General features: G+C 37.7%; 6 protein-coding genes across 11 annotated transcripts; 4 read left to right on the top strand and 2 right to left on the bottom strand.

The window, feature by feature from the left end:
* The first annotated feature begins 20,031 nt into the window (after positions 1–20,031).
* On the top strand, positions 20,032–47,569 carry CCDC172 (coiled-coil domain containing 172). Of its 2 annotated transcripts, XM_026704654.2 has the most exons (8): positions 20,032–20,110; positions 20,933–21,018; positions 23,468–23,584; positions 24,399–24,564; positions 26,434–26,535; positions 28,126–28,228; positions 42,191–42,278; positions 46,481–47,569. In XM_026704654.2, the coding sequence occupies exons 1-8, from the start codon at positions 20,032–20,034 to the stop codon at positions 46,511–46,513; spliced, it is 774 nt and encodes a 257-aa protein (XP_026560439.1). In that variant the 3' UTR covers positions 46,514–47,569. The 2 variants fall into 2 exon arrangements, 1 of the variants encoding a protein (XP_026560439.1); XR_015743695.1 differs by lacking the exons at positions 20,032–20,110; positions 20,933–21,018; positions 23,468–23,584; ... (2 more) ...; positions 28,126–28,228; positions 46,481–47,569 and adding an exon at positions 45,122–45,244 and having other exon boundaries at positions 42,140–42,278.
* Positions 47,570–85,652: 38,083 nt separating this feature from the next.
* Positions 85,653–104,047, top strand: LOC113439041 (pancreatic lipase-related protein 2-like). Its single transcript, XM_026704655.2, has 12 exons — positions 85,653–85,743; positions 89,452–89,606; positions 90,362–90,487; positions 90,978–91,112; positions 91,903–92,032; positions 93,880–93,993; positions 94,500–94,607; positions 96,161–96,279; positions 97,427–97,556; positions 101,478–101,589; positions 102,508–102,675; positions 103,410–104,047. Exons 1-12 carry the CDS (start codon positions 85,653–85,655, stop codon positions 103,471–103,473), a joined length of 1,452 nt encoding a protein of 483 aa, XP_026560440.2. The 3' UTR covers positions 103,474–104,047.
* A 6,231-nt stretch (positions 104,048–110,278) lies between these two features.
* LOC113439198 (inactive pancreatic lipase-related protein 1-like) lies at positions 110,279–131,968 on the top strand. Its single transcript, XM_087932534.1, has 12 exons — positions 110,279–110,318; positions 114,049–114,203; positions 116,955–117,080; positions 118,743–118,877; positions 121,150–121,258; positions 122,597–122,716; positions 122,808–122,927; positions 125,445–125,560; positions 126,848–126,977; positions 128,568–128,679; positions 130,273–130,440; positions 131,905–131,968. Exons 1-12 carry the CDS (start codon positions 110,279–110,281, stop codon positions 131,966–131,968), a joined length of 1,395 nt encoding a protein of 464 aa, XP_087788660.1.
* Positions 131,969–136,490: 4,522 nt separating this feature from the next.
* SPMIP5 (sperm microtubule inner protein 5) lies at positions 136,491–150,306 on the bottom strand. 2 transcript variants are annotated; one of them, XM_026704987.2, is made up of 6 exons: positions 150,143–150,306; positions 148,992–149,060; positions 145,985–146,206; positions 142,008–142,191; positions 139,922–140,010; positions 136,491–137,566 (listed from the first exon to the last, which is right to left on the bottom strand). In XM_026704987.2, exons 1-6 carry the CDS (start codon positions 150,276–150,278, stop codon positions 137,406–137,408), a joined length of 861 nt encoding a protein of 286 aa, XP_026560772.2. In that variant the 5' UTR covers positions 150,279–150,306; the 3' UTR covers positions 136,491–137,405. The 2 variants fall into 2 exon arrangements, with proteins under 2 accessions (XP_026560772.2, XP_087790007.1); XM_087933881.1 differs by having other exon boundaries at positions 150,194–150,305.
* Positions 150,307–156,780: 6,474 nt separating this feature from the next.
* Positions 156,781–198,766, bottom strand: HSPA12A (heat shock protein family A (Hsp70) member 12A). 2 transcript variants are annotated; one of them, XM_026704966.2, is made up of 12 exons: positions 198,624–198,766; positions 190,662–190,744; positions 189,859–189,986; positions 182,569–182,755; positions 180,296–180,400; positions 176,259–176,375; positions 164,239–164,410; positions 162,494–162,580; positions 161,314–161,418; positions 160,031–160,289; positions 158,555–158,658; positions 156,781–158,076 (listed from the first exon to the last, which is right to left on the bottom strand). In XM_026704966.2, the coding sequence occupies exons 1-12, from the start codon at positions 198,649–198,651 to the stop codon at positions 157,442–157,444; spliced, it is 2,010 nt and encodes a 669-aa protein (XP_026560751.1). In that variant the 5' UTR covers positions 198,652–198,766; the 3' UTR covers positions 156,781–157,441. The 2 variants fall into 2 exon arrangements, with proteins under 2 accessions (XP_026560751.1, XP_087788788.1); XM_087932662.1 differs by having other exon boundaries at positions 189,859–189,983.
* Positions 198,767–259,569: 60,803 nt separating this feature from the next.
* On the top strand, positions 259,570–286,458 carry ENO4 (enolase 4). Of its 3 annotated transcripts, XM_087932659.1 has the most exons (14): positions 259,570–259,913; positions 265,433–265,561; positions 266,565–266,755; positions 269,371–269,507; positions 271,140–271,309; positions 274,717–274,848; positions 276,434–276,499; positions 277,732–277,791; positions 278,239–278,406; positions 278,657–278,782; positions 278,871–279,066; positions 282,999–283,066; positions 284,234–284,351; positions 286,156–286,458. In XM_087932659.1, the coding sequence occupies exons 1-14, from the start codon at positions 259,731–259,733 to the stop codon at positions 286,308–286,310; spliced, it is 1,899 nt and encodes a 632-aa protein (XP_087788785.1). In that variant the 5' UTR covers positions 259,570–259,730; the 3' UTR covers positions 286,311–286,458. The 3 variants fall into 3 exon arrangements, with proteins under 3 accessions (XP_087788785.1, XP_087788786.1, XP_087788787.1); XM_087932660.1 differs by lacking the exon at positions 277,732–277,791 and having other exon boundaries at positions 259,601–259,913; XM_087932661.1 differs by lacking the exons at positions 276,434–276,499; positions 277,732–277,791 and having other exon boundaries at positions 259,624–259,913.
* The last annotated feature ends 1,900 nt before the right edge of the window (positions 286,459–288,358 follow it).

The following is a 288,358-nucleotide window of genomic DNA, read 5'->3' as shown; positions in this document are numbered from 1 at the left end:
ACAAATAATTCCCTCAACACTGTCCAACTATTTACAAAGTCTGCACTACTATTACTGTTAATCTTGTCATCACTCCTTATCACCCATCCCCTTCCACTTGTGATTGCATGACTGTAACTTTGCTGCTTGTATCCTTACAATTTATAGACTGTTTCCTAGTCTGATTTGATTGCTTATTGTACCCTATGACTATTATTAACTGTTGTACCTGATGATTCTTGACGAATGTATCTTTTCTTTTATGTACACCAAGAGCATTGCACCAAGTCAAATTCCTTGTGTGTCTAATCACACTTGGCCAATAAAGAATTATATTCCATTCTAAAACATATTTGGGTGAATGGAACCTGTGATTCTTCTGAGGGCTGGTTCCTATGAAGCATTAGTTTGACAGCTATCGTTTGGAAAAACTGTTTTAGTTGAATCCTCTGTCAGTTTAATTTAAGATTGTGGCTCAGCAGTAAAGGGCAACAATTTGTGATTTACCTAATGCTTTCCTGAAAATGCATTTCTAGCTACATCTTCTGTCTGTCGGTTCTCATTATCCGAAATACTACATTAAAGTCTTAGAATTGACAAAAGTTTCATCCACAACCATGATGGAAGTTTATGGAGAAGGTATGGAGTCAGTTAGGCAGAGTATCACAGTGGTTGGGTTTGGGTCTCTCTGTGGCAAAGTTCCCACATTCTGTTATATTAGCAGTGACACTGATTTGGGAGCATACCTTACTCCATAAAAAAAATCCTTAAAAGTCTGGGAAAAATGGAAATTTCTCTGAATTTTTTTCTTTGCTCAGTATGGCTGAAGATTCAACTCTTTTCTTTCTGAAGCTATTATATTATTACTGTGAGGGGTAATGGTGTTGGCTCTATGCCCAGAAACTACAGATGAATTAGCTTTTATCTCTATACACATTGAACAAAGAATGTGAGGCTAATGTAAAAACCCTGGGTCAAATCCCTACTCATCCAAAAAGTTTACTGGATGGTTTTAAAGTTCTACCTGACCTACCTCAGAAAGCAATTGTGAAGCTGAAAAGCAGAAAGACAGGAACCCTGCAGTCTCCATTTTTTAAACATTTTCCTTTACTGGTCAGTAATAACTTAGTTTATAGAGGCCTACAAGGAGTAACAATAAAGGTGATATGATCAATAAGGAACAAAATGGAGGGCAAGATGTGGATAAAGAACTGAAGTTGGGCAAAGAATAAGGAGTAGACATGTGTGAATTGTTCTATTAAGGATGAATGTGTCCATTTGTAAATGGATGAGTCAATCTAGATGACATGCATTTTTGTGAAAGAACAAAAGGTAACACATAAGTAAAGCAGAGACAAAATGCAGACCTTAAGATAATTATCTGTTCTGCTATCTTCAACTTAGCATTGCCAGATGTATTCAACAACAGTTTCCATCATTCTCCTCCAACACTGCCCACAAAGAGTGGGAATTAAGGGAACATTTTAAATAAAATATTTAGGCAGAAATGTAGTTATAATTTTCCATTCATTATAATCTAATGATGTTTTAAAATAATAACCATCAGATGATAATTCTTTAGGTATTGCTATTATTTTTTTAAAAAAACTGAACACAACTAGTAGTCTTCCACTTACAACCATGATTGGGACTGAAATTCCCATTGCTAAGTAAAAGTGTCCTCAAGTAAGATATCATGTGATCATATTGCTTAGTGATAGCAATCCAGAATTTTCTGCTTGGTTCAGATGGTTAAGTGAGTCCTCCATCTAAGTCATTCCAGGCTTGATCTCTCCAACCCAAGACTCAGTAAGATAAGACGCAGCCTTTGATTCTACCCATTGCCCATCTCCCTGCCCTTTTTGGCTACCTCCTACCATGCACTCCACTACCCTAGTTGACATTCTTGCTCCTATCGCTAACAAGGCATGCCCACCCTGGCATTTGCACCAAGAAGCCCCCTTTGCCAACACGGCAGGGCTGTGTTGGGGTTGGGCTTCCTGGTGTGCCATGGATCCGTGGCTTGTATTGCTTCTTGCAGAGCCCTAGATTGGGGCCTCTTGACACATCACAAGAAACAGAAGCAAAAGCAAGCCATGGGTTTTAAGTCCTTTCAATTAGTCCCCCTGTAACTTCCAACTGTTGCTGAATGAACGGCCGAAAGTGGGGGACTACTTGTATTATTATGGGAGAGATGTTTTCAACTATCATATTATGTTCAAATTCAACACTGGACTTATGCACCCATTTCCACAGCTTCTTTTCCAAGTAGTGAGGAAAATACATTTGACTTCAAGAAGACTCTACAGGAAACACGGTGAAAAGATTAATTTCAGTGTTCCCATGGCATCCCCTTATGTTCCCAATATGACTCGCTATTGAATTAAAAACATTTCCCCATTGGGTATGATGGAAGGCTTTCTTTATTTTCTTTCTGGTAGCAGAAAATTCTATTCTGCACATTTCAGGATGACTCTGATAAGGTATTTAGTTTGAAAATCAGATAACTCAGAAAATGTAGTAGGATTGCTTTGGTTCTTATTGTTTAAGATAGAATGGTGAAAAAGAATATTAATGTTCTTCCATTATGGTGTTAAAATTTTCCTTTTTTGAAAAAGTTATCTTTAATGGTGTTTTAACATGCATTCAGATAATGATTAAAACATTTCAGAAGTTCATTATGAGGCAGCTTCTATGAAATGATGAAATCAAAAAAATAAAGAATATAAAATATATTCCTTAGAAGAACACAACAAAGAAAGCTACAAAAGTAACAAAAACACGATAATCTAAAATCAATTGTTATTCTATTGAATACATACTGATTTGGGAAAAATAGAGTTAAAAAGCTAGATTAACTATACTTTAATTAAAAATATACATTCAAACTAACGAGCTTTCAAATTAGAATTGATTTCTTGCAAGGGATTAGCACACAAATTAATTTGAAAGGGGAAAGCATGCCAAACCTTGCAAAACAAATTAGTCAGCTGAATGCTGAATAGCTGCTTCAAACAACGTATGGCTCAGAATAGTTTAATATACAGAATCTCAAAATCTCATAAACGTTATCATGTATATGAGATAGATCTACTGATTCATTAAAATGAATACATTTTTTGACATGGATGTACACATTCATTAAAGCATATAATTCCAGTCTTATTGCTAGTTTCCCCCCCAATGAATGTGTAGCTGCTAAGAAAATTCAACACATCTGCTATATAAGTGTTAAATGAAGTATTGCATTACAGATTTCAATGATATTGCTTTTTTTCTACTTTCTCTTTTTTCTATACATGGAGTAAGATAAATACTTAAGAAATTAAGGAATCTATCATCTATCTACCTATCCATCTTTCCATCTATCCATAACCATATGCACATACATACACATTCATATACAGATTAATACATAATATTGAAATGCTAAGTAGTTTGTATGTAGTCTGAAATAATTTAGTCTAGCATCAAAGATACTGCCTATTTAAAGATACTGGTCATTCATTTCAGTCTGGCACAAAAGGCAGTAAAACAGGTGGAAGCCTTATCATGAGAAATTTATGAATATATCCACCATAATCAATCAAAACATTATGTTAATCATGATGTGAAGCCATTAATGTGAGACAGCAATACTTTAAAAATTGAGAACAATCACTGTGTATCCCAAAGATGATTTTTCTTGTCCAGTTACTATGTATCCTTCTAAATTGTTGGTGATGGTTCCTTTAAAAAAAACCTGTGTACCAGACCATTGAGTAAATTTAGAAATTAAACAAGTGGGTGGAGAGTTTTAAGAAGCAAAATGCATACTTTCTATGCATTAATTATGTCTCATACTCAGCTTCATATCATATGAGATCTAACATATAGTTTGACCTTAACTTTTCTTTTTTATTGATTTTGCAAACTTTTATTAGCATAAAAATATACTAATCATTTGTGGACAGCTTCTTTTTAAAAATTACACAGCTCCAGTGAGATAGCAAAAAAAGACACAGAAAAAATATTTATACCATCCTCACTGCTAATTCTTTTTATGTGAAGAATGCCAAATGAGAAGATAACAGGCATTACTTGTATGTATGAATGATTGTAGCTTTTGCTGCACTTCATGAACATTTATCTTGATCTATCAAGACAGCACTAAAGAAATCAGGCATGGACTAGTTCTGATAGAATTTTTGAGTATCCTATTTAATTCCGCTGACAGAAACTTCCATAAACTATAAGCCGCATGTACTCTGCAGTATAATTAATTCTTTTGACAGTACTTGTACATCTGTTAAGGGTTGATGCACTAAAAAACTAGGAAGTTAGGGAATATAGATCTGCACTTCTAAGAAAATGCTCCACTTCTTGGATAGTTAAAACATTTTAATACTGAGATGGCTTGGTTGGATTCACTATATATAAGGGTATGTGGGAATGACCTTGGGAGACTGGCCCAGAGATGTTCCCCAGTTAAGAGACAGCATACACTGCAGCTGGATAGTAGGCACAGCAAAAGGCTCAGAAGAGTCCATCCCTAGTTTCTTCTGGGTAAAGGAGATTGTACTTTCAGACTTGCATGATTCTGTTGCAATAAAGTAGAATTAGTAGAAAGTAGAACCTTGCAATAAAGTAGAATTAACTGAACAGGTTTTGTTTCCTGTCAAGTCTATCTGGTAAGGCTGACTTTGTGTGCTTTGATAATGCAATGATGTCAATAACTGAATTAAGATATTTAACTATGAAAATATAATTAGAAACAAAAATACAGGTGGAAATATAATTAAAATAGAACAAAATACAGAAATCTTGAGTTGAAAATAACTATCTTTTTTCTTGGTAGAAAAGTATCAGGAGAAAACTCTGATAATGTCTGTGTACAATTTAAAGCTATTTGAAAACCAGCCTTTTGTTTTCTATAAAATAAAGGAAAAGGTAAGATCATTACCTTTTAAGAAAGGAGATGGGCTTGATTCTCCATTGACCAGTGATTACTTAAAGTACTAGTGTTATGATCAAAGCACTACTGAAAATAATTCCAAATACCAATGTTTCTGAAACCCAGCAACTTTAAGATGTTCAACTCCCAGAATTCCCCAGCTGGCATCTTTCACCCAATTAAAAAAAAATACATCTACATATCTTAAATGTTGTATAAATTCCCTTCACAAAATACAACAAATAATTAGAAACCAAAATTTGATAAATAGGAATCCTTTTAGTGTCAATTTGCATTAAAAAAAAAAAAAGGAGCTATGGAACAGGCTTCATGCCCTGAGCATCAGCTGAGAAGAAGCCAGCACATGGTGTTGATCTTTTTTATGAATCTAGGATGTTAATTGAGAGAATGGAAGCATTATTCCGCCCCCCTCTATTTTTTACCATGAGAAAAAAGATATATCTCTAACGGCATATATACATACATATACATCTTCAAAATGGGAGAAAATTGGCAAACAGCGTACTTTGAGATTATTTCTCTTATTTTGAGAAGATTATAAAGCAGTAAAAAAATATTATGCAGTAAACAAATTTAATCTGTAAATTCCACAGAAAAAGAGGCAGTGAAAAACTGCTCTTTGCTAAACTGTTTGTTAAATGTTTCATATATACAGTGCCTCCATCACTTATTTCCATGACAGCTTACCTGACAACAGCCTAGCCTCAGGATATAAGCTCTTCCAAAGAAAGGATACTGCTACAGAGAAGGGTATATTTCAAATCACTATAATCTGATGTTTGTGGGAAGAAACCTCTGCAGTGTTGCCTCCTAACTAGCATAAATTAGGTGGCAGAATCCACTTGAAGGAGATAGCACTTATTCTATTGGGAGATTAATCTAGAATATAATATTTTTTTCTTATACTGCAATAATACTTTATCTTTCACATCATTCTGTTTTCACTCCTTTCCTTTTTTTTGCCTGTTTCATGCTTTTTTTCCTGAAGATCCACTGTTGACACTGCTACCAAAATGCTCTCATGTTCAGAAAGCTCATGACTGTGTATCCTTTGTTAATTTTCTCAGTTTTCCATCATAAGTAAGGCTATTAGTGACAACTTTAGATTTATATAATTCCTTTGGCCAGGAGAACATATGAACTGACTTATGTTTAACCCATATATTGAAGATATTTTTCTTTTGCAGATACAAGAATCCCTACTATAGAATTTTAAAACCTTCAGAAAACTATAGAGAATTTTAGAGAGCATTTCATCTTCACAGAATACAGTCCTATACAATCTCTAAACTTATTTGACCTTATAGCACCTCTTCTTCTAGCCTTGGTTTTAAAAAAAACAATACAGTGGAAAAACCAAAAAAGTGTTCATGTTTAAGTAGACATTTCAGTGTGCTGATAGTAAAGTTTAAATACAAATCACAATGTGTCTTGCAGAATGAAATCCCTTAAAGTCACAGTTGAGATTTGACCTTGAAAAGAATTGCACGAAACATTTTGCAAATAAATAAAAGACAGGATTTAATTAGTCATAAACAGAAAAGAATAGGTAAACTGAAGAAAGGTCAAAGATGTTACACTTTCCTTGCTGGCTACCTATGTTGGGATGGCTCTGATAGAATGCCAAATTTCACATTTTTTCTTGAGTAAAACTCAGTGTTTATATTCTGTACATCTATTTTATTTTTCAGTGCAGAGAAGTACTCCCAATGACAACCCTTATCTATGGCAAGGATCCATCCTATTTCAAACAGATAAAGAAAAGATCTTTAACAAGCTAAGAGGAAAGATTTCTTGAGTGAATTACAAAATCTACTTGAAACAAACATGTTTCAAATAACTGAAAGCTGCCTTACAGGCACCCTAACAGCTGGTCTAAGTCAAATGTATTAAAACATTAATTACCTCATTAAACTGCAGGTCTAGGACCTTGGTTCAGTCAAATGCTGGTTTTTGCCCCCTCGTCTTTTGATTGCCAGCTTCCTTCAGAGTGGAAAACAAGAGAAAATAATAATAAAACAACAAACACATAAGAACATGAAGAAGAAAAAATGCTATTTAGGGTGTGAAAAATTTGATATATAAAATCAAATATATAAACAGAACCATTTACATGCATTGTACAAAAAAAAGTTAATATAAACACTGCATAAAGACCAAGATTTCTATATTCTTACACTTTTTTTACTTAAATTTTTATTGGTTTTTAAGACAAACATAGACAAACAAAACATAAAAACATCAAGCCATCTTCCATATATATATATACATACATACATACAGCGTGCCAGTTGGTTTACAAATTGTTTTGTGCTTCCATTTCGTAGTCTTCAATTACAATTACGTTGTATATATTCTCATATTTTCAATCAAATATTAAATACATTAATATCATTGTTAATCAATCCTTTGACTATACTTTTATTCATTCATGTTTTACGAAATAATCATATTTTACTTAAATTGTTTTATGACAGTTCATATTATCATCTCAAATCTATCCTACAATCATTTTGTAGATATAATAAGAAAATAATACATCTTTATATATTTATTATTTTCTAAGAATCTACATATTTCATTACCATGTTTTATTGTCTAACCATTGATAGAATAGATCCCAAATTTTATAAAATTGTTTATCATCTTGTTCTCTGATTTCAAATGTCAATCTACTCATTTCAGCACATTCCAATATTTTCTTAATGATTTCCTCCTGTGATGGTATTTTCTCATTTTCCAGTTTTTAGCAAATACAATCCTACCCACTGTTAATACATTTACAATCAGGTATTTCAATTCTTTATGATATATTTCAGGTAAAATTCCCAATTAAAATATTTCTGGTTTCAAATCTATATGCTTTTTTGTCATTTTTTCCAACCACATGTGGATTTTAGTCCAATATTTTTTAGCATTCGCACAAGTCCACCACATATGGTTATATGAGCCAGGTGTCTGATGACTTTTCCAACATTTTTCATAGTTGTTCTTGAACATTCTTGCTATTCTTGTCGGGGGAAAATGCCACCTGTAAAACATATTATACAAATTTTCTTTATATGCTGTTGACATTGTCATTTTATAATTTTGAGACCACAATTTTTGCCATTTCTCTAGATCAATCCCATATCCAAAATTCTTCCCCCAAGCAATCATTGTTTCTTTAACTTGTTCTTCTTCTAGTTTAATTTCTAATAAATATCCATACAATTTTTTAATCATCAGTACCTGTCAAAATCTTATCTAAATCAGTCAGTTTATCATAGAAACCTTCTGTTTTAGAGTCTTTATCATATCTTGAATGTACTTGCGTGTATGAAAACCAATTCATCTTTATACCTTGTTCCTCTAATTTTTGTATAGATTTAAGTTCACCCTTTTCACCAATATTTCACCAATATTTCACCAAAAAGGAACTGTTTGTTCCTTTTTATATATTATAGGATAAGAAAATGCTTCAATAGTCAATAGCCAGATTGGAATTTTCAAATAACATTGTCTTTTGGTCTTCTCCCAGTTTAACCACAGAGATTCCCGTATATAATGTCTTCTAAAATACCCCTGTGTTTTAGTTCCTTTATACCATAGAAAAGCATGCCACCCCAACAACAGATCATGTCCTTCTAATGTCAACAATCTAGTATTTCTTAATGTTATCCATTCCTTAACCCACATCAGATTTGTAGCTTGGTAATACAACTTCAATTAGACAAAACAAATCCTCCTCTTATTCTGGCATCTTGCAAAAGTTTTAACTTTATTCTCGCTTTCTTACCTTGCCATATATATTTCAACACAATTTTATTTCAATCTTCAAAGTAATCTTTTCCAAGCCTAACTGGAATTGTTTGGAACAAATATAAAATTCTGAGTAATATATTTATCTTGATTGTTGATATTGTCCCTATTAATGACAGTTGTAAATTTTCCCATTTTGCCAAATTTAATGCTATATGCTGCTTAAGTTTGATATTATTCTCTTTTAGTGTACTGCATCTTGCTGTCAAATGTATCCCCAAGTACTTGATCTTATTTGTGACCTGAATTTTCAATAGATCTGCCAGTTCTTCCTTTTGTCTTGATAGCATATTCTTTGTCAAGATCTTTGTCTTATCTTTATTTATTTTCAAACCAGTCACCTTTCCATATGCCACTATCTTTTCTATCAATTTTTATGCTGTTTCTAGTGGGTCTTCTAAAATGAAAACCAGATCATCTGCAAATGCTTGCAACTTATATTCTTCCTTTTTGATTTTCATCCCTTTTATATCCTTTTCTTCTCTAATATTTCTATTTAGCACTTCCAAGGTTAACACAAACAACAGAGGTGATAGTGGGCACCCTTGTCTTGTTCCTTTTCTTATATCAGTAGAGTCTGTCAGTTCTCCCTCTATCATTACCTTTGCTGTTTGCTTATGATATATAGCTTCTATTGCTTGAGTAAATTTTTTAGCAAAGCCCATCTGTTCCAGCTGTAATAACATGAATTGCCAATTCACATTATCAAGTGCCTTCTGTGCATCTAGGAATATCAAAGCCATTTGTTTTTCAGGGTGTGCCTCATAGTATTGCAAGGTGTCCAAGATTACTCTCATATTATCTTTAATTTGTCTCTTTGGCAGAAATCCATTTTGATCAGGATGGATAAAATTGTTTAAGTATTTTTTAAGTCTTTCTGCCAATCCTGAAGCAAAAAATTTATAATCTGCGTTTAGTAAGGAAATAGGTCTATAGTTCTTGATTTGTAATGGATCGGCCTCCTCTTTTAGGACAAGTATAATATAAGCTTCTGACCATGATTTAGGTATCTTCTTCTTTAACATAACTTCATTCATAACTTCTAGCAATGGAAGGTTCAACAATTCTTGTAGTGTTTTATAAAATTCTGCTGGAAGTCCATCTGGGCCTGGTGCCTTTCCGTTATTTTGCTTCTTGAGTGCTTCAGTTAACTCCATCATCGTTATATTGCTTTCTAACATTATTTCAATCTTTTTAGGTATCTGCGGTAAATTAGCATTCTGTAAATACCGTTTAACTATTTCCTCATCAATATTCTCTTGTGTGTATAGTTTCCCATAATAGTCTGGTTAGTATGGTTTCCTTCTTCTCTTTACTACCATAGCAAAGTTGGCCTTGGTCATCTATTAATTGCAATATTTTCCTTGATTCTTTCTCAATTTATATGCTAACCATCTACCTGGTTTATTTGCATCTTCAAAGTAGTTCTGTTTAGCACCTCTGATTTTTGGTGCGAATTCTTCTTTTTCTATTAGACCCATTTTATGTTTAATTATATCCATTTTTAACTTAATGTCCTTTTTCTGTGGCATTTTCTGTAGCTCTTTTTCAAGTCCTTTATACTCATCCTCTAATGCCTTAGAGGCTAGTCTTTTCATGGTATTTTTTTCCTTGTATAGTCTATTATCAAGCCTCTGGCATATGCCTTCATTGTATTCCATACATTCTGAATTGATGTATCTTCTTTTTTGTTTTCTCTAAAGAAAGCCAGTTCTTTCTCCATCCACTGTGTGAAGTCTTTTTCCTTTAAAATAGTATTATTTAATGTCCATCTAGATCTTCTTCTTTGTCCTGTCCATTTAATTGTCATTGGATTGTGATCTGCCCAAGTACTTGTTTCAATATTTATTTCTTGAATATTAGCTAACAATTCTGTTGACATCCATATCATATCTATTCTGGACCATGATAAATGTCTATTTAAGTAGAAGGTGTATTGTTTAGTTTTAGCATTTCTTTCTCTCCATGTATCTTTTAAGTTTATTTCATCTACCATTTAAAAAAAAGATTTAGGGAGAGTCTTTCTGTTTTGCTTTGTTGTTTTCTGTGCTGCATAGTCCAGTTTATTATCTACAATTCCATTAAAATCTCCCATCATAACTATATTAGCATAGTCCAATTCAATTACTTTCATATGTAATCTTTTATAAAATTCTTCTTGATTGTCATTCGGGGCATAGATTGCAATCAGGAGTGTTTTCATATTATTGTCCATTATTTCCACCATTAGTATTCTTGCATCGTCATCAGTATAGATCAATTTTGCTGGGATAATATCTTTAATGTATAAAACCACTCCTCTTTTCTTGCATTGTGTCAAAGAAGTAAATATTTTCCCTAATTTTGGCTGTATCAACAATTGTTCATGTTGCTTTTTGATATGCACTTCTTGTAGGCAGATTATATCAAATTTTAATTTCTCTAATTTATTGAAAGTTTTCCTTCTTTTAACAGCTGAGTTAAGTCCATTTATATTAATAATAATCTGTTTTTTCTCTTCCAGGGTTATATTTTGTAGTTAGGTTTAGCAGCTCTTAGATCTTGGTTCACGTTATTCTTTGGCTTCCACCTTTCCACCTACTGCACCTTCTTTTTCAGTTGCCATTTGGCAGTCCTCTTGGAATTCAAATAGTGAGATTTCTTTTTCTGTCTCTTTCTCTTTCCCTCCAAAAAATTCTGTGTAAAATGATTCAGCTTTCTCAATTGAGTCAATTCTATGTCTCTGTTCTTGCCATGTGAACATTAAACCTTCTGGAATCAGCCATCTATAATTCACCTCATTTTTAAGTAGCATTTTGGTCAGAAATCGGTATTCTCTTCTCATCTCTCTCACTCTTCTGGGTATTTGTTTCAGGACCACAATCTCCTTGTCTTTATATTTCAATGTTTTCTCTCTTGCCACTTGCAATATTTGCATTTTAATGGCTTTCTTTGAAAATCTGATGTGGACTTCTCTTGGTAAGCTATTTCTCATTGCATATCTTGTGAAGACTCGATAAACCTCATCTATTCCATCCATCATCTTTTCTTTAGTTATTTCCAAAACTTCAGCCAAAATTTCTATCATTATCTCAGCTAGGTTTTGTCCCTTTTCTTCCTCTAAGTTTTGGAATCTGAGATAAAATTCTGATCTGTCCATCTTCCATCTCAGCATCCCACTTTTATCTTGTTCAACCACAGTTAATCTGCTATCAATATCTCCAATCTTCTTATCTCTTTGTTTATCTTCTTCAATTTTTTGGAATCTCTCATCATACTTCATCATCATTTGTTGAATGTTCTCCACCTTTTCATTAGTTTTCCCTGTTCTTTGTTCAATGTTCTCTGTTCTCTTTTCAATATTCTCTGTTCTTATTTGTATATTTTGAATTCCTTGCATAATCATCTGCAGGGTCACTTTTTCCTGTTCTTTTTCTTGCTGTAACATTGTCTGTATTGAACGTTGTCCTCCAGATGGTGAAGAGGAAGAAGTAGAAGTTGAGGAACCAGGGGCTGTTAGTTTCTTACTCATTTTGGACAATTCAGAATCTTCAGGTTCTTCTAGACCTTAATCCACTTGTGAAATAACCAATTGCAATTCCAAATAAAAATAGTAGGAAAAAAGAAACCAAATAGTAGCAATAATAATAACAATAACAATAATAATAAAAATTTCTTCAGGTTCTTGTATATCTTAATCCAATCAATTGGCTAGATAGCAGTAAAAACTCAAAAATGGAAGAAAAGACCATAAACACTCACAAAAAAGAAAAAATTGTTAAATCCTGAAAAAGGAGGAAAAGTAAAAAGTAAAAAACTAAAAAGGAGAAAAGAAAAGTTCTTCAGGTTCTTGAACACCTTAATCCAATTAAGAGGTCTCAGGTATAAAAGGATGCATAAGAAGAAGAAAAAAAAAGAAAGCCACAAAAATAAAAATAAAAACCAAAATGGAAGATAAATAGGAAAAAAATACAAGGGAGGGAGAGAGAAAAAAGAAAAGAGACTACTCCCTTAAAAAGAAAAGGAAGGAAATCATTAATACTAAAGCTTTTCCTTTAAAATAAAATGCAAACGTAAAAATTTGACTTCAAAAGACAAAAAGACAGACAAAAATCAAGTTCCAAAAGGCCAAAAATCCAAATAGCTATTATGAAAAGTAAATTAGTAAGGAGGGGGTTTGTTAAAGTAAGAAATAGCACAGCTTAAAAAACATAAAAAGAGGACACTGCACTTTGTTTGATTATCCAAGGTTTTTGTTAAAATTTGTAGCTCTCTTTTCCGAGTCTTATCACCTTTTTTTTCCTATAAGCTTCAACACCAGACTCCAGATGTTGAAAGAAATCCAGAAGAGCACCTGTAATAATACTCTCCCATGCTCTTCCCTCTATCTTATCAAACAGGCAATGTCCTTGAAAAGAAGTCTCAGTTCTTTCTCAGCTTTGTCTGGTCAAGAAAAAGAAATATATTTCCAAGTCTCTAGTTGGCAGTGTTACAAAGTTTCTTTTGCTTTCACTTTCCCCCTCCTTTTCCAAACAAAATATAATAAAAATTAATTAAAAAGGGATGTTGATGTTTTTTCAGTAATTAAAATTAAAATCTTTACTTAACTGTATCTTATTTAGTATGTCTCGTAAAATGATACCTAGACCTTCAAATAGTTCAGTAACAGAATAAAGATTCGTTAGAAAATTGTAGCAAGTCTTAGATGCTTGTGCTCCTTCTTTCTCTTCCTGTGCAAAACCAGTACATTCTCATGTGTTTATTCTATTAAAGAAAGAAGTTATAGAAAGCAATTTATTTGCACAAATATTTGGATGAAAATTAGAGAACTGTTATGATTGAAAAAATAACATTTCTTATTTACCATAATTTCCTTTTGTTATTATTTCCGCCTCCTCTCAAAAAACAAAACAAAACAACCCTGCAGCAAGATAAGATAAAATATGATTTATTTCCATGGTTGTAATACAAGGAAACAGAAGAGATAGTCCAGGGCATTCAAATGCAGGGTTCAGGCCCAGCCAAATTTATTATTATGTTTGCAGAGTACTTGATAAAGAATACCTGCTTGTTTTATCTGCAATATTTTTCTCAGAATTAATGCTTTGCTTACACATGGAATATGATAAAATATGCCAATGATTATTTCTCAAAACAAAAAACAACTGAAGTGAAGACATGAGAAAATGGTAATTGTTACAAGGTTCTGAAGAAGAAAAGTAACAATCCAGCTAATTTTCAGTAATTTTGCACGTGCCAAATGCCATAATTGAACTAAACGATAAGTGTCCATGGAGATAATCTGAATCCAGAGATCAATATGATTTTCAAAGTATGAGTTCAATTAATTCAAAAGTAATCCAACTTCTGGAGAAACAAATGCTACTTATTTGTAGCTAATCTTGGAGAAATGTTACCCATTGTACATGTTGAAGGATCTTTTTTTTAATCTAACCCAGTACAAACTAATGAAGTAGAACTGCTCTCTTTGCTTGGATAGTAATTTGGAAAAACAACATTACAGAAATATGATTTATATATTAATCACATTTATCTGAATGTCTATCTCATTGGAGAAAATGTAAGAGAACTTTTATTTGAATTTGTCCAGAAGTGCATTATTTTCTACAAATATCATTCTGTCCAATTGGTGAGATTCAAAATTTATTACCACTGATTCTGTGGGCATGGCTTGGTGGGTGCGCTTTGCTCATGCACGCATGCTTTGCTCATGCACACACACTTTGCGTGCGTGCAGAAGGTTTGCTACTGACCTTCTTCTGCTATCCTGCACTCTCCCTGTGTGTTAAACAGCTGACGTGCAGCAATCCGCTGTGCCACGCGAAGCAGCTGAGCTTGAAACTAGGAAATAAAGGTCAGAATAGAACCAGGGCAGGTGGGCAGACCCAGCAGCTGATTGTCAAAGCAAACTGGTTCTCTCACAGGTGATCCTTGGAGCTACCGATTTGGCCGAACTCTGATTCTGTCACTTTTCATAAGAGAGGTGGTAAGAGTTAACAAAATATCATTTCTTCTTTTTTCAAAAGTTAATCTACGCAAGAAATAAACTGCTTGTCTTCTAAATATTATTTCTGATCTTAGTTTCCCAAATAACTTTCTTCTTACTAAAAACTGCTGATACCTCTTTTTTGAAATTTCATAAGCCCATTTGGTAGAGTTCAAGACCACTAAAACTTCTATCATCAAATGCTTCTTATTCTTATTCTTCATCGCCCTCACTGTCTTCACTTCTCTTTTGGCATCATGTAATGGCTGTTTTTGGACATATTCAATTTCACAGGAAAAGAGATTATTCTTTCATTATTCTCTTATCACAGAAGAATTAATTGTGCTTTTATAACTTAAAAATGGTGACAGATGTTCTCAAAGCAAGTTGCTGATGCGTTGTTTCAGCATCAACAACAAATGTATGTGTGTGTGTGCATGGGCATGCGTGTGCAGGCATAGAATATTATTTGTGCCATGAGACAACTAATGCAGTAGTTGGCTCCCCAACATTTTGCCAACCAATATTCCTATGTAAATCTATGAAAAAGCTGTTTATGTTATATATTATGTAAGGCAAATATGAAGATTTAGAGTATAGCTTTTTTTAAAAATAAAATTTTTATTTCGGTTTTCACAAAACATAATACAAGTAAAATTTCTTTTTTTGAGAATAGCATGATCCCGAGTTGTCATTTCTCCATACAGACACAAATTCAATGTCATATTCATCTTTCTGTTCTATTCCATATCTTATTACTATTTTAACATTTTCTCAATATTTTCCCTTCCCTTAGTTTTCTCATACTTTTAATTATCTCATTCCTTTCTAAATTCAATTATATGTATACCTTTTTCTAAGTTTCAATATCTTTCAAATCATTATATTTATACTTTTATCTGTCCTGTTTCAATTTCATATTTTCTTTTCTCATTAAACAAAATTTTCCCCTGTAGTTACTGATTGGAGTATGACACCTTTACATCTTTTATTTTTTTATCCCTTCAACTCTTATTTAAACTTAAATTTATGTCTTTACAATTATAACATTCAATATAACACATAACTTCCAGTCGAATTCTGCTTGGTACATTCTTAAAATACATACTAAGTTCTTAAAGAAAAAGTATATATATATACAATAATAAATAAAATACTTATTCTATTCCAATTCAGCTCTATCATTAATGTTAATTATAAACTTTAAAATCTTTAACATTTCTTTTCAATAGGATATCATACTTCTAGGAACACTTATAATATTTCAATAATTTTTCATATTTCTTTCATATTCCTTTTCACATAAATTTTTATAACACATTTATAATAATTAAAATGTTCTCCTCCTTTCCTAATTTCATTCTCTCATTCTCTTTCATATATTTATTAAACATTACATTACAATGAGTATTTTATCTACCATTTTAATCACACTTGTTTCATATTTTCAAAGTTCATTTCTATTTCTAATATAACAATACTATCTTATGTACCCTTGCAGAATCCCCCTTTCAATTAAGTTTTCACCCTTTATCTCTGTGTCTTCTAAATAGGCTTATACCTTTAATCCTTGTACATATTCCCTGTTTCTCTATGTCCTGTTTCTGTCCTTTATAATTTATTTTCCTTTCTCTCTTCCCCCTCTTCTTCTCCCTTTCCTTTTTGACCCCTTCTCTCTCTAATTCTGATTCTCTTCTGTAATCCTCTCTTCTGTTTCTTCCTAATGTTGTAATTACTTTTCAAACTTCTTTTTGGGGGGGTTGTTTTTTCAGATCTTAAATTTTCCACTCTCTTTCCCCCCTTTCCTTTCTTTTCCCCACATAGATATACTTGGTCACTGAAGATGGCTTCTTCTTTATCCCACCTCTTGTTCTGCAGGAATTTCTTGTTGTTTCTCATAGTTCAGGATCTCCATTTCTAAAAATTAAAATACGAAGCCAAAATAACCTCTTCCTTCTTGTGCATCTTCTTTCTGTTTTTTAAGTTCCATTCTCAGTAATTTCAAGAGTGATACCATTTTAAAAACTTTTAAACAATCACCCGAGTAATTTTAGTCCTTTAGATCCAATAGCCAAAAATCCAAAAATCACCAAGTAATCCAAATAATCCAAAGCTGTTTCTTCTTGCTTCTTTTTTTCCACTTTTTCTTCCTGGGGTTCTCTTATCTTGTTGTAAAGTTTCAGTTAAAATGTATCTTTTAGGAATCTTGTTAAAGTTTCACTGTTAATTCCTTTTACTTCCAGGTGGTCTCTGCCATTTTTCTAGATCCCACCCTTTTATTTTCTTCCTTCTTTTAAAAGTTTTTGAGAATCCAGAAATCTTTATTATCCCTTTGACATTTTATTTTCAGCTTAAATATCTGTTAATGTCAAAGTGGATTTTTGCTGATTTCTTGCTTAAATCTCTTAGTTATCAATATAGGGAAGAAAAACTATATCTTTTCCCTTCTTTCTTTCATTCGCCACTTCAAAGTCTTCTTTGGAAGCAATGTTATTCTTTATAATTCAAATTCCAGGGTATCTTATATTGTTGCTTTTTCAGTTCAACCCGGTCAGTCAAATCTTTCTCTTCTTATCTTCCTCCTGCACATTCTTTTCCGGGCGAGTTCTTCTTTGAGATGGCCATTTCTGACCACCGCTGCAACCGCCTTCGGGAAAGGGAGTAATGGCCAGCTGGGGAGGAAAGATGAGACTCTCCTTGACCCTGCCGGCAGTCTCCCCCCTCTTCACCATCTCTACAGGGTGGCTTAGCCCCAAAACCAGCCGGCTCCGGGCGCTCCAGCAGCAAGCACAGATCAAAACCGCGCATGATCGTGGATTTTTCTCCAAAGAAGCTCAAACCGGAAACCCTATAGTATGGCTTTTAAGGGAAAAAGAACACTCTAAAGAATTGAAATCAGAATTACGTTAATTTGTAACATGTCTATAAATAGTGTTATTTTTGCACTTGCAAAATTATTGTCAGCTATTCAACAAACTTACAGGGCAAAGGGAATAGGATGACAAATAGTTTTCATAAGTACATCTGTATTTAGATGTATCTATTCAGATTTAATGCAGTTAATAAAGACATAAAACAAGTGTTATAAGATAACACAAAAGAGGACTTGGGTTTTCAAAAATATTCAGTTTCAGAACAATCTGTAAAAGAAGCAGTCCAGTGTAATTGTTTTCATGTAAGCGGGATGGGGAGATGCAGAGGGAAAGGAGAGAAAAATCTGTTTTCTGGTCAGACTTCTGAGGAACTTAAGCCACTCAAGTGTTAAATGTTTTGAGACCAAATATACAGTATATTCTTTAAGTGCCAGAAACATCAGTTTACTGCTTAACTATGCCATTCTATTTTCTCTAATCTTGAATCACTGAACAGCTCCTTAATATGGAAAAGCACAATGAGACAAGTTCCTCACTGACATTTCCCATCAGTCACAGGGATTGCAATAGACATAAATCTTTATAGACCTGACATTTTATTACTAAGGCATATCACAGTTCCTAGATGCATAATATTTCCTCTGTTTTAGCTACTTTCTAAAATTATTACTCATTTTAGACATTACACTAAGGCAGAGGCGAACTCTTAAATGTGATTTCAGAGAATTCAAAGAATTATCAGCATATAATGTGTTAATATTACAGAATGGGAAAATTATTAATCAAATGGGCGGAAAGTTAACCATTTCAGTCAGTCTAAATGTATGTACATAAAACCAAATGAAATGATTGCTGAATAATTTGGAGGTTAGACTCCTGCTACATCACTCAAAAGGTAAGTAAAGTCCATGACACAGGACATACTATTGTACATCAGTTCATTTAACCATGTATGTCAAACTCACAGTGTCACCTTGCTGTCATGTGATATTTTACCATGTTTTTTCCTCCCAGGAGCTGGGGTGAACATGCCTCTGCATGATGCATCCAGCCAGCGAGCCACCAGTTTGACACCTCTGATTAGACTGTGAAAAGTGATTTCTTTGGTTTTCATTTATTGTGTGTTATGTGGCCCAGCTATTGATGTAAATATATAGTTTATCAGTTAATATTTTATGTAACATGGCAATTATGGTTTATACAATAAAGTCTGGTTAATGCTGTTTAGTAAACTATGTGTACCCAAGTCTCCTTTTAAAAAAAATCCATATGTTTTTAATAATCATGGATTACATGGTCAGCAATTTGATGAAGTCAGCAATTCGAAATAAGATGAAGGTCGTATGTATTTTATACATGTGGAACTAAAATCCCTGCAGTGTAGATACTTTCACAAAAGAACTAGGAGAGAAAAGTAAATGGTAAAAGAAGACCAAGTAGAGCAGGAAAGTTAAAATTATTGTTTTTAGGCCTTAAATAAAGATTCTTTGAATTGAACTGGATTCCTGTTGTACTGACTTTCCCTTTTATTCTTCTTTTCAACAAAATGGAAATGATTTACTAATGAGTTGTTGTTTTGTTTTCCCATTCTAGGCTATGGCCCTGATATTTCCTATGATTTCATATTTAAGTATTAATCAGTTTGATCCTTCTTATTTTTTTACATCAGCAAAATGAACTAAATACAACTGGGTTCTTAAACACATTACTTGGCTAACATGGCATAGATCTGAATCCTTGTACAACTGCCTTCTCCCTGGGTGTGTGAGGGGACACTGTAAAGAGGCCGCCTTGTGGGACTCAGAAGACAAGTCTGGTTGGTGATGACCTTATGGAATATTCTTATGGAATGACCTTCCTCCTTATCTATAAGGAGATAACTCTGACTCTGACTTTAAACCTGGCTCTTTCTCAGGCCTTTAGGCCCTGATATGTCAGAACCCTGATTGGATGACAGTGTTGCTGCTGTTTGAGTCACCATTTTATTGTTGTATCATTCCCTCTTGATGTATGTTTTGTATACTTTTTGTTAGATGTTGTTGCCATTCAGAATTACTTGTCTTGCATTGGGCAGCCACATAAGTGAATTAAAAAAATAACCATCCTGCGAGAGACTGAGCAAGTGGGCAGTACCACTTTAAACTGAAGGTGAGAGAGAAAATTTAAAACTTCACCCATCGCAAAAAGTTATCAGTCCATAGCCCATTACATAACCAGGCCAGAGTTTGTTACCCTTCTGTCACATGCTAGTTTAATAGATGTAAGATGTATTTGTTTATTAATCAGAGCGAAATTAAAGTCAGACACCACATATCTGGTGTGGTTTGGTCCAGATTTCTCTGTATGATCTCTGTGGAAAAGGCTTCTATATCGCAGTTTGGTAGCTAATATAGCAAGTCAATTATCCTTTTTCTCTCCTCTTACTCAGAAATCTCAAAATGAACCTAGACTCCCTGTTCCAGCAAATCTTCCTTGTAGAACAGAAAGCTGAAGAAAAGAGGTGCCTGATGCATCAAGGTCAGGGCCTACCCTTATTTAATTAAGATTAAGATACAGATGCAACACAGGGATCTTTGTAAGAGGGGAGGCCTAAATACATAAAGCAGGCTTGCTGTTTCAGACTGACTTGTGATATGAATGCAGAGAAGGCAATATATAGACGTGCCAGAGATTGCTTCATCTTATTGTTAGGAAGCCCCAGTTATTGTTGTTGCCCTGGTTGCTATTATTGTTGTTATGACTGGTACTCATTTTGTCCAAGATTTCCTAATCAAACTTTCCCTGCTGGTTCAAAACCAGGGATGGGTTTTAAAAAAAAATATTGTCACAACATGGTAACTTTAAACGTCGCTTTGAGACTAAGTAATTGAATAAAAGTACATCACAGCAATCATGAAGAATTAGGCTATCCTAGCAATGCTTTGTATTGTTCACTTTGCCAGATGGTAAAGTGTTCTTTTCCTTTCTGCAGGGATTTGGAACTGATTTTGGAGAACTGGAAAAATGGTGTGTGTGTGAAAGAGGGCGGGGGGAGGGGGAGGGAGGGAGTATTGCCTTTGCAGATTTCTGGCTTACCAAAATTACTGTAGGTTTTTATTCTCTGTATTGATCTTATTCAAATATTGAATATTGATCTATTGAGTTCAAAAAAAGGTTGTTATTTTTCCTAAAACCGATTAGCGCTGACTTATTCACAGTTGTACTCATAATGAATTTACTACCATAAAATGTTCATTGATCAAATAACTTTGAGACTTTTTTTTAACTATTTCATATTTATTAAAAAAGAAAGTTTGTTTCTGAATATATTCAGGTCTAAGTGTACATTTTATATTGCAGTTAAACAGGAGATAAGCAAAAATCATGAAAAAGCTAATCAAGTTACACAGCAACTTGGTGAAGAAAAACAAAAATTGGAAATTGAAGTAAGAGAAATGGATTTTTTAAACTAATGTTTTAACTTTTGATATCTTTTACTGTTTTCTTTTTGTTATATATCAACTTGGTTATATTAAAACATAGGTGGAATTTATCATGATCCATATGTGTTAGCATACAGAGCATCATCGTTTATAGTATTAGCAATATTCAATAGGATTATTGTAAAGATAAGAAGATACAAAAGAACTGAACATAAGCTCCTTCAATTTGCGTACTCAAATTGTGAAATTCTTTACATTTTCCTAATCAAGTTTAGAAAGAATATAATATCACGGAAGGGAGAGAAGGAAGGAGGGAGGAAGGGAGGGAAGGAAGGAAGGAAGGAAGGAATTATGTTACCTTTGGTATTTATTGATATTAAATTTTGTTACGTTTCTTGATAGTGGTTAAATTTAGACATCAATTATAGTGTCAGATGACAAAAATGAACCAGATAATGGAAAATATTAATTATGCTTTGGTAATACTAATATGTGAATAAAGCACAATTTTTAATCTCATTCTTGCAACTATTCTAGAAGAGGATAGGGTAAACTATGATTTAAATTACCGGTATTTCAGGTATTATTTAAAGAATCGTAAGAAGTACTGTCAAGCATATTCAGAAAAAACTTTTAAGAATTCTTAAAGAAGACATAAACTTTAGAAGACTCCCAATTTTTTCTCATTTCATTCCTTGCAGATTTAAAATTTGTTTTGATTGCATTTGCTTTTATTGGAGAGTTTTCATAAAATTAATTAAAACTTCATAAAAATGGGCAGACCATTTTTCCAAGTCTTTTCTGACCACCTTGAAAAAAAATTAGGAGAAATTCCAAATGCACAAACTCAAGGGACTTTTTTTTTTTGGTTAGTCTAAGTCAGGATTCAGAATTCTCCATCTCTGTACTTTCATTTCAACAGCATATTGTAAGCAGATCATATAGATATAAAACCTATTACTGGCCATTCAGTTGCTAGGCTATTTAAAATCAATCTAACTCTTTCAATTAGAAGACTGTCAAGCCATATCTATTTTTTAAAATAATATTGAGTCTTCTTTGTTTAATGCTAAAGACTATAAATAAGTTAGGAAGATATAATACAAACATACAGAAAGTTTTTCAAAAGAATGTGTTTGAACATTCTTGAACTTTTCATGACCTCTCATTTAGCAGTAAATCAAAGTCACAGAAGAGAAACCCTTTTGTCCTTTCTGCAGAATTACAAGAACTCTATTGCAGGCAATGACATTCATTTGGTTGCTGCTAATAAAATAATTTATGACAATCATAATTCCATGTATACACCACTAATTTCTTATTGACTCATTCTGATTTATAGTATTGGTTACGAAGGTAGATACAGAAGGTTGGTGAAAGTGGGGAAACAATTTCTATGAATTACAAATGAGGAAAACTAGAAAAGCATTCCTAAACCAATTATAACTTTAAACTCACATAATTAATTACATAAAGGTCAATGAACATTAACTTATATATTTGACACAATTTATTTTTCAAAAGTCTGTTGCATGCATTCACAATCCTGGAAAAGCCAATATGCATTACTTCTGCTAGATGAAATAAATACAGTTCGCCATTATAATTGTCACCACTTATCAGTTTTGGGATTGTGAAAAAATTCAAAATATGCTCTTCTAATGCAGTGTGCATTAGGTTGACTGCAGTTCCATTCTAAATTCCATTTCCAGATTGCTCTACAAATTTTATTTCTAATTTCCATGCGTGTAAGACATTATAAATATAGAGAGAAATATAGAGTAAAAAGCTTATGTGGCCAGACAGCTTTACATCGAGGAAGTATACTTTTTGGTATGTTCTTGGGAAAAACTAGGTAGCATATAATTAGAACTTTGAATTATAGCATTTTACCTTTCAAGGTTCAGTACTTCCTTTTCAAAAATGCTGCTCTCAAGAATATATTGTGTAAGTAGTTTAGGACACAGCTGATCTCTCCAGTAATTCAATATAAATGTAGTTACTTCTTGGCCAGCAGGTGGCATTTCTATAATGACCAAAGAGACAAAGTCCTTCACTAATGGTGAGTACTGGTTGGGAGATGGAATGCTCTGTTTCTCCATGACAGTGAGCTATCTCCAAGGCATTTGCAATCAAGAGGTCTCAAATGTAAGGAAAACTCAGCCAGAGAGAAAGTTTGGCAGCAAGGGGTTTGTAAGACCAAACTTGGATCTGCATCTCCAAATTCTTCTGAAATAGAAAGGTTGTCTAAAAGCAGGACCTCTACCTATTTTAAAACACTTGGCTTATTTGGGTCAGTTAGAAAAGAGATAATACGATTTTTAAAATGTGTTTATATTAGTTTTTAAAATTTGTAAGATTGTCATACATGTAACATCTGCCCAACAACAAACCATAACAAAAAATGCCACTTGTTTTTAATTTCACAACTTGTATGTTTTTGTTTTTATAGTCTCAGTTGCTATCTGAAAAGCTCTTTAACTTGGAATTTTTCAAGAAACGGAAAGAGAGTTTAGAAAAACAGAAAGCTGATCTTCTAAGTCAGAAGAATACTAATCTTGAAGCATACGTATGTTTCCAAGCATTTGAAATATTAGTATCCAACCTTATTATACTTAGCCCAAAGGTTCGGGGTTCTAAAGACACAACAATTAATGGATTCTCAGCCCATAAATTAAAGATAATTTACAACTAATTGTGACAACAATTTATTTATTTACAACAATTTATTTCCACAAATAAAAAATGTATTATTAAAACAATCATATTATTATTAGTAACTAATAAATTGCTACTATTGCTTCCGTAAACTAAGCAGGTAGATAGATAAATAGATAGACAGGTCTATGAGCGAACTCATGGCCAAATAACTTTATGTTATTCTTCTTAAGGAATTTAAATTTTTTATTCAAATGATATGGGCTTGAAAGGATGGATTGTTTTAAGAAAAAGGCAGTTAATTTTGTTTTCAATTAAGGACATAATGCTACTTATTTCTTGCCATTTCCATGCTGGCATTTTTCAGTTAATGTGATTGCTATTATTCTTGTAATATTAACAAACTTAAAATATATTTCTCATAAGGAAATGTGCTTTGAAATAAATTATACTGAAATGAGATTATTTAGGCCATGCATCAAAAATAAGTGATTTTTCCCATATTCACAGCCAAATGGGAAATTTCCATAATGTACAAATGTAAGATGAATATTTTTATTATGCTCTTATAATGCATACTTTTATATTTGTATTCCATTTCTAACATCAGTACAGTGGATAGTGTTTTGGTGTATATTCCAATATTTGTTTTCTATATATTAAAATATACATTTTAAAAGTAATTTAAAGTTATTTTTTTCACTTTTTACATTTTATAACATAAGAAAAATCTAAAGGCAAAAATTGCTGAAGAAGATGAAACATTTTTGAAGGAAATTCAAAATTTCAACAATGAATATGGGTTAATATTAAATCGGGAATTTGTAATTAAAAAAAGAACCCAGACTGAAGTAAGTGAACTAGATGAAAAGGAAAGTCTTCTGAGAAAAGGTAGGTCTTCAGTTTAAACCTTTTATCTTAGATTGTTACAGAATATAAGCGTTTGTATTAATCTCTGGCAAAATAAATTCATATTTTTTCCAGGCTTTAGTTTTTTTATTTGCCTAAAGTGAAAAACAGTATATTATAACGACGTTTCCTGTCAGCTGCAGAGAACTTTAACTGTGGATTTTGGCACTCTATTATATTTATGTAGGATACACTGGAAGGTAGATTTAAGTTATTGTTACTTATCTTCCAACTTTCCATTTGCTATTGTATCCTACTGCATCCTTAGTAAATACTAGAATATGAAAATAATATTAGTTGTATCTAACAAGTATTTTTTAAAATATTTCTAAACTTCAAAGTCTAAAGCTAGAGTCAGTATGAGCTGTAATTAGCACAGATAGTGGTCAAGTTGACCATTTTTCATGTCAAGTTGATCATTTTTCAGGATAGCATCATAGACATTCTTTCATGGCACCTATGAGCACCGAATATTAACTGTGACAAGGTGGCAGCTGCAGCTACACAATATTGGTCATAGGATATCTGCAGCAGTCAAACACAGGCAGAAAAGCATCATGAGAGCAGTAGCATCTAGCAGCAGAATGGTCTACCAGTTCATTGAGGATCTGTGGCTCCTAAGAACAGCCATGTTGGGAAAAATTTTCTCTTGTGGCATCTGTAGTGTTACAGACTGACGGCTTGATAAAGATTTTAGATTGTAGAATTATTCCAACAGAAAACCAAAAGCACCAAAAACATTTATGTACCCCCAAAGAAAAGATATATCAATTACCTGCTCTGAAAGGTAACCATTAAATAATAAATGTGGAAAAATGCAAGACAACGTACATTTTTTTTAAAAAAAGTTGGAATTATAAGGAGAAAGAATTACAGAGTTTCCCATAAATCATTCCCGCTGCCACTGGAAGAGTACTTGTAACTGAGAAATGCTTTCTTAAATAATATCATGAAATGCAAGAAATTTAGGAATGTGCATTGGAAACCACATGCTAAATACTGCTTTGATTAACAAGCTCTAGTAGAATAGGATACCATATTATGCCCTTTGGGATAAGAAACATGATTGTGCTTAGAAACACAGCAAAAATACAAAAGAAAAGTACATTAAACTAACACAGTTACTAAAATAAGTATAAAATTTGTATTAAAAAATTTGGTACAACCTAATGTATCCATCAAATGACTAAGTTAAGCAGACACTAATTTTCATATCTTTTTTATATGAAGGTAATTAGTCAAATAAATCTGTATAATTACAAGCCCTCATATGAGAAAATGTGAATTTTAAAATGAACTAGTGAGAATCAGCAGTAGTTAAACTAGTATTTCATAGGATTCAAACTGTGCTGTGACCTCTCCAAACACACTATTAACCAAAACAGCATCTGCAGTGCATCTTTGCTACTAAGCAAATTGTACCATATATAGTATTTTTCTTCTATTACTTTTCTCTTATTTGGAAAAACAACTTTTGAACACTTATTGTTTTGTTGTTGATCATAAATATTTTATTTTTTTGTTTACATTTAGGTTCAAATTAGTCATTTATTTTTCAAATTAATATTATACTTTCTCATATAAAGGGACAATATAACTGTCAATAAAATACACAGAATAAGATGTCATCCTGTGCAATAGTTAAAACATGCATATATCTGTTAGCAGGAAACAATTCTATACGTGATTATTAAATGCAGACGTATACTGTATATAATTTCATGCAGAATTGAATTTTATTATTTTTATATAGTTCTATTTCAAAATATTTAGAAAGGGCATGCCATAGAGTTTTGTAATGAAGATTACATTGTTAATAGATTTCTAACTTGAAAATTATTACTTTCTTAGAAATAGAATCAATGGAGCATGAAACAATTCAATTAAAAATATTTCATCTACAAAAGAATGAATTAAAGCAGGATTTATCTACTCTCCAGACAAAACTCAGAGGTATATTGCTTACCTGATGTTCAGCTGATTTAATGTTCAAGCATGATTTGAGAAATAGAGTTTGAAATTTATCCTCACTGGAAGACCTTTTACGAGAAAGCAGAAAATACCATATATTTAATATTTAAAATGACTACATAGTAAAATATAAATAAACAAAAGAACAAACTTATCCTGCACTTCTTGGCAATTTTAGCAAGTTTTATTGCTAAAATGAAGCATAGCTTCTCATTACTTCTGAAAGTTACAATAAAACAAAACCCACAAAATAAACTCTTGCACTTGCTACTCTTGTATTGTTAAATGTATTTCATTATTATAAACATATTTGACATATGTTGTGTTGTATAAATTAGTTTTATAAGATTAATCACCTTTAATCACTTTTATAAGATTAATCACCAACTTTAACTTTATACATTAAGTGTACTGTATTTTAAGCTAAGTCTACTGAGCTTCCTCTCTTAAAACTTCCCTTCTATTTTTAGCTATTCATTCATATAAGCCAATATTAAATTGCACAAGTGAAATCTACTGATGCCAGTTCAACTGGCTGAACTGTAAATTCTAGCAAACCTGACCATTGGCTATGCTTTCTATAAATACTAAGGCTTGCTACTATTGGTATTTTGTGAATAGAAAAGACACGGGCAAATAGGGTCACCAGTTCCATGAATATCCTCCCACTGGGCTGTTTTGCATAAACCTCAGTCTGCCAGAAGTTCAATCTACTTAGTAGTTGACATCAAGAGCTCTACCCTAGACCTCTTCTGTAATTACCTGCTAGTATATTCAATTCAGCTGGAATAGTTTTCCCAGAGAGGTTTCTTAGTAGTCCAGGTAGCTTCCCCCATTGTCTGCCTTTTGATAATCTCACTGCATTTCTCAAGTTGCATACCTCTTGCTAAGCTGCACGCAAATTGTTTCTAGCCTCAAATTAGTACTAATCCATATAGAAGTCTTGACATCTTCAAAGTCTGCTGCTGTTGCTGTTTTACTGATGTTGGTTTGGGCTCAATCTGGGCTTTTCTGGCCTTGATGTTGCTTTAGCTGTATTTCCTCTAGCTGTGGTAGCTTTGGACATGCTTAGCTGGCTGCTGTTTGCAACTGCTTCACTTTCCATTCCAGGGCATAAAGCATAAAGGCTTCTCTCCTTCCAAAGACCAGCATTTCTTATTGTTTTATCCATCCATTGTTTTCTCCATCTAAGAAATATCCCCATGCCTGTTACCCACTGATCCCTGCTTTTATCTATGTGTGTTGTTGATCTAGGCAGGTGGGGTCATTTATATCCAAAAAAGGGACCTGCAAAGTGTTCCTGTACCTCCTGATCCAGATCCTTCCCTTCTATGCTTGACATTCGGGAGTATGAATTCACTGCCAGGAATGACCAGGATTTCAGATCAAACCCTTGTTCCTAATCTGGTTTAACTGCAAATTGAACCTGAGAATTTTGGTATATGGATACTCTACTTGACCATTGGCCTGGAGCTGTTCAAAGAACAAATCTATTGAGTTTATTGTAGGTTTTTTAATGTGTCTAGTATAAATGGATAATAGTTTGTTATAAAAAGTGTCATTTCTTTCTAGATTTTGAAAAAGAAATAGCAGAAACTAAATCTATCACAAACTGCTTAGAATTAGAAAAAATAACAATTTCTGAAAAACTTCAGAGCGATCCAGAATATATAAGGTAAAGACACTATTTTATAATGTAAAAAGTTGTATTTAATATTTCCTCTTTTTTTGCCCAGCATAAGAGATTCTTTTCTGCCAGTTTTTTTTTCTTATCTTCACAAAAGGTTGAAACATAAATAAACTATACTTTGCTTCAGTTTTTGTGTGTAGATAGAGAAAATGAATTGGTGACACATACATTACAAAGAAACGCTAAATAATAAGATCAGTTTCAGGTCTGTAAGCCTATGATACAATATACACTACAAAATTCACTTTTGTGTTATATATTCTGTTGTGGTAAGTAAACTTTCATGAATGAAATTGTCATCTTTTTATAAATAATATACTCCCTTTGGAGTATTTTTATTACTATTATAATTACACATTCAATACAGCATAATTAGGAAAGTGCTATTGAATTTTAACTACAAAAGTACTGAAGACCAAGGTTATTTACTATCTTAAAATTTGCAATTAAACTCTTGTGATGGGACTGAATAAAACTTTTTAACAGAACTAAGATGTAAAGGATATACACTTGAAAAACATTGAGAGTTTTGCAAGAAAAACTGAAAGTGATGTATCATTTTTCAAATTATTGAGCATTATGTAAAATAAAGGTTTATACATAAAATAGCCAGCACTGTCTGAAAAAGATACAAGTAAACTTGAGAAGCAGGAATTCAGCAGAAAAATAATTCTGTTTCTATAAGTTCATTCATTGTTTAAATATTTCCAGTGTTTAATCATTTATTGTATTAGTCCAGTGACATTGTGGAATCTTTTTAATTGAAGTTTTTATTTCTTGAACAAATAAGTTAATTAGTAAGTTAGCCTTGAATTAGGCCCAACCTATGGTTGATATATGAATTGGTGTCCTGTTCTGTCCTCACTACACATTAGTCTGTATGCATCTCAACATGTGGCTAAACCCACCTTCCTCCAATAAAACAGCCATATATGCGTAGATCTGAATGCTTTATTGAAAGAACAGGCTATAGTGAAACTGGGAAAAAAAGGAATACATACAATGAGAATCAAGTATAAGATAGGCAGTTTTGAGTTACTGCTGAACATAACAATTAATAAATACAACTAATTTAAATCTTCCCAGTGATGCTCTGTGTTTGGGATATGGGTTCTTGGATGACCATGTGCCACAGATTAAGATGGATTCTTCTTTGTGCTTCTGCCTTCTCCAAATGCTAAAGGAAATGGTATCTGGCTTCCCAGCATGCACTTGTTTGAGAGTGCAGACTGATGGGTAAATGGGTTGGGATTCAGGGGTCTGCAACCTTAAACACTCAAAGAGCCATTTGGACCTGTTTCCCAAAGGAAAAAAACCCCAGGGATCCACAAAACCTGAGTGGGCATGGCCAACTCAACATCACTCCCTCCCACCCAGTCATATGAACCCCTAGCCATGTCTAACCAGCTGGTCGTTAGGGCAGAAACCAGAAACCACAAAACCCTTCTTTCCCTCTCTTTCTTTCTTTCTGCCTCTCTCCCTCTCTCCCCCTTCTCTCTGTATCTCTTTCTCTGTAACTTTATCCCCCTCTATGTCTCTTCCCACCTATCCCTCTCTATCTTCCCCCTCTCTTCTGTATCTTCACCCTCTCTCTGTATCTCTCTCTCTCCCACTCTTCCCCTTCCCTGTGTCTCTCTCTCAAAGCTGCACTTTGGCTGAGCCCGGCCATTTGCTTGAGGAGAGTCTCCCCACATGTGCACACCCTCCTGGCTCTCCCACAGTCAGCCAGGGGGATCACAACAGAAGAAGGAGGGAGAGTAGGAGTAAGAGCAGGGAAGCCTCTGCCACAGCTCCTGCTTGCCCTCTGCCAGCCTGGATTTCCAGAAAGAAGAAAGAAGAAGAGCCGCAAGGAGAGTTTGCCAGCTTGGCCCAGCCTTGGCTTTCAGAGAGAGAGAATAAGAGGTAGGGAGGTAGGGAGAGAGAGAGGGTGGGGGAAGACCAGCTGATGGGTGAGCATTTTTGGCCATGCTCCAGTTTTCTCCGAGGGTAGGCGTACAGAGTTCGGCAGGGCTGGCTCTCTTTTCCTGCTGCCCCGAGCTTCTTAAATCCATGGCTGGGCACTGCAGGGCCACCCCCTGTTTGTTGTCCCATCCTCCAGAATCCCATTCCCACCCTGCCAGCCCTAGTATTAGCACTGTCAGAATCGGCTGCGGCCAGTTCAGGCCAGTGTCTCAGGGCAGAAAGCAGGTTGCACATCTCCCCAAGCAACCAAGGTACGCCCAGCACCAACAAGGGCCAGAAGAAGCTCCAGCAAGAGTGAGACACCAGAAAATCAGCCCTGGCTGCTTCTCCAATCCCTGCCCTCACCCTTATCTTCTCAGGCCAGGAGAGGGAGGAGAGGGCGAGTGGTGGGGCCAGCCAGTGATGGGACAGGGAGCTGCAGCAGAGGGTCCAAAGAGCCTCACGTGGCTCTGGACCCACAGGTTGCTGACACCCAGGTCAGTTTCAAACAATACAATTGGTATTTGTCTCTCCAGCCACTAGATGGAGCTAGAGAGTAACAAAAGTATATAAAAGATATACACTGGGGTATGACCAGGGGTGGGATTCACATTTTTTAACAACCAGTTCTGTGGACGTGGCTTAGTTGGTGGGCATGGTTTGGTGGTCATGTGACTGGCTGGGTGTGGCCAACTCAACATCACTCACATCGAGGCATGCATCTCCTCGCCTGGCCTCTCATGATTGTGGGGATGCTGCAACAGTGTGAAAAATGGTCATAAGTCACTTTTTTTCAGTGCCATTGTAACTTTGAATGGTCACACCACACAAGCAAAGTACCAGCAAAGGAGGGGGAAAAACCTCCAGAGACGTTCCTGCGACAGGAAGTCTAGTCCTTCCAAGAATGTAATAAGGGTTAACAGAGAGGCAGTTTCTGTAAGCAACACCAGAATGTTTCCTTCCTGCCTTCCTTACAGGATTAGACCAATAATTTCTTCTAACAACCGGTTCTCCAAACTGCTTAGAATGTTAACAACTGGTTCTAGCAAATAGGTGCGAACCTGTAAAAGCCCACCCCTGAGTATGACATGTCCGCTATATTTATTCCCAGTGATAATGTGCAGCTTTTCAAAGGATATTTCAGTAATCTTTTGATACTTTCTATGTTGTCTTTTCTGTTTACTTTAATTACTGTGATACAGGTTTGTTTGTTTTTTGTAGTCCATAATGCTTGCTGAACATAGCTTTAAGAGAACAATTGATCTGGTTGTATCAGGAGCAGTTGTTTCATTCTTACAGCCTGTGATACTTCTAATAACCATCCTCAAATGCATACTGCAATGATAAACTGTATATCTTCTTGATCTCCTTTTTCAATGGCCAATACTGACATCCATTATTTGCCACTGGAAAATAATTGCTTTAAATGTATTTTGATTTCTGTTGTTTAACAAATTTCATTGACCTTTACAATTTTGATTAAGTTAATCATTGCCTTTGATTGCTTTTTCCTTTAGTTCTTCAATACAATGTCCATCTTTAACTATTCTTGAACCAAGAAAATAAAACTATTATTTTCATTGTTTTGTGGTCAGTGGTAAAATCACTGAGATTTTTCATATAGCTGATGAAATAGATTTTGTGGTTTACATAACTTTTTCCTGCTTTGTATTTAACATTAACTCAGATTTTTCATTTTCTGAATTCTATCATGCTATATTGCCTGTACAAATTAGTTATCAGAAAATACATACATACATAATCAGTGTCTCATTTCTAATTCTATATCACTTTCTTTTTAAACAATGTTAACTCTTACAATAGCTTTTTTCCCACATAAACATTAGTGTCAGAAGAATAATCAGCTGTTTTGCTATGCCCATTAACCTTAATACATTCCATATTTTGGCATGATCTTTATAATCAAAATCCTTGCCTTAGTCAATTAAACAAAAATAAATTTACTCATTATATTGCTTATTGCTTCTATTATCCATAGTATAACATCTATCTGATGTCATATCTCTCATCTTTCTATAAAGCCTGCTTATTTGATTGTCATTTTTTCATCCATATGTGGCTCTAATCTTTATAAAAGCTAAGAAAGCTAGTAATGAACTACTAACTAAAGAATTTATTAATATAATTTTTAACATAATGGATAAAATAGTCATGTGAATGTAAGTTGCAATTTGACTGTTATTTGGATAGGAACAAAAAATTTCAGTACAGACACCAGTGGCATATTTTGTCCTTATAATAAATGTGTTTTTTTTTCAACGTCTGGAAAGGAAAGAGAAAAAAAAGGAATAAGGTGATATTATTTATTAGGTACAACATTTTTTTAATATTCACTTTTAGCAATTCAAGGAAAAACTGTGATCTTGCACACAGATCACAGTGAGGCTTGACCAGAGTCATGATATATTCTATGCATGTCATCTGCATTTGAATTCACTGGCTTGTTTTATAGTAAAAGAAAAATATTTTAATGAAGAGAAAGAGATTTATTTAATGAAAGTTAAAGAAGCTTTTAAATTAACAATTACTCAGCTAGTGTTACTTTTATCTATAGCACTCTTTACAAAACCTGACTAGGTTAGCAAAATATTCTGATTCCCTCTACTGTTCCCATCATATAAACCCATTTAAGTGAAACCTTAGATATTTACATATTAGTAACTATATCCCTGGTTAAAATATCCCTTGCAAAAGCTTTTAGGGTATAATCCCTCAAATAAATTTCATTAAAATCCATAACTTTTATTGGTGATTAACTAGAAACAAGGTAACATCAAAACACATTTTTTCAGAACATTTTCTAAAGCAAAACACGCATTAAGCAGATATATTCTGCACTTGTGCTAATAAAGGAAATAACATTAAGGATATAACAGAAATTCTTAAACACTGAGAAAAATAAAAGGATTATATATGAGCAGTTATGTTACTCCAAAATGTTTTAATTTCACACTAGTTTGCACAAGCATCATAGGAGAGTTTCAGAAGCTTTGTAGGTTAACTAGTCCAAAAACAGCATTACAGTAACAAAATGCATCCCATTGATAACAAAAATCCACAAAGCCTGGAAACTGGGATGTAGCTTGTTTTGAGGAATAGCCATTACCTTTCTGGATTATATGGTCATATGCCAGAACAAAATATTGCCTTATTTCCTGCCCTGAAAAATCAATTGTTACATTTCTGTTTACTACATATACATTTCAAGATAGTGTTAACAACATACACAGTTTCAAGGTCTTAGATGTGAAAGCAAAAATAATATATATCATAAAACTCACTTTTATTATGTCTAAATTAAATATTCAGACAGATCAGCTGTATGTCACTACTCCATTTTTGGTCTGTTGTTTCTTTTCTCATTTTTAAAAGTGATTCCTTTCTAGAGACAGATTCTACAGGAAGAATTGTTCTGATTGAGATGTGAGTTGCTGTAGCATTTTTAAATCTAAAAGTAGCACTGGAATATCATGTGGTTTTATTTCATTGGTGAGGGTTTTGTTTATTTGATTAATCTAAAAGAAAATTGTTTTTTAATGTCTTATTATTGGAAAAGAAACCATATTAATGAAACCATAGAAGAACAAAGAACACTACATTCACATAAATCTGCAAGGAAATATTTCCACTAGAGCTTAACAAATCCTTCATATTAGTGGTAGGTTGCCTAAGGCCATGATTGTGTTGGTTTTAAGCAAATATTTTCCATTTAATTTAACATTACTTTTATAAGCAGGAAATTTCCATCTCTGGAGTAATCTCTGGGATACAGAATGAATTTCTATAATGATAACTGCTCTTTGATTTTCTAAAACTTTTTTATATCAATGCACAGTGGAACTATTATAGTCAGAGATGTGTTAGGGTTACTATTATGGACTCCAGTTTCAGTGTTTGTCATCCAAGAATAAAAACTTGCTCTAGGGTACATTGTGATATTGGAATTTCACATGGGAATAATTTTATTTATTCAGATGCACATGCAGGAAAACTTAATTTAGAAAAGCTGTTGATCTATTTGTCAGTCCCTGCAGATTTTAAAATACTGAGTAGTATTGGTAAATGATCTTTCCCTCTCCCTCTCCCCCTCTGTCACCCAACAGCCAGGCAAGTCCTTTTTCAAGCCTAAAACACTTTGAACCCTAAATACATTTATACAATTCAACAACCTAATTTGTCTTGCAAAAGTCTAGTGGAGCAGTTTTTTTTCTTCTCAGTTTCATTCTTTTCTGGGCTCGAATCCCATTGTATCTTCTCCTTACTGCCTCTAATCCAACTCCAAATGGGCTGCTTATCTGTACTTAGATCATGGTCTGCTCCACCAGCTGTCACACACTGGGCCCTCCTTACTCTCCTACGAGGACAAAACAAACTCTCTCCATCTGACATATTGGATGATTCCCTTCCCATGTGGGAACTGCTACTCAATCCCTTCTTATGAATCCAACTTGCAGGCTTGACAGCAGAGCACAACCAGCATGAAGGAGGAAATCTTCAGAATTAGAATAATTTGTCTCTCACCCCGCCTTCCTCACTGAACTGTCACATTAAAGTTTTTCCTTCTTTCTCTCTTATCATGGAGTAATCTCCCCCACCAGTTGATTTGATGAACATTGACTCAAACGGTGACTGCCATTCTACCAATGTTGTGACCAATTCTGACTACAGCTGGTTTCCATGGTTTCCATGGACAAAGAGTCAGTGGAGATCAAGTTGTGATGTATCTTAGGAGTCCTTTCAGAAAGGAACTTGAGTAAACAGCAAGATATGGCTAGATCAGGGCTGTCAAACTCCCAGGCCGTGGGCCGGATACGTCACATGCTGGCCATGCCCACACCTGGTTTAGGAAAGGGGGAAAAGTCCTGATACCGGGGGTGGGCTTCTACAGGTTCGCACCTATTCTCTAGAACCAGTTGTTAACATTCTAAGCAGTTTAGAGAACTGGTTGTTAGAAGAAATTACTGGCCTAATCTTGTAAGGAAGGCAGGAAGAAAACATTCTGGTGTTGCTTACAGAAACTGCCTCTCTGTTAACCTTTATTATATTCTTGGCAGGACTAGACTTCCTGTCTCAGGAACTTCTCTGGAGTTTTTTCCCTCCTTTTCTGGTACTTTGCTTGTGTGGAGTGACCATTCAAAGTTACAGTGGCACTGAAAAAAGTGATTTATGACCATTTTTCACTGTTACAGCATTCCCACAGTCATGAGAGGCCATGCGAGGAGAGGCGTGCCTCAATGTGAGTGATATTGAGTTGGCTATGCCCAGCCAATAACATGACCACCAAGCCACACCCACCAACTCAACCACACCCACAGAACCAGTTGTTAAAAAAATTGAATCCCACCCCTGCCCGATACGTCATGTGATACTGCTGTGACAATGTGAGTTTGACACCCCTGTGCTAGATCATTACAGGAGAAAAGTGACCTACACTTTTCCTTCTTCTAGCCTTATCCTGGGCACATGTAGATGAACTGATACATAGCAAGATGCCTTGTCTCTAATTGCTTGTAAACAAAGGTTTGTATCCAGCATCTGATGCGATAAACATGCAAATTTGGTGTGTATTACCGATGCCTGCTGTAGTAGCGATGGAGATGTATTCTGTTATAAAACTGCTCACTTTTGGGTCTTATAGCAACAAGTAAGAAAAGGATAGTGACTATGGTAATATATAAAATATTGTAGTGATTGCTCTAGAGGGGACTGAATGCAAAGTATATTTAACTGGTCTTTACAGGAAGCTAGTACTGACTACCTAGCTGACCAGCAGTAGCTCTTCCTAGATCTATAGTTCCAATGCTATAATGGACACATGTTGAATCTCATATTGATTTAAGAATAGAATAGAATAGAATAGAATAGAATAGAATAGAATAGAATAGAATAGAATAGAATAGAATAGAATAGAATAGAATAGAATAGAATATTGGCCAAGTGTGATTGGACACACAAGGAATTTCTCTTGGTGTAAATACTCTCGGTATACATAGAAGAACAGATACATTCGTCAGGAGTCAAAAATCATAAGGTACATCACTTAATGATAGTCTTAGGGTACAATAAGCAATCAATCATACTAGGAAACAGTCAATATAAATCTCAAGTATACAAGCGACAAAGTTACAGTCATACAGTCACAAGTGGGAGGGGATGGGTGATATGGAGTGATGACAAGATTTAACAGTAATAGTAGTGCAGACTTTGTAATAGTTGAACAGGGTTGAGGAATATTTGTTTAGCAGAGTGATGGTTTTCGGGGAAAAAACTGTTTTTGTGTCTAGTTGTTCTATAGCGTCATTTTGAAGGAAGGAGTTGAAACAATTTATGTCTGGGATGTGAGGGGTCTGTAAATATTTTCACAGCCCTCTTTTTGACTCGTGCAGTATACAGTTGCAATCTAAATAGACATTAGAAAGGAATTAACATTATGACTTTTGTTTTGACCCAATTATTGGTTTCTTGTAAAACTACAGATTGTAGCCTCCATGCTAGATGAGATCATAAATTATCCCTTTGCAGTAAAGTTAAACATGAGGTTAAATATGGTGATTTCCATACCTCCTGATTGCAGATATGTAACACAGCAAGGTATAGTCTTGCAGATCTTCAGGACTGATTATTTGAACTCTGTATAAATATGCTCTTAAAATTGATTGAATCAGTTTTCCTATACTTCTTACCCATTTTACTCCATATTTAACTGCATCTTGTGCATTTTGGTTTCCTGTTTAGTTACTTATGATATCACAGCTGCTTCTATCACTTAGACATCCAGGCACACAATGGATTATTTGTAAATTTTTAGCTGTTATGAATTTGGTGGGAAAGATTTTATAACTAGGAGATTTTTCAAGGATGAAAAAATATATCCCTGAAATCTGGAAATTATAGCAGAATAAACTGCAGCAGTATTAAGAATTCTAATCAAATCTTCATGCAGGATTCATTGCTTCTCTTTGAAAAGCTGGCCTGATGAGAGAATTTCTTTTCTTTTCTTAATGTTTGTGTTCAGAGACTTTGTTTGTTATTTGGGAATATTAGTTTAGTTTTAAGTAAAATAAAAGAATACAGAATATTTTTTCTAAAATCAGTCTTACTATTACTACAGTTGAGTCGGGAGTGCCAAAGCATTTCTGGGTTAAAAGGCTGGAATGATGACATCACCATTGCCCAGAGGACACCTAGTTGAGGGCTCCTTTCATGACCCCATTAAGTTGCCCACTTAAAGTGGTACCTTCTCTATATACTTGCAGTTGCCCACTTTCAAACTGCTAGGTCAGCAGAAGTTGGAGCATGTGATGGGAGTTCACTCCATCTTGCGGCAGCAATTGGGTCTCAAACACAAGCCTGCCAATCATCAGTCCAGCGTCTTAACCTTGTTGGATACTATGCTCCTGTATCAGTCTTACTAAAAGTGATCTATCTATGACTGTGTACATGAATCCTTAAAGCCAACAAATGTGCATAGTATTTTTTTTGAAAGTTTTATTTGGGTTTTCACAAAAACAAAATACAAATAAAACATCTTTTTTGAAAATAGCATGGTCCCAGGTCTTTTGGTCTTGTTCAGTTGTATGTTGTGAAAGAGCACTTTATTTTGTTGTTCTCAGGTTTCTGAGTACAATGACAATAAATTTATCTTATCTTATCTTAACTCAATTTCATGCTCATTTTTATATTCTATTCCATATCTTATTACCATTTTATATTTTCTACATAGTTTTTCCCCTCTTTTAATTTTCTCAACTTTATTTTAATTATCTCATCTCAATCAAATCATTATATTTATACTTTGTCCTGTTTCAATTTCATATTATCTTTTCTTATTAAACAAATTTTTCCCTGTAGTTACCAACTGGAGTATGACACCTTTATATCTTTTAATTGTATCCATTCAAACTCTTATTTAAGCTTCAATGTATACCTTTAAGATTATAGCATTCAATATAATACATAACTTCCAATCGAATTCTGCTTGGTACATTCTTAAAATACACACTATATTCTTAAAAGAATATATATATATATATATATATATATATATATATATATATATATATATATATATATATATATATATATGTATGTATGTAAATAAAGCACACATTCCATTCCAATTCAATTATATCATTAATATTCATTAAAATCTAGAGGTTCTTTTGGCTTCGTATTTCAATTCTTAGAAATGGAGATCTGGAACTATGAGAAACAACAAGAAACGCTTGCAGAACAAGAAGATTGGGACAAAGAAGAAGCCATCTTTAATGATCAAATAATTTTAAGTGGGGAGAAAAAAGAAAAGGGGGGGGAAGAGAGTGAAAGGTTTAAGACTAGAAAAAACAACCAAAAAGAAGAAGAATAATTTGAAAGATAAGTATAATATTAGAAAGCAACAGAAGAGGGGATTACAGATGAAAGAGTTAGAAGTAGAGAGACAAGGGGGTAAAAAGGGGAGGGAGAAGAAGAGGGGGAAGAAGGCAAGGAAAAGAAGTTGTAAAAGACAGAAACTATAAATGGAGAAACAGGGGAAAGATATAAGGATTGTAACCATAAGCTTGTTTAGAGATAACGAGTGAAAATTTAATTGCAAAAGGGATTCTGCTAAGGTACATAAGATAGCATTGTTATAAATAGAAATAATTTTAGAAAATATGATTAAAATGATGGATAAAATATTTACTGTAATATAATTGAATGTTTGGTAATAAATAAATGAATTAAAATGATTGAGAGAATTAAATGGGAACATTTTTAATTATTAGTAATGATTTATAAAAATATAAGTGAGAAATATAGGGGGGGGGGGAGGAATTAACTATGGAAAGTTTATAAGTGTTCCCAAGGAAGTATGATATTTAATTGAAAAGAAATGTTAAAGATGTTAAGCAAATGTGCATAGTATTTACATAGGTGTCCTGAGACAGCACCACTGTAAAACATAATAGTAGATCCGTAGCTTTGGAAAAAGATGATTGTGGAGGGTTAATAAATGAAAGTTGGAACATACTTATCTAGTTTCCATGACCTAACTGCTTTTTTTCTGACATTAAGCTTCATTAATGGGACCCTGAGTCCAACTTCCTTAGTGTGCTATGATTAGGGATAAGACAGTAATCTTTAAAAGTGGATAAGTATAGTCCAGCCTCATTTATTAGTGAGTACATTACTGAGGGCTCTCTGAGAGCTGCTTGATCCTTTTTCTCACAATTGCCAGTAGGGTATAGAGTGGCTTATAAAAAAATCTACACTGGATAAAGGCATACTAACAGGGAAGCTAGGTTCTGAATTAATGTTTCACTAAAATAGCTGTCTTTAATTCAGAACTGCATGCTACCATTATTCTCAACAGAATCTTTATGCATGGAAGCAGCATTCATGCAATAATGTATGGATTTTCTGTACATTAATCTATACAGAAATAATGTATGAATTTTCTATACATTTTCTATACAGAAAACTTGTGAGTCTCACTCGTATCTAATATAGCTTCATCTATAAAATCTCAGCCGACATCCCATGTTCTAACCGATATAATGTCCCCAGAATATAACACTTTCTTATATAAGCTCACTTACCACTCTCAAAACCACCACAATGACCCCAGAAATTGTTCCTCTCTTATTGTCAATAGATTTGATACAATTTTATAGTTAACTTTCATTCTGCAGTCTCCTGACAGGTGTGACAAGGAGTGCAGTATAACTTTATTGCTGCATATACTACGGACCATTAAATGATCTTAAATAGCCTTTTCTTGGTCCAGCAAGTATCTACTTAAGCAAATATAATGGGTAGTATGCTGCATGTGGATTCCTGGTTTTTAGATCTTTTTAATTTTCTTGTAGAAGAGATGCTATAAATAGTTTCCTCACTTCTATTCAGTTTTTTGTTGTTGTTCTTTAATTGCCTTCTATCCTTCAGGTCTAAATTCTAAGACAAGTTCAGAAGCTGCAAAAAGGAAGCCAGAATAAATTTAATATAACTCCCATATATCAGAAGGGCTTTTTTAAACTTATGGCATTACTAAAATTTGGCCTATTTATTATAAGATTATGTATTAACTTGTCACTGATGGAATTAGTATCACTCATTCAATTATTTTTTTAAAGGTAATCTCTATGCTAGTAAAACATTTCATGTAGTATGATATCCATGTATTATATATTTAAATTTTTTTGAAGATTTAGTTCAAACATATCCCTTATGTAATCCGCATCATTAGCCTGAGAAACATTTCTGATACTCAACAAGTAAACTGTGCTATATCAGGAGTTTTTTTTATAAAATTGAATTAGCTAGTGAGTCTGTAATGAGAAAATGCTTTTTGAATTTTATGTAACCTGATTCTCAAACTATTTCAGAAAAATCAGAATTTTTTTATGGATAGCACTTTGCCTGCCACTACCAATAACTTGTCATGTGCACTGAGGACATTTTACAACATATATTCAGTGTATCACCTGAACTAAGATTCCATCAGCAATGTATTAGGAAGTATAGAAGAAGCACAAGTCTGTATCTTTAAAAGTTTATTTTGAAAGTATTGCTCTCCTAGTCTTCTATAGGTTTTTGTATGTTAAATGTTAAAATGTTAAGCTTGTTGCCTTGTTTTGCTTAGGTAAAAGCCATTGCATACATTTCTGTATTTTCTTGGGATTTTGGGATTATACTTAAATTTTTATCTGAATGAAGGATGTTCTAAAAACAGACATATTTTCTCTTTCACTGTGTCTATTTATTAGATGTCTATCCATTCCTTTCATTCAAGAGCTTAAGACAGTATAAATAGTGCTCTCACTCCTTATTTTTCTCTCTACAACTGTCAATATTGCACTGAGAAAGAGAATGATTCTTGAACTTATTGAGTAAAGTTATATCTCTAATGAGGGAATAGAATATGGGCTTCCCAGCTCTTACTCCAAAACCCTAATTATCCCACACTTGCTTATGTTGCATCAAAAGCTGTACAAGTAATCCTCACTTACTGGCTGCTCATTCAGCAACTGTTTGAAGTTGCAGCAGCAGTGAAAAAGAGATTTATGGACAGCCCTTGAAGTTACAGCCATCGCAGCATCCTCACAGTCACATGATCAAGATTCAAGCACTTTGCAACCTGTATGCATTCATGACAGCTGCAGCTTCTCACAGTCATGTGATTTCCATTTGTAACCTTCACAGCCAGCTTCCAACAAGCAAAGTCAATGGGGAAGCCAACAGGGAGCTGTAAGTCACAGTCACAAGATGCTGTGCTTAATGAACCAAACAAACAAAGTACCATCAAAATGCTTAAGCTGCCTAAGCAGCTACCCAGCCACTCTATAGAAATAGTTTTGTCTTGTGACAGAATGAAAACAGAAAATCAGGAAGCTGATAGTCTGGCAAAATATTCTGAAGCCAAGAATCAGCCTGTGAAAGATTTTTTTCCCCCTCATTGTTCTCATATGGTTATATGGTAGATTTATTTAATTATTGAAATGTTGACATTACTTGACTTCCCGATGACTCTGGATAGTTTATAAATGAAATAAGAGATAATAGACGTCAAAAAGAATGTGGCTGCCCGGAAGAACAAACATTTAATCTTTGGTTAAACTAAACTAACCAAAAGGGGATAAACAACTACCTTCTTCCAAGGCTTGAGAAATCCAGCTAGAGATAAATTATTCAAAGATCTGTAATGCAAGTTTAAGACATAAACCTCATTGCCCCACCCCTCCAATTATTTTAATTTCTACATGCTGCTAATCTTTGACTAATACTGCATTGTGATTTCTAGGTTGTTGAATGTAGTTGTTACCTCAAAACTAATTTTGGTTGCAATTTATAACTGCCTATTAATGCATGACCGACTAATTATTGGGGAGCATTGTAAGTTCCTGCTAAGATAATCAAGATTAAATGAGGATTAGGTTTGCAGTTAAGAGGAAGCTGATCACCAGATCAGGTGGCATGACATATATTTTTTCCTTAATATTGGCACAGGCTTAAAAAGCAGTTGGAGAATTATAAAGAAGATGAAATGGAAAATGCCTGTGAGGCTCTTCAAATGGAAATTGAATTTCTGCAGATGGTACACTCTTTTAACTTAACATGTATCATTATGGTGTGAGGTGGGGAAATATATTCTATTATCTTGCACATAAAATACTTCTTTATAAATAGTGTACTATCAGGCAGGTAGATCTACTGGCTCTACAGACAGTTATCTGTATTTCCCATTATACACATGTCACTCCTTTTACTAGAAGCAGTATGTTGCTTCTAGTACTTGCTGGAAAGATAGGAAGCCTAATTTTCTTGCTTGTGCATGATTCTTAGATATTAGATTAGTCTCAATGCTTTTCTCAAAAACTGTTTGTTTCCGGTTTTCAGTAAAAACACCCCATAACAAACAATTGGTTTGCTTAATGACATGGTGTTCACTTAACAAATGTCACAAACAAGGTTGGGGTGTCAGATGAGTCATATGGGTGACCTGCTTTATGACCATCACAACTACGGGCAGGCTCTGTTATGATTGTGAGGACCATCTGTACTCGTGCTATAGAGAACTGCAGCCTAACCTCTTGTATACGTTTCAGTTGCAATAGGAACACTAGCTATATGCAACTGTAATACACACAAGGAGAAATCCTTTATATACTGGCTGAAGATATTAAGAGACCACAGGATGATACAGAAATGTTTTAAGTAACTAGATAAAGCTATTGGAATGCATTGCTTGTTATATATGCTTGTTATATAACAGCTATTTAGTTCATCTCTAGAACATCTAGGGCAGTGGTTCCCAAAGTGAGCGGTATCATCCCCTGGGGGGCGGTGAGATGCCTTAGGGGGTGGTAAGAGGCAAGGGGGCTGGCAGGGGGGCACTAAGACATGTCAGGGGGGCGTTCGAGGTGCCGGTCCCACAGGCTCACTGACTGCTGGCCACGCAGCCCATTGACTGTTTCATCGCTTTGTAACCGGCACCTCAAATGCGGAACCCACGCGCAGTGAGCCTTGCCAAGCCTGGGGGAAGAGGTGGGAGATGGTGAAAAGAAGGCACCTTAAGCTTGCAGGCTGCCCTCTCCGGTGGGTGGAGGCAGGCCAGAAGGCCCAAAAGCAAAACCCTCCCAAGGCGCACAGTGAAAGGGGTGGGTGGTCCGGCATTAGGGCCCCCTTCTCCGGAGGAGAACAAGGGAGCGCGCAGTGCCCGCCCAGCCTCTGCCTCTCCAGCCAGCCGGGCTTGCGCGCAGGATATGGGGAGTGCATGGCTCAGTTCAGTTCGGCTCTCTATGGCCGTCCCGGACCTAGAACCTAGCCTCCCTCTGCAGCCTGGTTCTATCGACTGAGCCCTGCGCTTGCTTGCTTGCTTGCTTGCTTGCCTAGTTTCCAAGCGATCATTCCCTCCGCCTCCGCTGGTCTGGGCTGTTTCTGCATGCCTTCCTTCTCCCAGGCGTAGTATAAAGATGGGCGGAATGCTTCACTAAAGTTGGGAGTCTCTGAGCGTGTGCAGAGTACCTCCCCTTGCTTGGCCCAATGGAAGTGGACCTTGGGTTGAAACAAAGAAGGTGAGGTTGGCTGCATCGCTGTTCCGGGTACGTTGGCATTGCAAAATTGAATGCCAAAGGGGGTTGGAGAAGGAGCAGAGGAGGACCTGCAGGGGGCTGCAGAAGGGGCAGAGGGGAAGCTGAAGGAGCTGCAGAAAGGGCAGAGGGGCAGCTGCAGGAGGCTGGGGAAGGGGCAGTGGGACAGCTGCATTAAGGAGCAGGAAGGTCTTAGCCATGGTTTATTCATTGACTAAGCCGGAATCAAACAGCACGCTAAAGTCTAAACCAGAATGGCTGGGTTGATATATTCAGCCCGTGTTTCTCAACCTTGGCAACTTGTGTGGACTTCAATTCCCACTCTGGCTTTGCTCTACTTTCCCAAAGTGCCACTGCTGTTGCATTCTGTCTGTCTGTCTGTCTGTCTATCCGTCCGTCCGTCCATCCATCCATCCATCCATCCAAAAGTTCTGCCTTTCTGTCTACCTACCTACCTACCTACCTACCTACCTACCAATATAGATCTACTTACCTACCTACTTATCTACCAATCTACTTACCTACCTATCCATACATTCATCCAAAAGGTCTGCCTGCCTGCCTATCTACCTATCTATCTACCATCTATCTACCTACCTACCTGTTTCTGTCTCTCTTTCTATCCATCCATCCATCTATCCATGTTCGAAGCGCCAGCCCCACAGGCACATTGGGAAAGTAGAGCAAAGCCAGTCTGGGAGGGAGGGAGGAAGAGAGAGAGAGAGAGAGGGAGAGGGAGAGGGAGCGGGAGGGAGGGAGGGAGGGAGAGAGAGAGAGAGAAACCTGATGCATCTGATTGAAATGAGGCCTAGTTTAGACTGGGGCCCTTTTCCACACTGAAACTTCTTTGCCAGCACATTGAAACATCTTTGGCTTCTGTTAAAGGTTTTGTGGACAAAACATGGTCAAGACTATCAGGAAACTCTCACATTTTGTTGAGGCTTTAAACAGGATCCATTGGACCAGATCTCCACCCTAAAAATTACTTTTCCCCAATGTATTACAGTGCCAATTCTGAAGAAGGCAAAACCAAAATGTACTGGTAAATTACAAGGAGAACACACATACATACACACACACACACACACACGCACACTTCTAACCCTGCTGGAGCAAGTGATTGGACTAGAATAGATATCTCATTATCTTTCTCCTCCCTCCCTCCTTCTTTATTTCTTTTTCTTTCTGTCCCTTCCTTCCATCCTTCCCTTTCTTTGTCCCTTTTTCTTTCTTTCCCCTTTCTCTTTCTTTTCTTCCTTCTCTCTCTCTCTCTCTCTCTCTCTCTCTCTCCCTTCTCTCTCTCTCTCTCTCTTTCTCTCTTTTCTTTCTCTCTTTTTCCCTCTCTCAGGCTCACCCCATTGACTTGACTTGCTTGGGCAGGTCCCTCCAGTGCAGTGGGCTCAATGAGGTGCACCTGCGGGCTCGACACCTAGAACGCGGCAGTGTCGGCATATTTGAAAAGTAGAGCAAAGCCAGAAGTTGGTAATTTTTGCTGCAAAGAATCACAAAAGCTTCTGGGTTGTGCACAAGAAGGGAAAAACATGTCAATGCAATTTAGCAACATAAAATAATGAGATACAAATAAAAAAAATCAAAAAGAATCGGCAAAGTATCTCTGATTAGATTTTATTCACTGCTAGAATCTAATCAGAGATGCTTTGCCAATTCTAGTGCAATGACCTGCTCCAGCAGGGTTAGAAGGGAGTGTGTCACGTGTATGTGTGTGCATGGCTATCAAAACTCCCAAAACAGGTCAAGTATCTTTGGGGAGGCCAGTCATAAATTAGAACACTTGCTAAACAACCGGCCATTAAGTGAGGACCACTTGAATTTGTTTTGCCAGTCACCTGGCCACACCCACCCATTCACATGACCACTAAATCACACCTACCCCATCATGTGACCAGCAAGCCATACCCAGCCAGCAAGCCATGCCCACCCAGTCACATGACCAGCAAGCCACACCCTCAAATTAGGCCACGCCCACAGAAATTTGAATGCTACCCCTGGGTGGGGGTCACCGAGGATGAATTTGTAACCCCAAGGGGGCAGTGGACTGAAAAAGTTTGGGAACCACTGATCTAGGGGGATAATTTATTACCACTAGAACATCTAAGGGGATAATTTATTACCACTAGAACATCTAGGGGGGTAATTGTTAGAAATCACTTTCTTCCAAAATAAAATAACAGACAGAACTCCCAAACTCCCTCTTCCCCTTCAAGCTGAAAACAGTTCCACTACTGGTTATTCATGCATACTTCTTTCACCTGCAGAATAAAAGAGATACCTGTAATCTACCTCATAGTTGTTCCAAATAATAGAGAGAACAAACTCCTCCATCATATTCAAACTGACAGGAGAAAATTTGGCTTTCTTTAATATGCGCTGTTCATGAAATCAAAACCTTCCATCAAACGCTAGATACAAGAAAGCAGTTATAAAAAGATGATTTGCAGATCCCAGACTATTTCCTTTGTCTCCTTCATAAATAATCCAACAGTAGCAATGGGGAGTAGGGCAAAGTCCCCCACCCCTTTCTGCTGGCAATTCAACCTGTCAGCGTTCTGCAGAATTTATTAGGGATTCAGGTTTATGTTAGTAAATGTCAAGTAAAATTAGTTCGTTGTTTAATTTAAAGTAAGGAGCAAGGAACTTCAGACAACTACTGAGTCCCACTCTGCTTTTTTTTTTACTTCCCTTTCAGGAATTGTTACAAAAGAAGTCTTCAGCCAAATGAATAACATATTGTGGACTGATTCAAATGTCAGAGGAACAGAATATTGTAGCATTTGGAAAAATGCTACTTTTATCATCCTTATTGGTTAAATCTATCATCCTCTGCTTTTTCTGCTAGCAGAGCAAGGAATCTGTTTTTTCACAATACATGTTGTATTTTTGTTTCTGGATATTTATTACCATGAATGTCTAACAACTGTAAACAAATCATTTTCCTTTCACATAGTGGGATTTTTCCTTGGCAATGTTCCCATTCCCATATTCAACAGTAAAAATCTGTCTACATTCTGTTTTTATCATCTGTGGCAGAAGCACTAACAGTTTCACACACAACATAGACATTATCCTTATATATGCAGTACAGGTTTTTTTAAAAAAATGTTTTAAAAAACATTTATATGTTTTCTTTCTTTAGGGTTAAATAACTTGTTTACATAAAACTCTGAATTTCACAATATTTCCAATGGTCATTTTATATATCAGTATTTACACTGCCATGTTATTTTATCATTTGTATTATGAAATCAATTGTTACATAAATAGCCAATATTTATACTAATATGGTGTCATTCTTCTACTTAGTGTTGAAGTTCTCACATGTTAATTGTATTTTTTAATGTAATGTAGAATTGATCAATTTGGCAACATACAAATAATTAATAAACAATTAATATGGACAAGTTGTGTTATATTGTGCACAGACTGCTATTAGCAATAACTACTTATGGTTATGCATGTTTTACTATGGTAACCTTTTTCGTTTGATCTATAACCCTTATCTAGCTGATATTTTTAAAATATTCCTGTTCTTTAAATTCCTGGGTAATTAAAGATCATAAACTATATGTATAGATCAAAATTATATAAAATATATAAATTATATAAAAGCTGAGAGTTGGGCTCTAACAGTTTAGATTACAGTTTATATTGAACCAATTCTATATCACGATGCCTTGTTTTAGAGCATGCCAATTTCTCATCTTTCTTTCTTTTTCTTTTTCTGTTAAAGGTCTGATGAAGCATAAAGTCTGCTAGATGCCAAATGATGTGTTTACAGACACCAGTGCTTTATGGCTTTGAGCATCATAACTATGTAAAGAGATAACGAATGAAATCCCCATGTTATATGCTTTGTAGGTGTATGTATAATCTACCATGCATATTTCATACTGCAACTCTAGTCTGAAGAAGATCTGAACCAGAACACTAGAGTGGGTATTAAAAGAATATCTGGCAAATCCATTTATCGTCTGAGCAATGTATTTCTAGAAATAAAATAACACACATCCTGTCTATTTTCATAATCTCCATATCCTGTTTTTTTCATATAATACAATGTTCAAGCAAAAATTTAATAGACTTTCAAAATCAGTATGTCCATGTTTCTCAGACAAACAAAATTATGGTTCACATCACTCATATTGAACTGAAGAAATAAAACATCAGTGAAGAAGAATAGAATTATTTCCCAAAAACATTTATGATGGAAACTTAATTGATGCAAGTGTGTTGTATATGCAGATGCTGAAATTAGCACCATTATCTTACTCATACAGAAATCTCAGTCTCATTTAATCTATTTGTGCACAAAGCGTGGGTATGTCTGCATGTACAATTTTTAAATCAAAGATGAGTAATTCTTGAGATAACAAGAAGAGAAAGATAAATCTTATGTCATTTTAATTAGACTGCTACTATACTGAACATTTCCAGATTTGTTTGAATACATGGGATTATTAGCAATATACCAGATATCATGAAAAAAGTTAAATGTTTATAAATGAAACACAATATATTTGATTTTTTTTAGAAAAAAGGCTAAGAACATCAATCACCTAAACAGATCTTTTGACGTGAAAAAAATATTGAAAAGCAAAAAATTATTCTTGCAAGCAAAAGTGGTAAAGGAAAGTACTGTTTCTATTATTTGTTAAATAAACATTGAATGCAGATGGTCTCACTTTTTACTTTTTTTTTTTTTAGGATGGTATAATTCATTGATTCTACTAGACATTAAGTAAGTGACTAACTGTTTGGATATGAAAGACCCTATAGATTAAACCAAATAACCTTCTAATACTTTCAGGTGTAAAACTGCACTAATCCATTCCAAGTCAATATCTAGATATCATCTGACTTCGGCTGATTTGAAATATTTCATGGCTTGGTTACATCAGGAGAGAACTTTTTTAGTATTGTTGTAGAAAATTTGCTCACTATACTTCAGTTCTACTTATAATTATCTTGTATTTATTAATGAGATGAATGCTGTTTTCACTGTTCTGAAGACATTATCAATTCTGCTTATAATCTTTTACTGACGAAAAGGTTTTTGGTTGCTTTTTTACAATGTTGTTAAAGACGATGAAAGAAACCTTACTTATCACTAATATAGACATAGTAGGTCTAGGCAACTAATTGTCAGTGTTCCAAGTAACAACCTCAAAGAACAAAGACTCCAAGGCTAGCATTTCGTTAAAGTTCCATTTTATTAGAGATGTCATACTGGCACGAATCTGAGAGTTCTGGGTTTTCCCCCACCCAAAAGAGAGTCAAGAATCCATCCCCTGCACCCACAAGTCCATCACATAGTCCAACCATATCTTGGTCCCAATTGGAAACTATCCACAGTCACGCCCCTCCAGGTGCAGGGCAATCGTCCTTGACTCCCAGAAAAAGGAATGTTGTTGTGGCTAATCTTTCATTGCTCCTTGCAATCCCCACTCCCACTTTCCCAAGCACAAAATGTGGCAGCCTTGAAGCTCCAAAGGAAAAATGGCTTCCAAGGCTGACACTAATTTGACAAAGTGTTTATATTTGGAGTAAAACAACCCCTCCAAATTTGCTCCCCAAACCTGTAAAGCAGCCACTTGAAAGCCTAGCCGTGTGTGTGTGTAATAGAAAGGTAGACAGGTAACAGACAGACAACTGATAAGCTACTAGCATGAATAGTAGAATAGAGAAAGCATTTGAAAATATTTCTAAAAATTTCTGATTTGTTAACCATATCTATGCATGAAGTTTCTTTTTCTTACATCTAGTAACAGCATAACTTTTGTGACTCTTCTGGGCTCACAGATTAACCACATTTCTGATTTCAAACAAAGGCCCATCTGTTCACACCATGGTTTTGAAATGCTTTGTATTGTGTTTTCAATGTTTATTTTCTTATAATTTCATATTATCCACAGTTTAAATGGTGACCCTATGCTGTTCAGTATTATCAGTAACTTGTGTTTGGAAGATGAGAGCATACTTATAAAGTTTTCATACAATTTTGATACAAAAGCTGGGAGAGCTGAGTAACAGTCTAAATGAAGAAGAAAATGTCTGGACAGACTTGAGCAATGGGTTGAAGTGAGTAGGAAACAATCTATCAGGGACAAATGTAAAGTTTTGCATCTAAGAAAAGTGATAAGGCATAAATACAGTGTTATGTCCTGGGAACTCTAGGAGTTCTCACTCAGGTCCATTCACTTTACGGGGGCGTTCTTCCCCTTCACTCATTGGTTGGTTCTCCCCAGCAGCCAGCTATAAAAGCAGGCTGCGGGGTCCAACCAGTTGCTGATCGCTGCGAGCCAGTTCCAGGCTTGGCAAGCACGGTCAGTCCTTTATTGTTATAATAAAGTATTGTTGCACTCATGCTCTGGTTCAGCCTCTCTTTTCCCAAACTTAACACTGGCGACGAGGATGGGATGGCTACCAGAAGCACCATGCAACCGCTGAGTCACTAGCCGCCGATCCGCAGCCAGAGAGAGCGATCGGCCGGCGATAAGAGCAACGCTGATCCGCAGCCAGATAGAGCGGTCAGCAAGCAGCAAGAGCAAACGCTGATCCGCTGACAGAGAAAGCGGTCAGCAAGCACTAGAAGCGAACGCTGATCCGCAGCCAGAGAGAGCGGTCAGAATCGAAAGTGAGAAGCGTCTGTAGCCGCTTGTTAGCCCAGCTACAGGAAAAGTGAAGCGCTGCGAGCCGCAGCCGCTCGTTTGTTTAGGCGCGAAATTCAAACGGCTGTCATTTGAATTTCAAACCTAAAAGGTACAGCGCGGTGCTGTAAGTCAAGTCACTGACGCCCACACAGGCGCGAATTCAAACGCTGCCAACGGCTGATAGCCAAACCGTGTGCTAGCCCAGAGAGAGAGAGAGGATTGCGAAAAGCCTCTCCAGAGCTGAAATCACTTGCCTGCCACAGGCACTAGAACCTTTTGCTGCTGCCCCAGAGAGATTTTGTCCACAGGTTGTTCTACCGGTTTCATCACCATGAATTCCAATCCAGTCTTCCCAGCGTTCAAACCGGATGAGGAGAAGTGGGAATCATACAAGAACCGCTTTAACCATTACATCGACGCAATTGGGCTGGCTGATGCTGGGGAGCACCGGAAAAAATCATATTTCCTGATCTACTGCGGAGCCATCGTCTTCGATACTGCCACAGCCCTCGTGGCTCCACGTGAGTTGAAAAACGTTCCTTGGTCTGAACTGCTTGAAATTCTCACTAACCACTATTCTCCCAGGCCTTCACAGATTGCCAGGCGATTCACCTTCCGTATGAGGAAACAATCAGACAAGGAGACCATCAATCAGTACATGGCCGCCCTCAGAACAGCAGCACTGCATTGTGGGTTTGGAACCTACCTGGAGGACATGCTCCTCGATCAACTGGTCTGCGGGGTCAAGGACCTCCACCTTCAAAGGCGCCTTCTCGCTAAAAAAGACCTCAACCTCGCACAAGCCGTCGAGGAGGCCTTGGCAGCAGAACTGGCAGCTCACTCAGCCACCGAAATTCATGGCCCGACTTCCAAGCTAACGACAGTTCCAGTCCACTCCGGGGAGGTGGTAGCAGAGGAAGCCCTTAGTGATGAAAACGACGTCCACCGCCTCTCCAACGCCAGATACCCACAGGTAGGAGCCAAACAAGAAAACATCGGGCCACCCAAGCACATCACCCTGTGCCTAGCCTGTGGTGGATCTCATCTGAGGGCCACCTGCAAATTCAAAGGAGCCACCTGCAATACCTGCCATAAAAGGGGACACATCGCGAGAGTCTGCCAAGCCTCTCAAAACTCAGCACAAAGGCACCCCCCCTTCTCACACTCTGGACCGCAGAGGCAAGTATTGAACTGTCGCACTCACCACCATGCCAAGCGCACTTGCCACACTGTTAGTAAAATCTCTCTCTCCGTTTTGTTAGAAGGTAAACCGTGCCGCATGGAGGTTGACACAGGGTCAGCGCTCTCAATTATCTCGTGGAACACCCTCAAGAGGCTCCAGCCCAGCCTATCAACTAGCCGGCTCCAGAAGTGCCAGTTTAGCCTGAAGGACTACCAGGGGAAGACCATTCCTGTAATCGGCAGAGGCAAGTTCTTTGTCAATTTTAGAGCTTTTAAAGGTCATCTACCTCTAGTGGTAGTTAACGGCAATCTCCCTAAATTATTGGGGCTCGATTGGTTTCCCCATCTCGGCCTAGGGCTAACAGGAGTCCATGCTGTCTCAACCTCTGACACTGACTCCTTATTCGCTGATTACTCAGATGTATTCAGCGATGAGCTGGGGTGTTATAACGGTACCCCTATCTCATTTTCAGTCGACCCCCAGGCAGTCCCAATCAGGCTAAAACCGCGTAGGGTCCCATTCGCTATTCGGCCAAAACTAGATGCGGAATTGGATAAACTGTTAAAACAAGGGGTCATTGAGCCAACAGATTTCGCCAAATGGGAGACGCCCATTGTCACACCCCTCAAAAAAGACGGTAGCCTGAGAATTTGCTCGGACTACAAAACCACAATCAATAAGTTTCTGCAAGTTAGCGCTTACCCAGTGCCCGTCATTCAGCATTTATTACACACTTTTGAACCTGGCAGCATTTTTGCCAAATTGGACATGTCTCAAGCGTATCAACAGTTCCCTGTTGACAACCAAACAGCGGAACTCCAGACCATTGTCACTCACAGGGGTGCCTTCCGATGCAAGCGTCTCCAATTTGGCGTAAGTGTTGCCCCAGGCATTTTTCAATCCCTCATGGAGCGGATTTTGCAGGGCCTCCCTGGTGTAGTACCCTACTTCGACGACATCTTAGTCTCGGCCAGGGACAGACCCCAACTCTTCCAGAGAGTTCGAGCAGTGTTAGAAAGCTTCAGACAGCATGGCCTCAAATTGAAAAGAGAAAAATGTGCCATTGCCACTAGACAGGTGGACTTTCTGGGTTATAAAATTGACGCCTCAGGCATTCACCCCCTGGATTCCAAGGTTAAGGCAATTCACGAGGCACCCACTCCAACCTCCAAAACTGAACTACAGGCCTTCTTGGGGCTATTGAACTTTTACGCGTCCTTCTTGCCCCATAAAGCATCAGTGGCAGAACCCCTACACAGATTATTGGATAAAAAATCACCTTGGCACTGGGGTCACAAAGAAGACTCTGCTTTTCACGCTGTCAAATCACTACTCACGTCAGAGGCGGTACTTATTCAGTTCAACCCCAACCTTCCCTTAGTACTGGCAGCAGACGCATCCCCCTTTGGAATCGGGGCAGTATTGAGTCACAGGCTTCCCAATGGCTCCGAGGCTCCCATTGCTTTTTTCTCCAGGACGCTCTCTGCAACAGAGCGTAATTACAGCCAGATAGATAAGGAAGCTCTAGCAGCTGTTGCAGCAGTGAAGAAATTTCACGAATTCCTCTTTGGCCACTTTTTCGAGCTGGTCACGGACCACTAGCCCCTCCTGGGTCTACTAGCTGGGGACAAACAGGCCCCTCAAGTCCTTTCTCCTAGAATGACGAGATGGACCCTCTTCCTAGCGGCCTACTCCTACAGACTCATACACCGCCCAGGTAAAACATTGTCCCACGCTGACGCTCTCAGCCGCTGTCCCTTGCCGGCTCCAGCTGAGGACCCTGCTCCTGTCCACGCTATTTTTGAGGTTACCCAATTGGACCTCCCCATCACGGCCCTTGACATTGCTGCTAAAACCAAGACAGACAAAACACTCGCCCAGGTGCTGGACTGGGTGAGGAGGGGGTGGCCGGGTGGTAATGTTGAAAGCAAATTCACACCCTTCAAGACCCGGCTGCAGGAATTATCCAGTTTGCAGGGCTGTCTACTGTGGGGCACTCGAGTGGTCATTCCGACCTCACTGCGTACCCGAGTTCTGGAGGCGTTGCACGAGGGACACCCTGGCATCGTCAGAATGAAGGCATTAGCACGCAGCTACGTATGGTGGCCGGGCCTCGACGAGGACGTCGTCAGATGGGTAAGTTCCTGCAACATTTGCCAGGAGTCCCGTCCAGCTCCTCCTATTGCCACCCCTACTAAATGGGAGAGCGCCAACGCTCCGTGGTCCAGAATTCACATCGACCTGGCCGGCCCATTGCATGGGAAAATGTTCCTAGTGGTCGTGGACTCCTATTCTAAATGGATTGACGTAGCCCAGCTATCCACGACCACCACACAAGCAATTACCAAAGTACTAACTCGCCTGTTTGTAACACACGGGCTACCTGACTCCATTGTCTCCGACAATGGCCCACAGTTCGCATCAACCGAGTTCAGCCGTTTTGCTGCCAACCTGGGCATCCGCCACATTTTCACAGCCCCGTTTCATCCTGCCAGTAACGGTTTGGCTGAAAGAGCCGTCAGGACCACTAAAGAAGCCCTGGCTAGGTTCAGCAAGGACGACTGGCACCACAAACTCTCGCGTTTCCTGATGAGCCAGCACTCAATGCCATGTTCAATCACCAATAAGTCCCCAGCTGAGCTCCTGATGGGCAGGCGCCTGAGGACTGTATTGGACAGACTTCACCCACAATACTGCCCTGACTCTCCCCTTGCTTCCACATCGGGGGTTAGACATTTTATCTTACAGGAGCCGGTATTCGCGAGGAACTTCGCTGGAGACCCCCTGTGGATCCCGGGCGAGATCGTGGCCATCACAGGACCCAGATCGTATCGAGTCAGACTGGAGGACGGCCGTGTCTGGAGAAGGCACCTAGACCAGCTGCGGAGGCGTCACAGCACCCTCGTTAGCAGGGACCCAGACTTACCAAACGGAGGGAGGCCTCAGCATCAACCCCACATCAACATCGTTCCCAGCGACCAACTTGCACCAGCAGACATTCCAGAAAGCCCGAACACGGACAGCGGCGTCCAGTCGGCCGACCAGTCCGATCCAATCAACGGGAGCACGTCCCCAGTGACCAACCCTACGAGTCCCGGGCCTGCCCGAACCGAGGGGCACGTTGGTGACACTTTACCGGCTCTGCCTTCCCAGACAGACCCTGAACGGACAGACAGCATTCCAGAGCTGCGCCGCTCCGGGCGCCAACATAAACCTCCTGCCTACCTCAAAGACTATGCGTGTTCGCATCTGGGGGGAAGGGGTGTTATGTCCTGGGAACTCTAGGAGTTCTCACTCAGGTCCATTCACTTTACGGGGGCGTTCTTCCCCTTCACTCATTGGTTGGTTCTCCCCAGCAGCCAGCTATAAAAGCAGGCTGCGGGGTCCAACCAGTTGCTGATCGCTGCGAGCCAGTTCCCGGCTTGGCAAGCACGGTCAGTCCTTTATTGTTATAATAAAGTATTGTTGCACTCATGCTCTGGTTCAGCCTCTCTTTTCCCAAACTTAACATACAGGATATCAGAGACCTGGCTTGGCCATATGACATGCGAAAGGAAGTATAGATAGTCTTTGTGTGCAAGTTAGACATGAATCAAAAGGAGTCATAACTGTTAAAAAGATATATACTGTATTTCTTGTGGTGCATTAATAAGAACATTGTGTCCCCATCACCACTCTACTCTGCTCTCTAAGTAGAGCATTGAGGAAGGGATCAAGGAGACCAAACAGGTGTCATACCATCATAATGTAAGCTCCGCTCCACACACTTTTGAGGCAATCCTGACAAGAAACACAGCAATTAATACCAAGTCTATCTTTATTGTAAGATTATATATTAGCAGACTCATGGAAGAGTTTTACTTTCTGTAAAACTAGGAGCCTACCTTCTGAAACGTCCCATGTTTCTTCTCCTGTGGACTGAGGTATCTTTTACCTGCCAGTTGTCCAGTGTACAGCTGTTCTTCCTGTCTCCAAAGGCCATTCTCACACATCATTATATCCCTTTTCTATTGCACATATATACCAAAGGAGTAGAGGTTACATTGCACTGTTTTTGTCTATTTGGCAAAAGTGTTGGATCCTGAGGATATCTTTTGTGTCTACCTCTAGGCCCCATCATTCAAAATCATGGTGTCCGTGGTGTTAGTTTAGAGAAGGCCTACAAGATGGGGAGAAGCCTAAAAACCAAAGTATATGAGGAATGTTTAAAAGCTCTGTTTATATTTACCAATACAAAAAAGCTGGCAGACAATCATGTCCCCTTGGAGAGGGATGGATGGCTATATAAATTTGATGTATAAATAAACAACAGTCTTTAAATATCTGAAGGTTTGTCACGCAAAAAGTGGAGTGAGCATATTGTTTATTGCTCCAAAGGACAAACCTGGAATCAGTACATTAAAACTTCTGGAATAAACTACACATTAGAAGAAACTGCCTGATTTAGAAGCTTTCAGAAAATGGACCAGGCAACTATATGAAAAGGTGGGTTCTTGCAAACATTGGAAAAATCAGAGTTGGGCTACATCAAAATCAAATAAATAGAATAAAATAACAATTAAGGGAGATAAAACCAATTCAGTTCTAGGAAAGTGAAATAATATAAAAAAATTCATAATATAAATCTACTCTGATTCTGTTTATCAGACAGGACAGAGAGGAATTTTAATAGTCTTTCAAAATTCTCTTTGATATAGACTACTAACTGGAGAGTTGAAACCTAACTTGTGGGAATTATCAAACTGGAGAACAGCAATTCAAAATAATATACAAAATCTATAGGATTACCTACAGAACTGAAAAATTCCTATAAAGATTTTCATTTGCCCATTCAATACATTCTTACTGGGACACCTCAAATCCTTAATTTACAGAGCTCATATTACAAGCAAACACTTATGCAGATGTGTTGCACATAAAAAACCAGCAGTGGGAAAGAGAGAACAATAATAGTTTTCCAAATACAAATTTGGGGAGAAAATATAGTTTCTTCCCAACATTTGGATAGTACACTGTTTATGACCTCTTGTGTATTTATAGAAGTAAAAAAATTACACACATATTTTTCTTGAAACAGCTTACAGTTTCAACAATATTTTTATCTATTAGATTTATCTAATTACTACATAGTAACTAATATTTTATTTAATAACTATCAAGATCAAAGCAGCAAAAATCATAATCATTTGCTTTCATAAGCTATGAAATCATTCCAGGCAACCATGTCAGGTTTTGCAATCAGGGCACAGGGAGACCCACCCTGAAAAAAATGCCATCATAATTGCCATCCATAAATCAAACATTATAAAAGAAATCCAAGTGAATTTAACCTCTACATAAGGTCAGAAATATTTAAATATGTCTGCATCTCTGTTAGAGAAAAAAGAATGAATTTTGCGCCATCTGGTGGTTAAAACGATCATAATAGTAAAAAGCAAACACCTTTCCTATTCTGGTCCCAAGTCAGGTGAGCCAATATGTTTCTGTAAATTCTGTATTTACTGGTAGCATCTGTTCAAGTGGGAAAAGTTTTGTTTAAAATCTTACACCCTGATAGTTGTTTGTTACTGAACGTTCTTCATTGTCAACCCAACATTCCTATGATGCTACTAGTACTTACACATTACTGAAATGTAAATTCCAGTAATTAGAATTCTGTAATGTTATTCTGTCTGGAAAGAGCAGGTGCAATGCCTTATGGTGCCACCTATGCTGTGAATTCACTATTTTATAAGCCATAATTCAACTTTATATAGGATAGGTTGAATACCACAAATAAATATTTTGGTGTATTCGTGTTACTGAATGAAATTCCATTGCGATGTGATTTTAGGGAACATTCATTCTGCTAAGAAGCAGCAAAAAATAAAAATTATCCACCTGATTTGCTGAGCCCTTGGCTATATACCTGAAACACTGTATTTCAGTGCATTCTTGGTGAGCTTCCCCCTAACTGAGGTGTAGAAAGTGACAGAATATAAAGAACTAAAGATATTTTTCTCCTTATCAGCCCCAATTTTCTAAAATTATCAAAACAACAGTTTCTAACCTTCAGCCTCTTCTAGTGATGATTCATAGGCCTTCTGTAGGATTCTGTATTCTACGCAAGAAAACAGACAACAAAAGACTACAGAAGCATAACTCTTCCAACTATTTCAGACATTCTCCCATTAAACTTGAAAAGATTACTAATGAAGTTCCTGAATGCCTTTGGTTGTAGAAGTGCTGAAGCTACAACTTGTTTCAGATGTAAAAAGACTTTTAAAAAGTAGGACAACAGTTTGATATTAAATGGTGAAACAAACTCTGTCCGAGAAATGAAAGGAAGTCAAAGCTTCATTGTTTATACAATTCACTTTAAGAATACACTTATCCATGAAGTTTTTCTACAGCAGTATAAAATAGGGAAAGACACAACAAAGCATGTGACAGAAGGCCAGAGCAGATAGACTATATTGACAAACACAAGTATAAATTTTAAACTAGAAAACATCTGAATAACAAACAAAAAAGCAATTATTGCATTCAAAGGCTTATATAAACAGGAATATTTATATCCCGAATGGTATGGAACAATGTATGCGACTGGTAATTGACAAGTTCTAGGCAATGGTATATTGGCTTGCAAGGTATTTGGTCTGATTCTAGTTTGCATAAATAATGTCCATTTGCTTGGGCTAAAACCCATGTGGTACCCATTTGACCCATTGGCTCAAATGTGCCAGAACTGGCCAATACTCCCCATATTATACATAAAAATCAGTATGTAGCATACATATCAGGGGTGGAATTCTACAGGTTCTCACCTATTCACTAGAACCAGTTGTTAACTTTCTAAGCAGTTTGGAGAACTGGTTGTTGGAAGAAATCTCCTTTTGTTTTTTTCTACCCTTCTTACATTTTTGGCAGTATGCCTAGACTTAATGTCTCCAAAGGAGGTGTTTTTTCTTTGCTGGTACTTTCTTAAAGGGGAAGGGTTGTTTTAAGCTTTTTACACTGCTGTTGGGGGGAATTCTCCCCTGTTGGAGTTAGCACTTTGAAGAAATAATTGAATAATGAAGCAGAGCTACCAGGAAGAAGCTTTTAATGACAAGGAACTAAGATGAGTGACATTCTGCAAGGCTTCTTGGCTAGCTAGAAATATTGACATTCAAACGTGAGTTTCCATACCCTTTTTGAGTTTTGGTCTAAAACTGTGACCATTCAAAGTTACAATGGCACTGAAAAAAGTGACTTATGACCATTTTTCACACTTATAACCATTGCAGCATCTCCACTGTCATGAGAGGCCAGGCGAGGAGAAGCACCCCTTGATGTGAGTGATGTCGAGTTGGCCACCCCCACCCAGTCACATGACCAACAAGCCACACCCATCAACTAAGGCATGCCCACAGAACCGGTTGTTAAAAAAATTGAATCCCACCCCATTTAATTTGCCTTAGTAAAAAGCATTATGTTAAAGCTTCAACTGACCAGAGTCATGGTAGGTGGCAGAGGATCCATCTTGTAACACTGTACCATATGGAAGATTGTGACTATTAAAAGGAATAAATGGCAAAAAGAATTAAATGGAAAAAAAATAGAAATAGTGTGTCTATGGCAAGGGTGTCAAACTCAAGGCCTGCAAGCCAGATCCGGCCCATGGGGTGCTTAGATCTGGCCCGTGGTTCTACTCTGGAAACAGTGAAGGGCTAGCCCATGGTGTTTCTGCCAGCAAAAATGGAGCTCAAGAGGGCTGTGTATGTCCCCCCCTGAGCTCCATCACAGGTGCCCCCCAACACAAGTGATGTTGAGCTGGCCATGTGCACTCCGGCCACACACAGCTCAGCCCCCTGAGGTCAAACATAACTATGGTGAGGCTCTCAATGAAATTGAGTTTGGTACCCCTGGTCTATGGCATACTAAGACAAAGGAGAAAAGCTGTAATGAATCTTAATAAAACAGATCTGATGGAGTTGATGAATACAGGTAGGCAAGTAAAGATATACCGGTTTAGTTATGAATGAAATGGCTAAAACATATATTTGACAGTATAAATTGGTGCCACCTAGGTTGCTATGTCTATGAATTTAATAGGAATTAAATATCCGTAGGATGGGGATGGTTTCATGATACTTCCAGGAAAAGGTGGTGATGCAATGAGTTTGGAAGGGAAAGTGTACATCATTCAGAATTAATGCAATCCAGAGGGAGAAAAAATCTTTTCATGATTTGCATGAATGAATAGCAATGAGACAAACATATTAAATATATATTGGCCATTCATGGATCCTACACCAAAAAAAAAAATGAGAAAGTCATGCTTTCATTTTACTTTAATTTATATTTTTGAATATATGGTTTAAATCTAAATCTATTCTAATGAAGAAAGAATCTGTAAATCTAAAAGCCCAATTTATCTATTTATTACACACATTTCAGATAATTTGTGAAGGATGTAATATACCTAATGTGGGTAAAAAACTTTTTATAGTTGTGTTAAAAGTGAACCTGGGGGAAAAATGGCTTGGAAGACATGGAAAGAAGTAGAAGAAATAAGAGTAAAACTAGAATATCCCCAAAACTGTAAGTCCCATATGAAAAAAAAAAGTATAAGGCAAATTATTCTCCCAAAAGAAAAAAGAAAAATTGTGGAAGGAACTTGGACTATCATAGAAATATGTGGGGTTCGCATAACTGCATGAAGAAGGTTGTAGATAAGAAAAATGCACATGAGAGATGAATGCTGGAAAGAATAAGGGTGAAATAAATATTGTATAATGCATTTCCCCTTCCATTCAATTGTGTCCCTGCAGTTTTTTTGGCAAGGTTTTTCTGAAGTGGTTTGCCATTGCTTCTTCCAAAGACTGAGAAAAAGCAACTAGACCAAGTTTCTATATCTCTGGATTCAAGGTAGAACTAGAACTCAGAGTCTCCCAGTTTCTAGCTTGAAGCCTTAACCGCTACACCAGATTGGATCTATAATACACATGGGACAGAAAAAAATTGTTGCAGTTAGAGAGTCTAGTCAAAAAGTGCAAAGAGTACTGACAATTAAAAGAGTAATTTTGATGGAAATAAGTGTTTGGAAAGTATGGAAAAACTAAATAAGGGGCTTTCTAGCAAATGAGTGGAATAAAAAATGAAAGTAATAAAATTATTTCAGATAAATCTGAAGAAATGATATTTGAAAGGGGAAATTTACAGATTTGGGTAGAAATGATACTGATATCAAAAAGTCAATATTCAAGAATAAGTTATAAAAAGAAAATTCTAAATAATGTGAGCATTGAAAAATGAGCTATTAGAGGTATAGATGGAGCAGCAGGAGAAATGTTAAAATATGGGGTGTTCTTTTGTCATTGTGTGATTCATATAACATACACAACTGAAGACTGCATCTATGCCTGATAATTGGATGAATTCTGTTGTAATTCCTCTGCACAGACAAAGCAAGAAACAATGAATGCTCAAATTACTAAGTGGTAAGTTTGTTTGGTATGGTATGTCCGGAAGACGTTTGGAAGATTTATGATTTTTCCAAATTGACAGCACAAGAGATGACAATTGGCAAAATGTAGAAAGTGTAGAATAGACCACAAAACCTATTTTTGCTCTTAAGCAAGTTGCTGAGACATGTATGAATATGAGAAAAAAAAACAATTGTACATTTGCAGAAGAAAATGCATTGTATAGTGAATAGGGTTGAATTATGATAAGTTCCAGAATATATTAAGAAAGAGTATAATGAAAATAAAACTGGTAGTAAAATAAAGTGGAGTACTCAGAAAATGTTTCAGTGTTGTCTAGAAATCAAGGCAAAATGTTGGATAAATAGATAAGTAAGTTTTATGACAGTATCACAAATGGATAGGCTGAAATACTAATGTATAGATGAAGAAGAATATTTGTAGCTCAGATTGAAATGCGGGATCCTTGATACTCTCAGCTTAATTGTTTTCATGCAAATATTTCAAGAATCACTTAGATCCTTTAATCAATACATGAATTATAATATTTTTGGTTCATTTATTTATTTGGACTTTTCTTATCTAGTTTTAGGACTAGTATGCATCGTGTCATATTTATGCAGAAATTGTGAAAATTCAAATGGGTTCACAAACTTTTAGGCATCACTGAATATCTACTTATTCAGATACAGATCTGATTAAACATTAAAATAAGTATAAAGCTCCAGAAGGGAAAAAAAAGAACTGTCTCAGTGGATAAGATTCTTAAGGGAAACCTAACAGGCAGTAGAAATTCTAAGGAGAGACTTTTATTGGTACAATGCCTTGGCATTCATCAGGATCTTACATAGCATTTTAAAAAGCTTATTCAAATGTATTATTCAAGTGTAATTCTGCTCATAATATAAAGTTTAATTTTTCCTAAACTGTGGTAGGAAAACAAGATAAAGAACCCAGGAGATAACACTTAACTGACTGTCCTGCAGAATCTTACCATCTTAAAGTGCCATCAATGTATTGTCCATGTAATCAGTCAAGATGGATGTCACATATTTCAAGATAAACTGCAATGCAATGCTGTTAGCATAATCTCTCTTTAAAAGCATATAAATTTATCATAGCATTCAGGATATCAAATGAACCTTAGCTCTAGCATCCCAAATGAAATGCCCTACTTTCACTAATGACAGGTTGCATTTAGAATAATTATATGTGCTGAAGTTTCTGACGGAAATTGACAAGGACCTTAGCTTGGCTATTAAGGCTGAAATTAATGTTCTTCAGCAGAAGGCAGGGTTATTTGCATTTGGCTCTGATTTTGTTTTTGTTTGCCAGAGTAATTCAGTCACCTTCAGACCATACTCACTTGTGAGCAAGTAGATCATTCAACACAGCAGCTAGGTTACTGAATGTTTTGCAAAAGTTTTATTTTATTCTTTTAGCCATACATAGTTTATCCTGGTTCTTACATTCATTTATAAAATGTGGTTTGTATTTTATAATGGCTTGATTGACATATAGCAGCAAGGCAGAACCAAATAAAGTTATATTTTAGGAGCCAGTGAAGTGAAGAAATATGTATAGAATTAAAGCCAAATTATAGAATGTTTGTATGTGTGCCTTCAAATCAGTGTTGATTTCTAACAAGTGCCTGGACTAATCTCTGTAGTTTTACTGGCAAGATTTTCAGAAGTGACTTGTTGTTTGCCTTTTTCCTATGATTGGGATATAATGACTCCCAATGACTCCCAGTTTGTAGCTTAATGCCTTAACCTATCCATTAAGCCTACTCATATAGACTTAATAGGAATGTATCAGTGATCAAACTGATAAAATTAGGGCTACAAGATCTGGGTTAAAAATTCTAATTCCTTGGTCCCATCAAATGGTTATCCACAAATTTGTAATATAAGATTTAAAAATCTTAATATAACCATATAAAAGAATTATGGAGTTGATAGCAAAATTTTCCTGTAGGGAATGTTCAAATTGGATAGAAAATAAAAATAACGTTTTATCAACACAGTAGGAATTAGTTAAAATAAACAAGGTCCCAAAATTTATTAAGCAAGCTGAAAATCATCCTTGTACATTTATTGTGAATGCTTTGAATGTTTTATAAATATAAAGTATAAAATAGGTACATATTACATTGATTATATAATCTTTAGGCACAGTGCTGCTCCAATTGAACCTATGGAATATCAGCCCCAGAAAATCAAAACCTGAAATCACCTGAGACTAATCAAACACATGTACAATCTGAACAGTGGAATAAATCAGATGGTGACATATACATAGAAGAGTGGAGCAATTATGTTCTTGATTATAGACAGATGGTTGTAGCCGTATTTAAGAGGCAGCCCTAACCTGTGTTACTCTGTTGGAAACAACTATTTGATCCCCTGCTCTGCAGTGTGTTTTATAGGAAAAGTACTGGTGGAGCTATGGGAAAGGGTGAAAAGAGGGACAACCCTATTGTGCTACATAGCTCCAAATAATTATGTCCAACCCCCCTTGACTGCTGTTGACCATTATCTAATCCTAACCAAGTGCTGACTGTTAATTGAGAAGATTCATGTGTGTAGTCTTTTAGCAATAAATCAATCAAATTGAACCTTCAGGTATGGATTTCACACCTGACATGCTCCTATGCATTTTGCTTGTGAAATTCTCAGTCTGGACTGGCTAAAAAAACTGACTTGGCTCTCTGAACTTTGGACTGGATTTTGACTATTCATTTGTGGGCTCCTTTTAAAAGCAAAATCACTCAGGCAAGTTGCCTTTCCAAGGAATTCTTTTGATTTACATCTATTCCTTTCTCTCTATTATTAGCCTTGAGTAAATTGTTTCTCTTACCTAGCAATTGTGTATGAGAATTTCACACCTGAAGCAGGATAGTTATAAATTGTCTAAAAACAATTTCTTTAAGATGTGTGAATTACTGTTAATCAGTGAAAGATATTGGAATTATAAAAGGTTCAACTTGAAATATTTGCTTTGATTTCTACCCCTTTTTATAGATTTTTTGGGGTTTAATGTTTTTAATCTCTGAAAAATGTGAGTTATTTGAGAGACTGCCTATTTTGATATGAACCTGATATGATTTTCAAAAGAAAATTAACTGTATCTAATAGGTATCTAATAAAAATCTACATCCTGTTTTGCTCAACTGTGGCATGAACTCCTTCAACCTGTTTGTCTTCAGGAAATAAGTTAAAAATTTTCAATTATAAATGTAGATATTTCTACTGGATTTTAATATATTATACAAACATTTGGGTCTTGGTGGCTCAGTGGCTAAGACACTGAGCTTGTCAATCAGAAAGGTCGGCAGTTCGACGGTTTGAATCCCTAGCACCGCGTAATGGAGTGAGCTCCTGTTACTTGCCCCAGCTTCTGCCAACCTACCAGTTTGAAAGCATGTAAAAAATACAAGTAGAAAAATAGGGACCACTTTGGTGAAAGGGTAACAGCGTTCTGTGCACCTTCGGCATTTAGCCATGCTGGTCACATGACCACAGAGACATCTTCAGACTGGCTCTTTGGCTTTGTAATAGAGATGAGCACCACCCCCTAGAGCCAGAAATGACTAGCACATATGTGCGAGGGGAACCTTTACCTTTATACAAAAATATTTCCTCAAGTGCTCTAGATAGAAGCGGGGGTGGGATTCAAATTTTTTAACAACTGGTTCTGTGGGCGTGGCTTAGTTGGTGGGCATGGCTTGGTGGTAATATGACTGGGTGGATGTGGCTTGGTGGTCATGTTATTGGCTGGGCGTGGCCAACTCAATATAACTCATATCGAGGCATGTATCTCCTCGCCTGGCCTCTTATGACTGTGGGGATGCTGCAACAGTTGTAAGTGTGAAAAATGGTCATAAGTCACTTTTGTCAGTGCCATTGTAACTTTGAATGGTCACTCCACACAAGCAAAGTACCAGCAAAGGAAGGGAAAAAACTCCAGAGACGTTCCTGAGACAGGAAGTCTAGTCCTGCCAAGAATGTAATAAGGGTTAACAGAGAGGCAGTTTCTGTAAGCAACACCAGAATGTATTCCTTCCTGTCTTCCTTACAGGATTAGGCCAGTAATTTCTTCTAACAGCTGGTTCTCCGAACTGCTTAGAATGTTCACAACCGGTTCTAGCGAATAGGTGCGAACTGGTAGAATCCCATCCCTGGATAGAAAATATAATAAGTATTGATATGGTGTAATTATCAGATTGAAAATCTGAAAAGCTAAGGGTCTTTGTCAAATGAAGTTACCTCTGAAGCTCAACATGTTCCTGCAAATGCACCAGCCATGGATGCTTGTAAGGAATGAATTAATGATATCTCAAGTTTCTGTGGCTATAAAAAATTGGGAAAATGCATGAATTGTGATGAGCCTTGAGGAAGCAGGGACAGGAAGCAATTTTGTTAGGCAGTAGCAGCTTTTTCCAAGGGTAGACCCCAGCTTCACTTCCTCATGAAATTACTACAGCCAATCTCAGGGGCTGGTGGAGAACAAGAAGAATCCTGTAATACCAGGGTCCCCAAACCCTGATCTGTGGACCAGTACCAGAAACCGAGCCACACAAACAAATGAAACCTCCATCAGTGGGATGCAGGCAGCATGTGAAAACATGCCCCTTCTGTGGAAAAAACTGGTCCATAGTGCCCAAAAGTTGGGGTGGGGTGCTGCTGTTACATATGTACTTGTTCCCAAACTCTGAGAAGGAGACTGGTCCTAAAACATATGATCCTTATATTAAAATGTCCCTAAGTTTTAACTATAGCAATAACTAGGGGTTGTTTAACATGAATTAATGAAGCATACCAAAACATGAATCCTAATTATGATGGTAGTTATTTTTTAATAATCTGGGCAGGAAAATACTAGGGATCTTGATTACCAAAATAGCCACAGTTTGAAAAGGATTGCCAACTAGGGATAGCCTAGGCTAGACTGATTTAAGTTGTCATAATTTTTCATGCTGCAGTGAGTTTCTTTTGAATCTATTGATGCTCAATGCCAGCTGGTTTAAGAACAAAGCTTCTCCAAAACATTTTGCTACTCCAGATGAAAGTCAGCTGCTTACCCATTCCATTCTGCTTACAGAAAGTTACTAGACTAAAAAGAAGTCTTAATCCAGTATTGGAGTTTATTCTCTATTACCATATTTAAAGCACAGGCTAGGTCGGCCAAGTGGAATACACACTTGGAATTTCCAAGTTGGAAACTACTGATATACACTAAAGAGAAGTTTATTTATTCCTTTAATGGTGCTAGCCATTAACTGAAAATTTGGGGAGAAAGTGAGATTTGGAAGAAAAATAAATAAATCTTTAGCAACACAATCCAGATGACTCTTCTCAGTTCACTTCTGAGTAAAACAAAAAATCAAAGCTATACACAATCATTTAATATGTAATTGTAATGCAGATTGATAAACTTTTTCCAAGGCATCCATCTACTGTTCAATATCCAGCCTCTTTAATAAATTAGCTCTAACTGGAAGGAAATTGACCTTCTGGCAGTGAATAGAGAAATGTAGCTGGAAGTGCTGAGAGAGCTTTTCCGAACAAAGTTAAAGGTTGTATTACTTTATTAATCATATCAAATCAAGTCTTTATTATGATCATAGAGCAGCGTAAGAAAGTGGGGATATGGTCATTAACAAAACATAAAGGATATATCAAGAGTAAAAATAAAAAAATCAAAGTAGCTATAAAAAGCTACAAGGTATAAAAGATCTATGGCTTAAAAATAGAAGTATATATAAAAAGACAAAATCTAAAAAAGGAGGTAGGTGTATTAGATGGGCATAAAAGAGCAAAAAAAATTGGTACATAGATGATTACACTATCATTCAAGTTATAAAGCATTGTAATGTGTCAAAGTAGATGTTTATTAAATATATTTTACAGCACAGGAATCTGACAAATTTTGAGTGCTACTGCATAGAACCTGCAATACTGTATGATTTAGCAGGGTTGGTCTGAAAGCTGCAAGGTGATGTAAAATCCTCATATGGTGAAATGAGGCTAGTAGGAATGGATCTGTAGTACAAGCACTGGTGAAGTACATGCTCTGCTGTTTCAGTATCTACAAAGGGCATTGTCTTGAGGCGAGCACATGCCACTTGTGATTACCCAGGGCGTGGCACAAAGGCAATGCAGTCAAATAATAAGTAGGTGTCCCTTTATTAGCTCCAACTTTGTCCCCAATGTCCTGGTTACCTTCTGACCTAGAAAAAAACTATCCCAGGAACAGCCTATGGCTGCAGAGATTCCAGTCCAAAAAGTTGTCAACAAAAACTTTAATTATAACTCCAATCAAGGCAAGATGAGGTAATTAACCCAGCAGGGCAAGAGAAGGAATTCCAGATGTGAAAGAATGGCAGTAAATCAATCCAGTTGGGAGGATTCCAGGAACAAAAATAACCAAAGTCAACACAAGATAAATTCACATTTGTTCACAACAGCCACCGCTCTCAGCTTGCATTTCTTTTAAACTCTCTTCCCAGGTGTGCCTAATGATTGCAATTTATGCTCTGAATGACAAACAAGAAGAATTCTACAAAAAAACTACATATGAAAATAATTGAACTGGACTATGCTAATATAATTATGATGGGAGATTTTAATGGAATTGTAGACAACAAATTGGACTATACAGCACAGAAAACAACAAAGCAAAACAGAAAGACTCTCCCTAAATCTTTTTTTTAAAATGGTAGATGAAATAAACTTAAAAGCCGGGGATGAAATATCAATTGCCTGTCTCCATGTGGATTGAAAATCATCACTCATAGTGGCATGGCCAAGTGGGGAAAAGGGATAGTCTGAGCCAATAGTTGATTATGGTGATCTGCACTCTATTTCCACTGTCACAATGCCTATGTACAAGCAATAGAGACATAATTAGGAACTTAAAGGGCTAATCTTGGCATGTATGAATTCTAGTCGAACAGTGTAAAGTTGAAGAAGGCACCCAACTGAGCATCCCAGAGAACTTGTACTATTAGCTTGCCTTCAAATAATTTGAGAACTGTGGGCATGAAGTCGCCATGTCTTGTTTTAAGGAATTTAAGAATGGCAGTTAAGGTCCTTTGTGTATTTTAGCAACATAGTCCCTGTGGACTTTACTACTGTTGGCAAAATAAAAGGTTGCTCTCAGATATTTGAAACAGGAGACCAGCTGAGTCTTGTGCCTTCTATACTCCAAGAATGGCTGTTAAGCTTTTTGGCAAGTACCATGTTTTCTCATAATTGAATTGTAGCTGGTCTTCCTGGGAGTACTGTACTAGAAATTTCAGTGCTCTTTTAAGACCAGTGGTGTTATTAAAACATATTGCTGCATCATCTGCAAAGAGTAGAACAGAGATGTATCTTTCAGCAAGTTATGGTGGAATGAAACTCCATGTGGAGATGGTCCACCATTGAATTGATATAGAAATTGAATAAGACTTGAGCCAATATGCAACTGTGCATGGGATTCTTTTAAATTTCATTGGCCCTGGGAGTTCATCTTACTTTGACTGAGATCCTTCATGTAGCATATGTATTAAACAACTAGATGTTGATCAGTCAAGGAGACTTCTGGCTGGCAGAGTTCCAATAGATGCCCTATTTTAAAGAGATGGAAGCAGGCCTTAGTACAAGGGTGTCAAACTGGCAGCCTGTGGGCCAGATGCATCATGCACAGGCTACGTCCAGCCAGCTCCATGAATGGGAAAATGTTGTAAAAGATCACATGATGGCAACGTGATGCTGTGAGTTTCACACTCATGCCTTAGTATATATCTGTTGAGCAAAGTGTTTTAACTGGAGGAGGCTTGAGAAGTGTCACTGTTGATATTATGCATGAGTCTTGTCATAAGAAGGTCCCTAGAGACAATAATATAGTCAATAGTACACAGTCAGGAGCCAGATAGGTAATGAATTCAGATGAATGGTCACTTTCAAGGGAACTATTTGCTTTTTGAGACAGACAGAGTTTGATTTCTGCTCTTTTGTGCAATGGATGAAGAAGAATTCATTGGCCACAGGGTTGACCAGGGGACACTTGTGATGTACATAGAAGGTATGGACATTGGGGCACAATAGCACTATGGTGTACTCTCAGGATTACAAATGCATTTGAATTAAAAGTATAAGGTCAAGAGCTAAGTTTTCAGTTCAGCCCATAAGGCTCTGATTTGGAATGTTTGCTTCATTAGAGACATAGGGGCATTTATTACCAACAGGGCATGGCACTCAGATTGGATTAACACTGCCATGGCATATCACTTGAAAGGACGAAGGAGTGTGATACAATTCTACAATGTCAGCATGATGAAAGCAGAGATGCCAAAATAGGGAATATGATCAAAGGTGTTTGAGAAGTGTTGAGGTATTCCCCATTAGGAGAATGAGTGCACTTAGGGAAACGTAGTGAGAGTGGTGTTGAATAACACACAACCAGCATACAGATACACTGAATAGTAAAATGTAGGTTTTACTTCCAGTAGATGGGTAAACAAAATCCAACAAACAGTCCAAATCATACACGATTAAAGCAGGTAGTATTCAATACAATCAGTTCTGGGATAATCCAAAAATGAAGTCCAGTATCATAAACAAAGTTCAGTAAACGGAGTTTGCTAACAGTTTGCAAGACTCACAGCAATCCAAGCAGAATGACGATCAGGCAAAAGGCAATAGGGAAAATGCAAGAAGAGAACAAACCAGGTTTCTGGTTCTATCTTATGGCTGTCGGAGGAACCTCAGCCAATCACAATTACAACATTCTCTTAAAGATACAACAGTATTAAATGACTATCCTGGTTTATATATTGCCAACCCAACAGTTAGGTGACTATCATTCCTAACATTAAGAATCACAACTTTTTTCAGTGGAAATAAAGACAGGCGGGGTTTCAATATTGGTTTGCGATGTGCATGGAAAGGAAATGAGTCAGAGCAAGTCACAATTTTGTTCTTTGTCCTTCAAGATTAAAGTTGCAACAAATGGCATTTCAAAATTATCTACTTATTAAAATCCTTAGTTAAGAGTCAATAAATCTTATTAATAAAAACATTCAGCAGCTTAATCTGTTTTATAAGAATGTTAAAAAAAATACCTCTATAAAAAAAGACATACACACATCCCAAATTGCAATTACAATCACAGCAGTTGCATAAAGCTCTTTGGAATAGCCCATATTTAATAAGGTGTCAGAATCTAAACAAAGAGGAGGTTATTTCACAGTGTAAACCCTTATTTCATAAAGATTATTTGCACTTTGTAACACTGTAAACATTTAATACTTTAAAACCAATAACAATTTGAATCATACTAAAAAGAAAACCTAATCTTATATAATGAAATCTGAATGTAGACCTCAAGAATACAAAATATGATCTGAGCAACAGGGTGAAGTTCCCCCAAATTTGACTTTATATATTATGTACTTTTCATAGCCATAATTTGCCAATACTTTCATCACAATTAACAGCATAAACTGCAATGTGATATAAATTTCATTGGGTGGCAGTAGAAACATATTCTCTGGATTTTCTGTATTAACTTGCAAATATTAAAAAAATTCTGCTAACTATAAAAAATTCCCATTTTTGATAGAACTAAATGAATAGAAGTTTTACCAAACCAGAATATGCTCAGTCTTCACACTCTGAAATAGTCCTGCTATTTAATCCTGAACAGATGCTATCCATCACCTAATATATCCAAAGGGTAGGGTGGTGAGGTTGATTAAAGAATTGCTGAATTCTTTTTATGAATACTGTCTTTTCCTAGACCTCATTTTATTCATTTTTCAGTGCCTCTAAGAAGCTTAAAGCTTGTTGATACATATTGGTGAGCTTATCTTTTCTTTATGAAATGTGTAAGTGTTCTGAGAATGTCTTAACATCATGTCATTCCTCAGTTCCAGATTGGCTCCCTAATCTCTGACATTCGGATGTCAATCATTCCCTCAATGAATATCCCACAGTTCCACTGATTGTTGATGAGCAATTATTAAATCTAGTCCGCTTCCTAGTAATAATAACCTACATAGTCTGAATGCAGTTGGGAACATGGATGATAGAGAACTAGTATCAACTGTAGGCCTTGAAATAAGAATAACAGAGTTTGAAGGATCACCTATCTGTATAGCCTTGGGAAGTATGCCTTAACTTTATTGTCTCCTAACTGATGCATGTAAGAGCAACTAGGTGATGCAAAGGAGAAGGAAGGCTAAATGGTAAATGAAATGGAAGTATCTCTAGCTAAAAGGTCCTTGAAGGCATGATCTTGGTGGGGATGGGCATTATTTATTTTGAAGAAAGAGAAGCACACATGGCTTTTGTAAGTTGCAGAGATTTTTTTTTCTCACACAGGACAAAGAAGGTCAATTACATTGATGAAATGAAACATTCCAGTTTCAAAAAAAAAAAACATTTTGTACTCTTTGCGTCATTCCTAAATGTAATAGAACACAAAAAGTATCAGCCAAATGATTGCTGATTTTGAAATAGTAGTCATTTACGCATCATTTGCCAGACTGAAAAGTTTGTTATGACAGACGGGGCTTTATTAATCTTTTCTCCTCTAAACTAAGAAAACCCTGCACTTAAGGAATGAAAGAATAATAAGATTATTTTTTCTTTCCTTTAAGGAATGCATGAGACATTTCAGATGAATAGATATGGGGAAGATATGGAAAGACATGATATTAAAAATACTGTGATGATACCCCTCCCTCAGTGCAATGCAGTTGTTGGTCAAGGGTTGAAGACGATATAAAAGGGGACCAATTGGTTAACTCAATCATTTAAAACAGCTCATGGTAGATTATTATCAATTAAGAAATTTTTGGAAAAATGGAGGGTAATTTCTTACAGAATCCCTACTCTTTCCTGCAATTAGAATAACCAGTGATCACAAGGGTTACTCTGATCAAAGTACTCATTAATTTTAATGCAGTTCAATTAGTTTTGATGAGCATAACTGCATAACACACTTCATTATATGTTTTGTTGATGATGACTATCTCCTGATAATAGATATCTGCTATTTTATCTTCATGTTTTATATGACTGGAGAAGTTAATGCCACCTTTTCCCAACTATCTATAACAATGAAATATTGAAATATGGTAAATGGGACATACAAATTATTCCAAATTGTTATGGATTACTTGATGATGGTAAAAGACAAATATGGGCATCTTTTACATTAGCAACAGCACTCACCACCTCAATATGAAAAATATAGAAAATTGGATCTGCAAAATAAAACAAAACAAAACAAGACATCCAGAGTTCTTCATAAAAATTGGCACTTGACAATTAAGATTCTACGGGATCCAATCAGTCACTGGACCAGAAGTTTTGTCTTCCGAGCTTTCAGACTCATGCTTGAGCCCATCTTCAGGAAACTTCACTCTAGCAGTGTGCAGCATTTGTAGTGCCTGTTGTAAGTGACTTTTTAGATGTTGATTGGGATGTGTGGATAGCTGGCTTTTAAGTCATTAGCTGTGGTTTGCTTGTGCTGCCCAGACCTGTCTTCTAAGTACTTAATAGACTGGTGGTAAATCAACATTCATGTTGACTGACAAGGGACCTGTTTCCTAGGGTTCAATCACTTCCCTGGCTGTTTTTATGCCTGCTCATCCAACAATCTTAGTAGCTGCAAAATTGAATGTGTGTCCAAGTTCATTGCAGTGTAAGGCTACCAATATGCTTGGATCTCCTCATCTGACTGCTCGCTTGTGTTCTTGCAAGCTTCTTTTCTGTCTGTTATATATAGTCACAGAGGCAATTCATGCAGGGGATTTGGTAGATTACTTTGGAAGTATCTTTTACCTCCAAGTGATCTTTATACTGCATTTCCAATGCTTAATTTACAACTAAGATTCTTATTAATTTATAAATCAGTGATATTTATCAACAGCACTTTTTTGTTTTGTTTTGTAAAGCAACCTTGTTCTCTATATTTTCATGCCCTGTTTTTGTTGTTATTGTATTCCTGAGATCTATAATATTTCTGAACTCTCAAACATTGGCACAATATTTGTTTTGTTTATATGTTAATGGATGGCCCTCCAGCTAAAAGAAGTTATAAACTGCACTATTGTGGACTGGAAAGCTGATACCGTTAATTTATATTTGGAAGTAGTGCAAAACCTCTGTGTTCTTGGAGTTGTGCTGACTTATTTGTGGACTACCTTAAGATAAACATTCTCTTGGTCCCAAATCACTTAAATAAATAAGCCTCAATATATTTTGGCTTCCCAATAAGAATTCTAATGTGGTAATATTTTTAGAAAGTCTTATACAATTGTTTCACTGCTCTTGGCAGGATTACTGAAATTTGTTGAAGCATGGGAATGAATGCATACATTACAGAGGCCTAAGAAATTGAAAAGTAACAAACTGATGTGCAAGTGAAATATGACAAGCAAAAGAAAAATAATGGTTGAACTTAAAGTAGGTATGAGAATATCTATAGCAATTTATTTGGCTATACATGAAATAATCCATTCTTCTACCTTCTTGCAAAATTACTGAGCCACAGTTACTGCATAATTGATCTGAGTGGTAGGCTAGTCATTACCAGGTGCTACTACAACTTAGCCATAACTGGGTTAAAAAAATTATGGATGGTAACTAGATGATATCTAAGAGATACACAGATTAACTTTCTGTTGTTTGTTTGAAACGTTGCAGTCCAAATATAATAGCCCTCTGGTGTGCCTACTTTCTCTGTCTTTTGTCCTTACAGCTAATCCTCTGATTATCTTGTTCATAGTGTCTAACCCAGAACAAACTATGTATGCCTCCGTCATATAAGCCCCTGTATCTCAATCCCAAGGTAAAACCTGTTGTATTTGGTAAAACCAACACATGCTTCACCCAAAGCTACCAAATCACTCTGAAAATACTGCATAATTTTATTTGCTTGGACACAAACAATAATACAGTACATATTAAGCCGTCAGCAAACCTTTGCTACTTTGCTGACCAGCTATAAGCAAAACATTATATACCTTTGTATATAATGCAATGCAAGCAAGCGAGCACGCAATTATCAACACGGGAGCTGAAAAAGGTTAGTCACCACTGCTATAGTCCTTCATAGCATAAGGCTTGGCTTGGTTATTTGTGGAACCATCTAGAGCAGGGCTGTCAAATGGCCCACGGGCCAGATGCATCACACCTGGTTTAGCAAAGGGGGGGGGGGGAAGTCACGATATGTCATGTGATGCTGTCATGATGACATGAATTTGACACCCCTGACCTAGAGTGTTTAAGTGCATGCCTTTTTTTAATTGGGAGAACATTTTCCATGTCCAAAGGAGCATTATCCATTGACTGATCGTTACGCAGATTGATTTACAGCTAAAGCAAAAGTGATACATCAAGTGTATTACTTAAACAGGGAAGCTTTCTCACCTTTTGTGTGTAAAATATCTTTTCTGTATTTTACTTTCTCATGAAAAAAATATACTTTATTAAATTTGTAAGGAAAATCTGGCTTAGTTACTGATATACTATTAAGTCAAGTGATTAGGGGACACCTGGTAACTAGATGTCCCTAATGTGAATCACCCTGTTCTGCAGGGCAAGTGTGAGCTGCCTAATCGCTAGCTTTCAGCATATATCTTATTTTTAAGAAATATTGTTAGTATTTCACAGGAAACTGCCTTCCTATAACCTAAAACTAAGTTATTCTGTAAATTGTATTCTTGGATGATAGTTCTTGTACTTTTCTCTGTGATGTTACTTCAAGCAATTGAAAACCACTCTGATTCCCATTTCCCTAACCTTTTATTCCTTAGCTCTTATTTGTTATCTTTTGCTGAACAGAGCTCTAGAAACCAGTTAAAGAGGGGCTCAAGTGGCTTCTTATCAAACTATTCTTTGCTTCACCAAAAGAATTAATGCATACAATTAGTGTAATTCGTTATGGAACTGCAGTGTTACAAAACTGCTATAAAATCAGTTTTCTAAAAGTTTTTAAATGTTCATTGAAAAATAAATGACAACAAGGAGAGGTTGAAACATCTCGAGATGGCAGTCATGAGAGGTGATCGAAGACCTGGCCCCTTTTTACATCCATCAACACAGAGAAAAAGGAGAGGACCTTCAGTAGTGAGGGTCAGTGGTGGGCTGCTGAATGGTCAGCGAGGTTCAGGTGAACTCCTGAATTTGAATCCCACCACTGATTTTGACCATTCCATGTCTTCCTTAGTTTAATGTAATATTAAGCAACTTTTTTGCACAATGGACAATTCTGGCACTGACTATTGTATGTACTCATATATACTGGTTAACATGAAATAAATTGCTGTTCACAAGCTATCTTAGTAGCTGAGACTCCTATTTGTTTAGTGACAAACTGGTGAGTTATATCCTAATATTCCCCCTACCTCCCTGAATCCTCCTTTTTATCCCTTTGTTTCCTTTCTGGATAGATGTGCACACTTCTCTATAAGATCCAGCCACACCTATATAGTATACTATATAGTATATCCCTCACCTATTTAGTATACCACCCATTTTCAAAAACCCTGGATGGCTCACCACACTTTATTATTGTATCGCATCCAGAAATATGACAGAAGAATCTGCTGCAGCTACACACCTTCAATGGGAAAATTAAATAAATGTTGGAAGTTTTCTATTCCCTTAAACTCACATTGATTAAATCTTCAAGCTGGTCATGAAAAACATGCCATACTGAGAAGGAATGTGATATAATCAGCCATCTCCACAAAAAACATGAGGCAGTATTCACTCCTTTCCAGGGTAACCACATAGCCTTTTCCTTTTCCAAAAAGCATGTAGATGATTCCAGTCATGATCCCCTTTGAACTGTACAGAAAGAGTTTAAGAACTTGGAAAAAAATGTCAAGAAACCACAGCAGCCTTCCCAAGTAAACATTTAAAGGACTATTTACTTATCTGCCTTATACATCCAGCAACAGATTATTGGCCACAATAAAACGATCAATCTTTTTGATGGGAATGAAGAAATATTTTAGTTCAGCAAAATTTCACAATAAGCCACATTGCTTTTTCTTTCATTTAAAGCAACTAAACACATAGTTTTCACCACTAGAGGGCTTCTTTGTCAAGGCTTTTGTTGGCAGAATGAAGAAAAATAGGAAAGTTGCTTCATTATTACATGTAATTCATGTCCTTGGCTCTAAAGTCTGATGATTCATCCAATATAATAAATGTTTGCACATTCCATTTGCAACAGACAATATAAGGATAATTCATGTTTATAGAAAATCTATCTGTAGCACCTGGATATTTTTAATAATTATAATTATTTACATTTATTTTGTTTTTGTTATTTCAAATAAAAATATCATTTTTAATAGGCTGGGTAGACAAAGGGATGTCAGATGTGGGCTGAGAAATCCAGAGAGCCATAGGATGACAGCACAGTTTTATTTATTTGTTATTTACTTATTCAATTTGTATAGCCATCCATCTCAAATAGTGACTCTGTGTTGCAAACAATCCTAAAAACAACTAAACAATTAAAGTAGTATAAAAAGAAATTGAATGCAATTAGCAACCAAGAGATATTATAATCCATCAGGGTTAACATAACTAGGAAATGTGGCCCTTCACAAACTAAGGCCTGGGCATGTAGGCAGGTCATTTAGGCCTTCCAGAAAGCCAAAAGTGGTAGCGCTATCTTAATCTCTGGAGGGAGAATGTTCCAGAGGACAGGACTATGGTAGAAAAATTTCCTGGTCCCTGTCAGCTGACATTCCTTAACTGACATGACCTGGAACATGGTTTTCCTGCCAAACTGGACTCGACAATTAGAAACAACTGGGAAAAGATGGTCTCTCAGGTAATCTGGTTCCAAGCCATGAAGGGCTTTGAAGGTGACAACCAACTCCTTGAGTTAAACCCCAAGCAGTAGTATTACATGTGCCAAATAGTCACTGCCTTTTACAACCTATGCAGCTGTTCTGTATCAGCTGAAGCTTCTGAATGTTCCAGAAAGGGAGCCTCATTTAGAGCAGTTGTTGAAACAGGAAGTCATGAAGGCATGAGTGATAGGGAGCAGAGCTTTCCAGTAGATTTAATTTAATTTCAGGGAATATTTACTTCCCTGCCTTATATATTAATTAATTATAATTCATTCATATTTAGATGCCAGGTTTAGATTAAATTTAAAGATTTTTGCATATCTTTGCTGAATTCTGTGTGTCAGTTAGATCTTGCAGCCCAGATGCTGAAGCCCTACAATAAACTAAGATACCTAGACATATATAATGAAGAAATCAGGAAGTGAAAGATTGTTTAAAAGTTTCAAAAGAACAGGCATAACCAACTGGAAGGCATAGATGTGAATCTACCATTAAGCAAAGTTATAATATTGGTCACGCAGGATCTTCCTTATGAACAATATACAATCTGACTATAGGTATTGATTAAAAGGTGGTTTATGTCTGCTCCATTATAAATATATGATTGCTTCTCCATCTGATGTTGAAAAGAGTATTGCTATATTAAAAAAACTACTCTGAAGTCTTTGCTTTCAGAATATTTGAGGCCCTAGAAAGTTGTGGATCAGAGCCTCAAAGAAAAAAATATTTCAGCAGGATTGAAAAAAAAAATCCTTTCTGGACAAGGACAGGATTTGAGATCACCAACAAGCGTTCTAGATACCTGTGGAGTCCTTGGTGCTCTGTGAGCTTGGGTTTGTTTTTGTTTGTTTTTTTGAGATGTTTCATTACAAAATTGGATAATGTCAGAGCTAGGAGGGAGTGGGATTTACTCTTATGTTTATAAACCATTAGTTTGCCTATCAGCTTTTGTGGGAATGTTCTTGGTGATTCATTGATTAGGCAGTTGTTTACTTTTAGTTTCTTTGTGTTGGTAATTCCTTGATTGGGGTATTGTTTACTTCTTGACTGTTGGTCTAGTGTTAATCTCTGCTCATATGGGTGTTGATTGCTGGTGAGGAGATGTTATGGTCTTTTTGTTTCCTTTGGGTCTTTTTGCCTCTTTTGAGTGGTTTGTAGATATTGTTTATCTCTATATGCTTGTTAATCGCTGATTTTGTCAGAGTGCCATGCCTCTAGGAATTCTCTGAGGCTTTTGGACTTGGCTTGATCTATTCTAGGATGTTCATAGTTCTTAGTTGAAACTATGGTTGAGTTTCCTTGAGTCTGTTGTGGTCTTTTTGTTTCCTTTGGGTTTTTTTTTTTTTTTTTTTTGGTCTGTTTTGAGTGCCATGTAGATATTGTTTAATTCTATATGGCTACTAATTGCTAATTTTGTCAGAGTGCCATGGCTTCCAGGAATTCTCTGAGGTTTTTGGATTTGACTTGATCTAGGATGTTAATGTTTCCCAGTTAAAACTATGATTGAGTATATCCTTGTGTTGTGAAATTAAGGAATTTTCATCATGTTTGCTGACAGTTGGTGTTCATGGATGCGCTCTGCTAGTCTTCTGTCTGTTAATGTTTATTACAGTCCTTACGCTGTATGTGTTGATGACTCCTGTTTTTTTCTTCTGGGGCTGCTGGGTGATTTAGGATATTTTGGAGGCTTTAGTAGATTTGTGTTCTACAGTGATGCCATGTGATTGTAATAGTCCGTTGGTGGTTTCTGAAATGTTTTTGATGTAATGGAAGAGTTAGTCTTTTCACAGCTTTTTTTGTTATGTTATGGTAGGTTGAATGGTCAGGTGCTTTTTGATAATAATTTTGTTGGACGATATTGTAAATCATTTTGGTTTCTTTTTTCTGATGTTCATGGTTGCTAAAAATATTTGTGCTCATTTAAATAGAGTTCTTATAAAAATTTTCTTGTGGGAAATTGGATTGTTACTTTGCTAGTAGAGCACTTGGTTGGTGTGGATAGTTTTACAGTAGACTTCTGTTTCTAAGTTACTATCAGTATCTCTGATGATGATGTTATCAAGGAAAGGAAATGGAATGTTGTTTTCTTCTTTCTTCATGAAATTTATTCCTTTGAAGATGTTGTTAATAGTTTTGTGTGCTTTCTCTAGTTGGTCCTTTTTTATTATGATAAAGGTTTCATCCATGTACCAGATCTTTGGGTTGTAGGTATGGGAGTTTTAGATTCCAGTTGCATTACAGTCTATGAGTCCTGAAAATGGTGCTCCGATGGGCATTCCTTTGATTTGTTGATGTATTTGTCCATTCTGAAAGTACGTGGTGAAGCACAGGTTGATAAGGTCCATGGTTCTGGGTATTTCAGTTTTGGTGTATTTGGTTATGTCAGTGTTCTGTGTAGTTGTGCTGCCATGGATTCTTTTGCTAGTTCTGGATCTAAAGATGTGAAGAATGCTGTGACATCAAATGAGACTATGATTTCATCTGTATCTATGGTCAGGTCTTTGATTCTTTGGAGGCACTGTAGTGGATGTTGATGGAATATTCACTTCTTTCTGTGAGGTATCCAAGTTTATTGGACTGTTCTTTAGCACTGTTATAGTTTGGAGGGAATAAGCATCTTGCTGAAATACATTTGGTCATTCTTTGAATCAAGAAGTCTTAAAGTACCACCTGAGTTTCCTTCAATCCTTAGCAAAATAAATTTTAGCTACAAATTTTGGAAATAATTTTGGAAATACAAATTAGAAATAAGATGTTTACATTAATTATAAAGAATCCTTCCCATGAGCTTTTAATTTTTTAAAACACTAAGGTTTTAAAAATTGGACATTAGAGGAAACTAGAGGGAACTAAAATTACAATTAAAGTTTAAGAACACTAAAAGTCAGCTGATAAGTACAGAATGAAACAATATATTTAACATTGCACATATTGAACAATATGTAAATATTTAAAAAATGAATCCAGAAACTAATTTTAATAGGATCTAACTCTATAGATTTATTTATTAAATAAGTATATTTATGATACATAGTTGGGCCATTATATATTAACTATATAGCTGCCTTTATCGCACATAGCTGACATAGATAGACTGTGTCTAAAAGATATGGAAAAGAAACAAGTTCCACTGGCAAAACTGGAATTGACATAGAAAAAGATGCTACACTGGACATAGAAAAGAAACAATTAAAAGATATATACAAACAACAAACTAAGAGAATGATTGGACAATCTTCTATATTAGATTTACAAAATAATCTTGTAAGATTTGTAATAATCTTGTAAGTTTTGAAGATTTTTGTGAAAAAAGACAACAAAGGAAGATAAATCAAGTTCTATGACTTTATTTTAAGGGAATATAAAATCAAGATTGTTAGAAGTAAGAACAAGGTTAAAATAGATATATTATCTCTAACAACCATTAACTGACTTTTTCGAACATCAGAACTGAAATGACTTGTGGATTATAGTTAAGAGATAGGATATGGGTAGGAGAGATTATTTGTTGTATTTTAAGAGAAGGTGATTAGTTATTAAAATTGTTTGTACTTGTGATAAAGGTGGAAAGTCATTTTTTTAATATATATTTTTGTTCTTTCTTTCTGAATTTTCTAATCTTTGTTTTATTCTACTTTATATATATATATATATATATATATATATATATATATATATTAATTTTAATCTTTAATAAAGTTATTATACTGTTGAATCCATGTATGCATGGGAAGGACTCATTGAATGCACAGGAGGGGAAAAAGTGAATTTTGAAGGTTTTGTTCTTGGTCTTGGGTTTCTTACTGAATAAAGAAAAGCTTCTGGATTGTTTTTACTATTATTATCTAAAGTTGGAACAGGTTTTCCCTGATAAGGCAGCCCTTTGTATTTCACAAGGAGTTCATCAACTAACCATCAATTTATTTATATGCATATGCATATACTGGTGAGGCAATATTTACATAACTGGAGTTTAGGTTTGTAGATATGTTATAATTAATTAGGTGTAGTAAAAGAGTTCTGAACTGTTGCATTATCCAGAAAGTTGCTCAGAAAACCCAGAAGCAGTTACAAAATTCTTGTACTACAATTTTCTAATGTACCAACAAAATACAGAAATGGATAGGGAGAATGCTTTCCCTATTCCATCCCCAAAGTACACTCTAAACTGATTAATTCTTTTGGACTTTGGAATCAGGTATTAGTTAATGAAAGCTACAAGAGAAACATGTTCTTTGGTCTTGTAGCTAGACTGAACATCAAACAAATACTAGAATTATAAAAGTACTACATATAGTAGAAGACCTATATAGGTTCCATTTGATAATATTTTGAATCGCTCTCCCTCCCTCCCTCCCCCCCCTCCACTTTATAAGTATTCTATAAGTGCAACCAATGTTTTGAATAAATAAAATAAAACACTTTCATAAGACTAATTAATTTCAGCTAACCTTTAGTTCTGAGTACCTGCTTCTCTTTTTTTCCACATTGCTAATTAAGTTTTATGAGAGCCATTTTGGCCTACTAGCTAACTTAGGGGTTCCCAAACTTAGAACCTGTTTTCTGGCTGGAGAATTCTGGGAGTTGAAGTCCACAAGTCTTAAAGTTGCCAAGTTTGGAGACCTCTGAGCTAACTTATCAGGCTAGAAACTGGGAGACCCTTAGTTCTAGTCCTACCTTAGGCTCATAGCCAACTAGATGACTCTTGGTCAATCACCCTGTTTCAGCCCACACCGTTTCAGGAAAAAGGTAATGGCAAGCCACTTCTGAAAAACCTTGGCAAGAAAACTTCAGGAACCTGTCCAGACAATAGTGAGGGAGAGGGACAGGGAGAGGGGGAGAATAGAATAGAATAGAATAGAATAGAATAGAATAGAATAGAATAGAATAGAATAGAATAGAATAGAATAGAATAGTTTATTGGCCAAGTGTGATTGGACACACAAGGAATTTGTCTTGGTGTAAATACTCTCAGTATACATAAAAGAAAAGATACATTCGTCAGGAGTCGATAATCATAAGGTATGACACTTAATGATAGTCAGAGGGTGCAATAAGCAATCAATCATACCAGGAAACAGTCAATATAAATCATAAGGATACAAGCGACAAAGTTATAGTCACACAGTCACAAGTGGGAGGGGATGTGTGGTAAGGAGTGATGAGAAGATTAACAGTAATAGTAGTGTACACTTTGTAAATAGTTGAACAGTGTTGAGGGAATTATTTGTTTAGCAGAGTGATAGCTTTTGGGAAAAAACTGTTCTTGTGTCTAGTTGTTCTGGTGTGCAATGCTCTATAGTGCCATTTTGAGGGAAGGAGTTGAAGCAGTTTATGTCCGGAATGTGAGGGGTCTGTAAATATTTTCACAGCCCTCTTTTTGACTCGTATACAGGTCCTCGATTAAAGGCAGGTGATAGTAATTGTTTTTTTCTGCAGTCCTAATTATCCTCTGAAGTCTGTGTCTATGTTGTGGAGAGGCGGAGAGGGGGAAGGAGGGAGGGAGAGAGAAAGAGAGAGAGAAGGAGAGAGAGAGAGATTTAAAAATAAGCAGGATCCAGCCAAAGTCTGCAGAAGACAAAAATCCAGGTAGAATTTTTATCAGGAAAACACACTTGTAGGGGCTCAGATTGTTTCCAGCATCTCCACTCTAAACTTCCCTCCTCTTTCTTTCCTGATCAGAAGACTTTATTTTCATAGGGTGGGGGGTGTTTCAGAATTGAGTGACACATATGCAACATTTACACATTTCTAAAAGTTAGAGCAGTCAAATCCTTTTATTACATGAAAATGTATTCTTGTAGTTATGACAGTATTAACATTTAGGTGTGAGTTTAAAATGTTAAACAGCACATAGATGGATGGATAAATTGCTTTGGCACAAAAACTTTGTCAAGCATAAAATCATGATGGTGGGGGAGAGAAGAACTGTTATTTGAATTGTTCATGACTGAAATATTATGACAGGATTATATAAAAGAGAACTTAAAACTGTTAAATTCAATGGCACAATTATTGTGCTGCATGGCTGAGTCTTTTGAAAAGTAACAAATAATGAAACTTCAGTGGGAGTCAGTCAGAGTAAAATCCATGAAGATAATGATAGCAGGAAATATCCAAATGCAAATCTTGCAAATCACCAGCCCAGCCCACACACACAAAACCTGCTTGATTAAAATTCACGGACAGAATGCACACCTGCGCATCAATCAAACTCCACTTCCCTAAAAAGTCATCTTACTGCATCTCTTATTCAGAAATGTGCCGAGCAAAGTAAGGGAGGAACAGCACAGTATTAAAGGAGAATATTCTGAATGGAAAACTTCACTGCATTAAGAATTCTTAGAATGGTAAGTGGCTAATAATATAGACTATAGGGATGGGAGGGCAGAATGGACTATTGACTGTTAAGAGAATAGAAATGCAACTGGTAAGATGCTACTGTTTAAGATGCTACTGTTTGGCATGGGGATTGGAAGGAAAGAAACATTGGGGATAAAGACTTTTATCATGTATTTCCAAAAGGAAATGCAAGAAACCATGCATCCTTAATAGGAAAAGGAAAAGTTGGAAATCACCAGAGAGGGTTAGAGAGCATCTCCCTACATTCATCTAGGAGCAGATGAATCCTTTTTTTTCATATGCAACTCTTTAAAACTCAGATTCTTCCCATCTTTCCATATAAATGTTACAGATAAGAAACCTTCAGGAAAAAGCAGCAGACATAATTTAGATGGTTATGAATCCATAATCAATTGAATCCAGCTTTTAAAGCTAAATAGTCACAGAGTTGTGCCTGGTTGATCAAATCTGTCTGGTTTCTATAATCTGTGCTGGTTTGAGAGGTCTACCCTCTTTGGGAAGAAAACTGCAAATGCTACTATGTTAATTAATTTAAGTAAAAATGAACTAAATGAACTTCTTATTGATCCATAGTTATAGCTTCCATCTAGATTTGGTTTTTATAAAAAAACAGCACAGTATCCAGATAATCCATTTTCTCTAGAATATTTGATTCACCATCTTTGTCCCAATAGTTATGCTCAGGTAGATTCACTCCTTGACCACCTCCACAAGCACTCTGGATGTCACATCTGCCAGTTCATCTCCTGCAAGCTCCCAGTAAACCAAATACCATCTAAGATTGGCTCACTGAAAGAAGCTACTCCCCAGAAGGGTTGAGTCCCATGGTTTTTTGGTTTGATTTGTTCATTCAGAAGCAATAACTATGCAGAATGAGCATTTAGGGCTTTATTCAAAAGCAGTATAAGGAAATAAAATAATAACATAACATGAGATAACATTTTAAGAATATTCAGAAATTCTGAGGAATATAACAGGTCAATAATCAAATAGTACTGAAGAAAAATAAAGGCTATAATTTCATCTTAGATTCATTCATTCAAATGTATAGAGTCAATCTGTTGGAAAACTGCCAGGCAGGAAAGGATCAAGTGGAGAATTAGCCTTGAGTCATTGCATAGCTGCAAGAGATCTAGGACTGACTACCACCACTCAAATTCCATGGGACATTACCTATTTGTTCCCAAGAGAACAGAAGCAGTCTGGGGATATTCCTGTATCATAGGTAGATTACAATAAAGTAGTCAACTTGAACTTTTCCCATGTCAATCTGGTTGCTTGTGCCTCATACAACCTCACATTTGTGACTAAGACAGCTATCAAAGAACATTTGAGAATGTTGAACAAAACAGTCATACATTCCTTCTATCAGTCAGGGAATCTAAGATATGAAGTTGGGAAGAGCCTTTCAAAACCAGCAAACATGCAACACCATCCCAGTTAGGTCTACATTAAAGTTCCATTCTGTGGAAATTTTGATTAAGTTATACTGGCTCTGAACCACCGTTACTCACACTCCTTTTTGATGATCTCATCTCACTGGAGTTTGCCAAGAAGTTCTTAATAGTTCTTGGAATGCTACTTCGTTGGAATGTTATATCTAGGTCTGCTAAAAATGAGACATTGAAGTTAAGAAAGACTGAATGCATGTGGCCATCTGTTTTTTTAAGTTTTTGGATTGACAATACAAAACAATGATTTTTCTTTATACAGATGATCCACAAAGGGCAAACCAAAGTATAACTTCACTGTTTAATGACTTAAACAAATGCTTATTTAATTCTATATTACATACTCAACCATTACAAGGGAATATAAAGTTCTATGTACCATGTACCTAAAGGAATCCAATTCATCTTCCTCCCCAGTCTTCATTTGAACACTACAAGGTCATTCCAGAATGACAACAGGAAATCAGGCTTTCAACAGATTCACCTGCCAGATTGTCAGGAAACTGCAAGCACCATCAGAAACCATTGGAATACGTGAGGCAAATCATTTGATTAGATCCAGCCCTAGGAACAACTCAGAAGAAAGTCAATTGCACTTGGACCAGGAAATGATCCAACCATTGCAAAGGAACAATAGTAAAGTTCCATATATCCAGATCACATAAACCTTATTTTTTAAGAAAGACAAAGTCCAAAGTGTGTTCCACATGTGTTGGACCCAAGAACACCTAAGTCCATGGTAGCCAAGAGAGTCATTAACTTCTGGGCCTAATTGATCCTCAGTCATGGAGATTGAAGTCCTCCAACACCAAAAGACAAGTGATTGTCACCAGCAGTTCAGCAACTAGGACCAGAGGCCAAGGGAAGAACCCTATCGATATCAAAGAAGCCAATATGCCAATAGGCTCCAACTTGTTTCTACAGCCCAACTTAACACATAAGCATTCTCTCCTTGCCACTGCTGGAACAGAAACAGTGGTAATTGGTAAGTGCTACACCCATCTAAGTCCTAGTCTCTAGGCTGAAGAGGATCCAAAACCCAGCCAAGCAGATTTCAGAGGCAGTAATACCACTATCATTACCTAGTTGGATCTCAGTAATACATACGAGGTCTCCCTGCTCAACCATCCTAAAATCATGGAGGTGGTTATATGGAGTTCTCCATATAATTTGATAAAATACAAGAAGATTAATGTTGATCAGTTGATCAGCTCATATTATTTATTAAACATCAGAGTTAAATCCCTTTAATATGACCATTATTTGCAATTATACTAGGCAGGTTTTTCAAAAACAAGTCTATCTCTTCAATGAGATGTAATGCACACAGTATTAAAATTTTTAGAAAAATTATTGAGTGAGAACTAAAATCTAAAACTGGCTGACTTAATTCAAATATTGGCTATTTCAAGGTTTTGTGCAAATTATTTTCTTTCAATTCATAAAAATGATTTGCTTTGACTATGGGCACATAGTTACAAAATTCTTTATAGATCAATCAAAAATATAAAATATGGCAAACACCTGTAAATTTCACTTTCTCCTTATAAAGCTTTAAACTGTATCTTCAGCTACTTGGGACAAGATATTGTACAGCACCTTGAGTACTGAACAAGAATTTAATATCTATGAGATACATAGCTTTCATACAGCTGAGTAAAAATAAGATGTCTGGACTTTAAAGTTCATACATGTACCTAATAATAATCTACCTTGTTGCCATTCAATTGTGTCATGTGGCATGACAGTCTTAAGGATATTATTCCTATGTTGTGGAAGCTTATCATGAAAATTCCAATTTGTGGACTGATAGTGACAGAGGAGCCACAGTTTGTGTTTTGGAGTGTTACATAAGACATTTGTGTTATCAGTTATTTAATATGTAAATGCTGTGTCCTGAATATTCATATTAATGTTCATTTATTTTAATTCTGCATGAATAATTATGATCCAATGTATGAAGTGCTTTTGAAGTTGCTTACAGAAACCAATTGTAAAGCCAAACAAACTGATCTGGTTTAGCTACATTTCTTCGGAGACTGAATGAGGTAGCATTATGTGAATAATTTTTCTCATTCACTATAAATATGAATTCTAAAGAAGTTCTTTGAAATTTAAAGCAATATTCTCTGTAGAACTATGTTTTTATACCTAACTTCAACCAAATAGAACAAGAGAAAGTGTTGTTGGAAACTAGGTATGATGTAGATATTATTTCACCAGCTCATACCTAGCCTAACTTAAAATGAAAGACGGGCACTTTATGGTTATGACACTAATGAAAACAACATGTAGAACAAGATTTAAAAAGTGGTTATGATTACATTTAACTAAAATCAATGAGATAGGCTCACATAACTCATTTGAATTTGATACAAGGTTAGATAACACTTAGATTAAATTGTTTAAGCAAATGTTTGAAGAAAATGAATTCAATTGGAATGAAGTGCTAATGAGCTTTAGCGAAACTTAATCTATTTATTTAAATTTATTATAGAGTAACCTAATTTGGATTGTAGTGTACTTCCTACTTGGCACAGCAGAAGGTAAGGCAATTTACCATGCTTTATATTTTGCCTCAGAACAATTTCATGTTTACTTTAACAAGGAAGTAGATAATAATACTCTTCATTTTTCACATTTTATATTGATTAATATAAATGAATTTCATTAATTCATATACAATTTTTTTCAGCTATACCAGCAAGTAAATACAACAGCTAAACCTAATGAAAGTGTGTGTATTTTGTACGGTTTTAATATGAGTGCAATCATGTATGGATATGTATGTTTCATTACTGTCTACAAGAATGGCAGAGCTCTTCAATTTTTAGAGACTTCAGATCTTTTCTTCATTTGTGCTTGCTGAAGCACAAATTGTCTTTCTCCAACCACTATAGTAAAGGTTGATGGTATTTTCTCAAAGAGAAATGAATATTGATGGAGCTATGATTTGGCTTCATTGAATTTTAAATTTCCAAGATTACTCTTGGAAAGAGAATTTTTTATCTTAACTAGTTGTCAACCACTTAAAATCTTATTGTAAGTTATATAATGTGTGATAAAATTTAATTATCTTATAAATGTGATAAATTGTTGTCCTTCTTCAGTTTGTGGACTAAGTTCATGGTTGTCCCAGAGGTACTTTTTCAAAAGACAATTGGACTTCCTTTGTTTGTACTTAAAGACATTTTGCTTCTCATCCAAGAAGCCTCTGCAGTTCTGAACTTATAGTTGGATGAGAGACGAAACATCTTCAAACAAAAACAAAGAAAGTCCAGTTGCCTTTTGAAAAAGCACCTTTGGAACACCTGGATCAGAGCCATATTTTATGGGAGTAACATAAAGATATAAGTAGTCCTCATATAGCAACTGCAATTGGTTTCAGTGACTGGGTCTTTAAGTGAAGTCATCACTAAAATGAAAATCAGATGACTGTGCTTACAATTTTATTTCAGCTTTGCTTTGCTTTGCAGTGTCAGAATGATACAACCGCAAAGAACTGGGTAAGCCCAAATGGCAAAAAAGTTTCTGGAATTCAACTCACAAGGAAGTTGAGTAAAAGGGCAATCTTATAACGTTTCTCCCCCCCACCCCCCACTAGTGGGAATGTTCACTCCAGAGCCAGGATAATTAGCAAGAAGAAAATTGTTATCTGAATGTATATTCATTTTAGCAGAAGAGATTACAAGCAAATAAGCAGACAAAGAATGGGGAATTCAGATTGAAAGAAGTGTGCTAGTGCCAGTTGTTTCCTGCCTAGGAACAAGCAAAAGCCATCAGCATAAAACTGATTAGAGTATTACCATTTTCAGGTAGCAGTGCCACCGGGCCAGAGGGATCTAATCAGCTAATGAAGGTTAAGCTTGTTAACTCACAGCATTTTTTAGGGATGCACTGCATTGCATACAAAAGCAATTCAGGAAGAGATAGCTTGTTTAAGCAACTTCTCTGCTCTGGGGGATAAGGAGAAAACAGATGAGGCACAGGACAATGCAATACAAGTATTTGTTGTTTACCAACTGCCTCATTTAACAATCATTCCAACTTACAACAGAATAATAATAATAAAAAGCTTTTCAGCCCTTGCACTTAGGATTATCACAGTATCCCCTAATCATGATTGCCGTTCAGACCTTTCACAACCAATGTGCATTTATGACTATTGCAGTGTCCCATGGTGAAGTGATTACCATTTGTGTGCTTCATAACTGATGTGAAGGAGCAGTGATAAGCAAGCTTGTTAGAGAAGGTGGAGTTAGAACCGTAAGTTGTGGTACTGTGATGTTTCACTTACTGACTGTGGTGTTTCTCTTAACAACTGAAAGGGAAGTGAGATCATATGCCATTACAGTCCATGATGTTTTGCTTAATGACCATATTACTTAGTGACAGTCCCAATTGTGGTTGCTAAGGAAGGATTGCTATGAATACGTGACACATACACTATGCAACATTCGTAAATTATACGATCATCACCATTGTAATTGAAATGATCATTGTTTGAAACCTGTAGTTGGTTCAATTTATCTGGAAAGCAATATATTAGGGAAGGCTGGTATGAACATTTAAAATATTTTAAGATGAGCTGCCCTAAAGTTATCTGCAGTGAAATACCTAAAATGAATGAATTTTGGGGAAAAAATATGAATGAAATTAATTGTTTTCAGACTTTGCTTTGTATACCCTCTAGCCAATGAAGTCTGTTATGAAACAATTGGCTGCTTTTCTGATAAACCCCCATGGTCAGGAATACCTGGGAGACAGCTGTTTGGCTTACCAGCATCTCCAGAAAAGATGAATATCTCTTTCTCACTTTTCACAAAAGAAACTGGAAATCTCTCACAAGTATGATTATTATTATTAATATGATTATAATTTAGTTACTTTGCAAATATCTATTTTTCCCCTTTCATATAATCCAGAAACAGGTAGATTTATTTTTTAGACTCTGGCTAATTAGATGTATAAAAATGCAGACTGAATAAAGAATTTTAAAATGCTAGTTGTAGATCAATGCAATTAAAGTTATTAGGACAGACATTGTCTGAGTTAATATTATTCAATGCACTGTTACCTAAAATATCAAAATTGGCTAAAAATATTTGCAACTGAGAGTAAGAAAAAAGCTAACTTTTTAACAGATTGGCTGCAAGATCTGACCACATGATCTGATGACTGAGGCAAATCAGTGTTTTTTGTTGTTTTCTTGAATTCTGGATAACAGCAATGGAGTGGTAGACTTGTTCCATGTGTTAGTTAGAGAAACTGTGAAGTTGATTGGTAAGTTGTCAATGGAAGAAGTCAGAAACATCTGTTTCTAATAGAGTCTATAGTTCAAGATACAGTTCAAGTAGCTAAAAGATATATAGTATGTTGCTTCAGACTTTAAGACACAGCTTTTAGCAATGCCTAGACTTGGGAATGAATGGGCAAAACTATCGAGCCACTCATATATATTTATTTCTCATTAAAAATATGAAAGCTAGTTAATTTCGGCTTATGAAATATTAAAACCAAAAAAATATGTTACGTTCTTTGGTTTGAAAATGTTAGATCTTTGAAAGAATTTGTTATATCATTATCTTTAAATTCCCCTGCAGAAAATATTGTACAATGAAATATCAAGTCTCCAAAATTATAGCTTCTCCCCATTGAGGAAAACCCGCTTTGTTATCCATGGATATACAAGCACTGGAAAATATGGCTGGGTTGTGGAGCTGTGTTTGGTATGAGATTTCCTTATTCGGGGAGCAGGCAAAATTTTAATATGCCTCTTTTGCTTAACAAATATATGGTTTAAGTCATGGGGTGGCAAACCAGAGTCCTTCAGGGGACTGCTGTTATTCCAAACAACTATCTAATGTTTTCATTGGTTGCTGTAAAATAACCATATTTATTTGTAGTAATGCCCTTGGATCATTTGCTGGGTTTTATTGTTTTTCTTCCCTTTATGCAACTGGAGTGTTTTTATTTTCATGAGTCATAAGATTTCAGTAGGCATATCTTACAGATCAGTTGTTGCCTACTCATGACGTTTATTATATGTGCTGATGTGCAGGAAATTGGTAGATGAGCCAGGACTGTGTGACTCGGGGCTGAATTACAAATCACTGTGGAACTTAAGAACTCAGTGACCAGGTATTTTTTTAAAAGATCTATTTTGTTGACATTAATCATCCAAATATATATTTTTTATATATCTCTTTGGTGCTATAGCTTCTGGTGGATGTGGAAGACATTAACTGTTTTGTTGTTGACTGGGAAGATGGAGCTAAATGCACCTATTTCATTGCTGGCAGCAATATCCGTGTTCTTGGAGCAGTGATAGCTAAATTTATCATTACTATGATGGTGAGATTTTAAGTTAAATATATTAGAAAACATCAAAGGCAGAAATGACATACTATCAATCTATTTACCAATGTATCTGAATCAATTGTTCAAAATAACTTAAAGTCATTTTATATATTAAAATAGGAATATTTAGATCAAGCTCTAAGCCACGAGTCCCCAGCCTTGGCAAATTTAAGATGTGTGGACTTCAACTCCCAGAATTCCACAAGTCCACAAGTCTCAAAACTGCCATGGTTGAATAGCACAATGCATCTTTTCAGAGTCTCATATGAACTAAGGATGTTCAAATCTAGAATAAAACAAATGCTAATTTTTAAATGTTTCCCCACATTTATGTAGTGCAATTTTCTGCACTAATACCCTTCTTAAACATTTTGGAAATATTTAAGCACTAAAACTTCTCAAGAATATTTGTATAAAAACAATAAGCCAACAATATCAGTACTCCAAACCGAAGTCTAGTTCTAGCTGAAATTAGAAGCAAACCAATCAGCTACATCCTGGAATGAATATGCAGCTTATTCAATTGGTTTGAGGGCTTTTAAAAAGTCATTTTTGATACACCAGATTTAACTATGATTGAAAAGAAAAAAAAGTGGGTCAAAGTCTGTCTGGTGGTTTGTGTATACTTTGAAGCTGAGTAGCTATAGAAAATTGTGATCAATGTAATCAACATCATTATGGTCCTAAAAATACGTCACTATTATTACAATACATAAAAAATGCTGCTTCATCTGCAAATTGTAAGAATGCTATTTTAATCATTCTCCCCTTTTTGATTTATTAGAAAATCTATCGGTATTGTCCTTCCAATGTCCACCTCATTGGCCATAGTCTTGGTGCTCATACTGCTGGAGAGGCAGGAAGACGACTTCAATATGTTCGCAAAAAATCCCCTGGCATTGGAAGAATAAGTGGTATGCTACCAGAGTTATCACACATTGCAATCTTGATTGAAAGACAGGAAACCTTGAAGCAGAAGTCAATCAATCTGTGGAACTAAATCAGGTTAAAGGTAAAATAAGGATTCTGATGAGCCTCAGACTTCCTGTGACATGCATTAAGCATCCTGCTTAAGAAATGCTGCTAATGTTTTCATAATCATATTTTCCATCATCCATTTTTTATGTTTATAATGTGCCTTTTGAAATTGGGCATGTTGGTTGCAATTAATGCTGTCGTGTGTGTGTGTGTGTGTGTGTGTGTGTGTGTGTGCGCGCGTGCGCACACATATACATATGCATACATATATATAATACATATACATATACAACAGCATTAATCGCTGTTGTGGTTTGCCAGCGGCCTATGCAGATGGCAGCGGAATTGGACAGTGGGGAAGAACGGGAACCAGTCTGGAAGTCTGGTGAGGATTCGGATGAGAGTCCTGCATCAGATGCAGAGATGGAGCCAGGACCATCTGGGAGTGGTGTTCTGACTCCAGACCCTCCAGAATCTGGCAGCAGCGAGGCAGAGGAACAAGGGGAGCCTATTCCCAGTGTGCGTATGTGCAGAGCTGCTAGAAGGCAAGTGCAACTGAGACAAAAGGGGTGACTCAGTAGTAAGGCTTGAAGGTGATTGCCCCTCCCATAAGGTATAAAAAGACATGCAAAAGTAAAAAACCTTTATAGGAAGCAAAGTCATTCATTCTGTTCAGATTAATCCTTGGAGCTCTGTATGGACTTTGTGCTTTAGTTGGTTTTTTACAGTTCATTTGGCACTTTAGTGGTTGGCAGCAATTCAAAGGAGAGAAAGTCTCAAGGGGACTGTTTGGGACTCATTACAAGCTGGGAATGAACATAATTCCCAGCATTTAAATAAAACAAGAGTTGTTTTAACTAAGTGTGTACTTAATTATGGTCTCAGGAAGCCTTGGTCAGAACAATTGCAGCCAATATGCCCAATTTTGAAAGATAGCATGCAAGAGCCATGGTGGTGTAGTGGTTAGAATGAAGTACTGCAGGCTAATTCTGCTGACTGCCAGCAGTTTGATTCTTACCAGCTCAAGGTTGACTCAGCCTTCCATCATTCCAAGGTCAATAAAATGAAGACTCAGATTGTTGGGGGTCAATATTCCGACTCTATAACTGTAGGGGTAATGATCTGTTAGGTAGCTGCATTTTCTTTTTATCTATTTGTATTTTGGATGTTTTATAATTTAATATAATCAATTGACTTAATAAAGTTCTTCTATTTTATCTTATACAATTTTATCATATTCTTTCATTTTAGCTTACCTACTATATTTTATTCTATTTTATCTCATGATAGCTTCACTGTATAATCTCACTTCACTGTACCTTATCTCATTTTATTTTATTTTACTGTGGCTTGTGCTCACATTCAATAGGGTCAATTGACTAAACAATAAAGTATAGCATATTTAATAAATAAATAAATTGTAGTCAACCTGATCTACCAATACTGTGTCACTGCAGCTATGATTTTAAAGTTCAGTATTATAGTTCTATGTACTTTATTTTAACTGAAGCAAATCCTATTTACATATGGAAATGTTGATAGATTTAACATTGCCATATGAAAAATGTCAAGTGTTTTGATGATTGCACATCTTGTTTCTTATGCTAAATGGAATTAATCAAAATGCACTGCAATATAATGGACTTATTTTATGTATTTTTATAGATTACCAGTCTATGGTAGGACTGTTGATGTGCATTTTGAATCCAAGAAGAATATGCATGCATGTCTGCATATATATTCCAATTCATTGTGGTATTATTATTATTTTTTCTTGATTTAGGTTTAGACCCAGCAGCAATTGGTTTTGAAGGCTTCCCTAAGATGGTCCGGCTTGATCCTTCTGATGCTGGATTTGTGGATATCATACACAGCAACGGTGCCCGATTTCCTTTAGGTAAATGCAGGGATGGGATTCAAAAATCCCAGCAATTGGTTTGCTGCCTGGTTGCTGGGTAGGCATGGCCATAGTAAGCATGGCCTACTGGAACTTCCAGGAGGGACCTTTTTCACCCTTCCAAGAGTCTGGAGGCTTCCCTGGGCCTCTGAGAGGGTGAAAAATGACCTTCTCCAGGTCCTGGAGGCCCTCCGGAAGCTGGAAACAGGCCCGTTTCTGGACTTCTGAAAGGCCCGTTTTTGCCCTCCAGAGCCTCTGCATGCACTTACCTTAATCAAAAATAAGCCATGTGGAGACTCCTGGGAGGAGTGGGGTGGGGTGGGAAGGGCCAACCGGTCAGTTGAAATACTGGTTCGGTGAACCAGATGAAAATTTAACATCCGGTTCTCCTGAACCAGTCCGAACCGGTAGAATCCCATCCCTGGGTAAATTGGCAGATACAACTAAATTTTGTGATAGAAGCAATTACAGTGATTAATCATGTAACATATTTTGATTTATCACAGGACTTGGGATGTTTAATGCCACTGGTGATATGGACTTTTATCCCAATGGTGGAAAGTTTATGGTTGGATGCAATGATGCAAAACAGGAACAGGAACAGGAACAGGAAGGTAACCCTATCCTCATTTTCCTAAAGTTAACTCTCATCTTCAGCATTTACATTCATAAGCATTATACTGCCAATAAAACTCTAATCCAGACTGAGTCTTTTCGGATAGGGTAGATGAATTGCTCTGTTCCTGCCCATCAGGATTGGGTTGCAGGTTCTTTTGGATTCAGAAGCAATGAGCACACCAGTATGAGTACTTAAGGCTTTATTCCAAGGCAATATGAGAAAATAACATAATGTTCAGAACTACTAAAGGTAAGAAAGAAAAGAAGAAAGATTGTAGGCCCCTTCTGCTAATAAGGGAACTCCAAAATGATAACAGAGAGCAAACTCCTTCAAACCAATGACTATTCAGTGCCATTCCAATGAAGTCTCCATCTCATGGGGGTTTCTGACAAGTTAATAACAAGTAACTTCATCTGATTTGGTTCAATAAGGATAAAGAGGAAAGGTTTCCCATACCTTGTTCTTGAAATGCTGTGCCTACTCCTGCCAACAATGAGGCCATTCTAAGGTTAAGGAATATTTATTTATACTAGGCAATTTATAGCAAGGATGAGACAGATCATTTCCCTCTACATGGTGCTTCATACCAAGGACAGAAACAAACAGATAAATGTTTAATTCTTTAATACTGTACATATTCAAGCATTAAATAAAACTATGACATTCTATGCACCATGTACCAGAGAGAACCACTATCCAATTCCTCCCTATCAATCTTGTAACAAAACCACCATTACTACACTGGATATTCACACCTTAGAGGCCTCACTGACAAATAGCAAGAGAATTTACTTGACGAATAATGAAAAACAAAACAAAATAATGGGCACAAATCCCCAGCAAACTGGAAAAAATATCATTTGAAACAATAATCTTCTAAAAAATAAAAAATGTTTTGGGGCACTGAGCCTGTACTCTTTAAAAATATTACTTTGTCTGCCAAGGGATTCAGGACATGACCTATGAAATCATCTATGGAGGAAAAGGTAGAAAGAGATTTATGTGTTATAGATATTTGAAGCCTCACCAATTTAATTTCATTTTCCACTGAAAATCAAAGTGCTATTATTTCAGTTTGATGGCATTTTGGTGTGACAATCTTGAGAGGCTCTGGTGGTCCAACAAAGAGGGTGAAAAGGCCACATTTGGCCTATTATGCAGCACATAATTTTTACTAAACAAGTTATCTTGGATGTTTATCGGGCTCTCAACCATGATATTCCATTATAATTCTTTCTCCAACTAATTTATTCGTGCTCACAATTATGGACGCATTTGATTTATATTCCACCTCTTCTTCATGAACTTAAGGTGTTGTACATATCAGTCCCTTTGTTACTTTTATCCTCACAATAATAACCCTGTGACGTAGGGTGGGCTGAAAGATAGTAAATGAGAAATGAGAGTTTTTAATTAAAACAAGTCACTTGCAGCAGACAAAATAGAACAAAGTGACATTGTGCTTAACTTTTAGCATCTGTTTTCATCCTGAATGGAATCAGGTTTCCATTATATTGCAAGCAATTATAAAGTTGTTTCTTTTACTAGAGATTGGTTCAGTTGGAAATTGCCATCACTCACGAAGCTATGAGTACTACAAATACAGCATTCTCTACCCTAGTGGGTTCCTGGCCTATCCCTGCAAATCATATAAATCTTTTCAAGCGGTAAGCATGCTATTCTGCTGCGGTTCAATCCAATTAGCTTCTTTAAATAGGTTCATTCAAGGTATAAGCATAACACTATATGCTGGAGTTCATTTGTATTAAAGTTCAACATAGCTAAAGAACAAATCCACATTTTTAAGGAAAAAGAAATCCATAACCTCTAAGCTTTTGTTCTTGAATCAGGCCTCAGCTATGTGACATGCCACAAAGTGATGAATGTGTTCGCACAAAACATTTTTATCACCGTCAAATAACCACCAGTTCCAGGTTTGAGTAGGAAATTCCTCTCAATGAATTACTTTTCTCTTGCACGCCATTATCTTCTTGTAATGGCTGTTTCTTCTACTCACTTCCAGAAAGCTGGACTGAGTTAGTGTGCTTGCTACAAATGTAAATGGATTAGCTGCAGGCCACGGACAATCTAGCGGGCAACAATGGATATCCTCTCAAAAGAGGCAGGTGTCATCACCACTTTCCCATATCTAGGATCTGGGATAAATCTATCTTACAAACCACCTTCCTGTGACCTCATGTTTTAGAAATTAAACCTTCACCTTAACCTTTTCCTGCTAGTGGGTTAATGGGAGGGGAAGGGAGGCATTAGTAATAATGAATAAATAAAAACAACCCAGGCAGCCAACAGAGCTGAAATACACATAGTCTTCAACTTACAACAGTTCATTTAGTGACCATCGAAGTTACAACACTGAAAAAAAATGACATAACCATTTTTCACACTTGCAGTGTCTCCACAGCCACATGATCAAAATTCAGGCGCTTGGCAGTTGATTCATATTTAGGATGGTTGCAGTGTCTGGGGTCATGTGATCTCCTTTTGTGAACTTCTGACAAGCAAAGTCAATGGGGAAGTCAGATTCACAACCATACTATTAATTTAACAACTGCAGTGATCCACTTAACCATTGTGACAAACAAGGTTATAAAATGGGGAAAACTCACTTAACAACTGTCTCACTTAGGAGCAGAAATTTTGGGTCTTAGATGAGGACTACCTGTAATCACATCTAAGAATTGCAATTTGAGGCGCTAAGCCAGGATAGCAGTGCATACTTGAACTTACAATAAGGATTATAGTGGGAAAGACTTGAAAAAAGCCTTTGGAACCAATCTATTTATTTTATCCTAGGGAAATTGCTTTCCATGTCCCACAAAACGCTGCCCAGTAATGGGTCACTATGCTGATCAATCCCATGATAAACTGAAGAAAAGCAATCAAAACTACTATCTAAACACAGGGTATAAGGAGCCCTTCACCAGTGAGTACATAAAGTATATGTGAAATATTCCATGTAACCAGCAAATCTGCAAAGACACCTACTAATTTAGGATTGATTCAGTACTAGGGTCATGTTTCTGAAATTAAAAGCTGTATAAGGAGCTATAACTTTCCATTTGTTACATGTAGTACGAAATGCACGTTCATGCTGACAAGATTGCAAGAAATTGACATGTTTTCTTATCTGGATGCCTTCATGGACATCTCACTTCTGTGTTTGAGGTTGTAAGGAATATATGACTAAGTTTACAGCCAATTTCTTCTGACCAATCTGGAAATTTTAACTACAGTAAATGATTAACTATCACACTAGAGCAATTACTTATTCTACCTGGTCATATATGCAAACATAGCATACATATATTGTAGGAGGCAGTTCTAGTCTCTAAATGTGGAAAGACGGACTGTCAAGATTTATCATCCAAGAAAAAAATAATCCTATTAGAATTTCAAGACTAAGCAATTAATCTTTTTATATACAGGATGAGTAATAAACATGTTTAAGGGGAGTCCCAAAAGTGCTTTTTCAAAAGGCAAGTGGACTTTGTTTTTTCTTTGAAGATGTTTTGCTTCTTATCCAAGAAGCTTCTTCAGTTCTGACTGAACTGAAGTCAGAAAAAACAAAGTCCAGTTGCCTTTTGAAAAGCATTTGCGGGATAACCATGACATGGATGACTGAGAATCTCCACAGACATACAGATTTAACAGATAATCAGAATTGGAAGGGACCTTGTAGGTCATCTAGTCCAACCCCCCACCCAAGCAGGAGACCCTACACCATTTCTGACAAATGGCAGTCTAATCTCTTCTTGAAAGTCTCAACTGATGGCACCCCCACAACTTCCAAGGGCAAGCTGTTCCATTGGTTGATTGTTCTCACTGTCAGAAAGTTTCTCCTTATTTCCAGGTTAAATCTCTCCTTGTTCAGTTTCCATTCATTATTCCTTGTCTGGCCTACAGGCACTTTAGAAAATAGCTTGACCCCTTTCTCCCTGTGGCAGCCCCTCAAATATTGGAAGACCGCTATCATGTCTCCCCTGGTCCTTCTCTTCACTAGACTAGCTAAGCCCAGTTCCTGCAACCATTCATTGTATGTTTTAGCCTCCAGTTCCCTAATCATCCTGGTTGCTCTTCTCTGTTCTTTTTTCTAGAGTCTCAACATCTTTTTTATAATGTGGTGACCAAAACTGGATGCAGTACTCTAGGTGTGGTCTTACTAAGGCTTTATAGAGTGGTATTAGTACTTCCCTTAATCTTGATTGTATCCCTCTGTTAATACAATTTAGGATTGCATTAGCTTTTTTGGCTGCTGCTGCACACTACTGGCTCATATTTAGCTGGTTGTCCACTAAGTCTCCAAGATCCCTCTCACAATTACTGCTATTGAGCCTGGTTTCACCCAGTCTATATGTGTACTTTTGGTTTTTCTTGCCTAAGTGTAGGACTTTACTTTTCTCTACATTGAATTTCATTTTGTTAGATACAGCCCAGTGTCCTAGTCTGTCAAGATCCATCTGGATCTTAAGCCTACCTTCTTGGGTGTTAGCTATTTCTGCCAGCTTAGTATCATCTGCAAATTTGGTAAGTTCCCCTTCTATTCCCTCATCTAAGTCGTTAATTAAGATATTGAAGAGTACTGGGCCTAAGAGGGAACCTTGTGGCACCCCACTGCTTACTTCCCTCCATGAAGACCCATTAAGGACTACTAGTTGAGTACGGTTTGCCAGCCAGTTGCAAGTCCATCTAGTGGTGGTGCTATCTATTCACTTTTTTCTAGCTTATTAAGAAGTAGGTTGTGTTCTACTTTGTCGAATATTATGTCCACAGTATTTCGCTGGTCTACTAATTTAGTCACTATGTGAAGAATGAAATAAGATTGGTTTGGCATTATCTGTTTTTAACAAACCCGTGCTGACTGCTAGTTATTACTTTACTTGTTTCTAGATGTTGGCAGATCTGTTTTTTTATTATCTTTTCCAGTATCTTCCCAGGTATTGATGTTAGGCAGATTGGTCTATAGTTTCCTAGGTCTGTTTTGTTTTTTTCCTTTTTTGAAGATGGGAACCACATCAGCTCTTTTCCAGTCCTCTGGTAGTTTCCCGGTGCTCCGGGATTTTTGAAAGATATGGTGCAGTGGTTCTGAGATGACCTCTGCCAGCTCCTTTAAAACTCTGGGATGTAATCCATCAGGCCCCGGTTATTTGTTTTCATCAAGATCAGACAGGAGTCCTCTTAGTATTCTTTTGCTTGTTTTAACTTTTATTTCTGGTCTGTCTTTTACAGTTATGTTTTTGGTGGGTTGAGCTATAGTTTCTTTTTGCGTGAAGACGGATGCAAAGAATGAGTTAAGCAGTTCTGCTTTCTCTCTGTTGCCTGTTACTTCCTTGCTATCTTCTCTCTTTAGTGGACTGACTGTTTCCTTGATTTTTTTTCTTGTTATTTATTGGAAGAAACTTTTTTTTTATTATCTTTGACTTTTGTTGCAAGTCTTTGTTCATTCTGAGCCTTTGCTGTCCTGACTTCGTCTTTGCAGATTCTGGCTATCTACTGATATTCTGCCTTAGTTGTATGTCCTTCTTTCCATTTTTTGTACTTGTCCCTTTTTTTCTTTCAATTTGCCAAAGAGATCTTTGTATAGCCATGCTGGTTTCTTATTGGATTTCTTGTTTTTCTTTCTCTTTGGTATTGTGCTGGTCTGGGCTTCTATGATCATACTGTTTAGAGTTTCCCAAAATTCTTGAGTTGTTTTCCCCTTTAGGATTTTCATCCATGGAATCTTTCCCAAGTTCTCTCTGAGTTTATTGAAATCAGCTCTTTTAAAATCCAAGACTCTGGTGTCATTATGTTCTGTTGCTTGTGTTTGTGTTATGTTGAATTCTAGTATGACATGGTCACTCTCACCCAAGGTTCCTGCAGTTTCAACTCCCTCTATCACTTCTTCTCTGTTTGTAAGAATTAAGTCCAGTATGGCTGTCCCTCTAGTTTCACCCTCTACCTTTTGGACAACAAAGTTGTCAGCTAGGTTGGTTAGGAACTTATTTGATTTCTCACTTGGTGCAGACACACACACACACACACTCACACACACACCAAAATAGTATATTTTTCTGTATGAGATCCGTAATGGCTTGTCTATAAGAGATTCTTACCTTCTTCAGAAAAAGAAATTCCTTCCTCATTGGAATACTCTGCTTGGTGTCCTTTGTTGAAATCTCTGATGCCACACTGCATTCTTTTCAGTACTTCACTATTTCCCAAGGCAATTGAAATTTGAATTCTGAAGAGAGAACTATCTGGCTTTACAACATTTTTATGGTGCTAAATATCTCATTTTTATTTCAATTGTGCAGAAATCCACTTCTGAATGAAGGTGTAATGTTTAGTTTTTCTAAAAAAATGTTTATTTTAATAATACATAATTAAAATCTTGTTTTCACGTTCCAGCCCATTTCAAAGTGTTATAATTGAGGATGAGGAAAGATTTTAAATGTTTATTTTAATAATACATAATTAAAATCTTGTTTTCACATTCCAGCCCATTTCAAAGTATTATAATTGAGGATGAGGAAAGATTTTAAATTGAGTTTGTGGCTAAGATTACCATCAGTTGAGACAAAATAGGTAATATCTTCTCTTAAAACTATATTTCCTCTAGGATAATCTGCCAGATGGGATGTACTGATAATGGGCTGGAGAAATTAAAGCCCTGGAAATATTATTTATTAAAATATTTTAAGATTTTTTAAAATTATAAGCTTTTTAAATGATTATTTTTTCTAGTTTTTATTTTCATTTCATTAACAAAAAAAAAATGAATATCCTTGCCTAATTGTATTTCATGCCTAGCCATTTTGCATTTATTTAACTGCTGCATTTACAACATATATGTCATATTACCTAGGTTGGCGTTATAATATATCTGTCAAACTAAATGGAATGAAAAATGTGAAAGGAGAAATATATATAGTTTTTCACAATAAAAATGGAGATATGAAAGAATATCCGATTATGAGGTATACTTCATGCTTTCTTGTTGTGCAGATTTTTAGTTTTGCTAATTTTAGGAATAATCATATCAATAATTCAGTTAAGAATTTTTCATATTTGCCACATATAGAATACTTCCAAAGACTTCTATACATCCTAACTCCTAATTCAAGGATTAGGTCTCTTCTACGAAATAACATATTAAAAAGGTAATAACATACATTATATATGATGTACAAAAAAAATAAAAGAGGTGTGAAGTGAAGAAGTTAGGAATGCTGTCCTTTTTCAAAAATAAATGTAGTTTGTAAATTTGGCTTTAGAGCTGATGAAATGAGCTACAGAATCAGCTTTCAGGATGGGGACAATGAAAATGGAAAAGCTTTCATAGTGAACTATGATGTCTTATAAGTTACAAAACAAATTGTATAGCTTTAGCAGATTGTTTTATAAAGTTTGTTGTGTATTGTCAGGGAATTGTGGAGCAACATGAAGTCAGAGACACTGACACCAACTTGTGGTTTTATATAAATAAATTTATATTTACAGCAGATAAGATAGTCAGGAACACAAGAACTTCATGAGGTAAATCAAATGGCATACAGAGCACACACTGGAAAAAAAGGCGGGGGGGGGGGAATGAAATTCTCCCTTTATACCCACAACAACCAATCATAGTGTAGATTGCCTCATGCATGAGCCAGCACTCTCCAATCAATCAATTACAATCATGTGTTCTGGCACATTGTACATTTTATGGTTCCAGATACTAAATTAAATATCCTAACCCTCATCCAATCTGAATTATCTGATTGATATAAATTGTGAATGAGCAATATTAATACCACAACTTAATTAATTGTGATTACAATTAATTACAATTAATTAATTGTAAAAAAAACCTGTCCAGATGCTCTGTAATTTCTTCAATCACATTTTTACAGGGGCAGCCTTAAGCAAGAACAAATCTATTCAAAGCTCACAGATGTAGAAATTAATCCAGAAAATGCTTCAAGAATTGAGTTTGTTTGGCACAAGCAATTCTTTACTTTCTTTTGGGCTCAACTAGGAGCAGAAAAAGTAAATCTTACCCGTGGGCAAGATGGGCGTGAGTAAGTATAGCCATTCTGATACTTAATTTTCATGATTAAATTCATTTGATAATCCAGGAAGAAATCATTTCTATCTGGGACCTGAGCAAGGATGGATTTAAGTCTGGGACCTGAGCAAGGATGGATTTAAACATACTGAAATCCACTGATTGTGGAGGAGGGAGCTATTGATCTGCTGTTTTGAAATGCAAGAGTGAATACAAAAGCATGAACTACATGCCCTCTTGTGATATATGCAGTGAAACTTCTTTTTACTTTGTTTATTTGTTAGCTGGTTATGTTCAAGGTGGGTTATTGTAATGATAAAAATATTGATCGATTGATAATCAATTAAATTGAGAAGCAACATCTCTGAAACAATGCAAAATAAGAACAACCTATATGTTGTAGAGATTTTCAGTCCAGAATACACTTCCAATAATTTTTCCTTTGTCACCTCCCAAAACATTTCTAGAGTCATGAATGGGGAAGAAGGCTCAGAAAGTTTAGCAAGAAGGGTTCGGAGAACCAAGTTTTCTTCTGATAAAGTACCCTAGACTTTCTGTCGTAAGAACACCCTGAACATTTTGTAATGTGCATTGTCGCATTATAAATCTTTCTTCCTTTAGTCCTGTCAAAAATATAAATCTTTTCACCTTTGTATACAGACAAAACATGGATTAAGGGATGGAAAAGAGATGTTAAATAGCAAATGTAGATTTATATAAGGATTTTTTTTCTTCCCCTTCTTCCAGGACTTCCTTTTGTGGCCATGGAACAGTAAAATATGAAGTTCCTCAAATGCTTACATCTTGTTGAACACAACAAGAATCATAGTCATAAATTGTAAGAGTAACGAGGAACAGCTTCTTCATGTGGCCTTGATGGTTTGAAGTATGACTTATTAGAACAAATCTTCTGTCATTTTTTCATCATCTCAGCTCAGAACACAAATCATCATAATTGTTTAGGTATAATAAAACAATAGATATAAACATTTATATTATAAATATTTAGGTATCAATTTCTGTCTCAAAAGAAATAAAATAGGCATAAAGTGTGTGTGTGTGTGTGTGTGTATAGAAGGGGGGGAAAACAAACTATGAACAGAAAAAAATAATGAATGCTGCTTAGGGTATGGAATATCTTTACTTGACAAAATACTTCTCTGTAACTTTGCTTTTTGATTTTATCCATAGATTCCAAGACTTTATGTGTTCTGATGAGTTTATGTTTATAAGGTGTAATGTGAACAGTGAGAATTTGCAACTTTCTGTTCCTTCTCAGAGGTTTTGTTTAGACTCAGGTTGTTGGGGGCAATATGCTAATTCTGTAACCTGCTTAAAGAGGGCTGTAAAGCACTGTGAAGTGGTATATAAGTCTAAGTGATATTGCTATTGTTATTTCCCTGCTTCTTAGTGCAAAGAATGTATTTATCAGTTTTCTTCATTTTGGTATACATAGCAAATAAAATATTAAAAATTGGATTCATGGTTCCTTCTACCTATCCCCAGGCTTATTCCCATGGTTTCTTTTTTTAACAGTTTATTTATAAATTTTCACACGATATACATAGGTGCTTAGTGAACAGAGTACTCTGGATCATTTTATTTATATGTAATAATACTTTTCCCATTCCTAATTTCTATCTCTACTATCCAACCATTTGTAAGAAAAAGTCCCATGTTTGAAAATACTCTGTCTTCTTTTTCTTTTATTTTTAGTGTCAATCTGTCAATTTTTGCACAATCTAAAAGTTTTTTAATTACGTCTCCTTTGTAGATGTTTCCTCATTTTTCCAGTACTGTGCAAATACAATTCTTGCTGCTGTCAAAACATGTAATATTAAGTATAAATTCCCTTTATCATACTTTTCTGGTATTATACCTAACAAAAATATTTCTGGTTTATAATCTGCAGTATGTATTGCTTTAACATTTTTTCTAACCATGTATGTATATCCAATATGTCTTTGCTTTTACACATGTCCACCAGATGTGATAATACATATCCAATGTCTAGTTACATTTCCAACATCTGGAGGACATGTTTTTAAAGTGGCCAGTGGTAAATGCCACCTTTAAAACATTTTATATAAATTTTTCTTATACATAATTGCCACTATCAACTTACAAAAACTTAAAAGTTTTTGACATTTGTCTAGTTCTATAGTGTATCCAAAAAAATTTGCCCAAACTATAATTGTCTCTTTTACCTGTTCATCTTCCATTTTCAAGCTTAGCAGAAAATTATACATTTTCTTTATCAACTTTTTGTCTACCCCTGCTTTCTTTTAAATCTTTCCCATAGCAGACCTTCCTGACATTAAAAAAATTGAGTCTTTAAGGAAGTTTTCCAACATCAAAATCCCTTCACTAATACTTGATCTTCTATGTGATCTTAAAGGGCAAATTCAGTGAATCCTGTGGAGAGCTTTCTAAAGCTACAGGATTCTCATCTTAATACTTATTGTGACTTTTAAATGTCAAGATACTTTGCTTTAGATGCCCTGGACTTAAACCTTTTTTTCTTATTCATTTGCACCTTCAAACTAAAAAACCTACAACTATTGCAATCTTTTGTCTGGGCCTCATATTAAGCTCTAGTTAGACTTCTGGGTCACTGCATTCGGGGAACATATGTGCCTGACATTTGGAGACAGTTGCGTAGCTATTGTAATGGTTAGGTGGCTCTGAAATAATAATGTGTCTTGCCTTCCACCTATCTCCCAACAAGAAGTTGGATCAACAAATCAGCATGCAGGAAGGGCAGCTCCACACATGGAAGATTTGGAAGTCTTGACCCATCTGCAATCATCTGCAACCTACGCTTACCCATCAACCCCTTTGCAGCCTAGGTATGCGTTGATGCCTCTGTGCAGTTGCAGACAAGTCTAAATCAAGCTTTAGAAGCTACGAGTGGTTGATAGCAAATGTAACAACTTACAAGAAATTATTTGCTTTCACACTTTGTTATTCTTATTTGATATGTGCTACCTTGTTGGCTTTTAATAGAAAGTCCTGACAGAAAATAATATCTCTCTTTATAATAGGAAAATATATTTATATTCTGATTATTCATTAAATGAACATCCCAATTATGGAAAGATATATATTTGTGTGTGTGCATGGATCAGGAAAAGTGTCCATAAAGTCTTATGACCTTTCCTAGCATTTTACAATGGTTTTCCTAAACTTAATATAGAAATAATACATTGGAAAGAACTTGATATGTAAATCAGTTGTATTCCATTATTGTAAAAGTTGTATTATTTTTGCTGATAAACCTATAGGGATATTTATCATCAGACAAATTACAACTAATTCAATAACCCTGTGCATATATTGATTTGTCCCTCAAGGTGAAGAAGGAAACTTTCAGCTTTGGAAGAAGATTGGCCTTCAGATGTTGCTTTTGTGGATTCCTCAGCAGGTCTTATCTTCTCAACCACAATGGTTTGATGGAAAAGAAGGAAAAGGGGTGGATCAGAGAGGACTGCTTTCCAATATCAAACCATTGTTGTTGAGAAGATAAGACCTGCTGAAGAGTCCACCAAAGGGACATCTGAAGGCCAATCTTCCTCCAAGGCTGAAGGTTCCCTTCTATACCTTGAGGGAGAAATCAATATATGCACAGGATTACTGGATTACTATGAAGATGATGTTTTGAATCTACAAGATTTATGACTCCCCTTCACATGTCCTCAAGCCAGTTTCTACTCTTCTTTAGCCCTGCAGCTAATTAGATTAGTTCTAATCAGTTCCAGAGCTGATACTGCTATCAGGTTGATGCCTGGTTAATCTTTACTTATCTAGATGTTTCATAATATTATTCTGGATTATGTTTAAACCTTTATGCTATGAAGCTTTGGAATTATTCCAATGGAAAGTTACAATTTTAATACATTTTTGCAGTTTTTAGGCCTTGTTATCACTCATATTTTAGGATGAAGAGCAGATTTTAAATACTTTTGATATTCAAGGCATTCACAAGTTAGTATCTATACCAGAACTAGACAAAAGAGTAGGTATGTAGCATGAATATTGTTGTCACTGTAGAGAATAAAACTAGTATAGTATTATTTCAAAATCTATGTGAATTACAAGAGTCCTGAAATTCCAGACTGTCCATGCTCCTATACCTGCCTCCCTACTGCAACTCACAAGGAAGCATTGAATATGTCGGTATTTATCAGGGTGGAACCACACATTCAGATTGGCCAATCATCAATGTGGGCCACTCACTGAACAGAAAAAGATGATGTCATCCATCTTAAATGTACTGATCACAAATGAGGAACAAACACAGGGATAGTGGGACGGTAGGTATGGTAGTATGTAAAGAACTTCCTTTGCTTAGCTCTCAGCATTTGCCCTGTGGTCAAAAGACTCCTAATATTCAAAGAGACAATGAGTCCCCAACATTTTTTCGCAATGATCATCTAAACCAGTCGTGTCCAACCTGCAGCCTACAGGCCATGTGTGGCCCTGGAGAATTAGAATGCAGCCTCACAAGATTGTCGAAAATATTTTAAAATAAAAGAAGTTGTTATTTATACACATTAACAATAGTATATATTTTATATATATTATACTGTATATAGCCCAGGTCAATTCCTCTTCACTCAATGTGTGTTGGGCACAAAGTTGGACAACCATTATCTAAAATCTGGAAAACATAACATACATAGAATGATAATAATTTCAGGTCCTGCAAATATCAAACTTGCCAGGCATTTTCAAGGTTGCCACATACTATTTGTACTCATTGCACTGCAACAGTTATGCATTGAATTACTTTAGCTTTCTAAATGGCCCGTGATATAATTTTTTCTAGAAAAAAGTGTCACTTTATTTTGTTTTAAATTTACCTGTAATGGACAAGTATTTGAAAATATGCAGTTGGAACAGATTGGAAAAAGCTCACATGATCAGAGGTGGTGATAAAATGATATCTTAAATTATATAATAGATGAAGCACTCTTATTTTGTGAATGTTGCCATAGCATAAAAGCTTCTTGAACAAATTAATAGGTGTACAGATAGATTCTGGACTGATTAGGTTCGGTTGAATGATAGAATCAGAGAATCATAGGGTTAGAAGGAATTTTGAAGGTCTAGGTCAACTCTCTGCCCAGAATAAATGATGGTCCTTTAAAACAAAAAAACATCTTCTGATGATGGACCACAGTCAGGCTCACATTCAAGTTAACATTTTACTATGAATCAGTGCTTTAGGAGGCAGGCTGTGTTCCATTGCTTAGTGGCTGTCATAGAGCATGACATTTCATTGTAAAGCTAAAGTTTAGATCTCTCACTGTAAAGCTTCCACCTATTGGTTCTTATCCTACCCTCCAGTGCTATGTACAATAAATCCACATCCTTTTCTTTGTAACTTCCCTTCATTTAATGGAAGAGCAACAAAGATGATTAGGGGACTGGATGCTAAAACATATGAAGAATGGTTACAGGAACTGGGCATGGCTAATCTAGTGAAGAGAAGGACCAGGGGAGACATGATAGCAATGTTCCAATATTTGAGGGGCTGTCACAGAGAGGAAGGGGTCAAGCTATTTTCCAAAGCACCTGAAGGAATAATGGATGAAAACTGATCAAGGAAAGATTCAACCTACAATTAAAGAGAAATTTTCTGACAGTGAGAACAATGAACCAATGGAACAGCTTACCTTCGGATGTTGTGGGAGCTTCATCTCTGGAAGCTTTCAAGAAGAAACTGGAAAGAAATGGTGTCAGAAATGATGTAGAGTCTCCTGCTTGGATGGGCAATTGGACTAGATGACCTACAAGGTCCTGTCCAACTGTTATTCTGTAAGGAAGACAGCTATCATGTCTTTCCTTAGACTTCTTTTCTTTAGGTTAAACATACCATAAATGGTCTTTGTGGGATATAATCTCCAAACCCCATGACTATCTTTACCATCCTCACTGACCTTATTGTATTTTGGCAACCAGAATGGGCACAGTGTTTCAAGTGTAATCTGAACAGTGCAGCATAGAATTATACTCTCACTTCCTGTTAAGTTCCTGTTATGACTCTAGACTTCTATTAATGCAGCCCCAAATTGCACAGACTCTTTTGGGAGTTATATCACATGGCTGACTCATGCTAAATTTGTGACCTCTCAAGACACCAGTTCTTCTCATAAGTACTATGTTCTTGTACCTGGCTCTCTGATTTTTCCTGCCTAAGAACAGAACCTAACATTTCTCATCATTGAACATTTAGTTGAATAATCATGTTCATATCTGTTAAGATCATTTGGAATCTTGAAAGTATATTTCAGAGTGTTAGTACTTGCCCCAGCTTTGTGTCATCCACAATTTTATGAGACCCTTTATTCCCTCATTTAGATCAAGAGAGGATGTTGAATTAAGGTATTAGAGAGTCCTGGACCCAAGACCAAAATCTGAGGCATCCCACTGTACACTTCTGTCCATATGGACATACCGTGTTTCTCATATAATAAGGCCGGGTCTTATTATTTTTGAGCCCCGAAAAAATGGCTAGGCCATCTTTTCGGAGGTGACTTAATTCCCCCCCTTGCATCTTCAGATGGGCGGCAATGGCTTGGATGTTGACCTCAGCGTTGGTGGAGCACTTCGTATTGGGGTCAACTAGGCAGCACCATATCCAGGTGTGCAACAAAAGTACTTCCTAATGGCAAGCCCCCCCACCATTCCCCCCATTTTGCATGTTTTATTATAGGCCTTAATTTGGGGGGAGAGGCTTAATTTCATTTCATGCCTATAAAACATGCTGGGACTTCCTATTGGGGGAGGCCGTATTGTTGGAGAAACAGGGTAGATCCTTAAAGTACCATGCAAGCACTATGATTATCAAGCCACTCATGAACCCATATAATAGTGGACCATCAATTCCAAATTTTTCAGTTTTTCAAAAAAGAGTTTATGACCAACCTAATGAAATCTAAGTATACTTCATCTGCAGCCTTCTGTTGGTCCACTAACCTATTCACACTATCAAAGAAAACAATAATGTTTGTCTGGCACAATCTGTTCTTTTTTTTTTTTTTTTAGCAGAACCATTCTGGTTTCAGGTAATCATTTATAAGTGCTTGCAAATCCACTGCTTGATTATTTCCACACATACCCCAGGATTTTCCCTGGTGTTGGCATTTAGAACCATCTGTCATCAAGCAGATGACACAGACCCTGAATGATCTCCAAAATCTGCTAATGACTTTCAGACAACTTGGCACCTTCATTTTTGTGTACACAGGTGATGCCCTTTTGTGTTTTCACACACAGAAGAATGAAAGAACTAAAATGTGCAGAGAAATATAGTTATAGCATATTGCCTTTGTTGTATGAAGTTTTACTAATCCTCACTGGTGAAATAAAAGCCTTTAAAGAAAGAATCCTTTGATGTGTATTGACCCGTTTATTCCAAAGTTAACATTTTACTAGTTTATGAGTAGGCCTTTTGTTTGTATACTGCCTCTTATATTGCATAGACAATATTACATCAGACATATCCAATTTTACTCAATTTTTTGCAAAGTTTAACAGGATGCATGTGCAAGTAAACATCCACAGGATTGTCACTAATATTGCTTTTAAAATAACTATTCTCAGTTATATCCATGGGGACCCGACCCTCACCACAACACAGACTGAAGAAAGGTATGGGTGTCATGTCTCAGTACAAGTTTTTCCCTTTCACACTTTCATAACCAAGTACATAATGGATGAAGTTTGGTTCATGACATAATTCATATTTCTAACTTGTCTACACCTTCTTTAGAACCTAAAATTATATGTTCGGCTTATCCGATAACTTTAGGAGAGGATTATCACAGCTGGAGAGTTATAGTAATAAAATAATTATTAGATAATAAAAGACAGAATACAAATAAATAAATAAATAACCTATAGGTTTTTTACCATATCAAACATGGATCTATATTTCTTCATTTCTGAGGGGTCATAGTGCCAACATTCTTTTCATACAATTGCTTTTTATTGGGCACACCTCAGTAATACAGCACATCAAGGCCTGTATTTAGAGCATTTTTTAATGAGCCCAATGCAGCATTTTCATTGTGGAAAAGTCAGCAGAACTTGAAATGCCACATATTATGCTGTGAGCACATGCCAAAGGTAGCTATGGGTCAGAAGAGCAAGAAGTCACACTGTCAATAAAAATGGCTTTGGAGCAATTAAGGCTCGGATTTTTTTTTTCCAGGAGAGGCCCATGATTCTTCTTAGTGTGGCAGAATGAATTGCTGTGATAAGAAAAAAAAAGTTATTTACAGCATCCTAAATGTCAAGGTCAAATGTTTTCTTCCCAATAGGTGAAAGGCCAAAGCCACTGAGACATTTATTTAAAAAAAGGTCCTAGGAATTCCTGCAATCTGGCTCATATAATCTGAGTATATAAGAATGAGAATAGTTAGGCTGCAGTCAAGAGGGGAATTCTTTCAGGTCACAGCTGAGACTCACACATCTTCAAGTTGCCAAGTTTGAAAGACACTGGTCTTCAGTTGGTGAAAAGAGCAACTGAAAGAGCTGAGGACACCAAGAAGGTTGACAGCTGCAGCCCGGTAAGAGGATTGAAGAAAATCCACAGTTGTTTGACAAAGATTTCAAGTGAAGCTGCTGGAAGGAGAGACTGCCTGGACAAGGAACAAAATCAGCTTTATTAGCAAGGCAGCCCTGTTCTAAATACTATTCCAAAGCTTGCTAGATTGGTTTAGGAAGAAACTGTGAGCCTTTTGGCTTTCTAACCCTCCATTCTGTTACACTCTGCCCCTTTTTCTTCCTGGAAAGTGAAAATAAGACTAACTAACATTTTAAAAGGAGGGCTTGACTGGTTTGTTTAGTTAGGCTTACACTTAAGCATTCACGCTAGAATTAGGCCACTATAATAACAACAGTTATGGGTGGTATTAGTTTGAATCTAGCAATACATTTCACTTTAATTAACACCTCAGCCTCAAGTGTGGCTGGATTAGTTACTATTCTTAGCCACTCTCCCACATGTATCTCCTTGTCCATTTAGGCTCCTGGGTACAGCCTTAACATTTAATAGAATGATAGTTGTGCCAGAGTGCAATGGAAACTAACCTGGAAAATGACAGTAATAAGATTTCCTGCCTGAAATCTATTTCTTCCTCCAAGTGGATAGGGAAGTTGCAAAGTATGGTTTCTCGTGGTAAAAATGAAGTTGCTTGTTGTCTGTCAATTGGAGGAACATCTTAACAGAGCAATGTAACAACAGCAACATACATTAATTCAGTGTTTCCCAACCTGAGCAACTTCAAGAGGGTCTAAGACAGGGGTGTCAAACTCAAGGACTGTATGCTGGATCCAGCCTGTGGGCTGTTTAAATCTGGCCTGTGGGGTTGCCCTAGAAACAGCAAAGGACTGGCCTATGGTACCTCTGCCAGCAAAAATGGAGTTCTGTACTCACTGGCAGAGGACTGCAGGAGGCCGGTGCAGTTGAAAACGGAGCTCTACCTGGTATTGCCTTGTTCTGCTGGAGACAATGGATCCCCCCTGCCCCACCCGGGCCATCATAGGTGCCCCTGATATGAGTGATGTTGAGCTGGCCATGCCCACCCTAGCCATGCCCATCCGGTCCCCTGAGATCAAACACAACCCTGATGCAGCCCTCAATGAAATCAAATATGACACCCCTGGTCTAAGACAACTCGCTGTGGCCTCAGCCTAGCCAACTCGCCCTGGCCAATTTGCTCTGGCCAACTCACTGTGAAACAATTCAACTCAGGATAACTCAAGAGAGGGACAAGTGAATTGCAGCAGGCCTTGCTTTAGGATTGAACATTCTCAAGTTAGATGTTCTTGAAGGTGAGGTGAACTGCAATTCTACTTGTCCCTCTCTTGAATTATCTCACGGCAGGTTGTCCTGTGGCAAGTTGGATGCGGTGAGTTTTCCCACAGAGATTTGGCTGTGGAAAGATGGCCAGGGTGAGTTGTCCCATCCCATTCCAAGATGGGTGGACCTCAAGTCAGTCAGGCTGAATTTTGGGAACTAAAGTCATCTTAAATTTGCTGAGGTTAAGAAACATTGCATTAAATAATATATTCAGTTTATACTTATACTCAAATTTTACAACCTTCAATGAGAAAGTAAGAACCAGCAAGTGTTGAGATCCAATAAAATATTTCAGCTATATTCCTGTTTAGATTATGAAATGTATATTAGAGTTATTAAAGGATGTTTGGATTCTTTTCCTCCCTTTTCATATACATATTATTTAGTACCTAGTGATTAAGTAACGTAATGTAAAGAATTTTATTGCCTTTAAAATTATTATATAGGGAAATAAGACTTTAAGAATAACCTTAACTAAGCATTTGTTCTAGAAGTAACATCAAAAAAATACTTCGATTAGTTCACCTAGTTTCCATTTTCACTATATGATCGTAAGCTTTGTGTATTTATGATAACCTTAATCTGAAACATACCTGTTTACTTTCATGAATAACCCTCAAGGGTGTTGCACTTTATAAAAGGGCCATGCATGTTTAGCTTAAGATTTGTCTAGAATTCAAGCAAAGGCTAAGCCGTAAGTCACATCTTATTTCATCAAGTAAAATTCTTCAGTTGCTAGATTTGCTATAACTACCTTCGATGTAAGTTAAAAATTAATATAAATTATTCTTAACATCCATTCATCTATTTTCTTTCTTTTTGTTTTAAAAAATATTTTAGATGTTTGCCTTTTGGACCACTCTGCTTTTACTGTTCCTGGCAGTTAGAGGTAAGATCTGATTGTTTTATGTAACAACTCGAAATTGCTGTTGGTTTATTCGTGTTTTGTATCAGCTGAAGTGTTAGTACCAGGGAATTGTATTGTGAACCATTAAATGTTAAGCTGAATGGTCTTGGGATTCCAAATTTCCTTTCCTATACTCCTAAGTAGAAATGTTATTAGAATTCCAGTCCTTTTGCAGGGTTTGTGCATTTATGCACTTCCAGAATTGCTTATCCATACTACTTTCTTACCAACAGACAGGGGAAACAGAGAAAACCTAGCCTAAAGGGATTACAAACAACATTATTACTTGCAAATAAAACTGATTTTCATGCAGCAGAAATTAATCCATGTATCAGAGTGATGTAGATAGCTGAGGACCTAATTCCTTCCCATACAGTTTGCAAATTGCTTTCAGAAGTCTTTTGACTCACGGTTAGATTAAACCATATTGACTTCAGAAGAGTTCCCAAATGACAAAGAAAACATGGAGAAAATGAATGACTATGTAGTTTGATAAAGGAATGGATACCCTGCTGACATCATTACCAGAGAAAATATGCTACAGAAGGTAAAATATGAGCTTTTGCTTCAGTCACTGATGCCTTAATTATCTGACACATATACAACAGGCAAAGAAGTTTGCTACGTCCGCCTGGGCTGCTTTACAGATGACATCCCATGGGCTGGAACAGTGGAACGGCCCATTGCACGACTCCCTTGGTCGCCTCAAGAAATAAATACACGCTTTCTTCTGTATACTAAAAAGAACCTTGACGATTTTCAGGTGAGATCTACCCTCCCTCAGTTAAATTTTAAAACATTGGGAAAAAAAGGAATGACAGCATAAACAATGAATATTTGAATATAACTTCTTAAAAGGGGGAAAGAAACTTCTGTCTTAAAAGCATAAATGTATATCCATTATATACCATATTCTTTTTACTATATAGTTTATAAACAGAAAATGAACACATATTGGCAATTCAGACATGTACATCTGGGTTACATTGTGTTTCCACTTAAAGAGTATGTTTTTTGTTGTCTTCCCATGCTTGCTAAGTCTATAGTTCTTCAAATAATGATGGGTTCTATGTACACTTTCAAAAATATAGTCACATCTGCCTAACCTCTGCTGTTTGCTCTACATGGGGCTTCCTTTGAAGCAATACAGAAGTTTCAACTAATCTAGAATTGCAGATGTTGTCTTTCTTTTGCTGCTCAAATATCTAAAGAGTACGATAAGGTCAATTTTAGTACAGCTGTATTAATTACCAATGTGTTTCTGACTTCAAAGCAAGACATTGATTATTATTTATAAAACTCTTTATGGATTGAGCTTCCATAGATGACCCAGGTAGATCTGCACATCCAATCTATGCAGGTCCAAAAGGTAGCCTGATAATTCCTCTTGCACAAAAGTCAAGGGGAAAGGGCCTGAGGCATTTGGCCTTTCAGGTGGTACCCCCTCACTGTGGAATGACTTGTTCCCTGAAGTTGTCTCTTTTCTATTGGCTTTCTGAAAGACACTCATCTACCACTGGTTTTGAGATACAACTACATGACTTCTAGAATTATTCCCGAACTATTTCAGCAGTAGTTATACAATTTTTCCTTTTTTTTCTTGTAACAAAGTAGAGTGTTATGTATGAATGTTTTCCTGCTTTTCTCTCAGGTTGTATCTATTTGTGTTCATGCATGTGAGCAATGAGAACCACAGGGCAGACTACATATACTCTGCTATGAATCATATATTCAAGAGTATAGAGGAATGCAGGTTGTTGAGTAGAGAAGCCGCTGCCCAACTATTTCTGCCATGGGAATGCTCTGGGATAACGTTTTCTAGGATTTTCTCTACGATCCCCAGTCAGACTCAGTCCTTTTCCATATTCGATCTTGTTTTTGCCAGCTACTTCATCCATACAGAGTCTCCTTGTAGGGGATATGGGTGGCATAGAAATTTAATGGATAAATGAACTAAATAAATACTAAATTTGGTTCCAATCTGTTCAATCTTTGGAGCATTGTTGTGCTGATGGACATTATAGATGGACAGAATCCCAAGCCACTTTACATAATTTATTTCCAACATTTCAGTGAGATGAAAACATTAAAAAAATCATTATATACATCTACAATATCAAGACAAAGGAGTCAGTATATGTGTTATACCACAAAATTAAAAAGAAAACATTCAGAAATAGATTTTTCTTCTTATTTTTATAGCTTCGTAGGTATAATACTTTAGCAAGAGAAGTCATAGTAGTTTTAACCATTCCGTCATGTTCAACTCTTGGCAAGTGCTCTCCATGTTTTAGCAAGGCCCAGCTAAATAGACAGCTTGATCATATGTATTCAAAAGGAAAGCTATATAATATAAATGTTTATTGATCATTTTCTTGGTTGTATTTGGTTTAGTAATGTACAGCCAATGTCCAGTATACCTTTAAATAGTTGATATACTGAATCTTAACATTTGTTTTACCTTGTTGCCTTTAATAATATAACTTATTATACTTGTTCCAGATGAGAGATTTGTGATGTATTTGATTCAATGAGTAAAGTGTGAAGTGCATAAAAAGAATGAAGTTCAGATTTTGTTCTCCTAAACACTTTATATAATTATAGTGATGGTTATCTTGGATAAGAGCTCATATGCTTTTTTCATTTTTTCATTTTTAGTTTTTTGGGAAACATAACCAATAATATAATAAATTGTTAATTATAATAAGCAATAATCAGAAAACAATACAATTGTCTAATCAAGGAACTACCAAGGAGAAAACTACAGCCCTGGCAGGGCAAGCTATTGTGTAGTAACAAGAAGCAAACCTCACATTCACTAGCATTGATTATGTTCCCAAGTTGGGTAAAGAAATGTTTGCATACAAACAACCAAGCTCAGAGTACATAAAGGACTCTATAGCATAAATAATAGTGTGACTATGTACATGCCTTAGAGTTTCAAACAACCAATCCATTTAGAGGATATCTGTAAGCAAAATTATTTAACTCTTTTTGCATCTCCTTTATAAAATGTAGATATTTTAATAAAGCCATATATTTAAATACCATCTAGAAAAAAAAATGAGATGACTTATAGTAGTTGATAATGTTATTGAAACAGCATTGGAAATAAATACATTACTCTCATTATATTTATTAATGGATTCAATTATGGTCTGAAACATCAGAAAATACTCCCGTAGACAATAACTCTTATGTAGCACTGAGAAAAAGAAAATATATTAGTGCTGCAGAAAATTGAAAAATAATTTACAGCATTTATATTTGCAATACTTTGGTTATAAAAAGATTAGGTGGGTAATATTAATAACGGACCCAAAAACCTCCATCCATACTTAACTATCTAATACATGAAATATCAATATTCCCAAGGTGCTCATGAGTGAAGTAAAATTGTTTCAGTTATGACAATGCTTAAGAGTAGCGAAAAAAAAGGTCTGTCTGACTCTCTCTCTCTCTCTCTCTCTGTCATTCTTACCTAATATTTATGTAGATTTTTATATTATTACAGGAAATCACTGCAATTCATCCAGAAACAATTGACTACTCCAACTTCAATGCCAGCAAAATAACTCGCTTCATCACCCATGGATTCATAGATCAGGGGGAAGAAAGATGGTTATCAGATATGTGCAAGGTACAGCAAACTAAAACATTTATATTATGCCTTTGTTTTGAAATCTCTTAATACCCAGAGAGGTAACTAGCTGTGCCTGCTGGAACAATTAAAAAAAGGAAACTACAGGCAGACCTCATTTAGCTATGTCACTGAGATCTGAAACTCCATTGTTAAGCAATGCAGTCATTAAAAAAAAATGTTTAGCAATGGCAGTTCCATGAGTTGCAAATTCAAATGGTCACTGAACAAGTGGTGTTAAATGAGGACCATCTCTAAGAACACACAGTTAAGAGTGAATTTCAGAATTGGTTTGCCCCAGTGATCAAACTGGAAGGTTTAAAAGTCAGTGCAGCCAAGATCCATTAAATCATAGTGTTGCCCTCATCCTTTAATTCATAAAACTTAAAATAATATTCACATAATATTCACACAAAGAGCTAGAGATTTCTGTTAGAGAAACTCCAACATGTGGCTTGGCTTCCTTATGCAATATGACAAGAGGATCTCACCAAATTTTGCAATATAAAATGTTTCTGTTCAGAGTTCCAAGAAGCCGGCCATAATATTTCTCAGGATACTGTATTCCGAATGTGGAACTTTGACTGTGGAATTCTGGGAGTTGAAGCCCACAAGTGTTAAAGTGGCCAAGTTTTAACACAAGTGTTAAAGTGGCCAAGTTCTACTCCATCCTTTTTCCTTAACCTCTCTCCAAGATCCTTTTAATATGGCATTGTCACTTAGCATGCTCAATTCTCATTAAACTGTTTTAGCAAATTATACACATAGGTTTTTCTTTCGAAATATATTTGATATTTGATACTTGCTTTTGGGATATAGGAGGGTGCCATTTTAATTGAAGCATGTCTGCCCTCCAGTTGCCCCAAACAACATAAAAAATAGTGACATAAAGAACCCAAATATCTATAATCTACAATAAATGGCAAAGTAGCACATCCAACACATTCTTTTCCAAGCCAATGTCTGCCAATTATGTATCAGACTATCATTCCCAGCTTTCCATAAGTAGCTCCAAAGGACTCACTGTATGATTCATGTGGTACAGCTCAGTGGTGGGATTCAAATATTTTTACTACCAGTTCACTGGGCCCGGCTTGGTGGGCGTGGCAGGGGAAGGATACTGTAAAATCTCCAGTCAGAGGTGGTATTTGCCGGTTCTCCAAACTACTCAAAATTTCCGCTACTGGTTCTCCAGAACTGGTCAGAACCTGCTGAATACCACCTTTGGTACTGCTACACGGCACACTGCACCTGAAGCTGCTCTTCCATTTCTGCATCTGACTCACATGCACAATTGCTAATATCTGCATCACTCCTTCCAAGTTCTTGTCAAAATTCCCCTCTTCCCTGCCAGTCTTTAGAGAGATGTCCAAGCAACAGTAAGAAAAACTCGGTATAGATGGGATAAAAAGGAGGCATGAAAAACATGGAAGGAGCAGAGGATCTCATAGTGACAGGTTAGGGCCAAGTCCAGTCTTCTTTCCCTTTTCTGTTTGCCACTTAAAGTGGCAATTTTATCTTGCATATTAGTAGTATATCTACTGACATCGAATATCTGGAAGGGAAAATCTTTAGAAAAGCTATTTATAGGACCTAAAGAGAATTCAGGGTGTGTGGTGGCCCCATTATTTCCCTCAATTTTATTCGTGTGTCTGTTTGCAGAGAATGCTTCAAGTGGAAGATGTGAACTGCATTTGCATAGATTGGGTCAAAGGTTCCAGATGTGCATATACCCAGGCAGCTAACAACATCCGTGTGGTAGGAAGTGAAGTGGCTTATTTTGTAAATATCCTTAAGGTAAATGAGTTTTCATTGATTAATTCATGGTTACGAATCTTATAAAAAATGGAGGGCTTTAAGTTTCTGTTTATGGCTAAATTTTCAATACTATTTCATTATCCAACATGGAATAGAACTACAGGTAGTCCTTGGCTTACAACAATTCATTTAGTGACCATTCAAATTTACAACATCACTGAAAAAAATGACTTATGACCATCTTTCTCACTTAGCATTGCATCATTCCCATGGTTACATGATCAAAATTCAGATGCTTGGCAACTGACTTGCATTTATGGCAGCTGCTGTGTCCGGGGATCATGTGATCCCCTTTTGTGACTTTCTGACAAGCGAAGTCAATGGGGAAGCCAGGTTCACTTAACAACCGTGTTACTAATTTAACAAGTGCAGTGGCTTCGTTTAACAACTGCAGCAAGAAAAATTGCAAAATGAGGCAAAATTCACTTCATAAATGTTTCATTTAGTAACAAAAATTTTGGGCTCAATTATGGTAATAAGTTGAGGACTGACTACCTGTAAAGTGTTAAAATTCAATTATTACAAATGTACTTTGTTGGAGAGAACAAGGGTTTATAACAACTACAGCAAATCATTGTGGATATTTACTGTATTTTGGCAGGAAATAATCCTGAATTCAGCTGTAAATAGAAAATGTTGCAATTATACCAAAAGCTTTTGTTAGGGGATATGCTCTTGAACTTAAGCAGAGTGCTGGAAGAACACTGAAAAGCTAAGTAGGAGAACACTCCATTAAAAAAGACAAAGATATTGGTTGCAAAGTAGAAACCCAGCTATCAAGAAATACTAGTTGACATTCACTATAACTGAAGGAAAAGCTAATTTAGGAAATACACAAAAATAGAAAAACTTCCCTTCTAAACCAGTGTTTCTCAATCTTGGCAATTTTAAGATGGGTGGACTTCAACTCCCAGATTTCCGCATCTTAAAGTTCTTAAGGTTGAGAAACACTGGTCTAAACTACAACTTGAAATTGGGGAAACATGAGACAGGGAGAAACAAGAAGAGTTCAAACACTCATTAACTTAATTATAGGCCAGTGAGAAAGTTCATTGCAATTGGAATATAGGAAACCTTTTATCCTATAGGTGTATGGATTGATTAGATACCTTCTAATATTCCTAAACTGAACAGATAAGTTATAGAAGGATGGCTGGATACTATCTCTTGATAAGTGATACTATCTCTTCTTAGTGTCTACTGGCATCTGGTTATCTAACTTCAAACAAGTTTCGTAGTTGATTTCCAGTGCAAGGAGACAAGTTTAACAAGTTTTCTCTTTCATTCTTCTTTGTTGTGTTAACTATAAAAAGAAATTTAAGATGGGTTTTAGGTTCTCCTTTTCATTGGGAGATGCCACCTTATCAGGGTACCCTAATAAAGTGCTTTTAAATGATCTTCCGACTAGGTTGTTTATTGGGAAGGTTTGGCCATCAAGCTCAAACTAATTTGTATTATATGTGGGAGTGGCAATATTTTGGTAGTTATCTCGGACTCCTCTACGTCTTGCTTGGTCTATCAAAAAATCCATATTAGTTACATTGCAATAAGAGCAAATGAGAGATGGAATACTGTGACCTATTTGAAATCTGTCTTTATGCAGATTCCCATTTGTAAGGGGATTTCATATGCTACATACAGATAACAATGAGGAGAATTAAGCTGGTAACTCTAGACTTTTAATAGAGTTGGGCAACTTATAAAATTAATTAATTAATTATGTTCTTGTTTTGTGACTTTGGACTCAAACTAAAATGCAACTGCCTGTATGATCATTTGGCAGAGATTTGGTAAACGGTTTGCATTTTGGTCACACTCAAAACAAACAGTTACAAAATCCAATAATTCTTTTATCAGTTTGATCCTAGCGTGTCCTAATAGCTTTCTAGGAATCCCGTCTTAAATTTCCGTTCTTAAACAAACTATGAATTTTAAATCTAAAATGGTATAAAAGCGCAGTGATAGGAAACCCAGAGATGTGAAACTAGAATTCTTTGTCCCCATGATCCTACCATATTTGTACATATTTGCTTCTGTGCTGGGTGTCTGTGCTAATGTATCTTTCAACTGATTCTATGCTAAATTCAGCACCTGCAGAATTGTACTTTAACTTAGAGCTAATTCGCAATCAACTGAGGTTTTAGAAACTACTGCCATCTATGATTTCATGACTGGAATTGCAAATCACAGAAATGCACTTACAGAGCTAACAAAATATATGATGTTCCTTTACAACTGGTCTTATCATTAGGAGAAATATGGATACTCTCCCTCCATGGTACATTTCATTGGCCATAGCCTTGGGGCACATGCAGCTGCTGAGCTGGGAAGCAGAATAAAAGGAATTGGAAGAATCACTGGTAAGTTGACCAATGTAGTTCCTATTAGTATGAAGGCAACTATTGCTGAATCTGAATCTAAGCTGGCGCAAACTCTGAGAAATGACTGTAGATAATTTTACTGAATTGAAAAAGTGAATGTGAGAATGAGGCTACATTTAATAATATGCATAGTTATATATCTTTTTTTATCTTTCCATGTTTTCTGTAGAATAGCATCTATAAGCTTATGAGGATTACCCAGTCTTGTATGATAAGTTGTACTGCTAATTAATGAAAGAGATTTTCTATTATACAGGATACAAAGGCAAAAGGTTTAAATACAATTAAAATGAGTATCCTAGATGAAAGAAATGATCTGAGAGGCCAAATGGAAACTATTTTTATACAGAGTGTTTCCATTGTCTTACTTGGTGCTTGATTATTACCTTGATTCTCAAACAATAAGGCATCATCAAACTGAAAGTCACATGGCCTTTTAAAGCAAAGTTCTAACCAAAGCATTTTACCATAATTTATACTGTAATTCATTGCTCCCAGTCCCTGTAACTGAATTTCTCAATTGGGATTCTGTATTTCTATATCTCTTCAAAATATTTCTATCAATGTGCAGAATTTGCATATCTTGTTGCTTTTTTATATATATACTTGCTCTGGAAACTCCCTTTTAGACAAACTTATCTTAAAATTCCTGGCATTATTTGCTGAGAAATTAATCGATATGGTCTTCTAACTGGCCCTTTTGTCTTCCTTGGCATATTTATCTTTTTAAAGACAGAATCTTAGATTGGGGGAAATAAATAAGTCTATTTTTGATCCATGACTATTTCACATATAGTGTCATGCATATAGACTATTCTGATTCTTTCCAATTTGTATTTATTGGCACGTTTATTGCAAATGGGATTTATTTTTATATTGAGATTTTCTAACTTACAGATTTTTGATGCAGCATTATATAGTATAATTTTCCATACTATCTCTCCCCCCTCCACCTTTTAGCCAACAACCGCATTAAAAAAGTTAGAAAAAGTTTTAAATAAGTTGTGCTAATTACTGTTTTTTTTTTTGCTCTTGTGGAAATGAATTTTCATTATTCATTTTTCTCACACAGCATTTTTTACTTCCATTTGGGAAAACAAATGTATTGATTATATTAAAATGAAATGGAAAAAATCCTTAGTGTTTCTCTTAATGGCCAATAGGCCCTATAAGACTTTCTAGCTACAAAAGTTTATGAAATTCTGAACTGATTTCAAATACTACTACTAGGTGCATTCTTTGATAACTGTAGGCTGAGTCCAGAAATCTTCATCATCTCCTCTTTAAATCATGTATTTAGCATTTATACCGTTACAGGACTAGACCCTGCTCAACCTTACTTTCAAGGAACTCCACCTGAGATCAGATTGGACAAAAATGATGCTGAGTTTGTTGACGTGATTCATACTGATTCAGCACCAACAATTCCATTTCTAGGTAAGCTGACTACAGAATACTGCAGTACATAACATGCAAGAGGCAAGCATGAATCTACTCAAACATAACTCTATTTTTTATCAATTTTCAGGGTTTGGGATGAGTCAAGCAATTGGACATCTTGATTTTTATCCAAATGGAGGAATATTGATGCCAGGATGTAAGAAAAATCCTCTTTCACAAATAGTGGATATTGATGGTATTTGGGAAGGTAAATATAATCTCTGCAAAGAAATATTCAACTGTAGTACAGAAGTGCACATCTTACTCCATTGTATCCTAGTGTATCACACTAGGACAGAATCCCAAGCTGATGTTGTTTTGATGTGCTGGAGCTACTAGAATTTCTACCCAGAATGGCGATTATAGAAATTTGAAAAGTTCTAGTTTCTACCCATAGCATGGCAAAATCAGGGTACCCACATTTCCAAAATAATAAATCACAAAACTAGAAAAGATGTAATAAGCATAACAAAGAATCTCTCTCTCTCTCTCTCTCTCTCTCTCTCTCTCTCTCTCTCTCTCTCCCCAACCTACCTCACAGGATTGTTGTTCTAAGGAAAAAATGGAGGAAAGAGATTTAGTATGTTCACTGCCTGGAAAAATAAATAAAGATAGGATAAAATTTTAAATAAAAATCTAAATAGTTCGTTACTTATTTTATTATTATGAAACCAATTTGCCTTCTGCTCTTATTTAAGTATTCCTAATATTATTATCCTTAGATGTTTATCCCACTTTTATTAAAACCCTACAGAAATAGAAATGGTTTAATCCATATCTTAAACTAGAAAACAAAACAGCCCAGCAGGCTTTCAAAGTAGCCCTTTTTATTTTGGAACAAGTTGTTTCATCTCGTCATGAAATGAGTAAGTCAAGATTTCTGAAGCCAGTTTTACATCCTGGAAAATGTTATGCACCTTGTCAGATCGTTAATAATCCTAAAATGCTAAAGTCTCGAAAGAATAATATATGCACTCAAGATGGATTCCAGCAAACGATAAACAGCATAGCTTGAACTAGGTATGTTCCAACTGTGCTTTGTGATTGATATTTTTCATTTATTTGTAAGGCTCCCAGAAATGATGAAGTACAATAAAATAGAACAAATAAATACATTGCTATGAAACAACTGCAATTACTAAACAATTTTCCAACCCAGAAGAAAACTTTGTAGTTAGCTAACCTAATCGCTAAGTAACAAATGTATACCTGTCAATTTTTTTGGTTCTGAAATAAAGATTTTCTTTTTGTTCCACAACCTACATTTACCATTCCTAAATGACTCGCTCTCACAAAACCAGTACCACAGGCTACTGAATGAAAAAATGAACATAGCCCTCTCCCAAGACTAAAGCACTACAGTGGATTCCATAACTGGATTTTGAAATGTATATTTCTTAGATATTTTGTGTCTACCTGTTTGTTGACAATATCATTAATATCACAAAACTCCCTGAAAGAAATTTTTCTGTCTTAACTCTTGTGGCAATCAACAGTTTGGGCAGACTGGACTCAAAACACTTGAGCACTAAGAAATTCTTAAAGTCTGTTGCATTTCCATGTTTGCCCTAAGTCCTATATGCCACCTTACATTATGAATCTAGCCATGGAATTAAGAGCTTACATTTCATGAAAACGTCTGTATTTTCTTTTCCATGTTAAAAATCCTTGCACTCAATCAAATATTAGCTTCTAGCATCCTGGGCTAAGAGTTTCAAACTTATACTTTGACTGCTCTTTTCCCAATGTCTTGCCGACAACTTTTTTCTCAAGTGGTGAAAATGTTCGTGCAACCTAACCAGTTGGGGAGCTCCTAAACATGCTTTATTCTCAGGAACAACCCAGCCCATATGCCAGTCTGCTGCAGTGGTGGGATTCAATTTTTTTTACTATCAGTTCTGTGGGCGTGGCTTAGTGGGCATGGCAGGGGAAGGATACTGTAAATCTCCAGTCAGAGGTGGTATTTTCCAGTTCTCTGAAGTACTCAAAATTTCCACTACTGGTTCTCCTGAACTGGTCAGAACCTGCTGAATATCACCTCTGGTCTGCTGCCTATATTGCTTATCCTAAGATGTTCATGAGTACTGAAAAACTGAGATTTGCTGGAGCATTTTGTGTCTGAAAATGCCATATCATGACTGTTTTGTTCAATCAAGGACAGTAGATAGGTACAGAATTGTCAACAAATCTTTTCCTTTGTTAAGATAAAACCATCTTAATTATTAAGTCATATATACTAGATTGGACAACATAGTAAGAAAAATGAAAAGTTTCTAAAACAGAGTAATTCCAGAAGTCTAATATTTATATGCACTAATCATACAATTAATTGTTCACTATAATTGCCATTACTACTAAAACAGGATGCTACTAAAAGGATAATCTAATACATTCAAGATGGGGCTACTTCACTCAATCTGTCTCTTTTAATTCATTAAACATCAATTTCAAGAATGCTTATTCTTTAAACTACTACTTTTAGTAACTGCTACTGATCTTTTGCCTGCACTTCTCCCAACCAAAGTATTATACATGTCCAACCTCTCAAGGAATGGTTTTAAAGAAATGCATCAACATTTGGCAAAGGTAATAAAATGATGAAAAAAGGTTGAGAGAATGGCCTTGCTCCAGAACTAAGGAGGTCAGTGTTAATTTAATCTTCTTTAAAGCGCTTGATAGGAAAAGTCAAGAAGTATAGCATCTAACATTTCTTTCTGCTCCACAGGAACCCGTGATTTTGTGGCCTGTAACCATCTACGGAGCTATAAATATTATTCAGATAGCATTTTATTTCCAGATGGATTTTTGGGTTACCCTTGTGGAGCATACAACTTATTTGAAGTATGTTATTTGCATCACTCCAAAATTATTAATAGAAGAATGTAGTGTTTTGACTTTTTTCTTTGTCAGAGGATACAAGGGAAAAAAGAAAAACCATGAGACCATCAGTTTACAAGAACTTCTGTTCACATAATATAGCCACTGCTTCACCCTTCTCCAGTTCTCATGGTGTTGCTTAATTAGTGATTTTCTCTTTTTTTCAGCAAAATGTAATTTACAATTATGGCTATAATGGCTAACTGCAATTTGCACCTGCTTTCAAAACAAATGCAAAAAAATGCATGTTTAATCCTGATTTGGCAGTCAAGGGATAATTTATGGGTTGTCCAATTGGATGCATTGCAAACTAAGTTATTTGGCAGAGTGAATGACAGGAGTGTGAGCATGTAGACTTGAGCCCCAGATGTGTATGGCTGAATTATATGAACATTAATATCATTTTTATTTGGGAGGCTGTGCAGAAACCTGGATTCTGAGAATAGAAATATGATTTGGGAGATGGAGAGAGTATCACATTGCATCTCTCAGTATCCCCTCAAATCAAATTGCTTTGTGAGCCTAGAAAAAAAATCATCTTTGAGAAATTGCTAACAAGAAGAAAATGTTAAGTTCCATTCCCTTTGCATTTAGCTCTTTCCATATTCTTAGTCCAGGAGTGAATTAACTGAAAAATCATCATGCTAGAAACAATGTACAGGAGCAAGTTAATAAGAACTGTAGATAGTTCTTCAATAATCACCTAACATTTTTGGCACTCTTTTTGAGAAGGGGGTTGTAGGCTTCATAAAACACTTATATTTCATTTTTTCCCTCAAACTCTAAGGCAAGAGTGTCATAATTCAGCTTTGCAGAGATTTGGATTCAAAGAATAAATTGTGATTTGTATATGCATTTTGCATCAATTGGGAACATCACAAACCAAGTACTTCTTTTCCAAAATCAGCTGGTTATGAGAGATATTCTCGATTCATAGAGATGAAGAATAATCAAAATTTAGAGAAGATGAATTATGCTGAATTTTTAACTTTCAGGATACATTTAAAGTTTGTACAGCTGGAAAAGAGAGTGTTTAATAGTCCTATATGTTTTTTTAAATAAACATACAGATATATATCTCTTGTAACATGGCATAAAATTTATTTAACCAGGAGAATTACTACTCATTTAATAGTACAAAGAACAAGAAAGGGAAAGGACAGCGTAATTAGCTAATGTTTTCCACTAGTACAATAAACATAAAGCAAATGAATAGGATTGAATATTTGTCTCTATATATGCTTTTATTAGGACAACTGCTTCCCATGTCCAGAAGATGGATGTCCTCCTATGGGTCATTATGCAGATCGATTTAAAGACAAAATCACTTCTAAATTTACTAAGCTGTATTTGAATACTGGAGAAGCCAAAAATTTTGCCCGTAAGCACAAGGCCGGGAATTGGGGACTATTAAAGTTTGTCTTCTTGCAACTGTGCATGTTGGTATCTGCATATATTTGTGTATACATATACACAAGTACTTTCATCACTGTGAGAGAAGAAAACCAGATTACCACCCAGATGCGTAAACAAGATTGGTTTGGGTTGTTATAATAAGGATAAAATGGGTTGTAATAAGTATAAAATGTAATAAGGATAAAAATGGGAAGGGGAGAAAGACAGAAAGACAGAGACTTTGGGTGGCCACTTCTGTTCCTGGGAGAGAAAATGAATGTCTAACAATAGCTCTTCCCTAAAAGGAATGAAAACTAGCCATGTTATATGTTTCTTCTGCATATTAGGTCACTAAACATCAGTTTGGAAGTTCCAAAGTTGCTTTTTTCAACTGGACTTTCTGGTTTTTCTTTGAAGATGTTTCACTTCTTATCCAAGAAGCTTCTTCAGGTCTGATTGGAGGGTAGGCAAGGACTTATATTCCTTGCAGACAACTGGTCATTTGTATTCTTAAAGACTTACTGAGGCCACTTGGAGGTTTATCTGTATCCTCAGGATCACCTAAGTGGTGCAAATGGGTGTGGAGCCTTCAAGAACTTGGAACTTCCACCAGCTCCATGAAGGTTCCACACCCATTTGCACTATTCAGGTGACCTTGAGGACACAGATAAACCTCCAAGAGGCATCAACAAGAATGCAAATGACCAACTGTCTGCAAGGAATGTAAATCCTTCCATCCCCCACTATCTAGTCAGACCTGAAGAAGCTTCTTGGATAAGAAATGAAACGTCTTCAAGGAAAAACCAGAAAGCCCGGTTGCTTCTTGAAAAAGCACCTTTGGAACAATCATGACCTGGATGACTGAGACTTTCCATAGACATCAGTTAGGAAGCTATAAATTGCATCTGTAGTTATAGATGGAGTGCTGAATATCGGCCTATGCAATTACTATAGGAGGAAGAATTGGGGTGAAGTTCTATGTCTTTTACAGATGCATGAAGCAAAATCCTATGTGATTAAGAGAGCTGCGCCCCACCCTATCTTAAGGTTCACTGAAAAAATGAATGCAAACAGTGCTCAGGGATTTGTCTTTTAACTTTATAAGAGCCCGCAAGGCTGAGCAAAAATTTATTAGCCTCATGGAACAACATACAGGTTCTGATTTTAATCTTCAGTTATCTACATTTTACTTTGAGAGGGTTTTGTAATGACACTATCTGAAATGGAAGAAAAGAGGAGGAGGGGGGGGAAGGAGGAGGATGTGATGACTGGTATTATATTGCCGCTTCTCTACCTCCACACTACATTTAAGCTATTTTGTGACATTGTGGAGAATCCAAGTTATGAGCAGATTTTATACATTTTGGATATGTAATAAAATAGATGGATTCTGGAGAAGTATTTTTTTTGCATGTGAATAATAAAATAGGGTCTTCGCTCCTGATTAAAACTAGTTGGTGTTTTGGGTCTTCAAAGTGCAGCTCATTTTGTGAGTTTTTTTTTATAAACAGTCAATTTTATTAGCACTAGAAACTTTCTTGATTAAAACCAAATTCTCATTAATGGTGGTGTGTAGGTTGGAGGTACAAGTCATCAGTTACACTGTTTGGAAAAAAAAATGTCTTGGGATACATAAATATTGCCCTGTATGGGAGCGGAGGAAACACAAGGCAATATGAAATTTTCAGGTAAATTTTCAGAAATACTACATCTGAAAGTAAAATTTTAAACTTGTTAGTTTTGTTTTTCTGATTTTCTTTCTTCATCTGAGAGGTGTATCTTTAAGAATTCTTTAGAAGGTAGTTTATTTATTGGTCAAATTTAGTTTCAGTATATAATCCAACCTTTTGCCAAAAAGCAAAACACATTTAGCCCAGTATAGAAGCACAACAAAAACAAAATGTAAGCCTTTTGTGGATATGAGATGTCCGGATTTATTCATTTTTAGAATTTATATTTACAGGTGATTATATACAGATTTTTCTGACATTTTATTGTTAGGTATATCTTTAGATTTTAAATTCGATTTAATATACTATTTCATATAGCTGGGATCACTTTATTTTTCCAATACCAAAGAGTACTCAGTCAATAATTTTGCCAAACTGGAACAAGAAATTAAGTTTAACCAATGAATAAAATAGAATATAATGCAGCTAGAGTTGCAGAAGACACTGACTTTTCTGCTATAATACCATGACTGCATACATTTATTTCTTTAATGAAGGAAACCAATAGAAACAATAAATAATCCCAATCTATATTTCCACTATAGATGCAGATGGTCTTTGTTTAGCAGTCACAATTGGGATTGGAAACTTGGTTGTTAAGCAAAGTATTTTTTAAAAAAAAATTCAAGTGATATGTAGATCTTTTATAAAATTGTCTCTGCCATAAAATGTCCTTTCAACAGGTTGGGATTATAGCTCCCATAATTTCTGGTATTCCAAATGGCTGGAAATTCAGGAAGTGTAATTCAATTGATCTGAACTGCATTTATTTGAGGATTTCTCAAAAACTATTTTAAGCACATTGCATTTTCATTTTAGTATCTTCATGTTTATGACTGTTGTTTTTTCCAAAGGATTTTTAAAATTACATTTTCCAAATTATTATGATTTTAAGTTTCCACTTATCATTTGCTGTGGCTGTTTGAATTACAAGTTGTATTTTAATTAGACAAATATGTCACTTGCTACTTGACTAATATTTAGCTCAGCCAATAACATGTTATAGTACCAGACAGCAGTTTTACTAGCTGGGATGTATTAAATGGTTATGACATGTAATTATTTCCATTTAGATTGCATTTAATCTGACTCTTGCACGTTAACAAGGGGAAAAAAACATACCACAATATATTCATATGCAAATCTATATACTACTAAATAAAGTTTTGAGTCCTGTATTCATGTATGTGTAATTTTCTTTCAGATGTTCTTTCAGGTGCACTAAACAAGCCATTTGGGCCATTAATGTTTTGGTAAACTTCACAGAAACTATAACCTCAGTAGATAGATCAACTAAGAAAAAATCTTGATTAAAGTAAATATCACTCATACAAATGTAGAATATTAATATTTATGAAAATTGCTTAATCTATTTTTTTAATGTTGGAGTGTTATGCTAAAACCAAAAACTACAAGATAGATAGATATTAGATGATAGACAGACAGACAGACAGGCAGGCAGGCAGGCATAGACTGAGGAAAAATTGATACATGTATGTATAAAAAAATAACAACATGACTTTATCTGTTTTATGTTGTTTTGTTTTTAAGGGGGAACCTCAGACCTGGTGAGATTCATACCAAGCTAATAGACGTAGAACTTAAGGTTGGAACTATAACTAAGGTTAAATTTCTTTGGAACAACGTTTTCATAAACCCAACTTTGCCCCAGCTAGGAGCAGCAAAGATTATGGTACAAGATGGAGAAACTGGGAATGTGTACGTATACCCTCACTAATTCAAAGAAAGTAATAAAAGAAACAAAATTAAGCTTGCAAAATTATTTATGTTCTACATATGTAGGCCTTACAGTTTTACATAATATCTTGTATGTTTTTATATAGTGCATACCAAATTATTGTAAAGCTAGTTTAGTGGGATGAACATGATTGAAACTCTCAGCAATGACACTAATTTAACATTGGTTTTAAAAGATTCTATAAATTTATTGAGAGGAGGCGATCAGTGACTACTATAATTGATTATTGCACAACTCCTATTTAATAAGCAGCATATTATAAATAGCTGATTCTATGCAAGAACTGCACACACACACACACACAACCTTGTCACAGTAGGAATTGTCACAAATGCATCTGTTTGATCACGGAGTTAAAGAGAATGCTAAAGTAGATTGGCCCATAGCCTGTTTCAGCAGATTTCTTATCATTCTTACCAAAAGCTGTATGTATCTGGATACAGATGCACAGGGGTGTTACCTAGCTCAATCCAGTCCTTGTGGGATTCTTTCTCTTTGTCAAAGAAAAGTTGGATGCCCGGCAGGTTCAAGTAGAATGAAGAGTTCACATTTTTTAGGAGCAGGGGTCAGCTGTTCAACTCCACATTCTCTCACTGTTCATTGCTTATGTTCTCACTGTCCCCAGTTTCTGTATCGGCTGGTTTTTCTGCAGCCATGATGCCTACTGGCATGTGTACGATTTGGGAATGAGGTTCATCTCCCTGGAGAATGAGAGTCTAACATTCTGGGATAAAGAAAAGAGAGGAGGAACCAGGGCAGCATTAGTTATTGCCATTGGACCCAACTTTTGCCTAATTAGGATACTTAAATGAATGGTCCTTGCTCACTGTTTCCCAGAGCTAATTTTCTTTACACTGAGTTAGACAAAGTTATATGTAAAGGAGACCCATTGAAAACTTTGGGGAAAAAGTCTATATTAGGTCTTGTTGATCAGGATTCTAACATAGTGATCTTGATAAAGGTCTTTTGTTAAATTGTGTGAATTGGGTGCCATGGGTATGAGAAAATTGTAACAGTGTTTGAATCTATGACAGAGTTTGATGGGAAATCATAAAAAAAGAGGGCGTAACAGTCTGATTGATTACAATCCATCTTAAACACATAGTTTTCTACATCAATGGGCACAGAATTGTAGCCGCAAATATTTTCTTTGAATATTAAAAATGAGCAATTTTCTTACTCTTACTCACTTTCTTTTATAATTTTGGACTAAGTACAAAAGTTATAAAAACAGAGGTACAAAACTAATCATATACCTTTTTATCGTATACCATATAAAATGCCTCAAGGGTGATTTTTAATTGATTACATTTCTTGAGAGTCAGTGATACAAAATTTTTAAAGTTCATGCTAATATATTGATATCATGCTGATATCAAAGTGTATACATTAATGCCTGCTTCTTCTTTTTTTTAACTCCCCAGATTCCATTTCTGCGGCAGTGAAACTGTGAGAGAAGATGTGTTGCAAACACTCACACCATGCTGATCTTGAAATGTGGAAAGCTTTTGTGCAAATCTTAATAAAAAAAATAACATTTCAAGCACCTTATATATTCTTCTGCCCAAGTGATAGTGCAGGGGGACTTTAATTTTAAAGATACAGGAGCTCTTTTCCTTCACTGCTCTTTCTCCCATTATGCCAAAGGATAGAGTTGCTGTCACTCTAGTAAGAAAATGACATGCAAAACTTTAGAAGCATTGGTGCTTCCATGCTCAAGTAAAGTTAGAGCTTATCCAGATATTTTGTTAGCATATGGGACTGGTCCAAATTATTGTATTGCATTAGGCAAAGACAAAAGACTCACTAAGACCTAGGTGGGTGAAAGTGAAGTGAACCTGCAACTGCACCTTTGCTTAATAGTGATGAAAAAAGAACATCCATCAATGTATCTAAAGGGTGAAAGGAAAAGTAATAGCTAAGGGGGTTCAGAGTAGACTTTTTATTTCTAAAATAAGATCCTCAGGCTTGATGCCAGCTCTTTGCACCCAGACCGAAGACAAATTGCATGATAAAAAGTATGTGGTATGTACTTAGGATGTGATGCTTTTCTTCTTCCATGGACTTAAACATTTCTTGGCTATATGAGAAAAAATATATAATCAGCAATATTAATCTCAAAGTTAGTCTTCCTGGATATAAATTGCACATAAATTATTGGTGTGGTTCCAACTTCTACCTCTTCTGACAACTTGCCACCGCCAATTCACCATGGGCAATTTGCCATTGCTAACTCACCACAGCCAACTCACCACGGGCAACTTACCAGAAGGCAGCTCTCCCTGGCTATGTCGCTGCTAAATAATTCAACAATTCAATTTAACTATTTAAAATGATTAAACAAATATTTGATTTTTTGTCATTCCCATTTGATTTTGTCCCTCCTTTGGCATCCTTTCTTTAATAATTATATTCCACCCTTTCTTGGATAATGGTGTAACTCTTATTCTGAGACAAATTGTCCCATGGCGAGTTGGCCATGGCAAGTTGTCCTGCAGCGAGTTGGCTGCAGCAATTCATCCCATTCCACAGCTAACTTGAAGGCATACCTTCCTAATCTTGCCCTTTAATTTCTAAACAATCTTTGGATGTTGGTAATGGACTCAAGTAGAATTTTTTTTAAAAAAATGTTCTGTTCTCGGAAGGATTTGAAACTGGAAACAACCTCTTGCTTGCTCCATGCTTACAACTGCTTTGTGTGACTACTTGCCACGTCCATGCATTCATAGTTAACAATGGGTTTCCATCAAACACCCTCTTTTAATAATGAAGTGAAGCACCAATCACTTTGTTGTGTGGTGTTTAAGCAAACTACATTTCACAGCTATCCCATCAAATGCAAAGCTAAATGAGCACCAAATTATTGTCCATTTTCCTGGCTTTCAGTGCTAATGGACATATTTTTGTGACCTTTTTCAATGCTTACAGTTTTAAAATAGTAGCAACAAAGAGAACTGCTGTTTGAAATGCAAGTGGCTGTAAACCATATATTATTTATAAGTACAGCATATTCTGAAATCATTCATTTCAGTGTCTCACTAAGGCCTAATTGGTATATATTTTGGTTGACATATATTGTTCTCTTGTAAAGGTGTCAACTTCCTCAATAACAAAAGGACTGCAGTTTGTGATATATAAATTAGGCTCCTGGCCATATAATCAGGCCTACTATCAATTAGGACACTATTTGCAACAAAATATGCTCAAAGTGCATGTAAGATTGATGGGTCTTTTCAGACTTTAACGCTGTACTATTCATAACAAAGTTTGTGATCAGCATCATATCAATTAAGAAACATTTGACTTGTGAAACTGATGTAGCTTGTTCAATAGGGTTTGGCAGCAAAATTCAGCTTTTGCTACCAACATTTGAAAACACCCTGACACTTCTGTAATGAAACACAGTGCTGGGGTAGTTTAGACCAAAATCTGTAATGCATCTCCTTGGTGCAGGGCTATATTCACTAGGATTTAATATCCCAGGAATAGCAAAGGGAAACAAAAAAAGAAGAGAAAACGTTCTATTAACAAAGGACTTTTCCATCTCTCGTTGCTAGGTAATACCATATCAAACAGGTATTAATTTTGACAATATGATCTAAAAGTAAACTTTCTAAACCAAGTAAACACTGAACCTGTTTTGGTTCCTCCTAGCAAGCTGAAAAAGGGTATAAACTTCTATTATATACATAATGATGATGGCAGGAAATTTATTATTAGCTTTGGGTTTCCCATTTGTTTTAAGCTATTATGACAAACAGATCTCCACCCACAATTAGAACTACAGATAGTCCTTGAACTACAATTGAGCCCAACATTTCTGATGCTAAGTGAGACAGTTGTTAAGTGAACTTTACCACATTTTACAATCCTTCTTGCCAGTTGTTAAGTGAATGTCTGTTTTTAAGTACCATGGTTGTTAAGTGAATTTGGCTTCCCCATTGACTTTGCTTTTCGGAGATGATCACATGACCCCAGGACACTGCAACCCTCATAAATAAGAGTCAGTTGCCAAACACATTAATTTTGGTCATGGGACCATGGTGTAATGGTGTGAAAAACAGTCATGTCACTTTTTTTTGATGCCATTGTAACTGTGAATGGTCACTAAAAGAACTGTTATAACTCAAGGACTACCTGTAATTGTGCTTTAATATTAGCTTGTGCCCAAGCTCTTAGTTGAAACCATAAATTATGTTTAAGTGAGAGCTTTGTTTGTTCAATGGGTCTGGAAACATAGTCAAACCCCCTATTTCTATGCCATTAATTATCATATGCACATCCAAATGTGGCCTGTACTTTTGTGAGGTTGCTCTCTAAACTTTTTGCATTGATTTTTCCTCGTTGAACATTTGAGTTATAATATCTTACAATAATGATGTGTTGATTTGCACATCCCCAATACCATATTATCAGTTTCCAGATGGGAGATCCTGATTGGACCATTTCTTTTATGTAGAAAATGGTGGTCAATGAGTAAGTGAAAATTACAGGCTAAAATTACAGATTGTCCTTTGAACAGTTTGTTTAGTAACCATTCAAAGTTACAACCTTTCCAGCATTCCCATGATCATGTGATCAAAATTTCAATGCTTGGCAACTGGTTTATACTTATGACCATTGCTGCATCCCCCAGTCCTGTGATCACCTTTTGTGATCTTCTGACAAGCAAAGTCCATGGGGAAGCCAGATTCATTTAACAACCAAGTTACTAACTTATCAACTGTGGTGATTCACTTAATAACTGAGAAAAGAAAGGGCATAAAATGAGGCACAATTCACTTTAACAAACAGAAATTTGGGGCTCATTTGTGGTTGTAAGTGAATTGTGCCTTGGCCTACCTGTAGACTTCTCAGCCTGAAAGAAATTTCTTTGGGAGCTTTTTTTTTTTTTTTAATTTGCAGAATGCAACTCCAAACTTCTCACTTGAAGAACTGCATGTAATCTAGTATTTCAACTCATTTGAATCACTCAGCAGGACTTTTCTCACAAACACCTTTTTCTGAAGAAGACAGTCTTAAGTAGTCCCAGTGTGGGTCTTACCTGTGTAAAACTTCAAGGGAGCTCTACCTGTCTACTGAGAAGGGATTTGAAGGGTGCATTTGTAATGCAAAACACTACTAATAATTATAGTTTGCAGTACAGCAGATGCCATCTAATCTACCTCGCTTTTCTGACGGCAGCAGACCATACAAATTATAGACTGAGAAGGAAAATTTAAGTGTAAAGGTTAACAGTTTAACTGAAATATTCAGAAACTGAAATGCTCGACAAGGTACCATGCAATCAAATGCAAAGGGGGAAAAAACCCTTCCCGAGTGTAATTAAGTCAGGCACTTATTTATTATTATGCTAACATCTCTTCACAAAACTTTTAACACAGTTTTTCCTCACCCCCTGGTGCTCTCCAAGCAAGCCAAATACAATTCCCTCTTCTCTCCAAATCAAAACAGTCAGCTCTGCTTGGGGACTGGAATTTGGAATGACTTCAGTTACCTTGAGGGCACAAGGTTGGAGAAGATTGCTTTATCATAATATATCACCTCAAAAGATGTGTGGACTTTATTAGAAGGGGAAGGCTATTGCTAAGAATTCTGGGGATTTGGTCCCACATACTGAGGGCACTTGGATTGGAGAAGCTGATTAATTGGTGATTGGCAGGGACTGACTGATGTTTATCTATCAAGCAGATTTACTATATTATCCCTTTTAAGTAAAGTTGGGGAAAACAGAGACCTAGATTTTTTTGTGTGTGCACTAAATAAGCTTTCAGGCTGGTCCATATACCTATCTGGACTGCATCAGCATGTGTTTTGCATGTACTTCCCAAGTTATATCTAAATATGGTTGGTGAACATTGCAGTGTTAAAAGTCAAAGGAGAGTTTGTCTGAAATCCGCTGCCCATTATCTAGAAGGAATGCTGGCAGAAATTGTAGGGTCAACTGTAGAACAGTAATTAACTAGATAATTTTAATATGTACATAAATATTTAATAGAATGCACTTTAAACAAACAGCATGACATGATTATTTGATCTCTATCAACACAGAAAAGTACTTTCAAATGGAAAAATAGTAAACTGCTCAAATATTAAAGTAATTATATTAAAAATAGCCCCTGCTCAATATTTACACTTTAATAGCAAAACACCCAGTAAGTGCTTTGTGACAAAATTCAGCAGCAGGGTAATAAACTACAAAATGCAATAACAATAATTCTCTGTGTAGGTAATTTCACCAAGGTGTCTTGTTTGCTTTTTTGCTATGGAGAACTTTTAAGAGCAAAATCAATCCCACTGAAATGTCTGGTACACAATGAACAAACATCTCTCATTTTCTGCTTTAAACTCACAATTGTTCTCTTTTAAAACAGATTGAAATTTCATTGCATGTGAAAATATTCTTTCCTCTTATTAATATTCTTTAAAGTGACCATGGCTGCCACCAGAAAAACTGGGACAATACTCTTGTCAATTATTTTAGAACAATTTTCAATATTTTATTCTTTATTTCAGAACTTCAGCTAATCTATATGGAAGTATAGTATGGCTATCTCATCTTTACATAACATCATCTCAATGTTTGAAATTTTTAAGAAATTCCTTACTTGTTGACACCTTATAGTTTTTATGCTTCCTCAAACCCAAAGACATTTTCTCCATATATCCTCAAAACCTCTTCTTCATTAAAGATGCCCCTGAAATCATTCATTTCTTTCAATTGATGTAAGTGACTTCTCAGTCTACAGTATATGTCATTATGATTCTCTCCTGGCACAGTAACTCTTTTACAAACAGATAAGAAATACCACATATTTTTAAATACTTGTATACCTCCACATTAGGTCAGAGAGAGAAAGTTTTTAAGTAGCCCCATTCCAGACATTAATGTTCATTTTAATCGTCTAATGGTACAGTTCAAATATTATGCAGTTAATGTTTCCTTGTGTTCTTTGATTTGCTCTTGACCTTTTTCCATTTTGCGTTTCTTACTAAGATAAGCTCCATAGTTCTTGTCTGTGTGACTGCATACAGAGCAACTTCTGCATATATTTCCAAATGTTCTTCCAAGGCCAGAGCGTTCATCTGCAAAACACACATGTTTTGTTCAATATATCTTGCAACCTATGGTCTTTTATTTTCTTCTTCTCTAGGTAGACACACTTGGTTGGCAAAATGACTGGATTAACACATTAGCTATTACAACAATAAAAAAGCAGTTGTCACATGTCATCGTGTTCTATTGTCTCAGGGCCTTTAAGATGGGTGAACTTCAGCATAATTGATGGTGAATACTGATGTGGTGGTGAAGTCCACACGCCTTAAAAGTCTAGAGATGAAGAAGCTCTGAAGAACTCCTTGGTAAAAGATTGGATTCTGTTTCAAATATATATTTTGAGGCCAAAAGACTTATAAGTACTGCACAGGCTTAGATTTTAGCTTTTCTAAAACGACCGCATCTTCATGCTAAAAGAATGAAAGGCATTCAAGTAGGTGCATTCAAGTATGCTGAAATATTGAAATAAGATTGTTAGCCATGCAGGTACATCAATAGCCAGGGAAATGATTAAAGCCTGAGAAATGGGCTCTTTGTCAGTCAACAGGAATGCTGATTTACCACCATCTTATCAGGTACTTAGGAGCCCAGAGCTTGGCAGCACAAGGAAACAACAGCCAATTAACAGGGATATGAAAGGAACTCCCAATCAGGCATCCCACTGGCAAAGGTGGGATCCCACTGGCTAATCCTTTCAACCCAAAAGCTCCTTAGGTGCTTCAGACACAAACATGCACAACCAATTTGGCATCTGACTGAACAAATGAAACTATCAATGTGGAGTCTTCCTGATATTAAATGCCCCTTCATTTATATCTCCACAAGTTCAGCCAACAGCCATTGGGGAAACTGTTTATCAATTCTTTAGGGAACATTGAAGAACAGAATCCAAATACCTAAATTCTAATGTTGAAAAGCTTGATCCCTCCATATTGCTATAGATGGGAGACATTTTCATTATGCTTTTCTTTGGTGTCAGTTGCAACATTCTAAACTCTGTATGGGTGTCTATGCTCACAGATGAATTTCATTATCGTTGTTATTTATGAAATCTGAAGCTATAAAAACAAATTTATTTCTTGCAGAAAGAATTCTAATTTATCATTCAAGCTAGCTAGTCTGGATTTTTTTTCAATGCATTCAGCCACTTATTTAAGACACTGGCAGAAATATTTCATCTGCTATTGTATACTAGTCTTGCAGAATTAGAATATTGTCACTTATTGTAATTGTTCTGCTTCAAGTTGAGCACACTTGAATGTTAAACATTCCCGTTACAAATTTAAATACAACTAAGTCCTTTAGCAACTTTGTGGAACAGCTGATAGACTGGGATGGGCAACTCTGCTGGCTAGAAATTATAGCACTCCTGAAGGCCAGAAGTGCACAGAGAGGAAGACTCATACCTATAATTTCTTCAACCAAGGGCTCTTTCTCTGATATTTTTCTGCACAAAACATCATGGGCTGTCCCCTGACATCACTAGATGACATTGCTAGGACTGTCTTAGAAAAGTGAGGAAAATCTCACACCCTGCTCAGCACTTCTTTACCCTCCTACGGGTAGGAGATATAGAAGCATAGCCAGCTGAAGAACAGCTTTTATCTGTGGGCTGTCAGACTCCTGAATGCAACATAACATCATAAATATGTAGTATGATAGACTTACAGGGCGGACACAACATGTTGACATTGGTGCAATATTATAATATAACATATATATAGAGAGAGGATTGTGTATTGTTAGTATGATTTATTGGGTTAGGGATTTTCTTTCTTCACTGTGAGTTATTGATAAGTATTTGTGCTGGGGGGATGCACTAAGAGAGGCTCAACCAATCTCATTGTACACATGTTGTGCATTGACAGTAAAGGCTGAATTGAGAATTGCAACTGCAGAAGTATCCATATAGTTTTAGAAAAGGCTGCAGTTACTTTAATGGATTAGTAATAAATCAAAGTTTCTCAAACTTGACAACATTAAGATGTGTGGACCAACTTCCAGAATTCCCCACCCATGCTGGCTAGGGAATCCTGGAAATTGTAGTCTCCACATCTTAAGTTGCCAAGTTTGAGAAATAATACAATAGATGCTGCATAAGCATTTCAGCAGGCTCTGAAAACCATTTGTTTTCTAGGAACTCATTACTCTAGCCTCTAGCCAGTGTAAACCTAGGCTCATCTGGATGATAGATGTTGTGCCCCAACATATCTGGAGAAATGCAGTAGACAATGTTTAAAATCATTAAGTCATAAAGAGGCACGGAAAAGCACTGCCTCTATTCTTCCTTCAAATCAAAGTTGGGACAGACTTGTCTAAAAGTGAGTTTGGCCAATAGTTGAATGGCCCATTATGGTTTTAAAGAATAAAATCTGAACTCTTACGTGGAATATGGCCAGTGTACTTGGGCATCATTCCTTCAGGCCTATAGAATCTCTGTTGTTGTGAATCTTTGGTTACAGGAACATTTTTTCTAAAATAGAATAGAATATATATCTCAACATTGTGCAGTTCTTGCGATATATATGTGTGTGTGTGTGTGTGTGTGTGTGTATCTTTGGTTATTTGGATTTTCTCCCACGTAAGATTGGCAGTATCTAGGCAACGTTTCGATGAAGTCTCATTCATCATCTTCAGGCTTGTGTCTTCGGCTCTGTGCTTCTCAGAGTGCACAGAGCCGAAGACACAAGCCTGAAGATGATGAATAAGACTTCATCGAAACGTTGCCTAGATACTGCCAATCTTACGTGGGAGAAAACCCAAATAACCAAAGATCCACATACAAATACCCGGGAGAACTTCAGAAATATATATATACACACACACACACACACACACACGGGGGAGAGGGAGAGAGAGGGAGAGGTTCTTGATATGCATCCTATTGGGTCTTCTCCTAATTTTCTTAATAGTTTTCTTCACATACCAACTATATTTTTTAAAAAAACAAAAATCCAAATCCATGGCAGTCTATCATCCTTTAATCCTAGAGTTTTTAAGAGTTATTTGGAAGAAATAATCCCGCAGGCAGAGACAAAATAGCTTTACTCCTACTGAATTTCTTGTCTAAATAATAAATAATAACAAACACTTGTTTAGCTAAGCATGTTTGGCAGAATATTTGGCTTTCTTACTATTACAACTGAGGCTGAGGGGCAGGATACTCTACATTGATTCCATTTATTTATTCATTTGTTCTTGCCTTTGAGTCATCTTGACTCATGGTGACCACCTGTCCAGGTTCCTAAAAAGTTTTCTTGGCAACATTTTTAGAAGTGATTCCCATTGTTTTCTTCCTAGAGACTGGCAGGCCCAGAATCGTCCATCTGGGTTCAGGCTAAATATAGGATTGGGAATCATAGTTCCCCAGTTTCTAGTCTGGTGCCCTAACCACACCACTACTTTGATAATAATAGACCAGAGGTCCCCAAACTTGACAACTTTAAACTTTGGAGACATCTGTAATAGACCATTATGAAAGACCAATCCATGGTCCATTTGTGGCTTTAAAGGTTCGTTACTTATGCAATATATATTGAATAATAAATTTATTAAAATTATATTTCCAAACTTCCATTAACAAACACTGTTCTGTAATATAACATCAAAATCCTCTTGAGGGAGAGTAGCAATCTACAGTACATCCTTTATTTATTTAAAAAATTTATATTGCTGCATACTCATACATGGCGACTCAAGGCAGCTTACAAGGACATAAAAACACAATATAAATTAAATAAAAATAATAAAATACTCTTCACCCCCTCCCTGGTGACAATGCATATTCATACCAGCCATTTAATGAGTATGGATTCCCCAAACCTGCAGAACATCTTCAGGGCCTTCTGAAAGAAAGTGGGGGCCATCTAATCTCTGGAGAGATGATATTCCAGAGAGAGGGAGCAACCATACAGAAGGCCCTTCTTCTGGATCCCACCAGATGTACCTCCTTAGAGGATGGGATCCACAACATTCCTTGCCTCCCCGCTCTAGTGGATTGGGTAGATGTGACCAGCAAGAGACAATCCCTCAGATAACCTGATCCTAAGCCATGAAGGGCTTTAAAGGTGACAACCAGCACCTTGCACTTCACCCGGAAGCAAATTGGCAACCAATGCAACTCCTGCAGGAGAGTGCATATCGAGGTCTGCACAAAACCATGCAGGACACTGCATTTTGTACCAACTGGAGCTTCTGGATACTTTTCAGGGGTAGCCCCATATAGAGCACATCACAATAGTCAAAACAGGAGGTGACTAGGGCATGAGTGACCATGAGTAAGAATTGTTGGTCCAGGAAAGGGCCTCACTGGCACACAACCTCTTGTGCAAAGGGCCTCCTGACCACAGCTGCCACCTGCTCTTTGAGCAGGAATCATGAGTCCAGGAGAAGCAGATTATGTACAGGACCTGTTTGGGGCAGTGCCACCCCATCCAAGACCAAAGGAAGAACATTTCAACATGAACGTACATGGGATCTTTCCCAGTAGGATCTTTGCCTCTATCCAATGAGTTTTTAAAATCTCGGTAGCAGTTTTCTGCCATCACATGATAGCGTACTCCATGACCAAATTCTGTGACCCTGGATCTAGGCACAAAGCCACCCCAGCCTGGTATGGGTGGTTCTAGGAAGCTTCTTTTGGTGTCCACAGGACCTGTAAAATGATAAAAAGGTGTTATTGAAAAGTTAAGGGAGGCTAACATGGATTCCAAATGGTATTGGGGTGGGGGGAGGAAAACTAGGTCTAACATTAACCATAACTGAAAGTACAGAAAGAAACTGATCCAAGTTTTGATACCCAACCCACTAGAGCATTTCAATAAATCTTCCTTTAAATAGCTTACTAAGAACCTACCATACAGCAGGGGTGGCTTATCCTTGCCCCCAACATCTACCCAAGTGGTTTACAAGGCCCAATTTTTTCCAGAGATGAAAAGCAGCAGAGATAAAAATCACCTATTAGATACCAAAGGGAAGAATAAGTTTTGAAGGAATTCTAAGCTTTGCCTAACCTAAAATTATTGTTTAGAACAATCTTCTCAGTTTTCCAGTTCTCTGGACTCAGAGTCCCAGGATTTTCAGCAAAGGATAAGTTCTTGCCTCGTCACCTGCAGGACCATCTCCTGTGAATTGAATTTTCCTGTGCTCTTTGGGCCAAGCAAGAAGTCTGTAAATTCTCTTCCCCCATGATTCTAAAGGCACACAAGCCCAACACTCCTACTGCACTCTGCACTCAAATAGTATTCTCCATAAGGCCAGGTTGATTCCTTTTCTCCTGTCATTCTGGAAAGCCATTGATGTTTTATCGATGTAAGCTGTTTAGCTTTGATACAAGTGGCTGGCACACAATTTGCTATAAGGAAACATATATTGGTTGAGGAAATTTATGGAGATGTCTACATATTTGAAAATTGCTGGCATGGGGAAGGCTGCTATAAAAAGTTAAAAAGATGATCTTAACAGAAATATGCAGGAATTGTTACCTAAGAAAAAGGAGATAGAAAATTCTTAAGATAACATTTAGAACTAACTCAGGAAGAGACCTCCCTAATTCACTGGAGTATAAGAAAGAGGAGAAGGTATAGCACTATCATACAGGGAAGACTCCGTTATTATAGCCAATCTCAAGAAAAGTAGTTTTACTCTTCCTATGTAGTTGACTTTCTGGTCTGACCTACTTAGCAGAGCTAACATCTGCTAGATAATATTTAATCTCTTAGAACAATCTAAAAACTAAGGATGCCTACTGACCACAGAGTATTCACTAACTGATGTTCTGATAACTGTAAATGTAATAGACCTGATAGGAAAGGAATGAAATACTCTGAACAGAGAGACTTCCCCTAAAACTATGCCCCATTTATAAAAATCAAATAATATAAATAGTAGAACCTCAAATGTGGAAAAATAATTCTAAATTTGCAATATAGCAATAGCACTTCAACATATATATGCTTTGCCGTGCTTTACAGCCCGCTCTAAGCAGTTTACAGTCAGCATACTTCCCCCAACAATCTGGGTCCTCATTTTACCCACCTCGGAAGGATGGAAGGTTGAGTCAACCTTGAGCCGGTCAGGATCAAACTGCCAAACCGCAATCAGCAGTTTGTAAGAAGTAGCTTGCAATACTTCATTCTAACCACTGCACCACCATGGCTCATGTACCCTTTCTAGTTTTCCAGCCGAGCTTTTTAAAGAACATAAAGCAAGTTCACATAGAATCACAGAGAGAAGCCAATCCACGTGGCCTCCTATCTGAAATAGCATGGTGATTAGAGCCCTTTGTCATACTTTATGGTTCCAGTCTTGCATATAATTTAAAGAGGAAAAAGAAAATACCAAAGGACTTGACATAGGAGAAATACTCCTCATACCTCTCTCCCAATGAGAAAGTTGTTGTTATCCTATTCATCACTACAATTCATCAAGGACGCATATCCCATTCATTGTCTGGCTCCATTGTGGGTAACAGCTATGAGGTCCCTTCCGTAGTGCAATAAAAAACAAATACCCTACAGAATTTGGCATCTGTGATGATAAAGCACTGACCTTTGTCATTCAGCTTTAAGCTTCAATATTTGGGAAAAATAAAATGAACAAAGAGTACTCTTTTTGTCACTATTTCTTGTGGTAAAAAGCTCTTTTCTACTTAAGCCTTCAGAATGCAATTTTTTAGTTGGAATGAATAAAGGAAATATATCCAAAAGCTAAGAGCTCAAATGTGGCTTTTTTTCCCATGCTCTCCTAGAAAGGATCAGAAACAAAACTGAGCTTGGGAAATATGAGTATTTTGGGGAAGACAATCAATGCTATTATATACCGAAAATATGCCAATCCAATACAGAGCAAATGACATCAGTGGCAGTATTAGCAATATTCAGCTTCCTTTAAGGCAAAGGACACTTCCATTGGGAGACAATTCATGGGGTTTTTCCTTGCTGATCCTTCACAAACCATTATAAAGCTAAACTTCAATCGTTGTAATTTCAGCTGGCCTTAAAATGCTGGGAATAGGCAGCGAATGTGGTTATTTTCTTAGCAGTTCCAAACAAGACTCAAACAACGCTTTGCCTCCCACTCCCATATTACAAATTCTAGGGTAACAAAAATAATCCATTGGAGTTGGGTGGGTAATAAATTCAAATGAATATATTCAAATAAATTAATAACCAGACCCCCTACTCAACATAAAAATAAAAAACAGCCAAGTGCCTGCCCATCCGCAGTTTCAGTACTCATTGTATGAGGTGATCTATTTTTGAGACAAGAATCAAGGGTGATGGAAGATGCCATCCAGCAATGAAACCATAATTTCTTCTCCTTCTACTAAAAACTTCTGCTAGTGGTAATTCTAGAAGAATAACATGAAAGCATTTGACACCTAGACCATAGGTGGGATTCAAAAAAATTTACTACCAGTTTTGTGGGCATGACGTGGTGGGCATGGCTTGATGGGCAAAGCAAGGGAAGGATACTGTAAAATCTCCATTCCACCCCACTCCAGGAGGAAGGTCACTGCAAAATCCCATTCCCTCCCCACCCCAATAACTTGCTTTCCAGCTCTGTTCTCCTGTACAAGGCAACAAAAGAAGACCCAGACAGGGCTGGGACTCAGGAGGCAGAGAATAGATGGGGGTGGAGCCAGTCAGAGGTGGTATTTGCCAGTTCTCTAAATTACTCGAAATTTCTACTACCAATTCTCCAGAACTGGTCAGAACTAGTTGACTACCACTTCTGACCTAGACTCTTTTTGCAATAACTCTCATGTCTGTAGAGCCACAACTCAAAGAAAGAATTAAGACCTTGTATTATGTTAAAACTACTCTTCTAAGCAGGAAAAAAAATCTTTTCAGATTAAAAAAAAACCTTTCATTGCTACAGAGGCTGTAAAACTGAAGCTAAGACTGGGTTTGCTTATAACATTGGCTATATTGCTAGCAAAGTTAGGCTGAACAGAAATGCTTGCTTGTGTCCAAGAATTCAGATGTAGTGAAGTAAGAACAAAGCTAATAAAACAGGCCATCCCAAACCCAATATTGCAAAAAGGACAAAAAAGTGTGAATTCAATCCATGAAACAGGTAATGTCATAAAGACAAACACATCCAGAGCTGATTCAGAGTCATGTAAAGAGCAACTTTTGGGGCGGCATTAAACAACACTCTTAAACCAAGACACTTACAATAAAAAGTATATTAAAAACATTTTACCCTGAAATTAAGATTCTGTACTTTATTTTTTATATTTTTACAAAGTTGTAAGATTAGTCAATTCATAAAGTATCTATTAAGAACACAATTCATGCCCTGATTCGTACACTCTAATGCATAGTATTTAATCAGCTATTGAAAGAATTTTTGACATTAGTTATTTTCAATAATGTTAGAGTGCAATGGCAATTAAAGGGAGTTAAATATATTCAAGTTATTATAAATGATGCATACTGTACCCAGCACATTGGGATGATGTTTGTAATTATAGTCATCAAGTACATTTAATATTTCTTCATTAGGGCAAATAGGTGGTAGCTGTGGCGTGGTGGCTGCTGTATGCCTCAGTTCAGCTACCTGGTCATTCTTTCTGTCTGTAATATCACGAAAGGTGTTAACACACCACACAGAATCATTTCCGAAGCTAGTTCCAACACGATAGAATCTGAGAGGGATGTATCCTAGAAAAAGCAAAGAAATGTAGTCAGGCGGCATTCAGAAACCTTTAAAATAGGATAGCCTAGGCTCTGCATGTTTATATTTATTTAAGACAATGGCCTCCAAACTTGGCAACTTTTACGATTTGTGAATTTCAACTCCCAGAATTCCTCAGCTAGCGTATCAAAGTTGCCTTGCTGGGACACAATGATCAAATCCAAAATTTAAAGTAAAAACCTTGTACTATTGCTTCCCTAACCAATGGCCATTCATCCTGTTAAAGACTTTGTAGCTTTGAAAGCAGCTACTTCATTATAACCCTATTAGTTAATTATACTGTCCATCATTAAAAAAAAGTTCTATTACCTGCATTCACAACAGGTGTGTCAGATAGATTATTTGTTGGGTTATAAAACAGAATGTTTAGCTCTTGGGGCTATATCTTTCAAAATTATGTTATTTTCCATCTCTTGCCAGGTGCTTATATTCATAATATTTTAATATTATATTTCTCCCACCCATCCTCATAATATAAATTGCTATTCCTAACACTAGGCAAAGAGTAAAGTCTGATGCATGCCACTGAGTATTCTAAGCTGCCCTACAAATGCTACAGGACTTCTACTTGGGGGCAAGATGGATTGGCAGCAGGAGGTGCTTAAAATGGAGCGAGAGAAAGGAAAGGAAGATGGAGATCTTTATATTCGCTCTCATCAGAGATATGAAAATGAAGAAGAAGTTAAACTTCACTTTGAAACTTCATATGAAACTGTCAGCCAAGAAAGAGGGCAAAGAAGAAGGTGATATTGATGGTATCTCCAGAAGCTATATTCAAGAATTGTGCTTCCCAAATAAATTAGCTCCAGAAATAGTAACACTCCCCTGCAATTGCAGGTTGGGGAGACTATGAATCCTGAGATACGGAGGGTCAATTCATCTGGAAGACATCAATCGAGGCACTGCTACCTTATTTCTTTAAAGATTGATTTATTTATAACCTGAACATTTAAATAACTCTGGTACAAGTTGGAGATGGAACTTACTTTTAATTCAGAAAGAACATATTCCAATGCAAATTACAGTGCCAGATTACCAAATTGGCTAGAGCACATAAAATACTCTAGTATTGTAGCAAATTCATGATATATACAAAGCCAGCAGAGAGCATTTTCTGTTTGAGAAGTGATAATAACTCCAAATCCATTCCAATCATCTATGATCATCTAACAGCTCTGCCTATCAATGGATAGTGAAATTGGGATCTAATTATAGTATCAGTCCCATTAGGTAGAATATGATTTTGGCCTTATAGTCATCCACATAAGTATCAACAAAATCCACTTCTACTTTGTCCACCTGTCACACTTAGTTCACATAGTTGTCTAAAAGGTAATTATTTCCAAGGAATTTTAAAATGTTAAATAGGTACCTTGAGATTTTGTAAAGGATATCCTTTTCACCACTTTCAATAAGCCAATGCTAACTCTATTTATCCTAACCAGGTTATGTTTCCCATCATTTCCCATGATGTTTACTCAAAACATTAGTATGTTAGCTTTTCGTGTATCCACTGAGTCCAAAAACAGTTGCAAACATAGATCATTACAATAGTTTATTGTATGCCTGATTGCTAAAAAAACCAGAACATTGGTAATCAAGCAGATACCCACAGACATCTCTTTTGACATGTGAGAAGCTGTCATGCTTGAAGATAAAAGTTTTATTCTCTGTATCATTCTTCTTTTCAAAATTGTTGATTATGTTCATAGCCCAGACTCTATAACTCAGAACCTATTGGATCATTGTTTCAGAGAGATTTCCGTCCCGGATTCCTCATTTCCTTCAACAATATCAGAGCTTCTAATATACAGATAGTCCTTAATTTACAAGTTCATTTAGTGACTGTTCAGTTACAATGGCACTGGAAAAAGTGACTTATGACCCTTTTTCACAGTAATGATCTTTCCAGCGTCTCCATGATCATGTGATCAAAATTCTGACATTTGGCAATTGGTTCATATTTATGACTGTTGCTATGACCCGGAGTCATGTGATTAAGCAAAGTCAATGGGGAAGCCAGATTCACTTAACAATTGGGTTACTAACTTATCAACTGCAGTGATTCATTGAACAACTAGTGAGAAAGGTTGTGAAATGGGGCAAAACTCACTTAACAAATGACTCACTTAACAGAAATTTTGGGCTCAGTTGTGGTCATATGTTGAGGACTAGCTGTACCAGAAAATGTTCTTTAAAATTCAGAGAGATATCCAGAGATATACCTGCCTTGAAGGTATCTCATGTTGAATTGTATAACACAGTCAACATCAGCAGTTAACCACAAGAAATGTTTTATGACATTTTGTATTACATCATAAAATACTCTATGATAATTCTATCACAAATATTTTATAACATTTGCCAAATTTCAATTCAAGTCATGACTCACAGATTTTGGATACATTCTATAAGTTAGCCGTTTTTGTGGTACCTTAGTTGAAAATGTTTTGCCTTTTGATAAACTCTTTTGCCCAGTTGAAGGTTACAAGGCACAAAAATTTTAGTACTATATACATAAAAGTGCCACTGGTTAAACGTAACACCCTTTCACGTGATGTGAGGCTTTCTTTTTAGCTTTAGAATGCTAATAAAAGTTATAATCTTGTTTGTTACTGGTAGACCAATATATTAAACAGTAACAAAGCAACCGAGCTGAGAAAGTTGATTGTTGGCTTCTTCTCTATCTGGACATTGCAATTTCTTGTCAAGTCAGTGGCCAAGAAGAGGCCAAAGGTGTAAATTTTTTACCTGTGTATCCTGGTATCAATGGATGATATTCATCTACTTGCCGCCGAAATGCTGTCATGCTTTTTCCAGCTACGATGACAGAAAGCAAATGCTCAGTGTCGCATCCATACTTCAATATGACTAAGCCTTTAAAAGGCCAGTTTACTCAAAACATATTGACTTCCAGCTTGTTAATCACTTCTGCTATCTAATGTCATGAAAACCATCCACATGGATACAGGCACCAGATTCAAGCAGATTCAAAACAGCTCAGGAAGGATGGCAAATGCCAGGGATAAGAACACCCCCCCTAGAACCATGGTAACAAGGACCCACTATCCTTGATATAAAAGAAGTGTTTTGTGCAATTTGTTCAGGACACAGGGACCCTCAAGTCAAGTTCAGTTCCTGTTGACTACATCTATGTTGCCTTTTTTGGCAGCACAACAAAAGTGATTTGGCTTTTTTATAGGACATTTATTTTTCAACTGTCCAGTGAAACCAACAGTCCTGGGATTTCTAGTGAGCTGGATTTATTTATTTTCTTCTTCATCCAAGCAAACACAGATCCCCTTAAGGCTTAAGTCTCAATTTTTTTTAAAATTGAAAAAAAGCACCTTTGGACAACCATGATCTGACTGAGAATCTCCACAGACTTAAGGCTTAAGCTTATAAGAGCAGCCAAGGTGAGCTTAGGAGTTATCCAGAACTAGCCCACAAAACAACAACCCAACTTTCCAGGGTTTGTTTCTTGTTAGCTGGTAGTCCTTTCCTGCCTTTAAATGTGGCAAAGTGTTAACTAAAGGGTTGTACATAGCTTCTGATGAGCAAATTCTCTCACCATTTTAAAAGCCAACAAAGCTATTCTACATCTACAATCGCCCATCTCCCCCAATAGAAGCCGGTCAGCTTTCAAATGCCCAGCTTTCCTTGGCTCCTACTGCTTTCCCACAACTTTCTTAGTGCGGAATATCAGAAGAGAGAAACGGTGAGAAAAAAATAAAATAAAATAAAAAATAAAAGTAATAGAAGTTCACTCTAAGAAAGCACTCCCGCAAAAGCAAACTTGCGAGTCAGAGAAAGAAAAAGCGCCCGGAGAACCAGCCAACGCCTTCGGTTAAGAAGCGTTGTAAGCGGGAAAGCTCTAGTGGGACGCCCACCCACCTACCCACCGGTTTCAGTTTTGCGAGGAACCCCCGAGGAATGAGGAGGGAAGCGTTTACCACGATAGTATCTCTGCCAACCACACGCTCCTCCGCCGAGTCTCTCCCGCCCTTCCCAGAAGAGGTCAATATAGCCGGCCACCATCCCACGGCATTATGACCTCAGCCTGCACGATCTTTACAACCGGCGGGAGGGAGACTTCCGGAGTTTAATAATACTCGGGCAGAAGGCAGTGTAGCTGTAGTAGGGGGTGTGAGTAAAGGGGTCGGTTAGGAAGAAAGAGGAAGAGACGCGCTTCTTTTCACATGTCAGCTTTTCAAATTGACCGCTTGCTTTTGGGTGTTCCAACGACCCTGATCGTAAGCAAGGAGTTAAATAGGAATATTGTGTTTCGCAGACTTATTTAGTTGCCGATAGATTTGAATCTGGACTTTCCCAAATATTACTCCGGTAAACTAAATTGTATCCCAGATGTAGATTAAGGCAATGTTTCATTAAAAACTGAAACGGGAAGGATTCATGTTTTTTCCCCCAAGGATATAGTAGTTCTGCACGAGAGTATAGATTCAACGTGACACCATCAGGTTGCTGGGATTTTAGAGCCACGATTCATGGTCGGCACGAAAGTCCACCTTTATTTGGAAAGCATCAGATCACACAGCACGCATCATGACTGAAAAAGTAGGGGGTGTTGCTTACTGTTAGCAAGGACTATTAAATATCATGGTGATCAATTCAGAGAAAGCGTAGGCTGCTCTGGTTTCAAAAAACATTGTAATTTTTCAGGAATGTTGGATATCAATTAGAAGAATTTCCAAGGGAAGTCCAGTAGACAGCAAAAATACTAAGGAAGAGCTATAGGCTTTGATTCTGGATTCAGGGTGGGTTCTTCCCTTTTATTTCTTATGTAAGGTTATTTCACAGTATTTACATTTCAAAAATAAATTTGGAATATCCAATGGCAAAGATTTAATTAAATATTAGACAAAGGAGAACAGTGAAAAGTATCTGAAAATACTTGCAAGCTTAAAGAATAATGTAAACTCCACTGAACAGAAAATAACTTTTTACACAAGAAGCCTTAAAATGACCACACAACATGACCTCCAACATGATTTACTAATTTATTTGAAATTTTGAACAGCAGTGTTTTCAGATGTAAATGTAACAAGCTGTAATCTTCAGAATTTATCTGTGTTTAGGAATCTGGAACAAGGAAGGCAGTCAATCAAATCACACAGCCATTTTAGAAGTTATCCAAGCATAGATATATATGTTGACTTTTCGCTCCACAACCTACACAAAAGTACCGTGGCTTTTTTTTTCATAAATATCGCAATTTACTATAATTATTACATGACCTTTGTTTGAAAAGTAGATCTTGTAACATATTGATAACATATCTTGTAACATATTGATATATTTGCTTATGGAAAAACAGAATACAGAAAAATGATTCTCATTTCTTTTGGATAATCAAATATATAAGCAAATATTTTTCAAGCAAGCCCAGATTTGATTGACAAAGATTTCTAGTTTCCAGATTTAAGATTTTGCCCTAACAGAAATTTCTCCTGAAAGCAGAGAAATGTTGCTGTTCAGGGTGAAGGTTTTATCAGTAGAGCAAGCTTTCCTTTTACAGTGTTATTACTAAACTAATGCATTAAATAACTTCATTTATGTTTCTTCTTATATCCTGCCTTTTCTCCAGGAACTCAAAATGGTGCACTTGAGACTCTTTCCTTCATTTTTCTCCCTCCTGACAACAATTCCATGAGATCAGCTGGGCTGTGAGAAAGCATTTGGCCCAAAGTCACCCAACTCATCCTGTGGCTGAGAGTAGACTTGAACCTGTGTCTTTTCACACCTAGTCAACATCTTGCCCATTTGCAAGAAACCAGCAGATAATAAATACAGCTTATAATTTGTGGAAACTTTAGTGTTTCCTCCTCGCATTTTCACAGTTTCTACCAATTTAAGACAGGATAAATTCTACCTATAAGGAAGCATTTATTTACCATTTAAGTGTAACCTCATGCTTCATAATAAAGCCTGAAGTTGTCACAACATTACATATTCTATTTCTAAACTGTTCCATTAAACATTTATCCTATTTCCACTATTATTTTAGGAAGGGGGTGGGGGTGGAACCTGAGTGGCAGAGAGAACATCTAGCAAAATTATGCTATTTAGGACGGAGTTGACAGCAGGGAGGAAAAATATTTTCCAAAAACCTGAATCTTATATCAGTGGCGTTCTATATTTGTGTGTATTTATATTTATCCATGTGTATATATTCTAAAAACTGCTGAAAGCTTTATATATATATAACTAAAAGTAGCAGAAGCCCCAAAGAGCAAATCAGCCAATATATTCGTACTTCTGTTGGCAGGATTATAGCTGAAGTGGTTTGTTACTATATATTTTGCAAGCATAGCAGCCCTCCACGAGTTATCTCCCTTCATCGGCTGCAGGTATATGAAACAAAGCACACTGAGGCATTAATCAGTTCAGAATCTTACATGTCTCTCCATTCAAAGGCAATATCTTCATGTAAGCTCTGCACTGCCTAACAACTGGTTAACTTTGAAGATTATTGTAATCTGCTTTTTTAAAAGGAACAAATCTGGCCTCGCTAAACATGTTAACACCTTGCATCACAAGTATGTGGCTTCTCAATAATGCAGGAATATAATAGACCTGGAATAGCTAATTTGTTGACAGCTTGATTCATGAAGACAGGAGTACAGATGCTATGCATGCACTTTGTTTAGGGGCAATAAAAGTTTATAACAAAAATAAATCTTACTCCTATCAAGCTTTCTGTACCAGAAATATAACCCATTAAAATGTAACCTAAAATCAAATGAAGATACTACAATATATTCTAGAAATATAGTGGATTGCAGGAATCCACTTTAAATTTGGTTCACTATGTAAAAGGGGAAATGAATTTGTTGAGTGAATTAACCTATGGCTTTGGAAAGCAATTTAGATTTGGAAGTGGTAATTCTAATCAGCCTTCCTTAAGACTCAGAACCAGACAGCATTTGTGCAGACAGAAAAAAATAAGATTATGAAGGATCTGAAGTGACTGAAATTTGCAGAAATGTTGGAAAAGTATCTTCGTCACTCAAGTTGACCATTCACCAGTTTGAGGGGGAAAGTGCTGATAGTTTAGACCTCCCTAACGGTTTTCCTTCCTGCAACAAACCTGCTCTGAAGTAGGCCAATGGAAATTAGCTGTATCCAGTTTTTCTGATGCAAGTCCTAAGCACTGTATTTCTAAACCATTCCACTGAGTTGGGGGCTTATTTCTGAGATGCAGTATTGAGTTAAAATTTGTGTCTCCATTATGTAAGGGCATCGGGCACTTTCAAAAGGAAATGAGTGTTTCACACCTCCTGCCAGTGCCATTTTTGCTATTGCTTGAAGTAGTCTGACCTTTTCAGCTTCTGCTTATGTCTGGGGGGGCCTGGGGGTGGGGAAGATGTTAAGCTTTAAAGAATCACTCATATGACTTTTAAAGCCACAGTAATGCACAGCAAGCACTTTCTTACTTTGTAGCAGTTGTTAATAATTCCTGCCATTCTTGTGTTAATTCTAAGTCATAAACCACCGTTCTATTGAAGTTGATGATGATGTAGGAAGAGAAATGCAGTAATAGTTATGGGAGTAGGGGAAAATAATGAAATGTAGTCTTACAATGGGATCGTGTGACCCGGTCAACAATTGTTTCCACAACTTGGGATATAGATTTCACAATATAGAAAAAGTAACATTGGTCTATTGCAGTGTTTCTCAACCTTGCCAAGTTTATGACTGGTGGATTTCAATTCCCACGCTTGCTGGCTGGGGAATTCTGGGCAATGGAAGTCCACCAGTCATACTTGCCAAGATTGAGAAATACTCACTCAAGGCTTATCCAGGCATTAAAGCAACCAACATGTGATTTTATATTGAGCAGATTCTTGAGTTAGCTTGACTTAGCTTCTGTAATCAAAGAATGTTACAGGCCGTTCCCTGTCATTGCTGGGGCCCCCTCCTTTCTGATGGTTGATTGTGGTTCAGTTTTTGTCTCACAAGAGGCATAATTAAAAAAGAAGTATGCCTTGAAACTGGAGTTCATCTGGTGTGATAATGTGGTAACTGATGATCTACTTTTTATATAGAATAGGTATTATCCAAAGCAGAGCACAGATGCATAGCATTAAGGCAGCCTGTTACCTGTTAAAGCAAAAATAATGAAAAATTCAGCACTGTCTGTAAGCTATTATTTGCGTAGCACGAAGAATAATGTGGTACTGTCTGACATCCTGACACTCCACTCCCCTTATTATAATATCATCTTTGTGCATTACATCTCTTGTCAGCCTTAAAAGCCTGTAATTACTAAAGTCACAGAAGAAACTGTATTATTTAAAATTAAACACTGATGCAAATCAACAGGGATAAAGATCATTCTTTACAAGAAAATACCACTTTCAAAAAGAAAACATCTGTACAATATTTAAATATTGTATATACATCAAATAACTCTTGTTCATAGCTCATTCCATGGAGTTGCTTATTTGAACGCTACAGAAAGGCATTCACTCACTCATACAGGGGAAAAATGCCTTTTAAAAACACAGCAGTCAGGATAAAGAAATGCCAGCATGCATACTTTATAATTATTCCAGGAGAATAATTATTGGAGGAACAAGTTAGATGCTGTAATTAAAATGACCCAATCTATTCCTCTGATAGTAAATCAAAGCTTATTCTATCAGGAAATATTATAGGATATAATGCAAAGGGATCCTTATTCTTAGAAAATCAAAATGTTTGCATGATGCAAGATTTATCCCTAATGTATGTGTTTAATAAGAAATCTGAGACTTTGAGAGGGAAAAAAAAAAGAAACTGATTCTATGGCTTTTCCCACATGCATAGCTAATAGGAAAAAAGATCCAGCTAAACAATTAGCTTTCACCTATCTTGAAAGCATAATGGATTTTAGTGGATGACAATGTGTTTTCTGTTGTTGGGGGTGGGTGGAGTGTCAGCTTCCAGCTGACAAAACAGACCCTTCCGGTGTCATGAATTTGGCCTCAAATCCAACATGTTGGAATTAGCTACCTATCAAGCCCTGAATTGTAGCGCTCAACTGGAAGCAGCCTTCATATTGTAAGTTGTTAGCCTGGAAAGACACACTAGGCTGGCAGTATATTTTCATCAAATCATCTGTAGTCACATCAGAGATTTGTCCATGGCATAGGCAGTTTTAGACTGACTGAGCAGAGGCAGCCCCGTTGCTAGGGATGTAGTGCTTCCAGGGAGTTTTGACATTGTTTAATTTCCAGAATTCCTTTACAACATGGCTGCTGGTTATTTTACCTGGGAATTCTGGGATTTACAGGTCAACACTACTGGATGACACCAGTTTGGACAAGACAGCACTAGAATTTTAGTTTCTATGTGAAGATTGATGTTCCATTCTCCCTTCTTGCATAGAAATCCGTTAAAGCTTCAGTCACATTGAATGTAAATTATTGTTGTGTCCTTTGAAAGCCATTTTAAGTGATCTCAGAAATAATGTACAGTAATGTCTGTACTCCCCCTTCTGGTCGGAAGTAACACTGCTCAACTACTTCTTTGCAGGGTTTTCTTTTTCTCTGCCAATAAGTTACTTTTCCTGAAGTCTATTGCTGAAGTCAGGTCATGAATGGAAGAAGCTCACAAGGAGCTAAATTGAAGACAGTACATTTCCTTCAAGGAACATTCAACTTCTTGAACATCCGTTTATACCAGGCCTGTCAAACTGGCAGCCCAGACTGAATACAGCCTGTGCAGGCCATACCCACCCCAGCTCTGCAAAGGCAAAAACATCGCAATATGCCATGATACAGCCAGCGATGCGAGTGGGTTTGACACCCCTGGTTTATGCAGTTATTCCAAAGGGAAGTTATAGGGAGAACATCTGATTCTGCAAATTGGTAAATACTTGAAACTGTACCTAGTTGTGAATATAATAGTTTTTTTTTCTTAACGAAACAACTTCTATGGAGTTATATTTATATAAATTATTTTATCCACTAATTAAGTTGACCCAGGAAAATGTTATCACTTTTCTTGTATGAGATACCTCTCTCAAAGATCAACATAGGAAGTTTTCCCTTTGTTTGGAATGGCTGAGAAAGGCAATGAAAATGGATCCTTTCACTCTACAACCTGAGGATAGAGATGATCTCTGGTTAACTATTGCTACCACACCCCGTTTGTTTGTTTTGTACAAGAACTGGCTAAAGGTATAGATATATAAAGGTATAGATAAATAAAGCCAAAGGTTGGCCAACAGTAAAATGGGAAGTGGGGACGCTATCATTTATAGAATTGGTTTAATCTTTGGGAAGCATTTTTATTCAATATTGAAAAAGAGGGAAATGCAAGTATCAGTGCTGCAAAATTAAAGTTGGTGTTAATTAATTGGAGAGAACATTATAATTGAGTGCTTTTAAAATTATAAATGGCCAATTATTCACGTGCAATGTCACTTCTCTCCATAGGGGGGAGGAATTCCTTTCCTATGATAATGTTCTAAAGTGTGTTGGCATTATTTAGAAATTAAGTATACTGGTTGCTTCAGCATTTCCCACAAATGTTACTACTGGATCAATTTCTTTAATAAGATTGCAGCTCTAACAGGTTTTACTAACTTAAAATTTCATTGAACAGAAGTAAACCCCCACCAGACCAACATGTCAGTGTTTTGTGCTACAAAACCCAATTTCTAAACCTGTTCATTTGCATTTTTACATGCTTAAATTCCAGTATTCCTACTCCATCATATAAATAAGAGAGCTTATCTTTTAAAATTACTGAAAACGTAACATATTTCTACTGTGAAACTGATAGCCACAAATCATGGTTATAAACTTCACTTTTAGTGCTTAAAAAAAAAAAATACATCAGTTGGTATACTAAATGTAGAAATGACAGGTTTGATTATTAGGACCTAGAATTCAAAACATATGGAAGACATCAAGTAAAGCAACATGTCTCCCGAATAAAGAGCAGTAATATTTCAGCGCTTAATTTTCATTACATATTTGGGTTGTTCACTTTACTGTGTAGCACCTGATAACTCTTACGTTCAGATTCCAAATTGGTAGTTTCAAGAATAAAAAAGAAGAAGAATCAAAAATCCCGATGCTTTCTTTTTCTATGCTTTATCTATCTAGCCAAAATTTAGGGTGTTTTTGGCAGCCAGTGAACAGAAAATTGAAACAATAAGTGGTGGGGGCCATGGAAAGGAAGAAAAAAAATCAGTAGTTTAAGAAATCAATGCCAACTTTTACACTTTTAGAAGTGGCAACGTCAATTGCCATGGCTTTAATCTCAGTGTCTCCAAATTGCATTAGCGTTTTAATTTCCCTCCGGCCTGACACGGATTTGTCACTTCCTGTGAGATCCAATCGGAGGGTGCCACATTTCCTCACTCCACGTTCAGTGATGAAATTCACATTATCGTGTTCTGAGCTGTAGATGTTGATCACAATGACCAGCTGAGAAGGCTTGGCAGGGGTATAGCTGCGGGACACGGTCTCCCCAAGCGCCACGGACTGATCAGCTGAGATAAACTTGTCGAAAACGTCGGTGCACCAACGGGTGCCGTCTTTAACTAGCAACTTTTCAGTCGGGTGCTTCCCTTCCACGTAGCGATTCAGGACTCCCACCCCGTAGGTCAAGGGGGAACGGCGCACTTTAATGACAGCAGGATCCAGACCAAAGAGGACTGCTCCTTTGAGGATGGTGAGCCCCACATCTTGAGGGATGATGATTCGGCATTTTGAGCCAAAAGCATTCTGGACAGCTTGTTGTAGTAGTGGGGCTTCTGCAAATCCACCCACAAGGAATAGGAACTTTACATTTATCAGTTCAGGTTTTCCAAAAATCTCACCTGAGCAGAGAAAGAAATCCATGGGGTGAGAAAAATAGTGCATTTACAAAGACCCAGTGAAAAAAGAATCTAATCTCATGAGAACAGTTTGATAAAAACACAAGGTACAAGAGTATGTATGTGTGTCTGTGGGGGTATATATAAATACTTATGGATCAGGGTGTTATATATGTTCATGAAGGGAGATAGTGTAAAGAAATCAAAATGGGTAATATTCTTCATATATAATTTGATAATCTCAACCATAATCCTACAGAAATGATAATCTTTAAAAAAAAATATAATTATTTCTGGCATATAGAATTTGTATTTTTCAGGCTGTATGTTCAGTGGAAATTATTCAGACTCAACAACTGCTAAAAAAGTGCAGTATGGTAAACATTTTGTATTAATTGTCCTGAAGAGATAAGTTCTCTAAATTCTGAATGTTCTGACTCTTAATGAATGTTTTAAAGCCTTATACACCCTTAATACCTACTGAGATGCTCTATAATTTGGTCAATTGTAGGTTTGAAGAGGGCATTCATTGCATCAGGACTCATTCTCAGCATTCCTTGGGAGGACCACTTCACAAAATCCACACTGAAAAAAAAAGAAACCTTTTTTTAAAAAACAAAACCTACCTTAGTTCTAAGAAACTTTCTTGAAGATAGTCATGAAGTCAACGGAGGCAAATTGTATAGGTTAAGAATTACTTTGAACTTTTTGAAAAGATGGATCAATATTCCATTTGGGAAAAAGACTGAAAACAATCCTACTGAATATTCATAAGTGTACATGTAGAAGGTTAGTACCAGGATGTACATCAGCTCTGACCCTTCAACACCAGCCTCACTGTAGGGACCAAGATTTTAGGGACAGAGGTCAAACAGTTAATGCTCTGTCATGTCAGGAATCAATCTCACTTGAGCAATCCCATTTTCCATTTAACATCAAGATGATAAAGTCTCAAGGCAAGGTCAGTCCACATTCCTGTGCACACCTCTACACTAAATACTGCTTAGAAAGGGAAATATTGTTTTAAAACTGGTAGAAATTCTTGCCTATTCTGCCACTGAAACGTAACTTGTTTTCTGTGCCTAACATCCCTTCTCCCTGCAAAATAGAAAAGAGAGTTTCTCATCTTGATTTGATTGCCACTTGTTACAGGCAAAAAGTAATCCACAGCAAGGACATGCTTTTAAAGATGACTATAGGCTTTGCACTAGCAAAACACACATCTGTTTGCAAAAGGAAGGGCACTCACTTTCTCAAGAGCTGCTTTTGAGTTGGTGAGCCTTTTTGGATCAGAACAGCATGTGACAATGAGGCCTAGCCAGTTGGTGAAACTCAAGTGTCATATTTTGTGTGAACAGAAATGTTTTTGTAGCAGAGAGCTAGATTTTTCACCCTCCTGTTAGAAGAGGCCTTTGGGGCTTTTAAAAAAATCGTAAAGTTAAAATTCTAAAGATATGACATTGACTTGCATATTACGCCATCCTTTCTATCACTTATTAATGGGGGATTGCTCCAAATAGAAGGGAAAAAAACTCCCACTTCCTTCTTACATACTTTAAGATTGTTTACATTAGTAAATGCTATGATAAACAGTCTACCTCCTCATGATAAATGGAGCAATTTCACAAAATGAAATTTTAAGGGATAAAAAAAGCTGAGGTTTTCTTTTTGCAATGGACTAGTTAAGGAGGGAGGTTTGGGTTTGGCAATTTTACAAGCTTAATGATGGAAAGGAAGAAAAAAAACTGTATATATCTTAAATGTTCCTTCACATAGTCAGCAATTTGTCCAGTTGAACCAATTAATTATTCATATTTCATGCAACTAATACAAGAAACTTTCTGGATTCTTCACTGGTGAATCTTATGCACATCTATTTTTAAAAAAGTATTGATGACTCCATATGATTTATTTCCAGAAAAAAGTCACAGAACGGCTTAATTAATTTCTGACTTACTTGCTTTTCCTTAAGGCATGTTCTACACTGTGACCTCGAAACTTCTTGTAGTAGTCAATGAAAGAAAAAGGCAGGGTGATATTCAGTGGATTTGTCCGATCTGGAGCCGCTGCTCTCTTGCGAGACTCAAACGCTATCATCAGATCAACCCAGGCAGCAGGTCGCTTGATTTTAAATTGTTCAATAAAATCTTCACCAAATATTTTGCACAGAAGTTTTTCAAATTCATAATCTACACCTAAAGAGCCACATGGCCCTCCTACATGAGAAATAAAATGTTATTAATGGAAATTATTATTTAAGAAATGAAACAGTGAAAAATTATGGGTATAGAGTTTGCCTAAAAAGATTTTGCCTAGAAAATTCAAGTACCTTTCTCTTGTGATTTTTCAATATCTTTCCCATATGATGAGGATATCACATGACAGGAACCAGTTCTGTTTGTTCTTTGCCATCAAAATATTCATGGTCAAACATGCCACCTTTGTATACTAAGTTTACAAGGGGACAGAGCTCTAGCCCTATGTATTCACCCATAGCTGTGTCTAGAAATTTATGTGAAAGACATCCTGGCACCATCAGGAAGTTCATTTATGGAGAAGAATGCAACATCTGTGTAAAAGCCGTGGTTAGTAGGTTGTGCACGGCTGGCCAAAATGATTGCCCCACACCATAACTTACATGTTATTTGAATGTGTCATTTGTCAAGAAGTCCCCAAGTGAATCATATATGCACGCATGTAGTCGTTCTTTGAAGTGCCAATTAGAATAAACTGATACTCTGATCTCAGTAACACATTTATTTATTTGTTTAGCATATGGCACGTGTCACTGAGGTGGCTGGCTGCCTTTATGAAAGGAATCTATTCGGGCGGTGTTATTGTTACCCACAGGATGCCTGTGGGTAGGCAAGCTCCTTTCTTGTCCCTCTGCAGTTTATTCGCCCATGGGAATCGAGTTGTCGAGCTGCCGACCTCAACAGTGCACAGGCCCAGCGTCTTTACCATGTGAGCCACCACAGTCCCACTTAGTAACATGCTCAGTAACACAGAAAAAACCATAATGAATCTGAGGGACAACTTTATATAGTAGAATCAATGCACTGTATAATTTCTTCATTTCTTGAAGCAGTTGACGAACCACAATGCCAATTTTTGTTTTTCTTCAAAGGTAAGTTTCTTTGGAACAGACTACATGACTTCCAGCAAACCTTGTAACAAGTTGTTTTTTGAGTGAAGAAATTAAATGTTCTATCAACAGTAGGAATGAGGAATCTACTTTACCTGTTGCCTTGTATAGTTCCTTCAGGTGTCCTTCCGGTAACCTGATCTGGTGCACAGTCACGTCAACTGTTCCTCCTCCCCCATCCACAACTATGTAACGGTCACCTGTTAACTCAAAGGAATAACAACAGTCCAAGTTTCCCCTCACCAGTGGGTATTTTGCATCTATTTTAAAAGCCACTTCATAAAAATTACTAGAATTTTACACACACACACACACACAAATGCGTGTAACTGAAGCCTGTGCCAAAAGCTACTTTTACAGTATGTTTCACCATATGAGTTGGTCTGCTACTGAATGGGCAGTGATTTGAAAATGGAGAGCAAATTAGGAATACAGCACATTTAGGCACTGATGCTTGAATAATGTACTGAGTGATAACTACAATGACTTATTTATATTGTGATTTACTTTAAATAATACGTGAGTTAATAAAGATAAATAGGTTGATAGTGGTTCCTTCGCCCCAAAGCACTGTGCTTTCATTATGCCTTTAAACAACTCTGCAATTGTTCATCTCTTGTTTGGACTAATGCAATGAATTCTACATGGGGCTATCCTTAAAAAGTATTTGGAAGCTTCAGCTGGTACAGAACTAGGTCACAAGCAATCTTGAGCACCTAATGAAAGGACATGTAACAAATGAGCTGCATTGGATGCCAGGTGCTTCCAGGTGCAATTCAAGGTGACCTTTAAAACCCTACATCAGGGGTGTCAAACTCAATTTCATTGAGGGACACCTCAGGATTGTGTTTGACCACTGGGGGGGAGGTAGCTTGTTTTAGGCAAAACCTTGGTAACAATCTTGCCTTCCGTCTTGGATCAGCTGACAATTTAAGGCAATCTTTAAAACCCCGTTATATAAATTACAAAGGCAGGAGATCTTCCCAAACCTGGGCAACCCTTCAGAGGGATAACTCCCAAACTCTAAAATTCTTTAACCAACACGTTTGCTCTTGAGAACAAGTCCACATGGTGGGAAGCAGTGAATGGGTATGGAAACAACTGCAGTGAGAAACAACAGAAATTTTGTTCACTAGCCTAGTCTTTATGTGGCCCTCTGCATTTATTAGAATCAAATATTCACAAAGGCACTAAAAGTAACAAGGCAAGAGTCTTGCAGAGAACCCAATTCTGCTGGCAATGCAAAACTAGTGAGACTAAAAGAACGGACACTACCTTCCTCCAACTCAGACCAGATTTCTCCAATGACATTTTCAACCAAAAAGGTGCGGCTCTGTCGATTTCGTCGAATATGTTCTTTTGCTAGTGGAGACACAGAGAGAAAATGACTGAGTGTAAAAGAGCAAAAGCAAAGCTGTATGTATATGGAGCAGAAAAGAGGTGCTGGGAAGTGGGCTAGACATCATTTGGTTACGAATTACAACTAATACATCTATACAAAGCTAGAGCCCCAAAGTGGTATAGCTCTAGCTGTAATTCTTTCAAGAAATTGACTCAAAGTAGACATCTGCGGTGGTTGAAGGCTTTTAATTCTATATAAACCAAACCTTGTATTGCAAATTTACCATAAACATACAATAAAGATTAAGCAAACCAAATTCTGCTCAAAGTAGCTTTGCGGTATTTTGTTATTAGTTAGGCTATTAATTCATAAATAACTGAATAAGAAAATCTGGCTGACATTAAGGCAGATCATTTGTCCCGTTAATCTTAGCAGATCTGTAGAGGAGAAATACACAACATGGTGCCAACCCACACCAAATGTCTTTAGGTATTCCCTTTGTACTCATAAGTCTCCCTTTCCCATCATATTCCTTAAAGATTATTTTCATTTGGGAAAAAAGAACCTCTAAAGAAAACAAGCATGCTAGAAAACAGAAGACGACCATATTGTATCGTTCTTATCTCCAGCAATGACTACAGGCCCACAAAACAAACAGGATATCCTGCTAGAAAAATTGCCTTCTGTTCAATGGGCATTTTGGAAGTGCTAAATCCCAAGCCATCACTATCATCATCATCATCATCAATTTATATGCCATCTGACTCCCATCAATTCCTAACACAACAAAATAAAACAGAAACTATTATTATTGTCCTTGGGAGTTTTAGTTGTTGTTTTCCTTAGATCTAGGAAGAAGGGAAAGGCCATAGGCGGTCAGGATAAGTTGAATATTAAGAGATTCACTGGGAATTCCTGGCAGGAAGCACCTCTCAGGTTGAAATTAGAACCTCCTCCAATTTGCAGTGATCCAGATTATCTAATCTGAGATGCATTTATGTTTGCTTTTGTTCACAAAAATCAGCATGGTTAGCTAAAGAATGAGGAAAGGCAGGATTTTTCTTTCTTTCTTTTTTCTCTCTAGTTTTATAAAACAGTTTCACATATTATCTTTTTTTTGCCATAGTTAGGTATATCCTTGGGCGCTGGGGCCAGCGTGTAATCATGAGTTCCTATCTGGAGGACATAAGTCTCCAAATCACATAAATAAATAAAACTGTAATTTTGAGTCACTGTTCTTGATTATTGTTTACTAAATTTTAGTTAAAATTGTTTGTATTCATTTGATATCCGTTCCTTAATTTGTTCTATGCCTCTCAGAACTGCAGTGTTTTGAGTTGCGCAGCCATATACATTTCTTAAAACATTTACTTTAGTTAGATCAGTATATAGCAGTTTATTGTTCTCTAAAACCACAGACAATTCACATTTTGATTGGAATGGTATGAACAATCTGGAAACTCTACATAAGTTGGCATATAAATTCCCAAATCCCCCAAGAGAAAGTTAATAGGCAAGGAACTGTCATATTTCTGATACCTTATTCTTGGTTTCCCCATTATCAACCTCAGATCAACTTGCAATGACAAATTTTGTCTAAATACTTCCATAAGAAAACTGGTGGACTGCAGGAATTAGGTGTATCATCAAATCAAAGTCTGATTAAAAAGAATGGTACCTGGTGTAAAACCTGAGCCAACAGTTTCACTGGGAGTGTAGCCATTGACAGGCGCTCTACTGCTTAGGTCTATCATCTGATGAAGACGGAGCTTTCTGCAATAAATTGATGCAGCTTCTGGTTCCAAGGCAATTATCAGTTGTTCAGGAATCTCTGGGGATGCCATGCCTGCCTGTGAGAAACGAGATGGAATTGTAAAAAAATACTATTTGTTTATTTATTTATTCATGCATACTTGTTCAAAGTACAGGTATTTCTTGACTTACAACATTTCGTTTAGTGACCGTTTGAAGTTACAATGGCTCTGAAAAAAGTGACTTTTGACTATTTTCACACTACAGCATCCCCCCCATGGTCATGTGATCAAAATTCAGGTGGTTGACTCATATTTATGACCTTGGCAGTATCCTGGGGTCATGCAATCCCCTTTTGTGGCTTTCTGAAAAGCAAAGTCAATGGGGAAGTCAGACTCACTTAACAACTCTGTTACTAATTTAAACATTGCACTGATTCACTTAACTGTGGCAAGAAAGGTCGTAAAATACAGCACTGTTTGTTAACAACTGGTCATAAATTGGGAACACCTGTAATCCCCATCCTACCATATCTATTGTATGTTAATTTTTTTGACTGAATAACTGAAATATTTAGGGATTTTTTTACATAGGTCCTCAGGATGTACAAATAAAGGAGAATATTAATAGTTGGATAAATTATCTATTTGTTAGGCTTTTCAAATTAAGTTGCACAAAACAACCAGCGTAACTTTGCTCTTTTTTTGTCTCATCTGGATTAAATTCAGCTCTTATGCTCTGGAAGAGCATCTAATATTTATTTTTTATTATAGTTATAATTGACTTTCCAATAAAACTGCCCAAGTTGTACAAAATGTTTAAAATACATCTGATCTCATGATCACTCAATGTAATGAAAATATTTATTTGGACTACTAAGACTATTTATGCAATGTCTTAATAGTCTTAATACAATACTCTTAAATAGAGGCAGTAACTCTTAATTCATTAGAATATAATCTTAATGAATTATATTCATTAGAATGTAATCTTGCATTTTTCTGTCTTCCCCACATTAACTTGATCCAACTGCACAAAAAAAACTATAGGAGTAATGAGATGAGGGTGAGAAAATGATATATGGTATTATAAAAAAATCTGAAGGGTTGGAAAAGGTCATGCAATCAAGCCAAAATTAAAATGTATTTATTTGAGCCATGATAATCTTTCAAAAGAAATGTTTCATGGCAGGAAGCAATGCATATTGAAGGTCCTCTTTTTCAAAAGTTAAAGTTCCTCTCAACTTGGCCGTTTTGAAAGCTCTAATATGCCAGACTCAATATTTCAGTCTTGAAAACCAGATTTTGGATATTGGGGATAAATATGCTTACCAGTGTTTTAAATTTTTGGAAGCTATTGATCATACCAAAAGAAACATCTCCCCACAACCCCCCACTTATTTATAATTTAGCAGCACTGACAACCACTCCATTTTCAGGGCTTTGAAGCTCAATTCCATGAGTGGAAAAAAAATTAAATCACAATAAGCACAGCTGATGAAGTAGAGTGGAAGACTATATATTTTGAAAGAGTTCATTTTTAAAAGAGTACAAAACCCACTGCTTCCCCAGTTAAATGTGGGAGTCAACAGTGAGAAACAGACACAGACATTTTGAAGGAATACAAGTTCCCGCCATTGTTTTTAAATCAGGATCACAACAATTGGATCACAACAATATATTTCATGTATTTACTAAGATAACAACATTAATTTCTGCAAACTGCTTTTGACTGGGGTGGATGCAGTAGAGCAGAGTATAATTTTTAATTTAAAAAGCATCCTGTTTTAATGATCTGCATGGCATATATGTTGGACTGGCAAGATACTTTACAAATTACGAAACAATGCTTTCTAATTGGCATTTTAAAAAATAATAATGGAAGGCTAGGGTTAAGTTTCCTTTTATTACGTAGTACACTAGAGTCCTCCTTTGGGGGGAAGAATACGACTCCAATTCCCAACATATTTCCCTCTCTCTAAAATATAGTAATTTCTCAAAAAATAAAAAATGAGCTCAACACTCTCTCAACTTGGCTGTTTGCTTGTATATGTTTCATTACCCATGGAAGTAACAATGTGTGTGTGTGTGTGTGTGTGTGTGTGTGTGCACATGGACATGCACCCACACACTACCTCTAAGTCATTGTTAAAATTAAAGCTCTAACTGCATGGCCTAATTTAGAAACCTCTTGCCCCTAACTTTTCAACCAAAAACCCTTGTCCACTGCCAATTATCCTTCTATTGGTCCAAAGCAGCACACTCTGAACTTGTCCATTCAGAAGGTTAAAACATCTTAAAATTGGTACATAGCTTATTCATTTTCCTTTGATGGATTAAGTCAAGAGTTTTTAAACATTTTCAGTCCACAGAATCTACTATCCTGATTGAGAGGCAAAGCTTAGCTGTGTTTCAGTGAACTACTTTTTCCCCCTTGCCCTGCTCCTTCATAATCCTGTGGATTAAACATTTAACTCTAAGTACCAGGAAGGTAGTTTTTTTTAAATTAGTAGTTAATATGAACCTGACATACAGCAACGATAACACTTCTGTTAAAAAAAATTATTGAAGAATCATCATTGATCGATAAAATGATTCCTTGATTAATTGAAAGTTAATTATCCACTTTATCTAGCAGAATTGAGTAACACATGAACTTTCATTCATGCCTATGGACAAGTAGGAACTCAATGAAAATTACTTCCAATTAATTATGTGTGACCAAATTCAAAGAATCGAACTATAGCGCATATAAATATGCACATGAATTTCTTCTTCTTCTTCTTCTTCTTCTTCTTCTTCTTCTACTACTACTACTACTACTACTACTACACACACACACACAACTATCTCTATTATGAATAATATGGCATAAATGGATTCAAACATGACATGATTTGTTGAAATTTTGGAGCATTCAAACAGAAATGAAAAAAGATTAATTATGCTAGTTGAGTGGAATATGCTATCCATCTCTTCTGTTGACCCCTTGGGGGTGTTCCCATTTTCTATTTTGGGAAATTTCAGCCACAAAATGAGGTGATGTGTGTATCTCTTCAGGACCAGTTCTTGGTACCAGAAAAGAGATATTAATTTGTCCCAGAGCCATATTCCAAGTGTAAATCCTAATCAACCTCTTGCATAGTTTCAATGGGCATTGAAACTGGTTTCAGAAGCAAAATTGCTTTAAATTTTGGTTTTGGTTTGTAAAGTACGTTAAAAATGTGATGAAAAATTAATCCAAGCCCACCATTACATGAAGTACAGGCACCCCTCGACTTATGACCAACCACTATTGAGCCCATCATTTTTTTTGCTACGTGAGATAGTTGTTAAGTGAGTTTTGACCCATTTTACAACATTTCTTGCCTCAGTTGTTAAGTGTATCACTGCAGTTGTTAAATTAGTAACTTGGTTGTGAAGGGAATCTGGCTTCTCCATTGGCTTTTCTTATCAAAAGGTTGCAAAAGGGGATCACATGATCCCAGGACACTGCAACCATCATAAATATGAGCAGTTGCCAAGTGTCTGAATTCTGATCATGTGACCACAGGGCTGCTGCAGTGGCTGTTTAAGTATGAGAAAAGGCCTAAGTCAGGGATAGGAAAACTTGGCTCTTATCACTTATAGACTTCGACTCCCAGAATTCCTGAGTGAGCCATAAAAGGTTGCCATCCCTGGCCTACTGGTTTTTCAATTGTGGGAGAAATCAATTTTTGACTCGAAGGGGACTGTTTAATATACAAATATATGTCCTACATATTTGTGCAATCCAAGCCCTGCGTTTAGGTCTAAATTGGAAGTTGTTAACATACATTTCTTCCTTCGAGCATTTTAACACAATGATCAATTAGCTTCCTTCATTAATTATGGCTTCAAAATGATACAACCTTATCTCACATGCTCCATAACAAAACATTAATATTAATGTAACAAAAGGGATTAATTAGTGGAAGAATCACCAGAAGAATCACATCCACAACATTTTGTGGTGATAACAACAAACCACTAACAACCACCTGTTTCCACTAACAAAGGATATTTGCATGAATTTCCCCTTAATATTTCAAATGTGGTGCATTTCTTTAGTTGTTCTGCAGACAGAAAATGATCCTCTGTTCAACCAAGAGGTAAAGCTTTAAATCGCTATTTGCCATGATTTTTAAAAAATGCTATCTTCCTTATATAAACTAATATTTACTCATGAATCAGTAAGAACCATAAGAGAGGCTGAGGAATTCTGGGTATTGAAATCCACATATCCTAAAATTGACAATGCTGATCTAATTCATCAGCAGACAAAAACTATCTAAAAACTTTCAGTAAGACACCTTGGGTTGTTGTTGTTGTTGTTTTTTGAAGCAGAATGTGTCATTTTCTTTAGCATTACAAAACTTGGGAGGAAAAGGCGTTTACTTCTCAGCTTGTCTACAATCAAGAAGAAAGGCAAGACAGACTAAACTTAAAAGTTTTGCACTACACACATAAATAAAAATGTAGTCAAAATGAAATTATTCCAATCTGATTCCTAATATACCAAAATAGCATGATATTTTGGGGTGTGCCATGCCACTCACAGTTTGCTTACTTCAGAAGGGTTTTTACTAATTATAGCTTCAATGTACAGTATGGGAAATCACATGCTCCATGCGGACTCCATTGTTTTGAGTTTCCTCTCTGGGATGTCTGTCTGTGTGTGTGTGTATGTATGTATTTGTGTTTGTCAAGGTTGGATAATACATTAGGAAGGAGATAAATATTTATATACCTATCCCTTGTAAAGAGTAATGCTTAACAGATTTGTGGAAATTTAAGTAACAAATTATTCAACTTTGAGGGAAAAGGGAGAGGAGTGTCTGATTTCATCCTATTTATAAATCTCAAATTTATATTATTGTATATAGGGGTTATGATTTGGGTTGGGAGGCATTCTATGTTGATTTTCCTAGCTAAGCCACCCGGAACAGGAAAAAGCAAGGTTTTACACTCAGGCAGGAAAAGTAAAGTACAAGATTAGGTGAAACCCTGGCTCAAAAACTTTGAGAGGAACCTTAGAATCCTAGTGGATCATAACTTAAATATGAGCCAGCAGTGTGCAGTAGCAGCCAAAAAAGCTAATACAATCCTTGGTTGTATAACCAGAATCAAAATCACATGAAATATTAGTACAGCTTATTAATACCTGGAATACTGCATCCAGATTTGGTCACCACATTATAACAAAGATGTTGAGACTTTGGGAAAAAAAAGTGCAGAGAAGAGCAACTAAGATGATTAAAAACCTGGAGACGAAAACATAATAATAGCTGCAGGAACTGGATATGGCTAATCCAGAGAAAAGAACTACTAGGGGAAACATGATAGCAGTATTCCAGTATCTGAGGGGCTACTACAAAGAAGAGGGAGCCAACTTATTTTCCAAAGCACTAGAAGGCAAGACAAGAAACAATAGGTGGAAATTAATCAAGGAGAGAAGCAACCTGGAATTAGGAAGAAACTTCCTAACACTCAGAACAATTAACTGGTGGAACAGCTTGCCTTCAAAAGTTGTGGGTCACTGAAGGTTTTTCTGAAGAGACTGGACAGCCAGTTGTCTGAAAGTGTATAGGGTCTCCTGCTTGAGCAGGGGGTTGGACTGGATGATCTCTGTTATGTCCTGAGAACTCTAGGAGTTCTCACTCAGGTCCATTCACTTGGCGTGGGCGTTCTTCCCTTCACTCATTGGTTGGTTCTCCCCAGCAGCCAGCTATAAAAGCAGGCTGCGGGGTCCAACCAGTTGCTGATTGCTGCGAGCCCGTTCCAGGCGTGGCAAGCACGGTCAGCCCTTTATTGTTATAATAAAGTATTGTTGCACTCATGCTCTGGTTCAGCCTCTCTTTTCCCAAACATAACACTGGCGACGAGGGTGGGATGGCTACCAGAAGCACCATGCAACCGCTGAGTCACTAGCCGCCGATCCGCAGCCCAGAGAGCGATCGGCCGGCGATAAGAAACGCTGATCCGCAGCCAGAGAGAGCGGTCAGCAAACAAAAAGAGCAAACAAAAAGAGCAACGCTGATCCGCAGCCAGAGAGAGCGGTCAGAATCGAAAGTTAGAAGCGTCTGTAGCCGCTTGTTAGCCCAGCTACAGGGAAAGTGAAGCGCTGCGAGGCGCAGCGCTCAGTATCAGGCGCGAAATTCAAAGCGGTTGTCATTTGAATTTCAAACCTAAAAGGTACAGCACAGCGCTGTAGCCAGTCACTGGCCGCACACAGGCGCGAATCCAAACGCCGTCCAACGGCTAACAGCCAAACGTGGTTAACCCAGAGAGAAAGAGAGGATTGCAAACAGCCTCTCTGAGCTGAAATCACTTGCCCACCACGGGCACTAAAACATTGTCTGCTGCCCCAGAGATTTTTCCACAGGTTGTTCAACCGGTCCCAGCACCATGAGTTCCAATCCAGTCTTCCCGGCGTTCAAACCAGACGAGGAGAAGTGGGAATCGTATAAGAACCGCTTTAATCATTATATCGATGCAGTTGGCCTGGCGGATGCGGGAGAGCATCGGAAAAATCGTATTTCCTAATCTACTGTGGAGCCACCGTCTACGATACTGCCACGGCACTTGTGGCTCCTCGTGAGTTGAAAACGTTCCGTGGTCTGAGTTACTTGAAATCCTCACTAACCACTATTCCCCCAGGCCCTCACAGATTGCCAGGAGATTCACCTTCCGTATGAGGAAGCAATCGAGCAAGGAGACCATCAATCAATATATGGCCGCTCTCAGAACAGCAGCACTGCATTGTGGGTTTGGAACCTACCTGGAGGACATGCTCCTCGATCAACTAGTATGCGGGGTCAAGGACCTCCACCTGCAAAGGCGCCTTCTCGCCAAAAAGACCTCAACCTCGCACAAGCAGTCGAGGAGGCCTTGGCAGCTGAGCTGGCAACGAACTCAGCCACCGAAATCCAGGGCCCAAGTGCCAAGCTGACATCACTTCCAGTCCACTCCGAGGAGGTGGTAGCAGAGAAACCATCAGTGATGAAAACGAAGTCCACCGCCTCTCCAACGACAGACGGCCGCAGGTAGGAGCCAAACAAGAAAACATCGGTCCACCCAAGCACATCACCCTGTGCCTAGCCTGTGGGGATCTCATCAGAGGGCCACCTGCAAGTTTAAAGGAGCCACCTGCAATAACTGCCATAAAAGGGGACACATCGCGAGAGTCTGCCAAGCCCCCAAAGCGCAGCACAAAGACACCCCCTCGCACTCGGGACCACAGAGGCAAGTATTGAACTGTCGCCGCACCACCTTGCCAAGCACACTTGCCACACTGTTAGTAAATTTCTCTCTCCGTTTCCCTAGAAGGTAAACCGTGCCGCATGGAGGTTGACACAGGGTCAGCGCTCTCAATTATCTCGTGGAACACCCTCAAGAGGCTCCAACCAAGCCTATCCACTAGCCGGCTCCAGAGATGCCAGTTTGGCCTGAAGGACTACCAGGGAAGACCATTCCTGTAATCGGCAGAGGCAAGTTCCTTGTCAGTTTTAAAGCTTTTAAAGGTCACCTACCTCTAGTGGTAGTTAACGACAATCTACCCACCTTATTGGGGCTCGATTGGTTTCCCCATCTCGGCCTAGGGCTAACAGGAGTCCATGCTGTCTCAACCTCAGACACTGACTCCTTATTCGCTGATTACTCAGATGTATTCAGCGAAGAGCTGGGGTGTTATAACGGTACCCCCATCTCATTCTCAGTTGACCCCCAAGCAGTCCCAATCAGGCTAAAACCGCGTAGGGTCCCATTTGCTATTCGGCCAAAACTAGATGCGGAATTGGATAAACTGTTAAAACAAGGGGTCATTGAGCCAACAGATTTCGCCAAATGGGAGCGCCCATTGTCACACCCCTCAAAAAGGCGGTAGCCTGAGAATTTGCTCGGACTACAAGGCGACAATCAATAAATTCTTACAAGTTAGCGCTTATCCGGTGCCCGTCATTCAGCATTTATTACACACATTCGAACCAGGCAGCATCTTTGCTAAATTGGACATGTCTCAAGCATATCAGCAGTTCCCTGTTGACAACCAAACAGCGGAACTCCAGACCATTGTCACTCACAGGGGTGCCTTCCGATGCAAGCGTCTCCAATTTGGCGTAAGTGTTGCCCCAGGTATTTTTCAATCCCTCATGGAGCGGATTTTGCAGGGCCTCCCTGGTGTAGTACCCTACTTCGACGACATCTTAGTCTCGGCCAGGGACAGACCCCAACTCTTCCAGAGAGTTCGAACAGTGTTAGAAAGGTTCAGACAGCATGGCCTCAAGTTGAAAAAGAAAAATGTGCCATTGCCACTAGACAGGTGGACTTTCTAGGTTATAAAATTGACGCCTCTAGCATTCACCCCTGGAGTCCAAGGTTAAGGCAATCCACGAGGCACCCACTCCAACCTCAAAAACTGAACTACAGGCTTTCTTGGGGCTATTGAACTTTTACGCATCCTTCTTGCCCCATAAAGCATCAGTAGCGAACCCTACACAGATTACTGGATAAAAAGTCACCTTGGCACTGGGGGCACAAAGAAAACCATGCGTTCACGCCGTCAAATCACTACTCACGTCAGAGGCGGTACTTATTCAATTCGACCCCAACCTTCCTTTAGTGCTGGCAGCAGACGCATCCCCTTTTGGAATTGGGGCGGTCTTAAGTCACAGGCTTCCCAATGGCGCCGAGGCTCCCATCGCCTTTTTCTCAAGGACGCTCTCTGCCACGGAGCGCAATTACAGCCAGATCGATAAGGAAGCTCTAGCAGCTGTTGCAGCCGTGAAGAAATTTCACGAATTTCTCTTTGGCCATTTTTTCGAACTGGTCACAGACCACAAGCCCCTCCTGGGCCTACTGGCCGGGACAAACAGACCCCTCAAGTCCTTTCCCCTAGGATGACAAGGTGGACCCTCTTCCTAGCAGCCTACTCCTACAGACTTATACACCGCCCGGGTAAAACACTGTCCCACGCTGACGCTCTCAGTCGCTGCCCCTTGCCGGCTCCGGCTGAAGACCCTGCTCCTGTCCACGCTATTTTCGAGATCACCCAGTTGGACCTGCCCATCACTGCCCTTGACATTGCTGCTAAAACCAAGACAGACCAAACGCTCGCCCAGGTGCTCGACTGGGTGAGGAGGGGTGGCCGGGTGGCAATGTTGAAAACAAATTCACACCTTTCAAGACTCGCATGCAGGAGTTGTCCAGTTTGCAGGGCTGTCTACTATGGGGCACTCGAGTGGTCATCCCGACCTCACTGCGTGCCCGAGTTCTGGAGGCGTTGCACGAGGGACACCCTGGCATCGTGAGAATGAAAGCATTAGCACGCAGCTACGTGTGGTGGCCGGGTCTCGGCGAGGACGTTGTCAATTGGGTAAGTTCCTGCAGCATTTACCAGGAATCCGTCCTGCTCCCCATTGCCACCCCTACCAGATGGGAAAGCGCCAGCGCTCCTTGGTCCAGAATTCACATCGACCTGGCCGGCCCCTTGCATGGGAAGATGTTCCTAGTGGTCGTGGACGCCTATTCCAAATGGATTGACGTAGCACAGCTATCCACGACCACCACACTAGCTAATCACCAACGTGTTAACACGCCTGTTCGTAACGCACGGGCTACCCGACTCCATTGTCTCCGATAATGGCCCACAGTTCGCATCGACCGAGTTCAGCCGTTTCGCTGCCAACCTGGGTATCCGCCACATTTTCACAGCCCCATTTCATCCTGCCAGTAACGGATTGGCTGAAAGGGCCGTCAGGACCACTAAAGAAGCCCTGGCTAGGTTTAGCAAGGATGACTGGCACCACAAACTCTCGCGGTTCCTGATGAGCCAACACTCAACTCCTTGTTCAGTCACCAATAAGTCCCCAGCTGAGCTCCTGATGGGCAGGCGTCTGAGGACTGTATTGGACAGACTTCACCCACAATACTGCCTGACTCTCCCCTCGCTTCCACATCGGGGGTTAGACATTTTATCTTACAGGAGCCAGTATTCGCGAGAACTTCGCTGGAGACCCCTGTGGATCCCGGCGAGATCGTAGCAATCACCGGGACGCGATCGTGCCGGGTCAGACTAGAGGATGGCCGTGTCTGGAGGAGGCACATAGACCAACTGCGTAGGCGCCTCAGCACCCTCGCCAGCAGAGATCCAGAGTCACCAGACAAAGGGAGGCCTCATCATCAGCCCCACATCCACATCATGCCCGGCGACCAGTTCACACCAACAGCCGATCCCGAAAGCCCGAGCACGGACAGCGGCGCCCAGACGGTTGACCAGCCCGATCCAGTCTACGAGAGCACGTCCCCAGTGACCAACCCTACGAGCCCCGGGCATGCCCGAACCCAGGGGCACACTGGTGACACTTTGCAGGCTTGCCTTCCCAGACAGACCCCGAACGGACAGACAACGTTCCAGAGCTGCGCCGTTCCGGGCGCCAACATAAACCTCCTGCCTACCTCAAAGACTATGCATGTTCGCATCTGGGGGGGAAGGGGTGTTATGTCCTGAGAACTCTAGGAGTTCTCACTCAGGTCCATTCACTTGGCGTGGGCGTTCTTCCCTTCACTCATTGGTTGGTTCTCCCCAGCAGCCAGCTATAAAAGCAGGCTGCGGGGTCCAACCAGTTGCTGATTGCTGCGAGCCCGTTCCAGGCGTGGCAAGCACGGTCAGCCCTTTATTGTTATAATAAAGTATTGTTGCACTCATGCTCTGGTTCAGCCTCTCTTTTCCCAAACATAACAATCTCCAAGGTCCCTTCCAACTCTATTCTGTTTGATTGATTTTAAGTTGACACACTGATACAATCCAAAATTAGCAACTAAACTGGAACTAAGGAAGTTTGAATTTAGGCCAAAACTACTCAATAAAAATAACACTGCGGTTGAGATCAAGGGATCGATTTCATATAATTCTGCCCCTTTGCTAAAACAGCTTACTGTTCTTTGACCTCCAGCACTTATTGTGTGCCGATACATGTGAAAATCTGTACATGGCCCATTCCTAAGATACTGGCACAGTTTGTTCCATCATTGGTTGGACTGCAGCTGTTTGATCTAAATTAGGACTAAACTCCAAGAATATGATCAGATCAGACAAAAATGGAAAGCATAACTCAAAAGTAGCTTACCAATGAACCAGTATTTTGGGTCAGAGGAATTTTTACTATCATTATGGTTGGTTGCACAGTCAACTGGATATTTAGACTGGATTTGACATTTATATCCACTTCTCAAGTCCTTCCCAAGGACATGGGATAGGAAGAGGTTGCTGTTTGATGGCATTAAAGGTATTGTCACCGGATGTAAACTTTTCTAAGTAAAGCTGCATTTTGCAACTGAAGAGTGATTTTGTCAGTGTTGATGGTTTCAAGTGGCATGACAATGGGGGGGGGGGGGGGTCAGTGGTCTGGATGTCACAACTTTGTAACCAGATTGTAAGTCCCATTTTTCAGAACTTTGAACAGTTGCTAAGCGATTAGTTGTAAGCTGAGGACTACCTGTATTGCCCTGTATTTTTTCTTTTCAAATACAGATCATGCGAGGCTACAGAATATCTTCAAAGCAAATCTAGAGTGTTGATAACTAATTAGGTATCACACAAATATGAACCAGGGAACTTCTGAAGTTTCAAATCTGGTAAGAGTGCTACTAATGTTCATCTGATGTCAACCACCATATCTAGGCAGAACCATGCAGGTTTTCTAAGCCACTTGAATGAGACTGGCTCTAATAGAAACTTGTTAAGTACCATTGTGCCGTACCTTCTCCTCATTACAATTCAGTGAATTAGAACAAGTGAGATACTTCCAGGTGTTATCTGAATGATTTGGAATTTTAAAATACTTTAGCCCTTTGGGCCTAGGTACTAAACCTGAATACCTCCATCAAGCCCTATCTTTGTTACTCTTTAAACCTGCAATATTCACCTTACCTTGTAGGCAGCTTGCCTCATAAACTGCTTTGCAGGCTGCTTCCAGATGGCAGGCACTGTGATGACCCATCGCACATCAGAATTTTCAAACTCTGACCCAGCTTGATCACTCAGTTCCTAAAATAATTGGAAGCAATGCAGTTGGAAGATATAAAATGAGAACCAACTGTTTCAAAAATCAGTAACACTTTTTAGTAGTTCCCGTGGAAATTATTTTTTTGTTTCTTGCATTGATTGTCTGTCAATAGCACTCAACCTGATTGAAACAGAAGACTGCCTAGATAGCTAAATCAAGGTTTCAGCTTCATCCTATCAAGGAAGTAGGAAAATAAGAGTTCAGGAAGGACAAGCATTTCTCCAAATTGAAAGCCCAAATTGAACAAACATAATAAGGCATTATGTTGAGGTCTGGTCCAAATGTCTTTTCCTAGAATTAATCAGGTTTAATGACACTTGTTGTAAACCTATATCCATTCTATTATCCTTTCTTTATTAAAAGAGTTGCTTTATTTAAAGGAAGCATTCTAATTAGATCATTTTTTCCATTTTAAAACTTGACTTAACTGCAAATTCTTTCCCTATGTAGGCGTTTATTGCTTGTCTTTTTTTTTAAATAACAACAGAAGTGTCTGTTCTTCATATATAAGGGAAAATAGTTCAGTGTTTGCTTTAGACATCTGCATCCAATTGGTTGCTGGTGGTATTTATGATGAGGAATTTCACCACAGGTAACAACTCTTGTGTGTCTTTGTGTGTGTCTTCCAGAAAATGAATGAAAAGGTGTAGTGTCATTTCCTTGAGAGGAAAAAATATATGGTTAACCAACAGGGATAAGATTTAAAACTTGTGGCTGAAAAGGGAAGGTCTTTCTAGCAATGCTATTTTTTTAAAAAAGTATGTAAAAACAATGCTATTAGATCTTTGTTAAAAAAATCATTGCTTGAAACCTGGTGTTTCCTCAAGATGGACTCAGCATGTTACCGTGAAGATTCTCCAATTTCCTTTGATGTGTTCCTTTGCTCCTAACTTTATAGCTTTTTCAAACACAAGAAGTCAGCTTTTCCTCCAATGCCATACTGCAATGTTTGTTGAAGTTGATTATTTTAAAAGAAATTTCAATCTGGGATCAGGCCTTGTTATAAGACAGAGAAAATGGTCGCCTTGGATCATTTAATACAGGAACTGGGGTGGCTGGATATTGCTCAACTCAAGTGACAAGATCTAACCAGCCTTAGCTGATACCAGACCTTCCTTCTTGTAAACTGGACAGGAAAATAATTAATTCCAGGAAAAAGAACCTCAGAGCCTGATTAATAGTATTTTACTGGAAGGGAGAAGGAATGTTAAAATTACAACATACACATTCCAGCAAGAACTCTACTTCTGTGCGAGAAATCTTTATATAGGAATAAGGATTATTCTCTCATTATTTTTTAAGGCATGGAGATGGAACCTGGAATTAAGGAGAAACTTCCTAACAGTGAGAACAATTAACCGGTAGAACATATTGCCTTCAGAAGTTGTGGCTGCTTCATCACTAAAGGTTTTTAAGAAGAGAATGGATAATCACTTGTCTCAAATCCCTTCTTGAGAAAGGGATTAGACTAGAAGACCTCTAAGGTTCCTTCCAGCTCTATTCTTATTGATTGACTCAGCTCTATGAAGCTGGTGTAGTCTGCCCACTCTCTATTGTAATTGTTTTGGTAACTGTTCTTCCTATTATCAGTATGAGAAACAAATCTCACAGCTAACCTAAAAAACATTAAGGAAGGTTGGTATGATTAATTTTGGGATGGGAGATCAAGAAACCTGCTTCTAATAATCTCATATAAATGAGACCTGGAGGGCACTGGCCATATTCAATCTGATCAGACAAGAAAATGACTATAGAAGGAGGCAGCTCCTCAGATAACCCAGTCCAGACCCATTTAAGGCCTTAAACGTGTCAAATAGCCCCTTGAATCAAACCTGGTAGTCAAACAACAATTGGTGTTGCTTTCAACATAGAGGTCAATAAGAAATACCCAACATCATCAACACCATGTTTTGTAACTTCTGAATGCTTTCCAAGGGCAGCTACTAAGGTAGAGGTGTCAAACTCAAGGCCCGGGACCAGATCCGCCCTGGGGCATGTTTAGATCTGGCCTACGGGGCCACCCTGGAAACAGCGGACCAGTCCACTGTGCTTCTGCCATCGAAAATGGAGCTTCGGAGTCCACATGTCCCTGTCCCCCACCCCCCCAAAGCTCTGTTTTCTCAGGAAGAGGGTTGCAGGAGGCTGTTACAGACGAAAACAGAGTTTGGGAGTCTGTTTTTGCTGGCAGAGTGCTCAGGCCACCACAGGCATCTCTGACATGAGTGACATCAAGCCCCCCCTGGCCATACCACCCCAGCCCTGAGGTCAAACACAACCCTGATGTGCCCCTCAATGAAATCAAGTTTGACATCCCTGGACTAAGGCATGAGAGACTGTGAGCACGTTCTATTTTATACCCCATTCCTACTGCCAGTAGCATGTGAAAGGGCCTTTCTATGGTTACTACTATTCTTCCACTGGCTGGCAATGACATATTTATCTAGACAATTTGAAATTAATTTGCTTCAGTTGATATTAATGTGCTAAGAGCTCCTTATTTATTTTTTTGTTGTGTAGTTTTATAAATGAATTATAAAATTTATATTTTATCTGCATTACTGAACATTCACACCCTGGTTTTTATTGGAGGGGGAATCATGTAATTTTAACCAATTTTAAATAAAAAACTATCCAAACCTCAATAAATATTGTGAGAATGTAAGGAGTTAGAAATAGACATAAGCAAAACCATCTTTCAATGTCAAAGCAATTGCCTTCTTACTGAGATTGTATCTGTCACTCCTATTTCTTAGAAACCAACTGGGGAGACTCATGTCTTTGATCATGGCTATGGTATGCAGGACAGATGGATTTAATTTTTTACCTACAATAACATTTCTCATAGAAACTCTTCTTATGTTTCTTTGGCCCCAAGTGCTATTTTGAAACCGAGAATTATTTTGCTTCCATGATTCTGAATCAAGACTAGGAATAGGAAGGGGGAAAAGAATTTATTGTGAAGAAGAAGGTAGGTCTGGAAGCCAAGGCATTAAAATGCATGCTTCAATGAAATGGATAGTTTGACTTCCAAAGATTCTGCAGCTTGAGAATACTTCACTGAGAATAATTCCAGAAAGGGCACAATTAAAGTGCATTGTATTGTACTGTAAAGTGTAAAATAAATTGTATTACCTTCTACTTGGTCCGCAGCATTTGTACTTAAACAATTAGAAGAGAACTCCAACACAGGTGGAATTGAAGCGGAAAAAGAGTAGCCTAACGGGAGTGGCCTGACATGGAGATGGGCTTTGTGGCTTCTCCACAGATTACAGTTGCCCATAGCCTTGGGTCACAACAAGCAACCACAGCAAACAGATAATCTGGTTCTCTACAGGACATTGAGGGGACACATTCCAGCAGCATTACTCATGACAAGAATCTATGGGAATGGTAGACCAATTGCATTATTAATTTTGCAATGACAAATCAATTTAGGGACTTATCTGTTTACCAAATTACAGAATCTGGAGAAATCCCTTTCTGAATGTCCCACCATCAAAAACCAGATCCTAAGGTGGGTCTTACTCAACTTTCTGTTCAAATGTATATATTTTTAAAAGCAAAATTATTTGTTGCCAAGAATTATGCTGCAAGTCCATTTTCTGAATATGTTGAAATAGCACCAAATGGTTGCCATTAAATACTGTGGAAGGAGGATGTTAGCAATGTATGCAACAGGATGGAATCTTCTGGAATATCCTAGTGAGGAAGGAAGGAGTTAAATAGTTTAGATGTTTTAATGTCATCAGTAATTCTACATTTCCTACAGCTGCTCCACTTTGTTTATATTAAAAAAAAAAAACTGCTGCAGGCTGGAATTTGGCAAAGTTAAAACGGTTGGACAGATTTTGTGTCAGCTACAAATATAAAAAACTGGAAATAGAAGTTGAGCGATTTTTACCTTTAATGCTTGTTCCTTAAAGTACTGCAGAGCGTACGCAAATATTTCAATGGCCTTGACTTTCTTGCCATTTGCTGCTGACAAGTCAGTTTCCAAAGTGAGGTTCTGAAGAAGAAAATAATTTTCAGAATTAATAAATATTAAATCATGCTTTTGGACTTGAGGGAATACAACACTGAGCCTTACTCATTATGCCTTCTGCCTAATACTCACAATTCTTACTGGTTTAGGTTGTGTCATTTTATTTTTATTATTTTGCCCATCTTGTGATTTGCAAGTTTAATGTGATGCTGCCTTGATGCAGATGGGTCCAGTAAATCACAGATAGAGTTGAGATTGAGTAGAACTGTTATACATAGTGGTATGACTGGACACTGTTTTGTACTTTAGTTGTTTTGGGTTTTATTAATCTCATGATGTATCAGTTTTATTCAGGCAGTTACTTGGAGAATGTGAAGAGTAGCTGCATGATAATACAGTATTTAAAAGGAGTGCTTTGACTTATGATTAGTGACCATTCAGATTTATGATTAGTGACCTACTGGGAGTTACTTACAATCTAGATTCAAAGTTCTGATTATCTCTCTCCCCCACCACCCCAAATCAGAGGTGGTATTCAGCAGGTTCTGACCAGTTCTGGAGAACTGGTAATGGAAATTCTGAGAACTAGCAAATAGTTTAGTTTAGTTTACTTTATTGTCATTGCACCTCATACAACGAAACACCATCTTCAGTGCACATCATGACCATGACCATGAAAATAAACACAAACACACATCCTTCACCCATTGAACCAGAACCCCCCGACACCACACCAACACTGCACTATACAGCAGAATTCAAAAGAGATACTGCCCTGGGATAGAAGCTGTTTTTCAGCCTATTTGTCCTTGTTTTTATTATTCTGTACCATCTGCCAGATGGTAAGTTAAAAAAAAGGGGGTTCCCAGGATGAGATGGATCTTTGAGAATGTTTTGAACTTTCTTAAGGCTGTGGGAGCTATAAAGCTCTTCCAAAGAGGGGAGAGGGCAACCCATGATCTTCTGGGCAATGACATTAACCCTCTGGAGTGCTTTCCTATGCCACTGTGCAACTGGCAAACCATACAGAGGTGTAGTATGTTAAAATGCTCTTTATGGTGCAGCGGTAGAAGATCACCAGCAGTTTTTCATTCAGTTGTTGTTTTCTGAGAAGTCTCAGGTAGTATAATCTCTGCTGGGCCCTTTTGACCAGGACTGCAATGTGGGCACCCCAGATCAGGTCCTCTTTTAGGGTAACACCCAGAAACTTAAAACTGGCCACTTGCTCCAGTCGGTCTCCACTGATAAGCAAGGGCTGGATGTCTGATCTGTTCCTTCTATAATCCACTATAACCTCCTTGGTCTTATTGGTGTTGAGGACCAAGTTATTGTCTCCACACCACGAAAGCAACCGGTCCACCTCATCTCGGTAGACAGACTCATCCCCCCCAGAGATAATTCCCACCACTGTTGTATCATCTGCAAATTTAGCAATAGTATTACTAGCGTGAGTGGGAATGCACTCATGTACATAAAAAGTATAGAGTAAGGAACATAGACTAAGAAAATACCACCTCTGGCTGGAGATTTTACAGTATCCTTCCCCTGCCATGCCCAGCAAGCCACACCCACAGAACCGGTAGTAAAAAAAAATGAATCCCACCACTGCCCCCCATGGGCACATGAACAAAATTCTGGACCTCAGCAACTAGGCCTCACTTAAAGCCAGGGAAGGTTTAGACCTCAAATATGGCAGAAACACAAACATCATTTTTCTGAGGCTTTCTGTGTAGCTATGGGAGAATCTTGGCAATATCATAGCTTCCAGGAAGGAGGCAACATATTCCAGAGAGAAACCCAAAATGAGACACAATTAGAGCTCTGAACTAGATGGGGAAGGAAGGAAAAGATTAGGATGTATCTATTAGGTTAGAAGGTTATAGCTTTAGTTTGGCAAGTTCTATCTATTAGGTGTAATTAAGTAAATAACTGGATTCAATTGGATTTTACAGTGTCATTTTTGGGCTTAGTCCTAACGTTTTCAGAACACTGGTATTCACAAATATTTTCGTGTGTGTGTGTATCTGTGTGTGTGTGTAAACTCTGGTTTTAAAGAAATGTGGTAGAAAAAAAAATTAAGATGTAAAAATAATTTCCCCCACAAAATCATTTATTTATTTGGGTAGTATGTTAAAACAAAATGTTCATTATATCAAATGAACATTGAACATTAAAATGGATTCACTACTTACACTAGTTGTATGGAGCTTCATCTTAAATTTTTCAAAATATAGCCAGTGTTTTGATTCATTGGGATCTAGGTCATGATAGAAATCTCTTGCCGCATAACCAAAACTGTGGAACTTTCGTTCTGGGGTCAAGAGAATAGTTGTTGGTGTCTTCTGGTTAGACACACCAGGATCTCCTCCTTCCCATCGCCTAGAACATAGAGTAAATAATTTAAAAACAATCAGAGTTTGACATTTATTGCTATTCAACCTGGGTAATTTATCCATGCAAACACAGTAACTTTGTGGAACTGTTTAAAAAAAAATCAGGATACAACTTTCTAAGACTATTTTTTAAAAAAAGCAATTACAGGCTGAGATTCAGAGGTTCTGGACGAAAATCCACCAAAAGTTAGGTATAAAGCGTGCCACTTTTCTCACAAAGTGCCCCAGAGCACTACTGGACAATGCATGAGCACTAATGGACGATACACCAGGTCTTGCTTGTGGATTCCTATGATGGGTCTGTGTGAGAAGAAAGCAGGTGGGCCGATTAAATCCCTCATACTGCCCAAAGCACTGTTTCCTCAGAGGCTCTACAAATAAAAACATCAAGCACTTTATATAATAGAGCCCTATTTTTAAAAAGTGTCCCCTACGGCCCTTGACTATTAGAACAAAAAAATCTTTAGTTGTTTTGGTTTTGAGTAGGTTTTGGTTCGGAGAAGGTTACTCACTACTGAGGTGAGCTGGACTGCAGCAGCTAGGTTCTGCCCCAGCTTGCAAAACATAAAAACCATAGTACATGCACTGGCACTGCATTTAATAAGAGAGACTGCATTTGAGAATCAAATAATAAAGAGCATATAGAGTGTATATTTCGTGGGGGACAGCGTGTTTTCTCTCTTTGCTGCTCTTGCTGTAGCACACGGTTTATTATTAACAATGTCAATAACACGGGTGAACTAAACCTCTTAAGGCTTTTCTGGTGAAGTCATTTGTCAAAAGGGCCCACTAACTGGTCACAATCTCTTACCCTTGAGTCAATACATTAGCACTGCACAATTGTTTCTTAGCAATAAAACTTCCTTTGTTTTCAGCCCATGAAATTCCCTTCTCAATATATAATTAGGAGCTCATTATGAGCAAAGAGAATCCCAGTGGTTTGTTTGTGGAAAGATACACAAATTGTAAAAGTCTATTAATTTAACAAATGATAACTGTAGATAATAATATTCAGATATCTTGAATTAGACTTTAGTGGAAGCACATGGTAATCTGGGACTTGTGATAAAAAAAGAGATTAAAATGCATCATTTTGTGCCATTTAGAGTTTGAATTGAGATTGCTGCTCATGAAGCCCTATGCACCAGCTGCACAATCAAAGCAAAGGGGAAAAAAACACTGTTTTCATTGGAAATCCTAATAACTGTAATTTTGACTCATTTTTGATCTTATTTTAACTGCAATAAACCTTTTGCTAGCTTGAATCCCTCCTCAGTGCTGTTCTGTCACACACATAGGGTGCACCCTGTGGCTAAGATTCACAGAGCTATCTTTAAGTATATGAACAAATTTTTCTATCAAACCCTTCCTCAACTTGGATGGTCCCAATGTTTAAGAATTGCCAATGCACCCTGAGACTGTGCTTCAGGCTGTACACATCAGCGCACAAAACCCAGCTGGCACAGAATTTCAGCTTTTATTTAATAATAGCAAAACCTGTATTTCTTCCTAAGGATTCGAAGATGAATAATATTGTGTGAAATGTTAGTAAAAGAAAAGTCTACAACTTGTGACAGATTCAGGTTGGGATTTCCCTAGTCCTTTCTACCTTCTTATAACTAGAAAAAAAGGAAGAGATTCTGACCTAGATTTTGGTTTGTTCAGGCCTCTACTGCACAGCAATTGTTAAAAATACAAATCCTGCCCCACCACAAGGAGTAATAGCACTAGATAAAAGGCCAATGCATTTAAATCCTGCATTGACTTGGGATAACTCTTGAAATGCGCAATCACAATCTTGCATAATATACACATGTTGGTTGAACCAGAAGCTTTGTATAACCATAACATTTCCCACCAAGATATAATTAGGGCTATCCAGAGAGGATATAGCTCAGCAGAAAAGCATATGCTTTGCAGACAGTCCCAGGTTCAATCCAAAGCATTTCCAAGTAAGACTTAGAATAGCCATTTAGGTGAAACTAGTTAACTAGTGCTACTTGTTAATCAAGAGTGTTTGTCTACATAAACCAATAGCCAACTTCTTATAAGCCTGTTTCCTATAGTCTTATGTTTGTTTTATTTTATAGGAGTTCTATTTTAAGAAATTTCAGTGGTGAAAAAAGTCACATTTGTTATTAATAAAGCATTGTCCATTTACTTCTGCTGACATTTTTATTTTAATACTATCAAAGAAAAGGCTAAGCACACATAAGATAAATTATTCAGATCTGATGAAATAGTGGTACTTTTTTATTCATCCAGTCTGTCACATTCCCCCCCTCCAGCCCATCCTAGCGTCATTATCTCTGCCCTAAGCTGATTCTCCCATACTACATCCATACTCTGACATCAAGGAACCTTGGCAATGCCTCAGTTTTTTTATTACGCATTTTGAGCACTATAAATAAAGTCTTCCTTGTCACTCTTCTCTGTTAAGCATTTTGATGTTAACAGGAAAAGGTTAAGAAGCAGCAGTCAAGACTCCACTTAACTGCATCATTCTTAGGATCAGTGGTCACCAACCAGTGGGCCGGGGACCACTGGTGATCTATGAGAAAATTTTGGTGGTCCGCAGAGAAGTATCACCCCCAAAGCACCCTCCAAAGCAATTAATCCAGGCTGCACTGGAACACAAGGCTGCGCCACCCACGTGGCCTGCAGGAATACAAGGCTTGCGTTGCATTGTGAACAACATGAGGTGGTGAGGGGAGTGGGGAAAGAGTGGAGGGGGAGGACTTGCCCCATGCATCTCACCTGGCCACCGGGCTGCTTCTTTCCTCTTCTGCTTTTGGCTGCATGCAAGGAAAGCAGCAAAAGTCTTTTTTTTCTCTCCCCCAAACTGCGCCAGAAATGAGTCTTTGGGTCCCTGCAAGGCATCCTGCTCCAAGAGGCTGTGCCAGCACGACAAGTCTCACAAAGGCTCATTTCTGGTGGAGTTTTCGGGGAGAGAAAGAAAGACTTCTGCTGCTTCTCTTGCAATGAGCCAAAAGTCAGTCTCTCTCTCTCTCTCTCTCTCCCTCCCTCCCTCCCTCAGAATGGACCAGGAGACAGTATCCTGCTATCCCAAATAAAGAATGATCGATCAGCAGGCAAATGGGGTGGGGAATCTTCCTGCAGACATTTTTGGGATTTTTCCAGGGTCTCTGGCCCACAGGATATAAAATTATGAGTTTGGTGGTCCCTGAGGTCCAAAAGGTTGGCAACCCCTGTTTAGGATTTAATAAAGTCAAGGACAATATCAGTAGTCCAATAGTATATCAGTAGTACAATAGTCACTTAATTGTGTTATTTTGCTATTTTGTTTCAGCGAGAGACAAAGCCTTACTAAGGCTTTTTACACAGCCTTAGTTACACTTGGAATACTGCATCCAATTCTGGTTATCACAATATAAAAAAGATATTGAGACTCTGGGAAGAGTGCAGAGAAGAGGACCAAGAATGATTAGAAGCAGTGGGATACAAGTGGGATATGACAAGGTTAACTACTGGTTTGGGATTTACAAGCTTCCCTGCCATGTGCCTGTAATTCATCATCAGCATGCTGTGTGCAGAGGTACCCTTTGAAACAGCCCTGTTTTCCTGCTGTTTTAACTGCAGCTGTGCCTCGTTCGGCAGCTAAAGTTGAAAAAAGCAGGAAATAAAGATCAGGTAAGAACCCAGGTGGGTGGGTGGGCAAAAACATCAGCAGACATAAAACCGGTTCTCTGTCTGTTGCTCTTCAGAGCTTCCGGTTCTACAGAGGTGGACAGAACCGGTAGAAACCCACCCGATTAGAAGGCTGGAGACTAAAACATACAAAGAATGGTTACAGGAATTGGGTATGTCTAATCTAGTGAAAAGAAGGCCTAGGGGAGATATGATAGCAGTGTTTGTGGGGCTCCCACAAAAAACTATTTTCCAAAGCACCAAAAGGCAAGATGAGAAACGAAGGACAGAAAGTAACCAAGGACAGAAGCACCCCTAGAACTAAGGAGATATTTCTTAATGGTGAGAGCAATCAACCAATGGAACAACTTGCCTTCCGAAGTTGTGGGTGCTACATCACTGGAGGCTTTCAAAGAGACTGGATAAACACGAGTAGGGGGTTAGACTAGAATACTTCCAAGGTCCCTTCCAACTCTCTTATTCTATGAGAAAGTTAAATATGTGTACAAGTACTACACTTAAATAAAAAGTTAATGTGTTGGAGGAGATTATACACTTTTTATGACAGGACACAATGAATCAATAACATAATAATCCAGTCACTCACCCCAGTTCTTTTATATATACTCTGTTCAACCCTACCCTGTACTGGTAGAAGTTATTTTCAAAAATGAATTATGCATCCTTGACTTAACCTGGACAGGTTTATCATCCCAAAGAAAGACCAATTTTTGTGTGTGTTTCAACTCCTTGACCCCAGTATTTGTCATCTCTGATCCTGAGTCACAAACAATTAGAAGCCTCTATAAAGGAATTAAGAAGGACCAGTTTCTCCACATTAAAGAGGGTTTTTGACGCTAAAATTGAGGCGATTTCATTTCCATGTTAGCCCAACAACTGAACAAAAAGCATGACAAAGCCTGAGCTTCAACTAAGGGCATTTTAATTTTCCTTCCTTTGCTGCTTTGCTCCCTACTTCACCTGCAGTTTTAAAGCTAGAGGGAAGAATAAGATTTTTCTATTATTATCCATATTCTAGGTAATAACGGAAATTGCAATCTGTTGTGACACTGCTGTTGTGGAAGAATGGCTGGCAACTCCTTGGAGCTGTATTTGTTTTTCTTTTGGAGAGAAGCTATAAGAAATGTTTTACATCTTATAGAACAGAATACCTGAGGAGATTGGCTTACTGACCTTCCAAGCTTAGTGATTTTGCTTGGGCTAACATTTTGTAATCACGACCTACCAAAAGCTTCACACTCAATTACACATCTCCCAATCCACTCCATTGATTTCTCTATGGCTATGCTAACAATAGTGACAAGAAAGTAATTTTGTCTGTATTACATTTTATTGAAAATGAATAGTAGAAAAGGATCAGCGCAAAGCATTAAGAAAATGGTGGAAGGATGAGGGGGAAGGAAAAAGAATAAGATAGAACTAACTTTTTTTTATTTCAATGTAAACATCCTCAAATATAATGCAGCTAGAAATGACATTTCCTGTAATAAATATCTTCCAAAGTACACTGATTATGTAAATATTGATTTTACAGTTCTATCTACATTACCAGTTATCACAGTTTAGTAAACATAAGCCATACTTAACCGCCATACTTTTTTATTCCTTTTATTATTATTTTTAAAAAAGCTCTCTAGATACAATTCTGAAAAGAAATCATAAGAACAGCTGTTGGGATTTCTTACATTCATTTTTATGAACTCTTTGAACATATAGCTTGGATGGCTAAATTACTACTTGATAGCTGACATACTTAAGGAAATTAAAATTGGAGGATTCCAATCACACTGATCCAGTTTTCACTTTTGAACTAATATTCAGATTTGATCCAGTATTCACAATTCACAATTTTGGTATGATTTGTTTTTAATTGCAGATTAATGGAAAATTGCAAATCACAGGGAAAAAGCCACTCTACCAGTTTTTTTTTTTAATAGAAAAAGGAAATACGTTGCATTACAATATTGGCCATTTCTTTTCTAACTATAGAAGCCTGAAATCTAGTTTGTGGGAGGGGGGGGGGGGGGGGGGGGGGGGGGGGGGGGGGGGGGGGGGGGGGGGGGGGGGGGGGGGGGGGGGGGGGGGGGGGGGGGGGGGGGGGGGGGGGGGGGGGGGGGGGGGGGGGGGGGGGGGGGGGGGGGGGGGGGGGGGGGGGGGGGGGGGGGGGGGGGGGGGGGGGCCGGGGGGGGGGGGGGGGGGGGGGGGGGGGGGGGGGGGGGGGGGGGGGGGGGGGGGGGGGGGGGGGGGGGGGGGGGGGGGGGGGGGGGGGGGGGGGGGGGGGGGGGGGGGGGGGGGGGGGGGGGGGGGGGGGGGGGGGGGGGGGGGGGGGGGGGGGGGGGGGGGGGGGGGGGGGGGGGGGGGGGTGGGAATTCTCATTTCTAAAAAACTTTGAACATTTCTATATAACTAAAAATACTTTTATTTCCTATTAATTTATGAGATACTTGGTACTGTTGAGATAGTTGCTTATTTCCATATGTCTGATGCCTCTGGTTGAAAATGCATCATCAGACATGCCTGGAGATAGGCAGAAGAAAGATCTATGCTTAGTAGCCCTGTCTCACCATAAAAGCAAATCCTGCCTCACCAAAAAAATGTATACATCAAGAACTTCTCACACTGGATCAAGTGGCCCAGTACCTGATTTAGAAATCAAACCACCCAACCCTTGGGAAGGGACACAGGCTCTGGGTATACTACCAGAAGGCTGCATAGGCCTCGACTTAGCATCCATTCAAATTTATGACAGACTGCCAAAAAGGACTTATGAAGGTTTTCCTTGAAAGTTTTTGACAATGTCCAACCTCCCTGGGGTTGAGGGCACTGTACTGCAGTGTTTCTACTCCTACTTGTCAAGAGGGTATCTGGGACATAAGAGCTGTGATGTAGGTTACAACATACATTTTTATTTCCAGTAGTGATTAAACATGTAATATCACAGTTTGGGGCGTTCAGTAGTTTGGGGAAATAGGTGTAATCAATACACTAATGACACTTAATTATGCTCTATCGAAGATCAGAATAGGTTGTGCGTCTTTTGATGGAAAGACAAGGTGTGTAAAGGTCAGTACACTGAGATGGAATCCTCACATATCAAAGATTATGTGATAGGCTTCTTCCTAAATATAGGAATTGGGAAGTCTGCCTGTCTCCATGGGGTCACACTCACTCAGAAATAATAATTTAGTGTGGTTTTACATTCATTAAGGCAGGTAAAATTGAATATCAGATATTGCTATCTGTAGTTAAAAGAAGTACTAATCAAATCAGCAATTTTACCACAGAATAATGTAACTCTTTATATTTCACTTTGTCCATTACATGTTGATTAAGTTGTTAACATATTTCCTTTGAATCACCTTAATAAAAATCTACTAATCATACAGCTCCAAGCACCAAGGCTGGGATACTGGTCCTCACCTCATTACATGAATACATTCGGGTTCCTTGGTGAAGCTGTAAGCATAACCACTGGAAGTTGTGCCAAAGTCAACAGCCACCACCACAAGAAATGTCTGCTCCTCGGCATCGTTTGCATCGGAGTCCTTCTGTCCAAGGAATAGAAACGGGATGGTTCAAGAAGGAGTTATAAATATTACTGGATCTGTTTGATTCTTCTTTGATACAGTTCAGGAGCTGAAGACTAAAATGATTTGCCAACAAACCTGACTTTTTAAACCATAATGTTGTAATATTTTTGAAATAATTATGTGCCATCAAATCATCATTGACTCCTAGCAACCACATAGATTTTCATGGTGATGATGAAGATTTGGTCATATTGGCTAGGGATTTTAAGAGCGGAAATCCAACACATTTATAAAGTATTAGTTTGGAGAAAGCGAATACAGGTAGCCCTCAAAAGTTCTATTGTAAAGTGAGACATTAAGTGAATTTTGCCATTTTACGACCTTTCTTGCCACCATAGTTAAATAAATCACTGCAATTGTTACGTTAGTAACATGGTTAAGTGAATCTGGCTTCCCCATTGACATTGCTTGTCAGAAGGCTGCAGATAATCACATGACCTCAAGACACTGAACTGTCTAAATATGAGTGAGCCAAGAACCTGAATTTTAATCACGTGACCAACGGGGATGCCACCATGGTTAAGTGTGAACAAGAGTCATAAGTCGCATTTTTCGGTGCTGTTGCAATTTTGAATGGTCACTAAATGAACTTTTTTTAAGTTGAGGACTACCTGTATATATTGTATCTCTCACCGCAATATGGGAAGGAGACAACGGTGTGATTCCTGGATCTCCTAAACTTCTTGCTGGAGATGCATAGGCTGTTGAAACTGCATCTGAAAGAAAATGGGAGCCTTTGAATGAACTTGGTATCTTTGAAAGAGGAAGAACAGGCATCCAAAAGGGCATTCATTCACATTGCTGAGTTGGTTCAGAGCCAGAGAATAACCAAAGCAACGCACATAACAATCTTCTGCATTACTGATTTCAGTCATTAATGCAGTCATTTAAAATTTAAATGCCATTCTTCTAATCATGAATGCACTGGACTATTCATTTTGACTAGGCCCTAAGGGTAGATACAGTATGGTTCCTCCTCCATTCCATCTTATTTTCTTCAGGAGTTTGGGTTAAATTCCAAGGTGCTCAGGATCTTATGACTATTTAATTATCTTTAGGCAGAAATAAAGGTTGTTAATAATTGGCTAACGTGGCAACATAAAATATGAATAAAACAAACTGAATAAAAGATTTTAAATATAAAAGGATGTAGAGAAAATGAATTGCCCTGCTTGTTGAAAGGGCAGGGAAGCATATGCCAATGATTCAAACCATGTCAGGGAGCTGTCAACTGAGGATGCAGCTCTTCCTTGAGGCTTCCAATTGTGCATCTTGACTCAGATAGGAATTAGGAGAAATATCTGGTTCCATAATTGCTATTATGCTAGAAGCAGGGTGCCCATTTTTTCTTCACCTTACAAAGGCAGCCTCTCCTGAAAGCATTTGCTTTTATTTAGTGGAAGCATAAGATGAGAAATCATAATATATTTCTTGTGTCACTATTAAGTTTCTAGGGATGTGTAGACTGGCTGTGATCTTTAAATGATCCAACAAAAAATTAAGTCAATTTTCCACTCTTTCACGGGCATCTGATAACTTTCAACAATTCAATTTTCTGATTTCAGTACGGAGATGTAACTTAATTTCAATATTTGATTGTGTCCCCTTCAAACTAAGACTCCAATTAAAGTTTATGCATTTGCATTATTTTCACTTGAAAAGGAAGAAACTGATTTGAGCTTGTTGGAATAGAATGTATGCAATGTTAGTTCATTCTAGCAAATATAGCAAGTTTCCTCTGAGTTTCCACGGTTACCACAATGAATCACACATCCTATAATCACAACAAGTGGGGTGGGAGGGCTATTTAGTAAAATGCCATGTGAAGTAGTTGCATTCAAGAAATAAGCTTGCATAACAGCCATTATGCGCTTCTGTCCAGTTTGGTCTCTAGGTATCAGCCATCTGTATAGCAAAATATGAAACCAAATTAAGTTGGTTCACTTAAAAGTTTTCTGAAATGCCACGAAGACAAAAACACATTTTTCCTTTGCATAACAGCTCTTGGCTTCTATTTATTTTGCAGCATTTTTCATTTAAAAAGCTTTACAGTGGTTCTTGTATTGCTCTTCAGTGACTTAGTATTTCAGTGTGAGTTCTGTATGTGTGTTTCCCCAGATTCTTTCAACTCAAATGGACAAAATTTTCTCAACTTTCACTGACTTCAGTGAAAACCTTTTGTAGTAACAGTTCTTATAATGATAGTCCAAAACCAAAATGCTCTACTTAGAAAAAAGTAAAGTCCCCACGGATTTTATGCCTCCAGTCATTGTCAACTATAGGGGGCATTGCTCATCTCAGTTTCAAGGCCACTGACCCAGCACTGTCTGAAGACATTTCCATGGCCAGCATGATGTCATGAAGAGCTGTTACCTACCCACCAAAGTGGTACTTAGTTATCTACTTGCATTTGCATGCTTTCAAACTGCTAGGTTGGCAGCAGCTGGGGCAATGACAGGAGCTCATCCTGTCACGTGGCGCTCAGGTCTCGAACCTGGGCTTCCGATATTCCAGCTGACAAGCCTAGCATCTTAACCACTGAGCCACCACACTGCTCTATACACAAAGAGAAACAAATCCCATTTAACAAACTGGAATAATTCTGTTTCATGTAACAATGATGTATTGGTTTTCATTATTGATACCAAGAGTGGATTTTATTTCCTGGATGGATGAAGGATACCAAGAGTGGATTTTATTTCCTGGATGGATAAAGGTTTGAAAATTATTCAACCACAGATGAAAGTTTAAATCTCTTCATGATATACAAGATGGTCCCACTATAAATTGAGTTACCCTGTATATGTACACCCATGCACACACGCATACACAAACACATAAAGAGCCTATTTGATGTGGTGGTTAAGGCATCAGGCTAGAAACTAGGAGACCTTGAATTCTAGCCCTGCCTTAAGGCACAGATTTATCTGAGTGACCTTGGACTAGTCACTTTCTTTCAGCCTTAGGAAGGAAGCAATGGCAAACCGCTTCTGAAAAACCTTGCCAAAAATATTGCAGAGATTGTCCGGGCAGTTTCTTAAAATTGGACACAACTGAACAGAGGAACTAATATTCAATCATGAGTTCTGTAAAAAAAATGTCAGAATATAAAATAACTAAATAAATGCAAGTAAATAGTATTTTCATGATAGTTCTTTAGTCCATGATTGACTAAAGGTTAGGTGGTTGTCTTGCAGTTTATTAAGAAGCAAAACATTTGCAGCTTGTTTTTGTAGTACTTAGTGGTAGATACTTTGTGTATCCCCCTCACATATTATTACTTGAATTTAGGTTTTAAAAATTCTAGCTCCTATGCACATAGTAGAGATAACAGGTTCCTACCTGCAAAGTTCATACATTGTAGTAAGCGGTACGCTTGCTTGTAATTAGCTACAATGTATGAAACTGAATATGCCAATTATGATTTACTCAACAAGCCATTGTTAAAGCCATGACTTAGCACTATCTATGAATACAGCCTCGGAGACAACTATGAGATTATGCCCAGTAAACTGAAAAAGATACGTTTTGAATGCAGTGACTAAAATATCTGGATTGAATGTTCTGCCCCATAACAATAACAGTAAAAGTCAATTATAATGACTGTTAGCTTCCAGGTCTGAATTACCTATCCCCTTTACAATCTTCTTGTTTCTTAAAGATAAAAACTCAAGTTGGCCGACACAACCCATAGGGTTTTTTTTTTTTTGCACTATTATATGGACAATGATAATGCACTTTCTTTTCAAGATTTGATAGGCTGTTGAGACTTAAAATGTTCTTAGCTTTTCATCTTACCTTTCCTCCAAGCATTACAGCAATACATCTATTCTTGAAACTACTGCATCATGGACAATGATGAAAGATAGTTGTCCGCAACTGTTTCTTAATATAGGAAAATGCATCTGGTATTTGAGAAACCTAACACTATGAACACCAACCACAATATTGTTTTATCCAGGCTAAAGACACATGACCACAAACTCAGATTTAAGGATGTCCACATAACAAGCTACAGCTGAGTTGGCAGGAAAAAAAAACCCAGCATGAAAAATTTAAAGACACAGCCTAATGCATATTTTCCTGGGAGTAGCCACCACTGACCACTACAAGATTTCCTTCATTTAAGACACATCCTTGAAGAAACTGCTAATGTTTTGTTTCTTAATGAAAGTGTTAACACCACCACCTAATTTTTAGTCAGTCATGGACTAAAAAATCCTGTATCAGTATAATGAAAATAATATTACTAATATCATGATCCGGGTTTTCAAAGACTCAAGGTTAAGAAATTCCATCACAGAAATTATGTCAATCTTGGCTACAAGAACAGGAGTAAAATGAACAGCATGAATTTGAGGAAGTTGCTGATCACTTAACACAGAGAGACCTTTCAAAACCTTGCTATACTTCTATGTGATCCCCTGCAAAGCATCTTCTAAGTTGCTTCATGAAGCAACATAGTCTTCCTGCTTCTTAAAGTCAAAGATGTCACATATATATGGCTAAAAAGTTCCTATTCATAAAACTAATGTTTAGGTACGTATCATAAATCTGCAGGTGCCTCTTTTGCCTACTTGAACTGTCAGGTGAGACAACATAAACCTCATAAGGGAAAACTGCATTGCTACCTCACCCCTTGAGCACAAAGAATCTTCTCAATATAAAGCACATCTATTTCTTCAAACCTGCTAATTGTTTATTCACTCATCAAATGTATATGATCATGGTGCCCAAAGGGCATCCAGTTGCAGGCTCTGTCCTTTTGGGCTCTACCTATGATATTGCAAAATGGGAGGGGCATGCAGTGCTATGATGTTATGATGTCGCTTCTGTCCCCTTTGCCAATCCCAGCTCTTCTTTCCCTGCTCTGGGCTAAGTCTGAACCAAATTTATGAGATTTTGATGAATGTTTTAATTTCACGTGTTAATAAACCACTAACCAATACTCTTTGAGTATTCCAAGAATAATTTCACCATAGACTTGATAAGCCTAGTGGCAAAACACCCATCTGGGATTCTGGCTATCAGTGTTTATTTCAACTGAAGAACTGGAGCAAATGTGCAATCCCTTCTTAATTCTAATGGAAACCAGGCCTTCCTCACTCCAAGGAAGTTTCTAATACTTTGCAATAAAAGTGAGTAACCATTTCTAGCACTGCAAAAAGTCACTGTGCTGTTGCTGAAAAAACCTACATGGATATGACCAGCAGTCAACGAGGATCTTGACTAAGGAAAATCTTTAACTAATTTAGCACAGTTGGTATAATTCCTCTCGTATTTCATAATCTCTGCCTGGTCCTGTTGCATACAACCATTATATAACAAGGTTTAAGATTTTGAGGATCTTACAAATGAGCCCTGCCTGAAAATTTAAAAGTTTATCAAAACCACCAGCTATGTATGTTTGTTTGGCATAAAACATAATTTTATTGCTGAACACTTCTACCTATGAGGCCAACTGCAACTGGAATAGATGCTTTCCAGATCAAAGACCACCTACAAGTCTTATATATCCCTAGAATTATCATGCCACTTTTTAATAACAGATTCTCCCTAATAACTTATCATCATCCTTATCCCACACAGCTGCCCCACCATGCATAGGGCAGTATTCAACCTAATGCAGTGGGAGCTGATGGGAGTAAACTTTCCCCATGCCACACCCTTCAGATGTGAGACTGTAAATCCCCACTGGCTAGGAAGACAGGAGGTGTGGTCCAAGTCATGGAGGCTGGATGTTTCAGGGATCAGCTCCACTGTCTATAAGGGTTTATGCTGAAAAGGCTGCAGTGTTGAGGGCTTGGAACTATCAACATAATTAATGGCCAATTTTTGCTGCAATATTTTACTGCTCTCATCTCAAGCAGTTTTGCCTTTGTAACAAATTTTACTTTATTTCATCATAGTAATAATACAACATGTTTTTGTGGAATCAAATACAGTATTTTACATATTAAAAATCTGCACTGTTTACAATGACACAGATGTCACAATCTCTTTATTAGGAATTCAACTGAGTATGTATGTAATTGCTATGGGTTATGTATTTAAATACTTGGGATTTATTTTAACATCAATTTATGCCAGTTGCCTACTTATATAAAATGTACAACTTTATATGACAACTAAAGAAATTTTCTTTTCAATTTTTCCATTTTTTACAAATTCTATATCATACTTTAAATATTTACCACCAAAAGGAGATTTTTAAATCCTTATTGGAAAAAAGCCATTGTTTTTTATTTAAAAAAAAGATACTATTGTACAATACACATCCAAAGTGCTAGTGTGTAAAATGCAACAATTTAAAGTATTTTCTTCACTTTTCCTCTGATATTTTTTTATTTTTTTTGTCTGAGTCAGATACCCTATATGTAATGCACCATTCAATTGCAGACCTCAGAGAAGATGCTCTTAAATTATATTTTATGTCCTTCTATTATTAGCTCCATGCAGAACTGATCTACACTTGAGTAGATTTCAATTTTGCATGTCATTCACAAGTGAAGGAAGTTGCACAGCTAGCTGTTACTTTTGACAGTTCTGAAGAATTTTACTAGCCAATGTGACAAGCAACCTGGGGACAGCCACACCCGTGGCTGACTTGCTCTTCCCAGAACAAGTACTACAGAAAGTGATCCAGGAGATTCAACCCCTCCCATTCTGCACATACATGCAACTGCTGAGTAAGGGGTCAAGTTTGTCCTATTTCCTGAATGTTCTTTTTTCTTTGAACTATTACTATCTGATGGAGAAGGGAGAAGAACTACCCTAATTTGCACCTGCCCTGTAACTATTTTATTAAGACCTATAAAATAATGGTCAGTAATGGTCCCAGCAATCCACAGTGCAAACTACTCCCCCTCAAAAGCTGCAGAGCTCTGAAAATACTGCCAAGGCGTCCTATGCAATACATTATTTTGACCAACCACAACGATGAAAGCAGGGAAAAGGGACAGAAAGAGGGACTACTGGCCAAACTACTGGATTCCGTTCTCTTTACTCCTTCTCCGAAATTCAAAGAACTGGAGGTTTCTGCTTGCCACTATTTAAAAAATAATAAGAGTGGCAAGCATCTCCATTGTGATTTTAAAGGGGGGGCTTTTAAGTCTCCGGTCTCCCACCTCCTAACCGTGGTTATCTCTGCCACTCTCCTTATAGTTTAAATGCCCTTTCTCTTTTTTTTTCTTTTTTTTTGGGGGGGAGACACGCCTCCACGACCGGCGTCTGTCACCGGTTCCGGGAAGCGCTGCATTTTGCCAGCCGCGGCGATCCGCACCCCGCCCAGCCGCAGAGCAGATGCAGAGGCCGGGAACACCCGCGGCTCAGCCGCGCCAGAGAGACGCGCCACCGCGGGGGGGGGGTGGAGGGGGGAAGCTCGGATTCCTCCGCATTGTTTTTCCACCTGGATCCTATCGCCAGTCGTTTCACCTCCCGATCTGCTGCTGCTGCTGCAATCGCCTTCTCGGCCTTCGGGATCAACTCCTGGCCCGAAGGTTGCAAATAACGCGGAAAGGGGTCCCATGCCAGGCGTTTTAATAATTATTATAATAAAAAATGGGGAGAGGAGTCCCGCACTTGGACATGCCCTAGATGGTCTCTTCTACAAATTCTGCGCACCCCGCAACTAGAGGGGGAGGGCCGACCACGCGTCGAGCCAAACCCCCCGAAATCAAATCAGATCTGCAGAGAAATGGAACCTCTTCTCTCCCCTTCCTTATTAGCTGCCCAAGATGCTTCTAGCAGAAGTATTTCTCCGCTCAGGGCCAAAGTTTACGCTCAGGAACAAGGATCAAACCTAACGGGCCTCCCTTTGTCCCAAGCCAGGACTTAAGGCGGTTTATCCCTCCACACACGCGCACATACACATTTATCAACTGGATTGCACACGCGGAGCTGCTCAGCTGGTCTGACATTCGCTCCGGTGCCCGCGCAATATATTTCAGCAAATCGATCCCAGGTCTAGCGACCGCATTCGCAAGTAACAAATGTCGCGATCGTTTATTGACTACAGTTTGTTTGCGGCTTGGCGTCCTCTCTGCGTTCGGCCCGTTCGGTTCTGCTTCAAGCGTATTGCGCAACCCACCCACCCAGCCCGATGTACAAATCGGACCCAAATGTTTTGCCTGCGCTCAGCCAGTGCTTGGACAGAAGGCGGTGCACGTGAGAGCTCCGAGCTGCGAAACATGCGAATAAGATCGTTCGTATCTTTTTTAGCCCGGGCAGGGGCATCTCTTTATAATTGGCGTTTTTTTGCAGAAATAATAATAACCAGCCAAGTATGGGGTTTCCACGCGGGTTTCCTTTCTAGTCAAGAGTCACCTTGCAAGATTGCACACCGCTAGCGTGTGCAATGAATGTTTGTAGCATTAGAGTGGAGGGCTTTCCCTCCGAAGCTCGTGTGACTGCCTGCAAGACATAACCCGGGAGCCGACAGGGCTCCTGTCCTCCACCCCTCAAGCCCGGATCCCCTCCAAGGAATCTTCTGCACTGCTTCGCCTGGCGACGTTTCCTGCTGACAAAGCTCCCTCCAAACCAAGCAATGTCCTCCCGTCCCTGCCCGCCGCAGAACCCTTTATTTAAACCCATTACCTGCTGCGATGCCTTCGGTCCCCGCCATGTCTGAAGGCGTCTACTGCGCCCTCCGGTCCCTTACTTCAATTACGCGAGGCGAGATCAGCAGGGAAGGAAGGAAGGAGGGAGAGGGGGGGCAAACCCACGAGCGCGCCTCTCACTCAGCAGTCTGAGCCATTGGGCAGGAGGCGATTCTGCTGCAAGCGCTTCCTCCCCAGATCTGCAGATGAGGAGCCCAGACAAGCCCCCTTTTCCCCTCCCCTCGCCCGCCCCGATCCAATTTTCCGTCTCTTCTCCACCCACGCCTGGCCGTGCAAGACAGCCGAAGGGAAAGGTTAGCGTTTGACCCCGCTGCTAGCGAGTCTCTCTCTCTCTCTCCTTTGCAAGGCTCTGGATGCTCAAAGTTCTGCAGCGCCCCTCCCCTTTTGAAGCGAGCCACTGGCCTGCCCACCACCCCGTTTCACTCAGCCCGGGAGGGGATCGAAGACGCCTTTAACAAAGGAGGGTTTTGACAAGGAGCCTTCGCAAGAAATAGTATGGACGTTAGGATCAGCAGACCACGTCGCCTTATTTGACATCCCTTTCGAGATGGTGCTTTCATGCGTAGCTGCATGAAATTACAGTCCGAATTTACATACGGCGTATCTGTTCCCTTCAGAGGACACAGAAAACACTCAAGCCATAAATAAACTAGCTCCTAGGGCCCTTTCTGAAGATCGCCCAAAATGTTGCAAATGGATTTGAGCCACTGCAGAAGACTTAGCCCCAAGAGAGGTACCAGTGACAATAGCAAAATGCTTTTTTATGAACTAGACTGACATTGGGGTATTGAGGGGAAGGGACAGCCACACAGACTTTGGTTACTCTTACACATCAGTGTGGGAATGCTGTATATTTACCAGCTCCAAGGAACTGCAAATTAAAACCAAATAGTAAACCTGCTACTTATTAATTGCATTGCAAATATTTGGGCATCCAGCAGAGCAAACCATAAGAGTGAATTTCTAATTTTGCTCTGAATGCTTTAAAAGCTAACATCCCACCTGGTGAACACATCATGATTGCACAATGGCACATCAATATTTTTCCTCCTTTTACTTCAAGTGTATTAATAATATAATAGAAAAGCCAAATGTATTGTTTAAAAAGGTTGAAAATAGATACTAATATAGCATATTTCACAATGTCCTTTAGAAACATGTATTGAATGAATATCTTCCCAGTTCAAAAAGTAGGGACCCCTGTCTGTCGCATAGCTTGCTGATTCAAAGAGAAATAAGGAGGTATCAGAAAGAGAGAGAAATGTGGCTCAGTGTGTCGGAAGAAAAAGTATTTGTGCCTTCAGGTCAGTTTTTGACTCCTGGCAACTTCCTGGAAAAGTGCCTGCAATTTTCTTGGCAAGGTGTCTGAGAATGGTTTGCCAGTGCCTCCTTCCTAGGGCTGAGAGAACAATGACTTCCCCAAGGTCATCCAGCTGGCTTTGAACCCAGTGAGACTAGAACTCAGAATCTCCCACTTTTAGCCTGATGCTTTGACCACTACACCATTGTCTCTGATATCTTAACCCACTTTTTACTTTGGCCCAACCAACTATTCAAGTTTGAGATGCGGAAACTATGTGAGTTCTGCCTTTCTATACTTTTTTCTGCTTCCCCTACATTTCAACATGTCATAAATAAAACAAAATCAGCTTCCTTTAATTTGACGGGGGTCTCCCTCTCAACTTCTAGGTGGGTTACTTGATTCTCTTCTAATCAGTGTGCCCAGTGTTCACACCTGCAATTGTACACCTGCACCCTGCAAATTGCTCTTATAGAAACTTCAGTAGAACACAGAGTGCCCAGTATTGATATTTATATTAATAGAAGTCTTGTGTTCTGGCTGTAGGACAAAATGAGATAGAGAAAAGAAGGATAAGTATATTTAGAGATATTATAGCTTATGGAAATAGGAAAAATGTGTTTGTTAAACTCAAAGCCAACTGACTTCAAAAAAAAGAGTGTAAAGCTTACAGGTTTTAAAAGAATACTTTAAAAAAAAGGGAACATGACCATCCAAACAAATGTGAATCATGCCCACAATAAATCACTGAGGACTCCACAAACTAAGAACACAATCTGGTATTCAGAAGTGGGAGGTGAAGGGTGGGAGCCATAGATCAGTGGTGGCAAACATAAGGCACTATGCATGTGCAGGCCTCCTGCCAGCCAGCTGGCATTCTGGTCTCTGCCACGCATGTGTGGGGCGCATGCATGGGGGCAGGGCACATGGAACATCCATGTGCGGGAGGCATGCGCAGGGGCACCTCGCATTTTGGGTATGCGCGCGTGCACTTTGGGCACACAGTGCCCAAAAGGTTTGCCATCAATGCCATAGATAGTCTTAGAGGAAAGCTATTGCAGCAGAAAGGTACCATGACAGAGAAGATAAATTTTCTTGGTTTCTGCAGAATGAAAACATCTCATTGAAGGAACAAGCAAACATTCCTATACAGATATACAAAATATATAACTATATATAGATAAACAGAATATCTATGAATATATAAAATATATATCTATGGAAATAATATATACGACTTGTACAGAGTCTTTATGAACATATTGAATATAAGTATAATGCACAGAGAGTTTATACAAGATATATATTATCAGGGGAAGTATCAGTGTGTGTGGGGGGTAGACGAGTTGAGGAGTTCAGTAAGGAGACTGCCATGTGGTAGAAGCTGTTCCTTAGCCTGCTGGTCTTGGACTGCAGGCACCTGAACCTCTTCCCAGATAGAAGAAGGGTAAACAGTTTATGGACTGGATGGGAGGAGTCCTTAACGGTTGTTGTAGTTGAGATGCCTCAAATGTCAACTATTTTGTCCATTAGACTGTGATGAAAGCTTTATTGTGGACCACTGAAGTTTCTAAATTGTGATCAGAAGTTGGAAAAACCTGAATAATGATTATCACACAGAATAATTTTATTTATCCCCATAACAAGCTTTCAAATGAACCTCCCCACCTCCCCAAAGCTTCTTCATCCACCGTGCAAAGGATGCTCACTTAGAGTCCTTACGTCTTCCAGCATATTAGTTGCACACAATTTAAGTCTACATTGATAAATGTTGTGATCAATACAGCAAACTCAGTTGGCTGGCTTGACATAGAACGTACTGTACTTTCATGAAATATAAGCATGAATTCTGACACTAGTTTTTTTATCTCTCACCTATAATCAGACCACAGAATAACTGCAGGGCAAGTACTTCACATGTGTTTGTAGCTATTCAATAGAAAAGATATGTAGTTAGTCCACAGATATTTATTCACATTTTATGCTAACAATCATCAGAAAATGGCCCTAAATTCTGACAGGAGACAACTTTTGGAATGGACAAACCAATGTATTTGTTGGAATTGAATGTATTATTTTTATTCAACTAAAGAAAAAATACCTTTTGGTTTACATTCTTATCTTATTGGTCAGTAGTTGGGACTAAAAATATATAAGTTGCTACTCAGTCTACTCAGAGGAAACCAAATTGTTAGAAAACTTAGCAGTATCACTTAAGTTCCTTGGCTATTTGGGGAGAATTATACATGTCTGCAAATGCTCCAAGATACTTAATTAGTGCTTCAGATGTTCTGTTTCCCAGAAGGAAACCCTGGCACTTCAAAAGAGGCCCTTCATCAAATAAAGTTCTGAGAACCACTGCAGCACAAAAAAATTGAAGAGAGAGATTTATGGGGCAGGAGGCCAAACAGAGAAATGGTTCCATCCTTTAAACAAAACAAAACAAAATATCTCTGTATTGAACACAGACTCAGTACTTAAATTAGGCATCAGCTGCTCTGCTGATGAGGTTCTCCGCTTCATTATTATGCAAGAAATTCCCAGGGAGATAAGGACAGCCACACTACAGAGCTCCATCTCTTTTTTTTTTTTCACCCTTGCTGCCCTGTAGTAAGGAGTAACATCTGGTCTCCAGTCTGCTACAATTATATATTTAGAATCTGACAGCAAATGCATTGGAAACAGGACAATTTTTCAGTCTGTGTTCTAGTACTTTGATTGCTGAAACTTCCAGATATTCCTTCTGTACTATTCTTTCATCACAGAATGTTAAAATGATAATAGTTTGGAAATGGCAACAATATGAATAATAGGAAGTAGCAGCATTTTTCCCATTTCCCTCCCTCCTCCCTTAAATGACTCAAAATAACCATGTAAACATGGAACCTGGGGGTAAAAAGCATCTTTCTGAATATCTGTCATATGATGAAGCCAATGTCTTCCAAATCAAGTTGCCTAAGCTACAGGCCTGACTGTAGGTGTGTTGTATAATGCAGGAACACACAGTTGGATATTTGTCACTAGTGAGTATTAAAATAAAACATTTCTAGGAAGCTTAGCAGCAAAGGATTTTTTTCCCTAATTGTTTAAGAAATTGACACTGATCCTACCCAACTCAGGAGGTTCAGGATATTAACACAATCCTCTTGTGTAAAATGGCAATATGCTGACAAGGAGGGTAAAATGAGGATCCAGCTTATTGTGGGCAATATGCTGACTCTGTAAACCACTTAGAGAGGACTGTAAAGCACTGTAAAGCGGTATATAAGTCTAAGTGCTATTGCTATTATGGTTGCCAGATGTTTAGACTGGATTTGGCTTTTTTTCCCCACCTACTGAGGCTTTTCCCAAGGAACTGGGATAGGCAGGTGTTGTTTGAGGGTGTTAAAGCTATGGTCTCAGGATGTAATTGTTTCAAGTAAAGTTGCCTTTTGCAATTGACTAGCAGTGATTTTGTCACTGTCAACTGTGTTCAAATGGTGCTCCGTATGTTTTGACTATTGATACTATTTTTGCTTTCTTTGGCCACAGTCCTTTGACTTCTATTTACAGATCTTTGTATGCTGTCTCCAAGTATGGTTACATCCATTATCACTATGCCCTTCTTATCGACAATTGTTTTGTCTTGGATGTTATGTAGCACATGCTTGTCTGTTTGAATTCTAAAGTCCAGAGCATTTTATTTTCCTCATTTTCAAAATTACTTTCTCTATTTTGTGGTCCCACTGGTTCTTGTTTGCAGGCAAATGGTACTTTTTGCAGATATTCCAATGCACCATTATTGTTTCCTTGAAATGCCATTGTTTGTAGTCAGACTGTGTGATTTCCTTGCAGCTACTAATTAAGTGGTCTATTGTTTCTTCAACTTTTTTGCTGAGGGGGCATCTGCTGTCTGTTGTTATCTTCTTAATTCTGGCTTTATATACATTGTAATAAAGTTTGGTTTTATGCAATTTCAACTTTCTTTCTCTTAGCTATTGATAGGTCTTGTTCTTATCTGCTTTGCCTACTTTTTGGGGGGAGAGGGATTACTATAATATTATTTATATGCCACACAACTCTTGGCAGTTTACTAATCATTAAAACATTTAAAAGCAAGGCACAATACAAAAGCAAGAAAAAAGTACAAAACAAAAATGGCAGAGAAAACAAACCCAGATGGGAACAAGGAAAAGGAAGAAAGAGATGTCAATCATCCTTACCAAAGGCCTGGTCTTCAGGTCTATTCAAAATATTAGTAAGGTGGAGGCTATTCAGATCATACTAGGTACCTCATTCTAAAAGGCAAGTGCTACTACAGAAAGGATACTCTTCTGGAAACCTGATAGGTGGCAATGTTTAATTGGAGGAACCTGGAGTCCACAACCCTGATAAATTGAAACAGCCTGATACTATTGGACTAAATGTTGTCTCAAAACAAAAGCAACAGAACTACAGTAGCATCTTTCACAGACAACCTAGGTAGATGGTATATATGGTTGACAAAGTGAGAAACTGTGCTTAATCTGGACCCTATATCCATTCGATACAAAGTTATGTTTTAATAGCAATAGCACTTAGACTTATATACTGCTTCACAGTGCTTTTACAGCCCTTCTAAGCGGTTTACAGAGGTTTACAGAGTCAACGCATTGTCCCCAACAACCTGGGGCCTTATTTTACCAACTTTGGAAAAGTGGAAAGCTGAGCCAATCTTGAGACAGTCAGGATCGAACTCCTGGAAGTGGGCACAATTAGCCTGCAATACTGCATTCTAATCACTGTGCCAACATGACTCTTTAAGGCAAGTCATAAGTGAACAAATTCTCACTGGGATAAATTAAAGTGTGAAATTACTGTCTTATTTCATTTATGTTTCCAAATAAATTGCTGAGCAGACTTACTGTATATGTGAAAATATATGGGGACTGACGTAGATTCAATTTCTGTTTCATTAGGCTGTAGGTCCTTGTTGGCAAACCTATGGCATGCATGCCGGAAGTGGCACTCAGAGCCATTACTGCTTGCACGCGAGCCCCCACCCAGAGCAGGTCTACTGCGCATGCACGTGCTACCTGCCCACCAGCTGTTGGGTATCTGGTGCGCATGTGCAAGGGCGGCAGGGGCGGGAGATGTGCACGCGTGTGCAGAGATGTGTGGTGCATGCAAGGAAGTCTCATGCATGTGCAGAGATGCATGGCACACAGAGTTGCACATGCATGCACAGAGGCATGCAGCATGCATGAGGGGTCATGCACGCATGCACAGGGGTGTGGGGGGACCTGTGCACATTGCCTTCTGGGTGCTGGCATGTGAGCACGCATGTGCAATTATTGGCACAGGAGCCCAAAAAGGTTAGCCACCACTGCTATAGGTAGTCCTTGACTTACGACCGAAATTGAGCCCAAAATTTCTGTAGCTAAATGAGACATTTGTTAAGTGAGTTTGGCTTCATTTTATAACTTTTCTTGCCACAGTTGTTAAGTGAATCATTGTATGTGTTAAATTAGTAATACAGTTGTTAAGTGAGTCTAGTTTTCCCATTGATTTTGCTTGTCAGAAGGTCGCAAAAGCAGATCACAGGACCCCAGGACAATGTAACCATCAGAGAAACACCAATTAGAAGGATTCTACAAGGAATGGGGAAAAATGATTTCAAGAATATACAATTTTTTACTAGATTTTAAAATGGAAGAGGAGGTGGTCAAAAAAACAGTGGTGGTATGGGTGAAAAATGTTGGCCACAATATAGATTTGGAAAATTGGGAAAAAAATGTCGGGACTAAATTACAAATTAACCATGTCCACAGCATACAGGGAAAACTTGTATAAAAAGTTCTACAGGTGGCACCTGCCCCTAGCTAGATTGACAAAAATGTTTAATTTAAATTCAAATTGTTGGAAGTTCAGGAAAGAAAAAGGCATTTATTTTCATATCTGGTGGACATGTCCAGAAGTGAATTAATACTGAAATACAATCAGACAATGGCTAGAGGAAATTATAAATCAGAAAACTGAATTTAATCCAGAACTTTTTTTATTAGGTGTAATAACACAAAAAATGCAGTAAAAAAGATAGGTACATTATATTACATATACTAACAGCTGCAAGGATTTCATATGTGCAACTTTGGAAGGAGAAAAGGATACCATCAGAGGGCATGGTTATAAAGAAAATAATACATTGCATAGAGATGGACAGGCTAACGTCGAAATTAAAAGACAAAGAAGATTCAATATATTATAGAGCCTGGGATGCCTGGGATGAGTGGTTTAGAAATAAAAATAAAATAAAATGGCAATTAGGAAAAGAGTGAGGAAGTATGTAAATATGAATATATGTTATGGAAAAGATTGAAGTGTAAGATGAAATATATTGATTTGTAACAAGAGTAAGATGTAATGGTAATGGAATAAGTAACCATATATTGAAAAACATAAGGAAATGTAAAAGATGTCTTAATGTTAATAACAATGCATATAGTTTTATTTTATGCTTTTAAAGTTTGGAAAATTAATAAAATATTTAAATATCAAAAAAGAAAAAAAGAAATATGAGTCAGTTGCCAAGTGTCTGAATTTTGATCACATGACCATTGGGAGGCTGAAATGGTCCTATATGTGAAAAATGGTCATAAGTCACCTTTTTCAGTGCCGTGGTAACTTCGAACAATCACTAAATGGATTGTTGTACATTGAGGACCACCTGTATTTGTTTCCTACTCTCCTCATTCCTAACTGCTAGTGTTATTCTTGATGCCATCATCAATCGTTGTCATCATACATAGTAATGGTGACGGTAATGCATTGCATGTGAGGCCTGGCACTCATGTTAAGGCAACGGCATTTCTGTAGCTTTTTGGAATAGTGGATTTTATGTTTTCTATCTTTCCTCTTCTATGTATATATTTACATCATCTATTGCTTTATTGTGTTTTCCTTTTTTTAAAAAAAATACATGTTAGAAACATTTAATAAGTAGCACCCTATTTTACAGTACGTTTTTGGCTACTGTGATATCTCCTGTGGATGACAGCTCCTCCATGTCTTCCTCAGAGGCCTCGAGAGAGAACGAGAGCATTCCTGGCACATCCGGTATTGCTGACCCTGAGCTCCCAGCAGAGCATGCCTTGGCTGGGGAGAGCTCTCGGGCCAATGAGTAAGGGGGGGGGGAGCTGCCAGCCTTGGTGGATGCTAGAGTCCACAGGGAAGAGAGGCGGAGATCTGCCAGATTGAGGGGAAAAGGCCCCACACCTCTGAATGGGCTGCACAGGGAGGGGCTATTTAGCACAGCAGGCAGAGGGAGGCATTGCTGGAAGCAATGTGTATGGGTCATGGCCAGATGGTTGTTTGTGTTTCTGGAACTCTGCAGCTTGTGAACTTAATTCAGTTGCGAAAAATGTTTATGTTTGTATTTGGAGCAGCTGGTTACCTGTCAGGTGGACTAATTGGCCATTGCCTGAAAGGTTAGTCTGGACCTTGTTCATGGCTGGAACTACTGGCTTGGACAATTCCTGTGACGACTTCTTGCAAGCCCTGAAATAGGACCATTGGACTTGTTGACAAATCTCAGTGGAGGCCCCGGACCTTGGAGGAGATTTGGACTGTTTATTTTTGGAACCTATCCAAGCGAAAACCTTTATTTCCAAGGCTGTTTTAGTTTTGGCTGTAAATGTGTTTTGCTTTTGGTTATCTACTTGTACTCGAGCCAATTACTGTGCTAAGCTTGCAGCTGTGGGTTAGCTGAAAATCTGAAATAGAACTGTTGGGGGAACAGACTGAATAAAGCTCTCTGCACCAACCCTGACATGGGGGTGAGTGGGGACAACGCAGTTACAAAGCGGGCAGGTAATGGGAAAGGTAAAGTTGTTATGCTCAACTTTAGGCTTGAGGTACACACCTACTTGCTTTCCTTTCCATACTTTGTGGGTCCCATACTAGGGTTGACAGAAACCCAGCAGTCAGAAACAGTGGTGGGATTCAATTTTTTTTTAGTACTGGTTCTGAGGGCGTGGCAGGGGAAAGATACTGTTAAATCTCCAGTCAAAGGTGGTATTTGCTGGTTCTCTGAACTACTCAAAATTTCCACTACTGGTTCTCCAGAACTGGTCAGAACCTGCTGAATATCACCTCTAGTCAGAAACACTACTAATATTTGGTTTCTTTAATAGCCGAGTCTTTGAGTCTGTTTTACCCTGTTTCATAATCAATCTGCGAATTAAGATGTCTTTGCTGGTAACAGATTTGTATTGTTTCAGATATTGTTACCAAATGTGGCCCCACTGTATGTATCACAGTCACACACTGGTTCTATCTCCCCCTGCCCTCCAAATAATCCATTCCATTCCCTCTCAGGCACAGCCATTCCACAACACTTGGGTTCTACTCTTTTTTAAATTCTTAAGCCCAAAGCCTTAAGACTTGCAGCTTGGACAATAATTACGGAGCTCAGCATCTTTAATTTGAGGGAAGGGGGAGGAGAAAGGTGAGGAATGGATGTGAAAATGTATCTAAAAAGTTTCTAGGGTGTAGTGGCTTTAGTTCTGTACCATGATACTCAGTTCTCACCATTTGTTGCAAAGTCACATTGACTTCTTAGAGGCAGGGTTGGGTTTAAAAAGAGTGCTGGGAAGAACAAGAACCAGTGGACCAGTTCATCCTCAAAGTCCAAATGTCTTCTTCCTCCTGGCTCTGGCTCTTTCCTTTTAAAACCCTTAGGTTATCTTACTGTCTGAGCCAGGGCCATTCATTGAGTCTTTGGAATATTTCTGTTCTCTTCCTTTGCTCTTTTTTCAACTCTGCTCCTTGCATAAAATATAAAAAACATGAAGAGGGGTGGAGTAGGTCATGGACCTATATATTTCTGCACAATCATATCAAATCAAAATCCTATTCCTCTTATTTGTCTTCTCTCATTCTACATTATATTATATTATATCCACCCTCACACTGAGCATGATTTCTAAAGGCAGCATGGATATATCTGTGTTTTCTTAACGAAAGTACGGAAGTGGTTTGCAACTAGCTTCTTCCAGACAAGCACAAGTTATAAAGAAATGACTGATTTAACATTCCATCATGGTCTAGTCCAGTGGTCTTCAACCAGTGGGCTGGAGACCACTGGTGGTCCGTGAGAAAATTTTGGTGGTCCGCAGAGAAATGTCATTTCCAAAGCACCCCCAAAACAATTAAACCAGGCTGCATGGGAACACAAGGCTGTGCTGCCCACATGGCCTGCAGGAACACAAGGCTTGCATCACTTGCATTGTGAACAACATCAGGTAGTGAGGGGAGGGGGGAAAGGGCAGAGATGTTAATTTGCCCCACGTGCCCCGCCTGGCCACCGGCTGCTTCTTTCTTCTTCTGCTTTTGGCTGCATGCAAGGAAAGCAGCAAAAGTCTTTCTCTTCCCCAAACTCCACCAGAAATGAGTCTTTGGGGCCCTGCAAGGCATCCTGCTCCCAGATGCTGCACCAGCGCGACAAGTCTCACAAAGACTCATTTCTGGCATTTGGGGAAGAGAAAGAAAGACTTCTGCTGCTTTCCTTGCATGAAGCCAAAAGTCTCTCTCTCTCCCCCTGAGAACAGAGCTGGAGACCGTATCCTGTGAACCCAAATAAAGAATAATTGATCAGTAGGAAAACAGGGTGGGGAATTTTCCTGCAGCCTTATTTTGGGATTTTCCCAGGGTCTCTGGTGTGCGGGATTTAAAATTATGAGTTTGGTGGTCCCTGAGGTCCAAAAGGTTGGTGACCCCTGGTCTAGTCTCTGCAGGACCCAGATTCAAAAGAGAAGCTACCTGTAGCAATGCCAGATCTTGGTTCTGATCTAGATTCTAAGAATGTCAGAGAGAAATCTCATCCCGGCCCAGAAGGAGCAGCCTTTCATATTTGGGGATAAAGGGATTATTATGCCTGATGGGGCCATTTTAAACTATAGGCCAGATATTTTATCACCTTATATTTTTAATTTTTCAAGAAAGGAGAGTAATATACTGAAGGGATAATAAGGCTCAATATTAGCCCATGCCAGCAAGGGTGATCTGTCCAAGGAGCTGTCCATGGTTCTGCAACTCCAGTCTGATGCTCTCTGGCTGATTAAACTAATTTGGGGTTATTGACAGGCTCCAAGGCTCCCTCTTGTGATCAACAAAAAAACCACACACTCATAATACTGATTATCTTGGACCAATCTGTAAATTACAGCAATGCATAGAACAATGCACATAGCATACATAACCTCCTGCTCAGAAATTGCGTCTATGCATTGTCATGCATGCATGTCAATGAACCCAACTAGTATGTCAAGACATGCATTTCACACAGTATGGCAACTAACCAATAGAAAGTCCTGCTAAGACTTTCTGACTAGATGTGTGTTGTTAATATATTAACACTTCTTCATAATTTTTCTGTTATATTGCGCAATAATTATTCTATTTACTGTACACTAGATATAAAAGATTTTGAGCTGGAATATTTGAGGATTGTAAATACTGGTGGTGAAATTATGTAAATACTTGGCTCACTGCTGACAGAATATGGCTGGATTTTCTGCTTGTTGATAACATTGCTTATGTGAAAATATTGCATATAGTCATGCAATTATTTCAGGGCAAATAATGCAATTAATTTGATTTACTGAAAAAATGGAGACAGATTTCTAATTTACCTGTTTTAACATAGATTCAGAATGAGACTTCATTCTAGAACATATTAAAAGAGACAAATTAACTTGGAAAGGAGACAAGATTTGAATTCATACTACTGGAAAGCCAGCTGATCTCAGCAAAGGCATTTAAAAATTTAAACAGTTTGAATGCATACATCTCTCTACAAAGGATTCTCAAAATTACTATTATGGATACAATATCCAATGTGTGTGTGTTTATTCAATGTGCTATATGATAAATGTACAAAAGATAAATTGCTTTCAACCAACCAAATATAGGTTTTCTTTCATACAACTCTAATAAAGCTTCCATAATACAATGCTCTCTAGATATTTCACATAGTAATTCTCATTAGTCTATCTGATAATCTAGTATATCACAAAAGCACCTGATTTCAGAAGGGTGAAAGAAAATAAGCAGAGTCACTACTAATTGATTGGTTGATTCCTGACAATCACATAGACAAACACCCCAAATCATCATTTCAAATGGATTGAAAATACTATTTTCACTTCACTGATGTTATGATGTTCTCAGCCACAATTCCTACAGCCATCAGAAACTACCTCATTTTTTTTAAAGTCCAACTTCTACCCACCAAAGGGACAATCCCTGTATTTTTCCCCAAGTAGGAGTAACTTAAGTATAAAACAACCTTAACAATATTTGAGGCAAATGAATGATGAAAAGCGTGGGGAGGAAAAATTGGGAAAACCATTTTGAAAAGCAATTTCAAACTGCCCCTCTTTTGCTTAAAATCACAAACTTCAGAAGTTGTTTTCAGTCCTAATTATCACAATAGTGTGAAACCTTAAATTTCACCCACAGAAAGGATGCCCATAACCATTCACCAATCTTCAAACAATTTTTGTCCAACAGTTGTTGAACAAATTCCTCCATGCATCCCTGCAGAAGGTTCTCCGGGCTTTCTGGACATCGGCAGCTTTCTAGACACCTGTTCTCTTATTTTACCTCTCTCTTCCACAATTCACATTATTTTTAGAAATGTAAGGAACCATGTGTGTTATTCTACGGTCTCCCCCCCAAAATAAGATGGGAAATAAAATTAATAAATAATATTTATCATAAATGGCTTCACAACATCTCAAGTAACTTAGCCCCTGAGATTCAAGGAGAAACAAATAAGAACAAGAGAATTTTATATGGTGTCAAATGTGCTGGGAAATACACAGTGAGGCATGGCAACACAGACAAGATTATACACAAAAATATAAGAAAAGAATTTCATGTCCCATAATAGAAACTACAAAGGATTATAATTTCTTGTTCTCTGCTTCCACCTAAAGAGCTTTTCTATCAATTTTACAATCTTTATGGACCATTTAATTAGCCTAATTTAAGCCAAGTAAAACAGCAATTTAAGGAGAAATGAGTTCTTGCTTTAGCTATATAATACAGTAATGAATTCTGAGCTACTATCCTGTGAAATGACAGAATAAATATAATTTTTGCATATTCTTTCCTGAAATACATGATGAAAAAGATGAAGATATTTCCCTTGGTGATTTATTCTTTGTCTTTAACAACAACAAAGATCTGTCAAGGAGTATTATATTAAGAACTGATGTGACCTTGGATGAGAACAAGAACGAGACATTAAAAAGTTATGCAGAATATTTTAGCATGCAGAATTGATCAGTCTTGAGAACCAGATTGACTTGGTTCTGCATTACGATTAGATATTATTTGCATGCTTAGCAAAAGTACCGTGGGAATACATTGCTGAGTTATGGCTGAAATCATGCCTTAATCACTTTGAGTGGCTACTTCAGAATTGAATATTGCAAATTATCCCATGGAATCAAAACAAATAGCTACCTTAAATATATAATCCATAAATGGCAATCCTATGTTATATATGCATTTTGGTATCACAGTTATGGTGGAGTATCAGAGCAACATTTTCAAAACCCAAAACATTAAAATGCTAAATGAGAAAGTGGAGAAAAGTTGACAGTGGGTGGATAGATAGGTTCTTAAGACTTGCATACTTCCTCAAGAATCATACTGTCCCATTCTGAGAAAGAACTAGTTGGTAATGGGCTAATTGAAAAGAACTTACAGACATGTAAGGCGCCCCAGTTCTTATATTTTATTATTCAGTGAGTTTAGATAGACTTTATATTGCTTTTTAGGACACCCTACTACGGTCATTACTTAACTGTCAGGAAAGCATATGTATAAATCTGGATTTCTGTGTTCCAACTATGCAGAATGACAATTATTAATGATTCAATTAGGTTAAAGGATGTTTATCATGTTCCAGGGCCAGGTGCCAGTGAGGCTGATCCTGTGGTTTTTCTTTGAAAAATAATTACTTGGAAAAAATGGCAACAGCACTATATGGTTCCAATAAGCTAATGCTAACATTCTGAAAAATGCCATTACAATAGTCCATTTTACTCCAAAGCTTATTTTTGCTCTCTGGAGATTAAGAAATAAAATTTATGAAGCCCATAAATTATAATACTGAAATTAAAATTGTTGCAGCCTGACTCAAAAAATAGGTTTTCAATGGATCTGGTTCAGTACTGGTTAATTAAAAATAGAAGACAGTTAAAGGAAACAATATTGATTCTATCAATATTTTGGGTTTGGTTTGGTTACAGCTTTTGGAATTGTCCATTGATAGTGTGGTGAAACTTTATTTCCATATATGGAGAACAGTGACAATGTGATGGAATATTGTGACAGTGGTTAATTAAATATGCCACACCAATAAACTATATCAGAATTCTTATCGCCTTACCTTGCCTTTTGTGTTTCTATTTGTCTTGTGTTTTTTCATTACTTATTCTCAGTTCTCTCCTTACCCTTTATTTTTTTTCCACTTCCATGACAGAAAAGAAAAACATTCTGTTGTGTTTTGTAAAGATTATTTTGAGAGTATGCATGAGGTTACATGATCATGCCGAGAACACAGGATGTGGGGTTTTTTTTCTATCATAGAGTAGTCACCATAATGCTAATGCACGTGCTGCAAGAGATTTGTTTTAAATTTGCTCATGTACATAATAAACTTACTACATTAATTAAAATAAATGTTCATAAAATGAGTTATGGTACAAGGTTCAAGGCCAGAGGGGGGGGAAAACAGTGGTAGGATTTGCATACCACAAAGGTGGTTTGTCTCTCCACTTTTTCATCCCACAGCAGATATCAGTGTGGTGCAGATAAAACCACATTTTCTGAGCTGCATCCGAGGAAAGATTTAAATTCAATAGCAGGAATCCATTGGCACATAGGGAAGCACAGGTGCTTGCTAGTGAGTAGAATAACACGGCAAAGACAGAAAGAGCTTGGCAGAAAAGAAAGATGCCATGATCTATTTTATCTCTGTGAACATATCCCCTTTTTAAAAATCAGTCATCAGCAATGCCATTTCTTCCATTTCTTCAAAAGCTTGTTATGACACCAAGAATATTGGAGGAACCTAACTTCATGCAAGAATCATGCAGGTACTCCATTAGATCACTTCCAAGACGCAGAAGATTAGCTCTGCCTTGTCATCTGTGCAACCTTAAAGTGCAGAATTAACTGGGACAAAAATGTGAAATATTTCAGGAAAAAAACATAACGCTGCATGTAAGGAGAGAGTATTCACTAGTTCTGGAGCATTTACAGGGAAGGAGTAAATGAGTAAATGCAAGAAGTCTCCAAACACTACCGCGAAGTATCTTTTTCCTAGTCAGAGAAAAAAGAGCATTATGTAAAGCTAAGAATCCAAGACAAAAGGCAGAAGATCCAACAGCAAGTGAGAATCCTTGGAATTCAAAAGGGATGTTAGATGCTCAGTTCCTCCTGAGTGTGGTGTATGTTCTCTGTTCTAAAGGTGATATAGGATATAGTGTGTCCTTTTGCATATTACATGGAGAGATCATCTGAGAACTGTAAACACAAGGCAATGCATGACTTCCAGGTGTTTGGAACAGCAAAGATGTAAGCCACGCATGAACCCCTCCGGACCCCAGAAAATAGATATCAGTAGGCACTTCTGTATGTGATGGATCCACATCATGTATGAATTTAGGCAAGCTATGAATCCACGTTGTGCTGGCTTGCAAGGCAAGACACACTCACCACTGTTCATGGTGACTATCGATATGGACAGAGCTGTGTATGGTGCTATTCATTTGTTCACATGTTCGTTCTGATTATCTGGAGCAAACTTCACTCATACAACTTTCACCATTGTTTGTTTGTATCCCACTTTTATTGTTTTTATAGATAACTCAAGATAGTGAACATATCCAAAAATTACCCTGGGAAGCAGGCAGAGGACCAGTTCATTGGGTGACAAGAGACATCTCAGCCTAGATATGAAATATTTCAAAGATACCCTTCTTTAATTGACTTGGGTATTGATTTGTGTTTTCAAGATGATGTTTTCACCTCTGATTAGTGTTATAGATGCCTTTCTGAAATGTATGAGGTTCTCAATTTTGGGGATTTATCAGAAATTTGAGAAGTGTCAATACCTGGCTAACTTTGGATGGTCTCAGAAAGAAGCTTACCCTGTTATGACTTTTGTAGATGTGTTAATCAAAATCATGGCCATAGAAGATTTGCACCAAAGTATACTTGATCAGCCTGCCTATTAGATAAAATATCTTTTTCATGGAGAAAGATATATGTTTCTTATTAAGAAAAACTCTGCATTTTCTAAATTGTGCCAGCTGGTGCTCCATTCAAAACCCCCCAAAATACTTAGACTCCTTTAATCAGAGAAAAGATATCTTTTACTGGAAATCAAGTGGTAGCAACAAAAGAATTCTGAATCTGAGAAACTGGCCGCGTAAATCACATATACAAAGTAATGGCAACGTTCCCACCCCCAATAGTTCAATTGGCTCATCCAATTAAAAGTTGTGTATATCATCATGTGGGCATCTCCAGGTGGTGATGAGGCTTCTGTCCGCTGACCTTGACATAGTTTGATAAAAGGTTGCAGCTGCGTAAAGCATAGGATAGAAAACTAAGCAAGAATGTACCACCACCACCCCAGTTTATACAGTTCTGGTTTGTAACACCTCCAGCTCACTTCCCATAACCATTCCTTCCTCCTCCCTCCATTACTTATGACAGCCGAAAGATGCAAAGCAAAGGGAGAAAATCTTGAAGGCTGACATTCGGCCCTCCTAGAAAAGAGACGTTAGTCCTAAAAAAGATAAAAATAGAAGGTAATAGAAAATATACATGTAACAGCAATTTAGTACGAAATGCCTTGATAAGTGTAGGAGCTCTAACATCCTTCTCATTCACCCACTCAGCCTGGGAAGGGGGAAAATGTTTCCAAGCAACCAAATACTGGAGTCGACCCCTTCATTTTCGAGAATCCAAAATTTCTTTAACTTCAAAATGTTGTTCACCTTCAATTAGCAATGGTACAGGGGGATCAACCTGAGTTGGTCTCAAGTTGGAGGTATGTTCAGGTTTTAATAAACTAACGTGGAAAACAGGGTGGATCCATCGAAGAGTTTTTGGTAATTTCAGTTGGACTGCCACAGGGTTCACAATTCATTCAATTGAGAAAGGTCCAACATACTTAGGGCCAAGCTTTTTTGACTTTAGTGTGGTCTGCAAATATCTGGTGGATAAAAAGACCTTGTCACCCACTTGATATGGTTTTTGTAGAGTTCTCTTTTTATCTGCAAATTTTTTATGAGCTTGATGAGCATCATCTAATACTTTACGGGTAACCGGCCAGGTAAGCTGGAACTGTGTTATCCATTTATCTAATGACTGAATGTTAGGTTTCTCCCATGGAAGCTTGGGTATGGGTACAAAGTCTTGTCCCAAAGCCACTTTAAACAGAGTAAACCCAGTACTACTATGTACCGAATTATTATATGCCACCTCAGCGAATGGCAATAGGTCAGCCCAATTATCTTGCTGATAATTTATATAACATCAAAGATATTGTTCCAATACCGAGTTAGTTCTTTCACAAGCCCCATTGGTTTGTGGGTGGTGGGCGGAGCTTAAACCCTGGGCAGAGTCCAATAACTTCAGGAACTCCTTCCAAAAGTTTGAGGTAAACTGGACACCCCTGTCTGAGATTATGCATGGAACCCCATGGAATCTGTAGATATGTAAAATAAACAGTTTAGCCAATGTTTTTGCAGGTGGGATTTTCGGACAAGGTATGAAATGTACCTGTTTGGAAAACAAATCAGTTACTACCCAAATAACTGTATTCCCCCCACTTTCAGTTAATTACACTATCAGCTTGGATTACTAAAGGAGCGTCCATGTCCGGGTGGTTGAGTACTGGTTCAGCAGCAAACAGTCATTTCAGCTTTTCAAAAGCGGCTTGGCATTCCATGGCCCACTCCAGTGGTTTATTAGGCTTTGGTTTCACCCCCCCTTTGGTTTTTAGGAGATTTGTGATAGGCATTGCAATCTTCACAAAAGCAGGGATAAATTGACGGTAAAAATTAGTGAATCCCAAGAAATTTTGAAGTTGTTTCCTAGTGCGGGGAGGGCCCCATTCCAAAATGGCACAAACCTTCCCCAGATCCATTTCTATGCCGTTCATGTGAGATGCAATAACCTAAATAGTCAATTTTTTCCTGGTGAAATTCACACTTGGACAACTTTGCATACAGCTCAGCAGCTCGAAGTTTTTCCAGAACTGACCGCACTAGTTTCACATGTTCATCACGAGTCTCCGTGTAGATAAGAATATCATCAAGATAAACCAACACCCCTTTGTATAGATGTTCATGCAACACTTGATTGATCATTTGCATGAATACTGCAGGGGCCCCCTGTAGGCCAAATGGAAGAAAGTTGAATTGTAAACCAACCCATTGGGCAGTTAAAAGCAGTTTTCCATTCATCCCCTTCCTTAATTTGAACCCGGTAGTATGCTTTTCTCAAGTCAAGTTTTGTAAAAAATTTCCCTTTGGCCAAGTGGGCCAACATATCCTTCATCAAGGGGAGGGGGTACACGTTCTCCACTGAAATAGCATTCAGGTTTCTGTAGTCAACAAATAAACGAAGGGAGCCATCTTTCTTTTCACAGAACAATACTAGGGCTGCTACCCGGGGTCTAGCGGGTTGGATGAAACCACGTTCCAAATTCTTATCGATAAATGACCGCAGCTCTTCTAGCTCCCGAAGTGTCATCGAGTACAGTTTCGGTTTTGGGAGTTTCACCCCAGGTAAAATTTCAATATTGCAATCTGTTGAATGATGGGGGGGGCAAGCTCATCTGAGGCCTTTTCACTGAATACCTCCTTTAAGTCCCAATATTCGTCCGGAATTTTCTCCTCCCCCTTCAGGTTCTTGGTGCCAGTGGAGGCCAGTTCAGTGGGATTCTTGAGTTTCAGTTGAGATTGCCCCTCCCCTTGTGGGTGCTGGTCAGTACATATGTGCAATGACCCTCTCCTCCAATCAGTGTGGGAGTTCCATTTCCAGACCCAGGGCAACCCCAGTATTAGGGGCCGCTCCATCCCAGGAGCCACAATAAACACAAAGTTTCTCTATGCTTCCCCATCATCATTTCTATTGGTTCCATTATGAAATGTGCAGCTACCGATCCATCCAATTGGCAAAAAGCTATGGGCATTTTCAAAGTCTTTAGCCTTAAGCCTCGAATATAATCACTCGAGGTCTTTAGCCTCGAATATGACACACCATTTTCTCCACTACCTCTGAGCTGATTACGGGGGGGGGGGGGGGGGGGGGGGGGGGGGGGGGGGGGGGGGGGGGGGGGGGGGGGGGGGGGGGGGGGGGGGGGGGGGGGGGGGGGGGGGGGGGGGGGGGGGGGGGGGGGGGGGGGGGGGGGGGGGGGGGGGGGGGGGGGGGGGGGGGGGGGGGGGGGGGGGGGGGGGGGGGGGGGGGGGGGGGGGGGGGGGGGGGGGGGGGGGGGGGGGGGGGGGGGGGGGGGGGGGGGGGGGGGGGGGGGGGGGGGGGGGGGGGGGGGGGGGGGGGGGGGGGGGGGGGGGGGGGGGGGGGGGGGGGGGGGGGGGGGGGGGGGGGGGGGGGGGGGGGGGGGGGGGGGGGGGGGGGGGGGGGGGGGGGGGGGGGGGGGGGGGGGGGGGGGGGGGGGGGGGGGGGGGGGGGGGGGGGGGGGGGGGGGGGGGGGGGGGGGGGGGGGGGGGGGGGGGGGGGGGGGGGGGGGGGGGGGGGGGGGGGGGGGGGGGGGGGGGGGGGGGGGGGGGGGGGGGGGGGGGGGGGGGGGGGGGGGTGGCACCTTATGCACCCAGAGTCTAACAAGGCCAGCATTTCCCCTTTGGCTCTCAACGTGGGTACCCTTAATCTCACTGGAATGGTCATGGGGCCCTTGTTTGGACTTACCAGTGAGTCGTCTTCTGATTCGGATTCACTCTCTTCAGAAGAGGTTGGAGTTCCCAGCTCCTCTCCTTTCGGAGGGGCGATCTCTACAACCTCCTCTGCTATAAGTGCCATTTTGCGAGGCTTTGCTGGGGTTTTTTCAGGTTTTCTTCCTCCTCCTGATGCCCCCTTTGGTTCTTGCTTGGCACGGCAATCTACAGCCCGGTGACCTTCCTTCCCACATCGGAAGCAAGCGGTGGTCTTGGGTTTTGCTGCCATTCCTCCCTTTTGAGGTTTTAAGGCTTCTTGAGGGCTGGTGGGGGAGGACTTGCTCCAACCAACCCCTCCCCCCCGGCATCTGTTTCAGGTCAGATCAATTTCCATCTCTGCTGCCAGCACGTACCACAGCTGCAGCTCACTGAAGTCTCTTCTGGCAATACAGCTTTGATATACATCTTCATTCAACCCATTTTTAAAAGCTTCTATCAGGGCTCCCTGGGACCAGCCTCGAATATGACACACCAGCTCTCTAAATTCCTGGGTGTAGTCAGCGACTGATCTCCACCCCGATTTATGGTCTTCATCCTAATTCTGGCCTTACGTTCAGCAAGTGGGTCTTCAAACCTGGCCCGCAGCACAGTCATGAACAAGTCATAATTCATCAGCTGAGCGGCATTATCATTATGCAAAGTCACCATCCACTTTGCAGCTGTTCCCTCCAGAGCCCTGGTAACACCTCTAACTTTGGCTGCTTCTGAGGAACAATCTCCTCCATAGTCCTCCAAATGGCTCCAGACTTGTGCCAGGAAGAATCCTAACTCCTTGGGATCCCCACCCCCCTATATTTTACTTCCAAGGGAGGCACCTTTGGAGTTCTATGTCTTCTGGCAATTACTCCCCCCAATGGGGGCCCCTGGGCTGCTGCTGCCTGTTGTGATAGCCCAGGTTGATTTATGGGGATGGCTGCTCTGATTCTTCTGGTTGGGGCTGCCTCCCCCTCCTCTCCCTCATACCTTTGTTCAGTTTGAAGTTCTCATTTAAAAGATGCATGGCTTGAGTTAGTAAAGAATTATTTCTTTCCTTCTCCTGCCATAGCTCCTCTCTTCCATGCCGATGGGTAGTGGTCACTCCTGGAGGAGGCTTTTCCTCAGGATCCTTCCAACTGACTCCCAGGGACCATTTGGGTTTTGCAGCTGGTTTTTCCCCAAGATTTAGTTCTGCTAACAAATCGGCTTCCCCTGCTTCCTCTAGCAGCAGAGAATCTTATCTTCCAGTTGCTCCCAGGTCTTCTTGGTCACTGGCTGGATTTGACATTGTGTTCAGACCCCCTCAGAAGAAAATGTATTAATTCTCCGGGTGGGCTGGTAATGTGGAGATTCAGAATAATGTCAGCTGATGCTCCATTCAAAACCCAAGAAAGAAATGCTTAGACTCCTTTAATCAGAGAAATAATATCTTTTACTGGAAATCAAGTGGTAGCAACAAAAGAATTCTGAATCTGAGAAAATGGGCGCGTAAATCACATATACAAAGTAATGGCAATGTTCCCACATAGAAACCTAAGCAAGAATGTACCACCACCACCCCAGTTTATATAGTTCTGGTTTGTAACACCTCCAGTTCACTTCTCATAACCATTCCCCCCTCCTCCCCCCGTTACTTATGACAGCCGAAAGATGCAAAGCAAAGGGAGAAAATCTTGAAGGCTGACAAATTGTTAAAATTAGTAAGAAGAACATAGGAAGCCCCATTTACCCATGCACAGTATTTTAATTACTTCCAGCCTGCCTCTTGGGACAGGAGAAGCCTATTTTTGCAGTGTGTATAGCCCAGGGGTCTCCAACTTTGGCAACTTTAAGACTTGTGGACTTCAATTTCCAGAACTCTAGGAGTCCACAAGTCTTAAAGTTGCCAAGGTTGGAGACCCCAGGTATAACCTATGTGGTATTTTGAGTTACACTGACCACTAGGAGGCACTGTGTGATCAGTTTAATCCATAGTGTAATCCCTAATTAATAAGTTTATATTTCTTCTTAAAAGGGCATCTAAGACCTCTTCAACATTGAGCAAGAAAAAGATGCCATGTTAAAAAAAATATCTGCATGAAAGATTTACAAGAAATTCCAGGACTGTAGGCTAGAGGGAAAAGTTAAGGAGGGGACCTAAGAAGAAGGCATTATGGTTGCCTATAAACTGGTATGGAAATCACTTTCATTCTTTTGTTTCTTCCCTCCCACTATTGCTATATGCTTATTTAATCAGACAAATTCAGTCCCATTTAAGCAACAAGGTGCAATAAATCTGAGTTGGGTATAATATTAATCATTAGCAAATTCTATCAGAAAACATTGCAGGACTATTAAGACTTTACGACTTCAAAGGAAGTATTAAAACAATCACATATACAACTATTTTATTCTGCTTAATTTTCAAAATAAGAAACATGATACAGGTCTAAAATACTGAGAATGGAAGAACAAGAAGTGTAGTCAATTTCATCTTTTTAGAACTCTGAATTACATAATGGTCTAAGGAGATTCTCAGTCATCCAGGTCATGGTTGTCCCAACCGTGCTTTTTCAAGAGGCAACTGGACTTTGTTTTTCCTTGAAGACAATTCACTTCTCATCTAAAAAGCTTCTTCAATTCTGACTGAATTACCATATTTTTCAGTGGGTGGAAATGTCCGTGTGTCTTATACAGTAAATGTTGCCGAAGCCCTGCCCACCTGCTGGCCCCCATTCATCCTCTGCCTCCCAGCAATTTGCCTCCTTGCAGCAAACAGCCTGGTCAGCTCCAGCACAGCCTGATTAGCACAAGCAGCTGGTTGTCGGTTAGATCGGCCTCCCTGACGATCAGCTGTTTCAGGCTGCAGGGATCGTCATCAGCTATTGCCACCTCTGCACACTCCATTTTCAGCCCCCACATCCATTTTCAGCCTTCGTGTGCCCCGTTTTCAGCCTCCATGCATCCCATTTCAGCCCGTTCCCATCTCAGCCATCTGGAACAGGCCGAAGATGGGTGCACAGAAGCCGAAAATGGGATGCAGAGGCTGAAAATGAGGCACACAGAGGCGGCAATAGGCGATGCAATCCCTGCAGCCTGAAATAGCTGATCATCGGGAGACCAATCCAACTGACAATCAGCTGCTTGTGCTAATCAGGCTGTTTGCTGTTTGCTGCAAAGAGGCAAATTGCTGGGAGGCAGAGGCAGATATTTTTTTTCTTGTTTTCCTCCCCAAAAGCTAGGTGCATCTTATATTTATACTAGGCTATAAGTCCGAAAAATAAAATACATTATTATTAACCCAACTCCTGTTTCCCTTTAAACAATGAACAGTTGGGCATGCCTCTAATGAAGTATGCATAGGAATGTGCATTTATAACACAGGTAGTCCTTGACTTACAACAACATTTAGTGACTGTTCAAAGTTATGGCACTGAAAACTATGATTTATGACAGTTTTTCACACTTACAACCTTTGCAGCATCATCATATGATCAAAATTCAGATGCTTGGCAAGTGGTTCATATTTACAATGGTTGCAGTGTCCTGGGGGTCATAGGATCAGCTTTTGTGACATTCTGACAAGCAAAGTCCATGTGCAAGCCAGATTCACTTATCAACCATGTTACTAACTTAACAAATGCAATGATTCCCTTAACAACTATGACAAAAAAGTCGTAAAATGGGGTAAAACTCACTTAACAAATATTTCACTTAACAACATAGATTTTGGACTATTGTGGTCGTAACTTGAGGTCCATCTGTATTTACCCTATGTTTTCTAGTGTAGTGCACTTGACATTTGCTGAGGTTAAAAGATCTAATGCCAGGAAATGATCTCCCCTATGAAGAGATTATTACTTAATGCTTTAAAAGCTCTGAGCACTTATATTTTTTTCTTATTGAATGTTTAAGCTTGTTTAATGGCATGAAAAAAAACCCACTAGTATCACTCAGACAACATTTTACCACCAAGAACTACTAGAAAACTCTAAATGGATTGGTTTTTATGTAATTCCCAGATTGTAGTGGCACTTATGCATCAGATGATGCTTATTTTTCACAGCTTCTATATGGTTCTATAACACTCCAAAGAACAGATGTCAATGCTGCTAAATATTTTGTTTGCAAAACTTAGTAATATCTGATCTCCAAAACTCTTAAGGAAAATACAGTTAAAAAATATCTTAACAGAAGTATGTTCTATTTTTATGCATCTGTGGTGGCAGTCTTAAGATCCATTGCATCTCTCTCTCTCGCTCTCTTTTTCTTTCTCTCTCTCTCTCCCTCTTCCTCCCTCCCTCCCTCCATCTCTCTCTATCTCTCATTGTTAATGTCTTAAATAAAATGAACATGTAGCACTTCTCTCAAATAAAATGAATTTATGAGAGCCCAACAGGTAATATGCATATAACAAAAATATATCAGGAGTTATGTTTACATTTTCATTGCATAAGACAAACAACTTGTTCCTTTGTTTGTACTGTATGTACACCTTTGTGTATACTGTATCACATCAGGAATGGATTTCTATTTCTTTAAGGTTGAAGTACCAAGAAAATTATGGATGGGGTTCCAAGTACTTTATGGGGCCACACATTATCTTCACAATTGAGAGACTCATGCATTTTCAATTTATGTTCACAACAGCAGTAGGTAAAGGAAGAATTGAGCAGAAGATATACAGAAACTAAGCCTCAATTGTATTTTAATGATCTTCGGATGGTGCCATGAGAAATAATGTTAATGGCATCTTAAATATATAGTATTTAAGCAACTCTCTGAAGAGGCTTTAAGTGCTTGTCTATATTCAGATGCCCAACTAATTTTTCTTTCTGTTTTTAAAAGGTATTTATTTTAACTTGTATTAACTTCCCGTAAGCAATTATTCTTGAATAGCAGTGCCTTTCTAAAATTACAAATGGTCATGTTATTAGGTTGCAGCATCAGTCATATGCCAGCTGCTATATATTTTACAATGTACTGCCATCCTGTGGTTATTGAAAGAATGACTCTGTAGCACAGCAGAACTCATTTATTTTATTTATTTTATTTTATTTTATTTATTTGTCAATTGTTTACGAGATAAGTAAAAGTGTATACATAATTATGAATACATGAAATGAGTACATATAAGAAAAATAAAATAAAAATAAAAGAAACAATAGGACAGGGACGGTAGGCACGTTGGTGCGCTTATGCACGCCAGTGCATCCCAGTGCATTCCTTCAAAATGCGGTATGACAAATTGTTTCTTTGCATCAGTTGGCTCACAGATATTCTCTCTCCCTAAATAGTTAAAGCTTGCTTCAGGAAATTGTAATGTTGGTTAATTAAAAGTCACAGAATTGCATAAATCTATGCAGTCCATTTTTAATGCACACATTAACATGAAGCTTGAAAGTACTATAAGTCCCTGAGTTGAGCTTGACTTGGGATGACTACGTAGATATGTTCATGTTGCTTTTCCAACAACAGTATGAAAATGGCTTGATTGCTGCTTTCTGGGATGTTTTTAATTTTCCAGTTTATACTGCAAATCCTGACATTTAATACTGATTAAATCCTGAGATTTAATCTCCCGTCAAATTATAACCAGAGCTATGCAGTCATCCAGAATCAGCTACACGCTGCCACATACTGTCTCCTAGGTTGGTTAAATAATTTAAACTGGTGTTTTCCAACCTCAGCAACTTTAAGATGTATGTGTGCAGACTTCAATTTTTGCTGAGGTTGAGAAAAACTGGTTTTAACCCCTTTTTTGATATTTGAAAGCTTCCAATTCAATTGTCCATTTAGTAATTTGGGAGAAATTAATCAATCAATTACCTTGATAAGTAATAAAGAAGAGATAAGAGCAAGTTAAATCAGGGTATATATACACACCTGAATCAGATCTTTGTAAATTGGGTACTTACATGTATGGCATTCAGCTTTGTTCGGGTATTTTCCCACGTCATTGTAGTTGTGCTTTTAAAGTTGTAGCAACTTTGCCATCTGCCATCTCATCTGTATATACAGAAGCCTGATGATGGCAGATGAGATTCTGCTGAAACGTTGCTACAACTTTAAAAGCACAACTACAATGATGTGGGAAAATACCCAAACAAAGCTGAATGCCATATATATACATATATCTGTCTGTCTGTCTGTCTGTCTGTCCCTGGAACCTCCTTTGGGAAAAGATTGGCATCTATATATGTTCCTGAGAAATATCAGAAACAAAAAAATTGTTATTGGGAAGCATAAACGTTGTAACATAATATATCTAAGGACTATTAGCCTGAGAAAGAATGTTACAAGTTTAATTTTTAACATATTTTATTACATTTCTACAAAAGAAAATATAAAGGACCAAAAAAAGGAATTAAGGAGAAAAATAGGGAAGAGGAAAATGCAAGGGAATAAGGAAAAAAGAAAAGAATGAAGAAAAAGGTAACTTCCAATTTCTTTGATACAGCTACAAATATAAAATGCATTCAATTTTTGATCTAAAATTCAATAATACAGTGTTTCTATAATCATAAACAATTCTAATCATGAAATCCTAAAATTAATGTAGCAAAAAGTTCAAAAATGGTGTCCAGGTAGAAACAAACCTAGATAAAGTATTTTCTTTAATCAAAACAATTAATTTTGCCATCTCTGTCAGTGCCATTAACTTCACCCTATATTCTTCCGTTATAGAAATCTGTAAGTCTTGTCCCGATAAAAGTCTTGCATGGGTCAGGCCATCTTACCTGTTTCTCCTCACTGCATCAGATTGAGTTTACCAAAAGTGATATTTGAGTGCAAATATCCGGACAATAAATTCTCTAAATAGTTTTTACCATTTGTTTGGTGCTCTCCAGTAACCCACAGCTCAGATAAACCTAATAAACCTAAATTTTTATTTTTAAAAATCGGCAATTACTTTGTAAAATTTTCTCCTACTTGGTTTACTTCCTCTGCCACTGCTTTCACTACATTGTTCTATGATGATTTTTGTGTTTGGTTTGCTCTGATATGAATAGTGGAATAAAATTTTTGTAAATATATTTCATCTTCAATATTCTGTTGAAAAATCACAGAGTTAAAAGTCAGAGATACTTGATGTAAGATATATTCAAGCACAGTTCATAAGTGGAGGTTTTCAAGAAAAGACTGAACAACCATTTGTCTGGAATGATATAGGATTTCCTGTTCAAGGGGTTGGACTAGAAGACCACTTAAGATCCCTTCTAACACTATTATTCTATGTTCATAAACTTTTTTCTCCTTAGGACTCCTTCCTACCTTTACAAATTATAGAAAACCCCAAAGAACTTTTGTTTGTACGCAATACATTTTATTGCTTTTTACCATATTAAAAATGACACTGTCACTTCTCACAATTATTTGATAGGACTTTAAAGCTGTACTATTTTTTCAACATAGGCCTAACAGATCATTTTGATTTTGTGACCCTGAGAGGGTCTCTGGGGAAATCCCACAGTTCTCAGTTCACACTCTGAGAAGCAGTGTGCTAAAATATTTTGGACCAATATACATCCAGCTTCTTTGAAGATCATCAGCAAATAGAAACATGCTAATTTCAACCCACTGGCTCTAGTCCAGACCTTTGGCATAAAGAAGAATAGGCTACTTCCTCTGCTCTGTAATAACTCTTTACTTATCTGAAGGCTGCTATCATATCTCATCTCAATTTTATCTCCTAAAGCAGAGGTGTCAAAGGCGCAGCCCACAGGCTGGATACATCACGCCCACACCTGGTTTAGTGAAAGGGGGAAAAGTTGAGCTACATCACATGATGGCATGTCATCGTGAGTTTGACACCCTATCCTAAAGTCTAAACACACTTGGTACTTTTAATCATTCCCCATGGGACTTTGTTTCCAATTCCCTCAAAATCTGAATAATCTTCCTTGGAACTCATGGCAGTTTAGTGGCATCTATAGGGGAAATGTTTTTTGTTTTTGTTTTTAAAAAAGTTGTGGTTGCAGCTATACATTTGTGCCTTAATATTTGCCTTCAACATTAAGATATATACAAAAAAATACATCATGGTTAGCTCATATTCAATACTGTATCTACTGGAACCCCCACATCTCCTAAATGGATGCAATAAAAAGAAAGAAATAACTTGATGCCCAGGAATCAGTTTCCAAGTGAATAAAACCCATTCTAGAAAGATTTGTCTCTCTAGAAGCAATGACTCTTTCTTCAAAAAAATCTGAGACCTGTTCCTTTTCAGATTTCATTTAGACAAGCAGCTTTTCACTCTTACTATAAAATATTCTTCCCCAATACAATACCTTCCTCAATATTATCCCTGTTTAAATATGGGAGCTACAGTACAATCCCAAACTTATCGAAAATCTTATCTATTGCTACGTCAGGTATTGAAGTAGTCTGATTTGGAAGGGGGCAAGTTCTGAACTCTGGCAGGAAGAAGGAACTGTCAGCTTGATCTGTGCTATGCTATTACAGGGAGGGACCACAATTTCCTGTTCTGCAGAATTTCAACCACAATCACTTCTTTACCCCTATTTTTGGAAGATGCTGGGCCAGTTCCTCAATTAAAACAAGCAATTCCTCAGGTATAGACTGAGTTGTTTCTCTGCTGCTTCTCTGTCTACAGAGAAGTCTGCTAAACAAACTATTTAACCTTCAGGCTATGAGCATGGATGTCTGTATATTGCATCAGATTTAACATTTACAAGATCATTTCAGGCTTATCAGTCAGGTTAATGTCTGTGTTTAATGCTCCAAATCTTCTAGGATGAGAATACAATGCACATTATCCACTCCTTAGATCTTAAGTTCATGCATTTATGATTGCTCTGTTTTAACTGCCTGAGGAATCTCATTGCTTTATCCTAAATACATTTGTTTCCCATCTGGTCTGAACTGCAAGTTGAAATCTCAGACATTGTAATTGGTCTTTTAGCAGCTATACTGTAATTTAGATAAAAATATGCATGTGTCTGCCCAGGCTGTTCTGTAATGGTCAGGAATGTACAGTTTAAGAAGAGTGCTCCCCTGTCATACATTTCTCTATGTAATTTGCTCATCCACTTTACAGGCACCTGCACAATCTTTTCCATATACACATAGCTACATGATAGGCTGTCAAAAATGAAGAATATCCTGACTTAAGTTTAGGATATTTAGCAAGCTTTTAGCAAGCAGAATAAATGAGTAACAGGCTATTTCTGAGACTAATGTGCTACTTGCATTAATCCTTGGTGACAAGAGAACTCCTAGGATAATCAACAGAATTTGTATTGGTGTTAGCATATTGGTCTAAGAGAGCCAGTTTGATCTAGGAGTTACAGCTAGAAATTTAATAACCCAATCTAGTTCTCCAGCCTTTATTGAATCTCAGAGGCTGGTTTCATATATTATTGACTCTTACAGCTAAGTTTACAAAATGTGGTCATACAACCTATTATGCCCAAATTATGGCTTAACATGGCCTCTTCATTGCATACTATACAATGAGTAACTTCTAGCATAACACTGAACCAGGGGTGAGCTGCTACCGGTTCTCCCTGATTCACATGAACCAGTAGCTAATTGTATCGTTTTTAATGACAAGTTCGGCAAACTGGCAAATCCCACCCTTGGCTGGTCCCGACCATCCCACCCTTCCCCTCCCAGGAGTCTCCATGTGGCCTGTTTTGGATGCCAGGTAAGTGTAGGGCCCACGCGGAGGCTCAAGGAGGGAGAAAAACAGGCCCGTTTCTGGCCTCCAAAGAGCTCCAGACCCCAGGGAAGGCCGTTTCCCCCCTCCCAGGGGCTTGAGGAAAACCTCCAGAGCCAAGGGTAGGTGGAAAATGGACCTTCCGGAAGTTCCAGGAGGCCAGAAACAGGCCCATTTCCGGACTCCAGAGGGCCTTCAGAGCCCAGGAGGCCATTTTTGCCCCGAGAAAAGCCTCCACAGCCCGGGGAGGGTGAAAACGGCTTCCCCTCCATGATGCAGGAGGCCGACTAGGCCACACTCACCCAGCAACTGGGCAGAGAACCAGTTGCTAAAATTTTTGAAGCCTACCCCTGCACTGAACCATAAACAACCCAAATTCAATAGGTTGTGTGAACTTATCCAAAGTGCGGAGAGTTCAGTTAAGCAAAATGTGCTGTTAACCCAGATCCTGAAATTTTCATTGAAGAAACTCTATATGGCTTTCTGGCTAGATTCATTTTGTGTCCTTTTCTAATCATATAATAAATAAAATTTCCTATACATATAAACACCAAGAAAAAACTAGCAATAGAATAAAATTAAAATTATTTAATACAATTTAGATTTTAGCAGTGTGTTCCACAAGTTTTTCTTCTGCTACTACTATTCAACTACTACTACTACTACTACTACTACTACTACTACTACTACTACTACTTTTTTCTGTAATGGTCTACATTATTTAGGTCTCCTAGGTGTTTCACAGAGATTTGTTAAGAAATTTTATACAAAAGTGGCAAACAATGAAAAACCAAACCATTTCTCACCCAGATTTCTTGAAACCTATTTGTTGTGTGTTACTATGTAACAAAAATTAAGCATCTGCAAAGGTGTTCCATATTTTTACAAACTCTATTCCTTACTTGTTATAAGATAAAAGAAAAAAAAGGAACCAATTTTCTCCCTCAGTAAATGCTTCCCTTGAAAAGCTCACTGGAAGCATATAATTCAACTGCCCATTTACTGCCTCTATTTTCTTCAAGGCAGTGAAACACCTTTGACTGTGATTGTTGTTTTCCTTTTAAGAAGTTAGTGTTGGAAGAAGTGACAGATAAAACAATTTCATATCTTAGTGCCCATACAGATCAATTGTTCATTTATTTTGAAGTTCTTTTTTTTTAAAGTCAGGAAGCAGCCACTTTCCTTGTGAAGATTTTTCTTAGCAAATTATTCTGCTATATCCAGAAAATTTAATGGGTGTGCCCATTAAATCAGCAGGGAATTTAAAGGCAGCCTTAGTCCTTACGTACAGATATGGTAGCTATAGAGGAAAAAACATCCGATGATTTCCCTTCCTTGTTCTAAACCATTTTGTTTTCTTTGCAATCTTTCTTAGCTGTTGAGAGATATTGTACATCTTTAGATGAAATAATAGAATTGAAAAGAAATGCATTTGTACAAAATGTGGGGTTGCTCGCTGCCCCCCCTTCCCAAATCACAATAAAGAGAAGGTGAATATTGCACAGTTAATGTTATTGAAAATGGGAAACAGAACCTGATACAGCTTGGCAACAAACATATCCTGCTTTATATATGCCACAGAGGTTTCTTATCTTGATGCCAAGTTAATCACACTTCAAATTAACTCTAGTAATGTTCATGCAAACTCTGTTGGCTGCATTTTTACACTCACCATTTTGTAACCATTATGGAACGGGAGAGATGTGCAACTGCCAATGAAGCATAAGGTCAGTTATTTTGTCCCACAATCATTTCCAATACATTGTGCAAAGATTTTGATGACAGTGGTGTCAAGAAAACATGTTTGGGACAATCTTTGCCTCTTTGTAGTGTGGTCGCACCTGCTTTAATCCTCATTGTGATGCACACATGCTAAACTTTGAATATTGACAACGCCATACAGGAAGTCCTCAGTTAATGCCCACCATTGCAAACAGAATTTCCATCACTAAGCGAAATGTTCATAAAGCATGGCATCACGTGACATGTTTACAATGGTGGTGGTTCCAGCAGTTCTGGTTTCCATGGTTAAGCTATCTCCATGTCCTTGTTAAGCAGGGACATCAGATGGTCACCATTTGCAACTTCCTATCAGCTTTCCCCAAGATTGTCCTTGTGAGAAGTCAGCAAACATGCTGGTCACCAGTGGTAACCCTGTGACTGCAGGATGCTGGGGCAGTATCATTAAAAGTCAGACACCATGAGTACAACCATGTGACCATAGGTTATGATGATTGGTGATACCTATCACTCAATCAAAGTTGTCAGAAGCTTGAATGGTCCTCATTCCTGGTCAAGACCACTTATATTTTAGCAATAAGTGAAATACCTACCGTAGCAACTTCTTAAAAGGGTAATTGCACACCAGTTTCAGATTATTTAAATAATTTATTTGTAAATAAATTGATGTAAATTTGATTGGGGAAATAGAACAAAATCAATCAACACATTAGCATTTACAGTGTTATAATTACTCACTTATGGGAAAGTAAATAGAGCCTAATTCAAAAGGCCACTTGTGGGTTGTCTCATTACTTACTTAGGCAAAATAAATCAAAGTCCATAAATGGGAATCTAAACATGTGGATGATGAAGTTGTCTGAGGTTCAAAAAGTTAGGTGATGAATGTTGGAAAAGGACTTCAAAATACATTTTAGCAAACACATTTTTAATATAAAAAAACTTAAAAAGCCTTTATGTTCCTTTCTATTGACTTGTGCATAAACTGTTTCAACTCCTTTCCTCAAAACGACGCTATAGAGCACTGCACACCAGAACAACTAGACACCAGAACAATTTTTTTCCCAAAAGCCATCACTCTGCTAAGCAAATAATTCCCTCAACACTGTTCAGCTATTTACAAAGTGTACACTACTATTACTGTTAATCTTCTCATCACTCCTTATCACCCATCCCCTCCCACTTGTGACTGTAGGACTGTAACTTTGTTGCTTGTATCTGTACAATTTATATTGACTGTTTCCTAGTATGATTTGATTGTTGATTGTTGATTGTACCCTATGACTATCATTAAGTGTTGTACGGTATGATTCTTGATTCTTAACTAATGTACCTTTTCTTTATGTATACTGAGAGTATTTACACCAAGACAAATTCCTTGTGTGTCCAGTCACACTTGGCCAATAAAGTATTCTATTCTATTCTATTCTATTCTATTCTATTCTATTCTATTCTATTCTATTCTATTCTATTCTATTCCATTCCATTCCATTCCATTTCATTCCATTCTATGCAAAACATAGCTGAATTGGGTTTTGGAGGCAGATTTCACATTCCTTCCAGGTTACAATGGCACTAGTTTCTATAAGCTGCATTTTTCCAGCATCTCTAGGACCGCTGAACCAGCTATGCAAGAGCCTGAATAAAAGCATAAGCTCTTTTGAAAAAAACGCCTATCAAATCAGTAGGACCACAAAGCTACAGGAAAGAGGCAGAGATCCCACTCTTTCTATGTGGCTTGTTTAGGACAGAGTTAAATTAGTCTCCAGATCCCAAGAAATAGGTTCCAAAAGAAGAGATGAAATGTATGTATGTGTCTGATTGTGTGTGAGAGAGAGTGGGAGGGAGGGAGGGAGAGAGAGAGAGAGAGAGAGAGAGAGATAAAGAGAAAAAGAGAGAGAGAGAGAAAGAGAGATTTATAAAAACAAATCCTTCCAAAACATCAAAGGCTGATTGCTTGGTCACCATATGGACATGCTAAATGAACAATGGAGGCTATTTTTAATCACCGTAGCTATTAGAGATTTAGGCAGAGTGATGGACAAGAAGGGAATATACAGTAAAGCCTTTTTTTTATCCTTTCCTCTGCTTTTTCAGGGCTCCATCCTGCTTTCAGGAATGCTTTTTCTGCGTTCTGAGGAGAGAATGAAAAATATGTTAGGCTGCTTTCAAGCCACTAAGGATTATTTGTGAAAAAAATATAGTTTTCAATGGTGCAGCATTGAAAATTTTTTTCAAGCAACTCACTTGTAACCTCACAATTATTTTTGTATAAACTTAAATACATGATTAAGCAATCAAGTATACAACACGTATCTTTGCTTTCAAACTGAATTCTTCCAAAGACCTTGTAGGCCACACACTGCTTCCACTCTTTCGGCCTTTCCATTTATTTGGGAACAGTGACACATTTTTCCATTCAGCACAATAGATGCCGTCTCCATGCATGTTAAACTAGCCACAGAGCCATTTCAGAAGTAAACTACATCTGCCTTTTAACATCCAGTCACACCATCTACATCTGCAGCTTTTTCAACATTTTCACAGCTTCTATGATCCACTTTTTGACACTAATATTACAGGTAGGCTTCAATTTACAACCGTTCATTTAGCGATTGTTCAAAGCTACAACGCTGCTAAATAAACCTGCTTGTGAATATTTTCTGAAATTACGGCCATTGCTGTGCTCCCATGGCCACATGATCAAAATGTGAGCGCTCAGCAGCCTGTTCGTATTTACAACTGCAGGGACACCTCATCTTTCCCTGGGTGCTTATTTCCCACCCATCTATGCCCTTTTGGTCTCCTGCAATCCATGGTCCCTACCATCCTAGCCAATCTTCGCCATCTTCTTGCTCCCATTTCTGACCAAGCATACCTGTTCTGGCCCTTTGTGAGGTACTGTAGGCTGCCCAAGGCTTTCTTCCCAATGCATATTGTGCATGGCAAATATGGCCTCACATGGCCAACAGCTGCCTTTCAAAGAACCCAGGCAGACATGCCTCATCAGGAATGAGACGAAGAAGATGGTGAAGGTCAGCAAGGGCAGTGGGATGCAAGGCAGCAGGGACCTCAAACACAAGGTAAAACTGCAGCTGGGATGGAGCAGGTCAGAGTTGGTATTCAGCAGGTTCTGACCAGTTCTGGAGAACCGGTAGCGGATATTTTGAGTAGTTCGGAGAACCAGCAAATGCCACTTCTGATTGGAGATTTTACAGTATCTTTCCCCTGCCACGCCCACCAAGCCATGCCCACAGAATCGGTAGTAAAATAATTTGAATCCCACCACTGGAGCAGGTGTGTCTGAGGTTTCCCGGGGTAGCTGTGGATTTGTGCTGCACAGCTGGTGCTTCCTAGGTATTCTGTAGATTGGTACCACCCAGCGAAGTGGTTGGGTACTTCCAGTGTACTGCAGTTCAGGGACAGACCTCAAGCTGTGATGTGCCAAGAAGCCTGTACAATTTGGGGACTGATTGCCACTTCACAAAGCAGGGGCCAGGATGGTCAACAAGATAGCTAAGGGGGCAGTTAGGTGAGTATGGGGAGTTGGAGGCAGCCCCTTATTTTACCAAGGCTCAGGGCTGAGAGGGAGAAAAACTTGGATTGGGGTGGGTCCTCAGCTAAGAGCTTCGGTGGCGCAGTGGTTAGAGTGCCGTACTGCAGGCCACTTCTGCTAACTATTGGCTGCCTGCAATTTGGCAGTCCAAATCCCACCAGGCTCAAGGTTGATTCAGCCTTCCATCTTTCCAAGGTGGATAAAATGAGGACCCAGATTGTTGAGAACAATATGCTGACTCTGTAAACTGCTTAGAGAGGGCCGTAAAGCACTATAAAGCAGTATATAAGTCTAAATGCTATTGCTATTGCTAATGATCAGTGGATTTGGTTAACGGTGGGAATGGAAATTGCTGATTTTGCAATCACTAAGCAATGCAAGTAGTCCTCAACTTACAACCACAATTGAGCCCAAAATTTCTGTGGTTAAGTGACTTTTATCCCCATTTTACAAATTTTCTTGCCAAAGTTGTTAAGTGAATCACTGCAGTTGGTAAGTGAGTAATCCAGTTGTTAAAGGAACCTGGCTTCCCCATTAACTTTGCTTGTCCAAAGGTCGCAAAAGGTGATCACATTACCCCAGGACACTGCAACTGTCACAAATATGAACCAATTGCCAAGCAGCTGAATTTTGGTCACATGACGAGGGGATGCTGCAAAGGTCATAAGTGTGAAAAATGCTGTTTGAACAATCATTAAAGAATTGTTGTAAGTTGAGGATTACCTGTACAGTCACATGATGTTTTATGATGTTTTATGTATTGCTTAGTGATGGAAATTCTAGTCCCAATTACTGTTGTAACTTGAGGACTACTTGTATAGCACTCTTTCCAATTCTGCTATTCAGTGTATTGAATAGTGATTACACTATTAAACTACTCTCTAAACTACTCTCTTCACTTTAGGTTCCATCCTAAATAGTTTTATTACCCTTTATGGTATTTACTCTGCAGGAGTTTCTTTGTTTAGACCTTTCGCACACTTCCAAAACTATTTTAACCACCCTGGGCTATCTCCTGCTGGGAACATGCAGTATATAAACATGGTTTTTAGAATCCATTCTGCATTTTCTCTGCCTCTTTTAACAAATCTTAATGAATCCTTGTTCTTTTTCACTACCTTCTTTTGAGCTGTGGAAGAAAATGTGGAACCCTCCCCCTTCACATTGCATTCCTTAAATAAATATTATCACAAATTCAATACAAAGCAAACAGATACTTCAAATTTTCAGCAGCATCACGTAGCAAGGCACTAACAGGATCAGTGTTAACCAAAATAATAGAAGCAGTCTGTGAAGGGTTAATAATTAGCACTCAGAACTCATAACAATGTCTAAGTAGCAGCTGAGCTAAAGTAACAGTTTACTTACACAATCCTAGGCTCATTATGTAAAGAGGTATGATTTTGTTCCTTCCACCCTTCATTATATATTTCAACACACATACAAACTCATCCAATCAGGGACATTAACCTTATCAATCACATTGGCTACAATGTTTTATCACATAATGAAGCAATATAATTGTAATGTAAATGGATTAAACAAAAGTGTAATTTGCAAAAGTCTGTAAAGAGGGCATGTAACCTCATTCTTCCTTAGGCCTCCATGTTCTTCCTTCAATAAACCAATTTGTGCTTCAATATAATTGTGTTCCATCTCTGATGCAACATACTTGGGAAAACCCTTTTTCATAGCTATCTTCTTCATATTTCATGTTACAGTTTTTCTCCCTCCTTAGTTTGGTAGCAATCATTGTCTTTGCATGTTTTTCCCCTTATTCATAGCCTCTTTCGCTTTACTTCACCAAACATCCTTTTTCATAATTCCCATTAGTTGTCTAGCATTTTTAAACACTTTTTTCCATTCTGTTTCAAAAAACTTCTGCACTTTCTCTCCATTACGCCCACTTTTTTTTAACTGATTCTTTATATTCCTCTAATCCCTCTAATAGGACTGTAATTGCTCTACATGCAGTTATTCTCAATCTAGTTTTTTTTCTCTTTCCCCCTGTTTTTTATTCCCCAGATGTATTCTGGGCAATAATGATCACTCTCATATTGAGTATCCTTTATCACTCTTGTTAACGTTTACTAATTGTCTCCTACCTACACAATCAAATCAATCACATTTTTCAATTCATTCCTTCTCCAAATATGTGCATGGATTAGTGAGACTGGAGAATTCTTGAATATTATGTTGCTTCATCAAGAATATTAAGACACCAGATACTTTCACTCTAAGCAGTTACAATGAACCTGGCTATTGGAGGAGCTACTGATGGAGCCCTGAATTTTGGCTTTGAGGTCTATCTGATTAGTCACCTGGAACCATGACAGAATTGATAGAGGGCTTTTGAGAAATATGAATGTGATTTAACAACCCTGGTTTCTAATATGGCTTAAAGGGTGGCTTAGCTCTTCTGTCTTCCAAACTTATTCATTTCAGTTGGTTTGAGATAAAACAACGTGGAGCTTCCACATTGTCTTTCCACCAATATTTCTGCATTTGTGGGCAAAGGAAGAGAATTTCCACTAATGACTGCCCAGGCATAAGCAGAGCTGCTGTTTTTGTGAGGGCCATTCTTGACCTTGACACAAGATGGTACAGCCAAAGGGAAGATCTCAAAATAAAGAAAACAAAAGAGAGATCAAACAGGAGCTTGAGACTGGGCCCATCCTCCCCACCCTCCACATTCAGTGAACACCTGGCTCAGTTAGAAAACATGACCAGACCAATCTTTCCACTGAGACCAATTGAAGCTGTCAGCTCCCAGCTTGTCAGCCACTGGATGAAGGAGGCCTCCGGGCTACCACAAAAGCTCTAATTAGGCCAAAATGGTACTTCTGCAACTGACCTGCTAGGACCTTTGGCAAAGCATTTAACATCATTAGTTAACTTTAAAAAAAAAGTGTGAATATAAGTGAACAGCCAGAAAGGAGGAATAGATGAATGTAGGCAATAGAGGAGAATCTTCCAGCTGTTCTGGGCTTATTCAATGGTTAAACAAGTTTTAAAATGTAGAAGACATGATCACTTTCCTGTCATTTGGGGGTAAAAGCAGGCCGGGTGGATTTAAAACAGTCTTGATAAAAAGGAGAGATTTTTTTAAAATAAAAAAATCGGTATTTTCCCAGAAATTAATTCTGAGAGGGAAAAAAACCATCAACTGTCATGTGGAAAGAAAGACAATAGAAATATGTGGTAGCTGCTCTAGTACATACAAAATGCAGTAAAAAGAAATGTAACCATCAGCAAGGAGAGAGCACAGAAAGGCAGCCCTTACCCCTTATCATGATATCTGCTTCTATATCTAATCTGCAGGAAGCATTCCAGGAAAATTTGCCCACATGGAAGGAAAAGAAGCATAGCTTGGTCTATTTGGCTTCTCCTGTAACTGTTGCTAATTTGTACACATATTTTCCTAATGCATTTTCTTGTAATATCAGGGTAAACTCTAGCTATATTTATTAGATACTCCTCATGTTTTCTGATACCAGGCTGAGGTTTGGAGAAAAAAATTGAACCTTTGTTACTATATATCTTGACAGCAGCAAGACAATTGTATGCACAAAAAATGGAAGGATTCCTAACATGAATGAATGGCTGCAGAAGTTGGTGGAGTTGGCTGAAATCGCAAAATTGACCACTCTGATTAAAGAAAAGAACATAAGTACTTTTGTTTCCACATGGAGACCACTTTTTCGTGCTTGATGTGGAGAAGAATGAAACTCTGACTTTGGGCTTTACCGATTAGATTGGTAGATCTTTACAGAATTAGCTTGTTCATATTATTATGAAAAAAACAAAAAAAACAAAAAGTTGTGGTTTGATGTTAATGTCTTATTTTACAGCAACAGAGTCAGAAGTCAATGCTTTTTCTTCTTTTTCTTTTTCTCCTATCCTCCCTCACTTTCTTCCCCCTCTTCCTCTCCACCATTTTCCTATTTACTTTTGTAGTTTGTATCTTGTTTTATCTTATAACCCCCCCAAAAATGTTAAATCAGAGATTGTTCACATAAGAAGTGATTCTGCCCAAGGAAAAGAATATAAAGTACATAGCTGAAAGTATATTTGAACGACTAGATTTAAGCTGAGCAAGAATCATATATTTCACTGGTAAATGTTTTGGAGCTAGTTTTGATTCTTAACTTGTCTCATATCTAGATACTGGAGACTTAGATTTTACTGTACATCTAAATCTTGGGGTCTCATGGTGGTAGTGTCCATAAGCAAATGTATGCTGTTAGATTATTGACAGCATGATCCTTTTTGGGATGAGGTCAAAAGGAGAAACTAAACTTTTGTGTTACTGGTGGGCCAAGAACATTGTCATGGCAACAGCATGTGAAAATAATGGAGGATCACAGTAAGATGGCCCCCCCTTTAATATCTCAAGGCAGGAATAACTAGCTGTGGATAGTAGGCATTTCTATGTATTTATTAGGTTCTCCTATCATACTGAGTCTGGTTTGTGGAACAAGCCATAGTGGTCTGGATCTCATATAGTACTAAGCCATAAATTGCAGTTGCCTATTACGCTTAGTATAGTTAACTGCAGTTTTTCAAAAACTTATTATAAATTAGGGTTTATTTTTAGAAATAAACCCGTGGAATGTGTTTTAAAATAAGTAATAGATAAAAACAAGCAATTCCATTTTTTCTTGATGTGATCTGTGAATATTTCAGAAAAGAAAGGGCATGTGTCATAATAGCTCTTATTTATTTTATGAGTAAAAGATGAGCAACAATTCTTGGAATATAGGTTCTGTTTTCTATTTTTAACCCTAACATTTGGGTTGTTAGTAATAATTATAATACAAAGCCTGCTGCCCAGTTAACCAGGGGCACCTTTTAATTTAAAAGTTTTGATTGTCTCTGATCAATTACCTCAAATTGCAGTCCCATGTAAACTCCTTTTAAAAGCATCTTCTTGACATACCCTGCATGTCAAAAGCATCTTGGTTTTTCAATTGTTATACAAACCTTCAGAGTATTCAGTCAAAAGCAAATGTCTGCAAATCACATTTTCCCCCAAAGTTATTACACAGAGCCTTATTGTAGCTAAGTTTTCTAAAACGGATAAATCAAGGTTGCAGAGAAAGGGGGAGGGAGCCTAGCTAGGGAATACAATGCGTGGCAATGAGAGGAGATGAAATTCCCAACGGCCTTCCCTAGTGAGAATGGGGTGAAAGCTGAAATCCCAGAAGACAGCAATGAAGGGTGAAATAGTGGTGATGCTGGGTTTTGTTTGTTTTTTATTATTATTATCATAAAGGAGCACTTGGTGCTTCTATGTCAACCGCTTCTTCAGTTTAAGCTGCAAGGAAGACAAGATCTCAGAAAGCTAAAAAGCATGTTAGAAAATCTTGTGATGTTCAGGTGCTTCCAAGTTAACCTTTCCTCCTCACAGGCACAGACCTTTCCCAACCCAGTCATTTAGGGGGGGGGGGTCTCCTCTCTCCAGCTGGGCATCTCACTGAAAAGATTTTTCCCATCTTATCCCCCACCTGGCTTTGCTTCTGTTTTTGCAGGCACTTCCCACAAAAAGCCCTTGGAAGAGAAGAATCAAACTGTCAACAACCGCAGGGGGTAAAGCTCATCCTACTGTCTTAAAGGGCCAGCCTTGTTAAACACAACCTTTAGCCTGAAGCTCAGGCACCTGCTCGAAAGATAAGTTTCCCCCTTTCTCCGTCTCTGCTGCGGTGTGCATATCTTGTCTCTGTGCAATGATTTATCTTGATTGCTTTCCGGGTTTTGTTTTTTTTCCACACTGGCAGGGATAAAGGGAATAAAGGGGACAAGATTGTTCCAATGAGCAGATAAAGTAAATGAAAAGCCATTGTTTCTTCACTCATTGGCTGAAAATGTCACTGCAATTGAAAGGCCAGTTAGATGGCAGCGTTCTAAGAAAGGGGTTCTAAGAAAGGGGTCGATTCTACCTGGAAAAGCTTCTCTTCTCTTCTCTTCTCTTCTCTTCTCTTCTCTTCTTCCCCCCCTCCCCTTCCTTCCTTCCCTTCCTCCCTCCATATTATTTGGAATCATGGTGGAGTTGCTGAAGATTTTCCCAAGTCATCTTCCTCCCTGCCAATAAGCCATTTAACATGCATTATAAATATATTAATTAAGCATGCACATTTAGAAAGCGGGATGAGCTTTCTTAATTCAGTGATTCTTGTCTGAGAATAAGTCCCATACAATATGGAGCTCCCACCCATAGAATTATATTGGCAATATTCATCATGGGTACAAAAAGTACAAGCAGAGAATCTCATGTAGCTCAGCAAGTCGGGGGAGGGGGGGGAGCATCAAATTACGTTCTCTTTATTGCACTTTTTGGAATGGAGAAGATCATAGACACAGTGAAAGCCTCAAGTTTTCACCTAAATTTCCCAAAGTTTCTTACTCCATTCTCTTGAGGTATCCTTCATGTGCTGCATAAATGATGCAAGTCTCACACAGGAAGGAATTGCAGACATCTGGCTAACATGCTCACCGACATGGTTTGATTTTCCTAAATCCTAGAAAATGCTTTTCTTACCAATCCTCAAATTTAAGGATGGAAGGGGAAAAAAAAACACCAAATCTTAAGCCCATTTCTGACAACATCTTAACTAGGGTCATGGTCAATGTCATTAGCTATAAGGTCATGATGAAAGGAAAGAAAACCTCCACACACAGAACTGATTTAAAGAAAAACTGCACCCCAGTTCCCTTAGCACGTGCGTGTACAACACACACACACACACACACACACACACAAACGTCTAGTGCCTTAAGTTATACTTTGAAGGAAGTGCAAAAGAGTATCTGACAGTCAATGTTCCCACCATCTTCTTTATACAAATTACCTTACCTATGGCAGAAAGCATTCTTAACAGAATAACAGAGTTAGAAGGGACCTTGGAGGTCTTCTAGTCCAACCCTCTGCTCAGGCAGGAAGCCCTATATCATTTCAGACAAATGGTAGTCTAATCTCTTCCTAAAAGCCTCCATTGTTGGAGAATCCACAACTGGTGACAAATCACTCCTGATAGTAGCAGGACCTTGTCTAGAATGAAGCTTGCTTGGTATTTATGTTTAAATATCTTTAGGAAGGTTCAAAAGTTTAAAATGAAAAATAAAACACTACCAGCAGGGGTGAGATCCAACTGGTGTAACTACCGGTTCACTGATTTTACGTTCTATGTATGCTCTCTGTCTGCTGTTCTTCAGAGTTCTACAGAGGTGGACAGAACTGGTAGAATCCCACCCCTGACTGCCAGTGTTTTTGTCTCTTTCCCCCCTCCTTCTGCAATTATTCCCTTTATTGTTTTTTACACAGCTATATCTTTATTGTTTTTTATTCAGCTATAAACTGATTTATTTTGTATCCTTACTATGCTACTAAATCACATGGTAGTTTGAACTAAGTTTATTCTATACTTTTTACAGTGAGCAAACATACCTGTTGACCTCCCTCTAACTGCTGCTACTATTGCTATTCCCAGCCTTCCGTCTCCCTGTTCCTTTGAAGCTTCAAAGGTATTTCATAAATTTTGCCTTACGACTTCCACAGCTCTTGTTAAAAATGTTGCTGGCAGAAGCGAATAAGAGCTGAAGCCCGAAAATCTGAAAAGTAAAAGATACTACCCTAGCAGTACTTCGAAATCTACATCAAGATAATTTTCCAGAAAAATCATACACTACTGAAACATAAAACAATGCCCCCAAACACCTGGAACGAAAGGGATGCACTATACCACTAAAAATGTCCATCACCTATAACTATTTCATCTTGTACTCTGCCACTTCATAAAATTCAAGCAATTTTGGTCACTGAGATACTGCTGTGCTCACTACAAAATCAGTTGTTAGCTTGCACCTTCCATGACGACAGAGTGATACATTGATCACAAATGTCAAGCCTTAATTATACAGCATGAAGATGAACTTGTAAAAGCCATTTGAGTAAAATAATATGGAAAGGCAAACCAAAGCTAAGGAAAAGTTTGGGCTGAAAGTAGCCTAGAATAATAAGCAAGGAACAAAGGTAAAGATATGCCACAAAGGAAACACGGCATAGTAGAAAAGTCAACCTTGTTTATTACACTAAAGATTTCTACTTATGTTTCTAAAGGCATTGATCTTTTGAGGAATGGATCATTGTTATGGAAAACTTTTCTTTGGGGCTCCAAATTTGAAAAATATTTTGTTTTTGTTTTTGTCTATGAAAAAAAAGAAACCCTGGAAACATATCACCTAGTGGAAGACTTTTTTTTTCCAAAACATTTTTTGAAATGTTCATTTCATAGCCATTTAAAAAAAACTAAAAGATTTTGTTTGACCCAATAATATAAAGATTTTGTGATGGTTGAAAAAAAATCATGATTGAGAAAAAAACATTCATTTAGACCTAAACTCTTTCTAATTTTAAAGATTGATTAAAATTATTTAAAAATAGAAAAAAATGTTTTTAAAATGAACAAAATATCATCATGATTTCCAGAGTTAAAATTGGATTGGTTTGTATAATTCATTTAGAATATTGTATTGACCATTATTAGAATTGTAATTTAAAAACCAAATAACAATATTTCAAAAAAGCTGCCATGTCACAAACAATTTGGTAGATTCATCCAGTAGAGATTTAGTTCTGAACTGATAATTAAATTTGGAAAATATAATATCTCTTCATTTTACAATATGATCATCAAAATATTTTATTTATATGGGACTTTTCTATGGTAGGCACTCCCAGAATGCCTCACAACAACAAAAAATATGCACAAATATTAAAAGATCATTCGCTAATGAAACAATTGTGTTTTAAATATTTGATTCATTCACATTGGGTTACAGATACGTGTTTCGTTGTCTACATTTTGAACATTCTGGTTGTGTGTTAGACTGAAATATGAGGAAGAAGCAAGGCAGGAGATTTAAGAGGCTGCTCCTCTGACTTGTGAACACTTGGCGGCGACAGCAACACACAAAAAAAATCAAATCCAAAGTGTGTGATCTGTTGAGCAGCTCTAGGCAGAGCATTCCTAGCGGGGTATTTATCTAAGCCGAACTAGTCAGCTAATTATTACACTAAAGGCATGAAAAAGAGAACTGTGGAGTAGGCTGTGGGGTAGAATGGGTGTGTTTGCACATATTGTGCTAAACCAAAAGCCAAATGATGCTCATTTAATTTGTTAAGCCAAAATAAAAAGGTGTGTGTTATTACTAATCATTATGATTGATCTACTAACGTCCTCTTCCAAGATTGTAGCTGTGTAGGGATTTGAACCCTGTGTTATTTCCAGGTCAACATTTTAACCATTATATAGTATATATTTATTTCCCTGGCTTCCCTTTGGAAAGGAAAAAATATGACTAATAACAAGTTAAACCAATAATTCAAGCAGCCTAGTACAAAAAGGCATGAAACATCTTTCCTCACAGGAATGAAAACAATTTAATAACATAGAGATCAGTAAGTTTTAAAAAGCATACAGAGTTTTGATTGTACTAATCAAAGTACATTCTAAGTTAAGATTTGCTTAACTCCCAAGTGCAGGAAATTCAGTGAGGGGCTATGTTTATCTTTAATGAAGAAAATAATAAATGCTTTGAAAATTACTGGCAGCATATTGAACTGTAAAAGGGGGTTTGAAAACGATTGGTAGCATCTTGAACTGAATGTAAGACAATGGAAGACAACTGCAACTGTTTAATAACGGAGTCATGAGCTCTTCTATACAGCTCTAGTAACATTGCATTTCAAAACAATTTTTATTTTCAATCTTCATAAGCTAAAATACCTAAAATGCACAAGACATAGAACATAGAACATCATTAGAGTTGGAAGTCTTGGAGGTCAAGCAGGACACCCTATACCATTTCAGACATTGTTACCATTTTGACCTGATTTATAGCCTTCAGGAGAAATTGCAATTTGTGGCCTGCATGCAGATTAATCACTGGTCAAATCATTCAGCATGATAAATTTAAGATACAAAATAGAAACCATAATCACATGGCCAATATTTTGATGTAAGTTGCAATGGTTTCTATATTTAACTTTGGATGGAAAAAAAACAATTTATGATTGTAATATTAGCATTCTAAATCATGGGGCTCAAACTCATTGTGTCACATTGGTGTCATGTGATGGTTCATGACATTTTTCCCATTCGTGGAGCTGGGGTTCATGACACATCCGGCCCACGGGCCACCAGGTTGACACCCCTTTTCTAAATGGTAATTCATAGAGATAGGTATTTTTCTTTCTTTGTTTTCAGTTCTCAAAGCTATCTCATGTTGAACAATATTAAAAAACCTGAGTAATTTCAAGCAGATTTTGAAGAATTTCTTATCCAGTTCAGCTGTACCAATCAGTGTGCTTTTATCTTCTCTGTATGAAACTTGTTTTGCTAAACATCCAGTAACACTGGTACAAATGTTCATGACATTTATGACTTGACTAGAACAAGGGGGAAAGAAGATAGGGAATTCACTGTCATTTGCTTCTAACTAACACTTGAATTCCAAATCTTTGTGTGACCTGTCAGTTGGATACATAAAGAAGGGCAGACACAAGCAACATTTTAGTTTTAGTCCCTTGCCTGTTGAGGAAGAATTGAAACATCATATCTTAAATTTGGTCCTAAAGGCTGTTTGGGTCAAAATACCCCTGAGAAGTCTGTAGAACATTTTTAAAAATGTATCTTGCTCAATATTTAGAGAGAAATATTTGCTATAGTAACAAAAAAAATCCAAAATTAGATCTAAAGCCAGACTGAAAGGGATTCAGAAAGTCACACTATCAATGAATCATACATTGTGACTCATCTTCTGCTCAGGACTTCCAATTATTTTTAAATGGGGACTCCCATGATTCCTAACCATTTGCCAAGGCAAACAAGGCTGATCAGAATTGAAGTTCAAAAGCTTCTAAGAGCTTCATGCCTGACTAGGCTCTCGATGCTTACTACCTATTCAACAACTTGTGTTCATCAATGGAGTACTGCATATAATTGTGATATCCAAAGAAAGCTCTGGAAGTAATGAAATTTTGTTAAATTTACTCTTGGGTAGTTGCAAAAAAATACCCCATTAGGTATAGAGACAGAGATGCTATATTAAAAAAATGTTTGTGCAGAATTTCATGAGGGGGTGGGTGAAGAGGAGAGGGAATCCAGCCAAGGATAAGCCTGATCTCTGAGCAGAAAGCAAAATACAAACAGTAGAAGAAAAAAGAAGAATGGGGGGAAAATAGCAAGACTGACAAGGACAGCTCAGTTGTAGAAAGCTTGCAAGTTAAACAGTGAGATCCAGAAAAGTATCAGAGTAACTAAACCAGTGAGCGCCTTCCAAATTCCTTTTCTCATATCTCATTTTAGCTTTTACATCTCAGAGGAGAGACTCTTAAATGTATTCTTAACAGCCATTCTGTGTGGGTAAACTTATCCTAAAATATATGGCAATCATATTATTTTAGCTGGATGCAGACTGAAAAGAAACAAAGCAAAATATTCCTGGTACTAAAGCCACAATTGTTATAGAACTTCAGATGCAGTTGACAGACTGCCTGAGAAAGGTAAGTAGGAATTTACTGGGCATGTTTACTCAGAAGAAAAACTTGTAATGACTCATGTTCATGTCCTTATATTTATTCAGCTATATATTTTCAGTACAAGTAAATGCCAACACATATTTCCAACAGAAATAAATAATGGCACACTGAAATAAATAATAGCTACTGTTTCACTAATGTTTGGATTGGTAAAATATAAAAATGCATTTTTCAGCTAAATATTTTGTACCTGCACTTTTACAGACAACATACACACAATTAAGTGTAATTATAGCTCTTTTAATTACATCTTTATTTGTTTTTTTTTAATTCCACCTTTGCTACTGATGATCACAAAGGAAAAGAAATAGCAAAGGCTACCAATGTTAATGGCTGTTTGGGGCTGTATTTTTTTGGCTTCTGCTTATAGTCAGTGGTTCACTTTTCATATGTTTTTGTCTTTTATTTTTTTATTATTTATTATCAAAATTGCAGAAATTTTACTTTAACCTTTTATGGAGTTTTTCAACCCATATTAAGAATTTGTGCAATGTTCTTTTTATTCTAAGACTAGCAGCAGGCAGGATATTTCCTTTAAAAAAAACCTGTCTTGATTGTGCAAGCTTTCCTTTCAAGATCCTTCTGCCACAAAGTAAATTGCACTGCAAAGCAAGTGGCGTATGTATGTGTGTATGCATAATGATTCAACTCTTGTTCTGTTAGCACGTTGTCTCTATACAGAAAAATATAATTACTTCCTGTAATTCCAGTGACTTCCAGTGTTATTTTTCAGCCTTCTTTACTGTACTGAACATTCAGACAGTGCATAGGGTATTGTTTTTTGGGGGGAGGAGATGCCTCTTAAGGGAAAACATTAGTTTGTTTCTTCAGCAGTGCAAACAATTAAAGATAACAAAAAGCAAAAAGGTTCCATTCAGACATTTACTAATGTTACCATGGATAGTTGTCATTAGGGCTGAAATCATTTGCTTGGTTTTAACAGGATTGTGTTATAGTTACAATTTCTGCTAAAAATGTTCAGTTCTTCGACTACAATTATTATACCCGTGCATAAACACAAAATTATGTTATATTTAATATAACTGTATTAATGTAGAAATGATTTGTATACATCATACTGTAACAGAAGAATCTCTGGCAAAGTATTTATCAAGGTATATGAGGAATAGTTATATTTTTCTATAAAAATAAATTCATTTTCTTCATTAAGCTTTAGCTGTTATATGTGGGCATTAACAGATATGCAGTATCTGAAGTGTTGTCTTTTTTAAATCTTAGTGTTTTTAAAATATAGAATTGATTTGTATGTGTAATAATTTATCCAAACTTTGCTTAATTATCCAACCTTTTCTGCATGCCTTTTGCTACTTAGCAGTGTGAAATATAGAGATACATAAACCCTTTTGGGACTGAGGGCATACTGTCGATTTTGGGAGATTGGCAGCTACAAAGTGGAGAAGGCCATCACATATGAAGGCAGAACTAGGTTTGAAAAGAATTTTGAGTTGTTTTTTCTTTAAAGCATAATACTTTTAAGCAGTTATTAAAGATGGTCAATTTCTCACGGGTGAAGCAGCTTCCAGCCAGCCTACTGATATTTTGGAAAGCTACAGATAGCCATTTAATAAAATGTTGATAACATCACAAGGGATGCAACTAAAATTTTTTAGGTATTTACTGATTGAGCAGCCTGACTGAATAGAAATAGAGATAAGTACCATCTCTAAAGTTGGAAACAACTGGACAGGGAAAAGCTTTAGGACACCAGTCAGTGGACAGGGAGATATTGTAGATAGGAATGTTCTGTTACTACTTTCTCTGTTGGCAGAGCAGAATTCCTTAGTGTTGAATTACCTTTTGATTAATCCTCAATTAGCTTTTGGATTGCTTTTTCCAGGCTGCAATCCAATATAGGAGGCATGGAGAATCTGAAGATTTCAGAATTTCTGGACTTTTCATCATTAGCCACAGCAAATATTCCATTTTATGCAAGGATGGGATTCAAATTTCTTAACAACTGATTCTGTGGGTGTGGCCTAATTTGTGGGTGTAGCTTGGTGGTCATGTGACTGGTTGGCCATGGCTTGCTGGCTGGGTGTGGCTTGGTGGTCACGTGACCGGGTGGGCGTGGTTTATTGGTTATGTAACTGGGTGGGTGTGGCCATGTGGCCATGTGACTGACAAACCAATGGTGGGATTCACATTTTTTTACTACCAGTTCTATGGGCGTGGCTTGGTGGGTGTGGCAGGGGAAGGATATTATAATATCTCCAGTCAGAGGTGGCATTTGCTGGTTCTCTGAACTACTCAAAATGTCTGTTATCGGCTCTCCAGAACTGGTTAGAACCCACTGAATACCGCCTCTGTGGCAAACCAAATACAAGTGGTCCTTGCTTAATGGCAGGTTGCTTAGCAAGTTTTCTAATTTATGACTGACCTCCCCAGAGCTCTCTTTCTCTCTCTCTCTATCCGTTCCTCCTCCCCTCTCTCCTCCTAAAGCTAGGATACCCCACCACACACACACACTTCCAACAAGGTACTCACCCAGCAGTGTCACTCGTGATGAGTATCCCAGAGTCCCAGGGACCGGGCATGATTGTCCGTTCACGCCTGGTCCCGCATTGCCTGGAAAAGCCAGCAGGCAAGGCTTTTGGGTACAACAAAGGGGCTGTGGGCAGGACTTGCACCCCTCCCTCTTTTGGGGAAAGAGAGGTGAGCTGCAGGAAAGGTGAACCAGCCCTTCCTGGCTGGCTCACCTTTCCCTCTGCCACCAATTGCAGGAGGAAGCGGTTTGGGCTTTCCCAACTGCCTGCCAACTTACCTTCCTCCTGTGGCTGGTGGCAGAGGGAAAGGTGAGCCAGCCCGGGGAGACCCATTGCTACTTGGCTCTCCACCAGCCTGCATCTCATCAGCTGCTGGTGCTTGCAACTGCTGAGGGGAAGTGCAGGAGGCAACCAGGAAGCACAAGGCTTATGCTGCCTGCATCATCCCTCTGCCAGCCACCCCTCCCTCAGGCCAAGCTTTTTAGCCGAGTGTGGGCCACCGCTATGAAAGCTTCATAGGCTGAAAGATCTGCTTTCATGAGTCTTAACTCACATCATTCTCACAGCAGCGGCCCGCATTCAGCCAAAGCAGGTAGGCCAGCAGATGGCAGAGGGAAGGGGTGGCGGGCAAGGGGCGATGCGGGAGGCATAGCATTGTGCTTCCTGGTTTTCCCCTCCTGCCCCCACCCCAGCAGGCAAGGCCCAGCAGCTGCGGGTCAGCCCTGGCTCACCCTCCTCTCAGCCATCAGCAAGCCAGGCAAGTGGCAGGGGAAGCTTGCCAGGCCACAAGTGCCTCATGGAGCCGCGGTGCTGGTGGCTAAACCATCTAGGCAAGTGGGGTGGGGGGGAGCTTGCTAGGCTATGAGTGCCACATGGAGCCATGGTCCTGGTGGCTAAGCAAGCCAGGCAAGTGGGGAGGGAAGCTTGCTAGTCTGGGAGCACTGAGAGCAGCAGTGGCATGGCAGTGGCGGCCTAGAGCAGCCTGGGAGTCAGGACTCAACCAGGACTTGTGGTGGCAGTGGAGGTAAGGGTGAGGGCGAGGGCAGTGTCATGGCGGTGGTGGCCTAGGCTAACCCAGGAGTCAGGACTCAACTGGGGCCTGCAGCAGCAGCGGCATGTAGGTAATCGGGGCTTGCAGAGCCTCACTCACCTAGTGAGATCAGATGGTGGAAGGCAGACAGCGGTGGCTGGCTAGCTGCTGCTGCTGCTGAAAGTGATGGCGGTGGGCAGGAAAATGTGGGAAGCAAGCACAAATGCGCTATAAGGAGTGACTGGTCGGAATGGACAGAGGGAGATTGCTGCCAACAATTGTTGCGCATGCGTGCAATGTCATGCCTGCGCAATAAGGACTGACTGGGCAGGGAATGGAAGAGCGGGTGGAGAGGGATGGGGCCACTCGGGCCCGTTTTACCAGTTCTCCGAACTACTGGGAATCATAACAACCAGCTCTACTGAACCGGTCCGAACCGGTAGAATCCCGCCCCTGATTATGTGCCATCAGGTTGAAGTTGACACTTAGCAACCCTATAACAAACATTTTACAGATGATTTGTTTCCAGCCTAACCCTTCTGGGCTTCCGCTGCCTGTAATCCTCTTCTTCACTTTGTTCTATCTTTTCTAGTATTACAGACGTCTCAAAAGAGTTATATCTTTGCATAATACATTCAAAATATGATAATTTGTGTTTGGTCATTTGTCTTGGATTTATTTGTTCCACATTTCTTTTGTTTTCTTTCTTTGATACTGTCAGGAATATTCCATTGATGCCAAGTTCAAAAGTGTCAATACTCTTTGCCTTGCTTCTTCAAAATCCAATTTTCCCTCTTAGAAAAATCATACAGAAAACCATTCTGATCTCATTTGATACAGACATGTCATAGGTGAAGGTCATAGATATGTCTGAGTATCTTTTCAAAGGCCTTTATTGCCACCTTATCAAATGCTAGTCTAGGACAAATGTTTTTGATGCTTCTTCCTCTTGTTTTAAAACAACACTAGTCCTCCAATCTAATCCGTCAATGTATATTGAATGTAAACAAGTAAAGATTATATAGCATTATCTCATTCCCTTGCTGACCTCAAACCAGTTTATTTCATGGTGTACTACCATGATCATAGCCTCCTATCCTGTGTGTAGGTGTCATGTGAAGGGAATACATTGATTTTGGATACATTATCCTAAATAGATTCCACTGCTTGACATAAATAATAAAATCAAAGGCTTTTCCATAGTCAATAAAGCACATGTTTATTCCTTTTCCCATTCTTGGGTTTACATAATTACACAATGGGCAACAGGAGTTATGTATCTCATTCCTTGGCCTTTTCTAACACCAGCTTAAAAATTCGGCATCTCTGTCTTTATAAATGCCTTTATTGTCAGCTGGTGCTCCATTCAAAATCCAAGAAAAAAATACTTAGACTCCTTTAATCAGAGAAAAGTTATCTTTTACTGGAGATCAAGTGGTAGCAACAAAAGAATTCTGAATCTGAGAAAATGGGCGCATAAATCACATATACAAAGTAATGGCAACGTTCCCACCCCCAATAGTTCAAATGGTTCATCCAATTAAAAGTTGTGTATATCATCATGTGGGCATCTCCAGGTGGTAATGAGGCTTCTGTCCATTGACCTTGACATAGTTTGATAAAGAGCTGCAGCTGCGCATAGCATAGGATAGAAACCTAAGCAAGAATGTACCCCCCCCCCCCCCCAGTTTATACAGTTCTGGTTTGTAACACCTCCAGCTCACTTCCCATAACCATTCCCCACTTCTCACTCCGTTACTTATTTCAGCCGAAAGATGCAAAGCAAAGGGAGAAAATCTTGAAGGCTGACATTTATTCTGTGTTTGATGAACCTAAGCATTATTTTCTTAACATGAAATTGATAATGTGTAATTATTTCCATGCTCCGTTGTATCCTTGATACTGCTATGCAGATTGACATCTTCCAATATGTTGGCACTATCTCCTTGCTGGCACAGATTTGTTGGCCTAGAACGTTAGAACATTGATAGATTCTTTTTTTTTGCTGATTGCCATATTTATGTAGCTATCCCATTGATACCTGTAGTTTCTGACTTAGTAGTGGCTGAAGTTCTGATCTTATTTCATCTTGTAGTGCTATATTTTCTTGTAAATAGAAAATATCTCCTAATGTGTCTCATTATTGACACTGTACTGTACAAAATTTGAGTTTGTACCTTCCATCTTTGATCTATCTCTCGTGTCCTTTAGCATACTGATCTGTGCTTCCTTCTGAGTTCAGGGATCTTTTGGAAGATTTTATTTTTCTGTATGTTTGCAGGTAAGTAGTCCTCACTTAACATACACTTGTTCAGTGACTGATTAAGGTTATGGCAGCACTGAATTATATGTATATACAACAGATTTTTATACCTGTGGCCATCACAGCATCCTCACAAGCACTTGATCTATTTACAACCTTCACTACTGGCTTCTGAGAAGGTAAATTCAATGGGGAAGCCAGCTGGAGATCACATATGGTGATCACATGTCTTTAGGATGTGGTGACCATGCAAGATTCCCCCACAACTGGGACTACTGGAATTGTGGTTGTAAGTCGGTCGTGTGATTTCACACCTTATAACCATGTTGCTTAGTGTTGAAGTTCAGATTCCCAATTACTGTGGTAAGTGAGGACTATCTGAACTACATTTTGTCTGTATTAAAAGGTCTCTGAAAACTTTTGTTAAATCAATCCTGAGAGCGTTATTTATCATGACCTGGAGTGCCTATCACCTGACATTGTATTGTCAGTCACTTCTTATTAATCATTTCTTCATAAAATAGAGGGGTGTTGATATGAGCCTTCTCCTGCACTGCATGAGAATGGATGGTGCTATTGCTGTGTTCACTCAAATGATTATTTGCCTCTGGTATCTTCCTATGTGTTGTTGTCTGATATAAGTGCCTGCTTGCTTTAGTTGAGCAGTTGGAATGACTTTCTTGCTTTGAGTTGTAGTCTAAAACATTGGAAAAACCAGTTGCCTGTCCATGTTGTATCTTTATTTCAGAGAAATTCCCATTCAACTGGATGACACAGTGGTTGGAATGCAGTATATCAGGCTAACTCTGCCCACAGCCTGGAGTTTGATCCTGAAGGGGCTTGAGGTTGACTCAGCTTTCCAAGGTGGTAAAATAAGGACCCAGATTTCTGGGGCCATATCCTGACATTGTAAACCATTCAGAAAAACACTATGGAGTGGTATGTAAATCAAAGTGCTGCTACTAATTCCAGCAGAAATACCTCCAGACCTGTTACTGAGCAACAGTGATATATTATATGTTGCCTTTTTAGCACTCTAAAATGAGTAGGTAAGTAAGTTTCACTTTTTAAGGAATGCAAATGAAGTTCATGCTAATGAGCAGTCAAGTCTGAAAATATTTATTGGTGTTCTCATAAAAATAATTTCTAGTAAAGCTCTGAAATTAAGTAGCATTAAAAGCACTTTAATAATTTTCATAATCAAACATTCAAGTTAATTTTTTTCTAAGTATTGAAGAAACATTTCAAGATATTCATATATTGTAGTTGGTAAAAATAGCCATGCCATTTTTAAATGTTTTGTTCACTACATTATAAAATCTGTGTGAATATTGTCAGAATCTGACCAAAGAATGAATAAGTTAGAATGCAAAAATGTGATAGTACCATTGTCTCAATTAATCTGGAAATAATCAGACCTTCAAATATTTCTAATTATAATTTAACAACATAATGATGTCTTGATCGCAATATATGGCATAGTAATATCTGATGCAGAAACAAACAAGAAGGCCAAAGATGTAGTCTTCAAGTTCACAGCCTGCAAACACATTAACACAACAAATGACAACATTGCCAAGAGACTCATTAGTCTGTTGTGTCAATGATCCTTGAACTAATAGGTCCTTTAAAAGCCTCAACATTATAGCTTACAATAGATCCTTCATTAATGCTGGTACAATGGAATTTCTAAGTAAGTCCTGAAATCATTATTTTTACAATGTAAATAATCTATGTTCTAAGGTACATGAGAATTAACACACTACGATCTCCAAATGGATTAGAGAAAATTGATGCCATTTTTCAGAAGCTTAAAGAAGTTAGTAGTGGGAGTCATACTGAAGTAAGCAATTGTATTATTTCTTTTTGTAAGAGTATTAGACCAGCTGGAAGTCAAATACCATCTTGCACTAATTGACAGGGAAAAGAAATCTTTAACGCCCCTTATCCCTGATCACTTTTATGGGAAAATTCAACGAAGAGTCAAAGTTGACAGCATCCTCACTAAACACAATAATCTTTAAAAAGACCAGACTAAAAGGTAATGCAACAGCAGAGATGTGGCTGCCCAGAACTTTGTAAGTCCCCAAGTGGTTTCTGGACTGTTTAGCTGCAGCGTTAGACAATTAAGAGAGTAAATGTATACAATGCCATTTAATCTATATGCTAGGCATCACAAATGTCTTGATATTTATATGCTAATTACAAACTGAAGAAAGCAACAACACAGTCTCCCAAACACTGACATTTAAAATGTGAATAAACAATTTAGAATTAGATTACAAACAGCCCTTTCTATTTTCCAAACAAAAATTAAGAATTCAGTACATTAAATAATCCCAGAAATTGGTAATTGTATAGTTGTATATACAAATTTAATTTATGCTATGAACATGTGTCATTTTAGTATATGAATACATTAAAAAGAGAGAAAGAGCAGCTCTATCTATTTCTGACATAAGTTAGGGATAATTGACAATAGGCTGCAAATTACTGCATATTTCTAAACACAGCAGTTAGGTTACTTTTTATCATCTCAAACTGTAAGAACAACAGCAGTTGTACAGTACCAATATTTAAATATCATATGATGAAGGAAATATGGTATATAAAAAGACCAGAGATACACGTAGGCTAAGTGCATTAAGTACAACTTCCCCAATACAAGAATAATACTTCATATTATTGTTGTTTTTAAAAAGAATACTTCATGTGCAAAAGAAATCTTTTGCATTTAGTGTGGATACAAATGTAAATTTATCTTTTGCCTATTTGCATTATAATATTTCATGAATCTCACTTGGCTACTGGCATATACTATGTTATCTATATATTATGTTGGCATATACAAATTCCAGCATATTCTATATTATCTTTATAGCTACAAGATATGAATATTTCCTCAACTCAGCTAATGGTATATTGAAATTTAGAGTTGAGCCATCACAAAATGTAATTATTAGTCAAGACTGAATTTCTATTTATATAAATTGATAGCTTGTAGATCAGATAAAATTTGGTACAATATAAGCCTAATGATTCTATCTGATTAATGTATTAATGTAGTATAATTAAGGCACAAAATAAAAAACATTCAGGGAAAGTTATCAGGTGCTATCTCTTAAGTATTTATTGATTTCTAATTCATAGTGCTCAAAATATATACCGGGAATTAAATTTTATGCTAGATCTAATTCAATAATGATTAAATTTAACCTATACTCAATATAAACATTTTTTGAAAAATGGGAGACTTTGGGATATATCCAAGAATACTTTGGGATTAACAAATTATCACAGAAAATAAAATCGATCCAAGTTTGTGACAACAATTGAATTTAAAAAATTGTGGAACTATAAGTGTGCTGCCCAAAATGTAATTGCCTAAATTTTAATAAAAACTAATGGGCTGCAGCAATGCATATACCTCTTTTAAGGAATGTGTCTTCACTTCAGAAACATTTTTGGTGACTACAGAGACGTGAAGAGGGATTAGCTCCCTGCAGAGATACTAGGATATTTCAAAAAGGATGTGAATGAAAAGGAAAATGATGCAGTGGAGATTTTTTTTTTTCATTACTTTCCAGCCCACTGAAGTGAACATACAATGAGGGAGGTCTACGGACATTGATTTCAGATCTAAGGAAGTATACAGCTAACAGCATTTTAAGTGTATCCATTTTCAGTTAGTTCAAACAAAATTACAAATGAAGAATGTAACAAAGTAATTTTTGTAGGAAATTTCAGGCTAAAAGTGATCATTTTAGATCGAGAAATGTTTCTTTCCATCAAAAATAAAGGTGTGTGTGTATCTCTCTCTCTCTCTTTCTCTCCCCCACATACATACACACAGATAGAAGTACTTTTGACTGCTTTATTCTTTGTAGACATTTTGTAAACTGTAATCTGTCTTCCTTTCAGCATGGTAATCTTTAGCAATTTTGTTGTTCAAAGAGTCTTTTTTTAATCCTAAAAAGGTACTTGCCAGAAAATTTCAGACAATAAAGATCATAACCAACCTTTTAAAAGTCTTGAAAATCAGCACAGGATTTGTGTGTAAAAATAAAAAGGTCTTAACTAACTAAACTGTCCCAAATCTTTCCATAATACATACTTTATATACAGAAGACCGATGTAAACAGTACTTGTTAATATATGCCAGCCTGATCAATAAATACTTTTAACCCTGAATTTTTTTAAGACCTTTTCCTTTTTAGAAAGAATAGATCTTAGCTGCATTTTATAGCAAGAAATGGTTAAGCTATTTAAGATTAAGTATGTTGCTCAAGATAACATGCTTACTGCTAGTTGTAATAACAGTAATGTTTTACTACACTTTATAACAGCCATTTTCAAATGAAAAAGTTATGCTCTATACTTTGTTATGTATAATTTACCGTAATGTATATATACAGCAGTAAAATTTGAAATATAAATCTACAAGATAGGAACGGTTTTATGAAAGAGAATATTTATTGGGTTTTGTATTTCAGGTTTTACTTCTATAAGCCATCACAAGTAACTGAATGACCTGGGCGGGCATATACATTTTCTAAATAAATAAAGGTTTATAAGAATGAGAAACACTTCATGATGAATTATAAGTTATCTTGATGGGGACAAGGGCTAATAAACCTTAGACTAGTTAGTAATATAATCCACTCTTTTTATGTTGTTCTATAATTTTGGATATATGTTTCTATTTTCTGTTTATATGAGTTGTGGTGGTGCAGTGGTTAGAGTGCAGTACTGTACGCTACTTCTGACTGCCGGTTGCTTGCAATTTAGCAGTTCAAATCCCACCCAGCTCAAGGTTGACTCAGCCTTCTATTCTTCCGGTAAAATGAGGACCCAGATTGTTGGGGCAATATGCTGACTCTGTAAACTGCTTAGAGAGGGCTGTAAAGCACTGTGAAGCGGTATATAAGTCTAAGTGCTATTGCTATTGCAATTTTTTAAGTTATATTGGTTCAAATTGGTGATTGGAAATAACTTCAATATCTTCATATCTTATGAGGTTTGTTGCTCTTCAGTAAATTAACCACTTAAATCAACAGCAGGTGGAATTGAGATTTAGATATCACACACAACAGAAGTAACGCTAAGAAAAGAACAAGGGGGAGGAACTCATTAACCTAAGATTGACTGCAGCTAGTTTACACTGCAATGAACCACAATTTTAGTACTCTAAACATAGTTTAGAATGATGATGCTATCCTCCCACATCAGCATATATCCATTCACATCAATGGTTGTTTTCCTGGAATTTGCTTTTTTTTCTTGACATTTTTGGAAGACAAGGCTCTTAACATGGACAAGTCAATCCTTGTACAGTATAACAGAATCATCTACATATGAAAGGAAAGTATAAGGAGTAGGATAAGATACGATCATCAAAGCTCTGCGAAAAGCAAGCAAAAGGAGGAGGAGGAGGAGGACCAACAACAACAACAACAACAACAACAACAACAGAATATTCTAAAATTTTAAATTGTTGGAGCCAGAAAACTAAATGGGAGTGGTGGGGGAGAGAGAGGATTAAAATGAAACATTATATAAGGGTGAATCCTGTGAGAAGTATTCCGTAATATCTCATCCCTTGCCTTTTCCAGATCACTTGTCCTGTTTGCAGAAAAGGAAGGAGTTGCTTGGTATCAAAAGAGCAGGCATGAGGAAAGACCAATTCTATTGAAGCAGCACCTGCTACCTCATCCTTACTCTATTCCAGTTTGGGGCAGGAAGGCAAAGAGTTCCACACTCTCTAGGGAAAGCAGAGAAGCTGCGGATTTTTTTGACATATCACTTAAGTCATTAGGGCAGGGGTGTCCAACCTTGGCAACTTTAAGACTTGTGGACTTCAACTCCCAGAATTCCTCAGCCAGCTTTGCTTTGCTGGCTGAGGAATTCTGGGAGTTGAAGTCCACAAGTCTTAAAGTTGCCAAGGTTGGACACCCCTGCATTAGGGGTTTTTGACATTCTGGTTTATAGAATATGCTTTTGTGTGGACCCTTTGTGTGGACCACTACACCATCACTGAACGTTTTTGAACACCATCACATAACCTAGAGCTGGTAACAGAGCACCTGGAGACACAATGGCAAACATGATTCCTTAGAGACAAAATAATAGGCTGCCATTTAGAGAAGAAAAATGTGTTTCCTGTATCTTGTCAAGTCCCTTTGTACTTCATCTTTATTTCACACAGGTGCTTTCTAATGCTTTCACAATCTTAATAGATGGAAATGCTGATTTTTCCCCCCAATGACTGAATAATGATAAGCTGTATTTCAACTAGGATATTGCTGTAAACTTTTGTTCCCTTGATGCTCTTAGCAACATATCCAAAGTTTCAGATTTCAACAATATTCAACCCTCTATTCTATTTTCCAGTTAAGTGATAGGAACACTTAATTTATGCAAAATTATGAAATCAGAATATTCAGCTATTTTATCACATTTCCAGAATGAAACGCTTTTAATTCAGTGTAAGCTATTTGATTCATGAATAATCTAAACAAACTTTTCACTACACTATAAACATTTTATAATATTTTCTACAAATGTCTCTCCCAGATTCTTGTCTTCATAATATTTTTTAAGCAGAGTTCTTTCCCACTGAAACTCTAACATTCAACATTCTTTGCAAAAAATAAAAAAATTCCCCATCAAAGAAACCAGATTATAAACCAAGATCTGGTTTATAAGGTGCATATCCTCACCAAACTTAGTCCTCATGCTGTCATTTTTCTTGAAAATGACCAGTCACATCTAAGGCAAGCAATGCATGCTAAGAAACTGTCCCCAGCAGCAGACTCAGACTCAATTTCCAATTCTCAGGATACCATGAATCTCTAATTAGCCTACCAGATTTTACTCTCTTGCATTATTCATTCAGAATAGATCTAGAAGGGATCTTGGAGGTCTTCTAGTCCAGCCCTCTTTTCAGACAGATGACTGTCCAGTCTTTTCTTTTAAAAAAAATTCAGTGATGAAGCACCCACAACTTCTGTACCGCTGGTTAACTGTTCTGTTAGGGTTTTACCTGGAATTAAGGAGAAACTTCCAAACAGTCAGAACAATTAACCAGTGGCATAGATTGCCTTCAGAAGTTGTGGTTGCTTCATCACTGGAGGTTTTTAAAAAGAGTCTGGACAACTACTTGTCTCAAATTGTATAGGGCCTCCTTCTTGATCAGGGAATTAGACAATAGCAAGCGTCTTCAAACTTGGCAAGTTTAAGACTTGTGGACTTCAATTCCCAGAATTCCTGAGCTAACATGACCGGAGGAGGAATTCTGGGAGTTGAAGTTCACAAATCTTAAAGCTGTCAAGTTTAAAGACCCCTGGACTAGACCACCAAGGTCCCTCCCAGCTCTATTCTTATTGACAGCTATTCTATGAAGATGGTATAGACTGCCCAGTTTATTATAATTGTTTTGATAACTGTTCTTCCTATTATCAGCATGAGAAATAAAATCTCATAGCTAATTTAAAACAATATTAAGCAAGGTGTGTATAATTAATATTGGGGTGGGAGATCAGTCACGTCCAAAGTTGTAGGCTAGATAGGAAAGAAACCTGCTTCTAATAACCTCATATAAATGAGACCTGGAGGGCACTGGCCATATTCAATCTGATCAGACAAGAAAATGACTATAGAAGGAGGCAGCTCCTCTGATAACCCAGTCCAGAGCCATTTAGGGTTTTAAAAGTGTCAAATACCCCCTTGAATCAAATCTGGAAGCCAAACAACAATCGTATTCTTCTCAACATAGGGAAGTCAATGAACAGTATCCAACATCATCCACACCATATTTTGCAACTTCTGAATGCTTTGTGTGTATCCAAACCAGGTTCTTAGTATATGGATCCACTGAGTCATACTAATCCAGACATGTGAATAAACCACCACGATGTTCATTAAGGATAAGCATGAGGTGTGAAAATAGCTCCCTCTCTTTTCCGGCATTTAAACAGGAGAGACAGCCTCCTGGAAAGCTAGGAACCACCAAAGCAGCTGGTGGAGTCCTTTATGGCAGGGGTCTCCAACCTTGGCCACTTTAAGCCTGGGGGACTTCAACTCCCAGAATTCCCCAGCTTTGTTGGCTGGGGAATTCTGGGAGTTGAAGTCTCCCAGGCTTAAAGTGGCCAAGGTTGGAGACCCCTGCTTTATGGTGCAGTCATGCCTTCTCCCATCTACGCTTTATTTTTCTACACATTGTCAACGGATCCTATTGCTGTGCCGTGCCGGTCACGTCTCTCCCAAGGTATAAAGTCCATTCAATCCCAACGTAGCTCGCTCTCAGCATCGCAAATAGAAGTCTTCTGTCCGCGGGATGAAGAGACCCGACTCACCCCGCCGACCGAGGAGAGGATTTCGCGAGATTCTGGGAAATCTCGGGGCCAGGCCCCGGAGAGCGTTCTCGTTTCCTAGCGACGGTCGCCTTGGATCATGGCTCGCCGAGAAACTCGCACGGTGAGGGATCGGCCATCGGAGCCGGTTCGGCGGTTTTCTATCATGGATCTCAAACACCAGGCCGCGGAGTATTACCGGAGCAACGAAGTACCGCAGCGCTTGGAAGAAGTACTCAACACCATGTTCTACCAACGTCCCGGGGATCTCTACGGCTATCTGGTAAGTCGAAATGGATAGCGGACCGTTGCACAGATCGAAACGCGCAGGCGCACTAAATGGAGGCAATAGGCTAGCAGAGGAGTTTTTATTTATTTATTTGATTTGATTTGATTTATCAATCGCTTACAAGATAATAAGTATAAGTATAAACATGAGTAAGAATACAGGAACTAGGTACGAATAAATGGGGACGATAGGACAGGGCCCCTTACAGACCTCTTAGGAATGGGGTGAGGTCTTTAGTGGATAGTTTGAGATACAGGTAGTCCCCACTTACAACAGTTCATTTAGTGTCCGTTCAAAGTTACACCACCATTAAACAGTAGCTTGTGACCTTTTTTTTACGGCCGCTGCAGCATCTCCATGGTGACAGGATCAAACTTTTGTTTCTTGGCAACTGTTTCATATTTATGACGGTTGCCATGTCTGGGGTGGTGGTCACGTGATCCGCTTTTGTGACCTTCTGACAAGCAAAGCCAATGAGTAAGCCAGATTCACTTCACAACCGTGTTACTTACTTCACAAATGTAATGATTCACTTAACAGCGGTGGCAAGGAAAGTTGTAATATGGGGCAAACCTCACTTAACTAATTTTTCACTTAGCCACATAAATTTTGGGCTCAATTGTGGTCGCAACCCAAGGACGACCTGTAACTAAAATCTGTTTTTCAACCTCAGCAACTTTAAGAGGTATGGACTTCAACTCCCAGAATTCCCCAAGCAGAATGCTGCTGGCTGGGAAATTCTGGGAGTTTGAAGTCCATACCACTTAAACTTGCTGAGGTGAGAAAAACTGAATTAATGGATTAGCTAACAGACTGGATTTTATGGGTTTCTTGACGCTTCTTGGAAATGAAATAACTCATTAGTTTTGTTAGACTTTTATGATTTAAGGCAGGTATGTCCAACCCATGGCCACATGCAACTCCTGGACAGCTAGAAATGAAGCCCCACAATGTATACATATTAATTATGTTATATATTTTACAGGCATCCCAAGACAATTCTTCTTTACCCAAAGTGGGTAAGGCAAGCCAAAAAGTTGGACACACATAATTTAATGTAATAGTAATACATTTATTACAATGTAAGCTCAGATGTAATAGAGAGTCAATTAGAGACTCATCTTGATGTTCTCTATTTGAAGGCAGCCTAAACTATAAGGAATGTGAACTCTTTAATTTAGCTTACCTAATCTGATGCCCCCTTTAAGTCTTTGGACTGATGTAGAAAACATACTGTTTTTGCTGCAATAAGATAAGTGGCTTACCTATAAATTGATTCTAGATAGTAAATGCAATTACTAATTTAACAAGAGTGACATGCAATAATTGTTAACAATAGCACAACTTTGAATTCAGATATAGAAAAAACTGATAGGTTACCATAGATGGTCTTTGTGGAAGCATACTGGAATATAAATAAAATTAATGATAGCTTTATAAATACAACATTCGGTTCTAAATGTATTGTGCCATCCATAACAAACTGAGTTTATCTCAAAATGACATGCATATTGTGATTTCATAATGCAGATGGCATCGTTGCATAGTATCCCAACATCTGACACGATAAGTACATTGTGATATTTGCATTATGATATGAATTTTGTCACTTCACATGTACACCCCACTTTCCCAGGAATGCCTGTGCAGGACAGCTTTAATTATAGTGAGTTCCTATTTTTTTAATAAAAGCTTAATAAAGCAATTGATAGGTTTGGAGTTGTAGAGTTTTGGAATTAGTTCAGTATCTTTTCGGTTTTCTTTAAAATACATATAATTTCAGTACTTTTACTTAAAGAATTTCCAGAATTCTGTCAATGAACAGTACTCTACCTTTTAAAAAAAAAATCAATCTAGATTGTGAATGAAGGTCAACCTAGAGTTTTCAGCATTGCCAGTTTGGGATTTTCATTCTAGGTCTTCAAACTTGGGATGGGGTGAAGATCACATGTTTTGAGTCACAGCTCACCTGTAATCTTTTTTTTTTTGGTAGCATCTTCTTTCATAGTAGCATAATAAAGCATGATTATACATTGAACATTTTCATTCTTATTGCCAGAAAACATGTCAACTGTTCCTCTCTTATCTCTCAAAGCTAAGATATGAATTTTTTTTTGTACACGTTATCTATTATCCTTCATTCTCTCTCTGTCTTTTGCTCTGTGTATCTGCGTATATTCTTCCACAGCAACCAATATTGTTTAACTGAGAAAGGAAACCCATACCAGAATAAACTGCTGCTCTATGTGCATCATTAAGGAAAAATATATTCGAATCACCTTTATATAGTAATAAACTAATTTTGGATGGAACAATAACAAGCATCAAAACAAATAGCAAGTATTCCCTCTACACATCTAGATATTTTTCAGTGGCTGCTCTTACTTGAGCATGTTTATCTACATGCTGGGCAATGCTGTTTTGCTTCTGAAATTTGTTTCTGAAAACAAAATTATGATTGATAAACCACCATTGTATACCAAAGAGCACTTTTCTACCCATTTACACATTAATCAAGACTCTTTTATTATATTATAAACTACTGATTGAAAACTAGAAAGGATATCAGCTCCAGGTGCCACAATAATGAAATATACTGTTACAGCCACAGGATAAAAAAATGCTTTGCAAGCCATGCTGTGAAGACTGCCTGATCCTACCATTGCTGTATTTCAGTTCAGTAATGCTGAGCCTCAAGGTAACTGTTAACTGTTGGTAATTGTTCTGCCATCTTGTTTTCTCTGACCTTTTTTTTTAAAAAGAAACTTGTTCTCCAGTACTGAAAAGAGGAAAATTTATCTTTGGTAGCATATGTTGAAGAGCCAGTATGGCCTGGACTCCTGTGTAGGTCACCTTAACACTCCCATTTCTTTCCTTCCTTTCCAACATCAAAGAAAAAACAACAACAAAAAACAGAACCAGGAAGCTAGCACATTGGTGATCATAATAAAACAATACTCATCTTAGATATCTTCATCCAAGATTGTGGTTCTCTTCCAGAACCTGGACTTCCAATCCAAATGGTATGTTATGGTCTTTTTAGGATGCTTTCTGGAGGCATACATTTATATAAAACACTGCCATGATAAGCTGTATCTTGATATCTCTCAGGTTGTTTGTATCATCCAGGCATATCTTTTGAGTTTTTCCACTGCCTCCAAAAAGAAGAATTAAGAAGTAAAAAACCTCAGGTGTAAGAACCCAAGTGAGCAAGCTTTTTTTTCAGTTCTGAGACACTTTTCTGAAAAGACGTAGAGTTCATTCTTAAGTCTAATGAAAAAGAATTGGCAATTATTATAGTGGTGTTGAAGTCAAAAACAGAAATCAATAGAAGGAAAAGAGCCATTTAGGTCCTAAAGAACTGAAGGTAAAGAAACAGCTAAAGAAACACCAATTGAAAGGAAAAAGGACAGGAATAAAAAGGAGCAAGAAAAAGAAACCATATCCTAAAGAAAATATTGGAAGTTACAATCTGAAGCCAGTGTGTAATCTGCTGGGTGCCCAGAGCAGCCTGGTTTCCTACATCATTAAACAGTTTGGCAGAAAAGAAAATGAGAGTAACAGTTTGACAGCTCTGAAGTGACGTCAGGAGCCAATCACCATTAAAACAAATTCTTTGTCTGCTATTTTAAACAAAGCGAAAGTAAATCCTTTCCCCAGGCCTTCCAGCTTGGCATATCTCCAAATTCCTTTCTCCTCTATCCCCTCTGCCTGCCACGTATTTCAGCTGCTCTTCCAACCATAGTCCTGCACCAACCATGGCTGTTTTCTCCTCCTGTCCTCTGCATCTCAAGCAACATTGTCACCTCCTTGTATTGTAAACCACCTTGCTCTTCATTAGTGACTTGTTTGATACCATAATATCTTCCTGGTAAGCAAAGACTGCTCTGGCACCAGTATATCCCTACCCTCAGGCTTGGACACTATGTTCTATCTTCGGGGGTGGGGGGGAGTATGGCTTAGAGCAGGCGAAGACAAAATGGCAGGAAAATAGAAGTGGGAGACCTAAACTGGTAAGGATTGTTGTGGCTTGGATTTGGACTCTTGATTGTAGAACCACTGAGAGGAGCTTGCAAATGAGATTTTTTTTATAGGGTTAGGAATGGGGGAGGCACTACTTTAAAGTCCATAGCTAGTTTCAGTTGGTGATGGGGAGAGGTCCATTCAGTCCTCTTACTTAGGGAGCCTCACGTCTCTGATTTCTTCTTGTTCCTTCTCCTATTTAATAATTACATATGTCCATTGGAATGGAGTGTCATCAATATTTTATAAATCTCCACCCACTTTCTAGGAAGGTGATGCTATACAGGTGCATATCCAGTGTCTGGAGCCTGGATGGGAAGCAAAGTGCTTTGACTGGACCAAAGGCATTTTTTAGTGTTTATGTCTTTCAGTCAAAGGTGATTCCTGGCAGCTATTTGGGCAAAATCTTGCATTTTTCTTGGCAAGATTTTGGAAGTAGTTCACCATTGTCTGCTTTCTAGGACTGACAGAATGACTGGTCTAAGGTCACCCAGTTGTCTTTGGCCCTAAGATGGAACTAGTTTCCCCATTCCTAGTCTGGTGCCATAATCACTTTACCAAACAAATTCTCTCACAAGTTGAGTGGGTTTGGATTTCCCACTCTAGTGGGATATGGGCTTTGATGAATTGTCATCCTTGTTATTCAGTGGGATAATACGCCATTAGTTGGTGGACAATTTGGGGGTCCTCCTGGGTTCACAACTCCTGGTAAAGCAGGAGATAGCAGCTGCAGTTGGGGGAGGGCTCCTCTGTTCCAGTTGTGACTTTTCCTAAGCCCTGCTTACTGACATTCACATTTTAGTTATCTTTTAGTTGGATTACTGCAGTGTGATCTACATTGGTCTGTCCTTGAAAACAATCTGGTCCAGTTTGCCCAAAATACAGCAGCTTATGCAATTCTGGGTTCTTCATATTTTGCCTTTGTTACACTGCTGATGTATGAATTCCATTAGCATCCAGTTGCTTTCTGGATACAATTCAAGATGCTGGCTATTTTCTTTAAAATTCTAACTTGCATGGGTCAAAGGTCACTTGCAGGATTACCTTTGCCTAAGGGTATCTGTCCTATCAAGTTCCTTACCTTAAATGTTGCCATCTGGTAGGATCTCAGATAGATGCCTTTTCTGTGGTTGCACCAGAAAAATGTTCAGAATATGATGCTTACCTGATCGTTCATCACAAGGAATCCTTCTGAAGGAATCAGCAGGTAGAAACAAGGTTACGCATACTAAACAAACATAGAAACTCAGCTTGAATATTTATTAGATAAGCTGTACTTCACAGCAGAATCTTCCACATACTGACTGAGTCCAGATAATCTGTTTCAACTAGTGTGGTACAATCATGTGCCATTCAAGATTTTTCCTCAGTCTATGGCTATAAGAATTGGTAACTAAATGAACCACCTAATAAATTTAAGGTACAAAATAAATTGCTATTGTATCTTTGAAAGCCTTTGAATCTAATTGCACTAATTACTGGTCTTCTAGGCAGACTTCTTCTCTGAATTATCAAAACCTCCAGTGATATGCAAATTAGATGCTAAAAGTGTGCTGGATGGAACTGGCCGACCAACATTAGAAGTCAAAGTCTTTTGCCGAGTTAGAAACTGTGATAAGGTATGAGTTGTGTTGCAATTAATTCTCTATTTGTTTATATAATTTCAAGGATGACCAACTCCACCAGAACTCTGTGCAGCTTGTAATTAAATCATTAAAACAAAAACATATGTGAAAGAAAACCAATACAACTGATTGGAAGACAGAATCGAAAAGCAAAGGAACTTAGCCACCTTAACCCAAATCATTCATTACAATGAAAACTTCTGACCTAGTTTGATTATCAGTTGGATGAGGTCAGACTCATTACCTTTCTGTTCAGTATGATCCTGATCTTACTTCCATCTTACTTCTACCATCTCTGTATGATGGTTGTTTAAAAATATATATATACAGTTTAAATACATTCCTGTTGTATGTGATTTCTGTGCCTAACCTTTTGATTTCCTGTTGTTCAATTAATTTAGGGCCAAGTTGAAATTCTATTCTCTCATTTTGCAACTGGGAAAATGTCCTTTTATATTATTTTATAACGCCATCTAATATGGTAGAGAAATGACAAAAAATAGTCAAGTTTTCAAATTTTTATTTGGAAATATATTTCATTCCATCACATATGCATTACATAGTTCATTACACTGAATATATCAATATTATAGTTCATTACACCGAATATATCAATATTTATATCAGTTAGAAGGATTAAGATTAATTTTTAATTTTTCCTTTTACTTCTTGAAAAATGACATTAAGTTTTGTTCAAGATATGTATTAGGGGAACATTATAAAATATATTCTCAAAGCATTGCTGAATCAAAACTTCACATAAAAACTGCTGTTTGTGTTAAAACTATGTAGAATAAGTATGAGTTAAATAAAAAGCTTTGAATAAAATTTTACTGAAGAATTAAAATCTATGAATTACCCTGGATAAATACTTGAAGTGGAAATGTCCGGAAAAAACCATACATCAATAATAAAAACTTTTAGTAGAAATAATTTCAATGTCATGTTTTTCTTTGTGAAATTTCAGTAATAAACATCTTTAAATATTGTTATACAGATTATTTGTTCCAGCATGATCTCATGTTATGCTGAAATTCTTGAAAGTGCTTCAGCAGAAGCAATTGATGCGGATGAAAAGGAAAGATCCGAATCTTTGAATAAGGCAATTGAATGGATAAATGAATCACTGAATGAAATGCTCAGAGGCCTTCAACCTAGTGACCAACAAAACATTGATGAGTTATTAGGGTAAGTGCCTCATATTTATTTTGTTTGCTAGGAAGTTTTTTAAATTTTATTTAAAATTCGATTATGTTGTAATTCAGCATTTGCACACAATACACTTGCAAACTTGAAGTAGTATTCTTTAATGGTATTAGGACATTTTGTTACATAAGTCAATTGTCTGCTAATCAGTAAATCTTAGCTATCATAAGTGCTTATTATCTAAAAAGTTCCATCCAGTAATAGCAATACTGAATGAATAAAATAAATCGGTGATATAGATACCAAGAAGAAGGAGGGAGGATGGCAGCAATATGAGTGACTAGTTTTCAGGGGATGCAGTAATGCAAGAGAATACAACTAATGCCCTCCATGGAAATATAGCTCCCATTACCTGTCACTGGAATTGCTGATTGGGGCCCACAAGAAATGTAGATCAAAACAGTCAGACTCTACCTGTATAAATTTTATTTTAAAAAATAGATAAGTAAAAGATAAATATGAAAATATATAAAGTTAGAAAGAAGTGAAAAAGATAACAGGAAAAGTGTAAAAAGTTATTTAAGCAGAAAAAGAAAATGGAACACACAATTTCCAATCATTTCTGCAGTATTATAACCAAACTTGTTATCCATCCTCCCTCTTTCATTACAAGGTTCTGTCCCTTCTATGTCATGCAGTGTGCTGCAGCCACCAAAAAAGCCAACAGATAACAATCAGAGTTGGAAGGGACCTTGTAGGTCATCTAGTCCAACCCCCCGTCCAAGCAGGAGACGCTACACCATTTCTGACAAATGGCAGTCCAATCTCTTCTTGAAAGTCTCAAGTGATGGCGCTCCCACAGCTTCCGAGGGCAAGCTGTTCCATTGGTTGATTGTTCTCACTGTCAGAAAGTTTCTCCTTGCTTCCAGGTTAAATCTCTCCTTGTTCAGTTTCCATCCATTATTCCTTGCATGGCCTACAGGTGCTTTAGAAAATAGCTTGACCCCTTCCTCTCTGTGGCAGCCCCTCAAATATTTGGAGATTGCTATCATGTCTCCCCTGGTCCTTCTCTTTACTAGACTAGCCAAGCCCGGTTCCTGTAACCGTTCTTCATATGCCTTAATTTCCAGTCCCCTAATTATCCTGGTTGCTCTTCTCTGTACTTTTTCTAGAGTCTTAACATCTTATAATGTGGTGCCCAAAACTGGATGCAGTACTCTAGGTGTGGTCTTACTAAGGCTTTATAGAGTGGTATTAGTACCTCCCTTGATCTTGATTGTAGACAACAGAGTCTTAGGCTGCATTAACAGAGAAATAGAACCAAGATCACACCAAGTGTTAATTCCATGTTATGATGCCTTGGTAAGACCACATTTCAAATATTGCATCCAGTTTTAGTCGCCATGATATAAAAAAGATGTTGAGACTCTTTAGAAAGAGTGCAGAGAAGAGCAACAAAGATGATTAGGAGAATTAAGGCTAAAAGATATGAAGAATGGTTGCAGGACTTGGGTATGTGTAGCTTAATTAAAAGAAGATGTGGGACTGACATGATAGTTGTGTTCCAATATTTGAGGGATTGCCACAAAGAAGAGGGTATTAAACTATTCTCCAAAGTAGCTGAAGGCAGGACAAGAAGTACATAGTAAATTTTAAAATCTACATTATTCTTAACTTTATTATCACATAAAAAGCCAAAAACTCAGGCTCTATCTAGTTGTTTCCTTCTCTAATTAATATTTAAAAAATGAATACAGTGTAGGATTCTATATATTAACTATTCACAAACTGATTATAAAAAACACATACAGGCACAAATTCAGTTGTAGATAACTAAAAATATAGAATTATTCCTTTTTATATAGGAACTGAAATTAGGTTGCTATATGCAATAAAGGTTACATTTATTTTTTAGACTTTTTACAATATATTTAATTAATAGACTGATCATAACTTTTGTTTCATTTTATAGTACTACTAAGATTGATGTAAGATACAGATGTGAGATATAGGTGCTTAAAAATATAGCTTCCTGGAATACAAATTGATCAATCCTTACAGTAGTATTTATTTGATTTGTATTCTTGCATATCTTTATTTTAACTTTCCCTCTTATATCTATGTGTCATACTAAGTTCATTTTCTCTTCCCTTCTATTCCAAATTTAAATAGACCAAGGCTTTCCCTAATAATCACAGGTTTCCTTATAAACAGGCTAAAATCAACAGTAAATATGTGTTTTGAGGAATTGTTCAATTATTAATGATTTTTAAATCAGTTCCCAAATGGAATAATTTTAAATACTGAATTAACTAAATGTCTTCTTTGAATGATTTCTACCCTATAAGTTCTTCCTCTTCCAAGGGGACAGTTGTGCCAGACAAAAGCCAGCTGAAGAAAGCTTTGAAGTGGCACAAAACAATAATATTCCCCCTTTAATCATGTGGATAATAGATTGAGGTAGCTGGCATTGCAGTTAGGAAAAGGAAACTTAAAACTAATGACAATACCTTGACCAACACACATTCAAATTCAGACTCAAAATAAATGTGGAATATCTTTTTGTGTGTCAGAACCCTTCCAGCCTGTGACTTTGTAGAGTTTGTACTTGCAAAATCCAAAACCATGATTAGTCATGCTATTTCCTTTTATCGCAGTGATTATTTTACAAGAAAATCTGAACAATACGAAGAAAAAAGGGAACCTGTAAAAGAAAAAGAAAGTCAAGAAGTGATGGCACCTGCTTCTCCATTGGCCACCGTACCTCCTGGAAAAAAGAAACCAAATAAAACAGGTTAGAAGATGAAATTAGAATAAATGAAATTGTCTTATACAATCATTCATTTACTTCTGCTTCTTCGTGACCTGCTGGACACTATTTTCCCTGGATTGCTCTCTCAGTAACTCCTTGGTTCTTGAAAACTCCTGCTTGCATCATGAATGATGGTAACTGGCTATCTTGTCTTCTATAGGCCTCTTTTTTGAGTCCCTTCAATTTTTCTAATCACGAGGGCCTTTCAAATGATTCCTGCCTTTGCATTCTGTGTCGTTAATATTTAAGCTTTAGCTTTATTGTTAGTGTTCCCAGTCAGTAGTCTGGTTTTACTAAATCTGGTACAATGATTTGTTCTTTCAGTGCAAGATATTTTCACTCAGGCGTGTCATTTAATGGCTTTCATGTGCTTATGTGGGAAAACTGTAGCCTTGACAATATTTATTATTGTTGTCAAAGTTATATATCTGTTCTTTAGTATTTTTGGCAGCTTTTCTACCAAATGGAAGATTTTTTTTTTGTTTTATTTCATAACCATCCTTGTACGTTCCCTGTAAAAGGAAGCAGTTTAGGATCCAGTGGTTCAAAAATTGGCTTTTTTCCCCTGTTTTGTGCCTTTGTGTATTTTGATATATTCTTAATTTACTGCAGACACCAGTGAATACCATATCTGAAGATGAGGAAATAATATTAGTAAATACAAATTTTTAAAAACTCTTTATAAATCTCTGAGGATATATTTAGTTTTTAGACTTTTAATAGTCTCTATGAAAAAGAAAAAAATATTGAACATAACAAAAGTAGAATTTGGCATTTTATGGAAGATTTAATTGATTGTTGAGAATCTATGGAGAATATGTCCTCTTGAGACTTGTTGCTTCATACCATGAGAATTCATTTATAATTTTCATTAGCTGAGCTTTTTGATCATAAAGAGGATCAAATTTGTGGTGTGCTTCAAATTAACGTATCAAGTACATCTCAGTGTTCTTGAGAAATGTTTATGTTTTGCTGCTTAAAGAAGCTGTTAATTGTTTGGATCAAAAGTCAGATTTTCCATAGCACCCACACCCCTAACTAGTGTCAGATTTTCAAATGATGCAGGCTGGTCTTTAACATTTGAGGACATAAATGTCACAGTAGGAAATGATGGTCGCAATGTTCTGTGCTACAAAATTCAGCTATTGTTAAGGTTTCTAAAGGGGAGCTACATAATTTTCCAAATGTACCTAGGATTCTGATTTTTTTAAACATAAACATTGTTTTGAAAATCTGGATAAAGTTTTTAAAAAATCAACATGATAAAAAAGTTAGTAAAGAGAAACTAACACAGAACATTTTTGTCCGAGAAATAAAATTTCAGCAAAGAGTCTGCAATATCTACCATTAAAATTTTAAACTGATATAAAATTAATGTTAGAAGGCTTGATGGATACATAGGAAAAGTTTAAAATGCACTTAGAATTATATTTCTTCAAATTCCTATTTGTGAATCAGTGCCTGTGATTCCTGTTGAATTGTAGATTAAGGAACCTGAAGGTTTCTTTCTCCATCTGTTTGACTTTCAAAGCTTTAATGCAAAAGCTATCATTTTACTTACTTGATAACATTAAGCAAAAACTGACTACATCCCTTTTCTCCCTGTATTTTTAGGCAAAAAATTGTCTGTAGTAGAAAAGCCAATAGTCCCAGCAGAACCTCCTGAACCTGTACTTATGGGCAGTTTGGCTATTGGATGTACATCACTTGCTATTGCAAAGAGTGCCGCAACTGTTCGTGGCATACCTTTGTATTCATATATTGCTTTGCTGAAACATGATCAGGTACTTGTTGCGCCGATTCAGAATGTTCAGTTGAAATGGGAACAAGAGAGATGATTGCCATATACACAAAGCCAAGTCTCATGCTATGTATAGTGAAACTACTTAATCAGTTGTAGCACCCTAGACCAGCGGTTGCTAACTGGTGGGAGCCGTGGAAAAATTTTGGTGGCCACAGAAGAAATGGCTTCCAAAAGCAATTAATCTGGGCTGGATAGTTCTCGTACCTCCTGGCTTTCCGAGGGACCCCGGAGTCAGGTTCCTGAGATGCATGTGCCAACCAGTTCCCACATACGGCAGTGGTGGCAACAACAGTCCCCTCCCCCAGCGCCCACTGTCAGTTCTTCCCCATTGCTCCCGCTTCTGTTTCCTTCCTCTCCCCGCCCCCAAGCCCACCATACAGGCAGGCAAGGAAAGGAAGATGGAGCCGTGCACAGCTTCCAGCCCTCGCTGCCTCTCCCAACATCAAATTCTTGGAGATGCAGGCAAAACCGCCACAGCGGTAGCGCCCTGAGTTGCCTTAGCATGCTTGGTTAGTTAAGAATCGTCGTACCCAGAGAAGGAAGTGGTGCTGGAGGAGGAGGAGGCAGTAATGAAGAAGCAAGCAGCTCAGGGTGCTACTGCTGCAGCGGCTTTGCCTGCATCTCCGAGGCTTCGATGTTGGGAGAGGCAGCGAGGGCTGGAAGAGCTGAGAGCTACGCGCAGCTCCATCTCCCTTTCCTTGCCTGCCTGCACGTGGGGGGAGGGGGAAGGAAAGAGAGACAGACAGGAGCAATTCAAAGCTAGAGAACTAATGGGGAAGAGCTGAGAGCAGGCGCTGGGGGAGGAGATTGTTGTCACCGCACCGTGTGTGGGAGCTGGTTGGCGCGTGCATCTCAGGAACCTGACTCCGGGGTCCCTCGGAGAGCCGGGAGGCGCGAAAACTGCAAGTGGGAGCTTTTGGTGATTTTGCGGTAGATTGGCGTTTTGTAGGTCATAGTGAAAGAGTTTGTTTCACTCCTTTTCTCCACTGGTAATGCGAGAGATGCTTTCTCTCCCTCTCTCCCCCCCTCCCACCCCCAAATAATTATTGGCTGTGGCTGGGTTTGGCAGCGAAGTGCTAAAGTGAGCGAAGTGCCCCCAGGCACACCTTTCCTTGCCTGTCTCCAGGTGAGGATGGAAGAGCCCCCCCCCCCAGCTTTTCCTCAGCTGCAGATCTGAGCCTCTCAATCCAGTGGTGGTATTCAGCAGGTTCTGATCAGTTCTGGAGAACCAGTAGTGGAAATTCTGAGTAGTTTGGAATACCACCTCTGACTGGCCCTGCTCCCATCTATTCCCTGTGTCCCGAGTCCCAGCTGATCAGCTGGGTCTTCTTTTGTTGCCCTGCACAGGAGAACAGAGTTGGAAAGCAGGTTAGTGTGGTGGGGAGGGAACCTTCCTCTGCCACACCCACCAAGCCATGCCATGCCCACCAAGCCATGCCATGCCCACCAAGCCACACCCACAGAACCGGTAGTAAAAAGTTTTGAATCCCACCACTGTCTCAATCCTCCACCCGGGATCTGAAAGGAGCTTCCACTTTCTCCCCCTCCCTTCCCCCAATGAATCACCAAGAGCAGTAGTCCTTCTACAGGCAGATGCCTGCTGGGAAGCCCCTGGAGTGGCAGCTGAGGGGTGCTGCCCCAAGGAGAGCAGAGCCCCCTTTCTGCCTCTGCTTCTCCCAGCAGCAGTTGCTCTGAGGCCCCTCAGCTCGGACACACATACACACACACACACCCTGCCCGCTCTTCTGCTCTTTGGAATATGCCAGGTGGGGGGAGGCTTCCAGCCCAGAACATTTTATTGTTATCATTAAGCATTTACATTTTTGTTATAATTAAATAAGTAAGTGTGTGTGTGTGTGTGTGTGTGTTTGTGTGTGTGTGTATGAGCTTTGGTCGCACAAACACGAAACCGAAAGCACCAGCCTGAAGCTGCCGAGTGGGACCTTGTCGAAACATCGCCAAGAAACTCTCAATTTTACATGGGAAAAAACCCGAACATGCCAAGACCTGCATACCTGTACCCGTGAAAATCTACGAGTATGTATGTATGTATGTATGTATGTATGTATGTATGTACATATATATGTACGTATGTATATATAAATTAAATTTATATTTAACATAAAAATTTTTATATTAAATATATTAGCTTTTTAAAAAAATTCATATTAATGGTCCTTGGGATTTAATATTATGAGTTTGGTGGTCCCTGAGATCCAAAAGGTTGGCGACCCCTGATCTAGAAGATAGCCTTGGCAAAACCAGTTTTGTGAACGAAAGCAAAGTCTTCCTAGGTTTCGAATTCCCGTAACGAGCCTGAAAGCTAAGAATGAATCCAGTGACTGACACAGATTAGAACCTGGCAAACCTATTTGTATTGTTGCTGGGACAACTAACTGGTTATTCCTGTGTTTATCACGAGTTGAGTTCAGTTAAAGGAGCTGTACATCACTTGCTGTTTCCTTAATTTTGTGTCTGTTATGAAACAAAAATATAAAAGAGCAATTACAATACCTGTTTGTGAGTTTCTTGAAAGCATTTGGTTGATTTCTGTGTGAAACAGAATACTGGGCCAGATGGGCCATTGGAGTGATTGAGCAGAATTTTCTGACATTGTGTTCTTATGGTATTTAAGCCTTTTCATGACTGATGTGTGTGAATATGATAGAAGACATAAGAATAATATACCGTATATCAGGTAGCCATTCCTGTCTTCCATCTCTTGGTTTCGGGGCCAGAAGAGTTACTAAATCAATTAACCCATTGGTCTTAGTTTGATTCAAGCATTAATAAACTATAATTAAAAAATTCTTCTTTAACCACAATTTAAAGTCCAGGTTTGAACACCATATTTAGCCCAACTATATTTTGACTTAGTTTATTTTGCATGTCTGCTCTAAAAGTCAGTGGGATTGACAGGAATCATATTCTAATGTGTTTACTCTTGTTTTCTGACTCTGCTGTCAATATATAGGAAAATTCCTACATCTGAATGATACTGAATTGAGGCAAATCCTAATCCTATACTTGTATATTGCTATATTAATTTGTGCTGTCTATCTCTGGCATACAGGACATGCCAGGATGAAAGAAGGGATCTTTATATACTGATTTATCATTATACATTTTAAATTCCTGGTAGCTAAACTAGCTAGAACATTCCTGTCTAAAATTGGATCTTTAATGAAATTAAGCTTTGTCTTGCTAGTCAATCATAGATGGAAATAGTACATGTACATATGCAAATGCAGTCAACTTTCCTTTATGATCCAAATAATGTACAAGGTAGTTTATAGTAAAACATAATATATGATTAAAGCAAGACCTAGAGAGCCAGGGTTTTATTTTTAGTATAACCAATCAAATGCTTCATTCTTCTCCATGTAGAAGATGCCAAAAGAACTGGTTATGCCACTGCCAATGATAACAGTTTTGAATTGCGGCAAAACATCACCTGGAAAGCTAAATTTAATAAAAGAATTGATGCTGATCCCTCCTACCTGGTTAACAGTTAAACAGGTACGGTTTGTTGTTCTATGTTGGGAATGATAAATAAAAACTTGAAAATCACTCAAGATTTTCATTGTATTCACATTTCATGATGGAAATGCTGTTTATCTATATCATTGTTATTTATTAAACTGTTAACTTGGAGCTAAATTCAAAATCTGTGAATACACAAGACATCTCAGAAAAATAACTGGAAATATCTATTTTGTTGATCAGACTATACAAATTGTCTATTCGGTAAACAAATATGCAGCATTTTATCTGCATGATACATTATAGTTATAGCTATTGTCAACATTCCGAGGTATGCACCCACGTGAATCAGGACTCTGACATACCAGACACGGCCAAACAGCCCTTTACTGAGTACAGAGCATCGGCACTTAGTGAAGTGAAGCTAGCTCTACAGGACTTCCGCACTTCAGCATCATAAGAAGGCTTGAACCCCTTCTTATGTTCCAAGTCAATCCTTAGCAACTTCCCCTTGGTTCAGTTTCAGCAGCTGTTCATCGTTACAACCTTGATCCCCACACTGGGTCCGACCACTGCTATGTCTAGCTAGGTAAGGCACCAGAACCCCCAACAACCCCCTCTATGGTTCATTCCTAATCTCCCTCCATGCTTCCCCATTCCCCCCACCAAAAGTGGCAACAATGAAATGGAGCACAAGTAAGCCTGGCTTTGGCTGACGCCATTTCAGAAGTTGGCAGTTATAGACATAGGTATACATAGTTACAATAACGTTTTTTCTGACATTTATTTGGGAATTTCCAGTGCCTCTTATATTGAAGGAAAGCAAGCAATAACAACATTGGAAAGATTTAACAGAGTTTGCTGTACAATAAAGAGGGTGTTTTTTTTTTAACCAAGTTTCACATTTCAAGAGGATCAGTCTTAACCTGGTTCAGAGGAAGCATTAGTTTAATGAAAAATGATTAAAAATGGTTATAGTTACAATGGTTCTAAAATGGATTTGAGAAATAGCTTTGACATAAATCTCAATCATCTAGATAACTTTTGAATAAGTTTAAAGAAAAGATACATGAGAATACAGTCCTGCATTATGGCAGTTTTTGATTAGATAGTCTATTAGTTACCAAATATGTAATTTCTGCTAAAGGAAAACTTGATTAACATAATGTGCCAATCTATTATGCACCTCAGTATGTGAAAATGAAATTAACTCTATTGTCTTAGTAGAAATCACATGTCGACACAATTGTTGATTAATTTTGATCATCTCAGTGTTATATAATAAGCAAACATTTATAAAAGTGAAATCTAATCATATTGAGAGACATAAAATTAAATTAGTCAGCATTAAGGTATAATTAAATCTGTACATTCCTGTGCTAAACATGGGTAAGAATTAGTTAAAATGAATGGTAAATAAGAGATTTTAATTTGTCAATGAAAATGCAGTGTTTGTATGAGGCATGCGATTTTGGGAATGCATTTCACAAGTAGAGCGCTGTCCAGGATGAGGATATTTTTATAATAAAAGAGAGAAGTGCCTTCTCTGATGATCTTAAAGCAAGAGCTACCTGATACAGGAAGATGGTCCTCCCTGACATGATGTTTTATTATTATGCAGGCCCTAACAAGATGTATGGATATTCAGAAACAGATGTTGAAATTGATAGAAAAAATGAATAAAGACGTAAGTCAACAATAACAACATTTATTTAGGACATTCAAGAGTGAATGCTATTGAATAAAGAAATAAAGAAATAAAGAAATAAATAGCCCAAATGCATATGGCCTTAGGTTGGAGAAGGAGTGGGGTAGGACTGGAGAGGAATCCCGGCAGGAGCACCATGGTTTCTCAGGGAGGAGACAGTACCTTCCAAAAAGAATCCCAGACTAAGAGATTGCACAGTCCTGACTTGTATGGTTGGAGGTTCAGGGTGATATATCTCACCTAGCTATATCTGTAAAGTTAGAAAGTTATAGCTTTAGTCTGGCAAGATTGTGCCTACTAGTTGTAAGCTAATAGAGAATTGGAGTCAACTGGATTTCACAGTGTCATCTTTGGGCTTAGGTCTAGCATGCCCACACTCATCGAAAGGAAAGAAATATCAACAGGATGGCAAACTTCATAGTCTGTACAACAAAAAATAATTGCAGAGAGAAGGGGCAAAAAATAAACAAAGAACTATTGTGTGGGTGGGAAAACGGAAACTCACCCGAGAAATGGGGTGGAATGAAGAGATGTGGCTGGTTGCACAAGAACCTTCTATGCATTTGCTGTTAGCACAAGTTGCTATTTTAAACTAATAGGTGTTCATTATTTATAATGCTGAGTCAAATAATTGTTGGCAAGGTACAGTTTAATAATACATTTCTATTTCAGACTAGTGTGTCGAATCACATTTTACCTACCTATACAGGTAGTCCTCGACTTACAACAGTTCATTTGGTGACCGTTCAAAATTACAATGGCACTGAAAATTGTGACTTACGACCGTTTTTTTATAGTTATGACCTTTGCAGCATCCCCATGGTCATGTGATCAAAATTCAGATGCTTGGCAACTGGTTCATATTTATGACCTTTGCTGTGTCCCAGGGTCATGTGTCACCTTTTGTGACCTCCTGACAAGCAAAGTCAATGGGGAAGTCAGATTCATTTAACATGCGTGTTACTAACTTAACAATTGCAGTGATTCACTTAACAATTGTTTCCAAGAAAAGTTGTAAAATGGGGCAAAACTCACTTCACACCTGTCTCACTTAACAACATAAATTTTGGGATCAATTGTGGCTCGTAATTCGAGGACTACCTGTATTTTATCATGATGACTCACTTGCTATAATAGTTAACAATTTGTTACATTTTTCTGCATACTATGTTTTCCTAAACACTTTGTTCTTGAAAAATCCTTTGCAACAGTCTAGTTCTGCAATAGATGGCAAAAAAGCTGCTTCACGAGATGCAGGGAAAAAGACGCCGGTAAGGAGAAAAATAAAGTGGTCCTAAGGTTGAGCGTGATGAAAGATTAAGATTAAAATTATAAGGGAAAAAGCTTACTAGCATCCCTGACATATTGTATAATACAACTTATTTGCTATAAGACTCCATCCTTGCAAATGATGCAGTATGAACAAACTTAGTAATTGTTTTCATGTCCATCTGGTCATAGAAATTGGAAAAAATAACTAGGAAGTTACCTGGTTAGTTTCTTGTAGGTAATGGTAAATTATATATATAGTTGAAATATGACCATAATATTACTGTGGTTTGATCTATGAAATGACCATATAGAGAAAGAGCCTTAAAGGAGCTTAGAATATCACCTATATAGTTTTGATGGAATGGTTCAAGAAGGGCAGACATTCAAAAATTAGCAGGTTATTTTTTGTAAATTAATTATTATTTTTATATATTATTTATCCACAGCTTCCTGTTCCTAAAAGAGTATCCCATTTAGGTTGTCTGGTAATGGGATATGACAGTCTTGAACAACCACTAACCTTGATCCAATCAACATGCACCCATCTTTCCTTGGAATTAGGAACAGATATATACTTGGGGATAAATTGTGCTGCTCATGAATTAATGGACTATGTACGTTTTATTTTCAATATTTTCAGTAATTTATCATTAGTTTTCATATTTTAGGGGAATATGTTATGATAATGGAGGAGGTGGCAAGATAATGGGACAAATGTGTAAAACAAATTGTTCATCCAAACTACTAGAGACTATTGTAAAAGCTCAGTATATATAATTCCACAGTTAGGCTTGACCTAAACTTGTTTTTTTTTAAATGGATAGCTTCATATTTAATATATTTTGTTGATATTTTACACTCTAGAATAAAGGAAAATATGAAGTAATTACTGGAACCTCTAAATCTCCTGATGAAATGGTGGATATGTATCTAGATCTGGTTAAGAAATTCCCTTCTATTTTAACATTAATAGATCCATTGAGAAAAGAGGTAAGTTTTTCTTACATACATATATATATGTGTACACACACACACACACACACACACACACACATAATTCTTTTTGCTATTTTTACAGGACAGCCAACAGTGGATCCAGCTGTGCAATGTTTTGGGTTCTAAATGTTATTTAATTGCAGAAGACTCGTGCAGGAATTTGACTAAACTTCTGGGTTCTAAAAAAAGCAATCTACCAAAATGCAGTGGTCTTGTCTTAAAACATATCAATGAAGCTAAAATTTTGGACCTTATACAAATGACCCTGCGATTAGATGGTGAGGAAAGAACTGCATATTAAAATTCAATAGTAGCTATAAAAATATAGAGCTTTTTATGTTTAGTAAACTAATAATTAAACATTCTTATTTGCTCTGTCTCACCTGTATCCACAGGTGAGAATCCAAAGTTCCAAAGTTCAAACAGACAAACACAGACAAGGCAGAGTTAACAGTTTCTGTTTACACAGTCCTTGGCAGTCTTCCTGGAATCTGTCTGGCAAGTCCGAGCTGACCATAAATCACGATGCTGCAGCCAAGAGAGTCAAAACATCTTCTCCGAATCCCAAAATACACTTTGCTTCAGAGAAGGATTAAGGGCCAGCACGCCTCCTTAAATCTCCTGGAGGGGCGTGTCAGTCTCTCTAATTAATCTCTGGCTTCACGTCTCCTTTCAGATTGTGATTGACATTTCAATCTTCTTCTAGTCCTAGCATCAAGCCAACATCCTATCAGTCTTGTCATCACTCGAAGCCTCGGGCTCATTCTGTGGATCAGCTGTTGACACCTGAGGTATGAATGAAGTGGAAGGTTCTGGAGATGACCGTGTCTCCGACACTCTCTCAGATGCATCAGATTCAAAACTCCTAGCAGGCTCAATCCTTCCAGTCATAACACTATCCCTCACCGCAGGGCCCTTCCCCCGAGTCTGACGATCAGGATGTGGTTTTGAGGGGAATTGTGCATGATATATCCGAATAAGGTCCGGGGCATGCACCTTGGACACATCCTGCCAAGAACGAATCTCTGTTTCGTTTTCCAGCCTCCCTAAGAAGTACTGAAATCGTCCCTTCAACCATCGTGAATCGTAAATGCCGACCACTGTGGTATCCGTAACAGGATCAGTGCTGGGCCTAGATGGAGAACCCGAATCATCTGGAGAAGGGAGAGTACACGATGGGGTGTCAGGCACCAACAGGGAGCGGTGAAAAACAGGGTGAATGCACATGGAGCGCGGTAGGGTGAGCCGATAAGCCACAGGATTAATAAATGCCTCGATAGGGAAGGGACCAATAAAGCGATGATCCAACTTCCTAATCAGACGATCAACCCAGAGATGCTTCGTGGACAACCACACCTTGTCACCCACAGCCAACGGAGGCGTCGCCCGACGTGAACGATCCGTGAAACATTTATAGTCTGCTTTCGCTCATTCCAATTGTCTGGAAATTAATTAATGCACAGCATATAATTCAGACAAAAACTCTCGTGCCTCTGGAACTGGAGAATCTGCGATCGACAGGGGGAAAAACCTCGGATGGTAACCCACATTTACGTAAAAAGGCGTCATGTGGGTGGAGGTATGCCGAGAATTGTTAAAAGCAAACTCTGCCAATGGAAGATAGGTCACCCAGTTGTTTCGCCGTTGATTAACAGTTTTGTTAATCAACGGCAAAACGTTGAGGTATTGGGCGAGGATGCCAATTACTTTCTCAGGCCCGCCGTCAGTTTCCGGATGGTGCGCCGACGCTAAACATACTTGTACCCGTAGGGCGTTCATTAGGCTTTTCCAGAATTGAGCGGTGAACTGAACACCGCGATCTGAAACAACTCTGTCCGATAAGCCATGTAAACAGAATACGTGTTGTATGAACAGCCGGGCAGTAACACGAGCCAATGGTAACCTTCTACACGGGATGAAATGGGCCATCTTGGTGAGCATGTCAACCACAAGTACCGTCGTATAACCCGACGACAAGGGCAAGTGCGTTAAAAAGACCATAGAGATTGCCCCCCAGGGCCGGTTCGGAGTCGGAAGTGGTTGAAGAAGTCCAGGAGGCGCACCTGATGCAGCCTTTGCTTGTCGACACGTAATACAAGAGGCAACGTAAGAAAAGACGTCATGTCTGACTTGAGGCCACCAAAAAGTCCGTGTGACCAGGAGAAGAGTTTTAAAGAAGCCAAAGTGGCCAGCAGCAGGATTGTCATGACATTGAGTCATGATGAGGGCTCTAAGTGTCCTGGTGGGTACGTATAATAGTCCTCGATGCCGTAGCAAGCCCTCCTCTAGAATCCAGGGGGAGTCAGGTTCAATTTCCCCCATTCTTTGCTGTAACCAAGCATCTAAGTGCTGTGCCTCTCTTACTCGAGCCCTTAAATCCACCAGGTCCTGAATAACGGCCAAAGATTCCAGTGGCAGCACCGTACGTGGAGGAAGAGTGTTCTTGGGACCAATGTACTGGGGTTTACGAGACAGGGCATCCGCTGTCCGATTTTGTCCACTGGGAACGTATGTGACTGAAAAGTTGAACCTAGCGAAGAACAACGACCACTGGATCTGTTGTTGGTTCAACTTCTTGGCAGTGGACAAATGTTCCAGGTTATGGTGATCCGTCCAAACCTCCACCTTGTGCCGAGCCCCCTCCAGATGATGTCGCCAGGTCTCAAACGCAGCCTTGATGGCCAGCAACTCCTCCCAAATAGTATAATTGCGCTCAGAAGTTGTGAGCTTCCTTGAATAATATGCGCATGGAAAAAGAGGTGCGCCATCCATTGGGGCTTGTAACAATACCGCCCCAATAGCTACGTTAGAAGCATCTGTCTCAACCACAAATGGACGATTCGGATCAGGATGCCTCAATATAGGTTCAGCAATGAAGGCTTTCTTTAGAGCCTCAAAAGCCTGTTGCTGTGGGGGTCCCCACTGGAACGGGACCTTCTTGCGAAGGAGCTGGGTGATGGGATCCGTCAGCTTGGCAAAATCCGGGATGAAGGTCCTGTAGTAATTAGCGAACCCCAAGAGACGTTGCACATCCTTTACTCGAGGGGGTTCCAAACTACATAAGGCCTCTACTTTCCTCGGGTCCATGGCAATGCCCTCGGGAGAGATGATATGCCCCAAGAACTCTATGGAAGTCTGGAAAAAGAGGCATTTCTCCAGTTTCGCATAAAGTTTATGCTCCCAAAGACGTTGTAATAGCTGACGGACTTGACGAAGGTGGCTATCCCTAGAAGTAGAAGGTTCTGGAGACGACCGTGTCTCCGACACTCTCTCATCCTCCTGGCTCACATCTGTGTCCTCTGATACCTCAGACTCCAAACTCACGGCAGGTTCAAACTTCCGTCTTCAGATGCATCAGATTCAAAACTCCTAGCAGGCTCAATCCTTCCAGTCACAGCACTTATTTATCAAAATTTGCTTTCATTATGGATTGACAGTATAGTTTGGGGCTCATTTTAAAATATGAAAATTGAATGTTTAGATATAATTCAGCTTTAAGTGGTATAGAAAACATCATGAATCTCTTATAATATTGGTTTATGTCACATATTTCCCATCATTTTTATGGACCTCAAAATGTAACAGAGATTTTAAAATGTTAATATTCCAGTTTTTATTTGTATCAGCTAGAATTGTTCATTTAAAGAAAACAAAAAATCTATGCAACAGGAAAACGTCCACTATGTTTATTTTAAATATACTTTTAATCTGATTATCTCTACAGTAACAGTTGTGAGGACTGTTAAAAGCAAATAATACTTTACAAATACAATACAAATACTTTAGCTTTACTTGAGTTTGCCCACAATCCAATGCAGAATAAGTATATTGAAATAGATATAAACGTTCAACACTGCTTGGCTGTGGGCAGCTGATTTTGTACACTATAAATAAGTCATAATAAAACAAACTTAGATTGCTATTAAATTAAAAAAGCTAAATAAGCAAATAATTATGTATTTGCAGAAAGACAGCTGTATTAGTTTGCTACAGCAAAACTAATAATTTAGTGTCTTTATAAAGAACTGTCTATTTAATGAAGCTGAAACTTTTCTGGACTAGAATTTATCAGTCCACAAAATTTAAATTTATAATACATTATTAACTCTGGAAGATGCTATCAGACTTTCCAGTAACTTTACAATTAAGGCAAAGATGTTTTGCAAGCTATAGATGTTTCATGAAATTAAAGCCCTTGCATTCAATGCAGGTTGGAGACACCTTTCCATCTTAGGAAGTCCAGATGGAGAATCTTCTGATGATAGCCTTGCAGACCTGGTATGTGTGGAAAACTCCTCAATTGCCCAAAGCTTTTTATCTTGAGCGACTTCCTAGGAGAAATGTTTATCTAGTGAAGAGACATATAACCTTTGAGGAAATTGGCTTTTTCAAGAAAGTTGCCTTTTAAAGCGAGGTAATCTTTTAACATTCAAGGGGAAAACAGCAGAGTGGGCAAGAGAAGCAAAGAGCAAATATGTAGTGTTTCTTGCTGACATTTTTAAGGAAAAGTTGAGTAAATTATTCAAAATTAGGGCAGTAACAGTATTTTCTTGTCTTAATGGACTCCAGTTGATTTTTTTTGTATCAAAGTATAATTACACAAAGGATGTCACTTGAAATGATGACTTATTTAATGTGTCAATTTTCTTTCACCAGTCCTTCATTTATTCTCTTCTGCCTCTTGCAATCTCCCAGGTCTCACCTACTCCCCTTTTCAATAAAATAGTTATCTTGGATTCCTTTACATCTGCTTCAGCTTCCTCTCTCTTCTTCTGATGTAGTACACCAATGCTGACTACTCCATTCCAAATACCTGAACTATTTTCTCCCAAAATTGGGCAGCTTAGTAATATCCAGACTATTAAGTTGCAAAGCGTTTTTCCCCCTCCCTTTGTTCTGTGTCCTCCTGATAGTTAGTTGATAACTTTTTCTTATATGTAAGAAACAGGTAAATTATCTACAAGAAGCAGATATTAGTTCATTATACTTATCAGATTTACTCTAATGTTGCAATTTAAGAGTTATATGACTTTAAGGATTAAACTGCAGCTCACGTTTCAACTGAGATTTTTGCTGCTTTAAGAAACAAATAAGCAAATCTTGTATTAATATTTTTTTAAAAAAATTCTTTAATATAATTAAGCAGTGAAAGGAAAAACACAATAAGAACAAACGCACACACATACATGCAGTAGAGAGAAAAAGATAAAGCAATAGATAAAAATGTATGAAATACATATTTGTAAACAAAACATTGATCACACAAAATAGTATTTGTAGTGGCAGTTACAAATTCATCTCTTTAATTATGAGCTTTCATGTAGAATTGAAATATATAAGACTGTAATTAAAGCCTCTATGTAGTCACCAAATTATGTTAGTCAGAATAAACTACCAAAGTTCTCAACTATGAGGGTTTTTTTAAAAGGAATTTATTTGTCTTAGGCTGTTGGACTGGGAACCAAATTCATCAAACTGGGAGGTCTTTCCCGTGGAGAGAGGATAGTCAAGTACAATCGACTTCTTGCAATAGAGGAAGAACTAAACAAGAATGGGAGGCTTTGTAAGAACCTCTTTCTTACTTTGTTTTCAGTGCTTAATGAATAAGAACCCAGAGACTGGAGAAAGTGACTGAAATCACTCCATAGGAGGGAAAGGGAATCAAAAGACTGTAAATAAGCAGTTGCAGAAAACAGGATGGCATTTGCCATGAGTTATATTGTCCTGATGATGAGTTATCTATTTATCTGAATGCTAAAGTAAAATTTCTTGGAGGGAGTAGGCCACAACAGTTCAATGCATTTAATTGGCTGAAATTATCACCAAGGGAGAGCATTTTCTGAAAATTCTTACAAGGATGAATATTCACATTTTGTGCAGGAAGCTTTAAAATATGATTCATCGTTTGCATATAAAGATTCAAATACATTATTATAAATAAATTGCATACTTATACATTACTATAAGCAGTACACGGAGATAGTAAAAAATGGGGATGTGACATAAGCTGCATACAAGCGGTTCGGCCCCTGCAAAATTCAGTTAAAACCATTAGTTTGAATTGTTTTCAAACACATGCTGCTGCTTTGAAGCCTGTTTTTAACTGATCCACAACAATGAGTTAATGATAAAAATAAAGCCAGAACATAGAAAATTGCCTCAAGCCAGATATGGCAATTTGTCCATAAAAAACAAACCAACTGGCTGTGGTTTGTAAGGCACATTCTCCAATTTGTTGTTGTTTAAATGCATTTGGACAACACATTTCAGTGTGACCAATAACAGGCTAAGTGATGATTTCATAGAGCAGGAATCTCAATGCATTTGCTGGGTGGCATGAAAAGTCATCTCTAGAATCTCAGAGAAAAAGCTCCCAGAACCGACATTTAGTCTGTTATTGGTCATACTGAAATGTGTAGTCCCTGAAAGCATCTAGACCAGAGGTTCCCAACCTAGTCTGTGGATCGGCACTGGGCTCTGGCATGTCAGAAACCAGGCCACGTAAACAAGCAAAGCCTTACTTGCGGATGCAGGCAGTATGTGAAACCATGCCACCTCTGGTCTGTGGAAAAGCATTTCTCCACAGAAGTGGTCCCTGCACCCCAAAAGGCACTGATCTAGACAACACCAGATTGAGGAATGTTGACCTAGAACCACAACCACTTAGCAAATTGTTTTTCACAAATTGCAGACGTGACTTGAGCCAATTTTCTCTGTTCTGGCTTTATTTTTGTCATTAATCCATTATTCTGGATCAATTAAAAACAGGCTTTAAAGAGCATGTATTTTTGTAATTTTATTTAAAAAATTTGGAGGGGTTTCTTCAAATGGTTTTGCAACTTTTCCATAAAAGGTCACTGGAGTGATCAGTACATGTTTTCACTGTACAAACCTCTGGGTGTAATTGTTCCCTTTGCTTACTTTTTATACATAGCAGGATCCAGAGGATAGTACGGTTTTAACTTGCAAATATAAATAGATAAGTAGACATTTCATTAAACTGTTCGTGTTTCTCATTTGTTAATATTGGGCCCCCCTGCATATTTGTACTGTATATTCATATTTTCCTCCTGTAAGAAGTGAGCTGAAATTTATGATGAATGGAGCAGGAATGGATGTAGACATACGTGTCATAAACTTTTCATTTACTATTGCAATCTAGCATACAGTAGATTGCAGAATGGGCAGGAACAAAAACAAAATCTTTTGTAATGTGGCATATACCTGATCAGAAGTAAAGGAAAAAATTTTGATATTTAAAATTACGCAAAAACACTTTCTCCCTTCAAATGTGAACATGAATTTAAATCACTGGTGCAATTTTCTTTCTTACTGTATTTGTTATTTGGCTGTGTATTCCCTTCCAGGTGAAAGAGATGAGTATGAATTTATTGACTTTATTGAAGAGGAAGAAGAAGGAGAAGAGGAGGAAGAAGAAGAAGAGGAAGAGGAAAAAGAAGAAGAGGAAGAAGAATTTGATCATACTGATTCTCCTTCTGGGAGTAAACAAGCTGTAGTCTAGAAATTAATGTTTCAGATTTGGCATTAGTTGAATGCAAATTGACCCTGTAATTCTTTTGGGAATGCATTTTGTCTTTCCCAAGACAGCAACTGTGATAAAAATGTACATTTATTTCTTATTGTCATTAAATATTTTATTTTGGGTTGTATTTTGTCTTCCTGCTGCAATGTGCACAGTGTTCAACATAATTACAGTACTTCCTCCTTTCAGTTCTACTTGTTTCTATGCTTACATAGTTCTACACAAATAAGACTGTCTTCTGGTAAAATTTCTTTCAGTGGGAGAAACTATATATTATAGTTGATTATAAAATCAATGATTCATTAAATGGCACTAACACAGATATTTGTTTGAATAGTAACCAGTATTAATGTGGGATTTATCATAAAATTCTTTATTCCAAATATGCATCATCCTAATAATTGACAATTTAAAAAGCCCCAAAACATATTCGGTTTGTTGTTATTTCAATTAACAAGTAACAGTCTGAAATATAAATTGAAAGTATTTTTATTAGAATATTAAAGTTATATGAACAATTAAGATCAGGAATAATGTTTATGGGCCAGTACTATGATTACCAACTAGAGGTTTGCAGAATTAGTGTAGATGCCTAGTGCAGTATAATGCAATTATAATGATGTTTTTTTGCATGTCTGTAAATTTTTATGTGAAGAATGAAAACTACTGCAATACAATACTCCAAAAACAACAAATCACAATATTTGGGAAATAACCTGGGCATTTTTAATAAGCAGCATCAAAAAAATAATTTATTTCATACTATAACAGTTTGAGATGAAATGTGCCTTTTTAAAATGTATTTCCAATAATTCCAAAAATATAGAAATTATATTAATTCAATATAATTAAACTAATATAAATGCACAATCGGGGAAAAAACATTTTTCCACTTTAAAAATTATTAATTCATCATTCAAATCATAGAGTAGAATTCTTTATTGGTTAAGCATGATTGGACACACAAGGAATTTGTCTCCGGTGCATAGGCTTTCAGTGTACATACAAGCAACAAAGTGATATGTGATAAACCATAGTTATAAACATTAATCATGAGGTACAAGTGTTGCAACAACAACAACAACAACAAAAGGCAAAGAAAGGAAAGGAAACTTAATGCTACCCCGTTAATAATGCCATCCTATGGATTATGCATTTTTCCTGAAGAATGCACTCAGGAAAAAGCCCATCTGATTTTCATGGAATTTAATTGCAAATGAAAGTCTATATATAACTTTATGATCTAATTTTTAAGACAAGCTTTAAACATGTACTTTAAAGTCAAACTAACAGATTCAACCTTAGTCCTCACAACTAATTGCAATTTCCTATCAGAAAGTATATTCAAACCAATATTAAATTGCAAACTGCTGAGGTTTTATCACTATTGTTCACTATATTGGAAATGTATAGTTTTAGAAACATGAGTAAACTAAATTTGCCTTCAAGGTAGCCTGTTGTATATTTGTTGATGTTTCTGTTAAAAAAAAAAAAGAATGATGACCAAATGTAGTAAATCAGCAATTTTGTCTTTTTCCTGAATACACTGCATTCTATATGGTGACATATTTAATGCATCTACTAACTAGAAGCTCATAGACTGACTATTCTCAGGGATCTTGCTGATGATCAGGTAAGCATCATTTGGCCAGTGTATATTCCATAGCCTCTATACCATGCCCTGAAATAGTACTGTATGTAGAAATTCATGTAGAGGTATATTACTGATATATTTTAATATTATGTTGTAGAAACTGAGCAAGGCACACATACATACACAGATATGCATATACAGACATACAGCACATATACATAACTACATAGGATGGTGATATCTAACTATAAATTCAATCTCAGGCAAGAGTATTTGGCCATGTACAAGGATTGAATCAAACATCACCGTCTAAGCAAGCCATTTCAAATAGCATCTCTTATGTTATTGGGAATTACTTGACAAAATCAACAAGACAATCAGCAGTCTGTTTTGTTAAAAACAATAACCACACACACACATAAGGAATAAATGC

This window comes from Pseudonaja textilis, chromosome 4, assembly GCF_049901715.1.
Source record: "Pseudonaja textilis isolate UNSWEBS1 chromosome 4, rPseTex1.2, whole genome shotgun sequence".
Lineage (NCBI taxonomy): Eukaryota > Metazoa > Chordata > Lepidosauria > Squamata > Elapidae > Pseudonaja > Pseudonaja textilis.
The sequence above is the reverse complement of the archived record's forward strand: the minus strand, read 5'-3'. Positions and strand labels throughout refer to the sequence as shown.

Excerpts from the sequence above, each read along its gene's own strand:
- HSPA12A (XM_026704966.2), bottom strand. The coding sequence starts at position 198,651 with ATGGCGGGGACCGAAGGCATCGCAGCAG. Across the intron at positions 189,987-190,661 it reads TGTCTCCTTCCCATATTGCG|AAGGACTCCGATGCAAACGA; the intron begins GTGAGAGATACA and ends TTCCTTGGACAG. Across the intron at positions 182,756-189,858 it reads GAATGTATTCATGTAATGAG|GCGATGGGAAGGAGGAGATC; the intron begins GTGAGGACCAGT and ends TCTATGTTCTAG.
- CCDC172 (XM_026704654.2), top strand. The coding sequence starts at position 20,032 with ATGAACCTAGACTCCCTGTTCCAGCAAATCTTCCTTGTAGAACAGAAA. Across the intron at positions 21,019-23,467 it reads AACAAAAATTGGAAATTGAA|TCTCAGTTGCTATCTGAAAA; the intron begins GTAAGAGAAATG and ends TTGTTTTTATAG. Across the intron at positions 28,229-42,190 it reads AGCGATCCAGAATATATAAG|GCTTAAAAAGCAGTTGGAGA; the intron begins GTAAAGACACTA and ends ATATTGGCACAG.
- LOC113439198 (XM_087932534.1), top strand. The coding sequence starts at position 110,279 with ATGGGGACCCGACCCTCACCACAACACAGACTGAAGAAAG. Across the intron at positions 121,259-122,596 it reads AGGAATTGGAAGAATCACTG|GACTAGACCCTGCTCAACCT; the intron begins GTAAGTTGACCA and ends ATACCGTTACAG. Across the intron at positions 130,441-131,904 it reads GATGGAGAAACTGGGAATGT|ATTCCATTTCTGCGGCAGTG; the intron begins GTACGTATACCC and ends TTAACTCCCCAG.
- LOC113439041 (XM_026704655.2), top strand. The coding sequence starts at position 85,653 with ATGCCAATAGGCTCCAACTTGTTTCTACAGCCCAACTTAACACATAAG. Across the intron at positions 91,113-91,902 it reads AATTTATCATTACTATGATG|AAAATCTATCGGTATTGTCC; the intron begins GTGAGATTTTAA and ends TTGATTTATTAG. Across the intron at positions 94,608-96,160 it reads ACAGGAACAGGAACAGGAAG|AGATTGGTTCAGTTGGAAAT; the intron begins GTAACCCTATCC and ends TTCTTTTACTAG.
- SPMIP5 (XM_026704987.2), bottom strand. The coding sequence starts at position 150,278 with ATGGTGGCCGGCTATATTGACCTCTTCTGGGAAGGGCGGGAGAGACTC. Across the intron at positions 149,061-150,142 it reads TCCTCGCAAAACTGAAACCG|CTGGAAAAAGCATGACAGCA; the intron begins GTGGGTAGGTGG and ends CTGTCATCGTAG. Across the intron at positions 140,011-142,007 it reads CCTACTGGGAAAGATCCCAT|AAAAAATGTTCCTGTAACCA; the intron begins GTACGTTCATGT and ends ATTCTATTTTAG.
- ENO4 (XM_087932659.1), top strand. The coding sequence starts at position 259,731 with ATGGCTCGCCGAGAAACTCGCACGGTGAGGGATCGGCCATCGGAGCCG. Across the intron at positions 271,310-274,716 it reads CTTTGCTGAAACATGATCAG|AAGATGCCAAAAGAACTGGT; the intron begins GTACTTGTTGCG and ends TTCTCCATGTAG. Across the intron at positions 276,500-277,731 it reads TAGAAAAAATGAATAAAGAC|TCTAGTTCTGCAATAGATGG; the intron begins GTAAGTCAACAA and ends CCTTTGCAACAG.